A 266,030-nucleotide genomic window follows, 5' to 3' on the forward strand; every position below is an offset into this window, starting at 1 on the left:
CTCCCATCTCCGAGTCCTGGTCCTGATGTTATCTAACCCCGCCGCGCAGGAAGTCTCGCCTCCTGGGCCATTAGCCCCATTGGGTCAAACTCTAACTTCAAACGCCTCGGCTTCCTCCTCCCCACAAGGTTCAGGTCCAGTTTCCCCAGCACAGGCTTCCTCGCCGGGCATGGCGCGTGCTGCCTGCTCTCTCCGCAGTGCTGCCAGGGCACCTCCTGGCCACTGCCGGTTCCCAGCGGGAGCCGGGCGAGCGATAACCTCTGCCAGTGCCCCTGCTCCCACACGCACACGCACGGTGCTTTGCGATGCCGCCCAGGAAGCTCCCTCCCAAGTTCAGCCTGGATCACGCCAAGATGCCTCAAGTCACCCCGGCAACAAGGTCTTCCTTGCCCTCCCAGCTGTCGCTTCTCCCCCTGAACTTTCCAACTTCGGAAGCCCTGGTTCCGAAGGAGCAACAGGGGGGTTGTTCAGCTGGAGTCGCTGCCGCCTAGGCAGTCGGATACAGGGAAATAGCCTGAGATGACCGGCTGGCAGCAAGTCCCCTTGACCGCGGAGGAAAAGGAGAGCCAGGCAACTCCTGTCTTCTCCTGAGAATGGAGGTTGGGAAAATGGATGCAGAACTAGTTACCCTAGAGGAGGGGGAGGATGGGAGGAGGGAATAGAAGAGACCACAGAAAAACTCTCTCCTCTCTCTCTCTCTCTCTCTCTCTCTCTCTCTCTCTCTCTCTCTCTCTCACACACACACACACACACACACACACACACACACACACACACGGCCTCATTCCTTTTTGGATGAGACTCTAGGAGCCCAGAGTCGCTTCTCTTCCCACTACCTTGACTACCCTAAGAGAGGAGGAGGGTGCAAGCTCATGGGGTAGAAAAGGGGTGGGGTGACAGAGAGTCTCCAGCTCTTCCCAGGTCACAAGAAGAGGACAAACTCCTGTCAGAGTGTCCCCAGGGGCAAAGGGGGTGCAGCAGTGCTGGGGGCCCCCACCTCTCAGAGAAGGCAAACTCTTCCCCGGCAGGCAGCCTGCCACTTGGTAGAGTCTGTATGGAAACAGGCAGGCCAGAGGGGAGGACCTCAGGCGGGAGGTGGGATGGGACTCGAGGTGGGAATAGAGCGGAACTCACCCTTGATGCTGGGGGGCTTTCTCCTCTGGGCCATCTTCTGCCCTCTCTCCTTCCCCAGACCCTACACGCGTTTCCTGCGGCTGCAGCCCAGCTCCTGGAAACGGTGCCGAGCCTTCCAGGCGAGCTCTCGCCGCCAAGGCTCTCAGCTCAGCGAGCTCTTTGTTGCTGTGATGGCATCTAGGAGGCAGCAGCAGTGGCGGCCTGGCTGCGCGCTCGGCTCCGCTGGGCTCGGGCGGGCGCCGGCGTCCCTGGGCTCTGGGCTGCGCTGCGCTTCCAGCCTCACTCTCACGCTGCTGTGGCCACCGTGGCTGCGGCTGTTGACGCTGCTGTGCTGCTCCTGCTGCTGGAGGGGGCAGCGCAGGGTCCCCAGAGCGCCCGCCAGAGCTGACCTCCCCCTTACCCACACTTCCCTCCCCCACTCCTCCACCCCCGGGGTCCCGTCTGAGCTCCAGCTCCAAACCAACCAGCGATAGCACCCGTCACTGCTGCTGGGGAAGGCGACAGCGAGGACCCAAAAGGGAAGAGGGACAAGGCCAACTGAAGGCTGGTGGAGAGAAGGGAAATTAAATCCTAGAGGCAGCCTACCACCAGACCCTTTGGAAGGATGACCTAGTTCAGGCCTAAACTTCTTTATAGTGAGGACGCAGGGCAGTTCCCTTGGAGCTGTGGGAAAAGAGAACAGAAAGTTCACGCTCACTTATGTTGCGGGAATTGGGAGAGGGGTAGCTTGGCTTCCTGCAGAAACTGGTCCACTGGCTGTATTCTTTCTCACTCAGATTTGGGGTTTGGAAAGTTTTTATTTTCCTGGAGGAGCTGTCCTCCTCTGGAGTGCTGATCAGAGAAGGGATCTCACCAATGTTCCAGAACTGCAAGGGCATGCAAAAGTTTAAGACACGTCTGAGAATGTAAAGGTGGTAACTCAGGCATTAAAAGAATGGCAGAAGAAGTAGAGTGAAAAGGGGGTTCCAGTATGGGAGAAGGATGCAAAGTCTTTTTTCCTTAACAGAAGCTGAGGTTTCCCCAACATTCACTTCCTTAATTCCCAGTGATCTTAAGACTTCTCCTTTCCCCTCTTACATTCCCAACCCAATCTGATTATCTAAATAAGTACCCAGGGATTCAACTCAGTATCATTAGCTAAAAGTTGCCCCAGCATCAATGTGGTGCAGCAGAAAAAGCACTGGACTCCATACCCCTGCAACTTCATAGCTTTGAAAATTTGCACAAGGCATTTAAGTCCTCTATTCTTCTGTTTTCTGGTTTGTAGAATATCATCTTAAAGATTTCTTCCAACTCTAATAAGTTTCCTAAGAATTTTCAGTCACAAAAATCATCACGCTTATTTTTGCACTCTTCCTAAATTTAATTTTATACATGTATTAAAGTAATCTGAAGAACATGTGAAATACTCAATCCCTGTCACAACAAAGGTGTACAACAAAGGTGTAAAACACAAATTAAAAACTTTATTTTAATTAGCAAAATAGGCCCAGTCTCAGACTTATGACCAAAAATGGACTGTCGAAATTTTCCTCCTCTGATTTAATTCAAAACTACTTTTTCATCTCTTAAAACTCTTAAGGTGTATAAATGTTAAGCATGTAACTATGCTTACTCTGTGTATTCATAATTTATCACTAATACAATTTATTGCCTAAGTTAGAATAATGTCTTACAGTTTATTCATTACTTTCACACACTCTAATTCATTTAATCCTGCCCACAAATCTACGAATTTAGAGGGCAGGTCCTGCCTTCCATGCCTTATAGATGAAGTAATGGGGTTCATGGAGTGCAATGACTTGTGCACAATTCCCAGGACTTCTGTGCAGCTCTTCTAACTCAGTATCAGGCTCTTCCTATGATACCAGCTGCCTATTACTAAATAGAATAGTTCTGCTTCAGAACAGGGACTATTTCCTTTTTTTCTATTTATTTCTTCCATAGTGCCAATCCTATTCTCAGCAGAAGAAACTCAAAATTTTAGTTGACAAAGTATATCTAATTTTTGTATCTGGATATGATTAGCATTTGGTTTTTACACTTTTAGCACTTCAAAAAGTTCTTACCTGCATTTTCTCAATTGAAGGTCACAACACTCCCAGGAGATCACCAAAAGAGGTTTATTCAGTCCAATGTGACCCAGAGACATTGCGGTCACAACTACTCAGGCCCTGGGTTTCCAGGCCAACTGTTTCCTGAGTAGGCCACCGTGCATGCTTTTGTTTAAGGGTTACAAACAGAGTGCCCGTAGGGGTCAGTATAAATATGTAGGCTGTACTTGAATGAGGGGTAGGGACTGCAGGATGCTGAGAACACATGCACTACTACACAGACACAGGATGTCTTACAGGAAAGGCATCCTAGGATATAAGGATTCTGATATTTTCAAAAGGAGTCAGGAATATACATTTGCAGGTAAATTATCTGTTTTAATGTTGGCTAACACATAAAACAAAGCAAAATAAGGCAGGCCTAACAGAACACATCTGCCAGTAATATAGGGTGGGGCAAATAGATTTATAATTATATGTGAAAGTTTATTCTTGTATTATTATTATTAAATTATTTTCCACATGAACAACTGTAAACTTCCTTTTGCCCCACCCTGTATACAGTCCATAGGCTGTGTGTTTGTATGTCTGTTTTTACATTTCATCAATTGAGAACAGAAACTGATGGAATCCCTTGGGTATAGTTGATTCTGATGGTGTCCACATGCTCTTACAATTAGCAATGATCAAGTTTTTGGGTCCACCTAATCATGATTTCTAAAGATAGATTACAGACATTGGTGTTTCTAAATCTGTGGCCATTCTTAGAACCATCAGTGAAAATGACCATAGTAAATACAATAATTTTTAAGTAACATGTGATTCTGCTGGGCATGAGGAAACTTACACATTTGATGAGGAGGGTGATAATGATTATAAGGACAAAATTGGCCTAATCTATTTTCCTTATAGAAAGGTTCTGATGAATCCTTTTAGAAAAAGTAGCCACCATGCTAAAATGGCACACGTATGGTGTAATCATTCTTTCTACATTATTCTAGCCCTGTCAAGACTACCTCTAGAGTAAAAAAGATAATCAGACTGGAGAAAAGTAATACATATTCCTTCTTGGAAGTATCAAGTGAGCTCAACAGGGAAAATGAATTTTTCATACAAATTATACTAAAAACCAAAATTAAAATATAATTTATAATACACAAAGTGTGATCGTCATTAATTGTAGTTATTGTACTTTCAGTAAAAAGGTTTAAAAATATAATCCTCAGAAGTGTATTTCTGGGAGAACCAAGATGGCGGCATAGGTTAACGCCGGAGTTTGCTGCTTTGAACAACTACTTCAAAAGTGAAACCAAAAAACGGAAGGGACATCACCCAGAACCACAGGAACGCTGGCTGAGTGGAAGTCCTACAACTAGGAGGAAAGAGAAACGCATACGGACACTCAGAGGAGGCACAGTGCTGAAGTCAAATTCTGAGGTGCGGAGTGCGCGGAGCGGGCTGGCGGCGGAGGGTGCGGTTGGCGTTTTCAATCTGGAGGGAGTCACAGACTCTGAGCTCCAGATATAGGCGAGTCTTTAGGGACCCAGACTCAAACGGGAGAAGCAGGACTGTCTGGCTTCGGTCAGAGCGAGTGCAGCTTTCTCTCTGAGCTTTGCAGCGGGTGCTGGGACTCAGAGAGGCAGAGCCCCTGGGGACAGGACTGAGAGCCGCCATAACTGCTCTCTCCGGCCCACCCTGTTGATCCTGTGCGACCTGTCCCGCCTAAGCCCTGCACAGAGGCATTTGCCCGATAGCCTCAGGCAAAGGCTAGATTAGCACCTCCCTAGAGGACAGAAGTTCTCTCACTGCTGACACAGCTGATTCTCATAGCCACTTGGCCTGGAGGTCAAACCCTCCCTGGAATTAGCTACAACAATCAAGATTTAACTATAAGACTGCGAACAAAGACCACTAGGGGGTGCACCAAGGAAGCATAACAAAATGCGGAAACAAAGAAACAGGACAAAATTGTCAATGGAAGATATAGAGTTCAGAACCACACTTTTAAGGTCTCTCAAGAACTGTTTAGAAGCCGCCGATAAACTTAATGAGATCTACAAGAAAACTAATGAGACCCTCGATCTTATATTGGGGAACCAACTAGAAATTAAGCATACATGGACTGAAATAACGAATATTATACAGACTCCCGGCAGCAGACCAGAGGAGCGCAAGAATCAAGTCAATGATTTGAAATGCGAGGAAGCAAAAAACACCCAACCGGAAAAGCAAAATGAAAAAAGAATCCAAAAATGCGAGGATAGTGTAAGGAGCCTCTGGGACAGCTTCAAGCGTACCAACATCAGAATTATAGGGGTGCCAGAAGATGAGAGAGAGCAAGATATTGAAAACCTATTTGAAGAAATAATGACAGAAAACTTCCCTCACCTGGTGAAAGAAATGGACTTACAGGTCCAAGAAGCACGGAGAACCCCAAACAAAAGGAATCCAAAGAGGACCACACCAAGACACATCATAATTAAAATGCCAAGAGCAAAAGATAAAGAGAGAATCTTAAAAACAGCAAGAGAAAGAAACTCAGTTACCTACAAGGGAATACCCATACGACTGTCAGCTGATTTCTCAACAGAAACTTTGCAGGCCAGGAGGGAGTGGCAAGAAATATTCAAAGTGATGAATACCAAGAACCTACAACCAAGATTACTTTATCCAGCAAAGCTATCATTCAGAACTGAAGGTCAGATAAAGAGCTTCACAGATAAGGAAAAGCTAAAGGAGTTCATCACCACCAAACCAGGATTATATGAAATGCTGAAAGGTATCCTTTAAGAAGAGGAAGAGGAAGAAAAAGGTAAAGATACAAATTATGAACAACAAATATGCATCTATCAACAAGTGAATCTAAGAATCAAGTGAATAAATAATCTGATGAACAGAATGAACTGTTGATTATAATAGAATCAGGGACATAGAAAGGGAATGGACTGACTATTCCTGGGGGGGAAAGGGGTGTGGGAGATGCGGGAAGAGACTGGACAAAAATCGTGCACCTATGGATGAGGACAGTGGGTGGGGAGTGAGGGCGGAGGGTGGGGCGGGAACTGGGAGGAGGGGAGTTATGGGGTGGAAAAAAAGAGGAACAAATGTAATAATCTGAACAATAAAGATTTAATTAAAAAAAAAAAAAAGAAGTGTATTTCTGGCTGAAATATTTAACATTGAATGTCTATCCATAAATAAATTAATGTAGTTTAGGGAAAATGAAAAACAAAAGCCCCACTGATTTTAATCAGGTTAATACCAAAAGATGTCAAAAGAATCCAAACTTGGCCCACTATTGAAAAAACACCAGTTTTTAAATTTTACATACAAAAAATCATAACACTCCCTTCATCTGAGGTTTTAAGGGAACCTACAATATGTGACTAGAGCTCAAGAAAGGTAAAAGGAGAAAGGATAGTGGGAAGAGAGTGGTATAGTCCAACTAGTGCATTAAAAAAAAATTCCTGCAGCACTTACCTATTCAGATCAACATGTGAAGGAGTGAGGAAACTGAGGCTGCCTTTCTACCCTACCCCACACACCAGAATGGATGCACGAGACCTTGGATAAGACTTCTTCCCTTTCTCTATGATAACCAGGCTGACACAGGTATTCATTATAATAAAATTTCACCTGAATTTAAATGGATAGTCCTGAAGTGAGAGCTTACATAGAATCTTTTTCTTTTCACCCCATTTTAATTCTCCCATTGATGACCCTGACCTCAAGAAACGTAATTTCACTTACGCATATTCAAATTGCACAGAAAGACATGAAATTCAGAGCGCCATTTAGGGGCTTAAATGTAAATTCTAGGTTTCTTAGAAAAAAACCTTCACAAAAAGATCTCTTAATATCTACTGCTTTCAGAGCAAACATCTCAGAGGTGCCTTAACCATAACACTACATCTGGAAATATTAGCAATTGAAATATCATGCTGAATCTGCACAGAAGCAAATTTTATTTAATTTTGCTAAGTTCAATTTGCCAACTGTCACCTCTAGAACTATGCTCCTCTTTAAAAAAAGAGAAAATTAACATGGAGCTCTTTTGCAACTACAATGAAGTATATGCTTATTATAGTTCAACACCACAGAAACCAAAGAGAAGCAAAAGGAGGCATTTGGGAGGAACAAGAAACCCTAAAGCTGGGTCTTTACTCAAATTACCTAGAAATTCCCCTGAGGAAAGCAGACTGAGGAAGGCAGACTATGGATGGAAGGCTAGTCAGTATACAGATAGTCTGCTATGTTTAATCCATAGCTAAACTCTAAATATTTTCTGGAATGTATATATTACTTTATTTGATACTCCACTTGGCCTGCCAGAGGACAGAATGTTTGATACGGCCTCTGCTAGCTTCCAATTAATCAGTTTATCTCAAAAATGTTCTCAAGCTGCCTGCAGCAACCTTCTCCATTATAATTCCTGTTTTCTAGCGTTGTTCCCTTACCCAGTCTACCAGTCTACCAACCAATTACTTCATATGTGAGTGAGAAATTTGCAAATTAATGGCACAAAAAATAAATGTTTCTAAGATATTTTGGACAATGGACCAAATTGTATTTTCCATTCTTCTTGACGTTCCAAAATTTTCCCCAAAACTATCTATTCACTGAGTTGCACTTTGAGTAAAGGATAATGTCTTATCTCTTGCTCATTTGTATCATACACACACACCCCTTAACCCTTTCCCTAGCACTTTCTGTTTTTCAGACAGTGGGACTTCTCTTGGATCCTTTCCTTCCTTCTTTCTCCATTATGGCTCATTACAAAACTATTTTCAAATAACTAAACTTTCCTCTTAGTTTTCAAAAGGATGATTTCAAAATTTAGATGCCTCTTTTCCCTTTTAAAAAGCCTGGATTTTGAGACAATTGTCTCACAGGGGACTCAAAAAAGTCAACTTTGAGATTCAAAACTAAACAATGATCCCTTTTCTCTAGGTGGATTAAGCCTTCCCAGAAGCAATATATGCCAACTAGAGGCCCGATACACAAAAATTTGTGCACTCGGAGGGGTCCCTCAGCCTGGCCTGTGCCCTCTCACAGTCTGGGACCCCTCGGGGGATGTCCACATGCTGGCTTAGGCCCGCTCCCTGGGGGAACGGGCCTAAGCTGGCAGTCAGACATCTCTCTGGCAGCCCAGGAGACCTCGGGGGATGTCCACTTGCCAGCGGGGACCAGGCTTAAGCTGCAGTCAGACATCCTTAGCGCTGCTGAGGAGGCATGAGAGGCTCCCGCCACCACCACTGTGCTGGCAGCCATCAGCCTGGCTTGTGGCTAAGCAGAGCTCCCCCTGTGGGAGCACACTGACCACCAGTGGACATCTCCTGCATTGAATGTCTGCCCCCTGGTGGTCAGTGTATGTCATAGTGACCAGTCATTCCCAGTCGTTCTGCTGTTAGGGTCAATTTGCATATTACCCATTTATTACATAGGATAGAGGCCTGGTACACAGGTGGGGGCCAGCTGGTTTGCCCTGAAGGGTGTCCCGGATCAGGGTGGGGGTCCCGCTGGGGTGCCTGGCCAGCCTGGGTGAGGGGCTGAGGGCTGTTTTCAGGCTGGCCACACCCCCTTCAGGGTTGGGGACCCCACTGGGGTGCCTGGCCAGCCTGGATGAGGGGCTGAGGGCTGTTTGCAGGCTGGTCACACCCCCTTCGCGGGGGGGGTATCCTGTGGGGGTGCCTGGCCAGCCTGGGTTGCCGGGAGCCGGTCCATGCTTGCTGTTTCAAGGGACCTGGCATATATGGCATACTGTTCTTAATATGTTTGCTCACCTTCTTGGCACTATGTGTTTTAACCAAGGTCTCTGAGAAAGGTTGTTTCCCCAGGTAGGGATTTTCCCCTGAAGTTAGGGAGGGAATAAAACCTCTTAACTAAGTGCCAGGTGGGTAATTAATCACTTTAACTACGAACAATCATGCTTAAGCTACATAATCTTTACTCCCTGGAATGGAGATAAGAAACACCCTAACCTTTGAAATAGAGATTGATAGGATTGGAATCAACTGGTATAAATACAGATGTAAGAAGACAGAACGAAGAGAGACGGAACCTAGGCACAGAACCTACACAGAACGTTCTCTAGAGACAGAAGAACTTGGCTGGAGAGAACATGGCAAAAGTTCCTGGACAGAAACTGGCCTCAGAACCTAGAGACAGAACCTAGCGAGAGAACATGGCAAAAGATCCTGGACTGAACCTGACTACAGAAATTGGCAAGAGAACCTGACTAGAACCTGGTAACTGAACCTGGCTGGAGAACCTGGACAGAACCTGGCTGGGGAACCTAGCAAGAGAACATGGACACAGAACCTGGCTGGAGATCCTAACCAGAACTTCGCTGGAGATCCAGACCAGAACTTGGCTGGAGATCCTGGCTAGGCTGCTGATCAACTGAACACTGTCTCCGTGTCATTCCTTCTTAGCCGACTCCATCCACACCTTTGGGGACCCCTGGACCTGCTGGGGTTGGACCCTGGCACTGGGTGAGGCACTGAGGGCTGTTTTCAGGCTAGCCACAGCCCCTTCAGGGTGAGGGTCCCCACTGGGGTGCCTGGCCAGCCTGGGTGAGGGGCTGATGGCTGTTTTCAACTGGTCACACCCCCTTCAGGGTGGGGGTCCCTACTGGGGTGCCTGGTCAGCCTAGGTGAGGGGCTGATGGCCGTTTTCAGGCTGGCCATGCCCGCGGGCTAGAAGCAGGTATCTGGGATTTATTTAACTTCTATAATTGAAACTTTGTAGCCTTGGTCCAGCTAGAAGCTTCCTGGCAACCCAGCACTTCCTTGAGCAGAGCCACAGGGGCTGGAAGTAGGTATCTGGGATTTATTTATCTTCTATAGCGTGTCCCAAAATTCACGCAAGAAGTAATTTTGATAGAAAACACCGGTTTATAATTAAAAATTGTAAATTTTTTATTGATTTATAAAGTATACAGTATAGGATTATGTATGGAATAGAATATCGGGTAAATGGCCGCCATGGCTTTGCTGGCACATATGCAAAGCCATGGTCTTCATTGGTCTTCATTGTCCCTGCTCCTGGGCCATAATTGGTACTTGGCAATGCTTATCAAATTGAAGGGATTGAAATCAAAGGGCAACAGATATTAGAATCTGATTCAATAAACCAAGTAAAATTAGGCTTTTATTTTTTGTTGTTGTTGTTAATGCTCACACAAAATTTGAATTTTGCGTGAATTTTGGGACACCCTATATAATTGAAACTTTGTAGCCTTGAGTGGAGCTCAGGGCTGGCCAGGGCAGGCGGGAAGCTTGGCTTCCTCATCGCCGGGGGCAACCTGAGCCTCCTGCTCGCTCCAGCTCCGTGGCCGCTGCCATCTTTGTGACAGAGTGAGGGTTAATTTGCATATTACTCTTTTATTAGATAGGATGTGCAAGGAGGCACAGGGCAAACAGTTTATAAGGAATTAAATATTCATTGGTTTCCTAAGCCAAAAACATTATCCTCATTAGAACTACCTAACTATATTGAATCAGGAAATTTAAGTTCTAGTCATAGCTTTGAACCATAAAATTGGTCAGGATCCCTATAAAAGGCGAGGGGAGGGAGTCTTCAAAGTATTTAGATAACTGGTATCCTATTTTTCAGAGTTTTTCCGCTAGAGCAAAGGCCCAAACAGCCTGCAGGCTAACTACCAGTAGTTCCACTGGGAACAGTCTGATCCTGAGTCAGGCCAAGGCTAAACAGCAAAGTTCCAAAGAACAGCCTATCCCAAAGTATGTTCCTTCTATACCAAATTTGTTGAGGGCTTTTTTTCTTTTTAATGATAAAACAAAATTGTATTTTTTTTTCAGCATGTATGAGAAAGTCATGACTTTTACCTTTCATCCCATTAATGTAGTGTATCACATTTATTGATTTGTGTATGTTGAACCATCTTTTGTGCCAGGGGTAAATCCCACATGATTGTGGCATACACATGGTGACATACACATTCTACAACCGTAAACCTACTTTTGCCCCACCCTGCACAATCCTTTCAATGTGTTATTTTTGGTTTTCTTTTACAGCATCTCTAGTGTTTCCATTTTCATTGGTTTTGAGATTTATTTTTTAAATTTCTCTTTTGATTTCTTCTCTGACCCATTGGTTGTTCAGGAGTGTGTTATTTAGTTTTCACAAGCATGTAGATTTTCCAGCATTCCTCTTGTTAATTTCTACTTTCATATCGTGTTTGAAAAAGATACTCAGTATGATTTCAACCCTCATAGATTTGCTAAGAGTTGTTTCGTGGCCTACCACATAATCTACTCTGGAGAATGTTTTGTGTGTGCACTTGAAAAGACTGTGTATTCGGCTGCTGTTAAAAGGAATGTTCTATATAATGTCTATTAGGTCTATGTGATCTAACATATGGTTCGAATCAATGTTTCCTTGTTTATTTTCTATCTGATGATCTATCCATTGCTGAAAGTAAGGTGTTCAAATTCTCTATTGTTATTGTATTGTTGTCTATTTCCCCCTTCAGAAATGTTAGTATGTAATATAGCTGGTGCTCCAATGTTGGGTATGTATATGTTTATAGTTATTATATCATTTTTAGAAATAAACTTTTTATCTAATCTAATACTAGGCAAACATGGTAATTAACCATACTTCCGCTACGCTTCCCATTGGCTAATCAGGGTGATATGCAAATTAATTGCCAACCAAGATGGCGGCCGTCAGCCATGCAGCTGAAGTGAACATGAGGCTTGGTTGCCCCGGCAATGGAGGAAGCCAAGGTTCCTCGCCTGCTGTGCCCGGCTCTGAGCCTGAAAACAACAGCTCCGAAATGCAACTATGTTTCAACTATAGAAGCGAAACAAACCCCAGAGACCTGCTTTCAGACAGCCTGGCATTAGAGTTGGAGCTGCAACAAAGTTTCAATTACAGAAGGTAAATAAATCCCAGAATAAAAAGAAAAAAAGGAGAGACTGAGAGCTTCGATTGCAGGCTTGGCCCGCCTGAAAACAGCCCTCAGCCCCTCATCCAGGCTGGCCAGGCACCCCAGTGGGGACCCCCACCATGAAGAGGGTGCGGGCAGCCTGAAAACAGCCCTCACTCCCTTATCCAGGCTGGCCAGGCACCCGAGTGGGGACCCCCACCATGAAGGGGGTGCGGGCAGCCTGAAAACAGCCATCAGCCCGTCATCCAGGCTGGCCAGGCACCCCAGCAGGACCCCCACCCTGATCCGGGACACCCTTCAGGGCAAACCAGCTGGCCCCCACCCATGCACCAGGCCTCTATCCTATATAGTAAAAGGGTAATATGCAAACTGACCCTAACAGCAGAAAGACTGGGAATGACTGGTCACTATGACACACACTGACCACCAGGGGGCATACGCTCAATGCAGAAGCTGCCCTCTGGTGGTCAGGGCGCTCTCATAGGGGGGAGCTCTGCTCAGCCACAAGCCAGGCTGATGGCTGCCAGTACAGCGGTGGTGGCGGGAGCCTCTCCTGCCTCCTCAGCAGTGCTAAGGATGTCCGACTACAGTTTAGGCCTGCTCCCCGCTGGCAAGAGGACATCCCCTGAGGGCTGCCGGGCTGCCAGAGGGATATCTGATTGCCATCTTAGGCCCAATCCCCTGGGGAGCAGGCCTAAGCCAGCAAGTGGTCATCCCCCGAGGGGTCCCAGACTGCGAGAGGGCACAAGCTGAGCTGAGGGACGCCGCCGCCCCCCCCCCCACCCCCTCGAGTACACAAATTTTTGTGCACTGGTCCTTTAGTCATTATATAATGATCTTCTTTGTCTCTGGTTACAATTTTTGGCTTTAAATCTATGTTGTCTAACATACATACAAATAGCTATTCCCACTTTCTTTTGCTTTCCATTTGCCTGGAATGTCTTTTTCATCCCTCTACTTTGAACCTATGTGTGTCCTTAAATCTGAAGCTTTTAGAATTCTCTCTTTGTCTTTGATTTTTGACAGCTTCATTAAAATATGTCTTGGAGAACGTTGTTTTGCATTGAGATAATGGAGGGATCTATTAGCCTAAAAAAACTTGGATGTCCAAATCTCTTCCCAGGTTTGGAAATTTTTCAGCTATTAAAGTATACTTTATACCCGCTTTTCCACTCTTCTTTTTCTGGAACTCCAATTAGTCTATCTGTACATATGATAATGTCCCATAGACATGTAGGCTTTCTTAATTCTTTTTTCTCCTTTGACTGGATTATTTCAAAGTTCCTAGATCACTGATAATATTTTATTTTTTATCTGTTCTGCTGTGGATGCTCACTATAGCATTTTTTTATTTTTTCCATTGAATTCTTCAACTCCAGAATTTTGGTTCCTTTTTATAATTTCTATCGCTGTGCTAAATTTCTCATTTTATTCATAGATTGTGGTCCTGATTTTACTGAATTTTCTTTGTGTTTTCTTATAGCTCACTGAGTTCCTTGAAACAGCTACTTTGAATTCTTTATCAGCTAAATCACAAAATTCCATGTCTTTGAATTTGTATACTATAGTATTATTATTATTATATGGTGATGATATGTTTCCTTGGTTCTTCATGTTCCTTGGAGTTTTGTATGGCCATTTTTTAGCATTTGAAGCAGCAGATACCTCCTCAAATCTTTAATCATTAGCTTCTACTCACAGATATTTTTTGTTGTCCAGCTTATATATGGTACTTTCTCCAGCCCTGTATGAATACATCTGCTCCACTCTGCCTGCTCCCTCTTGTGGCATAATTCTTAAGATTGTATGTCTTCTCTGGTTCTTACAAATCACCAGGTTGGCTACTGGAAGCACCTTTTGTTTTCTAGAAGGTGGTGCGATAATGTTGTGGTTTTTCCCTTGCTCCCAGACCTTGGCCTGTTTTCTGAAGAGAATCCCTGTTTACAGGAGCTTACTCTTTCTGCTGCGCTTGATAGCGGGCTTAGGGAGCCAGCTGCAGAGTAGGGGGAGGTGTGGGTTTAGAACTCAGGATTCTGGGGGTGCCTGTAAGCCAGGGAGGGGCATCCTTGAATTAGGTTTTCCCCATGTCTCTTGAGGGGCTTCCTGCTGGTGTCCTAAAAGCAGTCAGCAGAAACCAGATCCCTTCCATGTCCCTTGATAGTCTTATCTGCCTCTTTCCTGATTTCCTCCCTCCCCCTAGGCTTGGAGAGTCTGCCTTCATACTCTGGGTGTTGCGTGAACGAAATGTGCTTCTCCAGTGGTGTCCTGAACAGCTGGGGTAGCTGGGCACTCATTCACTGTATTCCCTTTCCCCTCATGGGATAGGTCAGTTCCTCTTACTGCTTTCATAGTTTCCAGACTATAAATTAATCTCATATATCTCTAGTAGACTGCATGCCAGCATCCAAACCTAAAATTAATGCTTCATTTCATCAGTCACCTATGTAAAAATCCTGACTACTCTCCATTGGTAACAGAGGAGAATATTAATTAGCAGATAAAAGACACCTGTAGATTCAAATCATGGCTCTTCCTTGCCACTTTCTTCAATAAGCATAGTTTCAAGCAAATCACTTAAATATTATGACCTTCAATTTCTACAACTGACAAATAGGAATAAGAGATCTCAAGCTTTAGATATTAGAGTTCAGCCAAATCTAAAAATCTCCAGTTAACCATACTTAATTATAAAAATGTCAAATGGGGAAAAATTTGTAAAGCAGTAAAAACATAGTAATAGTGCCCCTCAGTGGTGGAGCGTTAACCTATGAACCAGGAGGTCATGATTTAATTCCTGGTCAGGGCACATGCCTCTGTTGTGGGCTTGATCTCTATTGTGGGGCATGCAGGAGGCAGCCGATCAATGATTTTCCTCATCATTGATGTTTCTGTCTCTCTCTCCCTTTCCCTTCCTTTCTGAAATCAATAAAAAATATTTTTAAAATATCAATAGCAATCAAAGAAGGAGAAGGATCAAGTCATAACCTTTAAAAATTAGTGGCTATCAAAAAAGAGACACAGGAGTTTCCATGAATTTACAAAACAAAGCTCAGAGCAGTATAGCAAGCCTCTTAACATCATCCTCCATACATGCATTATGCAGGGAAGATGCGTGAACAAAATCCTGAAACATCTTAACCACTCCCCAAACCTGCCATGAAACACGACAGAGAGATTCGGAGAGATATACATAGCCCTTGGAAGAGATAATGTCCCAAAGGAGGAAAAGTCCCATCGCAACCACCTTCTGGTCCTACCAGAGAAAGGAACTAATGGGACTCTCTATTTTGGGATCTTCCAGCTGAGAAAAAAATGAAGAGAACAACAGAACAATCATTGATGCCCAGCATTAATTATCTCCAACAATGCATGGTGATTTAGCAAAAAGGAAGGAGAGAGAGAAAATAATTAGGACAAAAGTCTCTGAGGGAAGGAAAGTGAAAAAGGGGCATGCTTAAAGCCTGAAGGGAAGTAACCTACACACATATTATTGATACAGGAGCAAACCTCTCCATTAATTATTTATCTTTTCCCCAGAGGAGGAAAGAGTCAGGATTGGGAGGAAGAAAAATTGTTGTTGGGGAGAAGTGGGTGAATGTAGAGAGGGAAAATTGGTGAATTGAAGCAAATAACCCAATAAACAAAACAGAACAAAATTTCAAATTACTTTCTCTAATGGAAATGAAGAACTCAGGGCTCCAGAATGATCAGAAGGAATAATCCAAAGCCTTGTGATTTTCTTAGTGTGATGGAGATAAACTCCAATATACAGGCAGAGTTTAGTGCAGGAAAATTTTAATAAAATCCCAGGAGAACTGAGCAAAGTCCTCCAACCAAAGCCACACATAGCAACAGCTGAGCTCTTCTCCGCTCCTTGAACCTAAGGTAATAGAAGAGCCAGGGGAATTCACCCACACCATAGCAGAGCGAATAGAAGGTCTAGAGAAAGCTGTTCATATGCAATATAAGAAAAATAAAGAGAAAAGGCATAACAATTTTTGCAAACTTGTATCAGCAAAAATAAATATCAGAAAGGAGAAGACAGATGAAGAAACCATTCTGGAAGTTAGCAGAGCCCCACAAAGAAAATTTCCTGCAAGTACTTCATGATATAGACATTAATGAGAACATAAAAGCAATTTTAAAAATAAAATTGGTGTAAAGCAATATTAAAGATAAAAATGAAAAATACAAAGCTAAGAAAACAAAGAGAACCACAGTACTATTATAGAACTAAAGGTTCTGTAATGGTGAGCGCAGCAGCAGTGGTGGGAGCCTCTCCTGCCTCAGTGGCAGTGTAAGGATGTCTGACTGCTGGCTTAGGCCCGCTCCCAGCAGTTGGACATCCCCCGAGGACCCCCAGACTGCAAGAGGATGCAGGCTGGGCTGATGGACACCCACCGCCCTAGTGCATGAATTTCATGCACTGGGCCTCTAGTCTAATATAATTTCTAACTCCAAATCCACTCAAATTTAAATTCCTTCTATTCTCTAACCACCCCAATTTGCTAGTCATCACTGTTTCTGATATCTGTAGCCTTAAGGAGAAGATAGGGTAGGATAGTAAGTGCTAGGGAAATGGGGCAGTTTTCGTGGCATGTACAGCTGTATCAATCACATCTGCAGGGCCCTCTTTGGCAATGATAGTTGCTCACTCTGTGGATACCTTTGTGGACTCATCAATCCCCTGTGGTTGTCTGGTCTGCCTCTCTCTGTCTGGCTACTGGATTTGTAGGATCTACACTCTGTTCATGTCCCTTGGACAGAACACTTGATTAGGATCATTTTTCCAGAGTCCTTATCAAGTCCAAAAACATGCACCTTTACTCTACTGTGGGAGGGAGTAGAGCCCAGCCCCAAAGCAGCCACCTGTGTGTTCTGCCACCAGACACGACAGTTCCAACCACAGCATTTCACCTTTAAAATATTCACTGGTAAGACCCTCAAATTCCTGGAGGTGTACAAAGCTCTTTAAGTGACCCCTATGAAAGCATCTCCTTGATTTGAGAAGAGGGGGCATCAACCATAGTCTATATTATTATTATTACTACTACTACTACTAGGCTATTTGGCCTAGGTTCAAGGACAGATGAAAAGACAGCTTATCCTCTATATGAGGCTTTTTTTTACTTCTATTTACACCTGAAGCAGTAAATAAATTGCTATGTACATTCCATAAGTACCCATCTGGAGTTCAGTGAAATTTGCAGCCTGCCAATATTCTAGATCAGAGAAGGCTGTGGATTCACTGTTTTTCATGCTTGCAGCTATATCAATACCCAGAAACAGTTTAGAAAGCCAACACAAGGCAACATCCCCCAGGCTCTGAAATTCTTGCGGGGCCTGCACTGAAGCAATCTCCTTTTCTCTCAGCAAGCTCTGCAGCAGCCTCCGAGTTTCCATTCGTGTTTATTTTTACCATAGAGGAACGCATTCTTCTCCTTCCCCATTGGAGAGGTGTAATAAAGTGGGTGAAATGAAGTACTCTGCCACCTCCTCTCCAAAGAAATTTCTCTTCAGTCTCAGCTTTGTATGTGTGCGGGGATGGGTGACCAACTAAAGCTGGCAGAACTAGTCTAGGACCATGAATTTACAAAATTCTACGTAAATGACCTGGTACCTCTCTTTAGAATGAGAGGCACACATCATTTTGTCAGCTTTAGTGGCTTCTAATAGAGCATTCTATATTTGTCTACCAGATCCTGTTATTCAACTACAATATCCTGACTTCTGGGGCATCTGTGACTTCAGGCAGAGACTGTATAACCCATGCTTATTTTCTCTGCAGTGCTGGGGATGGCACCTTGCTCACTGAAGGCAGCTCATAGTGCTTGGTAAACTGAATTTAATTTTAAAGAAAGACCAAGTTTCTTCTACTTTTCTACTGATGCACATACTATTCACCCTTTAGTACTGGAGCAAGGCTATCTTTTCCATGAAGTAGCCCTGTTCCATTTCAGCCCCAGTAATTATTCCTTGTCTCTGAATTCCTCTAAAACCTTGTTAATATGATGTTTTATATCACCATTTAAATTTTTTTACCCTACCACTTTGGTGAGACCCTGAGCTCATTAATGATATGGACCATCTTACACTCATTTCTTTAGAGAAATTCTTAACAAACATTTAACAAATATTGCAATAAATACTATGCTAAATCAGATAAAAAGCAATATATATATATATTCCTTTATATTGCATTGAAGTAATGAAATTCAGACAAGGATACTCAAAGAATGTTAGAGCAATAGGGGACTTCAGATCTGGTCAATTCTTCAGTTTTCCCCACTTTAAAAAGCAGTGCCTTGCAGATACAGCTTCCCTTCACCCTCTGCTGACCATTCTAGTAACTGCACCTTCTTGAATCTCATTTTGGAATTACCTTCATTTCTCCAAGTTCCAAAATATGGTTAAAGTTTTGTTTTTTTAATATTCTATTTATAATAATTGTTTACACTCTAGAAAAATTGAAGTTGTTACCTACAGGTAATATTCAATTAGGCACTTGGGTGCTGGAGCCAGATTGTGTGTTTTTAAGCCGGCTGTTTCACTTCACAGCTTAGACATCTTTGTCACCCAGTTCCCCAATCTGAAAATGAGAATAATAATAATGACCTTGCAAGGCGTCAGAGCAGGCAGCAGGAGCGCTGCACGAGTTCTGGTGCTCTGAGTGGCTGTCATATATTCTTCTAAATTCTCCTATCTATGCCAGGGCTGGTTCTTCTCGAACCCTGCCCACACTGTACTAAATGTTGGGAACTTAGTCCAAATTCCTCCTTTATCTTCTGCTCACTAATAACGGGTGTTGGGTCTGAGCCCCTCTGCCTGGAGCTGGACCTCCTAGAACACTGGGTCTTAGACGGAGAAGGCATGAGAGGTTGTTGGTGTATAAGAATGAGTCTTTATTGCTGAAGCCAGTGGCCATATCGCCATCAGACAAGAACAGTCCTCACAGCAAAGTCCATAGAGGCAGGCAGCCAGACACCAGCCAGTGACCATATATATTTCCCATAAAACAGCATAAGTCCCGGTACCCATAGCTAGTATCTGAGCAAGTCATACGCTGCCTCCTAGATTGACTGCTTCACATCGTAGCTGTATCTGAGCTCTCTGGCTCAGCAGCTTCTCCTCTCTCCTGCCCAGATGCTCTCTCCAGCAGACTTCTCACACTGTATCCTAGCTGCTCTCTCTCCATACTCGAGCAGACTTCTCACTCCAGCCTACTCCAGCTAACTAACAGGTAAGTAACCTACTTTTATACCATTTAGACAAAGAAGGCTTCATACCAATAGTTATATCATATTGGCAACTGAAGGGCACAGTGTACTATGTGGCCTTGCACCCGCTCATGGTATCTTGACTTGATTAGGATTCCCAGGCTCAGAGTCCTTGAACATCCCATTTAGGCACACACCCAGAGCGGCCTTTGGCCATTCTGGTATTGATAACAAGGCCTCTGTGCTCCCATTGGTCTTGACTATCCGGGGACCTGGAGTGTTTGCCACACAAGGTTTTTGTGAAAACAAATGAAACACTTTGAACAATACCTAGGAAATAGCAAGTCCTCATTCTTCTTATTTTTGTGGTGGTGGTAGCTGTGTTTAATAACTTTCATATGGATGACAAACTTGTCTTATTCATCCTACCACACTAAGCTCCTACAAACTACACACACACACACACTGTTCTTTTTATCTATTTATCTTTTTTATTGTTTAAAGTATTACATATGTCTCCTTTTTCCCCAATTCACCACTCCTCGGCCACTCACACCCCACCCCCCCAGGACAAGCCCCCACAGCCCCAATGTCCATTGGTTATGCTAATATGCCAGCATACAAGTTCTTTGGTTGATCTCTAAACTGCCCGCCCCCCACACCCTCCCCTGCCTTCCCTCTGAGGTGGGAATGTCTGGTGTTTCTTTGTCTCTGGATCTATTTTTATTCATCAGTTTACGTTGTTCATTATATCCCCCATATGAGTGAGCTCATGTGATATGTATCTTTCTCTGACTAGCTTATTATACGTAGCATAATGATCTCCAGGTCCATCCATGCTGTTGCAAATGGTAAAAGTTCCTTCTTTTTCATAGCACCATAGTATACCATTGTGTAGATGTACCACAGTTTTTTAATCCACTCATCTGCTGATGGGCACTTAGGCTGTTTCAAAGTCTTAGCTATTGTAAATTGTGCTATGAACATAGGGGTACATATATCCTTTCTGATGGGTGTTCTTGGGATATCTTCCTAGATGTGAGATTAATGGGTCAAATGGAAGTTCCATTTTTAGTTTTTTGAGAAAACTCCATACTGTTCTCCACAGTGGCTGCACCAGTCTGCATTCCCACCAGCAGTGCATGAGGGTTCCTTTTGCTCCACATCCTCTCCAGCACTTGTCATTTGTTGATTTGTTGATGATAGCCATTCTGACATGTGTGAGATGGTACCTCACTGTTGTTTTGATTTGCATCTCTTAGATGATTAGTGGCATTGAGCATGTTTTCATATGTCTCTTGGCCTTCTGTATGTCCTCTTTTGAAAAGTGTCTATTTAGGTCCTTTGCCCATTTTTTTATTGGGCTACTTATCTTCCTTTTGTTAAGTTGTATGCGTTCTCAGTAAATGTTGGAAATTAATTCCTTATCAGATATGACATTAGCAAATACGTTCTCCCATGCAGTGGGCTTTCTTGTTGTTTTGTTGATTTCTTTTGCTGTGCAGAAAATTTTTATTATGATATAATCTCATTTGTTTATTTTCTCCTCAGTTTCTATTGTGCTAGGAGCTGTATTGGTAAAGATATTGCTACAACATGTCTGATATTTTGCCGCCTATGGAGTCTTCTAAAATTTTTATGGTTTCCCATCTTATATTTAAGTCCTTTATCCATTTGGAGTTTACTTTTGTGTATGGCAAAAGCTGGTAATCTAGTTTCATTTTTTGCATGTATTTGACCAATTTTTCCAACACCATTTATTGAAGAGACTGTCTTGACTCCATTGTATGTTCTTGCCTCCTTTGCCAAAGATTAATTGAGCATAATGGCTTGGGTCAATTTCTGGGTTCTCTGTTCTGTTCCATTGGTCTATATGTCTGTTCTTGTGCCAGTACCAGGCAGTTTTGAGAACAGTGGCTTGGTAAGATAGCTTGATATCTGGTATTGAGGTGCCTCCTACTTTATTCTTCTTTCTCAGGATTGCTGCAGCTATTTGGGGTCTTTTTTTATTCCCTATGAATTTTTGGAGTTAGTTTTAGGCCTGTGAAATATGTCATTGGTATTTTAATGGAAATTGCATTGAGTTTATAAATCTTTGGGTAATATGGACATTTTAATGATGTTGATTCTACCAATCCATGAACACAGTATTTCTTCCACTAGTTTATGTCTTTATCTCTTTTTTCAATGTCCTGTAGTTTTCCAAGAACAGGTCTTTGACCTCCTCAGGTAAGTTTACTCCTAGGTATCTTAATTTTTTTTGTTGCAATGGTAAAAGGGGTTATTTTTTTAGTTTCTCTTTCTGTGAGTTCATTATTGGTGTATAATCAAGCTATAGATTTCTGGGTGTTAATTTTGTATCCTGCGAAATTGCCAAATTCATTTATTAAGTAGTTTTTTGATGGAGTCTTTAGGGTTTTCTATGTACAATATCATGTCATCTGCGAATAATGAGTTTTACTTCTTCTTTTCCAACTTGGATACCTTTTATTTCTTCTTCTTGTCTGAGCGCTATGGCTAGCATTTCAAGAACTATATCAAACAGGAGGAGTGAAAGTGGGCATTCCTGTCTTGTTCCCGTTCTTAGGGGAAATGGTTCTAGTTTTTGCCCATTGAGTATAATGTTGGCTGTAGGTTTGTCATATAAGGCTTTTATTATGTTGAGGTATGATCCCTCTATTCCTACTCTGCTGAGAGTTTTAATCAAGAAAGGGTGTCAAATTTTGTCAAATGCTTTTTCTGCAGTGATTTATATGATTATGTGATTTTTGTCTTTCAATTTGTTTATGTGATATATCACTTTTACTGATTTGTGGATATTGTACCATCCTTGCATCCCTGGAATAAATCCCACTTGGTCATGGTGTATGATCTTTCTAATGTAATGCTGAATCTGATTTCATAGAATTTTGTTGGGGATTTTAGCATTCATCAGAAATATTAGCCTGTAATTCTTTCTTTGTGGTGTCTTTATGTGGTTTTGCAATTAGGATCATTCTGTCTTCATAGAAAGAGCTTGGAAGTGTGCCTTCCTCTTAAATTTTTTTGAATAGTCTGAAAAGGATAGGTTTTAGTTCTTCTTTGAATGTTTGGTAGAAATTCCCTGTAAAGCTGTCCAGACCAGGGCTTTTATTTGCTGGAACATTTTTAATGATTGCTTCAATTTCATCAGTAGTTATCAGCCTATTCAGTTTTTTTTATTCTTCTTGATTGAGTTTTGGAAGTTTGTATTTTTTGAAGAATATGTCTATTTCATCTAGGTTGTCCAGTTTGTTGGAGTACAGTTGTTTGTAGTATTTTTTTACAATCTTTTGTATTTCTGTGGGGTCAGTTGTTATTTCACCTCTTTCATTTCTGATTTTGTTTATTTGGGTCCTCTCTCTTTGTTTCATTGTGAGCCTGGCTAGGGGTTCATCAATCTTGTTTATCCTTTCAAAGAACCAGCTCTTGGTTTTATTGATCTTCTTCATTTTTGTTTTGTTTTTTGGGGGGAGGGTTGGTCTCTATTTCATTTATTTCCACTCTGATCTTTATTATTTCCTTCCTTCTGCTTACTCTGGGCTTTTTCTTATTGCTCTCTTCCTAATTCTCTAAGTTTCAGGGTTAGATAATTTATTACCATTTTTTGAGGTAGGCCCGTAGAGTTATGAACTTCCCTCTCAAGACTGCTTTCACTGTGTCCCATAGATTTTGGATTGTTGTATTTTCATTGTCATTTGTTACCAGGATGATTTTTATTTCTTCTTTGATCTCTTCGGTAACACAATCATTGTTTAATAGCATGCTATTTAGCCTTCAAGTGTTTGATTTTTTTATTGATTTTATTGTAGTTGATTTCTAATTTTATGCCACTGTTATCTGAGAAAATGCTTGATATGATTTCTATCTTCTTGAATTTGAAGAGACTTTGCCTGTGTCCCAATATGTGGTCTGTCTTTGAAAATGTCCAGTGTGCACTTGAGAAGATGTACATTCTGTAGCTTTGGGATGAAATGTTCTGAAGATGTCAATTAATTCCATCTGATCTAGTAAGTTGTTTAGGATTGCTGTTTCTTTGCTGATTTTTTGTTTAGAGGATTTATCCAGTGGTGTCAATGGGGTATTAAAGTCCCCTGCTATGATTATATTGCTGTCAATCTCTCCCTTGGTATCTTCTAGAAGTTTTTTTATGTATTTGGGTGCTCCTCTATTGGGTACATATATGTTTACCAGAATTATGTCCTCTTGTTGAATTGCTCCCTTTAATATCATGAAGTGGCCTTCCTCATCTCTTGTTATGGCCTTAATTTTGAGGTCTATTTTGTCAGATATAAGTATTGCTACTCCAACTATTTTTTCATTTCCATTTGCCTGAAAAAATTTTTACCATCCCTTCACTATCAGTCTGTGTAAGTCCTTTGTTCTGAGCTGGGTCTCTTGTAGAGAGCAGATGTATGGTTCATGTTTTCTTATCCATTCAGCTACCCTATGTCTTTTGATTGGAGCATTTAATCCATTTATGTTTAAGTTATTATTGATAAGATACTTGTTTGTGTCATTTTTATTTGTGTCATTTTTATTCTTTATGCCTGTCGTCCTTCTTCCCTTCCTATTTGTTCTTTTTACAGGAGTCCCTTTAGCATTTCTTGCATTGCTGGCTTGGTGGTAATAAACTCCCTTAGCCCTTTTTTGTCTGTGAGGCTCCTGATTTCACCTTCAATTTTGAATGATAGCCTTGATGGGTATAGTATTCTTGGATTCCCTTCCCATCATTTTATATTTTTCATTCCATTCCCTTATGGCCTGATGTGTTTCTGTTGAGAAATCCGTTGATACTCTAATGAGAGACCCCTTATAGGTTAACTTTCTGTCTTTCTCTGGCAGCCTTTAAAGATTCTTACTTTGTCATTGGTGTTTGCCAATTTAATTATGATGTGTCTTGGTATCAGTCTTTTTGGGTTAATCTTGTTTGGGTTTCTGTGTGCTTCTTGGACTTGTGTGAGTTTTTTCTTCCTAATATCAGGGAAGTTTTCTGTCATATTTCTTCAAACAGGTTTTCTATTCTTTGCTTAGTTTCCTCTCCTTCTGGCACCCTATTATTCAGATGTTGTTTCATTTCATGTTGTCCAGAGCTCCCTTGGGCTCTTCTGCTTTTAAAGTTGTTTCTTTTTCCAGTTGCTACTTGGGTGTTTTTTTCTACCTTGTCTTCTAGCTCACTGATGCAGTCCTCAGCTTCTTCTAGTCTACTGTTGGTGCTTTCTATTATGTTCTTTATTGCTGCTATGTCATTCTTCATTTCCTCTCGATTCTTACACGTTGTTGAGTTTGTCTTCCATCATTTTCAGCATCCTTATGACCATTGCTCTGAATTCTTTCTCTGATAAATTGCTTGCCTCCATTTCATTTACTTCCTTTTCTGGTCATTTCTCCTTTTCTTTCGTATGGGGGCTATTTCTTTGTCTCCCCATTTTTGCTGTTCCTTTGTGATTGTTTCTATATATTAGATCAAACTTCTTTGTCATCCAGATTTTTTTGAGTTTGTCTTGTATAGTAGGTGTTTTGTGGGACCCAGTGGTGTAATCTCTCAGGTCTTCTGGGCTGGGTATTCTAGGGGCTCCTTACTTGGGATTTTTGGGTCTCTTGGTGTAGTTGGGTCTTGAGTGTTATTGTCCCTTTCATGGATGGAGTCTCCTCTCAGAGGGTTATGAAGCTCACTCTCTTTCTCTAGGTGTCCTCTGTCCTTTATGGCCATGTATTATCTCACAAGCTGTGTTTAATTCACCAATTCTGGGTGGATCTTATTCAATTTAGTTGTTTCTTCTATCTGCTCCATGAGAAGGCACAGGACACATCCACCTATTCGGCCACCATTTCGTCTCTTTTGAGGTGACCCATATTCTTGATGACTACATAAAATAAATCCTTCCTGAACAAACATACGTGGCATATAGTATGCTCTTTAAAAGATGTATCCAAAGAGTTCTCAAGAGCACCTCCCTGACCAGCAGCAACAGTGTTGCCTGGGACTGTTTGGGCTGCACTACCGGATCAGCTACCTATTTATCTTTAAATCTCTGGCACTGTACAAGTGCCTGTACACACAGTGATCACTCAGCAAATGTTTGTTAAATGGAACTTATAAGTAATGTGATTATTAAGAATATAGGCTCTAGACTTAGACTACTTGAGTTCAAATACTGCTCCTCCATTTCCTAGATATGAAACTCCACTTTTCTGTACCATGTTCACATACCATTTAAATGATAGTGTTCACAACTCCTACCCCATATATTTTTGTAAGAATTAAATTATTGTATACATGAAAAATAAAGATCTAGCACACAGTAAATAATCAATTAGTGTGAGATATTATTTGTAAAGATTTCCCTAAGTAATGTTTATAAAGTAATACGAGTAGACATGTGAGAGCACCTAACAGACCTAAGTTTGAATCCTGATGCTACCTGCCATTCATTAGAAATATGGTTACTTAGCCTCTAAGCCTAAATCTAGAAATCAGATAATAATACCTTCTTTCCTAGGTCTGTTGTAAAGATTAAATAAAATGGAGTGTGCAAAATTATTAAGATTGTGCTGGAAGCATTACAATAATTTACCAAATGGTTAGTTCTTTATTGTTAATATCTTTACAACTAAGGAGTTTAAAATATACATTAGAAACTAAGAAATATATATAGAGAGAGATAATTATAATTCAAAGTATACGTCATAGAAATTTAAAGTTAGATACTTTGATAATTTATGAATAGAAGAGATCAATGCTGGCCACAGTGATAATATTTCTTGAAAGAAATAAATTTCTATAAGGGAAAATAGGAATTAGGTGGATACCCCAAGCCCCCAAAAAATGAGGACAAAAGGAAAGCTGAACAAAAACACAAAAACAGAAAGTACAAAGCATATTTGAGCAGTAGAGAAAGAAGAGCACAGTTGGTAGACTGATGAGGTCATTCACTAAATTATTGAGTGTACTGTCCAACTCAAGACCTGCACTGCCCAAAAGTGTAGTTACTATCCATATGTGGCTATTAAGGTCTCAAAATATGGTTAGTGCAACTAAGGAACACAATTTTTAATTTACTTTAATTTTAATTAATTTCAATTTAAAAACTGAAGCAGTCGTGTGAGCTAGTAATTCCACTCCTACGTGTATAACCAAAAGGATTATAAACAAGTGCCGGAAGCCGGTCCATCCTTGCTGCTTGACACAGTCGCTGCAGGAAAGAAACATCTGCACAGCATATGTTTCAAGGGACCTGGCGTATATAGCATACTGTTCTTAATATGTTTGCTCCCCTTAGCGCTGTGTGTTTTAACCAAGGTCACCTCTCCGAGAAAGGTTGTTTCCCCAGGTAGGAATTTTTCCCTGAAGTTAGGGAGGGGATGAAACTCCTTAACTAAGTGCCAGGCGGGTAGTTAATCACTTTAACTACAAACAATCATGCTTAAGCTACATAATCTTTACTCCCTGGAATGGAGATAAGAAACGCCCTAACCTTTGTAATAGAAATTGACAGGATTAAAATCAACTGGGATAAATACGGATGTAACAAGACAATAAACAGCAGAACCTCTCTGGAGATCCAGACCAGAACTTGGCTAGAGATCCTGGCTGGAGATCCTGGCTAGGCTGCTGATCAACTGAACACTGTCTCCATGTCCTTCCTTCTTCACCGACTCCGTCTACGCCTTTGGGAACCCCTGGACCTGCTGGGGTTGGACCCCGGCAAACAAGGACTCAAACAGATACTTGTGTGCAAATGTTTGTTAAGGCATTTGTAGAGAGCGTCTGGGAAGGCACATGGGCATTCCTTTATTTGTCAGCTGAAGCCGTTGGTAAAGCCACATCCTGGAAACAGGTCCTTTGCCAAAAGACAGGAGTGTTGTCAGCTTGACCTTCAGCGCAGGTGCCAGGGGGTGGGTTTTGTTATTTAAATCCAGCCAAGCACCAGAATGAATACATCTAGGGCCCACCTAAGAATGCAAATAATCTCCTTTGCCTTGACTTTTAGTAAAACTTCCTGTTTTTTGCTGTATAAAATAAAAACGCTGTATGGGCTCTGGGTCACTGTCTCTGTCCCTGTCCTAGTCAGAGGACAGTGGTCCCACCCGACCTCAGCTTTTTCCTTCCACTTCTGTGTCTGTCTCTTTCATTTTCTCAATCCTCAGCCGCCCCTACTCAAGAACCAGACTACTCTCTAGCCGTGCTGGACACGGAGAAGAGAGACATATTTGCAGCATTATTCTCAACAGCTGAAATGTAAAAGCAATCCACGTGCCCATCAACAAATAATAAACAAAATGTGATATATACATACAATGAAATATAATTCAGCTATAAAAAAGAAATGGTTGATACAATATGAATAAACCTTGAAAACATTATATGAAACAAGTGAAATAAGCCATACACATTCCAATATTTTGGGATTCCACTTATATGAAATACCAAAAATAGGCAAACTCATAGAAACAGAAAATAGACTAAAAGTTGCCAGAGGTAGAGGGAGTGGGGAATGAAGAGTTATTGCTTAATGGGTATAGAGTTTCTGTTTGAGTGTTTAAAAAGCTTTAAAAATAGAGAAATGATATGGTTGCCAACACTGTATTAGTTAATGTCACTGAATTGTACACATATTGTAAAATGGCTGAAATAGCAAATGTCATGCTTATACACATATTTTATTACATTAAAAAATTAAGCAGTGTCAAATATTTTTCTGTTAAACATATCTTTACTGTTTTGGCTGCTTTACATTTTACTTTAACTGTTACATTCACAGGTGAATTTTACCAAGCATTCAAGGAAGTACCTTACTTCTCAAACACCTGTCCTTCTCAAACTTTCCAAAGAAAAAAATTCAAGAGAAGAGAGATACCCAGGCTCATTTTACAAGGCCAGCATTATCCTAATGCCCAAACCAGATAAAGACACTTAATAGAAATAAAATTATAGGCCAATATCCCTAATGAATATAGATGCTAAAATCCTCAACAAAATATAAAAATATAAGAAAACTGGATCCAGCAATACATTAAAAAGATCATACACCATGATCAAGTGGAATGTATCCCAGAAATACAAGGTTGGTACAATATCTGCAACGTAATAAATGTGATACAACACATAAACAAAATAAATAAAAACCACATGGTAATAGCATTAGGTAGTTTTGATGGTTGCACATTTCTGTTAATATACTAAAAGCCCTTACATTGTGCATTTAAAAATGTGAATTTTAAAGTATGTAAATTCACTCTCAATAAAGCAATCTAGATATATAAAAGGCTAATATGCAGCCCTGATTGGTTTGGCTCAGTGGATAGAGTGTTGGCCTGTGGACAGAAGGGTCCCAGGTTCGATTCCGGTCAAGGGCATGTACCTTGGTTGTGGGCACATCCCCAGTGGGGGTTGTGCAGGAGGCAGCTGATCGTGTTTCTCTCTCATCGAAGTTTCTAGCTCTCTATCCCTCTCCCTTCCTCTCTGTAAAAAAATCAATAAAATATATTTTTTTAAAAAAGGCTAATATGGGGGGAACCAAGATGGCAGCATAGGAAGTAGACCTGTGCATGCTGCCTCCCACAACATCACTGAAACTACCAACTATAAGACAAACAACCACCATTCCGAACCACGGGGAAGTTGGCCCAGTCGAAGTTCTACAACTGCAAGGAAAGAAAGAAACGCAGTGAGACTCAGTAGGAGCTACAGAGGCACCAAAAACAGAGGTACACAGTCGCACGCCAGGAGGGCTGCAACTGGATGCGCAGTTTTTTTTCAATCGGATTGCTCGGGGCGGGTCTCTGAGGCCCCACACCCCACGGGGAGAGGCGGCACAGCCTTGCAGCGGTCAGAACGCGCGCGGGAGGCTCTGGCGCGCAGCTGCTCCCCGGCACTGGGGGACATGAAGTCCCGGTGTCCCGAAGAGGCGAGGAGCCGCAGAGACACCGCCATTGCTATTTGCCCCACCCTGGCGACTCCCTGAGACCCCACCCTACTCAATTTACAATCCCATCCAGGCTGTGCTAGAGGCAAAGAGGAAACGCCTGTGCTTTTACAAACTCTCAATCCACTGAGCTGGTTCGGGCGGGATCATGAGGCACCAGACCCTACGGGGAGAGGTGGCACGGCCTTGCAGCTGTCAGAAAGCGAGGGAGGCTCTGGCACGCAGCTGCTCACCGGCACTGGGGGACGTGAAGTCCCAGAGCCCCAGAGAGGCAAGGAGCCGTGGAGACGCCATTGCTATTTGCTACACCCTGGCCACTCCCTGAGACCCAGCCCTAATCAATTTACATCCCTATCCAAGCTGTGCCAGGGGCACAAAAAGACCCACCTGTGATTTTGCAGCCTAATCCAACAAATTGCAGACTTCAACTCCTCACACCCATGGGAGACACACTCAAGAAGCAGACCAAGGAGAACCAAGATGGCAGCGTAAGGTACAGACCTTTGCATGCTGCCTCCCACAACATCGAAACTACCAACTATAGGACAAACAGCTATCATACAGAACCATGGGAAAGCTGGCCCAGTGGAAGCTCTACAACTGGAAGGAAAGAAAGAAGAGCATTGAGACCAAGTAGGATGTGCAGAGACACCAAGTACAGAGCCGAACCCAACAAACTGCAGATTTCAATTTCTTGCATAGAAAGAAGAGCATTGAGACTGAGTAGGATGTGCAGAGGCACCAAGTACAGAGCCCAACCCAGAAGGCTGCAGATTTCAGCTCCTCGCATCCGGGAAGGATGCACTCAGGGGGCAGAGTCGGGTTCGGGACAGGCCAGGGCTGGGCCCGGCTGGGCCAGCGATGTGGAACCGTGGTACCAGCAGGCTCACAAGCACGCCCACCGGTTCCAGTCTCGCGTGGGATGCTGGGGGACGGCAGACAGGCATTCTGTGCACTTGGTGGTGGGTGAAGTCCAAGCAGGTGTTCTGGATGTTCAGCCACCAATTTTGTCTGGTGGGGAGGCGCCCAGCAGGGGACAGAGTGCCAAACTTCGTGTTTCCCCGGTGAGGCTGGGACGGCCCCGGGGAGGTCAGGATAGCCCCGGTGAGGCCGATATAGTCCCAGTGAGGTCAGGACAGCCCTAGTGAGGTCGGGATGGCCCCGGTGAGGACGAAAAGGCCCCAGTGAGGCTGGGACGGCCCCGGTGAGGTCGGGATGCCCCCAGAAAGTTTGAGATGGCCCTGGTGAGGTCGAGATGGCCCCGGTGAGGTCAGGATGGCACCAGTGAGGTCGGGACAGCTACGGTGAGGTTGGGATGGCCCCAGTGAGGTTGAGACGGCCCCGGTGAGGTTGAAACGGCCCCGGTGATGTAGGGATAGCCCTGGTGAGGTAGGGATGACCCCAGTGAGGTCGGGACAGCCCCGGTGAGGTTGGGACAGATAATGGGGACCAGTATAGACTGATGAACAGGGGTAGATGCAGAGGCAGAGCAGCATTGAACAGACGGTCAAACTACAGTGGGAAGCCTGGGGCGGGTTTAGGGGGGGGCAGTTAAGAGATCAACTGAAGGACTTATATACATGCATATAAGAATAACCAATGGACACAAGACACTAGGGGGTAGGGGAGGCTGGGGGAATGTCAAGGGGGGGGGAAGGAGACATATGTAATACTCTTTGTAATACTTCAAGAAATAAAAATTGTTAAAAAAAAAAAAAAAAAAAAAAACAATGCTGAGACAAGCCAGCAGAGGAACTTGAAACCGTATTTGTATTTTGGCTGAACTAAGACCTTGACATTTTCTCCCATTGTTATAAGATGTTGTCTTGCACTTGAACCAATTGCTTAATTGTAGTAAAGAGGACAAGTCCAGAATGTTATAGCTAGATAAGCCCAGGCTGTGAGAAAAGGCCAGCATTCAGGGACATGGTGTTGATGGAGAGATGGCGTTTCTTTTTAATAGTTTTTAAAATATGCTTTTATTGATTTCAAAGAGGAAGGGAGAGGGAGAGAGAAACATCAACGATGAAAGAGTATTATCAATTGGCTGCCTACAGCACGCCCCCTAATGGGGATCAAGCCCACAACCCCGGCTTATGCCCTGCCCCAGAATCAAACTGTGGTTCATAGGTCAACACTCCGGCTCATAGGTCAACACTCAACCACTGAGCAACACTGGCCGGATGAGATGGTGTTTCTTTATACCCTTAGATGGTGGAAGCAAAGCCTGATAGGAGACAGTGACCTGAAGCCTGAACTGTGTATGTATTTGTGTGTATATGTGTTGGTGTCTGTGTGTATGTGTGTGTCCATGTGTGTCTGTCTCCCTGTGTGTGTGCGTCTCTGTGTGTGAGTGTAAGGGGATGGTATGTGTCTTGTGTGTTGGGATAGGTTGGGATGGGAGGAGGAGTCTGCTCTTGCTGAATGGATTATGACCTCTTTAGTCATTGCCTTAGTTTGGGTCTCCCCAAAGGCAGAGGCAGGGTTTAAGTGATGGTAGTTTAATTGAGAGGTGACCTCTGAAAACAGGAGAGAGAGAGCAGAGGCAGAAAAGGAGGCCAGGGGCCCAGGAAAAGCAGTCACATGTTCCACCAAGGTGGATCCCAGAAAACTCTTGTTGAGCATTTATAATGCAATTAAAATATTAATAAAGAAGAAAAAATAAATAAATTTAAAAAAATAAATAAAAAGGCTAATATGCAAAGTGTTCCCTCAGGAGTTCAACCGGGAGAGCAGGAGTTCAATCGCTCGTTAGAATGTGTGCTGACCACCAGGGGACAGTACAGAACAAAGGAAGCCCCTGGCTGGCAGCGACAGCCAGGGAAGGAAGGCCCCAATCGGCCCTGATTGCCAACCAGGCCTAGGGACCCACTCATGTACAAATTTCGTGCACCAGGCCTCTAGTAAAGAATAAAAGAATAGGGGAAGAAGAAAAGGAATAGAAGAGAGGAAGGTATTGTATAGAAGAAGAGAGGAAATAAAATGAGAAAATAAGAAAAGCAAGAGCTGCACTTGTGGGTTTTCTTCTCAATAAGGAATGAAGAATAAAGGCAGGGGTAGAAAGAGATTTGGATGCAATTTCAGAATGAAAAATAATAAATCAATAGCAAAAAGAGAAAGGGAAAAAACAGACCATAGTCATGAATTATAAACTGAATCTATACGGTTTTCTTGGAGACATGCAAGTAAAGCATTATAATTCCTCCTATTTAATAAATTCACTATTATATTATGCTTCCTAATAAGTAACAATGGATAGATTTTGGGCTAAACAGAGCTCTAGCTTTTAAGATTGTGGACTAAAAGGGGTCACATACTAACCTGACTAGCTCAGGGAAGGCCTGCGCGGCAGCCTTGCAAACTCAGAGATCTAAAGTTGCCGGGAGCCGGTCCATGCTTGCTGTTTCAAGGGACCTGGCATATATGGCATACTGTTTTTAATATGTTTGCTCACCTTCTTGGCACTATGTGTTTTAACCAAGGTCTCTGAGAAAGGTTGTTTCCCCAGGTAGGGATTTTCCCCTGAAGTTAGGGAGGGAATAAAACCTCTTAACTAAGTGCCAGGCGGGTAATTAATCACTTTAACTACGAACAATCATGCTTAAGCTACATAATCTTTACTCCCTGGAATGGAGATAAGAAACGCCCTAACCTTTGTAATAGAGATTGATAGGATTGAATCAACTGCTATAAATACAGATGTAACAAGACAGCAAGACTCAGAACTTAGAACACAGAACTAAGAAGACAGAACCTACACAGAACCTAGAGACAGAAGAACTTCGCTGGAGAGAACATGGCAAAAGATCTTGGACTAAACCTGACTACAGAAATTGGCAAGAGAACCTGACTAGAACCTGGTGACTGAACCTGGCTGGAGAACCTGGACAGAACCTGGCTGGAGAACCTAGCGAGGGAACATGGCTACAGAACCTGGCTGGAGAACCTGGAGAACCTAGCAAGAGAACATGGACACAGAACCTGGCTGGAGATCCTAACCAGAACTTGGCTGGAGAGCCTGACCAGAACTTGGCTGGAGATCCTGGCTAGGCTGCTGATCAACTGAACGCTGTCTCCGTGTCATTCCTTCTTCGCCGACTCCATCCACACCTTTGGGGACCCCTGGACCTGCTGGGGTTGGACCCTGGCATAAAGTAATCACAAAGGATGGCCTGAAGTTAAAACTTTTTAACTTAAAGCAGTTTATGTTGGGTAGTTATGTCCTAGGTCACCATCTTCCCTGACAAATGTCAATTTTTATCCTAACTGAGCCTATCTATTGTCTTTTTGCATCTACAATATTATATCATTGAAATATAAGTTATTTTCCTTTTTCTTGACCCCTCAAAGCATAGGCACTGCTTTGTGGAGACCACAAACCCCCTCACTGTTATTGAGTTAATTGTTGACTATTAACTATCCTATATCCCCCTAACTAAAAGAAGTATGTGTCTATCATTTTACTTTTCATCCTATCCCAGAGGTTTTCCCACTCTGCTTTCTCCTGCCTCTCTAATCTATCACCAATGGATTTCATGTAACCCACATATGTCTCCTCTTTTTATTGTAATGTATAAAATAAGGTACAAAACTGCCATTCTCAGCAGCATTATCTCAATCTGTTGAGACTTTACTTTCCGGCAACTGTCAACAGTTTCGCTCAAGTAAACTCACAAAAATTCTTCATAGGTTTGAATGTTTCTTATGTTGACAAGATTATATTATAAAAGTGGTTTGTACAAAAAACAAACAGAAGAAATACTTGATTTGAATAGGAGCTTTGGGAATTTCATCAAGATTGTCATCTGAGCTGCCTCTCATAGGATGAGTAATAACCAGATAGAGCTCCAAGAGGCAGGGTATTATGTGCAGAAGGATCAATTTATGGAAAGGCATGGTGGTGGGAAAGAACATGACATAAAAGAGATATATGAGGGAGATTACTTGGAAAACTTGCATGGAGTTAGGAAATAAAAGTTATTTTCTATAATGCAATAAAGTTTTAACTTTATCCTATCCTATCTAATAATAGACAAACATGGTAATTAACCATACCTCCAACACACTTACCATTGGCTAGTCGGGGCGATATGCAAATTAACTGCCAACCAAGATGGCGGCCAGCAGCCAGGCAGCTGAAGCTTGCTTGCTCCAGTGACAGAGGAAGCCAAGGTTCCCCGCCTGCCGCTGTCAGCCTCTGAGCTACTCTCTAAGAAACAATGTTGCAATTATAGAAGCTAAACAATCCCCAGAAACCTTCTTTTGGCCAGCCGGGCTTCAGTCAGCAGGACCGTAACATTGTTTCAATTATAGAACAAACGCAGATACCTGCTTTCAGCAGCCGAGGTCTCAGAGCTAAAGCCGGCTCTCAGCTCCAGTGATAGCCATAGAAGGTAAATAAATCCCAGAATAAAAGAAAAAAGAAAAAAAGGAGATGTTGGGAGCTTCAGTTGCCCGCCAGCCTGAAAACAGCCCTTAGCCCCTCACCCAGGCTGGCCAGGCACCCCAGTGGGGACCCCCACCCTGAAGGGGGTGTGACCAGCTGCAAACAGCCATTATCCCCTCATCCAGGCTGGCCAGGCACCCAAGTGGGGACCCCCACCCTGAAGCAACAAGATGGCGGCTAATTTGCATACTGAAGGCAGGCAGCAGCGAGCAAGGCTGTCCGCGGTCTAGGACCGGATCTGTGACCCTGCCGGGTGGGAGGAAGTGCTTGAGGCTGTCTGCAGTCTGGAACCCGGATCTGTGACCCTGCCGGGCAGGGAGCAGTGCTTGAGGCTGTCCACAGGACCAAGACACGGATCTGTGACCCTGCCGGGCGGGGGGCAGTGCTTGAGGCTGTCTGTGGTCCTGGGACCCAGATCTGTGACCCTTCCCGGTGGGGCAGCAACTCGCACAGGGGTGGATTGGCCGGGGTTGGGCAGGGCAGGACGCCTGGCTTCCGCCCAGCCCCAGTCACTCTGGGCAGGTGAGCAGTGCAGAGAGCCTCTGGACAGGGGAGGCAGGCCGGCAGTGGGCGGCCTGTACTCCCCACATGGCGGTGGTGACAGCTGTGAGCGCGCCAAGCGGAGCCTGAAGGCTGAGCTGAAGTAGCGCCTGCAGGCCATCAGCGCCCAGGAGTGGCTGTGCAAGATCTGCCTCCTGACCCAGAAGGTGCAGGATCACAGGGACAGCCACTGTGGCGGGCCAGACTGACGTCCTCCTAGCCGCACCATGGGGGTTTGCAGATCTGCAAAGCCAGAGGCCTCCGGTGTGCACATCCCCCCCTGGCATGCGAACATCCCCCAACACCCTCCCACGCCTGCAACAGTTGCAAACCAAGGCGTACACAAGTTCTACCCGCCTCTCCACCACACTTCCATCAACCCGGCATGCCTAACACCCCCACAGGATGTGCACACATCCCCTCTGATGCACTCACGTCCTTTGGGGAGTGTCTGGGTGTTCTGGGTGCTGAGGGTGGGCGCCTGTGAGATGACAGTGAGAGGGTGGAGTGGTGATGCCCTGTTCCCACGGAGGCCAGTGCAGCTACGAGATCACCTCTGGGGGGTTAATGCAGGTGCTAAGGTGGGAGCAGATGCAGACAGACACACCTGGTGGGCACAGGCGGCCCTCTGTGAGGTGCCTTCGGTCAGCATTCAAGATCAAGAACCAAGAGGCGGAGAGTAATTCCGTCCTCTCAGTGAAACAGTGGGATAGTCGGGGCGACTTTAGAGGAGGAATGTGCACTTTGGGTGCCAGCACCCATGAGCGAAGGCTGCCCTGACTGAGCCTTGCTTGCTTGGGGCCTAGCACACTCCTGCCAGGAGTGTGTGCTTTTCTGAATTAATGATAGAAAATCGCCGAAACCGGTTTGGCTCAGTGGATGGAGCGTCGGCCTGCGGACTGAAGGGTCCCGGGTTCGATTCCGGTCAGGGGCATGTGCCTGGGTTGCGGGCACGTCCCCAGTGGGAGATGTGCAGGAGGCAGCTGATCGATGTTTCTCTCTCATTGATGTTTCTGACTCTCTAGCTCTCTCCCTTCCTCTCTGTAAAAAATCAATAAAATATATTTTTTAAAAAAAATGATAGAAAATGTTGATTCTCCTGCTGCCCATGAAGGTGGAAAGTGAAGTGGGGAGACATGTGGGGAGTGAGCGAGGTTCCCTGTCTGGGGGTTCCAAATATGCTGTTGGTTTCTTTCACCGCTGACTAGAGATATAGAGGGTGTCCCCCCAAAATGTATACACACTTTGAATACCTACTAATTCCAATGGTTTTAAGCATAAGAAAGAAACAACAATGGAGCTGTTATCTGTTAAAAGTGTGGGCACAAACAGGCAGTTGGACATTCCCTGAGGACTCTCAGATTGGAGAGGGTGAAGGCCAGACTGAGGGGCCCCTTTCTCCCCCCCACCCCCACCCCAGTGCACGAATTTTGTGCACCGGGCTACTAGTAAATAATATCAAACCAGGGTAGGTATAAAATTAGAGATAAGATCAAACTTTTTTGTAGAAAGATAAACAAGGAAGTGTATAGGGGAAAAGCCTTAGGGTGTGTAATTATACTGTGGAGCTCTTCAAGGCCCATGCACCCATACCCCCACTGTTAGAGACCTATGCCATACCCCTCTTTTGAAATTGCCTTGGCTGCAAGGAGCTGCTTTACCCAGTGGTTGATCTGTAGCCAATGGCTGGCTAAAGCTGACGTATAGATTTAACTCTTTCCTTGATTTGGGATAGCTCTACAAGTCCGTCCCAGCTCCAGAGCTTTCTCCAGGTCTCAGTTCCAACCACATTAACAGTCAGCTTCTTCTGCCCAACACTGTCTTCCTTACTTCCTTAGAAGTGAATCTCCCAAGCATACTCCCCAGTCTGCATACAATTCCCCATTGCCAGAGAGCTCAGTCTAACATATGGTGCACATTACGTTACACCAACATTTAATAGGCAACAAAGATGGAGAAACCAGAAAAGGAAGCTTAAGAATAATTGTGTAAGAAAGAATGGAGAACAAGAAAACAATAACAATGTGAAAGTCAGTGGAAAGGTCAATTTAAGAAAGAGTTGTCAACAGTGTTGAGTGCTACTGAGTAATAAAAGAATGACTCAGGAATCTGGCTTTTTATCACCTCGATTGCCTTTTTATTTTCTGAAATTGATGATTGCCTTTTATAGATAAGTCTTGGCCATCTTTTTTCTCTTGTAGAGTTAAAATATAAACAAGCCTACTCCCATAGCTGTCCATTACAAATCAGAAATTAAAATTGATCATAAAGGCAATAAAGGGCTGATTTTAAAAATCAGGGAAAAATATATTAAGAAAAACATAAGGCAAATAAGGTCTTAGAGTAGTGCTTTGCACAGAATAAGAACTATGTATATAAGCTCCTGACAAAAATTTAGTGTGTTCATCTTAGAGCATTTTCCATTTAACAGCATTGGTTGATATTTCAAAGCTGGGGAAAATGTGAGCAGTTATATTAGGATTGTATATGGAATATATTTCTCTTGATTTTCTTTCATTCATTGATAAAATCACTTGACATGTATAGTGATTTTAAAAAATGACTCTGGAGTCAGACTGTCTGGATCTGAAACCCAGTACTGCCACTTACTAACTGTGTGACTATAGACATTATGTTATTGCTCTGAGTCTCAGTTTCTTCACCTATAAAATGGGAATAAAAAGGGTATCTATTTTGCTGGATTGTTGTGAAGAATGCCTTACTTACATGTAAAAGAAATTCTAAACAGTCTTGTACATAGTAGGAGCTCAATGAATATGTATTATAATTATAATTCATAAAATTACTGAACTTTAAATATTAATGCCAGTTACTCTGTTAGGCTGTGGCAATACAAAACTCAATAAATCATAGTCCTTGCTATTATGAAAATTAATACATACATGGAAAGCATTAATGTTATTAATCAATGATAAAATAGAGTAATAAGTACTAATAGAAAAAAAGAAAAATTGCTTTGATACAAACATAAAGGGAATTTAGGGCACAATAAGAAATTTAATTTAAACTTGTTTTTGTAAGTGATTAGGAACCTTGGAAAACTTCAAGCAAGGAAGCAGAATATCTAGACCTATGTTTGAGAAAAATAACTCTAGCTGCAATGTGAAAACTGTATTAGAGGAGGGGAGAATTTTGTGGTTATTATAGCATACAAGGGACAAGAGAGGTTTCAGACCTAAAGTAACACATAAGAAACAGGGATAGAGAGGAAACATGCTGGAGAACAACACTGGCAGTGCCTAATGACTGATTAAGTGAGGCTGTAGGGGAGAGGAGTGAATCAATGAGGATAACAAGGTTTCTAGCCTTGGATGACTTCCTAGATAATGGTAGTATCCTATATAATAAAGAGGTGATATGCAAATTAACCCTCGCACCCTCACAAGATGGCTGCCTATGACCAGGCCGGTAGGGGGTTAGTGAGGGACGACCAAATGACTGAACAAGCAGGCTGCGTGGGGCAACCAGGCTGGCAGGGAGGTTAGTGAGGGACGACCAAACGACTGAACAAGCAGGCTGCGTGGGGCAACCAGGCTGGCAGGGGGGTTAGTGAGGGATGACCAAACGACTGAACAGCAGGCTGCGTGGGGCAACCAGGCCGGCGGGAGGGGCTGTGAGGGGTGACCAGGCCAGCCGGGGGGCAGCTGCGGGCGACCAGGCCAGCAAGGGCGGCAGTTGGGGGCGACCAGGCCAGCAGGGGCGGCAGTTGGGGGCGACCAGGCCGGCAGGGGGGCAGTAAGAGGACCAGGCTGGCGGTGGAGAGCAGTTAGGGGCAACCAGGCTGGCAGGGGTGTGCAGTTGGAGGCATCCAGGCCGGCAGGGGGAGGGCAGTTGGGAACAATTATTCTATTAACTCACATAATTCTCACAACATCCCTATGAGTTAAATATGATTTTAAAAAAAAAGTCTGCCCTAGCCGGTTTGGCTCAGGGGATAGAGTGTCAGCCCACAGACCAAAGGGCCCCGGGTTTGATTTTGGTCAAGGGCACATGCTCAGGTTGCAGGCCCGATCCCCAGTGTGGGCGTGCAGGAGTCAGCAGATCAATGATTCTCTCTCATCACTGATGTTTCTATCTCTCTCCCTCTCCCTTCTTCTCTGAAATCAATACAAATATACTTAAAAAAAAAACATTAAAACAAAATGAAATAAACCCTTCAGACATGCAGGAAAATGTCAGAATTCTACCCTGAGGATTTATGGTAGGGAAATGGTACAGACTAAACAAAACTAAGGTGGAAAACAAATAACTCAGAGGCCCTTCCATGGGAGATGGATGCAGAAAGACACTTGCCATTCTTAAATAACATCTGACCTTGAGTATTCCTTACAATCTAAACTCTCTACCAAAAGATGTGATTGTGTTGTAGGAATCCATCATAAGCACATTGCCTACCTTAGCATTTCTCTGGACCCTATAGCTAAGAATTATTCACCTTGGTTACATGCTGTAGCAGAGGCACCTAGTCTAGTTGAACCCTAAAGGCATTGTTCTAGATCTACCTATCTCCCTAGGGGTCCCTCATGTGGTAGAAACCTTTTCACTCCAAAACAGTACTCAACTCTTCTTAGCCAGCCATATTACTGCTTAAAAATTATTTTTTTGTCTGCTTCCCTCAAAACTGTCAAATGCCGTTAAATCTAAATCCAGTTACCTATTTTCCCTAACTGATAAAGGTAAACTCCATGACTAATAGTTATTCAGAATCTAAGGATGCAATGTCCTGACTGTCCTGGTGCTTCCCCAGACAATGACATGCTTTTGGTGATGGCTCATAACTTAGAATTAATAAAATTTATGTTATGCTGGGTATACTATACCTTCTAAACATTCTGTGATTGAAATCTTTATACAATAGCTCATTCTGCTCAGATAGCTGAATTGGTAGCTATAACACAAGTATGCAACTTATTAAAGGTGTAAACTTAACATTTATGCTAATAAATATGCCTTCACATTATTTATGATTCTGGTAAACCCTTGAAACAAACTCAGAAACCCTATTCAAAAACAGAAAATAAATTAATGAGTTACTAGAGTCAATTCAATATCTGAATGGAATCTCAGTTGTGAAGGCTGACGCTTTAAAGATAATTTTTTAAGCAAAAGGGAATGACTCAAGATACTACTCTGCAAAGTCAACACCTCATACTGATTTATCCACTATTAGCATCTCAAAGATAATTGCCCAATCTGATTTAAATAACTCAGGAGAATTTGATCAAAGAAAGCAATTATTCTATCACTATAGAGAAGAGAAAGATAGTGGTTAGCTTAAAACTATCTCATGCATGGCAAGATAAACTTTGACATTTCAAAGAAGGCAACTTGGTGGTAACTAAGTTAACAATCAGAACATCTGTTCTGTTAAAAGCAGGATAAACTGGACAAAATATTACAAACATATCAGTGAGAATATATTACCTGACAGGCTCAACCAGTGACAAAACCTTGTTTTAATTCTAATTATAACTAAAGAAACATGTATAAAGGTAAGATAAAACTCTGAATATCACAAGAATCATCTAAACATTTAGAAATGTATAGCACCCAAGTTCCTAAATTAAAACTTTAATTATATTTTAGAAATAATATGGAAATTTCTGGTTGTTTTATATTTTCCTTTGTCAAAAGATTAATCCTATAATTGTTGCAATAAAAATGTTTATGGGTTTTATATTCCTTACATGGTGAATACATTCAATACCCTGTAGAAATAGAGAAACTGACTTTACAGGTGAAATACTTAACGCTCTTTCTTTAAAACAGGAACTTATTTCTCTATGTAATTCCCCAAGCTCTGGGAAGATAAAACAAACTGATGTTATATTAAAATCAAAACTTCAAATTTTCATCAGAATTTAATGTCAAATATAACATTCTAAATTGGCAGATATTGTTAAAAGCTAATATCATATACAGTTATATACACAATGGATGCAAGCTGCACATTCCAAAAGACACCATGATATACATGATATACAATATGGAGACTGAATATAATAGAAAGATACCAATAACTCAACATTAGAAACATGTTGGGGGGGAAAAAATCATCAAGGTACTTTTAACCAGAAATACTGTTCCTTAAAATGGAGAAAACACCTTTGAATTCATGCTTTCAGGTGTACATGAGCTAAGAATCCTATACACTAAATTTCTATTCCCATTGAAAATCTAACCTCGAAGCCCACTAAAAAGTCTCCAAAAAGAAATGACTTCTACAAGTAGATAGCCACCCCAGGGACCCAAAAAAGACTACATCAGATATAGACAGCTTCCTCCTACGACTTTACACATCAAGATGTATATTAGGGTTCTCCAGAGAAACAGAATCATATATATATATTATGAGAGGTTATAAGGAATTGGCTCACATGATTATGGAGGCTGATAAGTCCCATGATCTGTAAGCTAGAAACCCAGAAAAGTCATATAATTCAGCCCGAGTCTGAAAGCCTGAGAACCAGCGTAGCCAATGTGGTAAATCTCAGTGCAAGAGCAGAAGATGATGAATGAAATGTTCCAGCTCAAGTGATGAAACAGAAAAAAAGGACAAAATTCCTCCTTTCTCTGCCTTTTTTTCAATTAAGGCCCTCAATGAATGGGATAAGTCCCACCCACATTGAGGAGGGCAATCTCCTTTATTGCGTCTACTACTAATGTAATTGCTAATCTCATCTAAAAATACCTCTATAGATACACCCAGAAATAATGTGTAATCTGGGCATCCTGTGGCCAGTCCAGTTGACACAAACAACCATCACAGGATAGACAATTTTATTGCAGTCCAGAGGACCATGTTATTAGTCACACTCTCCATAATGACTTATTGGTCAACAATGGATCACATATGTGACAGTGGTTTATCTATATTAATAATAGAGGAATATGCAAATTGTCCAGGACGCCATCACAGTAACAGTATCAACCCGAACAGCAGCCTACATGAGGTGACAAGGCCAGCAGGGGGGTTAGTGAGGAACGACCAAATGACTAAACAGCAGGCTGCATGGGGCGACAAGGCTGGCAGGGGGTTTAGTGAGGGATGATCAAATGACTGAACAGCAGACTGCGTGAAGCAATCACGCTGGCAGGGGGGGCAGTTGGAGACGATCAGGCCAGCGGGGGAGGCAGTTGGGGGCGACCAGGCCAGCAGGGGGGGCAGTAAGGGGTGACAAGGCCAGCGGGGGGGGGGGGGGGGAGTTAGGGGCGACCAGGCCAGTGGAGGGAGGCAGTTGGGACGACCAGGCCGGCGGGGGGGGCAGTTAGGGCTGATCAGGCTGGCAGGCGGGGCAGTTAGGGGTGATCAGGCAGGCAGGCAGGTGAGCAGTTAGGAGCCAGCGGTCCTGGATTGTGAGAGGGTGCAGGCTGGGCTGAGGGGACCCCCTCCCCATGCACAAATTTTGTGCACCGGGCCTCTAATAAGATAATAGAGTTGAATTTCCTGTAAGAAATGGAAGGATATGTGGGTAATGACGTTTTTGGGTTGGGTGTGTTTTTTTCTCTAACAGGAGCAATCTCTGTGGGGCTTAGTAATACTTTGACTCTCACTCACAGGACCTCAGTTTTAAGTGTACAGATTACATCCCAATCAGTTAGCTACTGACCTGTTTCAGCACAGAGGAGCCTGTCCCTCCTGCACTACTTTTTCAGAGGTGATACAGCCCTCCCAGATCTACCTTGATGGTCTTCAAAGCATATTGCTGTAAATTCTTTGTTGAGGACCTAAGATCCTGTACAAGCATGTCAAACTTGTGGCCAGTGGGCTGCATGCCTCGTTCTGAGGTCAACCACAGAAGCTACCTTAGCAGGTATTATGTGCCATTGCAACCTTAATAAAAGTTTTCTATGATAGTGTGGAGCAGCTGGTTCCTGTACTTTGGAAATATTTTCAGGTTGCAATATGTAAAGTATAGGTTTTACTTCTTCAATCACTTCAATGCCAGAGAGAGCCCTTTGTGCCAGATGGGGTTAATGGAACCAAAACCAAATTTCCCAAGTCAAATAATGAGTCCTCAGTTCTACACCCTCCATGTGTAAAACACCCTCTTTTTTTTATGAATACCACAAAGTTCCTTAATCTGACCACTGTTCAAAGTTGCAGTAGCCAAAACCACATTGCCATGATGAAGCCCTATATTCTTTTCTCTCTCCATCTTGATTTCTTATTACTACTGATCCTCAGTAGATCCTTTAACTCCCTCCTCTCAGTCACTATTATGGTGATTTATGCCTTACCCAGCCAGTTTCTCAATATTTTCAATCAATCCAGACCACATTCTTGTTCATACAGCAGCACTGACAGCTTCGATGTTCTATTTCAGACCCTGTCGAAAGGAAGCAGGGAGAGGGCTATGGAGCGGTGTTTATAAAGCCTACAGAAGTGCAGTGATGTCCTAGGTCTTCACATTCACTCACCACTCACCACTGACTCACCCAGAGCAACTTCCAGGCCTGCAAGTTCCATTCATGGTAAGTGCCCTTTACAGGTGTGTCGCCTTTCATTTTTATACTGTATTTTTACAGGTCCCTTTCTATATTTAGATATACAAGTACTTACCATTGTGTTACAATTGCCTACAGTATTCAATAGAGTAACATGCTGTGCAGGTTTGTACTCTAGGAGCAATAGGCTATACCACATATATAGCTTAGGTTTGTGTGTGTATTTTATGATATGCACATGACAAAATTGCCTAATCATGCATTTCTCACAATGTATCCCAGTTGTTAAGTGACACATGACTGGATTTGTATGTAACACTTGTTTTATTAATACTTGCAATATTCTTTCCTTTGTGTTGGTTCAAGATACAAGACTGTTAATGTGGCCATTCTAGTCCTTTGTCTCTTTCCTTGACTACCCTATTCCTATAAACCCCTTTGAAATCCTTAATTTGCTTTTCTCAAATAATCATAATGCCTCCAATCTTTCCAACTTTGGACTTGTCATCTGACATATCCTTCTACTAAAGAATCCAAACTAGATCTTAACTGGTCTCTAAGCTCCCCCAAATTATAGCCGCTGCTCCTGTTATCTTCCAAACCTTAAAACAAACTCAGAAGTCAGAGATTATTTTTAATCTTTATTGTTGAAGTTATTGCATATGTCCCTTTTTTTCCCCATTGACCTTTCCCACCCTGTCCCTGGCCCTGACCCCAGGCCTTCACCACCCTATTGTCTGTGCCCATGGGTTATGAGTTGATTTCTTCCCTCCCTACTCCCCAACCTCCCAGGACCCTTCCCTGCCTTCCCTCTGAGGTTTGACAGTCTGTTTGATGCTTCTATATCTCTGGGTCTATTTTTGTTCATCAGTTTATGTTGTTCCAGAGATTCCACATATTAGTGAGATCATGTGATACTTACCTTTCTCTGACTGGCTTATTCGACTTAGCATAATGCTCTCCAGGTCCATCCATGCTGTTGCAAATGTTAAGAGTTTTTTTCTTTTTTACAGCTGCATAGTATTCCATTGTATAGATGTACCACGGTTTTTTGAGACAAGCTCTGGTATAATTCTTTTTTCACAAAGCTCTATGGAAATAATTTACATGATTTAACTCCGTTCAGAGTACATGCCCCCTGCAATTAGTACAATTAAATTTAGATAGTATTGATAATAAGCAGTTCATAACTATGTATTTTTATATTCTCAATATGTACCCCAACACTATTCTTATAAACTATGATGCAACTTTCATGCTCACCACATCAAAATGTGACACAGTCACCCAGCTGGCATGGCTCAGTGGTTGAGTGTCAACCTATGAACCAGGATGTCAGAGTTTGATTGCCGGTCAGGGCACATACCTGGGTTGCAGGCTCAATCCCCAGTGTGGGGCATGCAGGAGGCAGCAGATCAATGATTTTCTCTCATCACTGATGATTCTATCTTTCTCTCCCTCTCCCTTCCTCTCTGAAATCAATAAAAGTATATGTATTTTTTAAAGTGACATAGTCATCCAGGTTTTCAAGTATTCAAAACAAATTCCCTAGCCCTAGCTGGTGTGGCTCAGTGGATAAAGCCACGGCCTGTGGACTGAAGGTACCAGGTCTGATTCTGGTCAAGGGCACATGCCTGAGTTGCAGGCTCGATACCTAGTGTGAGGCATATAGGAGGCAGCCTATCAATGATTCTCTCCCATCACTGATGTTTCTCTCTCTCTTCTTCTCCCTTCCTCTCTGAAATCAATTAAAACATATATTTTTTTAAAACTCCCTAGCTCTTATTTAAGAGCCCCATCTGTAAAGTTGCCAGGATGAATCCAAAACATTGGATTTCAGACAAAGTACAGTTCCCAAAATAAACATATGACTCACAATTTATTCTTGACTATGGCCCAACAGTACATAAAACAGCTCAGGCTTCAAAGGCCAAAACCAGCATAAAATTTATGTGATAATAGATTTACCATAAAACTTTTTTTTTTTACCATCAACTTTTTACTGACTAGTCAAGATAAGGTCTGTGTCATAATTAAAAAGTACTGTTTACCTGAGTGATTGCTTCAGGAAAATAGAAAAAACAATTATTCAAAGAATTCGTTATCTAAATTTGGCCAAATCAAAACTGATCTTTGAGAATTATTATTTTGGATGGGCCTAGGCCAACTGGAAAGTTAGGTAAAAAATGGGTTCCAAAAGTTTCTTATCTGTAATTTTTTTAAATTTGTATTGTTTAAAGTATTACAGATAGTAGTACATATGTCTCCTTTTTTTCCCCCCATTGACCTTCCCCCAGCCTCCCTACCCCCTGGGCACATGCCCTCACCCCACCCCACCCCCAGTGTCTTGTGCCCATTGATTATGCTTATATGCATGCACACAAGTCCTTCGGTTGATCTCTTACCTCCCCTCCGCCCCAACACTGCCAAGCCTTCTCACTGTAATTTGACAGTCTGTTCAATGCTTCTCTGCCTCTGTATCTACCTTTTTGTTCATCAGGTTATAATGTTCTTTATTATCCATAAATGAGTGAGATCATGTGGTGTTTTTCTTTCACTTCCTGGCTTATTTCACTTAGCATAATGCTCTCCAGTTCCATCCATGCTGCTACAAATGGTAAGAATTCCTTCTTTTTTATAGCAGCATAGTATTCCATTGTGTAGATTTACCAGTTTTCTAATCCACTCATCTGTTGATGGGCATTTAGGCTGTTTCCAAATCTTGGCTATTGTAAATTGTGCTGCTATGAACATAGGGGTGCATATATCCTTTCTGATTGGTGTTTCTGTTTTCTTGGGATATATTCCTAGAAGTGGTATTACTGGGTCAAATGGAAGTTCCATTTTTAAATTTCTGAGGAAATGCCATACTGTTTTCCACAATGGCTGCACCAGTCTGCATTCCCACCAACAGTGAGAGGGTTCCTTTTTCTCTGCATCCTTTCCAGCACTTGTCATTTGTTGATTTGTTGATGATAGTAATATCTGTAATTATTCTCATACTTTTTGACTTCACATCCATTGTCTGAAGCCAAAAATCTAAGTGTCAATACTATCAAAAAGTAACTAAAAACAATAATAGTTAAGATGAACAAATGATGGAATAGTCTCAGAGATTACTGAGAGAAGACAAGAATATTTACAGAAATACTCTTAAATTTTTATATACTACATCAGCAACTGTAATGCTTTCTTTCCCAAAACCTTCAGTGTCTCTATCGTAGACAAACTACAAGGCTGATAATAGTTTTTCTAGAATAGCTGTCAGGATTGATGCAGAGTATTTTCTTGATAAATAATCATGCTAAATGTTATCAACATTTCTTTTTCAGAATGTGAAATACAAGTAGGAACAACTTTAAAATCTACAACCAATAAAAGCTCAAAGGACCTCCAAATAAAAATAAATATGGCCACTGGAGGTGTTAAGAACATTCCACCCCAAAATATGCCACACTGGCACATTAACTATTTTGAGTTACAGGCACTTGGAAAAACGGCAAATATTTAAAAAGCAAAAACAAACAAACAAAAAAAGCTGTTCTGGCTTTCCTTATTTTTCTTTTTCTTTTTTTTAAATTAAATCTTTATTGTTCAGATTATTACATTTGTTCCTCTTTTTTTTCCCCCCATAACTCCCCTCCTCCCAGTTCCCGCCCCACCCCCCCCCTCACTCCCCACCCACTGTCCTCTTCCATAGGTGCACGATTTTTGTCCAGTCTCTTCCCGCATCTCCCACACCCCTTTCCCCCCCAAGAATAGTCAGTCCATTCCCTTTCTATGTCCCTGATTCTATTATGATCACCAGATTATTTATTCACTTGATTCTTAGATTCACTTGTTGATAGATGCATATTTGTTGTTCATAATTTGTATCTTTACCTTTTTTTTTTCTTCTTCCTCTTCTTAAAGGATACCTTTCAGCATTTCATATAATACTGGTTTGGTGGTGATGAACTCCTTTAGCTTTTCCTTATCTGTGAAGCTCTTTTCTGACCTTCCGTTCTGAATGATAGCTTTGCTGGATAAAGTAATCTTGGTTGTAGGTTCTTGGTATTCATCACTTTGAATATTTCTTGCCATTCCCTTCTGGCCTGCAAAGTTTCTGTTGAGAAATCAGCTGACAGTCGTATGGGTATTCCCTTGTAGGTAACTGAGTTTCTTTCTCTTGCTGCTTTTAAGATTCTCTCTTTGTCTTTTGCTCTTGGCATTTTAATTATGATGTGTCTTGGTGTGGTCCTCTTTGGATTCCTTTTGTTTGGGGTTCTCTGCGCTTCCTGGACCTGTAGGTCTATTTCTTTCACCAGGTGGGGGAAGTTTTCTGCCATTATTTCTTTAAATAGGTTTTCAATATCTTGCTCTCTCTCATCCTCTGGCACCCCTATAATTCTGATGTTGGTGCGCTTGAAGCTGTCCCAGAGGCTCCTTACACTATCTTCATATTTTCGGATTCTTTTTTCATTTTGCTTTTCCAGTTGGGTGTTTTTTGCTTCTTCGCATTTCGAATCTTTGACTTGATTCTTGCGCTCCTCTGGTCTGCTGTTGGGTGTCTGTATAATATTCTTTATTTCAGTCAGTGTATGCTTAATTTCTAGTTGGTTCTTTATCACAACATCGAGGGTCTCATTAGATTTCTTGAGGATCTCACTACATTTATCGGCGGTCTCACCAGTCTTTTCGAGGGCCTTACTAAGTTTATCGGCAGCTTCTAGACAGTTCTTAAGAGACCTTAAAAGTGTGGTTCTGAACTCAATATCCTCCATTGACAGTTTTGTCCTGTTTCTTTGTCTCCGCATTTTTTATGCTTTCTTGGTGCACCCCCTAGTGGTCTTTTTCCGCAGTCTTGTTGCCTTTAAGCCTTGATTGATGTCGGCAATACCGGGGTGATTTGACCTCCAGGCTAACTGGCTATGAGAGTCGGCTGTGTCTGTAGTGGGAGGGCTTCTGTGCTGGATCTCTAGGGCGGTGCTAATCTAGCGTTTGCCTGAGGCTATCCGGCAAATGGCTCTGTGCAGGGCTTTGGCGGGGCGGGTCCCCGGGGATCTACAGGGCGGGCGGAACAAGCAGTTATGGCAACTCTCAGTTCCTTCCCCAGGGGCTCTGCCTCTCAGAGCCCCAGCAATGGCTGCAAACCTCGGAGAGAAAGCTGCCTTCGAGCTCTGACCGAAGCCAGACAGTCCCGTTTCTCCCGTTTGAGTCTCGGTCCCCAGAGACTCGCCCGGATCTGGAGCTCAGAGTCTGAAACTCCCTCCCGATTGAAAACAACAACCGCGCCCTCCGCCGCCAGCCCACTCCGTGCGCACACTCCGCACCTGAGTATTTCACTTCAGCACTGCGCCTCCTCTGAGTCTGGGTATGATATTCTCTTTCCTCCTAGTTGTAGAATTTCCACTCAGCCAGCCTTCCCGTGGTTCTGGGTGATGTCCGTTCTGTCCTTTAGTTATATCTCTGAAGTGGTTGTTTGAGGCAGCGATCTCCGGCGTTAACCTATGCCGCCATCTTGGTTTCTCCCCTCCTTATTTTTCTTAATAAAATAAAACTCCTATACCGAAGCTGTTCTTATATCAGAAGAAAAAAAAATTAATAGGATCTAGTATTAACCCCATCCTATATAATAAAAGCCTAATATGCTAAGTATCTGATCATCTGGTCGTCCATTCAACCAATCAAAGTGTAATATGCTATTGATATGCTAAGGCCACTCAACCACTCGCTATGATGTGCACTATTCACTAGGGGCCAGACAGTCGATTGGTCGACCAGTCGCTATGACGTGCATTGACCAACAGGGGGTAGATGTTTCTTCTGGTAGGTTATCTTGCTGCTGGGGTCCAGCTGATTGGGACTGAGCGAGATGGGCCAGACACGCCCCGGAGCCCTCCTGTGGTCCCTCCCTGGATGGCCAACCTCCTGCATCCCTCCCTGGCCCCGATCGTGCACCGGTGGGGTTCCTCAGCCTGGCCTGCACCCTCTCCCAATCCGGGACCCCTCAGGGGATGTTGGAGAGCCGGTTTCAGCCCAATCCCAGAGGCCAGGCCAAGGGACCCCATTGGTGCATGAATTCATGCACCGGGCCTCTAGTCTTATAGATAAGGATATGAGACACAAATATGTGTAAATATCTGAAAAGATACACAAGAAATACCAATGGCAGATTTTTGGGGGAAATGAAAGCAAGTGCCAAAATAAGAGAAAGACACCTTTCTTTATTTCACTGTTTAATTTTTTTTATCATGTGAATGCATTATTTATGATCATCCAAAGAAAAGTAATATAACTTAAGGAAAAACCCAGTTGTCACTATCAGGAGATGTAAAATTTCCTTTTAGCCAATATAGGAGCATATGGAAGTATTTCCACAAAGCAGAAGATAAATAAGCATGCTCCCAGACGAAGGTCCTTTGGAAAGCCAGTGTCTTCACCTGGAAGTATCCTGATTGTCTCCTGCTTTGGATAATGGTATACTAGTTTCCATATGTTTTGCCATTCTTGAAACTTTGAATCCTCTAAGTGTTGTCATTTTTTTTTTTTTTGCCACATATTTTACTGTCCCACTGAGACAACAATGAAATTCCCTAATGGAAATTATAATTTTTAAAGAAAGTTATTTTAGCAGTCCAGGTAAGAGGAAATAAACTATATTGGGGAAGTGCACCAGGGCTAAAGATAGATAACTACTAACTCTCTTTAGTTATATTCTGTGAGAAGACTTACTTAGTAAAAATCTAACCAAATCCTGGGAACCTTTTGAAAAACTTTTATCAAATTTTTTTATCTTTCTATAGATAAAAGAACATTTAACTCTCTATGAAGAAAACAGAGCAATATAGAAATATTAAATCTTGAACATAATCTTTTAAATTAAATTTCCTTTAGAATTTGTTCCTCTGTTAATTTTCCCTTGAGTGCTTACACACTGGCAGATAAAACACTCTACCAATCAGGTAATACTTCCTTAAATTTCGTTTCTACTGATGTCTCAGTCCTTAAGTTTGACCTAGTTTCCTTCTTGAATCCCAAGCCTGGCACTTGGTTTTCCTGTACCTTAGGGCCCTGGGCTGGTTACCTGCTCATGGTCTTTTTCCTCTACTTTTGGTGTCCCACTAGGACTGACACACTCTAGCAAACGTTGGACAAAGTTTGCTACTCTACCTGCCTCCTGGGATAACCCCACAAGCATGTCAAACCCGCGGCAGGCGAGCCACAGGCCTCCTTTAGTGTGTCACCTTTAACCGGATAGTCGCATCCCGTGCAGGACAAAAATGAGGTCCCATGTCAAACCATCCTACTGCCCCAACTTAGGAGCTGGTGGCAGATATAGATGAGGAGTCCTTTATACCCTGGGAACTAATAGTTGGAAAATCCTGCCAATTTGAAAAATGAATGTTTACTAACTCTTGTTCACAGAATCCTGAGTGCCCCCTCTACGTCACACACACACACAATTTTCCTGACACTCAGCCTTAAACTGCTTGGGCAGTTTTTTTTGTTTGTTTTTTTTATGGAACGCTTCACGAATTTGCATGTCATCCTTGCGCAGGGGCCATGCTAATCTTCTCTGTATCGTTCCAATTTTAGTATATGTGCTGCCAAAGCAAGCACTTGGGCAGTTTCTTTACTGCCTTGAAGACAGAAAGAAGTGGAATCTCAAACGTACCAAGAACTTTCCTAAACTCTCTATATAGCATCTTACCCTCCTCCTGCATAGAAAAACAAAAGGGTTTCTGCCAGTACATCAGCAAATAATAAAAGCCACATATGTATCTTTATATTGAACCTATATAAAAATATACAGCAAAAGATGAGAGCCATGTTCTAGTGACTAAGAAGGAAAAGAACAAAATTTCATGTAATTAATTTTCTGCTGAAAACAAAATAAATCTTTATGTATTCAAGAAAAGTGTTTCTTAGGAGGACATTGAATTAATTAAACAAGAAAGTCTGAAGAGACCAGATCAATGAAGGTTTCTATTAGCCCATAGAACACATTTATGCAAATTAGAAAAAAAAAGTGCCCTTTCCTTACCTGCACCAGGCTGCAGATCTTACCTAAGGAGCTCAGACTGAATTTTAGCCTCCAGCCCTACCTTTAGCTAAGGGCATTTCTGCAAAGAAAGATTTGTGTACTGGAATGGCAATCATCAGACCAATATAAGAAACACAGGAAAACCAAATATAAAACAGCTAGAGCATATTCATATTAGAGACACTTATTATGTGTCAAACACTGTATTAAGTACTTATTACAAAAATATAAATTAGACATAGTCCCTGGCCTGAAGGAGCTCACCGTTTAGCAAACTGAATTCATGATGCAAAATACAGGACTAAAATACAAAGAAAAGAGATAAACATGACAGGAGATATGATAATGAATACAGAAGAAAGTCATGTATTTCTAACTTTTCTAATCTGTGAATAGAATATTATAGGCATTAAAAAATAAAGCAAAAGGAATAATCAATGATATTTAAAAGAAAACTTTCTTGATCTAAAAAATTATTTGATCCCAGAGATCAGAGTTCCCTAAGTTCCAAGAAAAAATGAATAAATATATCATGGTGATTTTTTAAAGCTCAAAAGTAAAACAAAGATTCTTAAAAAACTCCAAATAAAAAAAGTTAAATTACCTAATACAAAATCAACGTAGAATTATTGTCTCCTTTATAATTCTAAATGAAGGATAAATTAAATAAAAACTAGGTTTAAATCTTCTGTAAAGAAGGATCTAAAGTTATTTTGTTTTTATAATGACAATTATATGTTTAATAATGTCTTGAAATTTTTACTGACCTGCAGTAGAATTTAAAATAGAATGCTTTTAACTTCCAAATCACTATAGAAGAGAAAAGCAGGCAAACTAGTCTTTATAAAGGGGGGAATCATACAGGGTGGGAGGAGGGAATGGGTACTGAACAAGCCAGACCAGGTATATACCAACTGCACTGCCTCTTTCTGATAAGCTTTAGGATACAAGCCATGACCACAGACTTCTTCAGAGAGGTTCTTATGACTATATTTTGCAATTCATCGATGCTAACCTCTAGAGAGTCTTAGAGACAAGGTACAAGGTACAAGTCTAGATTATTTCTAGACCCCATTCTCAGGAAGAAAGGTAACTTCAAATGTATCTGTACCCTTCCTTCTCATTAATTCAAAGCCCTGGCAAGATTGAACCTGACACAAGACATATCTTAAGAGCTCAAGCAAGTTGGATATGATAAAAAGTCTTTAGAAAACAAAACAAAACCCAGAATGGTATAAAAAATATAAATCACCTGTGCAGCCATGCAATCCATATATCCAACATGAAGACAGAATAAAGTATCTGCATATGCACTCCTCAGAGAGGTCTGAAGGCATACAGCACATTCATTGTGTGCGGCAGCAGCTCCAGGTGGTGGCTGCCCTTGCACTCCCTTCCTCTCGTGCTCATGAAATTCAAGACCACCAAGACCTGTGCACTGTCAGTGTAAAAACAGAGGGTAGATGGGAGGTGGTGGTAAGCTAGAGTATGGGGGTGCCCTTGCCTGGAAGTCCTACTGGGCTGTAAGCTGCCCCTAAGTCCTCCTACCCACTCCAGGGCCCAGGGCTCAGGGCCCTGGGCTCAGGCCATGGCTCCAGAGCCATTACAACAAAGTTTTCAGAGTGGAAGTAAGGAGCTGCAAACAGGATGAATCTGTGTCCCTGGTGCACACATAGATCTGCAGGGCACTGTGTCTGGAAAAGTTTCCCATCTTTGAGTGCCTGCCTGGCAGTACATCTGCAGAGTCCAGATCAGCTTCTATTGTTTCTGCTGTTTCCCCCTCCAAGTGCTGTAGTAAATGCTAAGGTTTCTAAAACCTAGAAATCTATTGTAATAATGTTTGAAAAATATAAATACATTTAGAAAAACAATAACCAAACCTATAGGAGCCATATATTGAAACCATACTACTAACTGATCTTGCTTCAAAATAATCACATAGCAAAGAATTAAATGCTACAAACCACCTGGAGGTAGAATAGTTGGGAGGGTGGTTAATGCTATATTCCAGTTTTTCTTTCTTTTTTATATGATTTTGGTAATTTCTATATAGTTCTAGAAAAGTATGTTTTATCTATTTCTAAATTTATTGGTAAAAAAACGTTTCACAGTATTTTCTTGTGATATTTTAAAACCTACACTTAATCTGTAGTTTTCTCTTACAATTTTTAAAAACTGATCAAACATTCTCTTATCTTGCTAGAGGCATATCTATTTTATTCAAAAAAATCTACTTTTGATTTTTTTGATTCTACTGCTTAATCCTAAATTGAAAACCATCTGCATGTCCATCAACAAATTATGGTATATTCAATGGAATACTACTCAGGAAAAAATATACAAAATAATGATATTCTAAATATGAATGAATCTCAAGTTGTGGTAAAAGAAAGAAGCCAGCCAAGAAAGAGTATATTCTGTGTGATTCCATTTATATAAAATTCTACAAAATTGCAAACTGATCTACAGTAACAGAAAAAAGATCAGTGGTTGCCTGGGGACAGGAATGAAAAGAAGGATGAATTACAAAGGGGGCGTGAAGAAATGTTGGAGTGATGGAAATGTTTATCTTGATTGTGGTAACAGTTTCAAAAGTGTATACATTGGTCAGAGCTCATCAAGTTGTAAATTTTAAATATGTGAAATTAATTGTATATCAATTTTTTTAAATTAAGTTGTTAAATAAGAGCCCAAAGCGTAGAAAAGAGGAGTTTATATAGCAAGAACATAACTAGGCACAATTTAGCTTAATTAGCACAGCAGCTTGGAAAAAGAGAAATGCTTTCTGGTTTTTCTGGTTACAAGGAACAAGGATTTGCTCAACCTATTTCAAGGAGTTTTCCTATAAATATACAACTGGGCTCTTATGTGACTCCAAGGACAAGGCCCCTAAGTAGAGCAGGGCGTAATGACAATTGAAACTAAAAGACAAGTCTTGGAAACAACTAATATAATCGTCTCTACTTGAAGATGTAAGATTTTTATTTTCCTCATTTTCCTGGTGATTTTGTTTTTCTCTACTCACTTCTCCATTCTTCTCTTTCTACCTATTGGCTTCCAATCCTCATAGTTTTTATTCCTCTCTAACTTTTAATTTTCACATGACCACCAGGAGCTCTCTAACTGCTGGAATGTCAGGTGCCTACCACCAACAAATACTTCTTTCTTCTGTTTCTTTGATTCAGTTTTCCAAGACAGGCAACCTGATTCCCTAAATTAATCTTTTTATGCCATGCCATTGGTAAAAAGTGCTGATCAGCTCATGAACTGACTTCCCTTAGGTCATACAGCCCATCCCATAAAGCTGTAGGCAAGAGGCAGGAAGATTCACACATTGGGAGCACAAACTCTAGGCAGGGAAGATTCCCACAGGAGGGGGTATGAGGAGTGTAGCCAGTGCTTGACATCCCTAGTAAACTAATTTCATGCTGAAATTAAGTCATGAACTAGGTACCTACATGTCGCCTGTGGGCCTCTTGCTGGTCATCACCTTATATGACCGTGCTGCTGCAAAGGCTTCTGGATGAAATGAGAATTCTATTACTATTGCTGCTTGGGTTGAGGTATTTTCTATTTCCTTTAGAATCTTCCCAGAATAGTCCTCTCCCTCTGTCTCTGGACTGTGCTCTACTTCTTGGTTCCTGAAGGACCTTTCCCCACGAAGGTAACATTTACGAAGCACTATGCATCTGATCCAATCTTGCAAGCATTCTCTTCACCCTTATATTGGTTTCCAGAACCCAGGAAATCCCACGCTTGTTCCTAACTTGTTTCCCTCTATTTTCTGGCTTGAGGAATGTATACTAGGCAGTAAAGACTGTTTTTGTCCTTTGGTGAATTTTAGCTCCTTTACCTACTGTGGTCCAAACTAGAGTATGATTTTACACTCTGCTTTTATTTGGGGAAAACTGATCATTTGAAATTTGATTCTGCAATTGAAAAACAAAACACCACAACAATTAGTGGTTCCAATGTGACCACATTTTATGAGGCTCACTTAAAAAAATGAATATACAGATTACTCTTTCATGCGTTTAAAAAAAAAAAAAAAGAAAGAGGTCTTTAAGAGAAAAACATCACCATAAGGATTTGGTCCTGAATCTAAGTAGCTATACCTATTTCTTAAAGTAGGATCAGTCATATTTGATTATGTCCTTTGCTCCAAAAACAGAGGAGTCACTTGAGAAACTGGGTTTTCATTGCCAAGATTGACAAAGCCTTAAGCAACTCTTAGAGGCTTGGCAGAGGTGTAAACTTCAATTTCTTTTCCACAAAATTATCTTTTATGATAACAAAATAGTATATCTGGTTCTATTACTATTGCTAGAGAAAACATAACAAGAGTACTATTTGAAAAGAAATGAAAGAGAAAAAAAATCAGGTACCAGAAAGGTTAATACTGTTTTGCACCAAACATATTAGCTTATAATTACAATTCTATCATCACTTTTCTTATTTAACTGAGAGAAAAACATGTATGCTACCAAGAGCTTTGCACTTGGCTCAAAGTCACTTTCTCTCAAACAAGTTATAATTTTTAACATTTTCAGTATCCACAGAGATAATTCTTCCATTATGCTGGCTTCTCCAATGCTTTGGTTCCCTTTCCTACAATAACATTGTTCTCTGCTCTGCTTCAACTTCTTACTGCCATGGTACCTTAGACCTTGTCTTTACTATAAGTACACTCGTCCATAGGACTGCTAGCCCCTATATTTTCAGATAATTCTCTCCAATATTCCAGATCCATTAATTTTTCAAACTCACTAGGCATGTTGATGCATTGAACTTACCACCTCTACACTGTCCCTCATCCCTTTACATCTCCATTCCTACAAAGTTTGATTAAGAAGAAATGCTTACACAATGTTTCACTCTTTCCTCAGATTTACAACATTTCCTCACTCTCAGCTAATAACCTAACTTCCTATTCCACTGAGAAACAGAAACAATCAGAAGAAAACCTCCAACTACTTCCTCCATCACATCTTCCAAATATTGGCGTCTGAACTCATAAACACTTGCCTACCAGCTAGGATCGTCTCCTCGGGAATGTATGCATAGGCATAATTCTTTTCCCATTTAACTTCAAATGATTCTCAGATCTACCTTAAGTTTATTCAATAGCCCCAGGTTAAGAACCACTAATTAAAAGAATGGTCTGTTTTTATGTCACCTTCCCATGAGTTACAAGAAGCTGGCAAGAGACAAAGGAACAATGGGAGGATATTTATTTCACCTAAAAATTGAATAAGTTTTGTGGGACAATCTCCAATTAAAAAGGAGCTGATTCCATGTCTACTACTGGGAAAAATTTAGGAGAGGTTGTTTGGTATTATGTCAAATATACCCATAAATTACTTCTTAATTGTCAAGGTAAAAAAATAGCCTTTAACCATAGAAAAATCTGCCTGTCAGCACTTGAATCCAATGATCAAATTTATCATCACTAGTAATGGGACCCACCTGACATTAAACACCTCCTAATGCAGTGATGGCAAACCTATGACACGCGTGTCACCTCATTTTTTTGGTTGATTTTTCTTTGTTAAATGGCATTTAAATATATAAAATAAATATCAAAAATATAAATCTTTGTTTTACTATGGTTGCAAATATCAAAAAATTTCTATATGGGACAGGGCACCAGAGTTAAGTTAGGGTTTTTCAAAATGCTGACACGCCGAGCTCAAAAGGTTCGCCATCACATTAGGACCTAATTTGAGACAATATAAATGGCACAGTACCATCTAAAAAGCATCCTTTTTTTAATCTCAACCACTCAAGAATCTAGTAACTTGCAGTTTTCAGGAAATTCAAGGTCTAGAAGCACAAATAAATACAATTTAAAAATTCAGAATTAAGGCATTCTTCAGGACAACTGGCTTGGTTTCTTTTAAAAAAAAAATCAAAGTTATTTTTCTTTTGGGGGACAGGGCGGGCGGAGAATAAAGATTAAGTTTTGGGTTAAAAGAGACCAAAGACAGTTAAAACCCAACTGCAATAGGCAATCATTGATAGGATCCTGGTTCAAAAACAAAGTACTGTAAGTTAAATCTTTACTTAACATCATAGATAGGTTCTGCAACTTTAGTTGAAATGAAGTATAACAAAGCCATTTTTATCATAGGCTAATTGATATAAAGAAGAGTTAAGTTCCTACGACATCTCATCAACATTACAGAAAAAAACTGGGATATTTGTACAATGGGATACTATGCACCTGTAATTAAGAAGGAGCTCTTACCCTTTGCGGCAGCAGGGATGGACCTGGAGACTCATTATGCTAAGTGAAATAAGCCAGTCAGAGAAAGACAAATACCATATGATCTCACTAATATGTGGAATCTAATGGACAAAATAAACTGACAAGCAAAATAGGACCGGAGGCATGGATACATGGACCAGACTGACGAATGTCAGTGGGGAGCTGGTGGGGGAGATTGGATAAAAGAAGGTGAAGAGATTAGCCAAGGAACATACATAGTTACGCCATGGACATACACAGAAGTGTGGTTGGTGAAGGCCAGGGAAGGGGATTGCTAGGTGGATGTGGACAAAGGCAGGAGACATCGGTGATAGTGTTAACAATAAAAAGAAATAGTAGTACCTAAGGCAAAAAAAAAAACAAACTCATTTTGCCTCAAGTTCAATTAAATTACATTAAATATATTAAATATTTTTAATACAATTCAATAAAACATAGTTTATCTCAGAAAAAAATACATAACAAAACAACATTATTCAAGGACCCTGCTATACATACAAAAGGCACTTTGGGGCAACTGGGGAAATATAAATATTGACTTTATATTAGAAAATAACTTAATTTTTTTAGATGTGATAAATGTTTCGTGGTTATGTAGGGCAGTATCCTCAAGGAAGATGCATAGCGAAAGTATTTAGAGGTGAAGTGTCTTAATATCTAAAACTTAGGTTCTTACAAAAACAAAACAAACAAAAATAATCAGACGCACACATATATATATATGTACACACAAACATATAAGTAAAACGAATATGACAAATAATTTTTAAATCCAAGTGATGGGCATATGGGTGATTCTGTTCTTCTTTTGTTCAACTTTTCTGTTTAAAATGTTCAGAATAAGAAATTTGGAGGAAAAATGCATGCATAGCCAAACCTTACCAATCTTTAACAGTCCATTTTGTGTTTTATCTACCTCTTGAAGGCTTTCTTGCTGATTGCAGAACAAACTGAGTTCTCTTTTCCGAATTCCCCTGTTACTTTTACTATGAATTTAGCACTTAATTAAGATTCTGCGTTGTACCTAGTCTGAATAAATATAAGTTCCCAGTAGACAAAATATAAGGTTCTTGCGTGGGGAGTACAATAACCAGATATAGAAATCAAACAGCTAAATTAGAGTGAGATTATGGCAAGCCTTCGGCAGGCAACAATATTGTTAAATTAGTAACAAGGCGTGGGTGTGAATGATGAGGGCCTGTACTAGGAGAGGAGCAAGAAAAATGGAAAGTCCTAGGGATTGTGGGAAACACTGACACCCCCGGCTTTCATGGGGACCACCCCTCGGACCACGTCAGTCCCCAGCGGAGCATCAGACCCCTCCTCCCAAGGTCGCGAGGACTGAGCCGCATGGTCACCCATGGAGCGCGCCTTCACAGAGCTCCCCAAACCTGGACAACTCTGCACATCCCTGCGCTTTGTAACATCACAGAACCCGGGGTCTAACTGGAAGAGGGGGTGACTGGAAGCAGAATTCTTTCGGAGACACTCTCTTTCCACAGTCACTCGCTGAGCCAACTCGATTTAGGCTCCTGTTGCAACCTCACTTGCAAGGACGCTCTCCGCCTCTGCACACGTGGGCAGGAATAAATAGCCCGGGCAATATTCCGAAAGGTCGGATGTACCTACGTGATGAAATGCCCCTGCTCGTTTACATGGCCGAGGCGCACAGAACATCCTTTCGCTTTAGGTCCGACATTTGAGAGTAAAATGAATCTTGAATCCTTAAAGCAGAAACAAATTGGGTTTGACGGCTTTTCCCAGAGAAATCAAGGGTGAAGCCCAGGGTGACCTTTGCCCCAGGCCTCCGGCGACGACCGTGACCTTTCACCCACATTCCCGGCCTGCCCCGCGTCCAGCCCCCGACCCCCTCCTCCTCCCTCCCTCCTCCCCTCGCCCTTCCCACGTCGCGTGCTCGCTGCCCCCCCGCCCCAGCGTCCCACGGCCGAGCCGCCTTCCGGGCTCCCTCTCCACGCCGCCGTCAGCCTCGGTTTCCCCCAAGAGGGCGCGTCGTCTGAACTGAGGACCCGAAGGCGGCGAAGCCCTTTCACGGACCAGCCCCCGGACCAGCGGGGTGCGGACGGCGCCGCCCGGTCACCCAGGGAGCGAGCCCCCGCCGAGCCGCCCGCGCAGTCCCTCGACCCTTGGCCCTCCGCGCTGCCGTCTTTGGCTGCGCCGCCCCCCTCGGACCCCGCCCCCCTCGGGCCCCGCCCTCTGTCGGTCTCGGGAGGGCGGGCCATCCAGGCCCCCGTCACTGGCGACCCCGGAGCCCGATTTAGTCTCGGCCGATCGCGCGGGGTGAAGGACCGAGCAGTCGTTCAGCGAGTCGCCATGGCAGCGATGTTGAGGCGCAGCGGCGGGGTGAGAGGGAGAGCAGGGCCGGATGGGGCTGGGGAGGCGGGGTGATTGGGGTGGTTGGGGGGTGGGCGCCGGCGGGAGACAGGGGAGGGGGCGAGGCGGGAGGTGGGTCGGAAGCCGCGGTGAGGAAGGAGCCCGTCCCGGGCCGGGATCCGGACCTCCCTGCCGTCAGGCTCACCCCTGCTCTCTCAGTGGGACTGAATACAACCCAGGTTTTGACCCTCCCTATCCTCTCGGCAGCTGCCCCGTATGCAATGGCGTCCACCTTTTAGAATGTCCTTTTTCTGTCTCTGCTCTTGAACCCTTCACCTGTTTTCCCCGGGCACCCCGCCCTTGGCCGAAGTGGACCTGTCTGCATTGGGCGGGCCTGTTTGTGCTGAACTGGCTTCGTATCTCTTCCATCTCTCAGCTCCCTGTCCCCAGCCCGCGAAGGGAATCTCATTCTGCAATTGATGTAGACGAGAAAATGCAGAATTCAGATAGTCTTATCGCGAAGGCCTGCAAAGTTACGGGGAACGGGAAGTGGATACTGAATATGTTTAATGCGCTTTGGGGTGTGCAATGAGGCGGAAGATGTTTCCATGTTTCATTCGTTTTAAAAAAAGAAAAAAACCTACTGCAGACTGCTTCTTGAAGTTTGTATATTCCAGGGTTGTGTTGCACAGATTCTAAACTGTCACTAGATGTATTTTGCTATCTTAAATATTATTAATATATACACACAAGACTGCCATTAAAAGGTCACTTATGGCTGAGTTAAGAAAGTTATGTTCCTGACCGAAGAAAGTAGCAGTGTTAGAATTTAGAATAATTCTAATGGATGTTCCTCCATATTTGTCATTGCTGTGTAAGTTCATTGCTTCTGAAGGCAGAAATAGGGGGATTTTTTTTAAATGATTTTTAGCTCTGACACCAGAAAAAAAAAGACAGATTTCTCAGTCTCTCTAAGGAAGGATATAGAAAAAAAAAAAAAAAACCCATCCAGAAAACTTCAGCCCCTGTATTCCTTTTTTGACATTCCTTTAATGCTAAGGCTCTTATATCCCTAAGAAATATACAGAAGTGTTTAATTTCAGTTGTGCCATTATTGCAGAGTTGACGCTTGATTAAAGTTGCTCTCTTTTAGAGATTTGGAATGCTATTGCTCTGGGCAGAGAACCCAATGTACTAAAACCATATGGCACTATGCTTCCAAGACATCATCCTGTTTTAATCATCTCAACAAATGGTAATTCCTTTTCAAACTCCATTTTCCAGGTTTGAAAAGAAGTGACAAGAAGTTTGTAACCAATCCAAGGTCTCAAAAATTTTGTGGAATGTCAAACTCAAACTCAACTTGAGTTTAGCAATTCTAAGTCCAAATAATATACTGTTCCTATATCTGGTATCTACTAAAACACATCACTAAATGATTAACATTAAATTATATAATTAGCAGGTCAATGGGTACTGTTCCCTGGCTGCATCTACCTTTTGTACTTTGTTTTATGTAAAATGTATTTTTAAAAAAATCATATTTTTTGTAAATTATTTTCAATCTAATATACCCTAAAGTTTCTCAGAAAGCCACTTTACATTTTTTATTGTGAGGTCTAATTTTTGTATAGTGGTATCTGAGCACATATTTAGAAGAGTCACGTTTTTGGGGTTGATTTCAGTGGGATGTTATTCTTCTTTATAGAACCTAATAACCAATTAGGAGACTTGAAACTGAAAGAGTGGTATAGCAAGGCCATCAATGGCATGGGCTCTTAGTAAATGTTAGAGTTAGAATCTTGGTTCCACCAACTAATAGCAGAGTGACTTTGGCCAATTTACTTGACCTTCCTGAGCCTAAGTTTCTTCAAGTGCAAAATAGGAATCAATATAGTGCCTTATTCTTAGGCCTGACCTGGACAATCAGTGAATTAACATGTGGCATGTGGTTGTAAATGAGAATAGGTTTGGTCTGTCACAACTGGGTAATGAGGACCAGAGAAGCCGTGTTTCACTTCGAAAATAAAATTAAGCAAAATTACAAAGAAATGTGAATTTTCATACTTTATGTAATTTTTCAAAATTGTAGTATAAAGTATGTTGTGTAGTATAAAGTATGTAATTTTGAAAGGGCTGTTTAAATTAAGATACTTGATGATCTGTATTGTCACTTTAAATGTAGGTGATTCTCTTTGTAAGTTAAAGTTGTAATCTACATAGTGGACAGTTTCTTTTTATAGCTTTTGAACAACATAAGTTCTTGATCTTTTAGTATATTATTCAGTTTCTCTCTTTTTTTCTTTGCCTAACTTACTAGAATTGCCTAGGGATAGTTCTATCAAAATTTTTTTGAAATATAAATTGTGTACTTTTAGCCGTCCTCAAATATTTACTCAGGAGTTAAGTGGTTTTCAATTTGATAATTTTAACAGATACAAGTGATTACTTTTTTAAAAAAACTGTCAATGAGTTTAAAGTGGAACAATAAGTATAGATGTGATTATATCTTTAGTATATCTTTGAAGAAATATACATATAGAGGGTGGGACAAAACTAGGTTTACAGTTGTGAGTATTCGAAACAGTTTATTCTTATATTATTATTTATCGAATTATTTTTCATATGGACAACTCTAAACCTACCTTTGCTTCACCCTGTATATTAAGACAAGTAGTATATTAATAGTCTAGAACAGAACTGGTAAACTTAAAAAAAGTAAAGGAACAGGTAGTAAGCTTTGGCTTTTGTGCCGAGCCAGCTCAGCCAAGGGTTTGAAAGCCTGAGTGAGGGCAGCGAAGGATTAAAGAAATGGCAGACAAAGAGAATAAGCTGGTTCTAGGTGAGTCTTCCTGTGCCTGGCTGAGGCCACACAGAGAGATCCAGAGGCAAGCTGAGCCTTTATTTTATAGTCAGAGGTAAACAAGGTAGTGGTCACCATAGTTACAGTGTTGTGAATTTTATTTGTTTTGGCACCACTTGCTACCTCTCCCTCAGCCCATTAGCTTCCCAGATAGGATCTAGGGAGCTTCTTAAGGTCAAGCCTAATTATGCTGAGGACTGTGTCCTCTAAGCTGGGACTTGTTTGTGGCTTTGCCAACAGGTCAGTCCCAGGCTTAACCCTATAGTCGCGCCCTACAGGCTTTGTGGATCATATGGTCCCTGTGGCAACTACACAACTTTGGTGTGGAAGCAGCAATTGACAATATGGTGTGGCTGTGTTACAATAAAATGTAATTTACAAAATTGGTGGCTACCCCTGCCTTAGAACATTCTGAGAATACTTAAACAGCAGAAGATAAAAAACATGATTTTAGGCTATTTTGGTTTGTCAAATAGAGTGAGATATCTTAGAAAAAATATCCTTCAGGCAGAAGATTCCTAGAGGCATTTGTGGGAGGCTCACAGGGACAGTGTCAAAGTTGATGGACTGGCCCTGGATGGTTGCTCAGTGGTTAGAGGGTCGGTGGGGGTTTGATTCCCAGTCAAGGGCACTTACCTTGGTTGTGGGTTCACTCCCCACCTGGGAGGCAGCCAGTCCATGTATCTCTGTCATCTCTCTCTCTCTCTCTCTCTCTCTCTCTCTCTCTCTCTCTCTCTCTCTTTCTCTCTTTCTCTCTTTCTCTCTCTCCCTCTCCTCCCTTCCTCCCTCCCTCTCCTCCCTTCCTCCCTCCTTCTCTTTCTCTCTCTCCCTCCCCCCTCATCCCTCCCTTCATACCCTCTTAAGAATCAATGTAAAAAATATCCTCAGGTAAGAAATAAATAAATAAATAAATAAGTTGATGTACTGGGCAACTTTTGCACACAGTACAATACCATCCTATTGTTGCCAACACTTCTGCTCCTCAATCACAAGTGTCCTAGAGTTTGTAGATGAGATTTCCAGACTAGTGGTTCTAAGTTAGCTGCTACCCCTGACTATTATTTGCCTTGGAAATACTCCCACTTTAGTAATGTAAATACTGCTGAATAGATCTATTTTCATTGCTTTAAAAAAAATTCCTTTTTGATAGGTGTTCAAATATCTGGTAATTGGCTTATTTACTATAGAAATCAAATTATAGTTAAAGGCACTCTGCTCTTGAGTGGGATCAAACAAGTTGTTGTACTCGTAATTGTCAGTGCTCTCTCATTTGGTTAATGTTTAATTTATCAAATTTATTTTAATAAAATTCTTCTTTACAGGCCCTGAGAAGTCTTTCTCGCTTTGGCTGGAGATCACAACATACAAAAGCTGCCCTAAAACATGAACAAGGATTTGGATTTAGTTTTGGTATATGTTTTGTTCTGTCTTTTGACTTTGAACTTAAATTATTATGTATATGCAGCTCTCTATGTATGTATTTGTCTGAAATGTTGATGAAAAAATCTTAGTAATGTCTGTCAGTGAACAGAATCAATCACCATCCACTGTCCACAGTTAGTCACACCCATTCTTGTTGACCTTGTTTTTTCTTTAGCATAAGTACCCTACCCATAGAGCTGTTAGCAGCATACATATTTTCCTGCTCTTCTTTCTAAGAATGTAGCACAAAATAAATAACAGCGTCGTCCCCTGCACCAAAGGGTGGCAGGTTTGATTCCGGGTCAGGGCACATGCCCAGGTTGCAGATTTTGACCACCTGTTGGCGGGAGTTGGGGTGGGGGGTGATGCAAGAGGCAGTCTATCAATGTCTCACATGTCGACGTTTCTCTCCCTCCCTCTATAAAATCAATTTTTGAAATGTTTACTAAATAAATAAATAAAATGAAGATCCTGGGCAAAGCGTTTGAAATGAAAATCCCTATCTTAAGCATCCTTTGCCTCCTAAAGTACTGCTTGTTTCAAATTATTTCCTTTCCCCTAGTTAAAAAACCCATTTTCTCAGTTCACTTGTTCTCAGGAAATATTTGTAAAAGCTAGAAATATTACCTATCTCCTTTGGCTTAGATTTCTTTATATTGCACAATGAAATCTTGATCAATTACAAAGTTCCTTTGTAATCTTGACTTTCTGCTTAATCAAGGGTTAAAAATCTTCATTATATGCATAAATTTCTACATACTAATTCCATAGGGCTTTTTCCCCTCAACTCATTCTATTTTAATGTTTTCTAAATAACTTTTCCTTAGAGTTCACTGAACAGCAGAAAGAATTTCAAGCTACTGCTCGTAAATTTGCCAGGGAGGAAATAATCCCAGTTGCTGCAGAATATGATAGAACTGGCGAGGTAGGTATCTCTGTGTTTGTTTCTGTATATTGGGTAGAGCTCTGCATCTCCCTAGCGTGGCAGAGTGGCCTAATGAGCAGGTATCCTGTTGGGTCCAGTGTCACAATCTCCCTGTTCACCTGACCTGGGCACTGCAGGTGGCCCTCCACCCTCTGTTGTAGCTGCGCTTTGATTGCCATTGGCATGTCAGTGGAAAGGATTTACCCCCAGTCCGATTGGCTGCAAGGACTGGTTGTGACCTCAATGGAGGATCAGCTGTGTAGGACCCCATCCCACAGAGCAGGACTTATTTCAGCAGGGCTCTGGTGCCCACTGAGGCCACCCCTTGAGTGTGTCACTTATGGAGGTAGTTGGCTGGTGCTTTGATGTGGTCTGAAGCTGTCCACAAGATAAGCTGGCTCTGGGTTTCCCAGGAAGTGTAGGCTAAGGCCAGCCACCCGCACCCCCACCCCATGTTCTACCCAGCATGAGCAACAGAGTGATCTGCAGATGGCTGCTTCTTGTGCTGGGCTTGGAGGGCCCCCGGTGAGGCCAAGCTGCGAACCAGGCCTGTTCCAAGGCCAGCTGCCGCTAGTGCCCATCCTTAGGCACCTAGCAAAAGGAATAGGGCTTGCAGAGGGCAGATGCAGTTTGTTTGAGAGACTTTAGGAAAGTTTGAATCATGAGCCAAAACAGGCCACTTGTATGGAAAAGCCACTGGAAACAGATTGGGTGGGCCAGAAAGTAGGGTGCGGTGAAGTCTCGGGGAATCACCAGTGTGGGATCAACTGTGATAGCCAGGTTAATGGAGACTCAGATATGGCACCTCCCTCTCGGCGCTGTGCGGGGAAGGGCTCAAAAAAGGAATGATGGACTCTACCAGCACTTCTGTCTGGGAGAAAGCTGCTCCTCCAGCTTTTGCCCTTGTGTAAGACAATTCCGTTCCTCCCTGTGTGTCCCTGGTGCCTTTTGAGATGCTACGCAAGTGCTGGAGCTCAAGAGTGAGTGAGTCCTAGTAAGTCTGTGTGCTGGCCCTTTAATATATACTACCTGGGACTCCAGCAACCCTCCGTCTCCCTCAGCACAATCCCTGCTGGTTTTTACAACGAGAAGTTATGGAGACTTCTCTTCCTGGCACTGGAACCCTGGGCTGGGTAGCCTGGTATGGGACTGGGACCCCCTCACTCCTCTGGGGGCACCTTTCATGGCTGAGATACCCCTTCCATTTTTTATCTGCCACCCATGGGTGTGAAACCAGCCCATTTTCCGTCTCTGCCTCCTACCAATCTTGATGTGGCTTCTTTAGTAAATCCCTAGTTGTAGGATTCTATTCTGCTAAATTTCAGGTGGTTCTGAATTATGGTTTTCTGTAGTTTAGCTGTAATTTTGATGTGATTGTAGGCGGGTGCAAATACCACATTTGCCTGCTCTGTCATGTTGACCAGAAGCCTCTATGCATTTTAAGGAGAGAAAAATCTTTTACATTTTTTACAAGACTATATAATCAAGTTATCTAGATTCTTAAATGTACATAGCTATTTTCTTTCATCTTTTTTCTTTTCTTTTAGTATCCTGTTCCCCTTATTAAAAGAGCCTGGGAACTTGGGTTAATGAATACACACATTCCAGAAAGTTGTGGTAAGCTTTCTTCACATTTTTAAATTCTAGAATGCATATAAGCAAGAAAAATTGTGAAACTGTGTTCAGTCATTCTTTTAAATACTTACTACCATTAAATATTGGCTTTCTACCCATGTCTCCCTGATCAGATGTCAGTACTGCCTGCTTCTAGAAGCCTTGTACTCAACACTTAGAGAGGCATTATTCCTTCTTTATAACAGGTTCCAACCTTAACTTGATCCTAAACGTTAGTAAATTTTTCCTCCAGAATTGGTCAATTTGTTGCATTTTAATTCTACCTTTGAGTTTACATTTTATTAAGAGGTTTTTGTTTTTTTCTGTGAGGTTTTCATTCCTTTCCTCAGATTTAAAGGATCAAAGTTTCAGCAGAGTGGAATTAAGTTTTTATAGAAGTTGAAACATGAAGACAAGTCCAGATTACAAATAGCAAGAGAATTTTTTTTTGAAATTTTTAAAACTTACTTTAGAGAACTATAATTTGTTACTGTGCTAGCCTTAGCACATTTTTAGTTTCTTGGGTTATAGATATTATATTTGCAAATATGCTTTTAAAACCATTAGATGAACTATTTTAATTACTTCTGATTAGGTCATATTAGAAGTAATAATTCACCTTAATTTCAGATGAGATGTACTACATATTATAATGGGCTTTTAAAATATTTTGATACTGTAGGAGGTCTTGGACTTGGAACTTTTGATTCCTGTTTAATTACTGAAGAATTGGCTTATGGATGTACAGGAGTTCAGACTGCTATTGAAGCAAATTCTTTGGGAGTAAGTTACTTACAAAATTAATTGTGTAACTGAGCTGTTGTTAATGAGACAGTACTACTAGGTTAGGTGAGTTGGTAGAGCAGTTTTCTTTTCAAAGGTACACAACATTCTTCAGTGAAGCCTGTCTTTCTGATTCCAAAAACTTACCATTCTGACCTTGTCTCCAGTACTTGGAGTCCTAACTAACCCTGTGGGGAAACTATACACTTTGGCTGCTGCTTCAGTGGCAATTCTTAGGTAAGGGCAAGGCCGAAATCCAGCATTCAGGAGAAGGATCTTGATGGCTTGCTGCCACTGCTCGCAATGCTACAATTTAGTGAGCAATTTTTAGGAGGCCTGATTATATATACCACGTTATTTATCCTAAATTTAATTCTTTGTATATTATATGTCAAGTCCTATATAACTTAATTTTATGAAAATACTTAGATTACAGAGTTATTTTCTTATTTTAGCTTTCCAACTAGGAGGCAGAATAAAGGCCAGTTCTTTATACTTACCCATTGGGGGAAAATAGTTCTTTATTTTAATTGGTAGTATCTCTGAATTTATATACCCAATAAAAATATCTTATTTCTTTAATGTTACTTTTCTTTGATAGCAAATGCCTGTTATTATTGCTGGAAATGAGCAACAACAAAAGAAGTATTTGGGGAGGATGACTGAAGAGCCATTAATGTGTGTGAGTATGTGCAGCTGCTGCTGGATGTCACTTTTAAAGAAGGGATCAGGGTGCTGTTTCTCCTTTTCAATCTATATGTATACTTTGGGCTATAGCACATTAAGACAGAAATTACCAACATACTTATTAGATATGATGATATTTCTAGGATGCCAAGAAACTGTCATAATAATTACTCTTGGTTATTTCCAGGTGGAAGATACCTACTTAAGATAATATCTTGAGTGTCAGAAAAGTGTCATAATAATCCCCTAGCTTCTTTCCACTAGAGAAATATCTACTCAGTGGAGCACTCTGCAGTTCATGAACTGAGTGGCTGTATCACAAGTTCAGATTGAATGTATGACAGTAGTGTTTGAACTAGTAGTCTTTTGAACTAATAAATTAATGTGAATGAAAAGATAAAATTATTTGTTGAATGAGTAACTTGGAATGAATATTTATAGATTAGCTAGTCCCTCAGCGTGGCCTGCGGAATCGGGCCAAAACTGGCTCTCCGACATCCCCCGAAGGGTCCCGGATTGCGAGAGGGCACAGGCCAGGCCAAGGGACTCACCAGTGCACAATCAAGGCCGGGGAGGGATGCGGGAGGTTGGCCAGCCGGGGAAGGACTGCGGGAGGGCTCCAGGGCGTATCCAGCCTGTCTTGCTCAGTCCCGATGGGCCGGACCCCAGCAGCAAGCTAACCTACCACTCGGAGTGTCTGCTCCCTGGTGGTCAGTGCACATCATAGTGAGTAGTTGAGCAGCCATAACATATCATTAGCATATTATGCTGTGATTGGTTGAATGGCCCACCAGATGACTGGACACTTAGCATATTAGGCTTTTATTAAATAGGACTAGAGGCCCGGTGCATGAAATTTGTGCATGGCGGCGGGTGGGGGCAGTCCCTCAGCCCAGCCTGCACCCTCTCCAATCCAGGACCTCTCATGGGGTGTCCAACTACCAGTTTAGGCCCAATCCCATAGATTGGGCCTAAACCGGCAGTTGGACATGCCTCTCGCAATCCAGGACTGCTGGCTCCTAACTACTCGCCTGCCTGCCAGCCTGATTGCCCCTAGCCACCTCTGCCTGTCTATTACCCCTAACCATCTCTGCCTGCCGGCCTGATCACCCCTAACTGCTCCCCTGCTGGCCTGATCACCCCTAACCACCTCTACCTCGGCCCTGCACCCAGGACCCAAGATTCCCTTCCTCTGGCCAGCCGCAGGCACCTGGGACCCAGGCCAGCTTCACCTGGGCTAGCCGCAGCTGCTGGCACCCAGGAACAGGGGCGGGCAGCTTCTCCTTCTCCGGGGCTGCAGCCACAGCCACTGGCACCTGGGACTGCGGGTGGGTGGCTTCTCCCTCTCCCGGGCCGCAGCGACAGCTGCTGGTGCCCAGGACCGCAGGCAGGCGGCTTCTCCTTCTCCCGGGCTGCAGCCGCAGCCACTGGCACCCGGGACCACGGGCAGGCGACTTCGCCTGGGCCAGCTCTGTCAGGAAGGACATCCAGAAGGTTGTCTGGAAGATGTCCAGCCTAATTAGCATATTACCCTTTTATTAGTATAGTTTCCCTGAGAGCTACTCAACAATGTTTAAATTGGATATTTTTTAAAAGCTATTTTTATACATATATACACACACATACTGAGGTTCTATTCTGAAAGTGTTCTAACTGAAGGATTTTTACTTCTTTTTTATTATTAGTCAAATTTTAATCTAGGTTGTGATGTGATACTGAAATATAATAAATTGTTGCTAGACTTGAGCTAATTGTGAGAATTAATCTGAAAGAGTAGAATGTAATATTTGAAACTACATGTTTTTTATTAAGGCACCTGTATTTTGGGCAAACTGCTTACTATAGACATTATGCATATTCCATAGTTAATTGCTAAGTTTTTTTCAACAAATGAGGGTTTATTAAAAGGCTAATTCTTAGTATTATCTAAGAATTGTGTGAAATATCTAGAGTCTTATTCTGTGAAATATAGAATATTAGAAAATGGCTATAAGTTATACAATATAGATGCTTAGGAGAACCTGTCTTAGTGCACTGATAAGAATATTTATAATTAATTTTATTAGATATAAATAGATAATTCTAGAATATTAGAATCTTTCAAAGCAGTTCAAGTATATAAAGCATTTTTTGGCAGTTTTATTAGATAGTAATATCTTTAGTATATGTAAAAATGCATTCACTCTAGTTCCTAAGCTACTCTAACTTATGAATTAATAAATGTTTAATGTACATTTCATACCTTCTAGTGCATTATAGCAATAGATCTACTCAAAATACAAAGCCAAGGGTAAAACGAAAATAGTAATATATAATTATGTTAATTATATATTACTATTTTATATTAATTTTAAGTTTTGGTTAATTTACACTGAGATTCAGTTAATTGTTTAACTTCCAATAAATATTTATAAAATTATACTACATACTAGAGGCCCGGTGCACGAAATTCATGCACTCAGGGGGTCCCTCAGCCTGGCCTGCACCCTATCACAGACTGGGAGCCCTCAGGGGATGTCCAATTGCTTTAGTGCTGCTGCGGAGGTGGGAGAGGCTCCTGCCAGTACCGCTGCACTCGCCAGCCATGAGTCTGGCTTCTGGCTGAGTGGTGTTCCACCAGTGGGCAGCTCCTGCATTAAGCGTATGCCCCCTGGTGGTCAGTGAGCATCATAGTGACCAGTCATTCTGCCGTTTGGTCGATTTGCATATTAGCCTTTTATTATATAGAACTAAAGGCCCGGTGCACAAAAATTTGTGCACTCAGGGGGGAGGGGAGGTCCCTCAGCCCGGCCTGTGCCCTCTCACAGTCTGGGACCCCTCGGGAGATAACGGCCTGCTGGCTTAGGCCTGCTCCCAGGTGGCAGAGGGCAGGCCAAATCCGTAGGTGCAGCCTCTGGTCGGGCTCAGAGCAGGGCCGATTGGGGAGTTGGGGCGCCTTCCCCTGTCACGCACAGAGCAGGGCCCATCAGTGGGGTTGGGGCTCCGTACCCTGTCACGCACAGAGCAGGGTCAATCAAGGGGTTGGGGAGCTCCCCCCTGTCATGCACAGAGCAGGGCCGATCAGGGGGTTGAGGAGCTCCCCTCTGTCACTCACAGAGTAGGGCCGATAGGGGAGTTGGGGCACCGCCCCCTGTCACACTCAGGACAGGGCGGATCAGGGGGTTGGGGGGCCGCCCTCTATCACCCACAGAGCAGGGCCAATCAGGGGGTTGGGGTGCCACCACTGTCACACTCAGGGCAGGGCCGATGGGGAGGTTATGGCTCTACCCTGTCACACACAGAGCAGGGCCCGTGGGGAGGGGGGGTTAGGGCGCCGCACCCTGTCACACACAGAGCAGGGCTGATCAGGCAGTTGAGGCGCCGCACCCTGTCACACACAGAGCTGCAGGGCGATCAGGGGGTTAGGGAGCTCCCCCCTATCAGGCACAGAGCAGGGCTGATCAGGGGGTTGGGGCGCCTTCCCCTGTCACACACAGAGCCAGCCACAGGGTGCTGAGGGGGTTTGGGCGCTGCCCCTTGTCACGCTGATCCCGGTGCCGGAAGGCCTCTCGGCTCCGCTGATCCCGGTGCTGGGAGGCATATTACCCTTTTACTATATAGGATAGAGGCCTGGTGCATGGGTGGGGCTGTCTGGTTTGCCCTGAAGGGTGTCCTGGATCAGGGTGGGGGTCCCCACTGGGGTGCCTGGCCAGCCTGGATGAGGGGATGATGGCTGTTTGCAGCTGGTCACACACCCTTCAGGGTGGGGGTCCCCACTGGGGTGCCTGGCCAGTCTGGGTGAGGGGCTGAAGGCTATTTTCAGGCTGGGACTGAAGCTCCCAACTGCTCCTTTTTTTCTTTTTTTTTTTATTCTGGGCCAGTTTTAGCTCTGGCTCCAGCTCTGAGGCTTCTGCTGAAAGAAGGTGTTTGGTTTGTTTCAGTCTGTAATCGAAACACTGTATAACTCCAGCTCTGAGATCCCGGCCTCGCTGAAAGCAGGTTTCTGGGGTTTTGTTTAGCTTCTATATTTGTTACAATGTTTCTTAAACTGCAGGCTCAGAGGCCAGCAAAGCAGGCGGGGAACGTTGGAGTCCTCCGTCACTGAAGCAAGCAAGCCTCATGTTAGTTTCAAGCTGCCTGGCTGCCGGCCGCCATCTTGGCTGGCAGTTAATTTGCATACCTCGCTGATTAGCCAATGGGAAGGGTAGCAGTCGTACACCAATTACCATGTTTCTCTTTTATTAGATTGGATATTGTGTTTTATCTAAACTTTTAAAAAATACTTTTAACTATCTATATATATTAAAGCCTAAGCAACCATTACAACCAAACAACTGGAACAACCAGTCAACCAGTCACTATGATGCACACTGATCACCAGGGGGCAGATGCTCATCACAGTGGGAGCACAGCCAACCTCCCACAGCCCCTCCCCTCCATCCGCCAATCTCCCACAGCCCTTCCCCTCAGCTGGCCAGCCCCACTGATAGGCCTTGATCGCCGGCCAGGCCAAGGGACCCCACCCATGCATGAATTCGTGCAGCAGGCCTCTAGTTTTAATTATAAAAAGAGTATAGAAGATTTAGAAAGGTATGAAGAACAAAAACATCTATAATCCCTTAGAGATGAACTTAACTGGTATGACTGTTTTACTATATTTTCTATCAAATTTTTTTAAATTTTGTTTTATTGCTTAAAGTATTATAAAGAATATTACATATGTCTCCTTTCCCCCCCCCCTTGACATTCCCCTGGCCTCCCCTACCCCCCAGTGTCTTGTGTCCATTGGTTATGCTTATATGCATGCATACAGGTCCTTCGGTTGATCTCTTACCTACCCCCCCCCCCCCCCCCCGGCCTTCCCGCTGTAGTTTGACAGACTGTTCGATGCTGCTCTATCTCTGTATCTATTTTTGTTCATCAATTTATAATGGTCTTTATTATCCATAAATGAGTGAGATCCTGTGGTATTTTTCATTCATTGACTGGCTTATTTCACTTAGCATAATGCTCTCCAGTTCTATCCATGCTGATGCAAATGGTAAGAATTTCTTCTTTTTTACAGCAGCATAGTATTCCATCGTGTAGATGTACCACAGTTTTCTAATCCATTCATCTGCTGATGGGCACTTAGGCTGTTTCCAGATCTTAGCTATGGTAAATAGTGCTGCTATGAACATAGGGATACATGTATCCTTTCTGATTGGTGTTTCTGGTTTCTTGGGATATATTCCTAGAAGTGGGATCACTGGGTCAAATGAGAGTTCCATTTTTAACTTTTTGAGGAAACTCCATACTGTCTTCCATAGTGGCTGCACCAGTCTGCATTCCCACCAGCAGTGCACAAGTGTTCCCTTTTCTCCACATCCTCTCCAGCACTTGCCGTTTATTGATTTGTTGATGATAGCCATTCTGACAGGTGTGAGATGATACCTCATTGTTGTTTTGATTTGCATCTCTCAGATGATTAGTGACTTTGAGCATGTTTTCATATGTCCCTTGGCTTTCTGAATGTCCTCTTTTGAAAAGTGTCTATTTAGGTCCTTTGCCCATTTTTTGATTGTTTATCTTCCTTTTGTTAAGTTGTATGAGTTCCCTATAAATGTTGGAGATTAAACCCTTATCGGTGATAACATTGGCAAATATGTTCTCCCATGCAGTGGGCTTTCTTGTTGTTTTGTTGATGGTTTCTTTTGCTGTGTCTATCAAATTTTTAATACATAGTAATGTGTTTTTAACAATTGAGGTCATATTATTTGTGCAGTTATATCCTTTATATATCATGAATATTTTCTTATATTCTATTTCTTTTTAAATACTATGATATTTATTTCTGTATAATATGCCTATTGATATACTATACATTATTTCACTATTACTTTGGTGAATATTTAAATTCCTTAGATTTTTGCTTTTAAAAAAATAATGTCATTTTAAAAATTGATACAGAAAAAATTGATATGTTTTGGGATTTAACTTTACATCACAGTTGTATTGTTTTTACATAGTCATAAGACTTAATATCTTATCTAATCATGTGGTCAGATATATTCTTTCTGAGAAAGTGAGTATAGAGATAAAAGAGGACACCATAATTATTTTTAATACTATTTATTGCAAAAAATTTCAAAAATAACAACTGATTATATTATTTTATATATATTATATATAAAATATTAAAGTAATTAATTAGAAACCATATATCTTTTTTAAAGATTGGATTAAATCTTTTAAACAGTAAATACCTAAAATGTATGCATATTAAGCAATTAGAAACAAGTATGAGGCTATTACAACAAGCTTGTTATGGGCAAGCCAGGGGTCCTCAAACTTTTTAAACAGGGGGCCAATTCGCTGTCCCTCAGACCGTTGGAGGGCCAGACTATAGTTTAAAAAAAAGCTATGAACAAATTCCTATGCACACAGCAGCGGCAAAAACACCCGGCGGGCCGGATAAATTTTTTCAGTGGGCTGCATGTGGCCTGCGGGCCATAGTTTGAGGACCCCTGGGCAAGACGTTCAATAAATTCATTTGTCCAAACATGGTGTTAGAACCTAGAAGTCTCATTAAAAAGCCTAACAGTGGTGAAGGAAACTCTTGTCATAAAATCATGCATTTCTAATGGAGCTAGGAAGTAACTGGCATATAACTGAAACAGCACTGAACTTGGAATCCCAAGACCTGGCTTCAATTCTTGGCTCAGCCATATAATAGTAATGGGATCTTATACAGTAACTTCACCTTACAGTCTGTTCTGAAAATAGGGAGTATAATATCTCAAAGAGATAGTAAAGAAAAACAAAATGCTTATGGTTTTATAATAATACTAGAGCCCCGATGCACGAAAATTTATGCAAGAGTGGGCCTTCCTTCCCACGACTGCCGGCACCGGCTTCCCTCCAGCACCTGGGACCCAGGCTTCCCTCCTCCAGCCTCCGGCAGGCACCTGGGTCCCAGGCTGGCTTCCCCTGGGCCACCCGCAGGCACCCGAGACCCAGGCTGGCTTCCCCCAGGCCACCCGCAGGCACCCGGGACCCCGCTGGCTTCTCTCCAGCCCCGGCTTCATCAAGAAGGATGTCCAGAATGACGTCCAGAAGACATCTAGTCTAATTAGCATATTACCCTTTTATTATTTTAGATCTTCACAGTGCATCCCTTTCACAACAGTATATTAGAGAAATTTCTTTCATACCTAATGACCAGGGGAAACATAGTTTAACTTTAACTGTTATCCATTCACTCATTCATTTATTTAATATTGTTACCTACTATATGCCAAACTTGAGCTTATGAGCATTTCACATTTCTAACTTATAAGTTATACTTATAACTAGTATTTTTTTTGTTTTGGTAAGTAAGACACATAGAGCCAATTTTATAGCCCACCATTAGTAATTATCTGAACCTTAAAGCATGTATTGTAGTGTATTACTTTTCTTTCTGGTTTTATCTTTATTTTCTCTTCACCTTGATTTAAAAAACAAAAGCAAAAACATGTATTATATAAGCTACCTCAAGTTCCATGTAAGGCAACTATAATGTAAGGCAAAATAAAGTTTTTAATAGAGAATAAATACAAAATTGCTTTGCAAGCTATATAAGGTGGGAGTATTATCCTATATAATAAAACCCTAATATGCAAATGGACTGAACGGTGGAACGACCAGTCGCGATGATGTGCACTGACCACCAGGGGACAGACGCTCAATGCAGGAGCTGCCCCCTGGTGGTCAGTGCGCTCCCACAGGGGTAGCGCCACTCAGCCAGAAGCCAGGCTCATGGCTGGCAAGTGCGGTGGCGGGAGCCTCTCCCACCTCTGCGACAGCTCTAAGGAACAGGGAGCCGAGTGGTAAGGAGCAGTGAGCAGGCGGGCGGTAAGGAGCGAGTGGTCCCGGACTGCGCAAGGGATCCCAGACTGCAAGAGGGAGCAGACTGGGCTGAGAGACCCCCCTCCCAGTGCACGAATTTCGCGTGTTCTAGTCTCTAATAAAGTTATAATGCTATATTCATTCATTCAAATATTTCAACACTGTATACCAGGTGGACTAGGAATAAAATAATGAATAAAACTTGGCTCTTACTCACAAGAACTTAATCTGGTACACCCTTAGATCCTTACCCAGAATATATTAACTTATACATAGAACTAGTGGCCCAGTGCACAAAATTTGTGCACATTAGAAGGGGATTAATTAGAGGAAATATTTTAATATTGCTATTTGCCCTTTCTCTATAATAGAAGTATCAGAGATGAAAGAAAATTAGTAAAAGGTATATGAAAGTCTTCCTTCTGTCAGTGTCTGGGGCGCACCACGGGACCCAGAGTCAAGTCCCCGCCCATCCATGTGCACCTCAAAATCACACGAGACCCAGACCCAGCTGGGCCCCCCCCCCATTGGGCTAGATCCAGATCTGGCCGGTCCCACCCTTGTCAAGCCCCGCCATGCAGGGGACATAGCCTCAGGTTCCCTGGCCCGGGGCGGGGGGCACAACCTGAGGTTCCCCGTCAAGCCCCGCCGGATGGGTTGCACGCCTTGAGTTCTCCCATCAAGCCCTGCCAGGTGGGGGGTGCAGCCTCAGGTCCCCCGTCAAGCCCCTCTGGGTAGGGGGCATGGCCTGAGGTCCCCTGGCCCAGGGCAAGGGGAGCAGCCTGAGGTCACCCGGCCCAGCACTGGGATGGGGGGGCACACCTTGAGGTCCCCTGTCAAGCCCTGCCAGGCGGGGGGTGCAGCCTGTGAGATCCCCTGTCCAGCCCTGCCAGGTGGGAGGCATCACCTGAGGTCCCTCGTCCAGCCCTGTCAGGTGGGGGGGGGGGGGGCGTAGCCTGAGGTCCCCCAGCCTGGCGCCAGGGTTGGGGGCACAGCATGAGGTCCCCTGTCAAGCCCCACGGGCAGGGGGGCGGCGCAGCCTCAGGTCCCTGCTGATTGCTCGTTAAGGCTCGTTAGGGAAACTCGACCTCCGCCGTGGGTGCAGCCATCTTGTGTTACAGAAACACACCCCCCGCCCCGCCTCCTCTGTGGGCACCGCTATCTTTGTGGTGGAGTGATGGTCAATTTGCATATTCCCTCTTTATTATATAGGATTATGTAAAATAGTAAATTCATAAGTAAATATGGTTAAAAGAATGTTACTAATTTGCTTCATTTTCTAGTTTGCGTGGCAACATTTAGAGTTGTAAGTCAAACTAGTTAGAATAACAAATGCTAAATATATGTATTTTATTAAGCACTTAATAGGTACAAGGGATACCAAGTGGAGTAAGTACCATTCCTACCCTCAAGAAGTTCTAATACGGCTAAGGAAGAAACACATGAGTGACTGTAATACTCTAGATAATACCATATAGTGTGATAAAGGAGAGAACAAGTTGCATTGGAAACAAAAAGAAGGCTTCTGCTGAAAGTGAATTATAAAATTAATTTTAATTACTAGGAATGAGTCAAGTAACATCTCTGAATAAACAGCCATTTTGTATAGAAACATACCCATACACTTCATAAGCTCTAATAACTTTGCCTTATTACTAAGCAAAGAAATGTCTAATAGCATATTTCAGGGAAACAAAATTCTCAGAGGTGGTTAAAATAACATTTTGGTACTTTGAAGCATTATCTTTTCCGGACATTTCATTTGTCATTCTTTTTGGTGGTGGTGGTGGTGGTGGTGGTGGTGTTAGGTTGCTGAAAACATCTTTGAATCTCCAGGTAGGAGAGTAATCTACTTAACCCATGTGACACCTGAATCCCCTCTATAGCACCCTGTCAAAAGGTCATCTAGTTTATGTTTTCATGCCTGGGAATCACAACATCCTGAACCAACTCTATCTGGGAGCCTCTCTAACCATTAGAAAGCTCTTTTAGATTCTAATGTCCTGAAGGAAAGGACTGTACCATTTCTATTTATAATCTCACCACCTCACACCATAATGGGTGTTCAATAAAAGTTGAATGATTCCTCTGCAGTTTTCTCCTATCAATTAAAATTCTCTCCCTTGGCTATATAGTGTTTTGGATATTTGAACATAGCTATCATGTTTTCTAAGCTATTTATATCAAAAAAATTTTCATCTATTCATATAACATGAGTCCCATCATCTTCTTACTAATCACTAACTCTATTACTTTATATTCTGGAGCTAAATACAGTGTTCTAGCATGGTCTGATAAGTGCAGAGTAGGGTGGTTCCATCACTCTTACCTCAGATACTTTATAAATATAGCTTATAGCATTAGCACTGTTGATTTATTTAAAGTTTGCTCCACTTAAATTACTGAATCAGTTTCCCATCTGGTGTTAACTTTTGATATATTCATTAAGTACCCTATTAACTCTAGTTTCAGCACTGACTTCTCCCCTGAGCTTCTCCCTTCTATATGCACTTGTCTATTAGACATTTGTTCTTGGCTAGACTTACATACCTTCAATGAAATGGATCACAAACAAATTATTTTCTTCCCATTCTTTAGAACTGCTTCCCCTCTAGATTATCTATTGGAAGTTGCCTAAACTAAAATATTGAGAGTCATCTGAACATCTTTAGCTCCTCAGCATCCTATTTAGTTGTCATGTTTGTGAATTTCACACACAGTTTTCAATTCCATCTGCTCTTCCATGCCTTGCTTTTTTCTTACCTGTACTATTCTTCCTTGCCTGTACTATTTCAAAGCCTCCTAATTTGTGTCCCTATGTTCAGTCTTGTGTAGGTACTTTCCAGACTCATTTCCTAACATTTCCTTATATACACAGAGTTTACATGTTATGGAACTCTGGTACTTTTGTATTTCACACACTGGGTAACCCTCCTTCTTATCTTGGTATTATTGCATGTGTTTTCACTGTGCCTGAAATGTACATTTCTCCTTTTCCCTACCCACAAAGAATTCCTTTTCCTTCATGAGACTTAATTTAAGTATCACCTCTGGGAAGCTTTTCCTGACGTGCTAAAGCTAAGCTAGTTTCTCAAGCCTGTTGTCTATGACTTTAATAGATACATGATTCCAATATAGCATTCCTCTCTACCTGTTATATTGTAAAAATCTTGAAGACAGGATGTCTTTTGTATCTGCCTTTTTTCCATCTAGTTTATAACCTGTACATAGTAGATACTACTTACTACATGTTTGAATGAGAGAGTACATGTGGAATGGAATTTAACTTGGTTGAAGAAATCTAATATTTTAATTTTTAGTATGGTTTACTGGTAGCTTACATCAAGTTTAAATTATATTAAATAATTTTACATTTGAGCAGTTCATTTGATTCTCCAAGAACATTTTATTTTTACATATTTTTAAATATTTAAAATACTGGCTTAAAAAATACTTTCCTGATTCTATGTTCATAATTTAATAATTAGCATTTAGTTTTTTTCTCTTGTTTCCATATATTTCAGGCCTACTGTGTAACAGAACCTGGAGCAGGCTCTGATGTAGCCGGTATAAAGACCAAAGCAGAAAAGAAAGGAGATGAGTATATTATTAACGGTCAGAAGATGTGGATAACCAATGGAGGAAAAGCTAATTGGTATGCTATTTAAAACATCTCTGTATATTGCTTCTTAATTACTTTATATCAGATTCTTCCCTCTATTCTTTCTTTTATTATGAAACCACCATGATTAAGTTTTATTCAGAGAACTTAAGGAAGGTCCATAAAAGATTATAAATAGTTCAGTGATTTTCAAAAACTATTCTTAAGCTCTAAACTATGTCTTCAAATTAACTCTTAGAAGTTTAATTAGAAAAATAAAATAAAACAAAAACACCTGCTCTGATTGAGTCTGATTAGGAAAGCTAGAACTCCATCTACTTGCCTTATTATCTCCTCTCTCCATACCCTACACCAGCACCTCCTTGGAACTGTCCCTCGAACACTAAGGAAGAAAGAAAACCATTAACAGCACATTTCTTTGATTGCGAGCAATAAGCATTGGCAATCTGAAAACTCGGGTTATCTTTTAGAAAAGACAGAATTTTACTTTTAATAAAATCTAAAAGGTCTAAACGTATAGGTTCAAAAATAATGACATGAATTCAACAAAGATCATAAAATTACTTGTTTAAATCTAAAATGTTGAAGGAAAACATATTTGATAGTATTATTTGTGGGGGGGAAAGAGGAAAATTTAATAACTATAGCTTTGGCCTGTGTGGCTCAGTTGGTTGGGCGTCATCCTGTGCACTGAAAGGTCACTGGTTCAATTCTAGGTCAGGGCACGTGCCCAGGTTGCGGGCTTGATCCCTGGTCAGGGTGCATGTGGGAAGTAGCCAGTCAATGTATCTCTGATCAATGTTTCCGTCTCACATCAATGTCTCTCTCTCCCTCTCTCTTCCTCTCTCTCTCTCTGTCTCTAAAATTAATAAAAACATTTTTTTAAAGTAACTATAGGTTCAGTAGGAATCAGCACTGTGATGTAGCTGCCTTTAAGAAGCTAATATAATTTCTTGCTAATGTAATAGAAGAATAGCATCAACACTATAGTAACAATTCTGGGCAACACATATTAAGACATGCATTGGCAAAATGGAATAAATTCAGAATGAAGTTTAAGTCCTGCATTAGGAGGAGCCTACAAAACATGTCTTATGAAGAGTAAAGGAATTAGGTTTGGTTATTTTGGAAGACTTCTGAAAATTTTTAAACAATGTCATATGGAAAGAAGAGCAGTCTTGCACATTTCCTTCAGAAACCAGTTTAGAATTAATGGATGAAAGTTAGAAAAACGTAGAATTCAGCTCAACACAAGGATAAGCTTTCCAACAACAATGCTGTCAAGTGTGTGTTAAGTTGTTACAAAAAATAATGTATTTACCTATCACTGCAAGTGTATAAGTAGAGACTTCTAGAATGAGGACTTTCTGGTGATTGGAATGATGAACTAAGAGGCTATCTTTCCTCGTTTGCAAAAAAATATGATTCAATATATCTGTGTGCTCTGGTAAGTAAAGCATTATTCTTGGGAATGAACTTACCAGGAAACCATTCGTTTTACTTTAAGCATCTCTATCCCTTTAAGGAGGTGTCTAATAGTACAGATATCATTATCTTTAAGTAAGTCATCATAATACCAACAAGTAATTAAAAAGTAGAGAAACTTAAACTTTTAACAAGTTGAGTGAAATCTAACCATGCAATTAGAAGTATTCATAATTTTAAGAACTCATTAAGTACAGCTCCTTTTTTAATTTATAGATTGATTTGAGAGAGAGAGAGAGAGATCATTTATTGTTCCATTTATTTATGCATCCATTGGTTGATTCTTTTTTTATAATTTTTTAAATTGATTTTAGAGAGAGGAAGGGGGGAGGGGAGAGGGAGAGAGAGAGAGAGAGAGAGGAAAAAAACATTGATGTGAGAGAGAAACATTAATCAGTTGCCTCCCACATGTGCCCTGTGTGGGGATCAAACCCACAACCTGGGTATATACCGTGACCGAAATCAAACCTGCCACCTTTTAGTTTATGGGATGAATCTCCAACCAACTGAGCCACACCTGCCAGGACAAGTACAACTCTTCATGTAATAAGACAAATTAGGTAATATATAAAGGTAAAATCTATTTTTTTATTTATCACTATTACTAAAACTATAGAGTAATAGTTTATTAGTTTTAAAAGTAGAAAATAAATTTGTTTAAGGAATTTTTAGAAAATTCTCTCATACAAGGGGATTTAGAACATGGGTTACATGGATATTTGGATGTTTTGCATTTCTCCTGTGTTTCATTTTAACATCTTTTTGGGATAAAGGGAAAACCCAGCAAATATTCATAATAATTCAGCTTTAAATAAAAAACAAACAAACTTCTGCATAAAGAGGACAATAGTCAGAACATTGAGGTCTCTATCTCATATTATTTCTTTTCATTGGCAGTCCTATTTGCCCTCCTTTGCCAGATAGCTAGTCCCTTAAAGAATTGAACCAGTTTGGGGAAAGAAAAAGTGCCAGTTCCAACATGCACATACTTTCTTTTTACATTATCTTGATACAAGGAGTTTTTACTTTGAAGTCACAGTACTAAAAGAAGTTAAACATATTAATTAAGAAGTTGACTTGACTTGAAATACTACCTTTGCCATACCATAAGTATGACTTGGACAAGCTTTTAAACCTCTCTGATTCTTCATTTCGTCATCTGGACAAGGGGGATAATAGTATTGGGATTGTTGGGAAGATTAACTGAGATAGCAGTCACCATGTATTATCTGCTAATATTCTCTTTATTATCATGTATGTATATATTATATTAGGTATTTTTTATTGGCTCGTTCTGATCCGGATCCTAAGGCTTCTGCTGGTAAAGCCTTTACTGGATTTATTGTGGAAGCAGACACCCCAGGAATACAGATTGGAAGAAAGGTAAAATGTATATTTATCAGTGGATAAAGCCTCAAAATTATTTTAACTGTAAATTTCAAAATTACCACTTCAGTTTCCTTTATGAAAACATTTTATTTTTATTAAGTTGGAATAAAAATAAATCTGTGCTTTGATGTTATCAGGTGAAATAGCCTATAAATTGCTAGAGATTTTTTAAGGTGAGAATAATTCTTTGAAGGAGTAGTATTTCATGGTGCCAGTCTGCAGAGAATGCTAATAACAGTTGTGAGGGATAATGAAGCAGGGATAATGTTATTTATAGGACCTATCCAATAATGGAGTTTTAGATATTTCAAAAGTCTTTCCCACTCTTTTTCTTAAACACAGCAAACTTTCAGGTGGGGTAAGTGGCATTATGCCCATTTTATGGATTAAAACAATGTGACATAAATTGACTACCCAATGCCATGCAACGCTAACATAAAACTCTGTATGTGATAACACTTATATGTGGAATCTAATGAACAAAATAAACTGATGAACAAAAAAGACCCAGAGACATTGAAACATGTAACAGACTGACTTATTTCAGAGGGAAGGGGTAGGGCAGGAAGAGGTTTACCAATGAACTTACATGCATATATGCATAACCCATGAACACAAACAATAGTGCAGGAAAGGTCTGGGGAGGGGAAGCGAGCAGGGTGAAGGGGGTCGAGAAGGAGGGGGAAAGGGGACATCTGTAATACTTTCAACAATAAAGATAAATTTTTTAAAAATCTGTGCCTTGAGAAAAGTGTGGAAATAGCAAAGAGCCTTAAATGTGGGAAGGCAAGAAGAAATGTACTTAGATAAGAAAAGGTGCCCTGGCTGGTGTAGCTCAGTTAGTTTGAGTGTCGTCCTGTACACCAAAAGGTGGCGGGTTCGATTCCTGGTCAGAGCACATACCTAAGTTGCATGTTCAGTCCCCGGTTGTGGGGCTGTGGCACATACTGGAAGCTACTAACCACTGTTTTTCTCTCTCTCCCTCTTTCCTTCTCTTCCTCTCTCCCTAAAAAGCAATAAAAGCATATCCTCATGTGAGGCTTTAAAAAGAATAAAGACATAGATCCCTGCTCTTGGGGAGCTTTCTTTCTAGTGAGAGAGACATGATTATATTGTATATAACTCAACCTCCTTAAATATTTTTTTGAAATATTGGGCATTTTACAGATTTGTGAAATTTGATGATTTTCAAAATGTTTTGTGTTTTAGAAGTTATATGGCTTGAGATGAGTCCAGGAAGCTTTTTTGTTTTAAATATTCTGGTATTTGGGTTGATTCTTGGAAACAGGATAGAGTAAGTACTTTTCATAAACAGTTTTCTCATTATAGCTGAGTGAAGGTCTGAGGTACTAGAGTTTATTGACTTAAAAAGACAAAATAAAGAGATGTTGGTTTATTTTTCTGTCAGACTATATATTGTTGTTACCATGTCTTCAAGACTTGAAGCAGGCTACTAATATTAAAGCAAGCAAATTAAAGAATTTGTTTACAGCTCTGTGTTCCCATAGCTCATACTTCTCATTAAAAACAAGATTTTTTTTTTCCCCGTAAGGAGAAGGGTTATGATGTCTGCAATTTCTCAAATAATTGAAATAGTGCTGATAGCTATACACACACCCAACACAGAAGTAAAGCAAATATGACAAAATGTTGACAACTGATGAATCTAGGTAAAGGGTATATAAGTATTCATTATACTACTCCAGCTCTTCTGTTGATGTGAATATTTTCAAGATAAAAAATTGAAGAAATATAGCTACTTTGGCAATTTCTTATAAAGTTAAACATGCACTTACTGTATGCCCAGCACTCCTAGTTATTTATCTAAGAGAAATGAAAACGTGAATGCTCATAGCAGCTTAATTTATAATTGATAAAAAGTGTGGAGAGAGAGGGTTGTCCATCAGCTAGTGAATGGATAATGGATATATGGTACATCCATACAGTGGAATATTATTCAGCAGTAAAAGAAATGAATTATTGACCAGCAGCAACATGAATGAACCTCAAAAGCACTATAAAAAGAGAAAAGTCAGACACAGAAGGCTGACCTTGCTATTCCACTTACATTCTAGAAAAGGAAAAACTGTATGGACAGAAATCAGATCAGTGGTTGCTTGGAGCTGGATAGAGTAAGGTAATTGATTAAAAAGGGGGGTACTAAAGCTCAGCCAGTGTGGCTCAGTGATTGAGCATCAACCTGTGAACCAAGAGGTCACAGTTCAATCGATGATTCTCACTCATCATTGATGTTTCTATCTATCCTTTCCTCTCTGAAATCAATAAAAATATATTTTTTGAAAGTGTTCAAGAGAACTTTTTGGGGTGCTGAAATATTCTGTATCTTGACTGTGGTGGTAATTACACAGACATTTGTCAGAACTACTAGAAATGTATATGCAAACATGGTGAATTTTTCTATATGTAAAATCTATCTCAACCTAATTTTAAGAAACAGTTAAGAGAAAACAGAAATTCAACTTTTATCCAGTATATTACTTTGCTAACTCTGTTAAGCTAAAATTAAACGTGCCAAATCAGATTGTTTGATAAATGCTTTTCCTGACATTCACAGTAAAAAAAAAAAAAAAAAAAAAAAAAGGTAGCTTTCAAACATATAATGAAATTTGTCTTTGTAGATGATATATACATGAAGAACTCTAGACTAGTGTTTGTTTCAAAATTTGTGAAACATTGTTTTGAACTAGGTGGGGGTTGACACTTATTTTTGTAATGGTCCAGATTGTAAATACTTTAGATTTTGAGGGCTATATGGTCTCTGTTACAGCTACTCAATTCTGTCATTGTAGCGAGAAAGTAGCCATAGGTAATATGTAAATGAATGGGTATGATTATATTCCAGTAAAGCTTTCTTTACAAAGTAGGCATTGCAGGCTATAGATTGTTGACCCTTGTTTAAGACAGTTGCAGAAATCATAAAATAGTGATTAAAGCAAAAATTCATGCTAGCTCAAAAAATGTTCCTTTAATATTTATTGTTTTTCCTACTAGGAATTAAATATGGGCCAGCGATGTTCAGATACAAGAGGAATTGTCTTTGAAGATGTAAAAGTGCCTAAAGAAAATGTTTTAATTGGTGAGGGAGCTGGTTTCAAAATTGCAATGGGAGCTTTTGATAAAACCAGACCTCCAGTAAGTAATGTGACTTGATCATCTTCATATAGGATCTCTTATTACACTGAGTAGTTTTAGTTTAACATTGTATGCTTCATATATATTTCTTTTCTAGTATCTGCTTCTCTTATTAAGGGTAGAGAGATAGTTTTCTTTTTAGAATTCTTCAACTCTCTTGCTGCCTGTTACAGAAATTATTTTAGCAATTACAAAATTACTGTAGTTGCTGCTAGATTTTACAGAGGCAGTGTAGACAGTCATTCCTATTGATAGGTACTCATTTCCTCTTGCTTTACTCATTAGGAATATTTCCCTAAGAAGCTTTCCTTTCTTAAACTGACGGAATGATTTATCTCTAGCTATGATCCTTTGCCTCACAAATGCCTTCCGTTAAGCTTAAATTCATAAATAATATAAATTTAAATCCTGGTGCACCCCCAACACACTGCCTTAAGCTAGTTTATCTTTGTATAGTCCTTACTGTAGAATCTTAGGCAAGTAGCCATTATACTGTGTGTTTTAAAGACTACATGATCTCTCTGCTTTGTAAAACCTAGGTAGCCGCTGGTGCTGTGGGACTAGCACAGAGAGCTTTGGATGAAGCTACCAAGTATGCCCTGGAGAGGAAAACTTTTGGAAAGTTGCTTGTCGAGGTAATTTAACATTGAACTTGCTTTGTTCAAACGTAAATACAGTCATTTTCATCTAAATATTTGATAATTGTCTTTTAAGTACAAACTATTTCTGCTATGGTAGCAAGAAGATAATGTGGTCTGTCAGGATGAGTTTCAAGAACAGATTTTCTCTTTTTTTTAATATATTTTATTGATTTTTTACAGAGAGGAAGGGAGAGGGATAGAAAGTTAGAAACATTGATGAGAGAGAAACATTGATCAGGTGCCTCCTGCACACTCCCCACTGCGGATGTGCCTGCAACCAAGGTACATGGCCTTGACCGGAATCGAACCTGGGACCTTGAGTCCGCAGGCCGACGCCCCATCCACTGAGCCAAACCGGTCGGGGCAAGAACAGATTTTCTTTATACTCTGCTACTATTGTCTGCTCAGGGGATTGTGCTAATTAAGAAGAAGAAAAAGAATAGCCAGTATTTACTGAGTGCCTATTGTATACATGACACTGTGCTACACATTTTAAATAAATTGCCTAATTCTCCCAGTACTACCCTTAAAATATCCATTTAAGATTGGGAAACAGAGACTGAGAGAGATTCAGTAATTTGTCCAAGATCACAATTTATGTATCACAGATCTAGGACTCCATTTCATGTTCTTAATCCATGTGATATTCCACGTCTTCTTAGTCTCAAATAATTTCCATACTAAAGAGTCATGTCTCCCATGAATTTCCAGGGAAATTTTTAACTCTTAATCTCTCCAATTCCTGGAGAGATATATTATCTGTATTTCCTCCTTCTGTAACTCTCCTGAGGTTGTACAGTGAACACCTCCTCTTTCAGTCCTCATGTGTCAGTGGTTCTCAAACCATCTGTGGTGAAAGATTAGGTTTTTGTTTTTATTTTTCATTTCTAAGCAATTGTGGACTATTATTTTTATAAATATAAGAATGTAACAACATCATATTGTTATAAAAGTTTCTAAATGTTTACTCTCACTTTCTGTGCCATGAACCAGTAACAGTTTGTGAACTGGCCCACAGATTACATTTGGATTAGTATTGCTCTATGTCCATTAACCTTAATTTCATCATTTATCTTTCTGTGCTGTATTCTAGATAATTTTCTCAGTTTTCCAGTCCTTTGATCCTGTCCCTAATCTGCTACTTAATCCTATCTTGAATTTTAATGACTCTTTAAATTCACAGAATATATATTCAGTTCTTTTTTTTTTTTTAAATATATTTTATTGATTTTTTTACAGAGAAGAAGGGAGAGGGATAGAGAGTTAGAAACATCAATGAGAGAAACATTGATCAGCTGCCTCCTGCACACCCCCTACTGGGGATATGCCCGCAACCAAGGTACATGCCCTTGACTGGAATGGAACCTTGGACCCTTTAGTCCTCAGGCTGACGCTCTATCCACTGAGCCAAACCAGTTAGGGCTTCAGTTCTTTTTTGAATAAACTAGGGGTTCCACTCCTTCTTTTATGGTGTCCTGGTTTCTCTATCTCCTTAATTAAATAAAAGTACTTGTTTATAGTCACTTTCAGATTTTTTTTCTGTTGTCTCAAGTTCTTAGGGTGTTAATCTTTAGGTCTGTTGCATCTTCTATCTCTGTTACAGCCAATTATTTTCTCTCTTAATTTTTGCTTGTAAGTTTATCTGTTGCAGGTATTCTTTTTCTTCAGTGCATTGACATAGCCCCTAGACATTGACTTTTGTACTTTTATCAGGTACCTCAGAGATTTCACCATTTCAAAAGCTGCTGCTGTTGTAGTTTTTTACATTAATTTCTCCGCTTGGGAGAATCCTGATCCACAGAGACTGTACACATTGATTCCACTGTTTTTGAACCTTCCAGTCAGAGTCCTAGGCAAGAGATAAGCTTTGTGGCCTTCCTGCGCTCATGAGCAGAGACTTTTAGTTCCCCCTGTCGAAAGAAGCTCTGTTCCTAAGTGCTTTTTCTGTGTGTGTAAGGAATCTCAATGTTCACCCCTCATCTTCTTCATTTTGCATCCAAGTCACCTGTTCTTGTGTGTTCACTAAAACTCCAGCTATTTTCACATTGAACCCAAATCTGTCTGATTTTTTTTCCTTCCCTGTGTCATTTATTCTCAATCAAAATTTAAATTCCTTCTGAAAGGTACCTGTAGATTTGTTTCGTTCCTTTGAGCTCTTTTTTCCCCCCTAAATCAACCATTTCTTTATGTTTGTGGCCATAAAAAGAGTTTACATTAGCTCATTCATCTTGCCAGACTGCATATATACAGATTAATAAAATGAATATTATTGAATATTAGTTAATCTTACTCTTGAACAGATAACAACTACAATGTTATTCAGTGGAGATCTGTCATCATTTACGGGTCTTCCTCACCAAGTATCTACTGGTAACTTTTCAATTCAATATGGAATGTTCTTGTATGTTCCCTTTCTTGTGGGCTCTGGAGATTGTTTTCTGAATTCTTACTACCTGCCCCAGTATATTTTGCCTCATGGCCCTTTATTATTAAGTATAGAAAAAGTCTTAGTCTTTACTTACTACTTACTCAGAATACAGTCTTTTACCATTTGATTTCTCCTGAAGATTTGCATCACCTCTTAATTACTCTGCAAAATGCTGGCTGCCTATAGTCTCAATATGTATAGGGGTATGATGCCATAATTCCCTGTCACCCCTTTGCCAAGCACCCCTACCCCCCAATCTATGTGTTCTTTACAACTCAAATCTGCTGACATCTGTGTTCTTGGACTATAGCATTATGAATAAGAAGAGTTACCTCATATTTGGAATCCACACTTGAATAATTGATTAGCCATTTCATGTCTGATATTGGGAAATATTCAAAGATATATTGCCATATACCTATGTTTTCATATGGAAATCTGAAGCCAAAAAATGTAAATATGTTAATTTTGTACTAGGTGTTGATGTGGTATAAATGTGGGAAAGAGGGGAGATAAAAGGTGATATAGTTTGCAGTCTTTTTTTCATTTATCTATGATAAAGCCTACTTTAGCTCCATCTACATTGTTTTTCTGTCTATACCAGTAGATATTCCAGACTCATCTATAACATTCCATGTAATCTACTTTATTTTCTTCCATTTAAAATTAAAATATTAATTTAATATATTAGGACTTACTTTCTAAAAGACAACTATGTTACAATGTGTCTGCCTTTTTTTCCCTCACTTCCAAAATAACCAGCTTTTGTATAGTTCTTAGTTATTTGTTATTCTATTTCTACCATTATGGTTTCTTATTCTTACTTTCTGGGTATATTGGCTGTATTTTATGCTGGAGTATATGACACCCCACTACCTTTTGACTCAATGCAACACGAAGACTCAAATAAAAATGGGTGGGGTTTTTTTAAAATCCTATTCACTACTGTGTTTATTATTATTGTTATTATCACTTCTCTTAAGTGAATGCTATGTCTGCTACTTATTCTTATATTGCTTAACTTGATGTAACTAAAGCTGCCCCAAACAGACAATGGTACTTTTTCTTGCCAATGAATAAAACTAGGAAAATTGATGACAGATTACTGGATGGTAAAAATTCTTATGGCAGTAATTGCCTGCTCCTTTGTCTAGTCAGAACCCTATGTTTTGGTGAATTTGAGTGATCTAGGATAGTATGAAAGAGTCTGTTAAGAATAACTCTCACTTGAATTAGTTATTATTGTTAATTACCAGTAATTTTTCCCAATGACTTCCCTTTCTTGGTAGGAAAATATCAGAGGTGGAAAAGGGTTATTTGAGAATGAAATATACCTCCCTCTTTATTAACTACTAGTGGCCCAGTGCACGAAATTCATGCTCGGGGAGGGGGTGTTCCTCAGCCTGGCCTGCACCCTCTCCAATCTGGGACCCCTCAAAGGATGTCCTACTGCCGGTTTACAGGGATCGGGCCTAAACTGGCAGTTGGACATCCCTCTCGCAATCTGGGACTGCTGGCTCCTAACCGCTCACCTGCCTGCCTGCCTGCCTGCCTGATTGCCCCTAACCACTCTGCATGCCGGCCTGCTTGCCCCCAACTGCCCCCTGTAGCTGGCCTGCTTGCCCCCAGATGCCTCACCCCCCCCACCCCCGCCAGCCTGATCACCCCCAACTGCCCCGCCTGCTGGCCTCATCCCCACCTTCCCTCCCCCCCACTGGCCTGCTCGCCCCCAACTGCCCCCTGCTGACCTGCTCACTCCAAACTGCCCCCCTTTGTCCTGATCACTTCCAACTGACCCCCACTGATGGCCTGCTTGCCCCCAACTGGCCCCTCTGCTGGTCTGCTTACCCCCAAAGGCCCCGCCCCCCACCAGCCTGATCACCCCCAACTGCCCTCCCCTCTTGGCCTCTAACCGCCTCTACCTCAGCCCCGCCACCATGGCTTTGTTCAGAAGAACATCCGGAAGGTCTCCTGGAAGGTCTCCCAGTATAATTAGCATATTACCCTTTTATTAGTGTAGATTTTATGTTCAAAATTCTTCTAGTATCTTCTTATCACACTCAGATTAAAATCCAAAATCCTTACAATGGTTCTTTATTAGCCACACTGGCCTTTTGCTGTTGTTGTCTTACTTTTATTCTACCCCCAAATATCTACTTTGTCATTCATTTCACTAAAGAAACTACCCTGAGTGCCCTATGTAAAAAATAACACCTCAGACACTCTATACATACTAATTCTGCTTTTTTTTCATAGCTCTTATCACTACCCAGCATTATATATCATGTGTGTGTTTGTTTATTGACTTTAGAGATAAGATACATATCATAAAACAAATATTAAAAAATAATATAGAGAAATATAGGATTAACTCCCAAAACGAGAACTATAGGCAGGGTCACAGAAACCAAAAGGAGAGAGAGTACTGTGTACTGGTTAGACACATTACAGGGAACCTGAGCTGGGTTTAAACAGTTTATCAGAACATGGGCTGAAAAGCAATGAATGTGACTCATTGGGAGTGTTGATTAAAACACATAAACTAGGCACCACCCCATATTTTTTCATCAAAATCTCTCAAGAGGCCCTAGCCGGTTTGGCTTGGTGGATACAACGTCAACCTATGGACTGAAGGGTCCTGGGTTTAATTCTGGTAAAGGGCATGTACCTTGGTTGCAGGTTCCCTGGCCTTGGTCTAGGTGTAGTAGGAGGCAACCAATCGATGTGTCCCTCTCACATCGATGTTTCTCACTGTCTCTCACTCTCCCTTCTGCTCTCTCTAAAAATTAATGGAAAAATATCCTTGGGTGAGGATTAACCAAAAAAGAAAAGAAAAAATCTCTCAAGAGAAGCATGGGGCCAAAGCCGGTTTGGCTCAGCGGATAGAGCGTCGGCCTGCGGACTGAAAGGTCCCAGGTTCGATTCCGGTCAAGGGCATGTGCCTGGGTTGCAGGCACTTCCCCAGTGGGGGATGTGCAGGAGGCAGCTGATCGATGTTTCTCTCTCGTCGATGTTTCTAACTCTCTATCTCTCTCCCTTCCTCTCTGTAAAAAATCAATGAAAATATATTTAAAAAAAAAAAAAAAAGAGAGAAGCATGGGCATCTTATACCAGGTTGCCCAAGCTATAGTACAATAAGGTCTAATATATATTGCCAATGGAAATATAAATTGGTATTACTTTTATGAACCACATTTTGGTAAAATATATATCAAAAATACCTGCCTTTGGGCCCATATTGCAATGGTTATTCTACAGCTATATTTCATATGATACTCCCATATGTGCAATGTGACATAAGTATAGGTTATTCATTATAGCATTGTGTAGAAATAACCAAACATAGAAACAACCAAAATGTTGATCATCCATACAGTGGAATACTTTGCAGCTATAAAAAAAGAGTAAGAAATTCTTTATATATTGATATAGAAAGCACTCAGGTTTGTTGATAATAAAAGCAAAATGAAGAACCATCAACATGGTAGACTAACGTGTAGAAAACGGAGACTATTGAAGTATTTGCTTTCATATGTATATGTAATATCTCTGGAAAGATTAGAAAACAAAACTGTTTAACTAGTTACCTCCAGGAAGGGGAATTAAATGAGATGGGGAAGGGGAAGGATGATAGAAGTGAGAGGAAAACTTGAATTTTGATCTGGTGGATATATAACCTATTAAAAATTAAAAGGAAAAAACAGAGTGAAAACTGCTGCTCTGTTTGTGGAGTAGCCGATTTTATCTCACTGTTTCACTAATAAACGCTCCTTCACTATTAAAAAAAAACAGAACAGTGAAAACTAAACCAAAAAATTAAAAATAAAAACTTTAAAGAATCACTGGCTTAGAAGAATGGGCAAAATTCAGACAAGTAGAAGTAAGGGAGGATATTACTTTACTTCTTCCACATAGGAATTATTCAGATTGGTTAACAATGCCTCCTCTAAGACTTAATTACCATGCCAGTATCAAGTAAGTTGTCACATTATAGTGTGACTGGGTATATGCTCTAAATATAGTACATTGAAATTAAACAACTCAGTGACTTTTTTTATTTTTTTGTAACGTTTGGTTTCTAGTAATCCACACAGTCATAGATTGTGTGGTTTTATAACATTTTAAATGTTATTTTGATGTTGCCTACTACACAAAGCACCTTTCTAATCATCATAGTATTCTTGTTTCTGAATGCCTGTGGAACTTCTTTTAATGTATATTACTTTAAAGCATATGTTCCATTCCATGTTCATTATAAAATAATTTATATGATACAATATAAGTAAAATTAAGAAACCTTATCTATAATCCAATTGTCCAGAGACAATTAGTGTAGACATTTTGCTCTATATTCTTTTTCCATGAATATATTTTCCAAATCTGTAACTATATTATGTATTTGAATTTTTCACTTATCAATATATGGTGAACATATTTCCATCCTATAATATATTTTGCCATATAACTCATAGAACACTATCTCTTATTGAAAGTATCCATCTTATGTCTCCTATTTGGTTACGAACCTCTAGAAGAGGCATCTTTTATTTGTCCTTGTCACAGCATTCGCTTTCCCCTGTCAGCATCTGATACACATTATTATTCACAATATGGAGCTATTTTCTTTAAAAATCCCAGCAGACACTCAAAAGGATACAAATAATTTCTGTGGTATTTTTCCCAAAAATGCATAACTTCTTTTCAGTCCTGTGAAAACATCTAATAAACTCAAGTTGATGGACTTTATTTAAAAAAAAATAACCGCCCTAGTTGGTTTGCTCAGTGGATAGAGCGTCAGCCTGCAGACTGAAGGGTCCCAGGTTCGATTCCAGTCAAGGGCACATGCCTGGGTTGCTGGCTTAATCCCCAGTAGGGGGCATGCAGGAGGCAGCCAATCAATGATTCTCTCTCATCATTGATGTTTCTATCTCTCTCCATCTCCCTTCCTCTCTGAAATCAATAAAAATATTTTAAAAAAAATAACCAATCAGTATTCTTCAGAAGTGTCAAGGTCATGAAAGACAAGGAAAAACTGAAGAATTGTAACAGACTGGGAAAGACTAAGAAGAAATAACAACTAAATTCAATTGGAATTATATTTGGGATCCTTGAACAGAAAAAGGACATTAGTGGGAAAGTTGGCCAAATTTCAATGAAGTTTAAATTATCAAATTAACTTCTTGATAAGTATACTATGGTTTTATAATATGTTAACATTGGAGGAAGCAGAATGTAACTTTTTAAGAGTAAGCTTAGTTTAAAAAAATTTTTTTTAATTCCAGGAGGAAAACAAAAATTAATATATATTCTTAAACATTTTCTTTTTAATTCTAGCACCAAGGAGTATCATTTTTGCTGGCTGAAATGGCAATGAAAGTTGAACTAGCCAGATTAGGTTACCAGAGAGCCGCATGGGAGGTTGATTCTGGTCGACGAAATACCTATTATGCGTCTATTGCAAAGGCTTTTGCTGGAGATGTCGCAAATCAGTTAGCTACTGATGCCGTGCAGATTTTTGGAGGCAATGGATTTAACACAGAATATCCAGTAGAAAAACTAATGAGGGATGCCAAGATCTATCAGGTAAGGTTATAAATAATTTTTGTTGTTTTTTAGGAAAATAATGTTTGTAGATGACATTAGATTTGCTCATTTAGGAATTTTATGCCACTAGTAATAACAAATGACATCATAGATGTTTGTAATCTGAACTAGTTAATACAAATAAGTATATTACCTTTAAGTACATGCCTTAAGAGAGAATATGTTGCAACATCAAATGTTAGATTTCCCAAACTTTTTGAAATGTTAATATTTGATTTTTTAAGACAACTCCAAAGTTTTGGTAAATCACTTTTTTAATAATTTTAACTAATGGTTACAAAATTATATATTTTCATGGTTTTCACAAAATCAGGTTTTGGAATCACTATAGACCCTATATATGATTTTATTTAGTTGGGTACTAAAATAGAGCTTAAACTACTTTTTAAAATATTAAGTAAATTGAAGTATTTGTGTAACGAAGATATTTCACCTACATGTATATCTTTTTTTTCTTGCAGATTTATGAAGGTACAGCACAAATTCAAAGGCTTATTATAGCCCGTGAACATATTGGCAGGTATAAAAATTAACAAGGTCTCTGTAGAAACATGACTAATTGTTGAGTAAATAGAACAAAATCCAGTATTTAAGCTACAGAAAAAGAAAGGGCTTCAAGATTTTTCCCAGTGAAAATCTTCAAATAAGTACTCTTCACTAATCATATACAACTGATTCTAATAGTAATTTTTCCTTTGTTTAACTTTATGACTTGCCTTTCCTCAAATAGATTTGGTTTCATTAAATTATGTGTTGTCTTCAGTACCACTGTACTTGAATTATATTAACCTTGAAAAATGCATCATTTTTGTTATTTTGACTTCTTTTAAATTAGAGTAACAGAAATTTGGGCCGAAACCGGTTTGGCTCAGTGGATAGAGCGTCGGCCTGTGGACTGAAAGGTCCCAGGTTCGATTCCGGTCAAGGGTTGCAGAAATTCCTTGGAATTTCAATATTTTTCCTATGACAGAATGGTGGGTTTATAAAAGTAGGATATTCTAAAATTTACAATGAGAAACTTTTATAGGATTTGGACGCAACCAAATAACTTGCCAGTGACTTTGTAGGCTTAATAATATGTATTAGAGGAGTTCATTCTGCTAGAATTTGGAAAATATTTATTTTCAATTTTATACAGTGATAGTAAAAAATTTGATGCTTATATTCTCCCATTATACAACAACCAGAAGTTACTTAAAATTTTTGTTTAATTCTGGGCCCACATTTTCACTTGCCTTATTTAAAATAAATCAATAAAGTTTGCCTTAAATTATTTTTATATGACTCCAATCTCATTTCATGTGCATACTGAAAAGAAACTTTTAAATAAAAGTCTTCATTACTTATTACTGTGTCTGTATTTTTTTTTTAAACCTCACCAGAGAAAATGTTTTTCATTGGTTTTAGAGAGAGGAAGAGGGGAGGGGAAGAGAGAGAAAGAGAGAACGAGAGAGGGAAACATCCATTAGTTGCCTCCCAAATGCTCACAACCTGGGTATGTGCCCTAACCAGGAATCGAGCCTGCCACCTTTCAGTGTATGGGACAACAATTCAACCAACTGAGCCACAGCAGCCAGGGCAGTGTAAGTGTATTCTTTCCAGAAAATTTATTACTTCATGTAATAGTGGATACCTAATTGATATACTATGATGGAATAAAAATCTTATTTGGATTTTGAACTGCATAAAGTTACTTGCCCATTTTTCATGAGATTATATTATTACTAGAGGCCTGGTGCACAAAATTCACGCACAGGTGTCTGGCATGGAAGGGCAGGTCCCAGCAACCTCTGGGCCCTGAGCAGCACCTGGGCCCCTAGGCCCCGCACACCCCCCTCTGCCTGAGTCGCAGCCCCCGAATCCCCACACAGAGATGCGGTGAGTGAGGCCAGATGCTGCAAGCCAGGGCACAACATGGGCCTTTGGGCTGCCCAGAGGCACCGCACAGAAGCCAGGCAGGCAGCACGCTCTCTCCCAGCCAGCCTTGCAGACCAGCTCCTGTGCGAACCCACAGGGAGTCGGACTGGCCACTGCGGTCCCAGGGGCTGTGGCCCAGCTCACCCGGAAGAAGCTGTGGAGGTGCGAGGCATGCTCCTTGCGGGCGGGTGCCTGGCACCTGAGCGTGGGGGCTTCCCTGGTGCACAAGCCCTGGAGTCCCAGGGGAGGGAAGCAGGTGGAGTGAGAGCGAGCTCAGTGGACACCTGCATTCTCTCTGCACCTCCATTCCCATCACCCCCTGTCTATTTCCAAATACAGTCACAAGGGAAAGGTTAGGGATTCAGTTTGCATAAAGGGAGAAGGTTAGGGGGCCACAATGCAGTCCATTACACTACCCTCAAATTACTCAGTCTTTCTGGTAACCTGTTTCTTCCTAGGACCCCCACCCTAAGTCAGCTTATTTGCATAAACTCAAGTGATCTTTTTAAAGAACCTCATTATGAATAACAAACTCCTATCAAAAAAATTCCAAGGGTTTTAGGAACTCAGAGCCAGGGAGTGGGAAGAAAAGCCAAATACATATCCTATACCACACTAAATTATAAAAATCAAATCTTTTACAAAAGATATTTAAATGACAATTTTTTGTGCTCAATTATAAAATTGTATTTTAATGGCACAGCTAGAGTTTGAAGAGATTTGAAGACTTCCTAATACCCCAAATTGGATATTACATAGAAATTATAAGTTAAATAGAATATATGTATATTCCAAATGCAGATTTGGATTTATAATACACAGGTCCAAAAATTTACCAATTCTAAATACTAGCATAAAGGTTTCTAGATAAAAATATGTTTCAGAGCCATATGATGAGAATATTTATTGAACTACCATTGCTAATAAGTATTAAGCAATTATATAAGTATCAATTAAGACTTTAGTCACAAGTAACACAAATGAACTTAAGCTACTTTAAGTTAAAAAGTGAACAATTGTATTTAAGTCAATTGAACTTCAAACAACTCCAGGGTCAGGGGCTGTGAAATTACCCCCACAACCTCCAGCCCTAGGCAGTGGAAAATCACTAATGACTTTTGACTCCCAAAAAACTTAATTACTAATAGCCTACTTCTACCAGATGCCTTACTGAGAACTGAGAACATAGTCCATTAACACATATTTTGTATATTATATGTATTATATCTTGTATTCTTAAAATAGAGTATGCTAGAGAAAATAAACTGTTATTAAGAAATTCATAAAAAAGAGAAATACATTTATAGTACTCTATGTACTTATTGGGGGGAAAAATCAACATACAAGGAGACCAGTGCTGTTTAATCCAAGTTGTTCAAGGGTCAACTGTATATTGAAGTGCCTCGTGGATCTAAAGGGCAGGGATGGAGTCAGTTTTAGTAAGGCACTAGAACCCAAACAGTCTTTAGCAATCCATGAAATACTATTTTTCTACCTCACAACTCTATTTCTTGCTGTCATGTGTTGTTGTTATTGTTTTTTTGTCTTGTTCTGTAGCTTAGTTTTCTCTGCTTCTTTGATCCCATGCTATATAATAAATACCTAATATGCTAATTAGATCTGACGGTAGAACGACCTTCCAGAACAACCTTGCAGAACGACCAGTGAGCGGCTGCAAGGGCCGAACCCCTTGCATGAATTTCATGCATCGGGCTTCTAGTAATAGTATAAGATCTAATATTCACATATTAGATTTCCCACCACTTATCAGCTGTCTAGAGCTATAAAAGCCAGAAGGGTAGGTAGAATTATAAATTATAAACATGATTGCTAATTGCATATATCTGTGAATTGATGGTTCCTGGAAGAGGAATCCTATCTAATAAAAGAGAAACGTGGTAATTAGCCATACCTCCGCTACACTTCCCATTGGCTAATCAGCGGGATATGCAAATTAACTGCCAGCCAAGATGGCGGCTGGCAGCCAGGCAGCTTGAAGCTAACATGAGGCTTGCTTGCTTCAGTGACGGAGAAAACCAACGTTCCCCACCTGCCTTGCCAGCCTCTGAGCTTGCAGTTTGAAACATTGTTACAAATATAGAAGCTAAACAAAACCCCAGAAACCTGCTTTCAGCCCGCAGAGAACCCGATGCAGCCCCCATACAGTGTTTCGATTATAGAACCCAAACAAACCAGATACCTGCTTTCAGCAGCAGAGGCCTCAAAGCTGGAGCCAGAGCTAAAACTGGCCCAGACTAAAAAAAGAAAAGAAAAAAAGGAGCAGTTGGGAGCTTCAGTCACCCACCAGCCTGAAAACAGCCCTCAGCCCCTCACCCAGACTGGCCAGGCACCCCAGTGGGGACCCCCACCCTGAAGGGTGTGTGACCAGCTGCAAATAGCCATCATCCCCTCATCCAGGCTGGCCAGGCACCCCAGTGGGGACCCCCACCCTGATCCAGGACATCCTTCAGGGCAAACCAGCCAGCCCCCACCCGTGCACCAGGCCTTTATCCTATATAGTAAAAGGGTAATATGCCTCCCAGCACTGGGATCAGCGGAGCTGTGAGGCCTCCCAGCACCGGGATCAGCATGACAGGGGGCAGTGCCCAAATCCCCTGATCGCCTTGTGGCTCTGTGTGTGACAGGGGGCGGGGCCACAACCTCCCTATCCGCCCTGCTTGTTCGTGACAGGGGAAGACGCCCCAACCCCCTGATCAGCCCTGCTCTGTGCCTGATAGGGGGGAGCTCCCCAACCCCCTGATTGCCCTGCGGCTGTGTGTGACAGGGTGCGGCACCCCAACCCACCCCCCCTCCCATGGGCCCTGCTCTGTGTGTGACGGGGTAGAGCCATAACCTCCCCATCAGCCCTGCCCTGAGTGTGAGAGTGATGGCTCCCCAACCCCCTGATCAGCCCTGCTCTGTGGGTGATAGAGGGTGGCGCCCCAACCCCCTCTCCACAGGCCCTGTTCTGTGTGTGATGGGGTACAGCCATAACCTCCCCATCGGCCCTGTCTGAGTGTGACAGTGGTGGCACCCCAACCCCCTGATCAGCCCTGCTCTGTGCATGACAGGGGGTAGCGCCCCAACCCCCTGATGGGCCCTGCTCTGTGCGTGACAGGGGGCAGCGCCCCTACCCCCTGATTGGCCCTGCTCTGTGTGTGACATGGGATGGTGCCACAATCTCCCCATCGACCCTGCCTTGAGTATGACAGGGGGCGGTGCCCCAACACCCCAATCGGCCCTACCCTGAGCGTGACTGAGGGTGGCATGGCAACCTCCTGATCCGCCCTGCTCTGTGCATGACGGGCCGGTGCCCCAACTCCACAATTGGCCCTGCTCTGAGCCCGACCAGGGGCTTCACCTAGGGATTGGGCCTGCCCTCTGCCACCTGGGAGCAGGCCTAAGCCAGCAGGTCGTTATCCCCCGAGGGGTCCCAGACTGCGAGAGGGCACAGGCTGGGCTGAGGGACCGCCCCTCCCACTGAGTGCACTAATTTTTGTGCACCGGGCTTCTAGTCATTTTATAAAAAAATGCCATATACTTACCAAATTACTTGAATAAATGTTTAAGGATCTATCATAGTCATCAATTTGCATAAAGGGAGAAGAGATTATTCCAAGACTACTCTGAATTAAAAATAAAATAAAATAAAAATAGCAGTTTATACGGCTCCCAGAATCACATTCATTAATTTTAGTATATTACCCATTATCAAATAGTACAAAAAAAATAGTACAAAAGATCTCTGGAGATTAACAATTAAAGTTTATAGGCAACAGTGCTTTTGTTGTTTCAACACGTTAAACATTTCATTGAACTCAGTGAAGAAACTAATAAGATGTTAGAACTCATAAAAGGGAGAATTTGAAGAACAGACATAAAAGCAGTTAGATATGCTTAAAAGAAGTTGCTAATAGATATAAGACTGGCTAATAACCTATAGGGCAATAAAATCTAAAGGAGTCGTCTTTTCTACAGAGCAGAAATCAGTAGTAGTTCATAGTTCATTTGCATTATTCTCCATTTTCTACAATATAACTTCTAACTTTACAGAGTTGTAAAACAGCCTGCCAATAGAAAGACAGTCACAGGTACACACCCCTTCAGAAAATACCCAGAGGATCCATTAGACAATATCTAGCACTTCACTAAAAGGATATTCAGTAATTTCTTTTATCCATTTCCAAGACTTTGACAATGTTTCTTAATAGTGTCTTCCTATGATTATAAACACTATGCCAAGATTACCCTTGATAACTAGAAGGCCGGCTTGGCTTGACTATTGACCTAGATACTGTAAGAGTGTAAATTAACCATGTAGGCCTTGTATTAACTTTGGAAATCCAGAGACAGGATTAACTTCTAAAAGTTGTCATTAAAAAAAACAATAAAAGTTTTAATAAAGTACTCAAATTGGACTTTTAAAGCCTCCATAATTTGGTATCTAAAGGCTAGGAAACCAAGTCCAAGAAACCTTCCACCAGATTTCTCCAGCAGTAACTCAGAATTTGGGAGAATTTCTCTCCTCGGCTTCTCCAAAATTTACTAAGGTTCCTGGCTTGCCAAGAAGGACCCTCCCTGTAAAACTGGAACCCTGAAAGCCAGGTGCCATTTCTGTTTTACTGGGATAATTTGTAGGCATTGATTCTACATATAAAGTCAGCTTATTTATTAGTGGGCTAGTCATAGCTGATTAAATAAGCTTTATTTCCAAATACAGTAGGGCCTTGACTTACGAGTTTAATTCATTCCGTGATGGAGCTCATAACTCAGATTACTCATATGTCAAATCACTGTGACATTCGCTGCGCCAACTAGCGGTGGGGTATCTGAAGCTGGCTCATAACCCGAATTTTAGCTCACAACTCAACTCAAAGCAAAAGATTGGCCGAGAGACGGCTGGTATCTCGAAAAACTCGTTAGTCGGGACACTCGTAAGTAAAGGCCCCACTGTGTGACATATTAGGTATGGCCTTGGTTACACAATCAATCTCTTCAATTATATCCTGGGAAACAGGAGTGCCAACTCCTTTTGAAAATTGCCATGAAATGTAAGGAGATCCAGTAGATGCGTCTGAATTCTGGAGACTCAGTGACAATCAGATACCATCTTAAAATTCCAGTTTACAGCCCTGACCAGTTTGGCTCAGTGGATAGAGTGTCAGCCTGTGGACTCAAGGGTCCCAGGTTCGATTCCGGTCAAGGGCATGTGCCTTGGTTGGGGGCACATCCCCAGTGGGGAGTGTGTAGGAGGCAGCTGATCAATGTTTCTAACTATCCCTCTCCCTTCCTCTCTGTAAAAAAAAAATCAATAAAATATATTTAAACAAAATTAAAAAAAATCCAGTTTACAAAAGCAGAGCCCATCAAATTGAAGTCTAGAGATAGGCTAAGAATTAAAAAGGGCTTCCTCACATATCCATAAAAATAGAACATTACAACTGCAGAACAATATTCCAAACAAGGAGCCATGATTAAATTTCACTCATTGGTTCATTCAGTTCTCTGTAATTGTTCTTGAGTCAGTGAACTGCTTTCAAGAAGCCATCCACTTTCAGACCAAAGAGTCCTAGAAACCCTGACTCAGTCACTGATATAGTGTGATATTTGTCTAAGCTATGTCGGCTTGGAAGTCTGTACCCAAGAGGTTTCCTTAAAGTTATCAATAGTTCAAAATATCTGATCCTTTCCATGTGTCTCTGAGACTGGTCCTGAATGCATAAACTTTGGGCTGTAGCTTACAGCATAGCCTTCTAGCCTTCTAGCTAGCATCAGCGTAAAGCAGAGACTATCTGTAGATGATTGCCCTAGTTCAGGCTGCTGTAACCATACCATAGACCAAGTGGCTCAAACAACAAACATTTATTTCTCACAGTTTTAGAGACTAGGAAGTGCAAGATCAAGGTGCCGGCCCTCTCCAGCGTTGCATACTGCTAACTTTTTGTATCCTCACATTGCAGAAATAAGGTGAGTGAGCTCACTGGGATCCCTGTTATAAGGGCACTACTCCCATTCATAAGGACTTCACCCTCATGTGTTAATTACATCTCAAAGGCCCCTCTTCCTAATATCACATTGCGGATTAGGATTTCAACATGCAAATTTTGGGGGAACACAAACATTCAGTCTTGATCATTGCAATGAACTGAATGTTGTAGTTAATTACTATATCCAATAATGTCAGAATGGAAGTGAATTAAAGTATCTGTTGCAGCATAGTGTATAACTATCTCAGAAGAATTTAAAGCATTATTTACCCTGAGGGAAATAGGACATTGACAAATCTCCAAGATGGGAAATATGTAATTGTTTTTACTATCATTTTTAAAAATAAAGTGAAAGAATAGTTTTTGTGATTTTACAGGGGACCACAAAAGATTTCAAGGATACATTCAGGTGTAAAATATACCCTGAAATTTAATTTGTCTAAATTCAAAATTTGACCATAGGAAGGAAAAAATCAAAAGAGATGGCAAAGATGATCTGATATCTTGAGTAAGACAGGATTAAAGGTGCCTGAGAAAGAACACTTGGTTACCTATTTAATGAAATGGACAATAAATAAACACAGAAGAATGTAATCCTATCTCATAAAAGAGAAACATGGTAATTGGCAATCGACTGCTACCCTTCCCATTGGCTAATCAGGACAATATGCAAATTAACTGCCAGCCAAATTGGTGGCCGGCAGCCAGGCAGCTTGAAACTAACATGAGGCTTGCTTGCTTCAGTGACGGAGGACTCCAATGTTCCCCCCCTGCCGCTGCAGGCCTCTAAGCTGCAACTCTAAGCAACTATGTAACAAATATAGAAGCTAAACAAAACCCCAGGAACCTGCTTTAGTCAGCCAGGCTTCAGCCAGCAGGATCACAACATTGTAAGCAAAGGCCAGAAACCTACTTTCAGCAGCGGAGGCCTCAGAGCTGGAGCCAAGCCTCAAAGCTAAAGCTGGCCCAGAATAAAAAATAAATAAATAAATAAAGGGGCGGTTGGGAGCTTCAGTCACCCCCAGCCTGAAAACAGCCCTCAGCCCCTCACCCAGACTGGCCAGGCACCCCAGTGGGGACCCCCACCCTGAAGGGGGTGTGACCAGCTGCAAACAGCCATCATCCCCTCACCCAGGCTGGCCAGGCACCCCAGTGGGGACCCCCACCCTGATCCAGGACACCCTTCAGGGCAAACCAGCCAGCACCCACCTGTGCACCAGGCCTCTACCCTATATAGTAAAAGGGTAATATGCCTCCCAGCACCGGGATCAGCGTGACAGGGGGCAGCGCCCAAGCCCCCTGATCGCCTTGTGGCTCTGTGTGTGACAGGGGTCGGGGCCACAACCTCCCTATCCACCCTGATCTGTTCGTGACAGGGGAAGGCCCCCCAACCCCCTGATCAGCCCTGCTCTGTGCCTGATAGGGGGGAGCTCCCGAACCCCCTGATCGGCCCTGCTCTGCGTGTGACAGGGTGCGGTGCCCCAACCCCCCCCCCCCCCCCCCCCGCCACAGGCCCTGCTCTGTGTGTGATGGGGTAGAGCTATAACCTCCCCATCAGCCCTGCCCTGAGTGTGAGAGTGATGGCGCCCCAACCCCCTGATTGGCCCTGCTCTGTGCATGACATGGAATGGTGCCACAACCTCCCCATCCACCCTGCCTTGAGTGTGACAGGGGACGGTGCCCCGACCCCCCAATCGGCCCTACCCTGAGCGTGACTGAGGGTGGCATCACAACCTCCCCATCCGCCCTGCTCTGTGCATGACAGGGGGTGGCGCCCCAACTCCCCAATCCGCCCTGCTCTGAGCCCGACCAGGGGCTGCACCTAGGTTTTGGGCCTGCCCTCTGCCACCCGGGAGCAGGCCTAAGCCAGCGGGTCGTTATCTCCCGAGGGGTCCCAGACTGGGAGAGGGCACAGGCCGGGCTGAGGGACCCCCCTCCCCGTCGAGTGCACAAATTTTTGTGCACCAGGCCTCTAGTATGATTATAAGGGACTTTAGATATTTAGCAAATGAGGAAACTTTGTTCCTTTTAAAAAAATAATTAAGGATATGAAAAAGTCAATGTTGAGAGCTCAGAAAAATTATTCTGGTAAGACAAAATCTCTGCTATCTAATCAAAGGTTTGGTTCAGTGGATAGAGCGTTAGCCTGCGAGCTCTAACGGTCCCAGGTTTGATTCCGGTCAAGGGCATGTACCTTGGTTGCAGGCACATCCCCAGTAGGGAGTGTGTGCAGGAGGCAGCTGATCAATGTTTCTAACTCTCTATATCCCTCTCTCTGTAAAAAAAAATCAATAAGATATATTTTTTTAAAAAAGTAATTGAGATAGTATTACTTAAAACTATTTTAGACCAAACGATAGGATTATGAGGTTTGTAAAAGGTGGGGTGGGGTGGGGGGAGGCAAAACCTTTGAGCACAGGCAGCAAAGACAGCTATAAGCAGTCGGTGGGGGTCCTAGTGTAGCCAATGGGACAGGCGGGAGCTTAGTCAACTATGTCAGGCGGCGGAGGGGACCTGAGGGGTGCTTCTGCGCATGCGCGAGCCTGCTAACTACACCCTCCAACGAGCTCAGTTCTCTTTTCGCTCTCAGACATGGTGAGTGTGGCTGCCCTTTGCGCTGCAGTCCCGCTGGGTCGGGGAGGAGGCCGCACGGCGTAGTATTTAGCCGCTCAATGATTGTAGTGTGGCATAGCAGGTGTTGGAGAATGGTTAGGTTAAGCCACAGGCCTTGGGAGGTTTCTTGAGAGCTCAGAAAGGCTGAAATGTTACTCAGCGTTTCCTGCAGACCTCGCGGGCCGGTTGCCGCCTGTCATTTTCTGCAGGCTTCCTCCTGTCGGGCGGGCCTCGGGATTCAAAGGCCCGATTTTTTAATCCCACAAAATCAGACCATGTAGGCGCTGCTTTTTTCCTTCTCTCTATACATATGTATTTAGTGGCTCAATCTTTAGAACCGAGACTGGTAAGGTGGTAAATTTTAAATGGAATTTGGAAGAAATTTAATAACTTCTTTTTAGTAATCGTCATGACCTACTTAAAAATGAATACAATTCAGTGTCAGTCACGAAGTTCTAGATAATGGGGAGAATTAGACCAGCATTTTCATCACCTGGGGGCTTGTTAGAAATTCAGAAACTGACGAAAGCTGGAGAGTATGGGGCTAAAGGGGGACTGTTTGCTTAAGCAATGGAATAACTTGGGTGCGTAGAAAGTGCTTTGAAACCGAGTTTCTAGATTAATAAAATTTCATTAAATAACTTAATTGCAAGTTATTGTCTACTTAGGTATGTTTATGCATCCGCTTGCTTATTACCACATGTAAACCATAACTTCTCCTGAATTTGTGAGCGTCGATACTCCGTAGTTTTTATTTTACTCTTTAAGGGAAAGATAAGCAATCGATAAAGGTAATTTTTTGGGTCTATGATGAGCCGGCATGTATTCTGAATCTAAAGTTGATTACGACTACTTTAGCTCTAGAATTACTCTGAGACCTGAAAAATAACCTGAATCATTGCAAGAGCTTCAAGTTCTGTTGTGTATTGAATGTGCCCTGGGGTCAGACATTAAAAGGTAAATGTTTATGAAATCACTGCTTTTATTTTGAAAGGGCACACCACAGAAGGATGTTACCATCAAGCCAGATGCGCCTGACACCCTCTTACTGGAGAAGCATGCAGATTATATTGCATCCTATGGCTCAAAGAAAGATGATTATGTATGTATGGTTTTATGTTGAAAGTTTCAAAGACTATTCTCCATAAGCAGTCAGTGGGTCAATATTTATGGCCCATTTTAAGAGGTTTGAAGTACAGAATAAATTTCTACTTTTGTAGTTGAGGCAATACTTTCAAGGTCAATGATGTGTTGGCATGTATTATCTGAATTTACAGCTGATGTGTAATAACACTAGCTCTAGAATTACTCTGAGACCTTGAAAAACTTTTACCTTGAGTTTTAAACATTATAGAATAATTTTTCTCTGGGACGATCTTTAAATAAAGTAGTGAGCAGCTCACCTGGAAGTAAATATTTTTCCCTTTAGTGTCTCAACAGCTGGATTACCATGGAAAATACCTAGTATTGATAAATTCTTAAGTAATATGTTCCCATAACCATGTGATTATGGAGTCGTTAAATACGATGTAGGTACTCTGAAAGATGTTCTCCCCGAACTTAAAAAAAAGTAGGTCTTCTCGTTTACTCTTCCGGTTGGCTCCTGGAAGAGTTAAAGCCCTGTTTGGTCAGTCACAAGTGAATTTATCATACACTTCTCAGATAGTGGAACTTCTGTCCCCCAAATTTGAGAGCCACAAATTTAAACTTATCATTGATAGGATTAAATGTTTATATGTTTGGTTTCTGACCCAGCATGAATTCAAACTGACACATGAAAGTAATTGTGTATTTTAGGAGTACTGTATGTCTGAGTACTTGAGAATGAGTGGCGTCTATTGGGGTCTGACTGTAATGGATCTCATGGGACAACTAAATCGCATGAATAAAGAAGAAATTCTGGCATTTATTAAGTCATGTCAACACGAGTGTGGTGGAATAAGTGCTAGTATTGGACATGATCCTCATCTTTTGTACACTCTGAGTGCTGTCCAGGTAAATACTGATTAAAATTTGGCAGTCTTGGTAGTGTGTGCTCTTAACCTGAGGGGAAATTTGAAACCAGGAAAGTAATAAAATGAGTATGTCAAAAAGTTACCCTAAGTTTTGCAAATGAAGTCTATTTAACAAGGTCAATGATGTGATGGCATGTATTAGCTGAATTCAAAGTTGATGCGAATTCTAAAATTACACTGAGACCTTGGATGGTAAAAGGTTTAGTGTATGTAAATATTTGGAAATCACAAGGTGGCGTTACATGTTTTAATTTTGATATTGAAGATCCCACAAATGAGGGTTTAAAGTCTACATAAGTTAGACTATTTAAGAGTTTTTAAGTTACAATTTATATGTAGAAAAATGCTTTTAGAAGTTTGGATTTTAATACCTATAATTTTATTGCATAGAAGATACTTTGCATGTTTGAGAAAAGTTTATAATATTCCTAGACAAAAGGACGCTTGCTTGACTTAAAAGACAGTTGAAGAACATTAGAATCAATTAGGGTTGAAGATGTATTTAACTTTTTTTTGTTACAGATTCTTACTCTGTATGATAGTATTAATGTTATTGACGTAAATAAAGTTGTGGAATATGTTCAGAGTCTACAGAAAGAAGATGGTTCTTTTGCTGGAGATATTTGGGGTAATGTCATTTTAATTCATTCTACCAAATATACCAATCTTAAATGTTTTGGTGTTTATTGTAATAAGCTCTGCTGCATATTTTTAAGTACAGTTAATTGGAGACTTTGCTAATTTATATAAGTTTTTTAAAAAGTTTTTCATCTTTTCAGGTCCCACTAAGCAGCTGGTCTAACTGGACTTAATAGTCTGCTGGAAGTTCCAGCATGCACTGAGCTAGTTATGTCAGCCTACAGGAGCGCTGGAACAGAGGGGGTCAGTCTAAAAGATAAGGTAGGTGAAATTTTTTCCCCCCAATATTTGGTGGGTTTGTAAAGTTCTTAAAAAACTGCTTACTGGCAAGGGAAAGATGATAAAAACTTTACAAACTTACTGAGTATTTGAGTGGAGGGAGGGATTAGTATTTTACTTGATAAATTAGATAATCTCTACTTCAGGGCTGAATACAGTGCAGGCCGGAGAGACCAGCTGCTTCATGGGATGTGAAAATCTACTTATATGTAATAGGGTAAGTTCATTATTATTAGAAACTGACTAGTCCTTTTGGCTCTGTTAATTATTACCTTCCCTTTCTGGGTACTGTGTAAACTCTAGATAATTTGCTGTATTTTGTCAAAGCATTTTTCTAGATCTTAGTTTTCTTAGAAGTAAAATGATTTCACTTTAGATTTAGCTTTCCTTCTGGAGACGTACAAGTAAATTTTAAGTTTTGACCATAGTAATTGTACAGAATAACTTGTGTATGTTATGATCAGAAGCGTTTAGTAACACTTAAGTTTTGGTTTGATTCCTTTTATTTTTAGGAGAAATTGATACAAGATTCTCTTTTTGTGCTGTGGCAACTTTGGCTCTATTGGTAAGTTATGACTATTGTATTGGAATTAATTAGTGTCCATGGTTACTCTGGAATTTATAGGCATTGTTTTTTGTTTGTTTATAGGGGAAGCTGGATGCTATTAATGTGGAAAAGGCAATTGAATTTGTTTTATCGTGCATGAACTTTGATGGTGGATTTGGTTGTAGGCCAGGTTCTGAGTCCCATGCTGGGCAGGTAATTCACTAATGCAGATTAAAATATGTTAATAGCAATTTTAGTGTTTGTTAAATATGAATGAAGTTAATTTGACCAAAGGTACTATAATGAATGTGGGATGTTACATTATAGTTGATTAATTGCTGGTTAAGGAAGGCCTCTTTTTTTTTTTTTTTTTTTTACAATAGTTTGCTTTATATACATTCACCTGCTGGTGAAACACTTCGATCCAGTCAAACATAAGTAGGTTTGTAATCACCAAAAATACATTTTGATTTTCCATTAGTGTTTATTTATATTTATATATATATATATATATATATATATATAAAGAGGAAGAGGAAGGGAGAGAGAGAAACCAATTTGCATTCATTGATTGATTCTTGTATGTGCCCTGTCCAGGGATTGAACCCCAAACCTGGGTGTATCCAGATTACAGTGCTCTAACCAACTGAGCTACCTGGCTTGGGCTCCATTAGTTTTTAACTAAATAATTGAAAGCAGTTTGTTCCTATATTTGCTTATGCCAGAGAACATTGTATACATATAAATAGTTGTGAAATAAAATAGTATCTTAGTCATAGAGAACTTTTGACAATAGTATTTCTTTGCAAAATTTGATCCTAGTAATAGTATGCTTAGGTGTTGTTGTTGTTGTTTTCCAAATAATTATGTGATATTTCCATGTTCAATTGTAAGGAAATTTTTAGACATAAAATGAAGTTTTAATTGAGTAGTTTTCATCACTTATTGCAGATTATTATACACCTGTACTTTATGTCTGTAATTTTAGATCTATTGTTGCACAGGATTCCTGGCTATTACTAATCAGTTGCACCAAGTAAACTCTGATTTACTTGGGTGGTGGCTTTGTGAACGACAGCTACCTTCAGGTGGACTGAATGGAAGGCCAGAGAAGGTATTGTTTCATAAGATACATTGTGTTCTAACAGCTTTATAACTTCAGTGAGTGCTGTTTTACTTTAACTTTTTCAATATTGCTCTTGTAAATTGATAGTTAGCTTTTTATCTTCCTTTCATTATAATTTTTCTATTGTACCATGAAAAAAAAAAGGCCCTGTACTTTGCCTATTCACCCCTCTGTCCTCCCCCAAATCCCTGGGAAACACTGATCTTTTTACTAACTTTAGTTTTGCTTTTTCCAGAATGCATATAGTTGGCATTATATAGATGTAGCGTTTTCAGAATTGCTTCTTTCACTTAGTAATATGCATAAGTTCCTCTGTATCTAAAATATACTTTTGAATCAAAGATGTGCATGGTGCCTTCTGATGCTTGTTTTATAAGTTGATGTTTTTTGGTTTTCCCTATCCTGAAGTAAATTCTTGAATTATCTAAAGGAGAATACAAAAATGGCAAATATTCTTAGCTTTAAAATATGTTTATATTCACACATAATCTAAATTCTGAGTGGATCTTTTCTCTCCCATCCTTCTCAAGGCCTTGCATTTCTCAGGCATTGAAATGAAGCTGATTCTTCAAACCTTTTAATTTCTGGGTATATACCAGGGAATAATTCATGCATTAAATGGTGTATGTCTGGGAGCCAAACTACTGTTAAGTGAACACATTCATCTAGTATAGAAACTTCTACGTTGGTTTATGGGTATGAAGGGACAATGGATCATTTTTAATTGCTAAAACTTTTTATTCAATATTTTTATTATCTCTCCCCCTCCCCCCCAAAAAGAAAAACCTTTAATTTTTGACACTTGGATTTGGAAGAAGGAAATTAATTTTTCTTAAGTTCAGTTTTGTTTAGGTCACACACATTAAGCTCTAAATTGGGTCTTTAAGGGTCAGATAGTAAATATTTTCAGCTTTGTAGTTTATGGTCTTGTTGCTGCCCAAAGAGGAAATGCTTCCATAGTAAGATTATGGACATGGCTCTGTTGCAATAAAATTATCGGTACATTTTGTGCTTCATATGATTTTTCTGTCAATTAAACATTTTTAAAACTACACATGTAAACTATTCTTTGGTGGTAGTCTAGATTTGACCTGAGCTATAGTTTGCTGGGTCCTAACCCTAAAAATATATTATAGGTGCATAGTGCTTTTATCACTTTTGTTTGCTTGATATTTCTGATGAGTTGGGGATGAATGGAGTAGGGAAATAACCACAGGTGGTTTCTAGTTAAGGTCCTATGGAAAACCTGGGCAACTTTAAACAATTGGGAGTGGCAACTGACAGGAACCAGCATTTTAACAATGTAGCACAATGTTTTTCTTTATTGTTGGCTATTACAGGTCCCCCATTTTCTTCTCCTTTTGCCTCCCTTCTCTGGCCATCATGTGAATGATTTACCCAAGGATCTTACTGAAGATTGCATTCAGCCTCAAGTGGTGTCTTCTGTGCCTTTTTTTTTTTTTTTAATATATATTTTTATTGATTTCAGAGAGGAAGGGAAATAGAGATAGAAACATCAATGATGAGAGAATCATTGACTGGCCGTATCCAGTCAGTGGGTCACATGTTATCCTGCATGTGACCCATTGGGTATCGAGCCCATAGCCCGGGCATGTGCCCTGACCTGGAATCAAACCATGACTCCTGGCATTGTCATAGGCTCAACCACTGAACCACGCCAGCTGGGCTCTTGAATTTCTTAAATTGTATTTTGAGGGGCCAGGCTTCAGGTGATTTTGCAGATCTATAGCTACCTGGGAGTACTTGTTGAAAATGCTCTACTTGGGGATATGCAATATCCATCATCATAGATTTCATGAGCCTTACTACCAGCAATTTGAGTAAGGGACTGAGTTAGGCATTCATTGCAGAAGAACAAAAGTAGATGGGTTTTTGTTTTTTTCCCCACAAAATACTGAAACACATAGCAAACCTTTCTATGAATTAGAGTATTTGGTCTTTTCCAGTGATTATCTTTAATTCTAAGCAGTTATGTTTATGAATTTCAGCATTTCAAATACTGCATATCAGTATAGTGCTTGATTCCTCCCCCTCCCAACCCAAGTGGACTAGAGAATAAAAATTGTGGCAACTTTGTGGCTTTTTTTCTCTCCTAGTTACCAGATGTATGCTATTCATGGTGGGTGTTGGCTTCCCTAAAGATAATAGGAAGGCTTCATTGGATTGATCGAGAGAAACTGCGCAGTTTCATCTTAGCATGTCAAGATGAAGAAACTGGAGGATTTGCAGACAGGCCAGGAGATATGGCAAGTACATTTCTGACATATTCATGTAACAATTACATTTCAGTGTTTTCCATTTTATGGTTCTAAGCTATTCCAGACTTAGAAATAGATGGTATTTCCTAGTATAGATGGTATTTCCTAGTGTTGCTTTGAAAGCAGTATGCTTTTTTTTGTGTAATTTTTGAGACTGCAAAGAATAGTAAAACAAGTTTGCAGAAATTTCTCATGACATTTCCAAAATAGTGTATGGTTAACAGCACAATTTGAAGCCATTTTTATTATGAGAACTTGAAGCATATATTCAAGTAGAGAAAATACAGTGGGCTCCAATATAACCATCGTTCAGAAGCAGGGTTTTAGAAGTTTTTGTTTCCTAATAATCTGAATTCTTATTTTTTTATAGGTAGATCCTTTTCATACTTTATTTGGAATTGCTGGATTGTCACTTTTGGGAGAAGAACAAATTAAACCTGTTAATCCTGTTTTTTGCATGCCTGAAGAAGTACTTCGGAGAATGAATATTCAGCCAGAACTAGTGAGCTAGATTCATTGATGCAAAGTTGCTTAGTATAATTTTGTCATCCTAAAATTTCTGTTTTGAAGTGCTTGTCATACTTAAAAATGACTGTTAATATTTTGTATATGAGTTGTGATTGTGATAATTTTAATAAATTATATAAGTATACATATTGTAAAATAAAGGCCTATCTTCAGCTTTTGCTTTTCTTATAGAATGCTGTCATTCTGAATACAATATTTTGTTTACACTTCAACGTATTTAAATTTCCCTAAGAGTAAGAACTCTAGTTAATGAAGTCTTGTATTTGACTTGATTTCCCCATGTGCTCCCTCCATGTTATGTAATGATAGTTCATGTAAATTGGTCTATGTCAATGAAATTGTTAACTGATGATAAATATTGATATGCCCCACATGAATTAAAAGATGCACAAAGTGAAATAAACTTGAAATTTGGGAGTTATTTCATAGGAGCATGGTTATTCTGAGTTGGTCACAGAGTAATTTCGGTAAATGACAGTTCACCATCTTAGAATATGATTGATATCTGGGCTACACTTTATGCTAATTTTTAACATTTTATGTCAGAATGCCAGCTACTGACTACCAAAGGGTTGGCTCCCCCCCCCCCCCCCCAATAAGGAAACAGGAGATAGTTACAATACTTTTGTATATGTGCTTTCAGATAGACTATAATTCCTGTCTTGCATTCTTGGTGAAAATAAGGTATTTCTATGAATATTATTTTTAAGAGCATTTGTAAGATCACAGAAGTAGAAGTAAGTTATGGAAGAAATGGACTGCGGAAACAACTTATAGATGCAAAGGAAGGGTCCCTGGAGCTTAGAAGTGAGGAAGGTCAAAGTGATGTGCCAGGGATGGAAGGTGAAAGGCAGGCCTGCTCCCAGGAGGGAGAGCATGCTATGAACATTTTTCTTGGAAGTTGAAATCTGTTTTAAACATGCTGCAATATCTTGTATACTAGTCATTTTAGGAGTAGTTTTCCACATGAGTAATTGTAGGGCGCAGCTATAGCGTTAAGCCACAAGTCGCAGCTTAGAGGGCACAGCCCTCAGCATAATTAGGCTTGACCTTATGATGCTCCCTACATCTTACTGGTAGCTAATGGGCTGGGAGAGGTGCAGCAAGTGCTGCCAAAACAAGTGAAACAAGAACATTGAAACTATGGTGACCACTGCCTTGTTTACCTCTGGCTATAAAATAAAGGCTCTGCTTGCCTCTGGATCTCTCTGTGGTCTCAGCCAGGCACAGGAAGATCCACCTAGACTCAGCTTACTCTCTTTGTCATTTCTTCATTCTTTACAGCCCTCAAGCTTTTGAACCCTTGGCTGAGCTGGCTCGGCCCAAATAATGATGGTTCACTTAACACATTGACCAGTGTCAATTTTATCTTGCATATAGGTGCTTACATTAGATTCTTTTGAGTGTCCAATAGCATTTGATAATACACTAGTCTTTCTGAAAGCCTGGAGGTCATTGGAAGGAACAGCTTATTTAAATGGTATTTTTGAAGAAGTTTCGATGTCTATGGGCACTGCATATGGGTGAACTATGCTGTGAATATCTTATAGTTAATTGCATGAAATCAATGTTTTAAAGGAATGTCTAATGGTATCCAGAGTATTTTACTTTTTTTTTCAATCCTATAATTTCTATGAAACCATAGTACTATTTCCATATTTATGAAAACTGAACAGATACAGAACTTAATTTCCCAAAGGTTATTTGTTGAGAAGCTATAGTTTGAAATTTTGTAATTTGCTCCTAACTAAATTACCCGTGAAAGCACTGTAGTAGAAATTGAGATTGGGGAGCCCTTTTTAAATCTCTCCCAAGACAGATCCATTGTTTGCCTGGTTCCTATTAATGGTTGAAGGGTAACAGTCTTGTGGGTGCTTATGCAGTAAGGCGGTGTTTCTCTAATCTTCCTAATGCCTCGACCCTTCAATACAGTTCCTCATGTTGTGGTGACCCCCAACCATAACATTATTTTCGTTGCTACTTCGTAACTAATTTTGCTACTGTTATGAATTGTAATGTAAATATCTGATATGCAGGATATATTTTCATTGTTACAAATTGAACATAATAAAAGCATAGTGATAATCACAAAAACAATATGTAATTATACATGTGTTTTCAGATGGTCTTAGGCGACCCCTGTGAAAGGGTAGTTCGACCCCCAAAGGGGTCGCGACCCACAGGTTGAGAACCGCTGCAGTAAGGTTAATGGCTCTTTCCTGTATTTAGCCACAAGACCAATGTTAGATGTGTTGTACTATAAAATGCGAGCATTAAAAGGAAGCTAGTGTGGCCCTGGCTGGTGTGGCTCAGTTGGGCACTGACCCATGCACCAACAGGTCACAGGTTTGATTCCTGGTCAGGACACATGCCTGGGTTTGGGGCTCCATGCCCAGTAGGGGGCGTGCAGGAGTCAGCCAATTGATTGTTCTCTCATCCATGTTTCCCTTTTCCTTACCTTCCTCTCTAAAATAAAATCATATTTCTAAGAAGCGAATGTGTGTGGGAGTATGTGGGAAATACTAAATTAGGCCTTGGGATGAGGGAAATGGGGTGGGAAGTGAAGAATGAGGCAAACTAATGGTCATTGGTGAGCCATAAATTCCGTTCAAGTGATAACCTGCAGGTTGAGGAGGGCTGTACTTCAGATTAAGCTCATAACCAAATCTTGTGGGAGGTGATGGGATTGGAAACCACTGGGAGTACTTTCTTAGGAGCAGATGGGGAAAGACATGCGGGTGTGGAAAGCTGCAGTCCTGGGCGCCTGCGCCCTGCTTCTCTGCGCCTGCGCGCTGCTCTACGCCTGCACCCTGCGGCTCTGCGCCTGCGCGCTGCCCTCCCGCCTCTTCCTGCGTCGCTTCTGTCCCTGAGCCACGTTGTTCCGTCCGAGGGCGAAGGGCCTTTCCAGAATCTCCCGGTGCCAGCGGAGTGTGAGGATGCTGAGGCCGGAGATCTCATCCACCTCGCCTTCCGTCCCTGCGGCTTCCCAGTCATCCGCGGAGCCTTGGTCACAAGGGCCCCGCTACAATTTCGGACTCCAGGAGACCCCTCAGAGCCTCCCTTCAGCCAAGGCCTCTGCCTCCACCCCTTGGGGCACGTCCGGGGCCGCGGGCGACCGGAGCAGCAGCAGCAGCCTCCCGGGGCCTGTGCCCAGCGCCCTGCTGGCTCCCCGCGCTCGAGGCAAGGAGAGGTGGGGGGAATTCCCGTGGGTGGCGGCCTGCGGCCCCCGGGGGTTCCGGGAGGTGGTTGGTGGTTAGCGGAGAAATCTCACTGGTGGTTTGGTTGGAGGAGGAGAACCGGGTCCCCTGGAAATGTGATGGTCAGAGTGATTAGCAGGCTGACGGTGCAAACTGGTTTGATTACAAGGCTGTGATGGCGGATGGCTAAGCCCCGAGGAAGACTGAACTGTCCGGTATAATGACCCTCCTTCCCGCGGCCGCTCCCCCCTCCCCCCCCAAAGTCCAGTTGGCCATTGAAGGAACAGTGTAAGTGTGTGGGGTGTTAGGGCCACGACCCCACCCAAGCGAAAATCCCTGTGTAACTTCTGACTCCCCCAAAACTTAACCTTCTGTTGACCGGAAAGCCTTACCACCAATAATACAAACAATAAATTAATGTGTATTTTGTATGTTTATATGTATTAATACTGTATTCTTACAATAAAGTAAGCTAGAGGAAAAAAAATGTTATTAAGAAAATCAGCCCTAGCCGGTTTGGCTCAGCGGATAGAGCTGATTCTCTGTCTCTGGATCTGTTTTGTTCATCAGTTTATGTTGTTCATTATATTCCATAAATGAGTGAGATCATGTGGTATTTATCTTTCTCTGACTGGCTTATTTCACTTAACATAATGCTGTCCAGTTCCATCCATGCTGTTGCAAATGGTAGGAGTTCTTTCTTTTTTACAGCAGCATAGTATTCCATCGTGTAGATGTACTACAGTTTTCTAATCCATTCATCTACTGATGGGCACTTAGGCTGTTTCCAGATCTTAGCTATGGTGAATTGTGCTGCTATGAACATAGGGGTGCATGTATCCTTTCTGATTGGTGTTTCATGAATTCTCTTAATTTGACTTTCTTGGCTCTACTCCCAGTTTTCTCTTGTCTTCCAGAGAACTGTGCTCACCTTTGTGAGTTGTCTAATTGTTGGTTTGTCCTTAGTTCTTCCTAGACCACTTCAACTTGGATGTGATTACCACAACTCTGATTTCATCTATGTTCCAAATTCCTTTCAGACTGTCCTCTGGAGGAGTTTCTAGTGAGGGACCAGTGGACACCTCAGACTCACTATATGAATAAATGAATTCGTCTCCTTATCTCAATCATTGGGTTGTTTAAATCTTTTAAACTTAGAAGACTTCAACAATTCAAGTATTCCCTCACAACATCCAAATATAGTCCTGTTTATCTTCCAAATAAGTCTGTCCCTTTCTGTTTCTGTGCCATTACAGAACCTCATTATTTTACATCTGAATTATTGCATCAAACTCCTAAGCATTCCTTTTTCCAAGCTTAGTGTCACCAGAGTCAGGGGAAATGAAAATCTTATATCCCTTGCCACTTAAATTAGTGGTTCTGTATTTGCAGGTATGAGATCAAACTCTAACAGGACAACCAAGGCCCTTTGGGTCTGTTTTCCAGTCTTTACAGCCTATCGCAGATCATTTCTTTATATTGATCCTATATTCTAACCTAACTGGGCTATGTGGAGTTTGTCCAAAGCAGCATGCATGCTCACACTGTCAGTATAATTCCCCTCTTCATGAATTGCTTTTCACACACTTATTTTCAACAGTAATAATAACAGTCACTAATTAATGAGCACTTACTGTGTTCTAGCTCCTTATTAGGCATGTGGTATTTTTGATCCTCACAAAGAGTTAAGTAAGGATCTGAGCATAATAATATTCTGTGTCCCTGAGGAACTTATAGTTCAGTAGGGAAGACAGACTTGAATATCAATAAATAAATTTCTAAAATAACTAGCTATTCATGGATTTTTTTTAGGTCTTTATAAGAAAGATAGGGAACAAAAAAATTTTATAGAGGACGTGCAACTTGAACTGGTATTGAGGCATTACTAGGACAAAGAATGTCAGCTAAAGAGAAGAGAAACTGAACAGTCTTAAGAGAAAACGTTGTGCAAAGGCACAGAAGTCTGATATAGGATATTATGCTTATAGAACTGCAACTAATTTTGACTAGAGCAGAAGGATGATCTGATATAAACCTGGAGTACTTATAGCAGTTTGGTCTGGGAGGGAAATAGGTTTTGTCTGCCATGCCAGCAACAGGCTTTGGTGACTGGATAAACAGTAGTATTGTTTCCTGAAAAAAAAAAATGAATTTAGTTGGAGAACCAACTTTTAGAGGGAAAATAATAATTCTGTATGGACATATTGAGTGTGAAGAATCTCTGGGATATATGTGTATATTCATATTAAGGCAATTGAATATATGGATCTGGGGCTAAGAAGAGAAATGGGAAAGATACAGATTTGTAAATTACCACTGTATTTGAGGCCAGAGGGGAGAAGATAAGGTGCAGCAAAAGAAAGGTCAAGGAAATTGGAGGAATGAACTTAGGTTCTAAAAGTAACCTGAGAACAAGACATACTCCTCTCTGTCTCCAGATTCTGGTAACCTCTCCCTTCCTTAGCTCCTTTAAGCCTTAAGTGGTAATGGAGCAGACTTTGTTCTGGATCTACACACTTCTTTTTTTTTTTTTAAATATATTTTATTGATTTTTTACAGAGAGGAAGGGAGAGAGATAGAGAGTTAGAAACATCGATGAGAGAGAAACATCGATCAGCTGCCTCCTGCACATCTCCCACCGGGGATGTGCCCGCAACCCAGGTACATGCCCTTGACTGGAATCGAACCTGGGACCTTTCAGTCCACAGGCCAACGCTCTATCCACTGAGCCAAACCGGTTTCGGCTACACACTTCTTTATGATGATATCCTGATACCCTCTCCATACCTTTGTAAATAATTCCCTTTATCAAACTCTCCTAAAATAATTGTAGTTTGAATATGTCATCCAATTCTTACTGGGACCCATACAAAGGAATTGTATTTTACTAGAGGCCTGGTGCACAAAAATGTGTGCACTTGGGGGGTGGGAGGTCTCTCAGCCCAGACTGTGCCCTCTTGCAGTCTGGAACCCCTTGGGGGATGTACACCTGCTGGCTTAGGCCCGCTCCCTGGGGGATTGGGCCTAAGCTCGCAGTCAGACATCCCTCTGGCAGCCCGGGATCCCTCGGGGGATGTCCACTTGCCAGCGGGGAGCAGGCCTAAGCTGCAGTTGGACATCCTTAGTGCTGCTGAGGAGGCGGGAGAGGCTCCCACCACCACCGCTGTACTGGCAGCCATCAGCCTGGCTTGTGGTTGAGCAGAGCTCCCCCTGTGGGAGCGCACTGACCACCAGAGGGCAGCTCCTGCATTGAGCGTCTGCCCCCTGGTGGTCAGTGTGTGTCATAGTGACCAGTCATTCCCAGTCGTTCTGCTGGTAGGGTCAATTTGCATGTTACCCTTTTATTATATAGGATCATTTGGTGAGTAATGGGAGACACTGAGGAATTGTAAGAAAGGGAGACATGGTGAAATTTTTTTTCCCCAGAGATATGAAGACTATTAGAAAGGCATTATACCAGAGGCAGGGAGACAATTAGGAGACTTTTTTAAAAATCCTGAAGAAGATATGGGCTTAAAATGGGCCAGTAGGAGTTGAGGTAGAGAGAAATTTTAGTGACATTTAAAAGGAAAAATTACAAGGCTTGCTCATGGATTGGTTTTTAGGATTGATGAAAGAAGAATTAAGAATGACTTCTGTCCTAGCCAGTTTGGCTTAGTGGATGGAGCATCGGCCCACGGACTGGGGTCCAGGTTTGATTCCTATCAGGGGCACATACCTGGGTTATGGGCTCAATCCCAGGTCCTAGTCAGGGCACATGCGGGAGGCAACCAGTGGATCTCATCAATGTTTCTCTGTCTCTGTCTTTCCCAGTCTCTCTCTCTCTCTCTCTCTCTCTCTCTCTCTCTCTCTCTCTCTCTCTCTCAAAAAGAATGACTCCTAAGTTTATGATTTGGGTGACAGAGTACAAGGTGGTACAATTGACCACAACTGGTTGTAAAGAATAAATTTTGAGGGAAAGATATTGAATTAACTTATGGACATTTAAAATTTTGAGGAAGATATCTAAATACATCCAAGAAGTAGTTAGACAGAGGAACCTAGAGCCACACTAGCTGATAGAAATTTCTGTGATGATGGGACTATTCCATATCTGTACTAGTCAAATATGGCTTGAGATCATTTGAAATGTGGCTAAGGAATTGAATTTTTACTTTTATTTATTTCTGATTTAATTAAATAGCCACATGTGGTACATGGCTACTATATTGAATAATGCAGCTATAGACCTAAGAATATTTTTTTGCATTTTTAAAGGGCTGAAAAGGTAAAAATAATATTTTATGACATGTGAAAATTACATGAAATTCAGATTTCACTATTCACAAATAAAATTTTATTGAAATACAGCCATGCTCATTCAATTCCATATTGTCAATGGTACTCTCCTGCTATAATGTCAGAGTTGAGTAATTGTGACAGATCCTATGGCCCACAAAGCCTATATCATCTGATCCTTTATTAAAAAGTTTGACAACCTGTGGTTTACAGTGTAAGAGAGGAGTTAGGGCTGTATATGAAGACTTGAGACTTGTCAGGAAATAGATATTAATAGAAACTAAGAGAATAGATGAGAGGCCCAGAGAAAATGTATAATGTTAATTGTGAGAAGTGGTGAAAATGTATGGAATCCTTAGAAGCCAACAGTTAAGAAGCAGGCAGAAAAATAAGGATCTGTCAAAGGAAACTAAAAGCAAGTGGCTTGAGGATCAAGATAATTGTCATGGAAATCAAGGGAAATATATATATACTCCTCACTCAAGAATATGCTCATTGATTTTAGAGGGGAAAGGAGGGAGAAAGAAAAAGATCCATGTGACAGAGAACATTAATTGGTTGCCTTCCTTGCATAGCCACAATCTAGGTATGTGCCCTGACCTGGAATCGAACCCCATGCTCCAACCAACTACAACACCGGCCAGAGCCAAGCCCCATTATTTTATTTTATTTTTTTAAAACAACACTATGCCAGGCTGTTTGTGTACATTCTTTTAAGTTTTATGACAGTCCTGCAAAATAGGTAATATACCAGGTAAAGTACCTAAACAAGGAACCGAATTTAAGTGAATCCAGAGCTTTCTTTATACATTTACATGGGAGGAGAGAATTTCAAGTCCGCAGATGAAAAGTCATCTCATAATTACAAAGTAAATATATCTGTTGTATTTGAAAATTAGGAGGTAACTTAAAATTTCAGCAAGAGTAATCTTAGTGAACTTGTAGAAGCAAAAGCCTTCTTAGTAAGCACTTTTCCTTATGTTTTAGTATAAGATTATTTATCAATAATGTCATTTGCCATAATTCATTATATTTTTAAAAATCATTAACATGAAATTTTATAGAAGGTAAACATGGTAAAATTGTAGGGATTGTAGGCATCATTGCATAATTCTGAATCTTTAAAAACTGATATTTAATTTTTTGGATTTAGGTTCATACTTTGAAAACAAAAGATCCTATGCAGAAAATACATTTGCATCAGATTTTAATTTTGGAACAAGCTCATCTTCTACACGAGACAATAATTATCCTCAAACACTAAAGACTCCATTGTCTGCTGGAAATCCACAGAGATCAGGATATAAAAGTTGGACACCGCAAATGGGATATTCAGGTAAAATGAGTGGAATATTGAGCTAAATGACTTTTTGAAACTTTAAAGTTTTTTAAATTATAAATTAGGGTGGTTATGTTCATTTGAAGTGTTTTGTACCTGATATGACTGATTGAAAGATAAATGTACCAATTTATCCATATCCATAATTTGAAATGAGGTTAGTTCTCATAGTTCATTAATTAATGCAGGTCTACATTATTTTAACCATTCTGGCCTCAAAGAAAAATTGTCTACTTTTGCTGGGCTTTCCTCTCTGGATTGTTATATTTTTTGTATCTAGACCCCAAAAGTCCTCAGTATCTTTCTGCTTTTTAATACTTCTTTTTTTTTTTAAGGTAAATTGAAAGTATCAGTATGATCTCTTGCATATTTTTCAGCAGCTTTAGTAAGATATAATTAGCATACAATAAACTACACATTTAAAGTGTGTAATTCAATATGTCTTGACACACAAACACAGGTATTCCTGAAGCTCTTTAATACTTTTAAGGTTTTTTTGTATATTTGTATGTATTTTGGTTATGTTTGTGTTTTGTATGACTTTTGTGTATATATTTGTATATTTATATTTTGTGTACTACTTTGTTGCTTTCACCAAGACAGTTGATTTAAAATAACTTTGCCTACTATTACCAGAAGCAGAAATCAGAATTCTTCATTTTAGTAGGACCAAATTTATCAATATTTTCTTTTATGATTGCTGCATTGTGTATATTTGATTAGAAACTTTATCCCTGTCCCAGGTCAGAAAAATATTCTCTTATATTTTCTTCTAAGTGTTCTGAAGCTTTGCATTTTACATTTAAGTTTTTAATATACCTAGAATTGATTATTGTTTATAATATGAGGTAAGAAGTCAATTTAATTTTCCCACAGAGATAATTCCTATTTCTTGAATATCCTTCCTCCACCTTTGTCATATATCATAGACCCATATGGTTCTGTTTCTGCCTCTCTTAATTTCCAATCTCTGCCAATATCACACTGTCTTTAGTTTTATATTACATCTTGATATCTATAAGGGAAACCCTTCTACCCTTATCCTCCACTGACCATTTTGATCAGATGTATTACTGTGCTGAATGCCACAATGGTGGATAAATCATTCTGTGAATTCATAAATGGTGATGCTGGTGGAAGCACTGTGTGCAAAGAAGGCAAATCTGTATCTAGAATATGTGTTTGTTCCAGTGAAGACAGATATCTTCCCTCTCCATGATGTAATGAATCTCAGGCTGTCTCCTTGAGGAGTGGTGTTTTTTGGGACATTTAATGTTGATCTCTGCTTTTGGCAGGTTAGGCACTCAGCAGTGTGAGTAACCAGGTCAACTTTGATAAGTGGAAGTTCCTGTTATTGAGCCCATGCATAGGCACAATCCTGCCACCATGGCCACTTTGTTAATGGGTCTATTGAGGAAGTACTGGAGTGGCTGGGAAAGAGGCTACTTGACATCCATGGAGCTATCATTTTGTTCACCTGATTATTAAGAGTCTACTCTAGAGTGAATGCCCTTTCATACTTCCTTTTTAAAAAAATATGTTTTTAGCCCTAACCAGTTTGGCTCAGTGGATAGAGCATCGGCCTGCAGACTGAAGGGTCTCAGGTTCGATTCCTGTCAAGGGCATGTACCTTGGTTGCGGGCACATCCCCAGTAGGGGGTGTGCAGGAGGCAGCTGATGGATGTTTCTCTCTCATCGATGTTTCTAACTCTCTATCCCTCTCCCTTCCTCTCTGTAAAAAAAATCAAAATATATTAAAAAATATGTTTTTATTGATTTCAGAGAGGAAAGGCAAAGGAGAGATAGAAACGTCAATGATGAGAGAGAATCATTGATTAGCTCCCTCGTGCAGCCCCTACAGGGATTGAGCCTGTAACCTAGGCATGTGCCCTTGACCAGAATCAAACCTGGGACCCTCCAGTCTACAGGCTGACATTCTATCCATTGAGCCAAATCAGCTTATGTCCTTTCGAAGAGATCTATCCACATACGTCTTTTCCAGCTTCCCTTGTCGCCATCTTCCAATCCTGTTCCTTTCAAGTCCCTGACCATCCAGCTAGACATTAAAAACTGCTTATGAATGAGTCTAAATCTGTACTTCCTGTCATCTCTTATTCCAAATGTGGACAAATTTACTGCTCATAGTTCTGCGGAGATGAAAGATCAAAATGAATAAAACAAGTCAAAAAAGTTAGAGAAAATAGTAATGAATATCAAATATCTTAATGAAGGAGGAATTTCTTAGCAGAAAAGCAATGGAAGAAATTATAAAGAAAAATAGTGTCTGGCTATGGCTTAGACCCACTCCCTGAGGGCTCCCAGACTGTGAGAGGGCACACGCCAGGCAGAGGACCCTCACTATCCCTCCAGTGCATGATTTTCATGCACTGGGCTTCTATTATAGGATAATATATATAATCCTATTTGATTGTTTCAGTCAGCTCAAGGTAGGCAGAGAGTTATTTCATTATATTTTGTGATTGATGATTATTTATTACTAGAGGCCCAATGCACAAAATTCGCGCAAGTGGCTTGGCTCCTGCTGTGGCGGTGGTTGCCTCTGCCTGGTCCCCTGCTGCTGCGGCTTTGTCTGGAAGGACATTTGGTCTAATTAGCATATTACGCTTTTATTATTATAGATAAAATAATTTGCTCACATTTATATAGATTTTAAATGACAGTGTTAAAAAAAATCTGGGTTTTGTTTTATTTTAGAAGCAATTTTTTTTATTTCTCTTTTTTTAATTTAATTTATTTTTTTAATTAAATCTTTACTGTTCAGATTATTACAGTTGTTCCTCTTTATTCCCCCCATAGCTCTCCTCCACCCAGTTCCCACCCCACCCTCTGCCCTTACCCCTCCTACTGTCCTCATCCATAGGTGTACGATTTTTGTCCAGTCTCTTCCTGTACCCCCACACCCCTTTCCCCCCAAGAATTGTCAGTCCACTCCCTTTCTATGCCCCTGGTTCTATTATATTCACCAGTTTATTCTGTTCATCAGATTATTTATTCACTTGATTTTTAGATTCATTTGTTGATAGATGTGTATTTGTTGTTCTTACTTTGTATCTTTACCTTTTTCTTCTTCTTCCTCTTTTTAAAGAATACTTTTCAGCATTTCATTATAATACTGGTTTGGTGGTGATGAACTCCTTTAGCTTTTTCTTATCTGTGAAGCTCTTTATCTGACCTTCAATTCTGAATGATAGCTTTGCTGGGTAAATTAATCTTGGTTGTAGGTTCTTGCTATTCATCACTTTGAATATATCTTGCCACTCCTTTCTGGCCTGCATAGTTTCTGTTGAGAAATCAGCTGAAAGTCGTATGGGTACTCTCTTGTAGGTAACTGACTGTTTTTCTCTGGCTGCTTTTAAGATTCTCTCCTTGTCTTTTGCCCTTGGCATTTTAATTATAATGTGTCTTGGTGTGGTCCTCTTTGGATTCTTTTTGTTTGGGGTTCTCTTTGCATCCTGAACTTGTAAGTTTTTTTCTTTCACCAGGTAGGGGAAGTTTTCTGTCATTATTTCTTCAAATAGGTTTTCAATATCTTGCTCTCTCTCTTCTGCTGGCACCCCTATAAGTTGGATGTTGGTGCGCTTGAAGTTGTCCTAGAGGCTCCTTACACTATCTTCATATTTTTGGATTCTTTTTTTCTTTTTGCTTTTCTGGTTGGGTATTTTTTGCTTCTTCATATTTCAAATCTTTGACTTGATTCTTAGGATCCTCTTGTCTGCTGTTGGATCTCTGTATATTATTCTTTATTTCAGTCAGTGTATGCTTAATTTCTAGTTGGTCTTTTTTCATATCCTCCAGGGTCTCACTAAATTTATCGGCGGTTTCTAGAAAATTCTTGAAAAACCTTAAAAGTGTGGTTTTGAACTCTGTATCCAGTCGTTTGCTTTCCTCCATTTCTGTCATTTGTGACCTGTTTCTTTGTCTCCGCATTTTTTATGCTTCCCTGTGTTGGTAGAGTGGCTTTGTGTGCTAGGTGTCCTGTAGGGCCCAGTAGCTCAGCCTCCCCAATTACCTGAGGTGGACACTCTTGGTGCACCCCTTTGTGGGCTTTGTGCACAGTCCTGTTGTAGTAGGGCCTTGATTGTTGTAGGTATCACTGGGAGGAATTGACCTCCAGGCCAGTTGCTGTGAGAATCAGCTGTGTCTGCAGTGGGAGAACTTCTGTGCTGAAGACACCCTTCTGGGGCAAGACTTGCTTCAGTGGGGCTTTGGTGCTCACTGAGTCTGCACCCTGAGTGTGTCCCTTATGGATCTGAGGAGTTGTAATTGGATGGTCCCACTTTGACCCCTGGGTACACTGGCTCTTGGATCTCTAAGGAGGTGCTAATTTAGCCTCTGCCTGAGGCTACCCGGCAGGAGCTACAAAGAGATCTGCAGATTCCCCTTTCTTGTTTGGGGTTTGGAGGTGCCCAGATAAGGCCCAACTGTGAAGCAATGCAAGCTGCTGTGGGGCCTTGTGCCTTCTCTTGTAAGTTCTGGGTCTATCTGGCCCAGCTGCAGTTTGTTAGGTAATTTTCAGGTTGCAAAGGGCCAGGGCATTCATATGCAAAAGCCTCTGATGCAGCCTGGGTGGGGCGGGGTCTCAGGGAATCAACAGGGCGGAGCAAGCAGCTGTGGCTGATCCTCAGCCCTGCCCTAAGAGGCCCAGGGGTCTCAGTGTCCCAGTAATCGCTGCAAGCACCTCTGAGAGAAAGCTGCCCTCGAGTTCCGAGTTCTGCCCACTGCCAGACAGTCCATTTTCTCCCCATATGAGTCTGGGTCCCCAGAGACTTCCCAGAACTGGAGTTCAGAGCAGTTGGGGTCTTGTGACTCCCTTCCGATTCAAAAAGACAGCCGCGTCCTCAGTTGCCAGCCCTTGCTGCATGTGCCTCCATACCTCTGCACTTTACTTCTGCACCTCCTCTGAATCTCAGTGTGCTTTTCTCTGTCCTTCTAGTTGTAGAATTTCCACTCAGCCAGCCTTCCTGTAGTTCTGGATGATGTCCGTTTTGTCTTTTAGTTGTATTTTTGAAGTTGTTGTGGGATGCAGCAATTTCAGGTGTTTACCTATGCCGCCATCTTGGTTTCTCCTTGTTTTGTTTGTTTTTTGTTTTTTTTTAAATACCAAATTTAGTGTTTCTTTTGTGACTGCATTTCAATGAAATGAAAACTAAGACTATATAAATTATTTCTAAATGTTAATGAAGTTAAGTTTTGGCAAAATACTTTGAGAATGAACATTTTTATTTGGTGTGAATATGAAAAGTTATTTTTTGATGAGTAAAAAAAGATTATTTCTCTGGATATTAATAGCTGTGTCCTAGATTTGATGTCTTGAGATTGTATGAGAAAAAACTGGAAATGTTTTTTATTAATGTTTATACATTTAAAAAATTATTTTTAGCAGCTACATCTTCATCTGCAGTTTCTGTACACTCCCCATCAGTTATTGTAGCTGTTGTAGAAGGGAGAGGACTTGCCAGAGGAGAAATAGGAATGGCAAGTATTGATTTAAAAAGCCCACAAATTATATTATCTCAGTTTGCAGACAACACAACATATGCAAAGGTAAGTATTTATAATCCTAGAAAATGATTGATCTATTGGGCACTAGCCTGATTTTGAAGTCATTACTTTCCTAATTAGTTTACTTTTTGGTAGCATGCAGGTTTAGTAGTCTGAATTAAAATAAAATTGCTTTTCATCTCATATATTTTTAGTATATACTAGAGACCTGGTGCATGAAATTTGTGCACTTGGGGGTGGGGTCTCTCATCCTGGATTGCGAGAGGTGGCAGGTCAGGCCAAGGGACCCCACTGGTGCACGATCTGGGTCAGGGAGGGACGCGGGAGTTTGGCCAGCCGGGGAGGGACCACAGGAGGGCTCCAGGGCATGTCCGACCTGTCTCGCTCAGTCCCGATTGGCCGAAGCCCAGAAGCAAGCTAACCTACTGGTTGGAGCATCTGCCCCCTGGTGGTCAGTGCATGTCATAGCATGTTATAGTGAGCGGTTAAGCGACCTTGGCATATCATTACATATTACGCTTTGATTGGTTGCATGGATGACTGGACACTTAGCATATTCGGCTTTTATTATATAGTATAGTTCTAAAAAATAATGTTTTGCTATTACTTAAACATTTCAAATTATTAATACTAGTTTCTAAAATTATACCTTTAATAATTCCTGGATTTGTTCCAAAGGTAATTTATTTCTTCCTTCCTTTCTCTCTTTTTCTCTTTCTTTCTTTCTTTCTTTCTTTCTTTCTTTCTTTCTTTCTTTCTTTCTTTCATCTATGTATCTATCTATCTATCTATCTATCTATCATCTATCTATCTATATCCTATATAATAAAAGGGTAATATGCAAATTGACCCTAACAGCAGAAAGACTGGGAATGACTGGTCACTATGACACACACTGACCACCAGGGGGCAGACGCTCAATGCAGGAGCTGCCCCTTTGTGGTCAGTGCGTTCCCACAGGGGGAGCTCTGCTCAACCACAAGCCAGGCTGCCAGCTGCCAGCACAGCGGTGGTGGCAGGAGCCTCTTCCACCTCTTCAGCAGCGCTAAGGATGTCCGACTGCAGCTTAGGCCTACTCCCTGCTGGCAAGTGGACATCCCCCGAGGGATCCCGGGCTGCCAGAGGGATGTCTGACTGCCAGCTTAGGCCCCTTCCCCTGGGGAGCGGGCCTAAGACAGCAGGTGTACATCCCCTGAGGGGTCCCAGACTGCGAGAGGGCACAGGCCGGGCTGAGGGACCCCCCTGAGTGCACAAATTTTTGTGCACTGGACCTCTAGTACATATATATAAAAGCCTAAGCAACCATTACAACCGGTTGACCAGTTGCTATGATACATACTGACCACCAGGGGGCAGATGCTCAATGCAGGAGCTGCCTCCTGGTGGTCAGTGCACTCCCACAGCCAACCTCCTGCTGTTGGCCAACCTCCTGTGGTCCCTACCCCCGGTTGGCCAGCCCTGATCAGCCCCAATCGGGACTGGGTGAGATGGCCCTGATGGGCCCTGATCGCTGGCCAGGCCAAGGGACCCCACTTGTGCACAAATTTGTGCACCTGACCTCTAGTCCTATATCATAAAAGGATAATATGCAAATTGTCCTTTCTGGAATTCGACCGACCAGGAGTTCGGCGACTCGCTCTGATGTGCACTGACCACCAGGGAGTGGCATGGAACGAAGGAAGGCCCCGGCCGGCAGCTGGGGAAGGAAGGCCCCAGCCAGCAGCTGGAAGGCCCTGATCGGCCCTGATCACCAGCCAGACCTAGGGACTCTACCCATGCACGAATTTCGTGCACTAGGCCTCTAGTCTATAATAATGCTATCTCCAAAGTATTATTTCCACTGAACTGTATTTGAATTTTATTTTTGAGTGTTAAGGGAATTGGTCTTTTTGATCAATCATAATTTAGTATGTCTTCTTGCCTTTACTTCCTATAACTCATTAATTTGGGCCAGTGGCCTATTATGGGAATTTGTGTGACTTAACAGGTAGATGCAGTCTATTCCTACTCTAAGTCCATAATGATGCCCCAGGATATAGGCTTTCTTTTTTTACCTAATAATAAATTTTTAAATATATCTAACAACTTAACTGATATTAGTACTGTCTACTACCTTCATCTCTGGGTATTTCACTTTTTTTTTTAATATATTTTATTGATTTTTTACAGAGAGGGAGGGAGAGAGATAGAGAGTTAGAAACATCGATGAGAGAGAAACATCGATCAGCTGCCTCCTGCACATCTCCTACTGGGGATATGCCCGCAACCCAGGTACATGCCCTTGACCGGAATCGAACCTGGGACCTTTCAGTCCGCAGGCCGACGCTCTATCCACTGAGCCAAACTGGTTTTGGCACTTTTTTTTTTTTAATCCTCACCCTAGGATATTTTTCCATTGATTTTTAGGGAGAGTGGAAGAGAGAGGCAGAGACAGAGAGAAATACTGATGTGTGAGAAATACATTGATTGGTTGCCTCCTGAGCTGGGGAGGAATTTGCAGTCGAGGTACATACCCTTGACTGGAATTGAACCTGGGACCCTTCAGTCCATAGGCTGATGCTCTATCACAGAGCCAAACCGGCTAAGGTGGTATTTCACATTTTTATGCAATTTAAAAAGAATAGGAAATAAGTTTTTATAAAATAGGAATGTTAAACTGACAAAAGACTTGGTATGTCTAAAGTAGTTCTAAAAAATGCCCTTTACTAGTATATTGGGAAAAGTGTAAGTCATGAAGCAGATGTTGTCATCTTCGATTTTTTTACTTTTCAATTTCTAAGATGTACTGGTGAGGTCATATTGATTGTATCACCATCGTTACACTATTGAATGTTTTACATTGAGATGGATAAAATGCTGATTGGAAGAATTTATTTTAAAAAACCTTATTTTAAGAATATGTATTGGATAAATTCAAGTTAATTTTTGGGCTTTGAATTGTTACAAACTGTTATGAATAAATACCCTATGTTTATGTAAATATTTTATATTTGTAATTATATAGGATATATGATTAATACATAATCATTAGAAATACATTTTAATTGAATATATAATTTGGAAAGTTGTAATTTTATATCTCTATGAAATGATTTTAAGTACTTCTCTCTAAAACAATATGACAAATTTTTGTTGAAGAGAATTCTAAGCTTACATTTAAGAAACTGATTTTTCAAATGATTTTAGGTGATCACTAAACTCAAAATTTTATCACCTTTGGAAATAATAATGTCAAATACTGCTTGTGTTGTGGGGAATTCAACTAAGTTGTTTACTCTGATCACAGAAAATTTCAAGGTATGTGATTTTATTCTCAATGGTAACATTGGAGATCTTACTTTATTTAAAATCCATTTTGTAGTATTATTCTAAAGAACAATACTTTGAGTGACTTTATAGGCTGGACCAAAAGTAGGTTTAACAGAGTTTATTCTTGTATTCTTGTATTATTTTCCATATCAACTACTGTAAACCAATTTTTGTCCCACCCTGTATTTAGTTCCCTGAAGAATGTACTAAATACAAGTTCTAATCTAATGAACTGTTAATGCATATAATAAAAATGAGCCTTGATCTATTTTAAATAAAAGGGAAAATATTTTAGGTAATAAGGAGGTTTCTGCCGAGTATACAAGAGGCAAACCCATAGAGAAAGCATGGATTTCCTTAGGTCTAGCTTCCTGGAAACTAGTTATTATGCTTGCAGATTAGTTGAAATTAAAGTTCTTGTTCTTTAGGGAGTAGCAGCTATCAACAAGTACTTTCCTTTAGAGAATTTGATCTATATTACAGAATTGTTTCAGCTTGCTTTGGTAGTATGTATTGCCTTACAATTAGCCTCCTACTTTAACCTCCATCTGTGGGACTATGACAGGTAAGTGCTCTGGAACCTTATCCAACCAGTGCACTTCCCCTCAGTAAGGCTCTTTCCACCATGTAATTTATCTTATCCCCCTGGAAAATTTTCCTTTTTTTGTGGAAGGAGGGCTGTTGCTCTGAACCAAGTAGGCAGCATTGCAGTCAGAATAATTACTGATGAGTGCAAATTATTTTCACAATACTCTGTATTCTGTTATGTTTGTAGACTTATTTTTGACACTTTGGGAACCAAAGCTGAGATTTAGGGTCCAATGAGTTCTTTATTGTTCTTAATATACAGAATCTGTTTTCTTCTTCTTTTTAAAAAAAATTTTTTTTTTTTTTACATTTCTTTATTGATTTCAGAGAGGAAGGGAGAAGGAGAGAGAGATAGAAACATCAATGATGAGAGAGAATCACCGAACGGCTGCCTCCTGCACACCCCCTACTGGGGATTGAGCCCGCAACCCAGGCATGTGCCCTTGGCCGGAATTGAACCTGGGACCCTTCAGTCCGCAGGCTGATGCTCCATCCACTGAGCCAAGCTGGCTAGGGCTGTATTCTTCCTAATATACAGAATCTGTAGTCATAAAAGATTTTTCTAGATCCTCTGTAGCTCAGCTGTCTTTGATTCTCTGCCAGAAATGCTCCCTCTTGTAAATCTATTGTCTCTATTAGACAAGTCTCTTTATCTGTTGCTTCTTTCATTCATTCACTACTTCTTTCCATCACTCTTATTAAAGTAAACCTCTCCAACTTCCGTTACTTTGTTTTGATTAAGCATTCTGTTTTTGGTTATAAATAACAAATTCAACTTAAACTAGCTTGAGTGAAAAAGAAATTTATTGACTTATGTAAATGGGAAGCCGACTAGTTGGATAGATGCTATCTCACCACGCTTTTTTTTAAAAACTGCTGATAGATAACCCTCTATGAGGTTTAAGAGGAAGATTGCTGATGGCTAATTCATCTCAATTAACCCAACTCTGATAAAAAAAAAAAAAAGAACTTCTTTCTTCTAGTGTCCATATAGGAATTCCAGAAAGGACCCTGACTGGTTCTGCTTTGTTTACATTCCCACACAATAGGCTAATCACTATTTCTGGGGATGGAGACACTATTAATTGATTAACTTCTGGTCATGTGCTTTATTTATGCTGTGGGGAACTGAGTACTATAATTGCTGTGAGGCAGAGTACTATAATTGACAGTCAGACCACAAAGGGCAAAAACAACATATATTCACTACACTTGAGGTGTAAGGCAGTATAACATAGTGCTTAAGCATAGAGGAGTTGGACTATTTTGGCTGTCGATGCTGATTTTAAGTGACTATGCAAGTTAACTTACTTAAACTCTTTGATTTTTTTTAGTCAGTGAAATAGGGACAATAACAATTTCTATCTCCTTAGAGAACTGATTTTTATGTAGGGAAATCATAAATGACTTTATGAAGATGGTTACATTTGGTCCTGAATGGAGTGAGGTAGCAAGCCATGGAAGTATTTGGGCTAAAAGTATTACAAGTAGAGGGAAAAATCAGTATTATTATTATTACCACACTTAACTATAAATAGACCTTCATTAAATCAGGAGCAATATGAAGTGGAAGGAACATAGACTTTGTAAGTTAAAGATTCTAAATTCAAGTTTTAGCTCTGACACATATCAACTGTATGATACGTGAAAAGTGACTTGACTTTTCAGAATTTTACTTACATGGAAATTGTAGTTAATAAGACTTATGTCGAAAACTAAGATGGCGGTATGGATAAACACTGGGAAATTGCTGCCTCCCACAACAACTTCCAAAAAAACAACATAAAGACAAAACGGACATCATCCAGAACTACAGGAAAGCTGGCTGAGTGGAAATTCTACAACTAGAAGGAAAAAAAAGCACACTGAGAGCCAGAGGAGCTGCGGAAGTAAAGTGCAGAGGTACGGAGGCTTACGCGCACGCGCGGAAAGGGGATGGCACCTGAGGACGCGGCTGTCTTTTTGAATCGGGAGGGAGTCACAAGCTCCCGACTGCTCTGAACTCCGGTTCCGGGAAGTCTCTGGGGACCCAGGACTCATACGGGGAGAAACTGGACTGTCTAGCAGCGGGCAGAACTCGGAACTTGAGGTCGGCTTTCCCTCAGAGGTGCTTGCAGCAATTACCGGGACACTGAGATGCGGGGCCCCTTAGGGCAGGGCTGAGAATCTGCCATAGCTGCTTGCTCCACCTTTTGATTCCCTGAGACCCCGCCCCACCCAGGCTGCAGCAGAGGCTTTTGCATATGAATGCCCCGGCCCTTTGCAACCTGAAAATTACCTAACAAATTGCTGCTGGGCCAGACAGACCCAGAACTTCCAAGAGAAGGCCCAAGGCCCCACAGCGGCTTGCATTGCTTCACAGCTGGGCCTCATCAGGGTACCTCCAAACTCCAAAAAAGGAAGGGGAATCTGCAGTTCTCTTTGTAGCTCCTGCTGTGTAACCTCAGGCAGAGGCTAAATTAGCACCTCCTTAGATCCAAGAGCCAGTGTACCCAGTGGTCAGAGGGGGACCATCCAGATTACAACTCCTCAGATCCATAAGGGACACACTCAGGGGGCAGACTCAGTGAGCACCAAAACCCCACTGAAGCAAGTCTTGCCCCAGAAGGGTGTCTTCAGCACAGAAGTTCTCCCACTGCAGACACAGCTGATTCTCACTGCCAATGGCCTGGAGGTCAGTTCCTCCCAGTGATCCTACAACAATCAAGGCATAACTACAACAAGACTGTGCACAAAGCCCACAAGGAGGTACACCAAGAGTGTCCACCTCAGGTAACTGGGGAGGCTGAGCCACTGGGCCCTACAGGACACCTAGCACACAAAACCACTCTACCAACACAGGGAAGCATAAAAAATGCGGAGACAAAGAAACAGGTCACAAATGACAGAAATGGAGGAAAGCAAATGACTGGATATAGAGTTCAAGGCCATGTTTATAAGGTTTTTCAAGAATTTTATGGAAACCGCCGATAAATTTAGTGAGATCCTCGATAAATCTAGTGAGACTCTCGAGCATATGAAAAAGGAACAACTAGAAATTAAGCATACCCTGACTGAAATAAAGAATAATATACAGAGATCCAACAGCAGACAAGAGGATCCCAAGAATCAAGTCAAAGATTTGAAATATGAAGAAACAAAAAAGACCCAACCGAAAAAGAAAAATGAAAAAAGATTCCAAAAATATGAAGATAGTGTAAGGAGCCTCTGGGACAACTTCAAGCGTACCAACATCAGAATTATAGGGGTACCAGAAGAAGAGAGAGGGCAAGATATTGAAAACCTATTTGAAGAAATAATGACCGAAAACTTCCCCTACCTGGTCAAAGAAATAGACTTACAAGTCCAGGAAGCGCAGAGAAACCCAAACAAAAGGAACCCAAAGAGGACCACACCAAGACACATCATAATTAAAATGCCAAGAGCAAAAGACAAAGAGAGAATCTTAAAAGCAGCAAGAGAAAGAAACTCAGTTACCTACAAGGGAGTACCCATACGACTGTCAGCTGATTTCTCAACAGAAACCATGCAGGCCAGAAGAGAGTGGCAAGAAATATTCAAAGTGATGAATGGCAAGAACCTACAACCAAGATTACTTTATCCAGCAAAGCTATCATTCAGAATAGAAGGTCACATAAAGAGCTTCACAGATAAGAAAACGCTAAAGGAGTTCATCACCACCAAACCAGCATTATATGAAATGCTGAAAGGTATTCTTTAAGAAGAGGAAGAAGAAAAAGGAACTCTTACCATTTGTCACAGCATTGATGGAACTGGAGAGCGGATAAATACCACATGATCTCACTCATTTGTGGAATATAATGAACAACATAAACTGATGAACAAGGGAACGGGTAAAGATGGCGGCGGTATAAACGGACGTGTCCTGTGCCTTGTCCTGGAGCAGATAAGGGTGAGCAGCTGAAACGGGTAACATGCAGCCCGAATAGGCAGAGGATTTTCAGCTGAGAGACTGTCTGCAGCTAGGAAAGACCGAGAACCCCCAGGAAAAAAAAAGGACGGTTGGAGACTGCAGCTGAAGCTTCTCGTGGTGCGCCAGCTAAGCAGCGGAGACTGCGCCATCTTGGGTGGTTGTTGCCGGCATCCAGAGACCAGCTACTAACCTGGGAACAAGGGATCTCAAGCAGCGTCACTGCCTGAACTCGGACGAGCACTGCTTCTTCTCACGGAAAGGTTGGACATCCCCTAAAGGTGCGGTTTGAAGTTCGGGTTGGAGGGAGGACCAAGCTCGCGTGCGCGCGGGGAGGAATCTGCGCCCCACAGAGTCTGCAGCCATTGGGACCAGCGTGACCCACGAGTGGGGAAGGGGCCCCACAGGGCTGCTGGCAGAAGGGAACGCGAAAAATGAGCACATAGCTGGACTGGATGTAAGGGAGCAGCCTTGGACTTTGCCAATCTGCTGGCTGCTTGGTGCCAGGGGTGAGTGAGCGCGCGGAGACTGCGCGCGGAGACTGTGCGCAGACCTGGAAGGTGGAGGCTTGCAAATTCGCACAACTATCAGGCTCTTGTTACAGTTCCCCTTAGATCCGTGCATTTGATTATTAAACCCAGTGCATGGGATTCCCCAGTTGGGGTCATTCACAGAGCCTGTAGGGGAAAGTTCTTTTTGGGGAGCCTGGGAAACAGCGGGCAGTGGCAAGGAACCAGCTCTGGGCAGTGGTCTTTCCTGAATCAGTTCCCAATACCATAGAGGAAAAAAAAAAAAAAAAAAAAACCCTACTGATAGAGAGGACTTATAGCCTCGGAGGTCAATCCAGACACACTGCCACCCAGAGGCAGAGCCACGAACTGTCTCTTCTGCGATCACAAATAAAGGCAGTCTGGTAAACAAATACAAGCTGCCTTGAAATCAGGTCTGTGGTTTACTGCACGGAGGGACAGTGTATCGCAGGGAAGTTCAACACTCCCCTGAATGCCTGGCAGGACTGAGGCGTGCCAAAAAGAAGAGTGGAAGATCTGAAGCACCTTCACTTCCGAATATTTTTATATATATATATATATATATATTTTTTTAAATTCTTTTTTCACCATTTCATTAAGAACCTATTTTATTTTTTTTTTATTTTTTATTTTTTTCATCACTTGATTTTACCTTTTTAATTACTACATTTTTTAAACCAGTATTATTGCTATCCTTTTACCATTTTTTCAAGTGTCATTTTATTTTTTATTATTTTTTTAATTTTTCTTTATTTTATTTTGGGATTAGTGTTATACACACTATTTTCATCATTCCTTTAGCATCATTTCTCTCTAGCTCACATTTACCCTTAAGCCAAAACTCTCTTCCTTACTTTTCCCCTTTTGTTGTCCTGTTTCTCTTACCCTATTCCTGCTTTGGATTTTACCTATTCCTTCTTTCTAACCACTGTCTAAATTTCACCCTACTTATATATCTAATTTCCAATCCCTCGCTCTCCCCATACAAATAGCCTCTTCCCCACCTCTATTTCATTCTCTTTTTTTTTTTTTTTTTTTTGTATTTTTGTTTTTTTTCTTCTCTCCCTTTTCCCAATCTCATTTCGGCACTCCTTTTTGTTTTTTATTTTTCTCTTTAATCTTTTTCTCTTTTTTCTTCTATATCCCCTAATTCTCTTCGCTCGGGGGGTCACCTTTATTTGGGGTTATTAATATCGTGAATGCATTTAGTTTGTTGCCTTGTACGTTGTGCCTTGTTGTGTTGTATTTTGTGCCTTTGAATCAGCGCAGCAGAGAGAGAACTACATAACCAAACACCTTGAGAAGAGAAATCATGGTGAAACAAAGAACCAACCCAAATATGAGAGAAAAACAGGCATCATCAGAAAAGGAAGTAAATGAAATGGAGGCAATGGAGGCAAGCAACCTGTCAGAGAAAGAATTCAGAGTAATGGTCATAAGGTGGATGAAAAAAATGGAAGACCAATTCAACAATATGTGTAGGAACCAAGAGGAAATGAAGAAGAACCAAGAGGAAATGAAGAGAAACCAAGAAGAAATGAAAAACGACATCACTGCCATAAAGAACTCAATAGAAAGCATCAACAGTAGACTAGAAGAAGCAGAGGACCGCATCAGCGAGCTAGAAGACAAGGTAGAAAAAAATACCCAAACAGAACAGCTTCTAGAAAAAAAAATTAAAAAGCAGGAGGAGAGCCTAAGAGAACTCTGGGACAATGCTAAACGAAACAACATCCGAATAATAGGGGTGCCAGAAGGAGAGGAAACTGAGCAAGGAATAGAAAACCTGTTTGAAAAAATAGTAACAGAAAATTTCCCTGATATAGGGAGGAAAAAACTCACACAAATCCAAGAAGCTCACAGAGTCCCAAACAAAATGAACCCGAAAAGACCGACACCAAGGCACATAATAATTAAATTGGCAAACACCAACGACAAAGCCAGAATCTTAAAAGCAGCCAGAGAGAGACAGAAAGTTACCTACAAAGGATCCCCCATCAGACTAGCGACCGATTTCTCAACAGAAACACATCAGGCAAGAAGGGAATGGAATGAAATATACAAAGTCATGCAAAGGAAGGGTCTGAATCCAAGAATACTATACCCAGCGAGGCTATCAATCAAAATTGAGGGTCAAATCAGGAGCTTCACAGACAAAAACGGTCTACGGGAGTTTATTACAACCAAACCAGCAATGCAAGAAATGCTACAGGGTCTGCTGTAAATAGAAAAAACAGGAAACAAAGAAGGAACGCAGCGGTAAAGAACAAAAATGGCGACTAACAAGTTTCTATCAATAATAACTTTAAATGTAAATGGATTAAATTCCCCAGTCAAAAGGCATAGGGTAAAAGAGTGGATAAGAAAACATGACCCATATATCTGCTGTCTACAGGAAACCCACCTCACAAAAAAAGACGCACACAGACTGATGGTGAAGGGATGGAAAAAGGTTTTTCAGGCCAATGGAAGTGAAAAAAAAGCCGGGGTAGCAATACTTATATCTGACAAATTAGATCTCAAAGTGAAGGACATAAAAAGAGATCAAGAAGGCCACTTCATAATACTAAAGGGAGCAGTCCAACAAGAAGAAATAACTCTGGTAAATATATATGCACCCAATATAGGAGCACCCAAATACGTAAGAAATCTTCTGGAGAAGATCAAGGGAGAGATTGACAGCAATACAATTATAGTAGGGGATCTTAACACCCCATTATCTCCACTGGACAAATCCTCTAAACAGAAACTCAGCAAAGAAACATCAATCCTAAATGACTCACTAGATCAGATGGAATTAATTGACATCTTCAGAACATTTCACCCCAAAGTCACAGAATATACATTCTCCTCGGGTGCACATTTGTCATCTTCAAAGATAGACCATATATTGGGTCACAGACAAAGTCTCTTCAAATTCAAGAAAATTGAAATCATATCAAGTATCTTCTCAGATCACAAAGGCATAAAACTGGAAATCAACTACAACAAAAACAATCCAAAAAAATCAAACACATGGAGACTAAATAGCATGCTATTAAACAACGACTGGGTCACCAGTGAGATCAAAGAAGAAATAAAAAACATCATGGCAACAAATGACAATGAAAACACAACAATCCAAAACCTATGGGACACAGCAAAAGCAGTCTTGAGAGGGAAGTTCATAGCTCTACAAGCCTACTGCAAGAAACAAGAAACAATGAGAATAAATGACCTAACTCTACAACTCGAAGAATTAGAAAGAGAGCAACAAAAAAAGCCCACTGTAAGCAGAAGGAAGGAAATAACAAAGATCAGAGTGGAGATAAACGACATAGAGACCAAAAAAACAATACAAAAGATCAACAAAACCAAGAGCTGGTTCTTTGAAAGGATAAACAAGATTGATACACCTCTAGCCAGGCTCACCAAGAAACAAAGAGAGAGGACCCAAATAAACAAAATCAGAAATGAAAGAGGAGAAATAACAACAGACCCCATAGAAATACAAAGGATTGTTAGAAAATACTATGAACAACTCTACTCCAACACACTAGACAACCTGGAGGAAATGGACATATTCCTAGATAAATACAACCTTCCAAAACTTAACCAGGAAGAATCTAAAAATCTCAATAGGCCAATAACTATGGAGGAAATCGAAGCAGTAATCAAAAAGCTTCCAGCAAACAAAAGCCCGGGGCCAGATGGCTTCACAGGGGAGTTTTACCAAACATTCAAGGAAGACCTAAAACCTATCCTCCTCAGACTATGTCAAAAGATCCAAGAGGAAGGAGCACTTCCCAGCTCATTCTATGAAGCCAACATCACCCTAATCCCAAAACCAGATAAAGACAATACAATGAAAGAGAATTACAGGCCAATATCCCTCATGAACATAGATGCCAAAATCCTCAACAAAATCCTAGCAAATCGGATCCACGAGTACATCAAAAAGATCATACACCATGACCAAGTAGGATTTATCCCAGGGATGCAAGGATGGTACAATATCCGCAAATCAATAAATGTGATACATCACATAAACAAATTGAGAGAGAAAAACCACATAGTCATATCAATTGATGCGGAAAAAGCATTTGACAAAATCCAACACCCTTTCTTGATAAAAACTCTCAGCAAGATAGGAATTGAGGGATCATACCTCAACACAATAAAAGCCATATATGACAAACCCACAGCCAACATCATAATCAATGGGCAAAAACTAAAACCATTCCCCCTAAAAACAGGAACAAGACAGGGATGCCCCCTCTCACCACTCCTGTTCAACATAGTACTGGAAGTACTAGCCATTGCGATCAGACACGAAGAAGAAATAAAAGGCATCCAGATTGGAAAAGAAGAAGTAAAACTGTCCTTATTTGCAGATGACATGATACTGTACATACAGAACCCTAAAGACTCCATCAAAAAATTATTAGACTTAATAAATGAATTTGGCAATGTAGCAGGATACAAAATTAATGCTAAGAAATCCATGGCATTTCTTTACACCAATAGTGAACTTACAGAAAGTGAAACTACAGAAGCAATCCCATTTACCATTGCACCAAAAAAATTAAAATACCTAGGAATAAACTTAACTAAGGAGGTAAAAGACTTATATGCTGAAAACTACAGGACACTGAAAAAAGAGATAGAGGAAGACATAAACAGATGGAAGAATATACCGTGTTCATGGATTGGTAGAATCAACATCATCAAAATGTCCATACTACCCAAAGCAATTTATAGATTCAATGCAATCCCCATTAAATTACCAACAGCATATTTCACAGATCTAGAACGAACGTTCCAAAAATTCATCTGGAATAAAAAAAGACCCCGAATAGCTGCAACAATCCTCAGAAAGAACAAAGTAGGTGGGATCTCAATACCAGATATCAAACTGTATTACAAAGCCACTGTTCTTAAAACAGCTTGGTACTGGCACAAGAACAGACATATAGATCAATGGAATAGAATAGAGACCCCAGAAATCAACCCAAACCACTATGCCCAATTAATATTCGACAAAGGAGGCAAGAACATACAATGGAGTCAAGACAGTCTTTTCAATAAATGGTGTTGGGAAAATTGGACAGATACATGCAAAAGGATGAAACTAGATCACCAACTCACACCATACACAAAAATAAACTCAAAATGGATAAAAGACTTAAACGTAAGACGGGAAACCATAAAAATACTAGAGGAATCCACAGGCAGCGAAATCGCAAACATATGCCGAAGAAATTTCTTCTCTGATAATGCTCCTAGGGCAATGGAAACTAAAGAGAAAATAAACAAATGGGACTACATCAAAATAAAAAGCTTTTGCACAGCAAAGGAAACCATCAACAAAACAACAAGAAGACCCACTACATGGGAGAACATATTTGCCAATGATACCACCGATAAGGGTTTAATTTCCAACATTTACAGGGATCTCATGAAACTTAACAAAAGGAAGATAAACAATCCAATAAAAAAATGGGCAACGGACCTAGATAGACACTTTTCGAAAGAGGACATACAGAAGGCCGAAAGACATATGAAAACCTGCTCAAAGTCACTAATTATACGAGAGATGCAAATCAAAACGACAATGCGTTATCATCTCACACCTGTCAGAATGGCTGTCATCAACAAATCAACAAACAACAAGTGTTGGAGAGGATGTGGAGAAAAAGGAACCCTTCTGCACTGCTGGTGGGAATGCAGACTGGTGCAGCCACTGTGGAGAACAGTATGGAGCTACCTCAGAAGACTAAAAATGGAACTCCCATTTGACCCAGTGATCCCACTACTAGGAATATATCCCAAGAAACCAGAAACGCCAATCAGAGAGGATATATGCACCCCTATGTTCATAGCAGCACAATTCACCATAGCTAAGATTTGGAAACAGCCTAAGTGCCCATCAGCAGATGAGTGGATTAGAAAACTGTGGTACATATACACAATGGAATACTATGCTGCGGTAAAAAAAAAGGAACTCTTGCCTTTTGCAACAGCATGGATGGAACTGGAGAGCATTATGCTAAGTGAAATAAGCCAGTCAGAGAAAGATAAATACCACATGATCTCACTCATTTGTGGATTATAGAGAACAACATAGACTGATGAAAAGGGACAGACTCAAAGACTGAGAAACAGCAATCAGGCTACCAATCCCCAGAAGGAAAGTAGGGGAGGGCGGGGGTAAGGGGAAGAGATCAACCGAAGGACTTGTATACATGTATATAAGCCATACCAATGGACATGGACAACAGGGGGATGGGAGCATGAGTGTGTGTGTGGGGGGGAGGTTGGGGGTTAATGGGGGGATGAGGACACATTTGTAATACCTTAACTAATAATAATAATAAAAAAAAATAATTTGGTCAAGAAAAAAAAAAAAAAAAACAAAAACAAAAAAAACAAAAAACAAAACAAAAAAAAAAACTGATGAACAAGGACTGATCCAGAGACGGAGAGGCATTGATTGGACTGTCGGGCCTTGGGGGGAAGGTAGGGGAGGGTTGGGGGTAAGGGGGAAAGATCAACCAAAGGACTTATATGCAAGCATATAGGCCTAACCAATGGACACGGACAACGGGGGGGTGAGGGCATGAGCGGGGGTGGGGGGTGGGGGGGGGAGGGGAGGCGGGTAGAGGGTAACGTGGGGATAAGGACACATATGTAATATCTTAATCAATAAAAAATATATTTAAAAAAAAGACTTATGTCATAGGGTTATTCTGCAGTTTAAATGACAACTGTTGCAACACTTTTGGCACATAACAAATTATTTGTTTATGACTTTTTTCAATTTTACAGCTTTTAAAAAATCCAGTGTTAAATTACCTTTCTTACCTATTTTTATTCAAAGTAGTATATACCTTTTGCTCCATAACTTCATGCTGTTTTCCTCTTTTTTAAAATTCCATTATTAACTTTTCTTTATTTTAAATAAATTAAATTCACCTCATAAGGATATCACTTCATAGATTTGGTAGATGCAATAGATGTTTTCATTTTTCCTCAACTAGCACATTATAAAGACCTTCTCTTAATTATGATGGAGTATGCCAGGCTGGTTGTAAGCCTGTGTGATGATGTTGCTGTAGAATAAAATTACTAGAAGGAGGATACTCTTTATGTTTATTTTTTATTATGTTTCCTAACATATTCAGTTAAATTTCACGTGAGGATGCTCTAATAAGAACTACAGGCTATGTTATAATTCACTTAAGACAAATAATCATTCTTTTTTTATAAATAAGAAAACTTTAATTCTAGAAAACATAAAAATAAACTTTATATAATATTTAAGCTATATACACACATGTGTTTAAGAAACCAGTTTTGGGTAAGTGCATGAAACTTAAACTTTATTTTGAAATTAAAATTTATTTTTAGAATGTAAATTTCACTACAGTCCAAAGGAAATACTTCAATGAAACAAAAGGATTAGAGTACATTGAACAGTTATGCATCGCAGAATTCAGCACTGTCCTGATGGAGGTTCAGTCCAAGTAAGTTATGACTTAAGGACAGTCATAAATGTTTAGCGTAAGTTCCACAAGGACAAGGTCTTTTGTCTGTTTTGTTTTCTGCTATATTCCTATTACCTGGAAAAGTGCCTGGCTTATTTTTAAAAATATTTTAAAAATTATTTATTGATTGATTGATTTTTAGAGAGAGAGGAAGGGAGAGGGGGAGAGAGAAAAACACATCAATATGGGAGTGCAACACCTATTGGTTGCCTCCTGCATGCCCCCTACCAGCGATTGAGCCTGTAACCTAGGCATGTGCCCTGACCAGGAATTAAACTGGCAACTTTTTGGTGCATGGGACAGTGCATGCACCAACTTAACCACACTGGCCAGGGCAAAAAGTGCCTGGCTTATAATACAATTGAGCAGTTATTAAAATAGTAAAATAGTTAACTAAAATTTATACACAAGGCATATCTTGCTAACTTAATTTATATATAATTTCTCCAAATTAGTCATAACCTATTGCCCTAATGGTTGCTGCTTACTTTATTTTGGAGTGAAAAGCTCAATAGCTATTTAGTAAACTAGAAATGTGATTAAAGCTGTGTTCCTGTTAATTCATAACTTTACTCCTAAAAGATTCAGCATGAGACAGGGAATGATATTTTTGCAAAGGATATTTCTTAGAGCATGCTAAATAGATACTGTGACCACTTGTTTACTCAGTTAATCATAATGACTACTCGCACTGAGATCATAATGTACTTTCCTATATGTTGGGACCTCCTGACTTTACCTTCGAAGCTCAGACTCTTTCAATATTATTTGAATACTTATAATGGCACATAAAAATTGACACAAATTATCATTGAATGTTGACTTCTAATGTGATTTATTGGCATTTAATATCCCTTGAGTGTCAGACTTCAGAAAATTGTTCATTTTTATCATGGTTTATGATTTAGAGGTAATTTACATTGTTTTAAAAAAAATCAAGAACACTTAGTGTACTTTTTTTTACTTTAAATTTGAGCAGTGCTATGCAAGTATTTATAATTTTTCTAGTATTAAGTTGCAATACATGTTTCACTTAGAGCAATTTTTTTAAATTCTAAAGCAGTGGTTCTCAACCTTCCTAATGCCGAGACCCTTTAATACAGTTCCTCATGTTGTGGTGACCCCCAACCATAAAATTATTTTCGTTGCTACTTCATAACTGTAATTTTGCTACTGTTATGAATCATAATGTAAATATCTGATATGCAGGATGTATTTTCATTGTTACAAATTGAACATAATTAAAGCATAGTGATTAATCACAAAAACAATATGTAATTATATATGTGTTTTCCGATGGTCTTAGGCAACCCCTATGAAAGGGTCGTTTGACCCCCAAAGGGGTTGCGACCCACAGGTTGAGAACCGCTGTTCTACAGATTTATAATTATGTATCATGGGTCACCTTACAGGTATTACTGCCTTGCAGCTGTGGCAGCTTTATTAAAATATGTTGAATTTATTCAAAATTCAGTTTATGCACCAAAATCGCTGAAGATTTGTTTCCAAGGTAGTGAACAGACAGCCATGATAGATTCATCATCAGCCCAAAATCTTGAATTACTAGTTAATATTCAAGACTCTAGGTAAGATCACCCATTTTTTTTATATAAAATGTATCAGCATATTTTACTATGTCATATTTTTTATGTATAGTTTATATTTTAAAAAATTGGTTAGTGGAGAATAATTGCATTGTTGCTCAACTGTTCAGATGTTTCACCAAAATCAGATTTTTAAAAGATACTTGCGGAAATGGCATAAGCCACTGCCTGTGTGCTGCCCAGGGCTCCTGGGGCCATCTGACATAAGCTACAAAGTGATCTGCAGATGCCTGTTACTTGTGCTGGGCTTGGAGCTGCCCAGGAGAGGCCAAGCTACAAACCAAGGCTGGCTGGCTACTGCTAGTGCCAGGCCTGGGGCGACTTAACGAGAGGTATGGGGCACACTGAGGCCAAATGCTGCTATTTTAAGAGGTTTAAGGAAAGTCTGAAGCATGAGACTTCATTCGTATGGAACAAGTCATTCGTATGGAAAAGTCACTGGAAACAGCCTGGGTGGGCCCCCACGTTGGGTGGGGCAAGATCTCAGGGAATCCCAGTGTAGGGAGAATAGTGGCAAGCCAGGTTGATGGAAACTCAGATACGGTGCTTGCCTGCCGACTTTGTGGAGGGGTCATTGTATCTCAGAAAAGGAACAGTGGTCTCTGCCAGAACTTCTCTGCCCTTTGAGCTCTTGATCTGATGCCAGACAGTTCCTTTTCTGTCCGCATGTCCCTGGTGCCTTTTCAGCTGATGCTCCGGCACTGGAGCCCAGAGGGAGCGAGTCTGAGTAAGTCCATGCATGGGCCATTTAGGAGGAACTGCCTCCTGGAACTCCAGCATCTTTTCATCTCACTCAGCTACAATCCCCTCTAGTTTTTGCTTTTTTAAAAAATATATATATATATATATATATATATATATATGTATATATATATATATATTTTTTTTTTAATTGATTTTAGAGAGGAAGGAAAAGAGAGAGAGAGATAGAAACATCAATGGATGAGAGAGAATCATTGATTAGCTGCCTCCTGCATGTCCCACACTGTGGATCTCGCCTCCTGTTTCATAGGATGATGCTCAGCCACTGAGCCACGCAGGTCCGGGCCCTGCTAGTTTTTACAGTAATGGAAACTTCTCTTCCTGGCACTGGAATCCTGGTCTCTGGGGCCTGGTGTGGGGCTGGGACCCCTCGCTCCTCAGGGGGGATCTCTGCAGCTGAGATCCCTTCCATTATCCACCAAACATGGGTTTGGGACTAGCCTGGTCTGCGTCTCCACCCCTCTTACTAGTCTCAAGTGGCTTCTTCTTTATATCCTTAGTTGTAGGACTTCCATTCTGCTCGATTTCAGGATGTTCTGAATTATGGTTAGTTGTAATTTTGATGTGGTGGTGGGAGGATGTAAATACCATATTTACCTATGCCTGCCATCTTGATCTGGAAGTCTGTGTTTTTTTGTTTGTTTGTTTTTAACAGTTTCTGTACCTGAATTTTTTTTCTCTCTTTTATTTGTATTTCTCTAACTTCTTAAGTTAGAATGAAGTGATTATATTAAATACTCATTTTATTAATGTAAAATATTTTCCCCACCTAAGGATGAATTAATATTATTTGTTTTTCATCACAGAAAAAAAATATCCTTATTATATCAACTAGAGAAGCCTGGTGCATAGATTCACACGTGGGTGGGGTCCAGCCTGCCTGCCCCAATTGGGGCCGATCAAGCGGGGCCAGCCAGAGGGGAGGGTACGTGGGTGGTTGGCGGGCTGGCCCCACCCCCTGGTTGGACTCCGGGTGGAACTCCTGGTGGAGGAGACAATTTGCATATTAGCCTTTTATTAGATAGGGTTATTATTGATATCTTGCTATTACTAATGGAATGTCATGGATTAGAACAGTGGTTCTCAACCTTCTGGCCCTTTAAATACAGTTCCTCATGTTGTGACCCAACCATAAAATTATTTTCGTTGGTACTTCATAACTGTACTATTGCTATTGTTATGAATACTAATGTAAATATCTGATATGCAGGATGGTCTTAGGCGACTCCTGTGAAAGGGTCGTTTGACCGCCAAAGGGGTCGCGACCCACAGGTTGAGAACCGCCAGATTAGACCATTTTATTTTATTTTTTAACGTATTTTTTTATTGATTTCAGAGAGGAAGGGAGAAGGAGAAAGAGATAGAAACATCAGTGATGAGAGAGAATCATTGATCAGCTGATTCCTGCACACCCCCTATTGTAGATTGAGCAACCCAGGCAACCTGGGCATGTGCCCTTGATTGGAATAGAACCTGGGACCCTTCAGTCTGCAGGCTGATGCTCTATCCACTGAGCCAAACTGGCTAGGGCTGGATTAGAACATTTTATATTAGTCTGAATATGGTAAATGATCTATGAAAAAATTGTTAAATGTAAGAAGATACTGTAGATTCTTTTTTTAAAAAAATATATTTTATTGATTTTTACAGAGAGGAAGGGAGAGAGAGAGTTAGAAACATCGATGGGAGAGAAACATCGATCAGTTGCCTCCTGCACATCTCCCACTGGGGACGTGCCCGCAACCCAGGTACATGCCCTTGACCGGAATCGAACCTGGGACCCCTCAGTCCGCAGGCCGACACTCTATCCACTGAGCCAAACCGGTTTCGGCTGTAGATTCTTATTAATCAACATATGGTTCATTGACTGACAGCATACTTGGGAGCGTATTCAAAATGTAGATTCTTAGGTTTCATGCCTGTCCTGAATCAGAATACACATGTGATTTGTATGCATGTTAACATTTGAGATTCACTACTATAGATTATAGGATTATTTAGTTACAAATTAAAATTGCAATTTTCTTATAGTTGTCTTTTGTATACTTAATGAAAATTTTCCAACTTGTGTTTTCAAAGGAATAATCACACTCTCTTTGGTGTTCTAAATTACACTAAGACTCCTGGAGGGAGTAGAAGACTTCGATCTAATATCTTAGAACCTCTAGTTGATATTGAAACCATTAACATGAGGTTAGATTGTGTTCAAGAACTACTTCAAGATGAGGAACTCTTCTTCGGACTTCAGTCAGGTAAATGAATATCCTCTAAGTTTATAAATAGAAATTATTAGAAAGATACATTATCTTCTTATAAGGACACCAGTCAGTTTAAGGCCCACACTAACGACTTTATCTTAACTTAATTACATCTGCAAAGATTTAATTTCTAAATAAGGTCACATTCACAGATATGGGGATTTAGGACTTTAAAATATCTTATTGAAGGGACACAATCTAACCCATAACATGAGGTAAGAGAATTGCCCATGGCACCTGGCTGTTTGTTCACCGGCAGGCAGTGCAATGTTCTTAAAAAATTGGTGGAAGGACATTTTATATACTTTGTTCCTAGTTCAGTTCCTGGTTTCTAGGAACTTGGTCTGTCTTTCATACCCCATTTTCCAGCCACCCTCCTGGTGTACTGGTAGTGTAAACAATTGGCACATGAAAATCTGGAAGGCATTTACAGCCTGAACAATTTTTCCTCATTCCAATTCCAAATACATTTTAATTTTACAGTTCCTTAAAAATTCTGGCATTATATTGTCTGTGACTGTGCACTTCCAATGTTGTTGAATATATTCACTTTTTCTATATATTCCAGTGTATTTAGTAAAACTTTGGGAAAGGTACAAAGAAGCCGTTTTTAACTGATAACCCTTTTCTTGTTCACAGCAACATCTTGTTGGCCTATCTATACCTGGCATTCCGTGTAATACATAAGTGCCAGGAATATTCAAGTCATTTAATCATGTAATGTTAGTCAATCTCCAATCATTTCTATGTTTCCTGTATTGTGACAGTTTATAATTTATTGTAACATGTAAAAAGTAGGGGAATATGAACATAGAGTAGGGTGGGAAAGTAATTTTTATAGTTTATTAAAATATGAGAATCTGAAACTTACTTTAAAAGCCCCAGTATTACTTTATTGTAGGTATTTTATAGGTATTAGGGATAAAAAGATAAGGAAGAGTAAGTTATAAGTTTCTGTTCACAAGGATTTAAGATGTTAGGGAAGCAGACCTCCAAATATGTGATACAGTGTGGTAAATGCAACCATAATTGAGTATTTTATGGGAACAGAGGAAGAAACTGGGATAATGACAGAATCCATATGGGATTCACAAAGACAATATTTCAGCTTGTCTTGAGGAAATGAGTAAGACTGACAACAGGAGGATCCTAGAAATGATATTCAAGACAAAGGGAGCATGCCTATGCAAGGTTTGTTAATGCACATGGGGTAACAGAAAATATGTTTAGATGTGGTAGCAGGGGTAAAGATCTGGTATGAGTCCTATTGGCTGTGATCTTAAATACTCATTACTTTTTAAGGTACACTTGTTTTTTGGGGAAGTTGGGTAAGGTAGAGTTATACTTACATTGATATAAAAGAGCTTGCTGTATTTAAGATATGGCCAGTACTTATTTATGACTTGAAGCATTGGGGAATAGCAGGAAATGAGTGCTGGAGCTAGCTTATGAAGGACCTTTATGTAATACTAAGACATTGGGATTTTATCATGCAGGACATAGGGAGCTGACAGTTCTAAACTGAGAGAGTAATACAAGCAAACTTTTATTTTAGAAACATTATTCTGGTTGTTGTGATAGATTTGGGGAAAGGAAGAAGGAAGAGACTGAAAAAGAGAAACGCCAATCTAAGGACTTTAAGAGTCTAGTGGAATCACATGTAAAATGTCATAATTGAACAGTATAAGAGTATTATAAGTAGTATACTGAGCCTATTTACTCTAATTTTTAAAAACAGTTCAAACATAATTAATTTACAGTAGAAGTGGTAAATTAGAAAAGGGCACAGTGCTAGAAATAGGCACACTGAAAATTATCAGAAGACTTAGTGATTTGAACAGGAAGCGAGTGGCATACAAAGGTGTTTTTTTTTTAGATATGTTTTTATTGATTTTTTTTTTTTTTTAGAGAAAGAGGAAGGGAGAGTGATAGAGAGATAGAAACTACAAACAACAACCTGGGGATATTAAAAAGAGATAGATTATAATTACCTATACATTTATTTTTATAGAATACAGTGGGGCCTTGACTTACGAGTGTCCCGACTAATGAGTTTTTCGAGATACGAGCAGTCTCTTGGCTGATTTTTTGCTTTGAATTGCGAGCTAAAATTCGGGTTATGAGCCAGCTTCAGATACCCCACCGCTAGTTGGCTCAGTGAACGTCACAGTGATTTGACATACGAGTAATTTGAATTACGAGCTCCGTCACTGAACGAATTAAACTCGTAAGTCAAGGCCCCACTGTACTTTAAACTGGAAAATGAGTTGGAAGAATAAAAACAGTTTTGAGCTGTGATATGTTCAGGATACTTTATACACATTATCTCACTTAATCCTCACAGCAACCCTAAGGAGGTAGATGTCATTATCCACATTTAAAAGATGGAAGTTAGGCCCTAACTGGTTTCGCCCAGTGGATAGAGTGTCAGCCTGCAGACTCAAGGGTCTCAAGTTAGATTCCAGTCAAGGGCATGTACCTTGGTTGCGGGCACATCCCCAGTAGGGGGTGTACAGGAGGCAGCTGATGGATGTTTCTCTCTCATCGATGTTTCTAACTCTCTATCCCTCTCCCTTCCTGTCTGTAAAAAATCAGTAAAATATATTTTTTTTTAAAAAAAAGATGGAAGTTAGGTAACTTCTGGAAGATTACATGATTAGTGTTCTAACTATGCTTTTAAACTAATCTTTTTAAGTATCAGAAAGAAAAGTTAGAGATCAGAAAGGTGGGAAGAAAATTATGAGAAGCAACATCTAAAAGTTAGAGAAGTAGAGTTTCAAGAATGAGGGGTGATTAACAGTGTCAAATTTGGAAGACAGATTGTGAATAATCAAAATTAAGAATTGACTATTATTTTATTCCTGGCACATGTAAGATAGATAAAGACGCCTAAAACAAGTAATATTTGTAGGTAGAATGGTTCTAGTTTATTATTTGAGGATACATAGTCTATATTTAAAAAGTTCAAATGCTCATTATTTTTTTGTTTCTGTTTGTTTTAGTTATAGCAAGATTTCTTGATACAGAGCAGCTTCTTTCTGTTTTAGTCCAAATTCCAAAGCAAGACACGGTATGTTTATATATACATTATAGGTTATATTATTATTATACATTGTGATAAAACTTGTCTTAATGTAATGTAACAATTGGACATTATTAAAATATTTTGGAAAAGTGCTTCATTATTAATATCAAAGTTTTTTAAGGCCTTTAAAAGCAAAAACTTCTGACTAAACTAAATGTCCTCTGAAAATCTCCAGTGTGGAATTGGCTTAAGATGAGTTATTGTATTTCCCCTTAAGGATATTGATTTTAGAAAATGCCGTTTTTTGATCATAAGTATTTAGTGAGAAGAATAATGCTTAAAATTTGTTATTTGAATTAACCCAAATGTTTTTTCTCCCTCCCTCCCTCCCTCCCTCCCTCCCTCCCTTCCTTCCTTTCTTTCTATATATTTTTATTGATTTCAGAGAGGAAGGAAGAGGGAGAGAGAAAAAGCATCAAAAATGAGAAAGAATCATTGATTGGCTGCCTCCTGCACGCCCCCCACTGGGATTGAGCCCACAACTCCCGCCATGTGCCCTTGACTGGAATAGAACCTGGGACCCTTCAGTCTGCAGGCTGACACTCTATCCCCTGAGCCAAACCGGCTAGGGCCCAAATGTCTTTTCTTCTATAAAATGTTTCTGACCATACTATTTTATTCTATTTATTTATTTTTTTCTTTTTTAAAAAATTTATTTTTATTGATTTCAGAGAAGAAGGAAGAGGGAGAGAGATAGCAACATCAGTGATGAGAGAGAATCACTGATCGCCTGCCTCCTGGGGACCGAGCCCTCAACCTGGGCATGTGCCCTTGACCGGAATCGAACCTGGGACCCTTCAGTCCACAGGCCGACGCTCTATCCATTGAACCAAACCGGCCAGGGCCAGGATAAGGTCATATTTCTTTATTGATTTCAGAGAGAAAGGGAGAAGGAGAGCGAGAAAGAAACATCAGTGATGAGAGAGAATCATTGATCGGCTGCCTCCTGCACTCCCCCTACTGGGTTCGAGCCCACAACCCGGGCATGTGTCCTTGGCCGGAATTGAACCTGGGACCTTTCAGTCTGTAGGCTGACGCTCTATCCACTGAGCTAAACCAGTTAGGGCTGACCATACTATTTAATGTATTAGAAGGTTTTGTGTTTTTCATTACAAACATCTAAAATTCTTTCTTTAATATTTGAAAATGTCAATATTAAACCAAAAATTTCAAGTTTTATCTAAGTTTCTTTGCTTCATTTTGAATAACTTAATTTTCTCAATTGATTTCAGACTGCCATATATGAATATTTGTAGTGTATGGTTCCTTTTTACGTTAATTCAACAAGTGATTTTATTTTACCAAACATTGTGATAAGTGCTAGGGATACTATAAGAAGTAAGTTTCTACACCAAAGGAATTAATGATCCAGTGTGAGACTTAGGTTAAAAAAAAAAAGGCAATTACAGCATAGTATATAAAGAACTATTAGACATCTGATATTTTACCATACTTGCAAACAAGTTAGCCTAACACAATTTCATAGATGCTGACAGAAGATATGAGAGTCCTGGGTCAGGAAGAAAGGTTGCTTGAGTACTTACAACTATAGCAGTAGCCAGAGTATCAGCATTTTCTTGCACTGTACACAAAGAAAACTGCACAAAACAAAATTCAGTGCTTACTGATTTATCACAAAGTGAATATCCATGTAATGAATACTCAGGTAAAGAGATAGATACTGCCATTACTTCAAAAATGCCCCTTCTTGCTCCTTCCCATCTTCTTTTCTACCTCTTTCAAAAATCCCCCAAATTTTCTTTATAATTTAATTTTGCCTATTTTAAAACTTTATATACTAGTATAATAACCCAATTTTTATTTTTTATATCTGGATTCTTTTAGTCAATATTATGTTTGTGAGATTTAATCATGTTGCATGTAGATATAGCTCATTTATTTCTATTGTGAAATAATATTTCATTGTATGAATATGCCATTACTCCTTTCACTGTTGTTTGACTTGTTGACAGTTTTTGGCAATTAGAAATAATGCTGGTAAACAATATGCACCTGTTTCTTAATACAATTGTTTACACACTTATTGGGTTCATAGTTAGGAGTGGAATTTTGGGGTTCTGGAGGATGTATATCTTCAACTTCAGGAAATAATGGCAAAATATCTGCCAAAATGTTTTTCACAATCATTGCACAATTTATATTCTCAGCAGTGTATGAGAATTCTCATTGTTCTTTATCAAAATGTGATATTGTCAGTTTAAAAATCTTAGGCATTGTGATTGGTAAATAATGGTATTTTATTGTGTTTTTTTTTAATTAAATCTTTATTGTTCAGATTATTACATTTGTTCCTCTTTTTTCCCCCCATAAGTCCCCTCCTCCCAGTTCCCGCCCCACTATCCGCCCTCACTCCCCACCCACTGTCCTCATCCATAGGTGCACGATTTTTGTCCAGTCTCTTCCCGCATCTCCCACACCCCTTTCCCCCCCAAGAATAGTCAGTCCATTCCCTTTCTATGTCCCTGATTCTATTATGATCACCAGATTATTTATTCACTTGATTCTTAGATTCACTTGTTGATAGATGCATGTTTGTTGTTCATAATTTGTATCTTTACCTTTTTCTTCTTCTTCCTCTTCTTAAAGGATACCTTTCAGCATTTCATATAATGCTAGTTTGGTGGTGATGAACTCCTTTAGCTTTCCTTATCTGTGAAGCTCTTTATCTGACCTTCAGTTCTGAATGATAGCTTTGCTGGATAAAGTAATCTTGGTTGTAGGTTCTTGGTATTCATCACTTTGAATATTTCTTGCCATTCCCTTATGGCCTGCAAAGTTTCTGTTGAGAAATCAGCTGACAGTCGTATGGGTACTCCCTTGTAGGTAACTGAGTTTCTTTCTCTTGCTGCTCTTAAGAGTCTCTCTTTGTCTTTTGCTCTTGGCATTTTAATTATGATGTGTCTTGGTGTGGTCCTCTTTGGATTCCTTTTGTTTGGGGTTCTCCGTGCTTCCTGGACTTGTAAGTCTATTTCTTTGACCAGGTAGGGGAAGTTTTCTGTCATTATTTCTTCAAATAGGTTTTCAATATCTTGCTCTCTCTCATCTTCTGGCACCCCTATAATTCTGATGTTGGTACACTTGAAGCTGTCCCAGAGGCTCCTTACACTATCTTCGTATTTTCGGATTCTTTTTTCATTTTCCTTTTCCGGTTGGGTGTTTTTTGCTTCTTCACATTTCGAATCTTTGCCTTGATTCTTGTGGTCCTCTGGTCTGCTGTTGGGAGTCTGTATAATATTCGTTATTTCAGTCCGTATATGTTTAATTTCTAGTTGGTTCTTTATCATAACATTGAGGGTCTCGTTAGATTTGTTGAGGATCTCAATAACTTTATCGGCGGCTTCTAGACAGTTCTTGAGAGACCTTAAAAGTGTGGTTCTGAACTGAATATCCTCCATTGACAGTTTTGTCCTGTTTCTTTGTCTCCGCATTTTTTATGCTTTCTTGGTGCACCCCCTAGTGGTCTTTGTGCACAGTCTTGTTGTAGTTAAGCCTTGATTGTTGTAGTTAATACTAGGGGGATTTGACCTCCAGGCCAGCTGGCTGTGAGAATCAGCTGTGTCTGCAATGGGAAAACTTCTGTCCTCTAGGGAGGTGCTAATCTAGCCTTTGCCTGAGGCTATCTGGCAAATGGCTCTGCGCAGGGCTTGGGCGGGGCGGGTGGGTCTCTCAGGCTTGGGATCAACAGGGTGGGCCGGAGAGAGCAGTTATGGTGGCTCTCAGTTCCGTCCCTAGGGGCTCTGCCTCACAGAGTCCCAGAAACCGCTGCAAACCTCGGAGAGAAAGCTGCCTTCGAGTTCCGACTGAAGCCAGACAGTCCCGCTTCTCCTGTTTGAGTCTGGGTCCCTGGAGACTCGCCCAGATCTGGAGCTCAGAATCTGAGACTCCCTCCCGATTGAAAGCACCAACCGCGCCCTCCGCTGCCAGCCCGCTCTGCGTGCACTCCGTACCTGAGTATTTCACTTCAGCACTGCGCCTTCTCTGAGTCTGGGTATGATATTCTCTTTCCTCCTAGTTGTAGAATTTCCACTCAGCCAGCCTTCCTGTGGTTCTGGATGATGTCCGTTCTGTCTTTTAGGTGTATTTTGATTTGGTTGTTCAAGGCAGCAATCTCCGGCGTTAACCTATGCCGCCATCTTGGTTCTCTCCTTTATTGTGGTTTTAATTTACATTTTCCTATTACTGAAGATGAATACCCTTTAATATATATACAGACAACTTGAATAATTACTTTTGTGAAAGTCTTGTTCAAGTCTCTTGCTCATTTTCCTCTTCTTCATTATCTTCTTTTGTGACTTGTAGAATTTCTTTTTATATTTTAGATATGAGCCCTTTATTGGTTCTTTGTTTCAGATATCTTTTCCCACTTTTTAGTTTGCTTTTCCCACTCAATATTGTGGTATAGATGCTGTTGGTGTACTACCCACATCCCCTTGGCATTCACTTTTGTACAAGGAAGGCTTCTTATGCAAGTAGCTGAAACTTACTGCCTGAGGACTTTCTCTGGCTGCAGGAGAGAATAGAGTTTGCTCTGGCAATAGGTCATAACCAATACTGAACAGGAGTAGATGAGTAAATATTCCACTTTTCTTACCTGTGGAGATAGCTTCCAAAGCTTACCTTATACCATCTTTGACAGGTCTGAGCCATAGTACCATGCAGCAGTAACCGGATCATCAAGGCATCCTCTTGTGCTGTCCTCCCCTTCCCTTCTTACTTCTGCTTACTGAAATTACTTTTCAAATACATTATTTGCCTCAAATTCTAGTTTCTCAAACTTGGCTTTTGGAGACCCGGTCCTGTGTCAGTAGTATCTTTTTTTTTTTTTTTTTTTTTTAAATATATTTTATTGATTTTTTACAGAGAGGAAGGGAGAGAGATAGAGAGTCAGAAACATCAATGAGAGAGAATCATCGATCAGCTGCCTCCTGCACATCTCCCACCGGGGATATGCCCGCAACCCAGATACACGCCCCTGACCGGAATCGAACCCGGGACCTCTCAGTCCGCAGGCCGACGCTCCATCCACTGAGCCAAACCGGTTTCGGCCAGTAGTATCTTTTGATGAATAGAAGTTCTTAATTTAAATGTAGTCTAGTTTGTGTTTTTTCCTTGGTAGTTAGTGTTTATTGTATCCTGCTTAAGAAATTTTTATCTAACCCAATGTTTTGATTGCACCCATTGGATTTTAACTTATGGAGGTGACTGAGTGATGATATGGTGAGGCTGTCATTAAAAGAAGATTTTTATTACTTGGTATTCCTGAGAAGAGGGAGCATACCACACAAGATCACATGGGAAAGTATTAGGGTTGGTCAGGAGTCAAAAGGAGTGAGGGGAAAACATTGCAAAAATCTTTATTATAATGGAAAGTTGTTAGGTGGAAACATCCCCTATTGGGTAGGATGCAAAACACAAATGTTGGAGTTTGTGGTTGGAGGGCTTATAATATGATTTTTGTGCATCCATAAGAGCCACGACCATAGGGGAGATGTGAACAACTTTGGCCATTGTTAGGCCTTGTGATGAATGTATGCCAAGTCATTAATTATGAAATTTATAAAAACTGATTCGAACAAACAGGAAATGAAGATATTCTTCTTTGTTATATTCCTGATGTTTATTGCTTTTTTTTAATATTTAGATTTACAATCTGCCTGGAATTGATTTTTGCTTTTGGCATTTTAATTATGATGTGTCTTGGTGTGGCCCTCTTTGGATTCCTTTTGTTTGGGGTTCTCTGCGCTTCCTGGAGTTGTAAGTCTATTTCTTTCACCAGGTAGGGGAAGTTTTCTGTCATTATTTCTTCAAATAGGTTTTCAATATCTTGCTCTCTCTCATCTTCTGGCACCCCTATAATTCTGATGTTGGTACACTTGAAGCTGTCCCAGAGGCTCCTTATACTATCTTTGTATTTTCGGATTCTTTTTTCATTTTGCTTTTCCGGTTGGGTGTTTTTTGCTTCTTCGCATTTCAGATCTTTGCCTTATTCTTGTGGTCCTCTGGTCTGCTGTTGGGAGTCTGTATAATATTCTTTATTTTAGTCAGTGTATGCTTAATTTCTAGTTGGTTCTTTATCACAACATCGAGGGTCTCAGATTTCTTGCAGATCTCATTAAGTTTATCGGCAGTTTCTAGATTATTGAAAGACCTTAAAATGTGGTTCTGAATTCTATATCCTCCATCGACATTTGTGTCCTGTTTCTTTGTCTCCGCATTTTTTATGCTTTCTTGGTGCACCCCCTAGTGGTCTTTGTGCGCAGTCTTGCTGTAGTTAAGCCTTGATTGTTGTAGGAAATACTGTGGGTGATTTGACCTCCAGGCCAACTGGCTGTGAGAATCAGCTGTGTCTGCAGTGGGAGAACTTTTGTCCTCTAGGGAGGTGCTATTCTAGCCCTTGCCTGAGGCTATCCGGCAAATGGCTCTGTGCAGGGCTTGGGCGGGGCGGGTCCCAGGGGATCAACAGGGCAGGCTGAGCGAGCAGTTATGGCTGCTCTCAGTCCCGTTCCCAGAGGCTCTGCCTCTCAGAGTCCCAGCAACCGCTGCAAACCTCGGAGAGAAAGCTGCCCTCGAGTTCCAACCGATGCCAGACAGTCTCGCTTCTCCCATTTGAGTCTGGGTCCCTAGAGACTCGCCCAGAACTGGAGCTCAGAGCCTGAGACTCCCTCCCGATTGAAACAGACAACCGCACCCTCAGCCACCAGCCCACTCAGCGCGCACCTCCACACCTTTGTATTTTCCGCACTGCGCCTCCTCTGAGTCTCGGTATGCTGTTCTCTTTCCTTCTAGTAGAAGAATTTCCCCTCAGCCAGCCTTCCTGTGGTTCTGGGTGATGTCCCTTCCGTCTTTTAGTTGTATTTTTGAAGTGGTTGTGTGAGGCAGCAATCTCCAGTGTTTACCTATGCCGCCATCTTGGTTCCTCCCAATAAAAATATCTGGAATTGATTTTTGTATGTGGTATGAGGAAGGGACCACATTTCATTTTTCCTCCCATAGATTCATAATTATATTGACACCATTTATGGAAAAGACTGTCCTTTTTCCCACCTTTGTCATAAATCTAGTACTCAAAATTTATTGGGTCTATTTCTAGTCTCTATTTGTTTCATTGGTCTCTGTCTGTCCTTAGGCCTATACCACAGTTTCTTAGTTACTCTATTAGAAATTGATTTTTGTTAGATTTCTTTTACCTTGTTCTTATACAAGGGTGTTTTGGCTATTTTTGGAAGATGTTTTCCTTTGGTAATAGTAATAATAGTTGTCTTCTGTTTGATGAATTTTATTTATTTTTAATCTTCCAGTTAGTTTCAGAGATCCATTATAAGAGAGCATGAGATAACTTGTTTTAGGGTTACAAACCTACATTTTTGTATTTCTTTTAAAAGAAATGACCCATCTGATGACAGAACAGTTCAGGTACATTGCGTGTACAATAGGGATAAAAGTCAGAAGGTTTCAAAAAGAAACAGTTCCATATTAATTACTACTATATCTCAATAGTAATATCCCTAAAGTTCTTGTCAGATTGGTAAAGTAGTCCATCCTTGAGAACTTTTTTATTTCCCCAGGTATAGTACCATTTTAGAGATTGTACTATTATTTAATTTATAAAATGTTTATTTATAAAATTTAGGATGCTGGTGTTGCTTTATTTTGAAAACTGTAAGTCCTTTGGACCACTGGAATTATGAAAATTATTTTATTTGAACAAACAGGAACCAATAAGGGAAATTGGTGTTGTTTTGTAATTATCTGGGTTGTTTGGATTCAGTTTTTCAAATATCTTCTATCCAGAAATAATCTTTTTACCTTTTTCAATTAATCCTTTTGCTCAGAATTGAACTGTTATTTCCTATCACTACTATGAGTTAAGGTAGATCAAGTAGCTTTAATAGAAATGAAAATTGGGTACAATGATGTGAACTCTTTTTCATTTTCAGACTTTCAGGAGACTAGTGTGCTAGTCTTACTATAATGGATCAGTAATTTCCTAACAGTATTTAGGCTGGCAGGTACCTTGGCTTGATTGACATATAAAAAGTATATGAAATAAGATAAGCATAGAATGTTTAGAGGAAAACACATTTTTTTTGAAAAGCACATTTTGTATTAAGTGTTTACGGTATCCACATTTGGATTTTTATTTTAATAGGTTAATGCAGCTGAATCAAAGATAACAAATTTAATATACCTAAAACATACCTTGGAACTTGTGGATCCTTTAAAGGTAATTTATGTGTGTGTGTATTGTACAAAACATGTCTAGTAATCCATATTTTTAAATTTTTTGTTTTGCAGAAATTTCAAACTCAGAGAAAATCACAAAATAGTATAACTAATTCCCATATTCTCTATCTTTACATGCACAATACATACGCATATTATTACTATTATTATTTTTTTAAATTCCAGATGTTTCTTTTGTCTCTTTTTTATGTTTTAATTTTAATTTTTTTATTTTTATTGATTTCAGAGAGGAAGGGAGAGGGAGAGGGAGTTAGAAACAACGATGAGAGAGAATCATTGATCGGCTGCTTCTTGCATGCCTCCTACTTGGGATGGAGCCTTTAACCCAGGCATGTGCCCTTGATTGGAATTGAACCTGGGACCCTTCAGTCCGCAGGCTGACGCTCTCCACTGAGCCAAAACAGCTAGGGCAGCGGTTCTCAACCTATGGGTTGTGACCCCTTTGGGGGTTGAACGACCCTTTCACAGGGGTCACCTAAGACCATCAAAAAACACATATGTAATTACATATTGTTTTTGTGATTAATCACTATGCTTTAATTATGTTCAATTTGTAACAATGAAATTGGGGGTCACCACAACATGAGGAACTGTATTAAAGGTCGCGGCATTAGGAAGGTTGAGAACCACTGGGCTAAGGCCTTACTATTATTATTTTTACTGAACTATTTGAGAATAAGTTATAGTACCTAAATACTAAAGTGTATATCTCCTAAGAGCAAATATGTTCCTTTACCCAAACACATATGATTATAAAATTCAGGATATGTAGCATTAATAGACTACTGTTATATAATCTATAGCCCATATTCAAAATTTTCCAGTTGTCCTAATAATGTTCTTTATGGATTCCATCCTCCACTCTCCCCCCCAGTTACAGGGTCTAGTTCAGGACCGTGCATTATATTTAATGTCAGGATTTTATATACTCCTTTGAATTGAAAAGTTTCTCAGCATTTCTTTGTTATGATATTGACATTTTGAAGCGTAAAGGTCAGTTGTTTTATAGGATATTCTTCAATTTGTCTGATTATTTATTCATGGTTAAATTCAGCTTATGCATATTTGGCAGTAATATTCTGTAAAAATGTATATTTCTCATGTTGATGCCATTTCCCTATTTTTCTTTTTAAAGTTATAAGTAATGTATGAAGAAATACTTTGAGACTGTGTAAATATCCTTTTTCTCATCAGACTTTCACTCATTGATTTTGGTATTTATTGCAACTCTTTTTTTTTTTTAATCCTCACCTGAGGTAATTTTTCTATTGATTTTTAGAAAGAGTGGAAGGAAGGGAGAGAGACAGAGAGAGAAACATCAATGTGAGAGAGATACATCAATTGGTTGCCTCCTGCATGCACCTCACCCAGGGATCCAGCCTGCAAAGGAGGTACATGCCCTTGACTGGAATCAAACTGGGGACCCTTTAGTCTGCAGGCCGGCGTTCTAGCCACTGAGCCAAACTCTTAGCTGAAGTAATTGCTACTCTGTTGGTCACAAAATGGTGATTTTCTTATCAATTTTTAAATACTATCTTGTGCAAAATATTTTAAAAATGAAAGTGGCAGAAAGAACTTTTTTAAAAGAAAAAATAATGAAAAATAAGGAACAATTTTTATAGAGTTTATTCTGGTAAATATGTAATAAAAGCAATTTGGCAAAAGATTTCAAAGTCATTGTCATCTTTCTTCGGATGAAAGTGGTATAGTAATAAATCTTCTCCCCAAATTGACAGATTTGATTCAACAAATTTCAAATTTTGATATTTCAAAGGCAAAGTAAAAGCCAAAGAACCTCAGGAAAAATTTATAGCAAAGGAAAGACAAAATACTAATTTCTGTCATCATAAAAGTTATGTAATTTTTAAAGAAAATACTGGAATGACAGTGGAAATAAGGAAAATGACTCCAAAATGGAAATCAAAGTGCAACTTACTGCTACTGAGAGAACAGTGAGACGGGAAACTCCATAGCTGGCAGGAATAAAAATTGAACATATTTTACAGGAAATTTTTGAAACATATATTTTTTGATCCTGTAATACCACATCTAGAAATCTGTCTGAAATAACTTAAAAAATGTTGACCAAGATTTATGCCTAGTGATGGTAATTGCAGCATTATTTATATTAGAAATTATAAGTAGCCTAGAACTCCAATAATTAGGGGAAGAGACAACTTGCTTCCTTCAGGGTGGAATACATATTAGGAATTATTTAAAATTGTTGCTATAAAAGTTTTTTAATGCTTATGCTATAGTATTAAGTGGAGGAGAAAAGGAACATGCAATGAATTTTTTTTAAAGAAGTGACAGGAAATGTACCATAATATTTAGATTATTTATCTTTGGAAGGGTGGTAGAATTAAGAGTGATTTAAATGTTTTTCTTTATGTTTTTCTGAGTTTTTTAGTTTTTATTAGTGTATAAGTATTACATTTTATTCATAAACAAAAAATATTGCCATTGCCTCATAGCACTTAAACTGTTTTGTTTATTCAAGTAATGAAACTTATAGTAACCATTGAGCAAAATAAAATCCATACTTTTACCATATAAGAATGGAGAAATTGCTCTATTTTTTAATATACAGAGCACTTTTTTAGTTTAATGTAAATATAATGCAAATTGTGGAATTTTATGTAGAGTACTCCAAATGTATAATGATAGCTGCTTAAGTACTTATCTCTGATAAGTAGTGGGTATTAACAGTTAGTTGGGAGACAAGAAAAATAAGTCGTAATAATGAAGCAATGGAGGCCACTTATTGGCCCTGTGCTCTTAATATGGAAAATGAGAAAGATACCATTTGTCCTCACCTACATATCTAAAATATGTTTTATGAGTATGTAAGTGAGGAGATGAAGCAAGAAAGCACTTGGTAAGCTGTAAAGTATTGAACAAATGTAAAATGCTGTGTGAATAATGTCATACTTCATTATCCTTAACTATCTTTATTTTATTCTCTAATAGATTGCTCTGAAGAACTGTAATACACCTTTATTAAGAGCTTACTATGGTTCCTTGGAAGATAAGAGGTCTTTGTCACTCAACTGTTAATCAAATATCAGATTATCCCTTTCTTCCTGATCGTCACTGATTTTTAAGAACTCTAATTATATTTTGTAGAATAATTACTTGAGCTTTAGTTAATAGATCCTTTTAAACTATTCTTCAAAATTGTAACTATACATTTTATCTTGTAAATACCAATAAGTAGGGCAACATCATATTGAGTATTTGTGTTAATGGACAATTAGAATAGCATTAAAAATCATACACAATTTTAATATATCTTTTTAGCCATTCTCTTATGGAAAGTCTTACAAATATAAGCATGTATTTTCTCTTTTGTTAAATTGTGAAGGGCCTAATATAACCAAAAATAATAGACATGAATACTGAATAAGATCTAAATACAATTTAATTTTAATATTGTTTATAGCAGTAGCACCTTGGCTCTTGACCAAAATGACTTTATACTTAAAAACTGTTATTTCATTGATTTAAGATTCAGATCTTATGTAAGCCTACAAATTGGGGTTCATAATAAAACTGAATTACAAATAGAATACAGAACAGAATAAACAAAACGTTAGACTTCAGGTTTGCATAATCACTGTATTTAATCACTTGTATACTGTTTCACAATATATGTTCAGTCTCCCTTTCCCCCATTAAGTGTGAGGACCATATGTTAATCCTTCTTTGAATCTCTGCATCTAACAGAGTGCTTAATACATGGTATAAGTAAATGTTTATTGAATCAATGAACATGAAACCAGAAATTTTTTAACAGTTGTTCCAGGGTACATTTTATATTCATGGGCACAGTCAGTATGTATAATTTGGGAGATCTGTTTACTAGCAGTTGTAGAATCGCTCTTGGTGGCCTCATATTATTTTCAGAATCTAGTCCAACAAAGTAGTTTAAAATTGACATAGTCAAAGTTCTAACTTATGTAAATTTAAATATATATTGCTTAATCGTTATTTTCAACAGTGATTTAAGATAATATGATATTTGTTATCATTAACTATGACTCAAATTATGAATTATAATTGTTTTACTTATTGCCTGTAATATTCTTTTTTTAGGTTTGGAATCATACTTGAAAAGATTAAAACAGTAATTAATGATGATGCAAGGTACATGAAAGGATGCCTGAACATGAGGACTCAAAAGTGCTATGCAGTGAGGTCTAATATAAATGAATTTCTGGACATAGCTAGAAGAACATATACAGAGATTGTAGATGACATAGCAGGTAATTTAATTGAGCATATTTTTTTGTTTTTTAGAAAGAAAACAAACTTTTAGACATGCTGTGCTTTTTTGTTGGTGATAACCTGCTCTGAATACTTTTTATTTTTTTGTTATCAAACAGGTAATATTAACACATATTACCACTTAAGGAATATTTAAAAAAATAAAGATTACAAAGTGTTAATAATATGTCTATTTTTTTTCTCCAAAGTTAAATATAGAAGTACCTTTATAGAACATAGAAACTGCATAAAAAATGCAGGCTATCAGTATTAAAGGGTTTCAGTGGAGGAAGAGATATAATTTTTATCTAGAAGAGGATGCATTTGAGCCAGTATAGTAATTTAACAAATATAGGGGTGAGCAAAAGTTGATTTACAGTTGTGAATACATAAAACAGAAACATTCTTGTACAGAAACATGTGCATGAGAGGGGCACATCAATTGTCTAACACTGGCCAGGGCTGGAATATTTTGTTTTGTAAAATATGTTTTATAGAGGGTATTTCTTATTGTGAAGTAGTTATTGCAATAATTTATGTGTTCTCTTTTTTAAAAAAAAATAGAATGAATCAAAAACTAATATTCCTAAAGGACTTGTATGCATGCATATAAGCATAATCAATGGACACAGACACCAAGGGTGTGAGGGCATGAACGGGAGTGGGGTGGGGGGGACAATGGGGGAATAAGAACGTATATAATAGCTTAATCAATAAAAAAGAGCTTGGAAGGTGGCTGCTGACGGGAAGGCAGGCTGCAAGATAGTGTGTGAGTGAAAGAACGGAAGGAGAGAGTGTGGACGTGTGGGGAGTGTCTATTAGGGACAGCTATATTCCAAGGGACTGTTGGGGTCTGCCTGACTGGGTTCCCTTGACCAGGCAGCCCCTACTGCTGCTGAAATCTCTCCCGGAGCAGCCGCCTCTGCCACAGAGACTGCGCCATCTTGAAGGCGAGAGTGGCTGTGATCAGACGCCTAGCCTTATCTTCAACCGGGAAGAACTCGGATACCTCCCAGGACCCTACAACCACGTTACCCAGGGACCAGCTACGAACCCAGGAACACCAGGTCTCAAGCAGTGTGAATAAGCGGATGCGGACGAGCCCTGCACCTTCTCACGGAAGGTCAAATATCACCTAGAGAAAGGTGAGGTGTGCGATCCAGGCTGGAGGGAGAAACGCAAGCAGCGGTATCCAGGGTTCAAAGGAAGTCTGCGCCCCACAAAATCAGTGGCAGTTGGGGTCAGCATAGCCCACGAATGTGGAAGGGGGTCCACAGGACTCCTGGCAGAAGGGAACTCTAGAAATCAACCCATAGCTGGGCTGGGCACAGAAAGACAGCCTGAAGTTCTACCAGTATACTGGCTGTGCAGTGCCAAGGAAAAAGGATGTGCTCAGAGACGCGCGCAATGCTGGGAGAAAACGTCGCGAGTCCACTGTCTCTGGCTTTTTTTTCTCTTTAAATCCTTGCTTTTGATTCCTAAACCCAGTACATAGGATCTCCCAATTAAAAACACTCTCAGACTGCAGGGAAAAGTTGTTTTTGTGGAACCTGGGGATCAGAGCGGGGAGAAATGATCAGAAAACCAGTCTGGGGCAGTCCATTCCCCCAACCCAGTATTAAGTGCAGCAGGGAAAACAAAAACTAAATACTGGATAGAGAGGACTTCTGGCCCTGGATGTCAATACAGAAACACTGCCACCCAGGGGTTGAATCACAAATTGACTCTTGTGTAAATACAACTAAAGGCAGGCTGAGAAACAAATACCGCCTGCTTGAAAACAGGATTGTGGCTTACGACACAGAGGAGCTCAATAATGGGAACTCAATAATGTCCTGACTACCTTACAGGAAACAGGCATGCCAAACAGAACAGTAGAGGAAGTGAATGACCTTCACATTTTTATTTTTTATCTTTTACTTAAGAAAGTAAATTTTTCTTTTTTTCTCAATTGATTTTACCTTTTTAATGATTATATTTTTATTTTTAAATAGTATTATTACTACTATTATCCTACCTTTTATTAAGTTTCATTTTATTTTTTCTTTATTTTATTTACTTTATTTTGGGATTAGTGTCCTACATTCTATTTTCATTTTTCCTTTAGCATCATTGTACTCTATCTCAACTTTACCTTTATGCCAACACTCTTACTCACTTTTCCCCTTTTGTTGTCCTGTTTCTCTTACCTTATTCCTGCTTTAGATTTTCCCTATTCTTTCTTTTACCCCCTGTCAAAAATTCATCCTAATTATATATCTAATTTCCACTCCCCTGCTCCAAGTACATATACACTTCTCTCTTCTCTTTCTTCACTATCCAATTCTTTTTCTCTCTTCCCTTATTTTTTCTTTTCTGTTTTTTTTTGTTTTATTTTGCTGTATTTTTCTCTTCTTTCTCTCTGACCTATTGTTGTTGTTTGTTTTCATAGTTGATTAGTTTACTTTTTTTGTTTGTGTGATTGTTTCTTTTTTTTTATTTTGCTTCTGTTTTTTCTCTTCTCGCTTGTTATTAGTTATTGTTTGTAGTTTGCATTCATCTCTGGGTGTTGTTCGCATTTTTTTAAATTAGTTGTTTTATTGGAGTTTTCTCCCCACATAGTTTTTTCCCCCTTCTTTTTTTATTCTCTTTCTTTTCTCTCTTGCTTTTTTCCATTTCTCAATATCATTTTTACACTCTTTTTTTTTTATCCCCTAATTCTCTTTTCTCTGGTGGTCACCTTTATTTGGGGTTATTAGTATCATGAATACATTTGTGTTCAGTGCCTTGTGCATTGTGCCTGGTTGTGTTGTATTTTGTGCCTTTAAGTCAACACAGAAGAGAGAGAGCTACATAACCAGACACCCAGAGAGGAGAGATCATGGGGAGACAAAAAAACAGCCCACATAAGAAAGAAAAGGAGGCATCACCAGAAAAGGAAGTAAGTGAAATGGAGGCAAGCAATATGTCAGAGAAAGAATTAAGAGAAATGGTCAAAAGGTCACTGAAAAGGTTGGAAGACAAATTCAACAATATATGTAAGAACCAAGAGGAAATGAAGAAGAACCAAGAAGAAATGAAAAATGACATTACTGCAATAAAGAACTCAATAGAAAGTATCAACAGTAGACTAGAAGAAGCAGAGGACCACATCAGTGAGCTAGAAGGCAAGGTAGGAAAAAATACCCAAGCAGAGCAGCATCTAGAAAAAAAACTCAAAAAACAGGAGGAGCGCCTAAGGCAACCGTGGGCAAACTACGGCCCGCGGGCCGGATCCGGCCCGTTCGGCTGTTCTATCTGGCCCGTGGAGCCGAAAGAGCGGAGGGTTCTCTTGCTCTCCCCTCCGCTCCTTCACCAGCAGCAGTGTTAACATGGCAACGTCGGGAAACACGGCCGCAGCTCCTTCTTCTGAGTCCAGTTTAAGAACCCATTGTGGCCCTCAAGTCAAAAAGTTTGCCCACCCCTGGCCTAAGGGAACTTTGGAACAACATGAAACGAAACAATGTTTGCATAATAGGGATGCCAGAAGGAGAGGAAACTGAGCAAGGAATAGAAAACCTGTTTGAAGAAATAATGACAGAAAACTTCCCTGATATCGAGAAGAAAAAACTGACACCAGTCCAAGAAGCTCACAGAGTCCCAAACAAAATGAACCCCAAAAGACCAAAGCCAAGGCACATTATAATTAAATTGGCAAACACCAACGACAAAGTAAGAATCTAAAAAGTGGCCAGAGAGAGACAGAAAGTTACCTACAAAGGATCCCCCATCAGACTAGTGATTGATTTCTCAACAGAAACACACCAAGCCAGAAGGCAATGGAATGAAATATACAAAGTCATGCAAAGGAATGGTCTGAATCCAAGAATACTCTACCCAGCAAGGCTATCAATCACAATTGAGGGTGAAATCAGGAGCTTCACAGACTAAAAAGGATTAAGGGAGTTTATTACCACCAAACCAGCAATGCAATAAATGCTAAAGGGTCTGCTGTAAAAAGAACAAATAGGAAGGGGAGAAGGGACACAGGCATAAAGAATAAAAATGGCAACAAACAAGTACCTATCAATAATAACTTTAAATGTAAATGGATTAAATGCCCCAATAAAAAGACATAGGGTAGCTGAGTGGATAAGAAACCATGATCCATATATCTGCTCTCTACCGGAAACCCACCTCAGAACAAAGGACTCACACAGACTGATAGTGAAGGGATGGAAAAGGTTTTTCAGGTGAATGGAAATGAAAAAATAGCTGGGGTAGTATTTCTTATATCCGACAAATTAGACCTCAAAGTGAAGGCCATAACAAGAGATAGGGAAGGCCACTTCATAATACTAAAGGGAGCAATTCAACAAGAAGACATAACTCTGGGAAACATATATGCACCCCATACAGGAGCACCCAAATACATAAAAAAACTTCTGGAGGATATCAAGGGAGAGATTGACAGCAATACAGTCATAGTAGGGGATGTTAATACCCCACTAACACCATTGGACAAATCCTCTAAACAAGAAATCAGCAGAGAAATATCAATTCTAAATGACTCACTAGATCAGATGGAATTAATTGACATCTTCAGAGCATTTTACCCCAAAGCAACAGAATATGCATTCTTCTCAAGTGCACATGGGTCATTTTCAAAGATAGGCCATATATTGGGACACAGGCAAATTCAAGAAGATAGAAATCATACCAAGCATCTTCTCAGATCACAATGGCATAAAACTAGAAATCAACTATAATAATAATAAAAAAAAATCAAACACCTGGAGGCTGAATAGCATGCTATTAAACAATGATTAGTTTACCAAAGAAATCAAAGAAGAAATAAAAAGCATCATGGTAACAAATGACAATGAAAATGCAACAATTCAAAATCTATGGTTCACAGTGAAAGCAGTCTTGAGAGGGAAGTTCATAGGTGTACAGGCCTACCTCAAAAAATAAGAAACAATGGCAATACACTATCTAACCCTACAACTCAAAGAGTTAGAAAGAGAGCAAAAAGAAAAGCCCAGCGTAAGCAGAAAGAAGGGAATAATAAAAAATGACATAGAGACCAAAAAAACAATACAACAGATCAACAAAGCCAAGAGCTGCTTCTTTGAAAGGATAAACAAGATTGATGAACCTCTAGCCAGGCTCACCAAGAAGCAAAGAGAGAGGACCCAAATAAACAAAATCAGAAATGAAAGAGGTGAAGTAACAACTGATCACATAGAAATACAAACGATTATGAAAAAATACTATGAACAACTCTATTCCAACAAAATGGACAACCTAGATGAAATGGACATATTATTAGAAAAATACAAGCTCCCAAAACTCAACCAAGAAGAATAAAAAAACCTGAATAGGCTGATAACTACCAAAAAAATTGAAACAGCGATCAAAAATCTTCCAGCAAACAAAAGCCCTGGTCTGGACGGCTTTATAGAGGAGTTCTACCAAGCATTCAAAGAAGAATTAAAACTTGTCCTCCTCATACTATTCCAAAAAATTCAAGAGGAAGGCAGACTTCTAATCTTTTTCTATGAAGCCAGCATTACCCTAATCCCAAAACCAGATAAAAGCACCACAAAAAAAGAGAACTACAGGCCAATATCCTTGATGAATATGGATGCTAAAATCCTCAACAAAATTCTAGGAAATCAGATTCAGCAATATATTAGAAAGATCATACACTATGACCAACTGGGATTTATTCCAGGGATGCAAGGATGGTACAATATCCACAAATCAATAAATGGGATACATCACATAAACAAACTGAGAGACAAAAATCACATAATCATATCAATGGATGCAGAAAAAACATTTGACAAAATCCAACACCCTTTCTTGATAAAAACTCTCAGCAAAATGGGAATAGAGGGATCATACCTCAACATAATAAAAGCCTTATATGACAAGTCTACAGTCAACATCATACTCAGTGGGCAAAAACTAGAACCATTTCCCCTAAGAACAGGAACAAGACAGGGATGACTACTCTCACCATTCCTGTTTGATATAGTTCTGGAAATGCTAGCCATAGCTATCAGACAAGAATAAGAACTAAAAGGCATCCAAATTGGAAAAGAAGTAAAACTGTTCTTATTCACAGGTGACATGATACTATACATAGAAAACCCCAAAGACTCCATGGAAAAACTACTGGACCTAATAAATGAATTTGGCAATGTAGCAGAATATAAAATTAACACCCAGAAATCTATGGCCTTTTTATATGCCAATAATGAACTCACAGAAAGAGAAATGAAAAAAATAATCCCATTTACCATTGCACCAAAAAAATTAAGATACCTAGGAATAAATTTAACTAAGGATGTAAAAGACCTGTACTTGGAAAACTATAGGACATTGAAAAAAAAGATAGAGGAAAACATAAACAAATGGAAGAAAATACCATGTTTATGGGTTGTTAGAATCAACATCATTAAAATGTCCATACTACCTAAAGCAATCTATAGATTCAATGAACTACCTATTAAAAAACAATGGCATATTTCAAAGGTCTAGAACAAACTCTCCCAAAATTCGTCTGGAATTAAAAAAGACCCTCAATAGCCACAGCCATTCTGAGAAAGAAGAACAAAGTTGGAGGGATCGTAATACCACAAATCAAGCTATATTACCAAGCCATGATTCTCAAAAATGCCTGATACTGGCACAAGAACAGACATATAGACCAATGGAACAGAATAGAGAACCCAGAAATTGACCCAAGCCATTATACTCAATTAATATTCGACAAAGGAGGCAAGAGCATACAATGGAGTCAAAACAGCCTCTTTAATAAATGGAGCTGGGAAATTTTGGCAGATACATGCAAAAAAATGAAACTAGATCACCAACTTACACCATATATAAAAAACAAACTCAGAATGGCTAAAGGACTTGCATGTAAGATGGGAAACCATAAAAATCCTACAAGACTCCATAGGCAGCAAAATTGCAGACATATGTCATAGCAATATCTGTATAGACCCAGATCCTAGGGCAAGAGAGACTAAGAAGAAAATAAACAAATGGGACCACATCAAAATAAAAAGCTTCTGCACAGCAAAAGAAACTATCAACAAAACAACAAGAAAGCCCACTGCATGGGAGAACATATTTGTCAATGTTATCTCCGATAAGGGTTTAATCTCCAACATTTACAGAGAACTCATATAGCTGAACAAAGAGAAGATAAACAATCCAATCAAAAAATGGGCAAAGAACCTAAATAGACACTGTTCAAAAGAGGACATTCAGAAAGCCAAGAGACATATGAAACAATGCTCAAAGTCATTAATAATCCGAGAGATGCAAATCAAAACAGTGAGGTACCACCTCATACCTGTTAGAATGGCTATCATCAACAAATCAACAAATGACAACTGCTGGAGAGGATGTGGAGAAAAAGGAATGCTTCTTCACTGCTGGTAGGAATGCAGACTGGTGCAGCCATTGTGGAAAAACAGTTTGGTATTTCCTCAAAAATTTAAAAATAGAACTGCCATTTAACCCAATAATACCACTTCTAGGAATATGTCCCAAGAAAACAGAAACACCAATCAGAAAGGGTATATGCACCCCTATGTTCATAGCAGCACAATTTACAATAGCTAAGATTTAGAAACAGCCTAAATGCCCATCAGCAGATGAGTGGATTAGAAAACTGTGGCACATCTACACAATGGTTTACTACACTGCTATTAGAAGAAGGAATTCTTACCATTTGCAACAGCATGGATGGAACTGGAGAGCATTATGCTAAGTAAAATAATCCAGTTAGTGGAAGAAAATTATCACATGATCTCACTCATTTATGGATAATAACATTATAACCTGATGAACAAAAATATAGTTACAAAGGCAGAGAAGCATCGAACAGACTGTCAAATTACAGTGGGAAGGCCGGGAGGATTTGGGGGGAGGTAAGAGATCAACTGAAGGACTTGCATGCATGCATATAAGCATAACCAATGGACGCAAGACACTGGTACAGTGGGGTGAGGGCAAGTGCTGGGGGAGGGGAGGTTGGGAAAAGGTCAATGGGGAAAAAAGGGAGACATATGTACTACTATTTGTAATACTTTAAACAATAATATAAATAAACCCCTAATATTCCTAATACAGAGAACATAAAATAGTCTTAATTTAATTTAATTTTTACAATTCTTTTACTTTCAAAATACCAATCAAATGACCAGCTTTGCTCTACAATTTTAAAAAAAGAATACTTAACCAGATATTTTAGACATTAAAAGTCTTTAGAGTTTAAAAGTATAACAAGACCTTCCTATTTATATGTAAAATAAAAAGTGGATGTGGTATTTTTAAACAGAAAAAGTAATTTCTCATTAAAATTTATTTTGTTTTTATTTTTTTCTGGTCACTAGGAATGATATCGCAGCTAGCAGAAAAATATAGTCTTCCTTTAAGGACAAGTTTTAGCTCTGCTAGAGGATTTTTCATTCAGATGACTGTAGATTGTGCAGCCCTACCCAATGATCAACTTCCTTCAGAGTTTATTAAGGTACGCTCTAGAGCTTGGTTAGATTATTGTTTCTGACTTTTCAGGATTACGTTTACATATTTTCAGGCACTTCGTGAGTTTTACATGCCAAATTTACTAATGTTCTGTATATTGCCTCTCCTATTCCTACCTACCCATCTAATAGCTATAGTAATTTAAGAGTGATTTATGAGCATTTTTTTTTAAAAGAGAAATACCAAGCAGTGCTTCCCACAGTTCTGGGAGCTTGGTAAAAAAGGAAAATGAAGAAAGATAGTCCAAAAGATATTTTTGATCAAAGAAATTTAGAAAATACTATACTGTCTCATTTTAGGTAGTTCTGTAGTGCACATTTGCCTATTAAAGTTTTAAAAGGACTGAAGTAGAGAAATATACTTAATTTGTTTTAATCTAATATTGCCAAACTTTTGGACCAGGGAAATATTTTTTTCTATATACGTATTAACTCCTCCATAATATACCACTTTGGGAACATCTAACCTACTCTAGTCTTCGCTTTTCTGCTCCAAGGGAGTCCCTTTTGACAAAAACAAACCATTTAAATTTCAGGGCTTTAAAATATATACTGTATTACCAAGTAATGTGGATGGATGAAGTAAAGAATGGATTGAGACTTGGTAATGGGATTAGAGATTGACGTTCAGTTATGGGGCAAGGCCTAAAATAGGCATCAGAATCGGAGTGAGGACTACTAATATGTGTCCTGCATATTACTTGATATTAAGACTTTAAAATAAGCATTTCTAGACAGTTGTTTTAAGACTTATTAAAAAAAAGTCAGGTCAATGGACTAAGTTAAAAAATTCTGTTTTAACCTTAGATGTGATCTTTTCTCATTCACAAACATTATTTGGTACTTTCTCTGAGAAACTAACTGAAAAATTAAAATGACTAACCTAAATATCTGTATTTTTATTGTTTAAGATTTGTATGCTTTATTTCATAGGAGTGTACATCTATATTGACTTTTGTTCTTTAATTTCCTGACAGATCTCTAAAGTGAAAAATTCTTATAGCTTTACATCAGCAGATTTAATTAAAATGAATGAAAGATGCCAAGAGTCTTTGAGAGAAATCTATCATATGACTTATATGTAAGAGCATTTGAAATTTTTGAGTATTGAATTGAATTGCTTTCATTTGAGTCACTATAGTAAATTTCATTAATTTACTTTTTATCTGATTGCAAAATAAATGGTAAAGAAAGAACATTTTCTGGACAAACAAATTTTGTTACTGTGATCGGGATTAGTGAGTCTCACAGAAGCCTTAGGGCAAATCTGATTGCCAGATAACCTTATTACTACTGATACTCCACCATTATATAGAATTTGGCACATCCTGGCCTTATTTGGGGTTTTATTCAGTTTACTCTTTTCCTATGTTATATAACTTCCACTTTGCATGCTTTACTACTTATACAGCAACATCACAGAAGTGTCAGTCTCTTGCTTTTCATGAAACAATAGCAGTTTAGCTAGAAATAAGAAATAGGATGTTTAGAATTGGTGAGCTGAGATGATAAAGAGAATATTGGGCTTTCCAAACAATTTCAGGGCAGAGACCACAGAGATTACATGATGCAGTATATTCTGGGAATATATTTTTCCTTGTAAGGAAAAAACTTTTATATTATGTCACAATTATGTTAACTCTACCACATAAAAGCTTAAATAATTATGCTGTTAAGGTGTATGTGTGTGTGTGAAAGAGAATATATGGGTGAGAGAAAATACATGACAGGTTTTGCAGAGAATTTAACATACACAAAAATCAAAATTATTAGCAGATAGGATATGTTGAAATATAGTGAACACTTAACCTATATAAAATATTTTTATTAATAAAAGTTTATTTCATTAAGATTTAATAAAAAGCAGTCATTTTAAAAACATGGTGCTCACACACAAGAAGATGGTTTCTTTGCTACTAAGTAGCTATGACCTTGAGCATGAGCTTCAATTTCCTCATGTCTATAATGAGAAAGACTTATCTTTAGTGTATAACTCAAATGTGAATGTTATTTTACCTGAGGCAATGAATTTAATATTGTTTTACAATTTCATAGTATGCCCCTCTTTAAAAAGAATGACTTATCTTACCAAATGTGTACTTTCAGGATAGTGTGCAAACTGCTTAGTGAAATTTATGAACATATTCATTGTTTATATAAATTGTCTGACACTGTGTCAATGCTGGATATGCTACTGTCATTTGCTCATGCCTGCACTCTTTCTGACTATGGTAAGTTATTTTCTTTGGAATAAGTACGTTGCATACTGAAATTTCTGTTCCATTCAAGCAATTTTATATAACAACTAGAGGCCCAATGCGCGAAATTTGTGCAAGAGTAGGCCTTCCTTCCCCCGGCTGCCACCACCAGCTTCTCTCTGGCATCTGGGACCCAGGTTTCCCTCGCATCCCTGGCTTTGTCCAGAAGGTTGTCGGTCTAATTAGCATATTATGCTTTTATTATAGATTATGAACATTTTGCATTTTTACCTGAAATATAGTCTCTTGCTGATGGTCCTAGACTCGCTCAAAACAGAGCAAACGAAATTGCCCTTAAAATTTCTTTTAAAAGTAAGAAATTATTTACTGAGAAATTGACAAATCAGAAAGAAAAAAGTGCAAGAAATTTTAAAGGTTCCCTAAATAAGAAAGACTTCAGAGCTGTTTCCTTGGTGAAAATGATAATGACCCAAATTTATAAAGTTCCAATTTGAAGACTCATTAAAAGCAGACTGACTAATACTAATAGACATGAGAGAAATGACTCTCCAAAGTGAGCATTTTCTAAACTAGCTCCTTAGATGTGAGCTTCCCAGGATCAGGAATTATATCATTTATTTTTGTATAGGCCTTGAATATAAATGTTAAGTAATTTTCTAATGTTAAATGAATACTTGAAATTTCTTATTTAATTCACCAGCAATAACCATACTCCCATATACAAGTTTTCAGAACTAGTATGTGATAATTAAGGTTGAATAATTATGGACTTAACAACATTAATAACAAATTTTTTTCCTATAATTAGCAGTAACATTCCCAAAATGTTATGCTTATTTATTTCTATGATGAGAAATAAATATCTTATAAATATTTTTTCATATTTCCATACTTTTATGGAAATATTAACTTTTTTAATAGTTATTTTATAGGCCCACATTTTTTAATCTTTTTATTTCCTTTTGGGTCAAGATTAGCTGTATTTCCTTAGGGATCAGCTAATCTTTATAGTAGTTTTCTTAACTGTTAAGATACTTGATGCTGCTTCATTTTAATTTGAGAGGGACCATCTTGAATAATGAATTTTTGGTGTAAAAAAATATTTTGAAATAATTAAAAATATTTTTTCGAACCAACTTCACTGAATACTTTTAAGTTTATCCCTGCGGTTCATCTAGAGCAGCGGTTCTCAACCTGTGGGTCGCGACCCCTTTGGGGGTTGAACGACCCTTTCACAGGGGTCGCCTAAGACCATCGGAAAACATATAATTACATATTGTTTTTGTAATTAATCACTATGCTTTAATTATGTTCAATTTGTAACAATAAAAATACATCCTGCATATCAGATATTTACATTACGATTCATAACAGTAGCAAAATTATAGTTATGAAGTAGCAACGAAAATAATTTTATGGTTGGGGGTCACCACAACATGAGGAACTGTATTAAAGGGTCGCGGCATTAGGAAGGTTGAGAACCACTGATCTAGAGGAATGTAACATTTTATATCTCTCTGACCTTCTTCCTTCTCCCTTTACCACAAAAAGTTTCTATAAATTAACATATTTTGTGTATGTTTTCTTTAGCCTTTGAGATTTCATTTTAGATACAATTTTTATAAGGGTTTAGACATAAAATTATTTTTATATTTGGTTTTACTCTATATTTATACCTCATTTGAAAAGCTAAGTATGCCAGATTTGAAATAATGCTTACGGTGGGGATTTAGTAATGTACAATTTTGTAGTACCAGTAATTGATTGTTATTTTAAAACTACTATCTGACTAGTTGATTCTTCTTAATATATACAAATCTGAAAATGTCATGAACTCTTTTGGAGCCCAGGATGACAGGAAACTAAATCCTAGAGCTCCCTGGAAGTGAGTAAAAGTGATGGTGTTTAGAGTGTGTCAGTTATAATTTAGATGGATATATATATTTGGAATAAAATAATACCTTACTGTTCAGAATTGACCCTAGTAAAATCTGTAAGGTGTCATAATATATGCTTATCACATAATTTTAAAATATAAATATAGACTATTCTTTCAAAAACTATTCTATTTTTTTTCTTTAGTTCGGCCAGAGTTTACTGATACTTTAGCAATCAAACAAGGATGGCATCCCATTCTTGAAAGAATATCTGTGGAAAAACCTGTTGCCAACAATACCTATATTACAGAAGGGAGTAATTTTTTGATAGTTACTGGACCAAATATGAGTGGGAAATCCACATATTTAAAACAGATTGCACTTTGTCAGATCATGGCCCAGATTGGTAAGTTATGTCTTACTTTATAATTACCATTTCTTCTTCCCATTTTCAATATTTTGTGCCTGATATTTTAGATCCAGGTGCCTAATTAACCCAAGAACAGTTTGGAGTAGACTTTCTTACCTAAAAGATTATGTAGTAGTGCCCATTATGTAGACCATAACTTTTAGGATTTGGTATTTATTAAAGTTCATCCAGTTTTGGATTGGATTATACTAAAAATTTTGTGGAATATAACAGAAGACTTCCTTATTATAACTATTCATGTTGAATCAATTATTAATAAAATGAATAATCTAATTATTAAAAACAAACTTTGTTGTGAGAAAATGTAAAATAAGTAGGATAAGCTACTGCCTTTAATAACCCATATAAGATTTTTACAAAGTTTTAACATTGGTCAGATAAGCATTTCCCTTATTTAATTTAAGGGGTACCAATTGCTTGTCCACAACAATTGATATATTACACGTGTACACACATGCATATAAATGGCTGTCACTGGCCCAACATTGTCACATATTTCTTGGTATAGAGACACAGCTTTCCTTTAGTCTCTGAAAACTGGGTTTCCTTGAGATTATATGAGTCAGAGATAGATGACTGGTTCTCAACCAGGGGTGATTTGGTTTCCCTTCCTCCTGTTATTTGGCAATATCTGGAGACATTTTTTGTTTCACAACTGAGGGGACTGTAGAGTCCAGGGATGCTGCTAAACATCCTACAATGCACAGGACATCTTCCCTCCCCACATCCCCTCCACAAACACAAGAAAGATTTATCCAGCCCAAGATGTTAGTAGGTGCTGTGGTTGAGAAAACCTGGTCTAAAGTAATAATTATAAGGGCAATACAGCAATAATAATATTGATGATGCAGTGCAAATTTACCCTTACTGAGAAAGAAAATTGGAGATGAATGAATGAGGTAATGGTAAATATTTTATTGAGTTTATGATTTTAGTGGAATTAAAAGAACATCTTAACCAACTTCCCTTTCCTTATAAGAATACAGATTCATATGTAACATCACCCTACTTGTGTTTGAATAGTTATGAGAAGCTCCGTCCTTTAAAAAACAGACTATTCAATTGGACAACATTAATTGTTAGAGCATTAATTATATTGAATTAAAATTTGACTTACTATGGCTTCTACTCATTGGTCCTAATTCTTATCTTCTATGCATCACAGAATAGTCTTTCCTAATAATAACTAATCAAATATTTGAAGAAAATTATTGTACTTCTCTTATCACTGTCTATCTTAAACCTCTGAAATACCTAAAATGTATGTATGTGAGTGTATGTGTATATATATGTGTATACACACACATACACACACACACACACACACACACATACACTAGAGGCCTGGTGCACAAAAATTTGTGCACTCGGGTTTCCCTCAGTCCGGCCTTTGCCCTCTTGCAGTCTGGGACCCCTTGGAGGATGTCCACCTGCTGGCTTGGGCCCGCTCCCTGTGGATCGGGCCCAAGCTGACAGTCAGACATCCCTCTGCCAGCCTGGCAGCCCTCAGGGGATGTCCACTTACCAGCGGGGAGCAGACCTAAGCTGCAGTCAGACATCCTTAGCGCTGTTGAGGAGGCGGGAGAGACTCCCGCCAATACCGCTGTGCTGGCAGCCATCAGCCTGGCTTGTGGCTGAGCAGAGCTCCCCGTGTGGGAGTGCACTGACCACCAGGGAACAGCTCTTGCATTGAGCATCTGCCCTCTGGTGGTCATAGTGACCAGTCATTCCCAGTCGTTCTGCTGTTAGGGTCAATTTGCATATTACCTTTTATTATATAGGATAGAGGCCTGGTGCACGGATGGGGGCCGGCTGGTTTGCCCTGAAGGGTGTCCCGGATCAGGGTGGGGGTCCCGCTGGGGTGCCTGGCCAGCCTGGGTGAGGGGCTGATGGCTGTTTGCAGGCTGGCCAAGCCCCCCGGCGGCGGAAGCTCCCAGCCTCTCCTTTTTTTCTTTCTTTCTTTTTTTTTTTATTCTGGGATTTATTTACCTTCTATAATTGAAACTTTGTAGCCTTGAGTGGAGCTCAGAGCTGGGTAGGGCAGGCGGGAAGCTTGGCTTCCTCCATCGCCAAGGGCAACCCAAGCCTCCTGCTTGCTCCAGCTCCATGGCCACAGCTGGCTGAAAGCAGGTATCTGGGGTTTATTTATCTTCTATAATTGAAACTTTGTTGCCTTGAGTGGAGCTCAGAGCCGGCCGTGGCAGGCGGGAAGCTTGGCTTCCTGCTCGCTCCAGCTTCGTGGTTGGGTTAATTTGCATGTAGTTGCTCTCATTAGCTGGTGGGCGTGGCTTAAGGCATAGTGAAGGTATGGTCAATTTGCATGTTTGTCTTTTTTTAGTGTGTGTGTGTGTGTGTGTGTGTGTGTGTGTGTGTATATATATACATATATATATGTATAAAATCTCATATGATCCAATAATAAAGAAACAGTAGGACTTGGAATGCATGGAAGTGAAGAACATAGGCTTTGGAACTATACTTAGCTTATCAAGTTACTTAGTTATGTGATCTTAGACAAATTACTTAACCTCCTTAGTTTTCCTGTCTGTAAATGAAAATTATAATAATACTTCTGAAAATAGTTGTAAAGATTGATAATGGGTATACAGTGATATGGATTCAAGGAAGGAGAAAGAAGGAGACTTTTCAGGCAGAGGTAAAGAACATGTTATTAAGCATAGAAGCAAAAAATAAAAATAAAAATTAGCATGGTATTCCCAGGGAACTGTAAGGAGTCCAAAGCCTTTGTAGTTCCTTTGCTTTGTAGCAGGGAATAAAACTGGAAAGATATACAGGAAGGAGTCAGATCATGAGGGCCTTAGGAACTTAACTGAGGAGATTGAACTTTATCCAGAAATCTGTAGGGAGCTGTTGAAATTTAAGCAAGAGAATGGCATGATTGGATTTAACTTTTAGATGGATGACTCTGGTTGATGTATGATTAGATGAAAGCCAGACCAGAAGCAAAATATCAGCCAGGAGGTTTCTGTAATAATTTAGATTAAAAATATTGGGAGCCTTTTTGGTGGTGATAAGAGAGAGGAGAAAGTATAAACATACATCAAATATGCTGTATTCTGTATTTGGCACTTTCACATTTATTTTCCCATTTAATCCTTTTGATAATCCTATGAATTATGTTTAAGAAATCTGCTCTCTGAGGTACAATCATTGTAATTACTGTTGTTATTATTAACTAAAGGCCCTGTGCATGAAATTCATGCATGGGGCGGGGGGGTGTCTCTCAGCTGGACCTGCACTCTCTCCAATCTGGGATCCCTCGGGGGATGTCCAACTACCAGTTAGACATCCCTCTCACAATTGGGGACCTCTGGCTCCTAACTGCTCACCTGCCTGCCTGCCTGCCCTAACCACTCTGCCTGCCTGCCTGATCCCCCTAACTGCCCTCCCCTGCCGGCCTGATCACCCCTATTAACTTTTTTTTTTTAATCTTATCCCCTTCACACACAATTGTTTTTGACTTCCTTTTTGGCTTCTCCCTCTCACACAATTTTTCTCTCTCCCTTTTTTTTTTTTTAATTAAATCTTTATTGTTCAGATTATTACATTTGTTCCTCTTTTTTTTTCCCCCCATAACTCCCCTCCTCCCAGTTCCAGCCCCACCCTCCACCCTCACTCCCCACCCACTGTCCTCATCCATAGGTGCACGATTTTTGTCCAGTCTCTTCCCGCATCTCCCACACCCCTTTCCCCCCCAGGAATAGTCAGTCCATTCCCTTTCTATGTCCCTGATTCTATTATAATCAACAGTTCATTCTGTTCATCAGATTATTTATTCACTTGATTCTTAGATTCACTTGTTGATAGATGCATATTTGTTGTTCATAATTTGTATCTTTACCTTTTTCTTCCTCTTCCTCTTCTTAAAGGATACCTTTCAGCATTTCATATAATCCTGGTTTGGTGGTGATGAACTCCTTTAGCTTTTCCTTATCTGTGAAGCTCTTTATCTGACCTTCAATTCTGAATGATAGCTTTGCTGGATAAAGTAATCTTGGTTGTAGGTTGTTGGTATTCATCACTTTGAATATTTCTTGCCACTCCCCTCTGGCCTGCAAAGTTTCTGTTGAGAAATCAGCTGACAGTCGTATGGGTATTCCCTTGTAGGTAACTGAGTTTCTTTCTCTTGCTGTTTTTAAGATTCTCTCTTTATCTTTTGCTCTTGGCATTTTAATTATGATGTGTCTTGGTGTGGTCCTCTTTGGATTCCTTTTGTTTGGGGTTCTCCGCGCTTCTTGGACCTGTAAGTCCATTTCTTTCACCAGGTGGGGGAAGTTTTCTGTCATTATTTCTTCAAATAGGTTTTCAATATCTTGCTCTCTCTCATCTTCTGGCACCCCTATAATTCTGATGTTGGTACGCTTGAAGCTGTCCCAGAGGCTCCTTACACTATGCTCGCATTTTTGGATTCTTTTTTCATTTTGCTTTTCCGGTTGGGTGTTTTTTGCTTCCTCGCATTTCAAATCATTGACTTGATTCTTGCGCTCCTCTGGTCTGCTGTTGGGAGTCTGTATAATATTCGTTATTTCAGTCCGTGTATGCTTAATTTCTAGTTGGTTCCCCAATATAAGATCGAGGGTCTTATTAGTTTTCTTGTAGATCTCATTAAGTTTATCGGCGGCTTCTAAACATTTCTTGAGAGACCTTAAAAGTGTGGTTCTGAACTCTATATCTTCCATTGACAATTTTGTCCTATTTCTTTGTCTCCGCATTTTGTTATGCTTCCTTGGCGCACCCCCTAGTGGTCTTTGTTCGCAGTCTTATAGTTAAATCTTGATTGTTGTAGCTAATTCCAGGGAGGGTTTGACCTCCAGGCCAAGTGGCTATGAGAATCAGCTGTGTCAGCAGTGAGAGAACTTCTGTCCTCTAGGGAGGTGCTAATCTAGCCTTTGCCTGAGGCTATCCGGCAAAAGCCTCTGTGCAGGGCTTGGGCAGGGCGGGTCGCACAGGATCAACAGGGTGGGCCGGAGAGAGCAGTTATGGCGGCTCTCAGTCCTGTCCCCAGGGGCTCTGCCTCTCTGAGTCCCAGCACCCGCTGCAAAGCTCAGAGAGAAAGCTGCACTCGCTCTGACCGAAGCCAGACAGTCCCGCTTCTCCCGTTTGAGTCTGGGTCCCTAAAGACTCGCCCGTATCTGGAGCTCAGAGTCTGCGACTCCCTCCCGATTGAAAACGCCAACCGCGCCCTCCACCGCCAGCCCGCTCCGCGCACTCCGCACCTCAGAATTTGACTTCAGCACTGCGCCTCCTCTGAGTGTCCGTGTGCGTTTCTCTTTCCTCCTAGTTGTAGGACTTCCACTCAGCCAGCGTTCCTGTGGTTCTGGGTGATGTCCCTTCCGTTTTTTGGTTTCACTTTTGAAGTAGTTGTTCAAAGCAGCAAACTCCGGCGTTAACCTATGCCGCCATCTTGGTTCTCCTCTTTCTCTCTCCTTTATGTAACACTTTTTCCTACTGACTCATCATTTATAAACTTTTCTTTCTTCCTTATTTCCTACTTCTGTTCCATTATCCTTCTTCCCATCTTTCTTTTACCCTCCCTCCCTCCCCACATTCCTTCTTTCCTTTATCTTTACCCCCCCTACCTCCCCCTTTCCTTCCTTCCCACCTTAATGTTTTTCTTCACTTCCTCCCTCAGACCTGCTTTGCTCCGTCTCCCATTTCTTCCTTCTTCCCATTCTCCTTTTAAGGTCTACTGACTCCCCTTTAAAACTTTTCTTCCCTGCCTCTTTCTCTCTCATCCTACTTTTCCCATATGTTCTTCTCTACTTACTTCCACTGTTTTAATATCTATCTATCTATCTATCTATCTATCTATCTATCTATCTATCTACCTACCTAATTATTCACTATCATTTATCTTTTTTCTTCTCTGACTCCTACTTTTAAAATCTGTCCCTAGTACACAACTATACTTGATTTTCATTATACCTCCTACAGTTCACTCATACATCCTCTTTCCTTCTTTAACTCTGCTCTCTCCTGACTCCTTTATAAAGTTCTTCCCTCCCTCCTTCCTTTCTTAAAGTTTCCGTTGGGGGGGGTGTTAGCCCCCAGCCCAGGGCTCAGCCCCAGCCAGGTGTTTGCCGCTCCCCCTTCCCGGCCTCCCCACCGCCGTCTTGCTCCCATTCCCTGCCTGGGATGCCTGGCCCAGTGAGGGTGGCCAAGGCCCTCATGGCCCGGGCGCTGCTGCTGCCGGGAAGCAGGGGCGCCTCTGCCCAGAAGTCCTCAGACCATCCACCACTCCATCCTGGACCTGTGGGTGCCTCTGCACTGGGGGACACAGCCTGCCCACCCCCCACCCCCCCCCGCCCAAGGTCACCACCTCCTCCTGCGTGCAGCCCCACATTTCCTTTCCTTTTCCATTTCTGCATCTTTTTTTGGTTCCCTTTCTGTATTTCTGTTTCTCCTCTTGCCAGTCTGCATGCAGACCTGCCTTCCTCTCCCTCTCCTTTCTTATCCCCTCCTGTCTATCCTAGCCTACCCCAGGCCTTGCAGCTGCCTGAGCAGAGGGCGGGGATGCAGCCTGCAGATCCAATCATGATGTGAAGCTGTAATGGATAATTTGCACATTTCTCTATTATTAGTATAGTAATAGTAGAAGTAGTATCCTGACTTTTGCCTTCTTTTCCTACTACTTTTTATTTCTCGGAGGTAGATCCTATTCTCCATCCTTACCTTTGTTTTAAATCCTTAACTAATACTAGTATAGCTGTGTTTTTATTTACTCCCATTATTTCACCATTTTGTCTATGTAGAATTCTGTATACTTGATACTTTTCCCATTCAACTCTTTGTATGTTTTTATCTTATGATTTCAGAATGTATTTTATATGCCATTTCATAGTGAAGTAGTTGTATTAATCAGAATTGTTTTCAAAAGATGAACATTTTAGATTAGTTACCCTGATCACTTCTCAGGCAGAAATCATCTCGTAAATGAATATTCAACTTTTAAAAGAAGTATTTTGCTTTCATTCTGATTGTGTGTATTTCTGTACACTTTTATTAACAGATATTTAAAAATATATTTTTCTATAATGATTTTATTAACTTTAGCTTTATAAGCATTTTCCTCAAATTTTCATACTTTGAATGTTCTTTATCATCTATTATTTAAAAATTTTATCACTTTTATAACAAACCTTTCTAATGTACTTGAGTATACACTATTTTATTTAAACTTCCAAATAACTTTGGACAATAGGTAGGGCAAATATTCTATTTTATATATGAAAAAGACTGGGAGAATTTAAGTGCTGTCCAAGGTTATACAATAAATAACATAGCTGGGACCATGTTTTCTAACTCCGTATCCAGGGGTTTTTTCACCACATAATTCTTAGGTAGGCTAGTAAATAACCTGAGGTGATGGAAAGTACAAAATGTTAGTACTTATATTTTACAAAAATATTTCTGTTTATTTTTATCTTATATTTTACAGGATCATATGTTCCAGCAGAATATTCTTCCTTTAGAATTGCTGAACAGATTTTTACAAGAATCAGTACTGATGATGATATAGAAACAAATTCATCAACTTTTATGAAGGAAATGAAAGAGGTACCCAAACTAAACTTTTCTTATGTTAAAAAAATTGAATTCTGCTGCTAATAGTCAATGATCATGTAAGAAAGTATTCTTAAACTAAAACATGCAGATGTGCTTATACTACCCTGCAAGAGCCAGAGGGCAGTCAAAGACAACTTCCTAATTTCTGTCTTATGTGGAAATGGAAATTAATGTTTAATAATAAAATACAGTTTTAAAAAAAAAAAGCTAGTGTTATTGAATGATAAAAACGTGCATTCATGTTTTGGTATGGGAGATATGAATTACTTGTTCAGGAACAATTTGCTTAGTATCTATTCCTCTTAGGTTTAGTTTTAAAATAAAAGATCACTGTGTTTAAAAATCATCCTATATTCTGTGCTCTTATAGAATTTTCACTTCCTGTAAAAAAGTATGTATCATCACCTATTTCTTTTTTTTAAAAATTATTTTAGCCAACTTTTATTTATATCAAAGTGCTATCGTTGAATAGCATAAATCATCAAATATTGCTAAAAGTAATTTTTACAAAACAGCAGCCCCTTCTGTTCACCTTCCTACCCCCATTATCCACCAAGCAACCAACTTTAATTTTATTAGCTACTTTCTTGGATTTTACTTTAAGTTAAATTAAATCTTTATTTTTCAGATTATTACAGTTGTTCCTCTGTTCCCCCCCCCCCCCGATAGCTCCCCTCCACCTGGTTCCCCTCCCACCGTCTGCCCTCCCCCCTCCCCCATGGTCCTCCTTCATAGGTGCATGATTTTTGTCCAGTCTCTTCCTGCATCCCCCACACCCCTTTCCCTCCCAAGAATAGTCAGTCCACTCCCTTTCAATGCCCCTGATTCTATTATAATCACCAGTTTATTCTGTTCATCAGATTATTTATTCACTTAATTTTCAGATTCGCTTGTTGATAGATGTGTATTTGTTGTTCATAATTTGTATCTTTACCTTTTTCTTCTTCTTCCTCTTCTTAAAGAATACTTTTCAGCATTTCATTATAATACTGGTTTGGTGGTGATGAACCCCTGTAGCTTTTCCTTATCTGTGAAGCTCTTTATCTGACCTTCAATTCTGAATGATAACTTTGCTGGATAAAGTAATCTTGGTTGTAGGTTCTTGCTATTCATCACTTTGAATATTTCTTGCCACTCCCTTCTGGCCTTCAAGGTTTCTGTTGAGAAATCAGCTGACAGTCGTATGGGTATTCACTTGTAGGTAATTGACTGTTTTTCTCTTGCTGCTTTTAAGATTCTCTCTTTGTCTTTTGCTCTTGTCATTTTAATTATGATGTGTCTTGGTGTGGTCCTCTTTGGATTCCTTTTGTTTGGGGTTCTCTGCGCTTCCTGGACTTGTAAGTCTATTTCTTTGACCAGGTAGGGGAAGTTTTCTGTCATTATTTCTTCAAATAGGTTTTCAATATCTTGCCCTCTCTCTTCTTCTGGCACCCCCATAATTCAGATGTTGGTACGCTTGAAGCTGTCCCAGGGGCTCCTTACACTATCTTTGTATTTTTGGATTCTTTTTTCATTTTGCTTTTCCGGTTGGGTGTTTTTTGCTTCTTCGTATTTCAAATATTTGCCTTGATTCTTGCGATCCTCTGGTCTGCTGTTGGGAGTCTGTATAATATTCTTTATTTCAGTAAGTGTATACTTAATTTCTAGTTGGTCCTTTATCACAACATCAAGGGTCTCACTAGATTTCTTGAGGGTCTCATTAAGTTTATTGGCGGTTTCTAGAAAATTCTTGAAAAACCTTAAAAGTGTGTTTTTGAACTCTATATCCAGTAGTTTGCTTTCCTCCATTTCTGTCATTTGTGTCCTGTTTCTTTGTCTCGGCATTTTTTATGCTTCGCTGTGTCGATAGAGTGGCTTTCTGTGCTAAGTGTCTTATAGGGCCCAGTGGCTCAGCCTCCCCAATTACCTGAGGTAGACACTCTTGGTGCACCCCCTTGTGGGCTTTGTGCACAGTCTTGTTGTAGTTAAGCCTTGATTGTTGTAGGTAACACTGGGAGGGATTGACCTCCAGGCCAATTGGCTGTGAGAATCAGCTGTTTCTGCAGTTGGAGAACTGGCTTCTGGATCTCTAAGGAGGTGCTAATCTAGCTTCTGCCTGAGGCTACTCGTCAGAAGCCAGCTGTGAAGCAAGTTGCCCTGGGGCCTTGGGCCAGCTGCAGTTTGTTAAGTAATTTTCAGATTACAAAGGGCTGGGCCTTTCATATGCAAAAGCCTCAGTACATGGCTTGGGCGGGGCGGGGTCCCAGGGGATCAACAGGGTGGAGCGAGCAGTTATGGCTGCTCTCAGTCCTGCCCTCAAGGGTCCCCGGCAATCGCTGTGAGCACCTCTGAGAGAAAGCTGCCCTCGAGTTCCGACCGATGCCAGTCAGTTTCTCCTGTATGAGTCTGGGTCCCCAGAGACTTGCCCGGAACTGGAGCTCAGAGCTTGAGACTCCGTCCCAATTGAAAAAGACAACCGGGTCCTCAGCTGCCAGCCCTCTCCTCATGCACCTCCACACCTTTATATTTTACTTCCCCACCACACCTCCTCTGAGTCTTGGTATGCTTTTCTCTTTCCTTCTAGTTTTAGAATTTCCACTCAGCCAGCCTTCCTGTGGTTCTGGATGATGTCTGTTCTGTCTTTTAGTTGTATTTTTGAATTTGTTGTGGGAGGTAGCAATTTCCGGTGTTTACCTATGCCGCCATCTTGGTTTCTCTCACCTATTTCTTATCTGAGAAAATCTCAAGTAGGCTTGAAGGGCTAAAGCAGTGGTTGTCAACCTTGGCTGCACATTAGAATCACCTGGGAATCTTTTTAAAATCCTGATTTCTGGGCCTCATCCTCTGGAAATTCTGTTTCTTTGTTACTAATGTTGTGGCCCCACCCCATAACAAAGAAACAGAATTTCTGGAAGATGAGGCCCAGAAATCAGGATTGTAAAAAGATTCCCAGGTGATTCTAATGTGCAGCCAAGGTTGACAACCACTGGGCTAAAGGAATGCAGTATAGCTCTTGGCCTACTTTTAATAGTTAGGAATTATTTAATCACTATACAGTTGGCTAATTTTCTGTAGACATATAATTATTGAATATCTATGGGGTAATATAGCAATGTATTAGGTGCTCCAAGTTACATTTTTATTATTTATTTATTTTTTAATGGAATACATCACTTCTTAGTTATTTTTAAATATATTCTTATTGATTTCAGAGAGGAAGAGAGAGATAGAAACATCAATGATGAGAGCGAATCATTGATCGGCTGCTTCCTGCACACCCCACACTGGGAGTGGAGCCCACATCCTGGGCATGTGCCCTGACCAGGATTCAAACTGTGACCTCCTGATTCATAGGTCAATGCTCAACTACTGAGCCTCACCAGGTGGGCTCTAGTTATAATTTTAAATAGTTCTAGCTCTCAAGAAGCTTAGTACTATAGCAAGGTAAAATGGCCATGAAGGTTACTATTGTGCTATTACATAACAAAGGTGGTATTCTGTTTTTTGAGAAGGAAGTTAATAATCTTCAGTGGAGAAGGAACATATTTGTTAATTAAAGTCTTGATCTTTGTTGGGCATGAATTTAAATTTATTTGTTTAACCAGGAATCAATTGACTTGGATTGGATGCTTTTCCCAAAAATTTTCTTACTATCTTTACAAGCTATAAAGAAGTTACAATTAGTTTGAGATATAGTTTTGAGTATTTTATGACAATTGATTAATCATTTGTGGAGAAGGAAATGACCATCTTTCTGCTTTATTTAAACATTTAATTCATTGCTTTGCTTGTTCCATTGTATCTAAAACGTCAATATTTTTTTTTTTTTTTTTTTTTTTATTGCTTAAAGTATTACAAAGGGTATTACATATGTGTCCATTTTATCCCCCCGCCCTAGACAGTCCCCTAGCCTCCCCTATCCCCCCATGTCTTATGTCCACTGGTTATGCTTCTATGCATGCATACAAGTCCTTTAGTTGATCTCTTACCCCCCTACCTCCTGCCCCGCAACCCTCCCCGGCCTTCCTGCTGCAGTTTGACAATCTGTTTGAGGGAGCTCTGCCTCTGTATCTATTATTGTTCAAAAGTTTATAATGGTCTCTATTATCCATGAATGAGTGAGATCATGTGGTATTTTTCCTTCATTGACTGGCTTATTTCACTTAGCATAATGCTCTCCAGTTCCATCCATGACGTTGCAAATGGTAAGAGTTCCTTCCTTTTTAGAGCAGCATAGTATTCCATCGTGTAGATGTACCACAGTTTTCTAATCCATTCATCTACTGATGGGCACTTAGGCTGTTTCCAGATCTTAGCTATGGTGAATTGTGCTGCTATGAACATAGGGGTGCATATATCCTTTCTGATTGGTGTTTCTGGTTTCTTGGGATATATTCCTAGAAGTGGGATCACAGGGTCAAATGGGAGTTCCATTTTCAGTTTTTTAAGGAAACTCCATACTGTCTTCCATAGTGGCTGCACCAGTCTGCATTCCCACCAGCAGTGCACAAGTGTTCCTTTTTCTCCACATCCTCTCCAGCACTTGTCGTTTGTTGATTTGTTGATGATAGCCAGTCTGACAGGTGTGAGATGGTACCTCATTGTTGTTTTGATTTGCATCTCTCGGATGATTAGTGACTTTGAGCATGTTTTCATATGTCTCTTGGCTTTCTGAATGTCCTCTTTTGAAAGGTGTCTATTTAGGTCCTTTGCCCATTTTTTGATTGGATTGTTTATCTTCCTTTTGTAAAACGTCAATATTTTTTAGATGCTGGTTATTTATTCTTTTGTCTATTTATTCTTTTTGACACATATGCTTATGTCTGTGTACACATAAGCTATGCTATTGGAGTTATTGGTCATGAGAGTTTTAGAACACAGTATATTAGTTTCTGCTCAGTTGAATTTCTCTATAAAAATATATTTCAGATGAACAAATAGACTGAATTTTTTCTATGATAGTTATAACTGGTTATAATGAGTAATATTAAAATTATATTTTTCAGATAGCATATATTCTCCATAATGTTAATGACAAATCACTAATATTAATTGATGAACTTGGCAGAGGTACTAATACAGAAGAAGGTATTGGCATTTGTTATGCTGTTTGTGAATATCTGCTGAGCTTAAAGGTATTCTCTATTTTTAGTATATTAGTTTTGAGCCCTTTTTTGATGTGTCCTTTACTTATCACGATTGGATTTTACAGGCACCTATAAATAGCTCTTTAAACAATTTTAGATAATGAAAAGTACTATAGCATTTATATTTTTGTTTTTTTACTTCTGATGGAAGTAGGAATGGTTGGTACAATCAATAGTCATGATGTAGACAAGGAAAGGAGCAAATAAAAAACCACAAATAATGTTAAAACGAGTCACTTGCGAAACATGAATGCATTTCAGTAATGGTCTTCATGTGTAATAGCATTGACTGTGATGTCACAGCATGAAATAGAACCAGGCATTAGAGGTCACTTTATGGAAAATCTATTTACCTGACAGTCCATTCCTTTAAAGAAAATGTTTTTTTCCAAAAATCAATTATATAAAACAAGCTATGACTTTTGCTCTATTATTAAGTTAATTTGTGAAGTACCTTTTAGATCATCATTCAAATTATATTCAGATATGAAAAAATTTGAATAAAAATATTTTTCCATTTCTAAACTGCCGGAAGCCGGTCCATCCTTGTTGCTTGACACAGTCGCTGCAGGATAGAAACATCTGCACAGCATATGTTTCAAGGGACCTGGCGTATATAGCATACTGTTCTTAATATGTTTGCTCCCCTTAGCGCTGTGTGTTTTAACCAAGGTCACCTCTCCGAGAAAGGTGGTTTCCCCAGGTAGGGATTTTTCCCTGAAGTTAGGGAGGGGATGAAACTCCTTAACTAAGTGCCAGGCGGGTAGTTAATCACTTTAACTACAAACAATCATGCTTAAGCTACATAATCTTTACTCCCTGGAATGGAGATAAGAAACGCCCTAACCTTTGTAATAGAAATTGACAGGATTAAAATCAACTGGTATAGATATGGATGTAACAAGACAATAAACAGCAGAACCTCTCTGGAGATCCAGACCAGAACTTGGCTGGAGATCCTGGCTGGAGATCCTGGCTAGGCTGCTGATCAACTGAACATTGTCTCCGTGTCCTTCCTTCTTCGCCGACTCCGTCTACGCCTTTGGGAACCCCTGGACCTACTGGGGTTGGACCCCGGCACTAAACTACCTCAAAAAAACATCCCTAAGATGGGAGTCCATAATGATTTATTATGCCTTAATATACCTTAAATGAGATTTCATAATGATTTATTATATAGAATAAGAAAAATATTATTTTATACTTAAAGTTATGTGATGAGTCAAAAGTAACATTGGATAACATATTGGTTCTATGGTTTCTGGAATGGACTCTGTAATATGATTAATTAAGATACTCATGACTCTATTTCCAGGAGTAAAGAAAGCACTGTTAATCCTGGCAATAGAAATATGCAAAATATCACCATTGGATACTCTTAATCACTTATGAGAAGCAAGGAACTGGGTGACTGTATATATGATACCTACAAATATTTTTTGCAAACTAAGGAGTCTAATGAGATTGGCTGGTTGCTCCTAATGTTTTTGGACAAAATGGGGAAAGAAAAGGAGGCAATCAGGAATTGAAATGCCTGCATAAATCTCTATATACATGACCTGAAAGCTTCTATTTGTGTCCTTAAGGGGCATGTGCCTCTTACCTCCTGTCTTACACCTCAGGACTGAGATTCTGAAAATACAACCGAGATCTCATCCCGTAACTGGCTGAATTACAATGCAAGTTGAACTCTTAGCCATATGGTAGCAATTCTATTATTAAAGTGAGAGCATTGGTTAGGAAGAAATGGGATCCTGAAAGTTGGAAGGGGGACATGTGGGAAGACTTTAATGAAGCTGGGAGCATTGAGCCTCTAAATTCTTTTTTAAAATATATTTTTATTGATTTCAGAAAGAGGAAGAGAGAGAGAGAGAGAGTAGAAACATCAATGATGAGAGAGAATCACAGATTGGCTGTCTCCTGCACGCCCCTACTGGGGATTGAATCCTGGCATGTGCCTGACTGGAAATTCATGGGTCGATGCTCAACCACTGACCACCACCAGCTGGGCTGAACCTCTAGATTCTGATGAGTCTTTTTTTTTTTTTTTTTAAATATATTTTATTGATTTTTTACAGAGAGGAAGGGAGAGAGATAGAGAGTTAGAAACATCAATGAGAGAGAAACATCGATCAGCCGCCTCCTGCACACCCCCTACTGGGGATGTGCCCGCAACCCAGGTACATGCCCTTGACCGGAATCGAACCCGGGACCTTTCAGTCTGCAGGCCGACGCTCTATCCACTGAGCCAAACCGGTTTCGGCCTGATGAGTCTTTTTTGCCAGTGGAAGATGCCTCTCTACCATAAGTGGGAGTAGCTTTGCCACCCCATCTGTGCAGATTTACTCTGCTTTGCCTGGAGAAACCGTAATGGCCTCCCCTGACGCAGTTGTTGTGTAAGACAATGCTGATTTTCCTTAGGATCCATTTGTAGCAACCTTCATAATAGGATACAGGTCCTAGCAGGTCCCTAAGGGTAAAGTACAACTTATGGCTGATGAGGAGGGACACTATACTTCCAAAGAACTACTTGAGTTTTCTAATTTATACAGATAGAAATCTGGAAAACATGTGTGGAACTGGATATTAAGGATATGGTATAATGATAGAAAGAATATAAAGTTGGATCAGACTGAATTTATTAATAGGGACTTGCTAGGCAGAGTCCCTATTAATCAATGTTGCAACTTGGGATGTTTGGTTGGTTGATTGAGACATGAACCAAAAGGTCGCCCGTGGTGAGTTGGAAGTGTTGGATCTGCCTTGTTTTAATATAGAGCTCTTGATATAAGAAATGTCTAAACCTGTAGAGAATTTTTATAAGGGTTTATTTTAGCCAAACTGACATGTGCTGGGGAGAAAGATCTCAAATGCTCTGGGTAATAGCAGTTTTAAAGTTTCCTTTATGCATTTTAAATTAAGAGGGAACATAAAGAAGATTACATGAAGGTGGGGAAAAAAACAAGGTGAGGTTGGATTACAGAATAGTTAAAATTTTATGATTTCTTGAGGGTTAATACTATGATATTTCAGGGGTATTACTTTTTATATTTCAAAGGTGTGTTAACCTAGATGCACAGGAACAATTGACTGCTGGCTTAAAACCTTTTTACTAAAGGCAATATAGGCCAGAGGTCTGACTACCCATCAGGACCTGCCCAGTTAGGAATTTATGATCAGATGCCCTGTGTGGTTACTTTCCATCCATAGAATAAGTGTTTCAAAGGCTTAGGGAGATAAGAATGTTATTGTAGATTTATTATTTAAGGCCCACTCACCCACCCTAGACAGGGCCAAAAGACATATCTTTCACCATGACTGGGAGAAATAAATTTGTGAGGAGAGCCCCGACATCCTTGAAGAGCTCTGATAGCTTTTCTCTATAGGCCAGTCCTTGCAGTGGAAAGTGTAGTTATTGAATTGGGAATCCTAAATACAAGGAAGTAATTGGATCTCAGGGTTGCAGGAGCCAATTGGTAGCACTCAACCACCAAAGGTAAGGTTGGTGTGGCTACCAAAACAGACAGTAGAGTCAAAGCAGCAATCAGAGTAAGTCTTGACTTGGGAAGATCTGTGACATTGGCTGGTTGATCATGGTGTCTCTAGAGGTAAAAGAGATAGGAAATTTATTAAATTCTTAATCTGTGTAAGCATAAAAGTTTTAGGTCAAGTGAACAAAGGTCTATCGAATTATAAAAACAGAGTCAGGTGATAAATGGAGTTTTAGCTCAGGTCTATCTCATACTGGGCCCAGTGGGTTCCCAGCCCATCCTGTGGTTAGAGGAGGTACAGAGGTGAAAGATGCAAAGGTGGTGATTTCCACCACATCTCCATTACACTCACATATTTGGTCTGAGCAGAAGACAGATGGATCATAACCTTATCCATGTGGTGACTGTAATTGCAGCTGCTGTATCAGATGAGGTCTCACTGCTTGAGTAAATTAACGTATCCCCTGGTACCTGGGATGCAGCTAATTGGTCTAGCCCAGTGGTTGGCAAACTGCGTCTCGCGAGCCACATGTGGCTCTTTGGCCCCTTGAGTGTGGCTTTTCCACAAAATACTGACTTCTGCGCATGGGCCACGAAGTTTCAATCGCACTGTATGTGCGCGCCCACATGTGGTATTTTGTGGAAGAGCCACACTCAAGGAGCCAAAGAGCCGCATGTGGCTCGCGAGCCGCAGTTTGCTGACCACGGGTCTAGCCAATGTTTTTTCCTCTATATCTGTCAATCAAGACCACCAGAAACAGATTGCTTTCAGCTGGCAATGTCAACAATATACCTCCAACTTGAGGGGTATATCAGCTCTCTAACTCTATGTCATAATTTCGTTTGCAAGGACTTTGATCACTTTAACCTGCCACAAGATATTACACTGGTCCATTACATTGATTACATTATGATAATTGGATCTAGTAAGCAAGAAGTAGCAACTACTCTAGATTTATTGGTAAGACATCTGTGTGTCAGATGGGGGAAATAAATCTGACAAAAGTACAGGGGCCTTCTATCTCAGTGAAATTTCTGATCACTGATTCTAGGGATCCAGTGTGTAGGGCATATGTTATGATATTCCCATGTTGAGGTGAAGTATAAGTTGTTACATCTGGCCCCTCCAACTCTTGTTACATCTGGCCCCACCACCTTCCATAGTTGATATCCATTTGCCAGTCAAATATTTTATCTTAATGTCTTAATATTGTAATTTTCCACTAATAACCTATTTAGTTGCTCACTGGTAATGTCTTAAACTTAATCAACTATTCAAATTTCTTTCTGCTTTAGTAACTCTGGGTAAGAAACCATGTGCTGGTCATAAGTCACTTGAATTACCTCCATCAAAATCAACTTAGGGGAAAAAAAAGTTTCCTGGGGCCCCACATTACAGCTCCTGATTGAGAATTTCAGGGAGATAAGCACCAAGAATGTGCATCTTTAACAAGCTCCCCAGATGATTACTAAAGTTTGAGAATCATTGTCCTAAACAATTTTCTCAAAAACTTAAAACCTTTTCCTGGCCAATGTAGCTCAGTTGTTGAGTATCGATCTATGAACCAGGAGGTCACAGTTGGATTCCTGATCAGGGCACATGCCTGGGTTGCATATGCCCGGGTTCAATTTCCAACGTGTGTGTGTGTGTGTGTGTGTGTGTGTGTGTGTGTGTGTGTGTGTGTGGCGGCGGAGTGGGGGGGCATGAAGGACGCAGCTAATCAATGATTCTCATCATTGATGTTTCTATCTCTCCCTCTCCCTTCCTCTCTGAAATCAATAAAAATATATTTTTAAAAAACCACTTAAGCCCTAACCTGTTTGGCTCAGTGGATAGAGGATCAGCCTGCGGACTGAAGGATCCCAGGTTCGATTCCGGTCAGGGGCATGTACCTTAGTTGCAGGCACATCCCCAGTAGGAGGTGTGCAGGAGGCAGCTTATCGATGTTTCTCTCTCATTGGTGTGTCTAATTCTCTATCCCTCTCCCTTCCTCTCTGTAAAAAATCAATAAAAAATATTTTTTTAAAAAAACAAAACAAAAACCACTTAAAAGCTTTGCAATTTCAAATACCTAAGACTATCCATTGAGTCCATTGTTCACAAACTATTTATATGGAGGGAAGATACTTTTAAAGTAGTTTTTTTTTTTTAAAGTTGAGGGAAATACTGATTTTGTTAATGGATTACTTCTCTAATAAATGATTACCGAAGTTAATAGCTTTATTTCTGATAAACTTTACCTTTTCAATATCTTTAGACTCTTCTTTTAGGATTTCATTTTTGGATTTGTTTTCTTTCCCATAATGTAACATAATTGTGTATGTATAAACATAATAAACATGTTCTTCCTTGAATATAAATTTTTGAAACATTTAAAAATGAATTGACCATGTTAGACTTAAAGTTACTAGTTTCATTCTTACTTTTCTGCTAAGCTACTTGAAAAACAGAGCTAAATTTTATGTTAAAGTTGTTAAAATAGAATTTTATTATTCATTAAAAAGTATTAAAATTCATTATTATATATTCTAGGCATTCACACTGTTTGCCACACATTTCTTGGAATTATGCCATATAGATGCCATGTATCCTAATGTAGAAAACATGCATTTTGAAGTTCAACATGTAAAGAATACCTCAAGAAATAAAGAAGCAATTTTGTATACGTACAAACTCTCTAAGGGATTCACAGAAGAAAAAAATTATGGTAATACATAAGGAAAGTTTATCTATATACTGAAACTCTATATGTTCTTCTTCTCCCCTTTACTTGGCTGTCAATCTAAGTAACTTTCCCTCTCAATCTTTTGAGTGCTTATATGCTCTAAAACTGGTTTATATGTCAAACTTCTATTTTATATGTTCATTTTAAAACTTATATTAACCAGTAACTGTAGAATTATAACACATGAAGGCCCCAGAAGTATTAGTGTCTATCCTTAGGAAAATGTACTTTAGTTTATATTTGCAAGTTAGATAATGAATTGAAAATTATGTGTTTCTTACACTCTTTCAGTAACAGGGTTCTTTTTCTGTATTCTTCAGAGTCTAGGAACTTGATAATTAAATCTAAAGTCTTAAAATGGGGTATATTACCAAAGCATATGATATTCATAAACTTGATTACATATTTTCCCTCTACATTATTTTTGACATGTGTGAAATCTCATGGATTCAGAGAATTTTCAATTGACCTATACATAAAACATTCCAAAAATTATTTTAGCTGTAAATGTGACCCTTGTAAGAGGGGAAAAAATCATTTTTTTTTTTTTTTTACCATTTGAAATTTAATTTGTATCAGATGTTTAATCTTTATAAGCCTCAACTTTATTAAATGGGATAATTTTCCACATATGTGGGCTTGTGAAGATTAAATGAATTATCAAATATGAACTAGTATAGTGCCTAGCAATTATTAACTTCTAAGTAAATATTATATGCTTCTATTGCCTCTAAAAAATAAATACAATAAATTTTTAGCATACAGTAGAAAGCATATATGGCATCCTATATAATAAAGAGCTAATTAGACTGGGCAGCAGAACAACTTTCTGGGATGACCTTCGACCAGTGGCGGGGGGGGGGGGGGGGAGCGGGGCCATGAGGCAGCTGGACTGATGTGGTAGCCAGGGCTGCTGTGAGGGCCAAGGTGGCAGCCGGGGCTGCGAGGGCTGAGACCCTTGCATGAATTTCTGTGCGTCAGGCCTCTAGTTTATACAGTTAAATTAAGGTCTGAGAGCATGAGACTACTAGTTGGTACTTTGAATTTGCATGAAGAGTAATCACCTACCATTCTATATTCTGAGAAATTCCTCTCTCATTGATCTGCTAGCTAGAGGAACATTCAGCTGTATGGTGATCTCTGTGACTAAACATTCTCTTCCCTTGTAAAACTTATATATACTTGGACCTTCTGTTACCAACTGCATTTGTAGCTGGTCAATGTTATTACTATTTTTCAATTTTCTAATTGCCTCTTTTCCTTTGCTAACATGTTTTCCTATATCACAGAAATATCTTCAGAGATTTTATCTAATATGTCTTGCATATGTAATTAAATATAATAATATGGAAAGTTGAACTTTGGAAAACTTAATTTTGAGAATTGTCTAGTAGTTCAGAAATGTATATGAATGGAATTTTAAATATCTGAGAAAAGATTAATACTGGTTAAAAGAAACCTAATGACACTAGCAAGAATAATATTGAAGCCCCATTGCTTATAATTTTAGGATTAAAAGCTGCAGAGGTGTCATCACTCCCACCATCAATTGTCTTGGATGCCAAAGAAATCACAACTCAAATTACCAGACAAATTTTGGTAAGAAACTTTTTAGCAATAAGAATTGTTTTTCAAATTTAAGGATACTTCTAGTGTATATGTTTATAATGGCCTTGGATTTAAGTATATAATAATTAAAATATTTAAAAGAATCCTCTTTACTTCTCAAAACATTTTGGGTTTTGTTCATTATAGCCTTTTCCTTTATTTTATTTTTTAAATTAAATCTTTATTGTTCAGATTAGTACAGTTGTTCCTCTTTTTTCCCCCCATAGCTCCCCTCCACCTGGTTCCCACCCCACCGTCTGCCCTTACCCCCATCCCCCACTGTCCTCATCCATAGGTGCACGATTTTTGTCCATTCTCTTCCCGCACTCCCCACACCCCTTTCCTCCCTGAGAATAGTCAGTCCACTCCCTTTCAATGCCCCTGATTCTATTATATTCACCAGTTTATTCTGTTCATCAGATTATTTATTCACTTGATTGTTAGATTCACTTGTTGATAGGTGTGTATTTGTTGTTCATAATTTGTATCTTTACCTTTTTCTTCTTCTTCCTCTTCTTAAAGGATACCTTTCAACATTTCATATAATACTGGTTTGGTGGTAATGAACTCCTTTAGCTTTTTTCTTATCTATGAAGCTCTTTATCTGACCTTCAATTCTGAATGATAGCTTTGCTGGATAAAGTAATCTTGGTTGTAGGTTCTTGCTATTCATCACTTTGAATATTTCTTGCCACTCCCTTCTGGCCTTCAAGGTTTCTGTTGAGAAATCAGCTGACAGTAGTATGGGTACTCCCTTGTAGGTAATTGACTGTTTTTCTCTTGCTGCTTTTAAGATTCTCTCTTTGTCTTTTGCTCTTGTCATTTTAATTATGATGTGTCTTGGTGTGGTCCTCTTTGGATTCCTTTTGTTTGGGGTTCTCTGCGCTTCCTGGACTTGTAAGTCTATTTCTTTGACCAGGTAGGGGAAGTTTTCTGTCATTATTTCTTCAAATAGGTTTTCAATATCTTGCCCTCTCTCTTCTTCTGGCACCCCCATAATTCAGATGTTGGTATGCTTGAAGTTGTCCCAGAGGCTCCTTACACTATCCAGGCTAGAGGGAGAAACGCGCTCAGTAGGAACTAGAGCCTCAGAGAAAGACTGCCCCCCAAAATCCGTGGCTGTTGGGATCAGTGTAGCCCTCGAATGTGGAAGGGGGTCCACAGGGCTGCTGGCAGGAGGGGATTCTAGATATTAACCCACAGCTGGATTGGACCCAGAAAGGCAGCCTGAAGTACTGTACCGGCTGTGCAGGGTGGCGCACAGAGTCATGCACAGAGCCAGAGTAGAGAGGCCTTTTATCCCAGGATATTAAGACAGAAACATTGCCACCCTGGGGCTGTAGCAGAAATTGTAAACACAACTAAAAAAAGACTGAGAACCAAAGAGAGCAGAGAGATCCGCCTGCTTGAAAATAGGGTGTGGCTTACGACACCAGGGAACTTCAATACTGTGCTGAATACCTGCAAGGAAAAAGACGTGCCAAGCAGAACAGTGGAGGAAGTGAACCAACCACCTTCACTACCTCACATTTTTATTTTTTATCTTTTACTTAAGAAACACATTTTTTTCTCTCATTCGATTTTACCTTATTTTTATTATATTTTTATTTTTAACTGTTAGTATTAATACTATTATTTTACCCTTTTTAAAAAGTTTTATTTTATGTTATTTTTTCTTTATTTTATTTTATTTTATTTTATTTTATTTTATTTTATTTTAGGATTAGTGTTATGCATTGTATTTTGATTTTCCCTTTAGCATTATTTTACTCTATCTCAATTTTTCCTTTATGCCAATACTCTATCACTTTTCCCCTTTTTTTGTCCTGTTTCTCTTACCCTGTTCCTGCTTTAGTTTTTCTCTATCCTTTCTTTTTACTCCCTGTTAAAAATTGATCTTACTCACACATCTAATTTCCTCTCCTCTGCTCCAAACCCATACACACTTCTCTCTTCACTTTCTTCACTATCTAAATTCTTTTTCTTTTTTTTTCCTTTTTCTTTCTTTCTGTCTTGTTGTTGTTTGTTTGATTATTGGTTAGTTTTTTTGTGTGTTTTTTTGCTTCTGGTTTTCCTCTCCTCACTTGTTCTCTTCTTCTACTAATAGCTTAACTATTTCCAATCACCAACTCAGGCCTATCTACTCTCTATCCTCCTTTTCCAATAGTAAACAAATACATAGATAAATAGATTAAAGAAGGAGGAAAATTTTATATATATAAAATATATATATAAATTTTCTTTTATATATATATATTTCAATATATATATGTTTTTTCTTTTCTTGTATTTAGTTTTTAACTTTTCTTCTTATACAGCCATTCTCTTTCTAACTCCTCTATACTGAATTGTGAGTATTTCCCCATTCAATCAATTTCTTGACCTTACCTCCTGGAAATAAGCTCTTCCTCCTCAGATTCATCTGGGTGTTTGTTGTTTGCATTTTTTGGATTAGTTGTTTTATTGGCATTTTCCCTCATATACATATTTTTTTTCTCTTTTCTCTTACATTTTTTCTTTTTCTCAATATCATTTTTGCACTAATCTCTATTCCCTAATTCTCTTTTCTCTGGTGGTCACCTTTATTTGGGGTATTAGTATTGTGAAAACATTTGTGTTTGGTGCCCTGTGCGTTGTGTCTTGTGTTGTATTTTGTGCCTTTAAGTCAATGCAGGAGAGAGAGAGCTACATAACCAGAAACCCTGAGAGGAGCGATCATAGGGGGACAAAGAAACAGCCCACATAAGAAAGAAAAGGAGGCATCACCAGAAAAGGAAGTAAGTGAAATAGAGGCAAGCAATATGTCAGAGAAAGAATTCAGAGAAATGGTCAAAAGGTCGCTGAAAAGGATGGAAGACAAATTAAACAATATATGTAAAAACCAAGAGAAAATGAAGAAGAACCAAGAAGAAATGAAAAATGACATTACTGCAATAAAGAACTCAATAGAAAGCATCAACAGTAGACTAGAAGAAGCAGAGGACCGCATCAGTGAGCTAGAAGGCAAGGCAGGAAAAAATACCCAAGCAGAGCAGCATCTAGAAAAAAAACTTAAAAAACAGGAGGAGAGCCTAAGGGAACTTTGAGCCAACATGCACCAAAACAACATTTGCATAATAGGGGTGCCAGAAGGAGAGGAAATTTAGCAAGGTATAGAAAACCTGTTTTAAAAAGGAATGACAGAAAACTTCCCTGATATCTGGAAACAAAAACTCACACAAGTCCAAGAAGCTCACAGAGTCCCAAACAAGATGAACCCGAAAAGATCGACTTCAAGAAACATTATAATTAAATTGGCAAACACCAACAACAAAGTAAGAATCTTAAAGGCTGCCAGAGAGAGACAGAAAGTTACCTACAAAGGATCTCCTATCAGTCTATCGACTGACTTCTCAATACAAACACATCAGGCTGGAGGGAATGGAATGAAATATACAAAGTCATGCAAAGGAATGATCTGAATCCACGAATGCTGTACCAAGCAAGGCTATCAATCAAAATTGAGGGTGAAATCAGGAGCTTCATAGACTAAGAAGGACTAAGGGAGTTTATTACCACCAAACTATCAATGCAAGAAATGCTAAAGGCTAACTGGTTTGGCTCAGTGGATAGAGTGTCAGCCTGCAGACTCAAGGGTCCCAGGTTCGATTCAGGTCAAGGGCATGTACCTTGGTTGTGGGCACATCCCCAGTGGGGAGTGTGCAGGAGGCAGCTGAATCGATGTTTCTCTCTCATCGATGTTTCTAACTCTTTATCCCTCTCCCTTCCTCTCTGTAAAAAAATCAATAAAATATATTTAAAAAAAAGAAATGCTAAAGGGTCAGCTGTAAAAAGAACAAATAGGAATGGGAGAAGGAACACAGGCATAAAGAATAAAAATGGCAACAAACAAGTAACTATCAATAATAACTTTAAATGTAAATGGATTAAATGCCCCAATAAAAAGACATAGGGTAGCTGAGTGGATAAGAAACCATGATCCATATATCTGCTGTCTACAGGAAACCCACCTCAGAACAAAGGACTCACATAGACTGATAGTGAAGGGATGGGAAAAGGTTTTTCAAGTGAATGGAAATGGAAAAAAGCTGGGGTAGTATTTCTTATATCGACAAATTAGACCTCAAAGTGAAGGCCATAACAAGAGATAAGGAAGGCCACTTCATAATACGAAAGGGAGTAATTCAACAAGAAGATACAACTATGATAAACATATATGCACCCCATACAGGAGCACCCAAATACATAAAAAAACTTCTGGAGGATATCAAGGGAGAGATTGACAGCAATACAGTCATAGTAAGGGACTTTAATACCTCACTAACACCACTGGAAAAATCATCTAAACAAAAAATTAGCAGAGAAACATCAGTCCTAAATGCTTATTAGATCAGATGGAATTAATTTACATCTTCAGAACATTCCACCCCAAAGCCACAGAATATGCATTCTTCTCAAGTGCACATGGGTCATTTTCAAAGATAAACCACATATTGGGGAACAGGCAAAGTCTCTTCAAATTCAAGAAGATAGAAATCATATCAAGCATCTTCTCAGATCACAATGGCATAAAACTAAATATCAACTGTAATAAAAACAATAAAAAAATCAAACACCTGGAGGCTGAATAGCATGCTTTAAAACAATGATTGGGTTACCAAAGAGATCAAAGAAGAAATAAAAAGCATCATGGGAAGAAATGACAATGAAAGCGCAACAATCCAAAATCTATGGTTCACAGTGAAAGCAGTCTTCAGAGAGAAGTTCATAGCTGTACAGGCCTACCTCAAAAAACAAGAAACAATGGCAATAAATTATCTAACCCTACAACTCAAAGAGTTAGAAAAAGAGGAACAAGAAAAGCCCAGCGTAAGCAGAAGGAAGGAAATAATAAAGATCAGTGCTTACTACCCCAGCCTTACACAATATTACTTAACTATATAACCTACATTTCTGCCATATTTAATTATCATTTTGTTGTTCTGACCTGATTGTATAACTAACTTACTTCCTTCCCTCCTTCCTTCCTGCCTCTCTCTCTCTCTCTCTCTCTCTCTCTCTCTCATTTATAAATATTTTAAAGTTAAATTTATTGATTTATTGGGTTGACATTGGATAATAAGATTATATAACTGTACCATGCTTTTAATGTGTCTTCTCTAGGTGTTTCCTTTGTCCAGAATATCCTTCCTTCTAAACTTTTCTTGTCTATCAAGATTGATTCCAAATACCCTATCATATTCACACTTTTCTTTATCTGAGCTCTTCTTCGTTTGAGCATTTTGTATTCTCTAATGGGACTCATCATAATTACATCATTAGTTGCTTATAAATATGTCTTTTACATTATAAGACTGATCTTGAGTTCATTATCATATCAGGTAGACATTTTTGTATCTCCTATAGGTATACTAGTAAATACAAGGTATGGGGCTCAGAATATAGATAACAATGGATATTCAATAACTACTTGTTATTTAAATAATAAACTGATAGTTGATTAATGTATTAAATAGGTACATGGGTAAATATATGATAATCTTATTCTACTCACAAAATCATATTTATTTTTCCTATAGTGAAAGTAGAATAATATCTGGAATTGCTTGCTATTAGGAAAGAGTTGAGGGATTTTATTTCCCTTAGTAAAAAGAAACTCACTAAGACTTTGCATACACAGTTAACATTGAAAATGCTGGTTCCCCTATCTAGGTCAGGCAAAAAGTGAATGAAGAATTTTCTAGCTGTACCTCCAACCCTGAAGTATTATTCAAGGACTGAATATATAAAGATCTTACAAAGAATTTGAAAATTGCCATTATAAACATTATTTCTTGGGTATCCTTAAATAGTTTGTTGAAAATCAAGGCATAATTTTAAGTAGCTAATTATGTTGCTTATTTTTAAATTGTAATTTGCCTTTCAGGCAGTATTTTCTCTTAGGCTCTAGCAGTTTTTATATATGAACTCTCTTGAGGGACAAGCAGTTTATTGATGACCCATTCTTTCCACCAGCTTATCTGTTGGGGGATTAATATAGGAGATAGCAGAGTGGTACTCTTGGGTGACAATTGAAATTATGAATACTGAATAGCAATGAGCAGTGCTCTTTTCCCATACCTTTTTAATGAGAAAGTGTTTGTTGAACATAACTCTGGTGGATTTTCTATTGTTTTCTGGTATTGTGTTGAGATAGTTGACCTACTTAGCAGATTTTTCTTTTAATTGAAAAGTGATTTTCAAGGTTATAAGAATCTGTCATAAAGTTGTAAATACTCTTGAGAACTTTTATTCTCCAAAATAATATATCTTTATTTCTTCTCATATATTCTTGCTAGTTGGATGGAATTGATTTAGTTGAAGGGATTTGCTAACCCATGAATTCTATATTTCTATTAAAAGATATAGAAAATTACTAAAATTTTAATATTAGAATCATGGTAGTCATATTTTAAATTATATATATATGTATTTTTTCAATGATAGCAATATCAAAGAAGTACTCCTGAGATGGAGAGACAGAGAGCGGTGTACCATCTAGCTACTAGGCTAGTTCAAACTGCTCGAAACTCTCGGTTGGATCCAGACAGTTTACGAACATATTTAAGTAATCTCAAAAAGAAGTACGAAGCAGAGTTTCCCAAGGCTGAGCAAGTTTCAGGAAGGACTGAAGAAGAATAACAATTCACATCTTATAGAATTCATTTTTCCCAAGAGCAAAAGAAGATATTTTTATAATTTTATATTTTAGTTGACAATTACTTTATATTAACCTTAGAATTATCATTCTCTATGTATTCTGTTTAAGAAAATATTTGTTATTTTTACCTAACAATGGGAACAATTTAAAGGATTGATTTTTAGGGGGAAAAAGTATGAGATGATACTTTTTTTTTCATTTATGAAAACTTACATTATTATTTTAAGTTTATTGGTAAAGTTATGGTTTAAGATGTTATTATAAATATCTTAGTTTAAAAAAACAAGTTTCTTTTTATGTCTGGAAACTTATGTGAGTTTTTTACATGCTACTCTAAAACAATAATACCTTATGTCTCAATAAATTTTTACTTAGTATCCAAAATTCTAATACTAGATGCTTCTGAAATTAGTTAGAATGATATTGGGGATTTTAAAGTATTCTTTTTGATATTCAGTATAGTGTATATTTGTGAAAATAAACACATAGGCCTGTGTAATGCAGGGAGTGTTTCCCAATAGCCAGGTGTGCCATTTTGTACTCACCAACCTTTCTTCTTTTTTATATTTTCATTTTTGGCCATTTTAGGTGAGTTAACCAAGGCTGCAGAAAAGTAATATCAATTTCTTTTTTTTTTTTAATATTTTATTGATTTTTTACAGAGAGGAAGGGAGAGGGATCAAGTGTTAGAAACATCGATGAGAGCAAAACGTTGATCAGCTGCCTCCTGCACACCTCCTACTAGGGATGTGCCCGCAACCTAGGTACACACCTTTGACCGGAATCGAACCTAGGACCTTTCAATCCGTAGGCCAACGCTCTATCCACTGAGCCAAACCAGTTAGGACATAATATAAATTTCTTTACCTCATTTCTTGTTTCACAGAGAACATTTTATAGAACTATTTTTCCATAGGCGTGTGACTTACACCACCATTTTAGAATTTACCCACAGATCATTGTTGTTTCATAAATGGACAAAATAAAATGGAAGACCATCAGTTGTTCAGTAACTGTAAAGAGCTGCTGTCTTCTCAAACACCTTATTTTTACAGTTCCATCACAGTAAATGACTTATTTATATAATCTCAGCCCATAATCTCAGCCCAGAGGCCTAAGATAGAGAAGTTATTTTTTTCCTGGACAATTAAGTTTCTGGAACTCAGGGCATACATTCAGCAGTCTTCAGAATTAATAGTAATTTGGCCAAAAAAATTACTCAGACTGGTTAGGGCCCTATTTTTGTTGACATACACATATTTTGCCTTATAAATTTATTATTAATATGTTTGACTTTATTAAACTTTTTCAGCATTCTAAGTACATATTAGTAACAAGCTATATTGAAAAAGTTATAATTCAAATTATACACATACTGTTGGAAGAGTAAATGTTAAGTTAGTGTTAGTATTTACATTTGATATCCTATATAATAAAAGCTTAATATGCAAATTGACTGAATGGTGGAATGACCAGTGGAACGACTGGTGACTGTGATGCTCACTGACCACCAGGGGGCATTCGCTCAATGCAGAAGCTGCCCCCAGCCCACAGGCCCTGGCCAGCCAAGGCAGGTGCCAGCAGGGACCCCCCGATCGCCCCCCTGGTCGCCCCACAGATCGGCCTTGATTGCTGGCCTGGCCTAGGGACCCTACCCGTGCAGGAATTTCGTGCACCAGGCCTCTAGTTTAATATTCCTGCACTTGGGGGGTGGGGGTCTCTCAGCCCAGCCTGCGCCCTCTCGTAGTCCAGGAGCTCTCTGGAGATGTCCGACTGACAGCTTAGGCCTGCTCCCCGGCTCAGGGCTTCTGGTTGAAAAGCGCTTCCCCTATGGGAGTGCACTGACCACCAGGGGGCAACTCCTGCATTGAGTGCCTGCCCCCTGGTGGTCAGTGCACATCATAATGACCAGTTATTCCACTGTTCAGTCAATTTGCATATTAGCCTTTTAAAAATATATATATTTTATTGATTTTTTACAGAGAAGAAGGGAGAGGGACAGAGAGTTAGAAACATCGATGAGAGAGAACCATCGATCAGCTGCCTCCTGCACACCCCCCACTGGGGATGTGCCTGCAACCAAGGCACATGGCCCTGACGGGAATCGAACTCGGGACCCTTGAGTCCGCAGGCCGATGATCTATCCACTGAGCCAAAACGGTCAGGGCTCACCCTTCTATTATATAGGATATTCTCTTATACTACTTATATTCCCCATTGTCCTGTTTTAGGAAGAGAGTACCACAGTATTTGAATTTGACTACTAGGTATATTTTAATTCATGGCCTTTGAAATGAAAAATATTTTATGCAATAATTCCTAAAACCAGTTAGATAATTTAAGCTTGTGGCAAATTTCTAGGAGGCACTGGGGACGAAGAGGGCATGCATATTGTTTGGAAGGATAGGGAAGAAAAGGGAGGAAGCAATCAAAGGCAGAGGGGAGCAGGCATGGAAGAGAAACAGGCATGTAGAGACAGGTGCAAAGTATTCAATATACTGAATATCATTTCCTTAATTGTATTAGTTTTCCTTTAGATTTAATCCTAATATTAGATTCAACCAGACTTTTAAGAAATTTTTCATCATTTAGAGCTTTTGATGTGCAGCTGATTAATTTCTTTCATTTTAGATTTGGAATTCTGAAAAAATTTGTATCTTCTTAAAATTAAATTACTTTTTAAATCTTTTTGTGTGTAACAGAAACATAAAATAAGCAAAGTACATGAAGATATAATTATTATGTCATGGTACTATAGAAAGAGGTGAATACTAGGAAGACAAGCCATTAAAAAAAAATTTAAGGTCTATTTGCTCTCCTCTTTAGGCCTCTTCGCCTTTGCCTTTCTCTAAAATTATAAATCATTATCTCATAATCCAGCTTTTTAAGATAAATGTCCATAATGTAGCAAATTCCTTTAATTTCCATCTCAAAGGCATTCTTTTAGTATGTTCCACTTCTCTCTTCACATGAAGTCATCTTTTTTAAGGCTAGGGGTAAGATATGTGGGAGGGGAGGGAAAGGGCAGCTTATGTTTATGCTTAGGAAGCAATGCATTTGTTTATTTTAAAATTTATATACTGTAAAATTAATTTATGATATACAGTTTTGGTTAAATGGTACACATTTATGGATTCTTGGAACCACTACCACAACCAGGACAAAGAACAGTTCCATCACCCCAAAATGACTCCCTTAGTATTATACCTGCATAGTCAATTCCTTCTCTGACCCCTATTACAGGGAATGATTAAGTAATCCTTCCCTATATGTTTTTCCCCGGAATGTGCAACAAATGGAATCATATAGCATGTAACCTTTGAGACTGGCTTATTTTACTCAGCATAATGTGTTTTAGAATGTATCCTTGTTGTGCCTTTTTATTGATGATTAGTATTTTATTGTTTGTATCACCACAGTTTATCAATTCACTCTTTGAAGGACATTTGGGGTTTCTAGTTTTTTGTAATTATGAATAAAACTGTTACAGACATGCATGTACAGATGTTTGTGTGAGTGTTGTTTTAATTTATCTCAGTTAAATAGGAGTAAAATAGGTCCAGCATGTCATAAGTATATATTTAACTTCATAAAAAGCAGCTAAATTATTTTCCAGAGTGGCTTTACTATTTTGTATTATGATCAGCCATGTAGAGAGAGTTCCAGTTATCCCACATGTTCTCTAGTACTAGGTATAGTCAGTTTTTTAAAGATTTAATTTAGTATGGAACAGATGACATACTAGGTGCTAGGAGTACAAAAGATGTCTGACCTTAGGTGGATATTTCAGGAGTAATAAAGAGCAAATATATATATTAGAGTTGAAACACCATGTAGTAAGTACAATTATAGAGGAACATATTAAAAAGGGTAGTGGCACAAAAAAGTATACAGTTCTTTGTGGGTCAAGGGAGTTTAAAAGATAGTAAAGTATACCAGATATTTAGGAAGAGAAAAGCATTTTAGAAGGATCAGCATATGTAAAAGCAAAGAAATATGAAACAGAAAGCAGCTTGGTTTAGCTGGGGTTAGAATGTGTATGAGAGAGCAGCAAAATAGAGCAGCAAAAAAGATGAATCTAGGTGCTTATAATAAATTTCTCCTATACACCCCTGAAGAGTTTTAAGGAGTGTTTGTTCTCACAGGGTGGGAGAGGGCAATGGTGGTGGTAGTGGAGGGATAGCATGATTAGATTTCCATTTTAGAAAGATCATCTGAGTGATAGCATGAATGATTTGGGGAAGGGTGAATGAAACCATAGTAAAGGAGACCAGATTGTTTAAGAGACTATTTTGGTAATCCAGTAGAGAGTTGACCGTTAAAGGTAGAAGCAGTGAGAGTAGAACAGAATTGTGGGGATGAGGGGAGGAGGAGAGAAAAATGGAGAGAGTAGAGTGACTCCTGGAAGAGAGAAGATACTGATTTGCAAGCTACTAAGGAGATTTAGTGACAGATTAACAAGATTAGTGACTCATCACTTTTTTACTCAAAGGAGGTATTATGGGTTGAATTGCCGCTTCCCCCCTCCCCCCACACACACCCCAAAAAAGATACCTGAAGTCCTAACCCTCTGTACCTCAGAATGTGACCTTATTTGGAAATAGGATAATTTTAAATGTAATTAGTTAAGATAAGGTTATACTAGTAGGGTGGGCCCCTAATTGAATATGACTAGTGTCCTTATAAGGAGATTGCCATGTGATTACAGAAGATTGGCGTGACACTACGGTTCTTAGAAAACTACTAGAAGCTAGAAAGAGGCAAGGAAGGATTCCCCTACAGGTTTCATAGGGAGCATTGCTCTGCTGGAAACTTGATTCTAGTTTCCAAAACTCTGAGACGATTCATTTCTGTTATTTTAAGCCATCCTGTTTGTGTTACTTTGTTATGGCAGCTCTGCCAAACTAAGGGAAGGGTTAAATGTGATTATGGGTGTTGAGCCATCAACCATGCTGAGAAATAGGGAAGTAATAAGAATTCCAATGAGAATCTCTAGAAATTTAGGTGTTGCTTATTGCCCATCCTCTAACATAGATATGAGACACGTTCAGTAAAGGTGATGACTAGACCAAATTCATTAAGTTCCCTTTACTGTTGAAGATGTAAGAAAAGGAGGAATGGAAAAAAACAAATGGAAATCAGAGAATAAATGTAAAATGATTTGCTGAAATATTTTCCCAAACAAATGACTTTACCTGAATCAGCACTCTAGTGTTTCTTTATAAGCTAGACTAAGTGTATTTTTAATACTTCTTTCATATTAACACATTTTTAACTAGCTGAATTAGATTAAAAAGTTCTTGAGTTAGTACTGTGCTTAGAGGTGTGTATCATGACTGTTGGGCTAAACATATAATAAAATGTCAGAGGGCCAGGTTTAGTACATTTCTCAGTTGCATAATTCCTTGCTATACCATCTATCACCATGATGTTTGGTAAATCTATAATAATTAAAGCATAATATGCTAATTAGACCGGACAGCTGAATGACCTTCCAGACATCATTCTGGATGAAGCTGCTGTGGCAGGGGCCGAGGCAGAGGTTAGGGTGACCAGGCAGGCAGGCGAGCAGTTAGGGTCGATCAGGCAGGCAGGCGAGTGGTTAGGGGTGATCAGGCAGGCAAGCAGAGTGGTTAGGTGTGATCAGGCAGGCAGGTGAGTGGTTAGGGGCAATCAGGCAAGCAGACAGAGGGGTTGGGGCGATCAGGCAGGGGAGCGTTTAGGAGCCAGTAGTCCTGGATTGTGAGAGGGATGTCTGACATCCCCTGAGGGGTCGCGGATTGTGAGAGGGTGCAGGCCAGGCTGAAGGACACCCCCTCATGCATGAATTTCATACACTGGGCCTCTAGTTATATATAATTATGCTTATGCTACTATTAAAAATATTCAAATGTTGCCCTAGCTGGTTTGGCTCAGTGGATAGAGCGTCGGCCTAGAGACTGAAGGGTCCCAGGTTCGATTCCGGTCAAAGGCATGTACCTTGGTTGCGGGCACATCCCCAGTGGGGGTGTGCAGGAGGCAGCTGATCAATGCTTCTCTCTCGTCGATGTTTCTAACTCTCTATCCCTCTCCCTTCCTCTCTGTAAAAAAGCAATAAAATATATATTTAAATAAAAATTCAAATGTTAATATACGGTGTGTACTTTGAACTTCTATATACTTATTTATGAGCTTAAAATATGCAACATTATAATTAAGTATAGTTTAAGTATATAAATTCAATCCAATAATGCATTTGTAGCTCACAGGAATGAAAATGGAAAGAAAGGAAAAGCAAGTAACCTACTTATTTTGCCACTTTGCTGTTTCCATGCTGTTCTTTAGAAACTTAAATCATACAGTTTTGTTTTTTGTAATCCTCACCCGAGTATGTGTTTTTTATTGATTTTTAGACAGGGAGGAAGGGAGAGGGAAAGCGAGAGAATCATTGATGTGAGAGAGAAACATCGATCAGTTGCTTCCCATACACTCCCTGACTAGGTATCGAACCCACAACCTGGGTATGTGTCCTGACTGGGAATTGAACCCAAGACCCTTTAGTGCACAGAATGATGCTCCAACTGAGCCATACTGGCCAGGGCTAAATCATATAGTTGTTTTTTTTTTAATCTTCCTATAAAATCAAAATAAATTCTCTTTACCTATGAATTGTCAAAGTTTTTGATAGTTCTCAGATTGAAGTAAACAGTAAGAATGGATACTATCTGATATAATCTATCAAAATGTATCCTCAAATACATAGTGATGAGGTGGGGAACAGAATCTCATTGTCAAGAACTGTGATAGGCCCGCTCGTGTGCTCACTGGTTGAGCATCGACCCATGAACCAGGAGGTCATGGTTTGATTCCCGGTAGGTGTGTGCAGGAGGCAGCCAATCAATGACTCTCTTTCATCATTGATGTTTCCATCTTTCTCTTCCTCTCCCTTCCTCTTTGAAATAAATAAAAATGTATTTTTTTAAAAAAAGAGGTGGGGGGAAAGAACCATGACTGCATTGCTATGTATGGTGACAGATGTTAACTAGACTTATTGTAATCATCATTTTGCAATATATACATATATTGAATCATGTTGTTTTATATATAAAATGAATATATAGTAGCCTCCTCTTACCTGTAGGATATGTGTTCCAAGGTCCCTAGTAGATGTATGAAACTGTGGATAGTCCTAAACCCTATGTATACTATGCTTTTTCCTATACATACCTTTTCCCTTGAAGGAGGCACTTGACAGCTTCTCTTTGGCATATGTGAATTGCCAGCATCACTATTCTTGCACTTTGGGGCCATTATTAAGTAAAATAAGGGTTTTTGAACATAGACACTGGGATACCACAGTTGGTTATTAGATCAGACAGTGACCATGTGACTAACAGGCAGGAAGCTCCTATAGTCTGGATATGCTGGACAAAGGGATGATTCACATCCCAGGCAAGATGGAGCAGGATAGCACAAGCTTTCTCATGCTACTCAGAATGGCATGCAGTTTTTAAGCTTACAAATTATTTATTTCTGCAATTTTCCATTTAATATTTCAGTCTACAGTTGACTGTGGGTAACTGAAACCATGGAAAGTGAAATTGTAGATGAGGGGGGACTACTGTAATATCATATGTCATTATATCTCAATGTAAAAGAAAAGAACTATAAAGGGTCCGAGGTTTTTCCCTTACTTGCAGACTAGCAGTTTAGCTGACCATAGTTTGATGTTTGCTGTCAGAAGACAAAAAAGTCCCGGGTCAAAAACAAAAGACTTGATTGATTACTGGTGGCTGAGCATGCAGCTGGGTGGCATGTTTGTGTTGGTTCCATGCATCCCCATCCTCTGAAACATGGAGTGGTCCATGTAGATGTGCTCACAATGGATTTGTGTTACAGCTAAGGAACCCCAAGCTTGGGAAACTCCAGTCTTTTATAATGAGCTTTAAGCAAACATTCTCGACCTTTTCCCCCTGGGAAGACATTACCTTCTCCTTAGGGAGACACTGAGCAACCTGCCCTCTGCTCATAGGGAGACACTGTCTCTACCTTTCAATGCTGCTCACTATACAAACATCCTGAAAAAGGTAGTCAGTGAGCACTCGCAGCCACAGGTACAGCATCAAGCGGCTGATGGAGGCGAGTGGTGCAGAGGAGCCCCCTGAGGCTGCGCCCGGCAAGGGATCCTGCAGCCGCACATGCCACACGCACACGGTGGAGAACCAGTACTCCTACTAGCCCAGCGCCAAGGCCCTGATGCCACCAGACCCGCCTTGCAACCGCCATCGTGTTCATCGTCCAGTGGACCCTGCTTCCCTACAGGTGCTGGCCCTAGTCCCGTGCTGGGTGGGAAAAGCGAAGCTCTTCCATGAAGACATAAATGTTATTAAAGAGCCTGTTTTAAGGACTGGGGGAAAAAAAAAAGGGAATGAGGTGGCCAGTGTCTTTGCTCATAGGACAGGCAGAAAAATAAGAGAAACATGGAGAATTCTCTCCCAATTCTCGTATTTGTGTTGTCATGGTTTGACCTTAGAGTTTAATAGAGAAAAGTCTAGTATTCTAAATATTAGAAAGGGGCTAAAAAGTTGTAGTTGAATAAATTCTAGTTTTTTAAAAGATAGGATTCTTTGTAAGCAAAGAACATATATATTTAACTGATAATGTTTTCATTTTAATGTAATGTTGGATCAAAATTATCTTTTTGCATCAAAATGTACATAATTTAGGGGTGGGTGAAATGTGTGAAAGTGGTCAAAAGGCACAAACTTCCACTTATAAAATAAAGAAGTTAATAATACTCTATTGTATACTTGAAAGTTGCTAAGAGAATAGATCTTTTATTTTACTATTACTAGTGGCTCGGTGCATGAAGTTTGTGCAAAGGGGTGGAGTTGTCCCTCAGCCCGGCCTGCACTCTCTCCAATCTGGGACCCCTTGGGGGATGTCCGACTGCCGGTTTAGGCATGATTCCTGTGGGATTGGGCCTAAACCAGAAGTTGGACATCCCTCTCGCAATCCGGGACCGCTGGCTCCTAACTGCTCACCTGCCTGCCTGCCTGATTGCCCCTAACCACTCTGCCTGCCAGCCTGCTTGCCCCCAACTGCCCCCCCCTTTGCTGGCCTGCTCACCTCTAACTGCCCCCCTGCTGGTCTGCTCACCCCCAACTGGCCCCCCTGCCAACCTGCTCACCCCCAAATGCCCCCCCCCACCAGCCTGCTCACCCCCAACTGGCCACCCCTGTCAGTCTACTCCCCCCCAACTCCACCCCCCCCCCCCCGCTGACCTGCTCACCCCCAACTGCCCTCCTCTCCTGGCCTGATCATCCCTCACTGCCTCTGCCTCGGCCCCACCACCATGGCTTTGTCCAGAAGGTCTCCCGGTCTAATTAGCATATTACTCTTTTATTAGTATAGATATTTTTAATCCTCACCTGAGGATTTGTTTATTGATTTTAGAGAAGGAAGGGGTGGGGAGAGAGAAACATTGACTGGTTTCCTCCCATACACACCCTGGTCAGGGATCAAATATGCATGTGTCCTGAACTGAACCCGCAACCTTTTGGTATATGGGATGATGCTCCAAGAAACTGAGCTACCTGGCCAGAGCAAGAGAATAGATCTTAAATGTTATCATCACATGAAAAATATTGTAACTATGTGTGGTGATCATTTTGGAATATATGCATATATTGAATCATTATGTACACTGGAAACTTATGATATTTGACAATTATATCTCAACTAGAAGCCTGGTGCACAAAATTCATTCACGGGGGTATGGGGGTCCCTCAGCCTGGCCTACACCCTCTCCAATCCGGGATCACGAACCACTGGCTCCTAACTGCTCACCTGCCTGCCTGCCTGATCCCCCTAACTCCCTATCTGCTCTCCCTCCTGGCCTCATCCCCCTAAGTGCCTATCTTCTCTCCCTTCCTCTCTGTGCCCTTCGAGTCCCAGAGAGCTCTCTGCCATGGCCCTGTCCCCATCCTGGTTGGTCATTACATGATGGTGTCCTGGCCAATTTGCATATTCCTCTATTATTAGTATAGATTAAAAATACTGCCCTGAGTTTCAGAGCATCAGCCTATGAACTGAAGGGTCTCGGGTTCGATTCTAATCAAGAATACATGCCCAGGTTGCAGGCTCGATCCCCAGTAAGGGGTGTGCAGGAGTCAGCCAATCTCATCAATGATGTTTCTATCTCTTTCTCCTTCTCCCTTCCTCTCTGAAATCAATAAATATATATTAAAAAAATACTACTGAGCTAGTATTTAGATACTAGAGGCCCGGTGCACAAAAATATGTGCACTGGGGGGGGGAGGGGGGGGTCCCTCAGCCCGGCCTGTGCCCTCTCGCAGTCTGGGACCCCTCGGGAGATAACAACCTGCTGGCTTAGGCCTGCTCCCGGGTGGCAGAGGGCAGGCCCAATCCCTAGGTGCAGCCCCTGGTCGGGCTCAGAGCAGGGCCGATTGGGGAGTTGGGGCGCTGCCCCCAGTCATGCACAGAGCAGGGCAGATTGGGAGGTTGTGATGCCACCCTCAGTCACGCTCAGGGTAGGGCCAATTGGGGGGTTGGGGCACCATCCCGTCACACTCAAGGCAGGGTCGATGGGGAGGTTGTGGCGCCACCCCCTGTCACGCACAGAGCAGGGCCAATCAGGGGGTTGGGGCGCTGCCCCCTGTCACGGACAGAGCAGAGCCCATCAGGGGGTTGGGGCACCGCCCTCTATCACCCACAGAGCAGGGACAATCAGGGGGTTGGGGTGCCGCCACTCTCACACTCAGGGCAGGGCCGATGGGGAGGTTATGGCTCTACCCCATCACACACAGAGCAGGGCCCTTGGGGGGGGGGGTTGGGGAGCTCCCCCCTATCAGGCACAGAGCAGGGCTGCTCAGCGGGTTGGGGCCCCATCCCGTCACACACAGAGCCGCAGGGCGATCAGGGGGTTTGGGCGCTGCCCCCTGTCACGCTGATCCCGGTGCCGGGAGGCATATTACCTTTTTACTATATAGGGTAGAGGCTTGGTGCATGGGTGGGGCTGGCTGGTTTGCCCTGAAGGGTGTCCTGGATCAGGGTGGGGGTCCCCACTGCGGTGCCTGGCCAGCCTGGGTGAGGGGATGATGGCTGTTTGCAGCTGGTCACACATCCTTCAGGGTGGGGGTCCCCACTGGGGTGCCTGGCCAGTCTGGGTGAGGGGCTGAGGGCTGTTTTCAGGCTGGGAGTGACTGAAGTTCCCAACCGCTCCTTTTTTTCTTTTTTATTCTGGGCCAGCTTTACCTTGAGGCTTGGCTCCAGCTCTTAGGCCTCCGCGGCTGAAAGTAGGTTTCTGGCCTTTGCTTACAATGTTGCGAATCTGCTGGCTGAAGTCCGGTGGTATTTGTTACAATGTTTCTTAAACTGCCCGCTCAGAGGCCTGCAGCCGCAGGCAGGGAACATTGGTTTCCTCCAAGGATCCTCCGTCACTGAGGCAAGCAAGCCTCATGTTAGTTTCAAGCTCCCTGGCTGCCGGCCGCCATCTTGGCTGACAGTTAATTTGCATATCTCGCTGATTAGCCAATGAAAAGGATAACGGTCGTACGCCAATTACCATGTTTCTCTTTTATTAGTGTAGAAGCTAGTATTTAGATATATTCTATACCAAACCACCAAAGCCCCATATTGTAATTTAAGGCAAGTTATTTTCAAATCTAATCCATTTCTGTCATTCTACTTCCAACTCCTAACCTTTAGTTGACTAATTCTTTATATTTGCAACTATGGCTGCCACAGAATTAGAATTTCTTCTCAAGGAAGGCATTACATCTTAATTTCCTTGATTATTCCCTACTGCCAACTATAATATTTTAGTTGCAAAATAACTTAGTAAATAAATATGTGTTAATATGATTGCATAATATAAAAGTACTATTTATCTTGCTTACTACATGCTAATAAGAAGAGCTTGAGAATTCAGAACATTAACATGACCAAAATTTCCACAAGTAGCAAGAATGCTCTAAGGTAAGACAACCGTTAAGAGTGGACTAATAGGGTAAATATAAAATATGTAAGTAAAATGCCTATATTTCTTCCACAGTATAGAAAGGTAATGGGAAGAGCTATATGTTAGTTTAAAATTGTCTCATTTAGGGTGTCGTGTGAATATTTAATACAATCAAAATTTGCATGAAGTTAATAGTTTATTAACTCCTAAGCCGTACAATGGTGAGTATCCTTGAAGAACTCAGAAAAAACACGTGTTAACTTTCTAAATTCAGGTAATTCTGTAGACGAACAGGAATTGGAAGTGAGAATATCCCATTTGGGAGCATGTTGTTGGTCAGTAGTTGAGACCTGATGGTTATTCTGCAAAGATGTAATAGTTCACATGGATCCCTGTATCTCGTTGAAGGTATGTAGTCGAACCAATCTGAAATAATTGGACGTCTTCCTAGACTTAGCTGCGTCTGACGAAAAGGGAAACATTTTAATTTTGTAATGTTAATCATTGGATGAGTTCAAGTAGCATTTTTATTTAAATTAATAAACTATATCTTAAATGTATATGACCCTTATATTTTTTCTAAAGCATTTTCATCTGAGGAAAATATTTTTGTTCCCATTTCATTATTACAACTATATATACACTTTAATATACGTAGGACATACATTATTTCTTACAACAGTGAATCTGTATATGTTTTTAATTTTAGACAGATCATACATTTGTTTTTTTAACTTTATTTTCATTGTTGACACTATTACAGATGTCCCCATTTTTTCCCCCTATGCCCACCTCCCAGCCTCTGCCCTCCTTCTCTCTGACCATCGCCACACTGTTGTCTGTCTATAGGTTATGTAGGTTATGCATATATGTTCTTTGGCTAATCTCTTCACCTTCTTTCGCCTAGTCACCCTTTTCCTCCTCCCCTCTGAGAACTGATAGTGTGTTCCATGTATTCATGCCTCTTTTACTATTTTGTTCACTAGATTCCACATGTAAGTGAGATCATATGGTATTTGTCTTTCTTTAACTGGTGAAGTACATATGTGTTATTAGAGTAGTGTTGTCAACTTGGTTGTACACTAGAATTATCTAGGAAACTAAGATGTACCAGTGCTAAGGTTCTACTTCAGAAAGTCTGATTTGATCTGGGTTTGGGCACAGACAACATAAATCCTAAAAGTTTCCTCAAATGGTTCTAATCATTATAGAGTACAACTTCATACTGCTAAGCCACGAGAAGACCTAACAGGAGGCCCATCCAGATGAAAAGACTAAGTCTTAAAGTTTCAGTTAAGGTGCCCTTTTAGAGATTTAATTCTAGAAGCCAAACAGCAGTAGGTTGACTTAGAATTAAAAGTATTACTGTGTTGCAGACATTTCTCCAGTAGAACCTATACTCTACAGACTACATGACACTCTCACTTAAATGATAGATAACTTTTCTTTTTTTTTTGTTCTTTTTTTATTATTTATTTTTATTTTTTTTATTTTTTATTGCTTAAAGTATTACAAAGGGTATTACATATGTGTCCCCCCCCCCCCCCCGCCCTTGACAATCCCCTGGCCTCCCCTACCCCCCAGTGTCTTATGTCCATTGGTTATACTTATATGCATGCATACAAGTCCTTCAGTTGATCTCTTACCCCTCCCCCTCCCCCCGCCCCTCAACCCTCCCCGGCCTTCCCGCTGCAGTTTGACAATCTGTTTGAGGCATCTCTGCCTCTGTGTCTATTATTTTTCATAAGTTTATAATGGTCTTTATTATCCATGAATGAGTGAGATCATGTGGTATTTTTCCTTCATTGACTGGCTTATTTCACTTAGCATAATGCTCTCCAGTTCCATCCATGCCGTTGCAAATGGTAAGAATTCCTTCTTTTTTACAGCAGCATAGTATTCCATCGTGTAGATGTACCACGGTTTTCTAATCCATTCATCTACTGATGGGCACTTAGGCTGTTTCCAGATCTTAGCTATGGTGAATTGTGCTGCTATGAACATATGGGTGCATATATCCTTTCTGATTGGTGTTTCTGTTTTCTTGGGATATATTCCTAGAAGAGGGATCACTGGGTCAAATGGGAGTTCCATTTTTAGTTTTTTGAGGAAACTCCATACTGTCTTCCATAGTGGCTGCACCAGTCTGCATTCCCACCAGCAGTGCACGAGTGTTCCTTTTTCTCCACATCCTCTCCAGCACTTGTCGTTTGTTGATTTGTTGATGATAGCCTTTCTGACAAGTGTGAGATGGTACCTCATTGTTGTTTTGATTTGCATCTCTTGGATGATTAGTGACTTTGAGCATATTTTCATATGTCTCTTGGCTTTCTGAATGTCCTCTTTTGAAAGGTGTCTATTTAGATCCTTTGCCCCATTTTTTGATTGGATTGTTTATCTTCCTTTTGTTAAGTTGTATGAGTTCCCTATAAATTTTGGAGATTAGGCCCTTATCAGATATGACATTGGCAAATATGTTTTCCCATGTAGTGGGTTTTCTTGTTGTTTTGTTGATGGTTTCTTTTGCTGTGCAGAAGCTTTTTATTTTGATGTAGTCCCATTTGTTCATTTTCTCTTTAGTTTCAAGTGCCCTAGGAGCTGTATCAGTGAAGAAATTGCTTTGGCATATGTCTGAGATTTTATTGCCTTTGGATTCTTCTAGAATTTTTATGGTTTCCCGTCGTACATTTAAGTCCTTTATCCATTTTGAGTTTATTTTTGTGTATGGTGTAAGTTGGTGGTCTAGTTTCACTTTCTTGCATATATCTGTCCAATTTTCCCAACACCATTTATTGAAGAGACTATCTTGACTCCACTGTATGTTTTTTCCTGCTTTGTCAAATATTAATTGAGCATATTGGTTCAGGCTGTAGATAATTTTTCATTATTTATTCAATACTTGGTTATTAAAAAAGTAGTATATGCTACAACTGAGCTCGGTGCTTTGGTACACAAAATAGACATAGTCTGTGATGATAGGACTGTGGTCCAGAGGTAAAACCATTTAAATATATGTTTACCATAAAATATATAGGCCTCAATAGGGGAACTGCAGTACTAGGAAGTATGGAAATGCAAAGTAGGGGCATTTAAAGTGTTCTTTTAGCCAGTGTTTATGCTCTTTCACCATCTTGCTCAGTGCTACTTTAGCTTATTAAAATGTAATTGATTAGAACCCAACTATAATCTTTTTGCCCCTCAGGCAAATGATTTTGATCAACTCACTCTATTCTAGTACTTTTCTAGTTTGATTGTTCTTAAGAAATAGCATTCAATATATTCTATAATAATTGTGCAGGATTAACACTGAATGAGGACAAGCAAGTTACTGAAGATGCAGAAATTTTTAATTGCTTTTGTTTTAAAAATTGGTTGCCAAAATAATTTGACCAATTTGCTTTCTTTATAGTGGTCTAATGCATGGTTGATTGATATGCACTGTTAAGACTTAAGAAAAAACAAAATACCAACAGAGCTATATTTGTAAGGAATTTGTTTCTGAAGGCACACATTTAAAGATAAGGGGAACTGCTAAAGTCCTTGGTAATTTTATTGGTTTAAATTTATAGGAGTAGCTTTCTTGTCCTTAAGCAGACTTATTTCTTGCTATGCTAGTAGACATGATACAATGATGTGAAAATTTGCAGTTCATTTTGTTAGGGTAAACATGACCTCCATATGGTTGATTTTCCCCCCTCTAAATTTGGTTTATCTCAAAAAATCTTATCAAGGAGAAGAATCCCTCCACATTTCTGAGGGATAGGTATTTTCTACTGAGCAAATATTTAAGCATATATATACTAGAGGCCCAGTGCAGGACATTCATGCACTGGGGGGCCCTCAGCCCGGCCTGTGCCCTCTCCCAGTCTGGGACCCCTCAGGGATGTCCGACTACTGACTTAGACCCCTCCAGGATGTCTGACTGCTGGCTTAGGCCCACTCCCTTAGTGCTGCCTTGGAGGTGGGAGAGGCTCCCGCCACCACTGCTGCACTCGCCAGCAATGAGCCCGTCTTCTAGCACACTGAACATCAGGGGGCAGCTCCTGCATTGAGTGTCTGCCTCTGGTGGTCAGTGTGAGTCATAGCAACTGGTCATTCCATTGTTTGGTTGATTTGCATAGTAGTGTTTTATTACATAGGATGTATATACATACTAGAGGCCTGGTGCATGAAATTCATGCATGTGGGGGGGGGGCGGGGTCCCTCAGCCCGGCCAGCACCCTCTCCAATCCAGGACCCCTTGGGGGATGTCTGACTGTTGGTTTAGGCCCAATCCCGCAGGAAACTGGCAGTCAGAAATCCCTCTTGCAATCCAGGACCACTGGCTCCTAACCACTTACCTGCCTGCCTGCCTAATGCCTCTAACTGCTCCCCTGCCTGCCTGGTTGCCCCTAACGGCCTTCCCCTGCTGGCCTGGTCGTCCCCAATGTGCACACCGCTGAGGTCCCTCAGCCCAGCCTGTGCCCTCTTGCAGTCTGGGAGCCCTCAGGGGATGTCCTTGGGGGAGCGGGCTTAAGCCAGCAGTCAGGTATCCTTAGCTCTGCTATGGAGGTGGTAGAAGCTCCCACCACCGCTACTGCGCTTAATAGCAGTGAGCCCAACTCAGGGCTTCTGGCTGAGTGGCACAACCCCTGTGGGAGTGCACTGACCACCAGGGGGCAGCTCCTGCATTGAGTGCCTGCCCCCTGGTGATTAGTGTGTGTCATAGTGACTGGTTGTTCTACCGTTTGGTTGATTTGCATATTAGCCTTTTATTATATAGGCCATATATATATGTATATATATATATATGTGTGTGTGTGTGTGTGTGTGTGTATACACACACACACATATATATGTATACACATACTGCATATACATATACATATAATATATATACTTTAATTCTTTATTGTTGAAAATATTACATATGTCTCCTTTTCCACCTATTGACCTCTCTCAGCCTGCTCCCACCCCTCAGCACAGGCCCTCATCCCCCTACTGTTTGTGTTCATTGGTTATTATGTGCATGCATATAAGGTCTTTGGTTGATCTCTTACCCCCACCCCCTACCCCTGCCCACCCTCCCTGCCATCCCTCTGAGGTTTGACGATTTATTCAATGCTTCTATGTCTCTGGATCTATTTTTGTTCAAGTTTACGTTGTTCATTATATTCCACAAATGAGTGAGACGATGTGATATTTATCTTTCTCCAACTGGCTTATTTCACTTAGCATATGCTCTCGAGGTCCATCCATGCAGTTGCAAATGGTAAGAGTTCTTTCTTTTTTAAAGCAGTGTAGTATTCCATTGTGTAGATATACCATTTTTTAATCCACTCATCTGATGGGCACTTAGGCTGTTTCCAAATCTTAGCTATTGTAAATTGTGCTGCTATAAACATAGGGGTGCATATATTATTTTTGATTGGTTTTTCTAGTTTCTTGGGATACATTCCTAGAAGTGGGATCACTGGGTCAAATGGGAGTTCCATTTTGAGTTTTTTGAGGAAACTCCATCCTGTCTTTCACAGTGGCTGCACCAGTCTGCATTCCCACCAGAAATGCACGAGGGTTCCTTTTTCTCCGCATCCACGCCAGTACTTGTCACTTATTGATTTGTTGGTGATAGCCATTCTGACAGGTGTGAGATGGTACCTCATTATCGTTTTGACTTGCATCTCTCAGATGATTAATGACTTTGAGCATTTTTTATATGCCTTTTTGCCTTCTGTATGTCCACTTTTGAAAAGTGTCTATTTAAAGCCAGTTGGAGAAAGATAAATATCACACGATCTCACTCATTTGTGGAATATAATGAACAACATAAACTGATAGACAAAAATAGATCCAGAGGCACAGAAGCATTGAACAGACTGCTCAGAGGGAAGGCAAGGGAGAGCGAGAGAGGGGGGTAGAAATTAACCAAAGAACTTGTATGCATGCATAACCAATGGACACGGACACCAGGGGGGTGAGGGCATGTGCTGGGGGTGGGAGTGGCTGGGGAGAGGTCAATGAGGGAAAAAAGAGACATATGTAATACTTTCAACAATAAAGAATTTAAATAAAAAGAATTTAAAAAGTGCCTATTTAGGTCCTTTGTCCATTTTTTGATTGGATTGTTTATCTTCCTGTTGTTAAGTTGTATGTGTTCCCTATAAATTTTGGAGATTAAGAACTTATTGGATATAACATTGGCAAATGTATTCTCCTATGCAATGGGTTCCCTTTTCATTTTGTTGATAGTTTCTTTTGCTGAGCAGAAGCTTCTTATTTTTATGTAGTCCCATTTGTTTATTTTCTCCTTAGTTTCCTTTGCATTGGGAGATGTATCAATTAAATATATTGCTACGAGATATGTTTGATATTTTGCTGCCTATGGATTCTTTTAAGATTTTAATCATTTCCCATCTTACATTTAATTTTTTTAAATTTAATTTTTTATTTTATTTTTATTTTTTTATTATTAGTTAAGGTATTACAAATGTGTCCTCATCCCCCCCATTAACCCCCAACCTCCCCCCCCCCCCGCCACCCCGCACACTCATGCTCCCATCCCCCTATTGTCCATGTCCATTGATTTGGCTTATATACATGTATACAAGTCCTTCGGTTGATCTCTTCCCCTTACCCCCGCCCTCCCCTACTTTCCTTCTGGGGATTGATAGCCTGATCGCTGTTTCTCAGTCTTTGGGTCTGTCCCTTTTCATCAGTGTATGTTGTTCTCTAAAATCCACAAATGAGTGAGATCATGTGGTATTTATCTTTCTCTGACTGGCTTATTTCACTTAGCATAATGCTCTCCAGTTCCATCCATGCTGTTGCAAAAGGCAAGAGTTCCTTTTTTTTTTTTTACCGCAGCATAGTATTCCACTGTGTATATGTACCACAGTTTTCTAATCCATTCATCTGCTGATGGGCACTTAGGCTGTTTCCAAATCTTAGCTATGGTGAATTGTGCTGCTTTGAACATAGGGGTGCATATATCCTTTCTGATTGGCGTTTCTGGTTTCTTGGGATATATTCCTAGTAGTGGGATCACTGGGTCTACATTTAATTCTTTTATCCATTTTTAGTTTATTTTTGTGTATGGTGTAAGTTGGTGGTCTAGTTTCGTTTTTTTGCATGCATCAGTCCAATTTTCCTAACACCATTTCTTGAAGAGACTGTCTTGACTTCTTTGTATGCTCTTGCCTCCTTTGTCAAATATTAGTTGGGCATAATGGCTTGGGTCAATTTCTGGGTTCTCTGTTCAGTTCCATTGGTCTATATGTCTGTTCTTGTGCCAGTTCCAGGCAGTTTTGAGAATAGTGGCTTTTTAATATAGCTTGATATCTGGTATTGTGATCCTTCCAACTTTGTTGTTCTCAGGATTGCTGTGGCTATTCAGGGTCTTTTTTTATTCCAAATGAATTTTTGGAGAGTTTGTTCTAGGTCTATGAAATACGCCATTGGTATTTTAATTGGGATTGCGTTGAATCTATAAATTGCTTTGGGTAGTATGGATATTTTAATCATGTTGATTCTACCATTCCATGAACATGGTATATTCTTCCACTTGTTTATATCTTCCTCTATTGTCTTTTCAACGTCCTATAGTTTTCAGAATACAGGTCTTTGACCTCCTTAGTTAAGTTTATTCATAGGTACCTTAATTTTTTTGTTGTTGTAATGGTAAATGGGATTTTGTTTTTAGTTTCTCTTTCTGTGAGTTCATTATTGGTGTATAAAAATTCCATAGATTTCTGGGTGTTAATTTTGTATCCTGCTATGATGCCAAATTCATTTACTAAATCTAGTAGTTTTTTGATGGATTCTTTAGGGTTTTCTATGTACAATATCATGTCATCTGCGAATAATGCCAGTTTTACTTCTTCTTTTCCAATTTGGATACCTTTTATTTCTTCTTCTTGTCTGATTGCTATGACTAGCACTTCCAAAACTATGTTGGACAGGAGTGGTGAAAGTGGGCATCCCTATCTTGTTCCTGTTCTTAGGGGAAATGGTTTTAGTATTTGCCCATTAAATATGATGTTGGTTATAGGTTTCTTATATAAGGCTTTTATTATATTGAGGTATGATCCCTCTATTCCCACTTTGCTGATAGTTCTTATAAAAAAAAAGGGTGTTGGATTTTGTCAAATTCTTTTTCTGCATCAATTGATATGCTCTAAACCTTTATGTTTTATGCTTAAATTATTTTGAGATTTTGAAAAGAAAAATTTGTATCCTGATTGTAAAAAATGTGATTGTAGTTTGAGAGAAATGTAAATATTATTGAAAATATGCCCTAACTGGTTTGGCTCAGTGGATAAAGCGTCGGCCTGAGGACTGAAGGGTCCCAGGTTCGATTCCAGTCAAGGGCATGTACCTTGGTTGCGGGCACATCCCCAGTAGGAGGTGTACAGGAGGCAGCTGATTGATGTTTCTCTCTCAGCGATGTTTCTAACTCTCTATCCCTCTCCCTTCCTCTGTAAAAAAAATCAATAAAATATATTAAAAAAAGAGAAATTATTCTATTGGCAGAAAAAGTTTGTTAAAATTTTAATTTATTGTGTTTTTAAGTAACCAAGCAATCCTAATAAAATAGGTTTTTTATGTAATTAGAATGTAATATTAACATACATTTACTTAGAAACTAAGATGGCGGCATAGGTAAACACCTGAAATTGCTGCCTCCCACAACTTCAAAAATACAACGAAAAGACAAAACGGACATCATCCAGAACTACAGGAAGGCTGGCTGAGTGGAAATTCTACAACTAGAAGAAAAGAGAAAGGCACAATGAGACCCAGAGGAGCTGCGGAAGTAAAGTGCAAAGGTACGAAGGCTCAAACGCATGCGGAAAAGGGCTGGTACCTGAGGACACGCCTGTCTTTTTGAATCAGGAGGGAGTCACAAGCTCCTGACTGCTCTGAACAATGGTTCCGGGAGTCTCTGGGGACCCAGGACTCATACGGGGAGAAACTGGACTGTCTGGCAGCAGGCAGAACTCTGAACTTGAGGGCGGCTTTCCCTCAGAGGTGCTTGCTACAATTATCGGGACACTGAGATACGCGGCCCCTTAGGGCAGGGCTGAGGACCAGCCATAGCTTCTTGCTCCACCCTTTGATTCCCTGAGACCCCGCCCCACCCAGGCTGCAGCAGAGGCTTTTGCATATGAATGCCCTGGCCCTTTGCAACCTGAAAATTACCTAACAAATTGCTGCTGGGCCAGACAGACCCAGAACTTCCAAGAGAAGGCACAAGGCCCCACAGCAGCTTGCATTGCTTCACAGCTGGGCCTCATCAGGGCACCTCCAAACTCCAAAAAAGGAAGGGGAATCTGCAGTTCTCTTCATAGCTCCTGCTGTGTAACCTCAGGCAGAGGCTAAATTAGCACCTCCTTAGATCCAAGAGCCAGTGTACCCAGTGGTCAGAGGGGGACCATCCAGATTACAACTCCTCAGATCCATAAGGGACACACTCAGGGGGCAGACTCAGTGAGCACCAAAGCCCCACTGAAGCAAGTCTTGCCCCAGAAGGGTGTCTTCAGCACAGAAGTTCTCCCACTGCAGACACAGCTGATTCTCACTGCCAATTGTCCTGGAGGTCAATTCCTCCCAGTGATCCTACAACAATCAAGGCATAACTACAACAAGACTGTGCACAAAGCCCACAAGAGGGTGCACCAAGAGTGTCCACCTCAGGTAACTGGGGAGGCTGAGCCACTGGGCCCTACAGGACACCTAGCACACAAAACCACTCTACCAACACGGAAGCATAAAAAATGTGGAGACAAAGAAACAGGTCACAAATGACAGAAATGGAGGAAAGCAAACGACTGGATATAGAGTTCAAGGCCACGTTTATAAGGTTTTTCAAGAATTTTATGGAAACCGCCGATAAATTTAGTGAGACCCTGGAGGATATGAAAAAAGACCAACTAGAAATTAAGCATACACTGACTGAAATAAAGAATAATATACAGAGATCCAACAGCAGACAAGAGGATCCCAAGAATACAGTCAAAGATTTGAAATACGAAGAAACAAAAAAATACCCAACCGAAAAAGAAAAAAGAAAAAAGAAAAAAGATTCCAAAAATATGAAGATAGTGTAAGGAGCCTCTGGGACAACTTCAAGCATACCAACATCAGAATTATAGGGGTACCAGAAGAAGAGAGAGGGCAAGATATTGAAAACCTATTTGAAGAAATAATGACAGAAAACTTCCCCTACCTGGTCAAAGAAATAGACTTAAAGTCCAGGAAGCGCAGAGAACCCCAAACAAAAGGAATCCAAAGAGGACCACACCAAGGCACATCATAATTAAAATGCCAAGAGCAAAAGACAAAGAGAGAATCTTAAAAGCAGCAAGAGAAAGACAGTTAGTTACCTACAAGGGAGTACCCATACTACTGTCAACTGATTTCTCAACAGAAACCATGCAGGCCAGAAGAGAGTGGCAAGAAATATTCAAAGTGATGAATAGCAAGAACCTACAACCAAGATTACTTTATCCAGCAAAGCTATCATTCAGAATAGAAGGTCAGAGAAAGAGCTTCACAGATAAGAAAAAGCTAAAGGAGTTCATCACCACCAAACCAGCATTATATGAAATGCTGAAAGGTAGTCTTTAAGAAGAGGAAGAAGAAAAAGGAACTCTTATCATTTGCCACAGCATGGATGGAACTGGAGAGCGGGTACCGGGGTCCTGCCCCAGCAGGTCCAGGGGTTCCCAAAGGCGTAGACGGAGTCGGCGAAGAAGGAATGACATGGAGGCAGCGTTCAGTTGATCAGCAGCCTAGCCAGGATCTCCAACCAGGATCTCCAGCCAAGTTCTGGTCTGGATCTCCAGAGAGGTTCTGCTTCGGCTCTCCAGCCAGGTTCTTTCACCAGGTTCTAGTCAGGTTCTCTTGCCAATTTCTGTAGTCAGGTTCAGTCCAGGATCTTTTGCCATGTTCTCTCCAGCGAAGTTCTTCTGTCTGTAGGTTCTGTGTAGGTTCTGTCTTCTTAGTTCTGTTTTCTAAGCTCTGTATTCTAAGTTCTGTGTTCTAAGTTCTTTCTTCTTACATATGTATTTATACCAGTTGATTCAATCCTATCAATCTCTATTACAAAGGTTAGGGCGTTTCTTATCTCCATTCCAGGGAGTAAAGATTATGTAGCTTAAGCATGATTGTTCCTAGTTAAAGTGATTAATTACCTGCCTGGCACTTAGTTAAGAGGTTTTATTCCCTCCCTAACTTCAGGGGAAAATCCCTACCTGGGGAAACAACCTTTCTCAGAGACCTTGGTTAAAACACATAGTGCCAAGAAGGTGAGCAAACATATTAAAAACAGTATGCCATATATGCCAGGTCCCTTGAAACAGCAAGCATGGACCGGCTCCCGGCAGGCGGGGTGTGGGCATGATCGGGGGGCGGGTAGGGGGTAACGTGGTGATAAGGACACATATGTAATATCTTAATCAATAAAAAATATATTTAAAAAAAGGAAAAAAACCCATTTTGTTATTAAGATCCAACTTTTTTGAAGTTTGCCTGTGTGTGTAGTATAAAATGTATTGTGAGTGCCTTAATATGTGAGCAATAATCATATATTTTGCTATGCATGTATGATTTTACGGCAATTATAATTAATGTTATTTTATTTCAATTTTTCAGTTTTTCAGTCTTTGAAAATACGCCATGTGTGAATCATCCTATAAAGTTCTTAAGAAAAATTGAAAAAAACAAAACAACAACAACAACAACAAAACATACATTTACTTAGTAAGTACTAAAATAAACTATAAATTATATTTATATTTAGAAGACAAAATTATGAAATAAAGGACTGATATTGGAGAAAATTTGAATTTTGTCTAATTGTAACTTATAAGCATATACTCAATGATTGATTTTTCAATGACTACAATCTATAGATTAAAAATTAACTTCATTTTTGCCTCACAATTTTTTTTCTTAAAATTGATCAACAGTTGAGCCCAAACCCAAAGAACAATATTTTGCTTACCTGTATTTCTCTGATTGAAATGACAGAAAGCACTCTGGAACATAGCACTAAACACGTTTTCGCATCTTCCTGGATGTCTACCAATTCATGATCAACCATTATTCTCACTCTTGAAGGGTAGAGCAGTATTGTTAACACAATGTTGATAGGGTTTTTTTCTCTTTCTAAGATTCCATATTGCAGGAGTATTTTTAAGATGCTAGATTGTCTTGTCTGAGCTACATAAAGTAGAGGTGTGATGCCACTTAGTGGACTTGGACAGTATACTGGTGTGAAAGTTCTGTGAATCAAACAAACGAACCTCACTGAATATAGAACTAAGAGATATGGTAAACACTTTGTCTTAACAATAAAAGGAAAATAATAGTACTTGCTTATATATTAAATGTCTTAAATGTTCATGTAACTTTATATAGAATATGTCTTAGTTTTCTGCTCTATTAATCTAGAACATACTCAAGGTTAAAGAAATAAGAAAACTTCTGCTACATACTTAAACCCTTTTTACACTTGTAAGAACAAACAAAAGATTTGCAATGTGTAGGAAGTTTTACTTTTAGTAACAGTAATTCTGTTTCTCATTTGAGAAATCCATTGTGATTATAACAAGTATTATAAAACTGATGCAGCTCTGAAAAATCTAAAATGGAAAAGGGAGAAAGACTTTTTCACCTTATTAATATCACAGAATTATATGACCATTTTGATATCTTCTTGTTTGTTTTTATTGTTCTCGATTATATGTCAGTGTTGGTGTGCTCAAATTGAGTTTAAATATTGGGTGAAGAGAAGTAAGTGCAACTACTTTAACTTTTTTTAATTCAGTTTTTCACTTTAATAACATTCGAATTGGTATTTGTAAGTTTAAGAAATGTAAGTGCCATGTCAGATCCTTCAAGGGCAGAATTTTATTTTCTTTCTTTAGTAAAGTTATGAAAATCCTCTGCAATCTTGTTTTCCTGATGGGCTTCATGATGACTAGACTTGAAAATTCCTCTTCCCTATGACTGAAATGAAAATGACTGTTTCTACATTTAGAGTCTTGCAGTTGTTTCATTTAAAGATATTTATGTTTGCTGTTGAATTGGTCTCCATATATAGGTAGGACATAGTAGAACCAACCACAGGGTATTTTATGTTATCAGGCCTTAATTTGGCCAAGTAAACATGACTTTTAGGGTTAAAGAAAGGGAAATTTTATTCATGCTTCTTGTCTCTGGTTTCTCTTGATTGGTCTAATAAAATGCTAATATATTTTGCAGAACAGTATACAAACTATAAATTCTGGTTTTGGACAATTATGCAGAACAAGGAAAGCATTATTCAAAAGGAGGAATTTTAAGATTGCATATACTTAATTAAGATGGGAGGTAACATGGCATAATGCCATAAAAATGGAGATTAAGGGTTCTAGGTTCTAGGTTTTGGTTCTCCTAACTAGCTAGTACGATGTTGAGTAAGTCAACCTCTTTGGGTCTCAGTTTCCTTTTGCATTTATGTATTAGCTTGTTCATTCATTCATTTATTCATTTATTTAATACTTGCTTATCTAGAGCATATTGAGTAATAGGTATGCAGAGATGAAAGATATAGTTTTGGTATTAAAATGTTTATTACAGTCTAGTAAGGGAAACAGACAAGTAATTCAATAAATATAAGGCAGGGTTATAATTACTATGATAGAAGCATGGTTGGGGCACTCTAAAAGCACTGAGGAAGGACACTTACTCTACTGGAGCAGTCATTGCTCTAGTTTATTCTGGAGCTAATACCGGAAGTATTAGTAGGCATTTGCCAACAAAAAGATTGGAAAGAATGTTTCATAAACCAACATTGGAGAATTGTTGTACCTGAATTACCTATATAAAAATTAATATTTTGTATTAGGTAAGTTCTCTGGTTGAAGTGTATTTGGGGGTCCTAGAGACCTCCTCTGTGATGACTCTGTCAGGACCTCCAAAAAGTAAAGTTTGAAAATCACTAAACCAACTACTTTATCTCCAAAACTTCATTGAGCCCTAAAATGACAAGATTTCATGATTTAAACAAAACAATAATATGACAGTGCAGTGTAGAGCAGCAGTTTAGAAATTAAGAAGTGTGTAGCCCGCTAGCGTGGCTCAGTGGTTGAACATTGACCTATGAACCAGGGGGTCACAGTGCGATTTCTGGTCAGGGCACATTCTGGGGTTGCAGGCTCGATCTCCAGTTGAGGGGGGGGGGGTTGCGCAGGAGGCAGCTGATCAATGATTCTCTCTCATTATTGATGTTTCTATTTCTCTATCCCTCTCACTTCCTCTCTGAAATCAATAAATTTTTTTTTAAAAGAAGAGTGTTTTTGTCATAACTCTCTTCATGGTATATCTATATCCTTCTAAGTTCTGTATATACAAATATATGTACTCTCTCTTGGAATTGTCTCCAGGTCAATATTGTACTAGACATTTCATCTTTTTACAAGTACTCCCAACACACATCCAAAATTGAACTCCTAAACTACTTCTCCTTTTGCATTCTTATCCTGCTTATTGGTATTCACTTTGCCCAAACAGCACTGCATCCAACTGTCTCACATTTCTTTGATTTATATGTTATTTTCCTCCCTTTTAAATTCTATCTTGCTCATTCTATAAGGCTCTGTCTAATAAACACTTTTGTGAAGTCTTTTTTGATTACCTGATCTTCCTCTTATCCACATGGAACTTTGTGCATACTTCCATTAAGCCCTTATCATTTTGGACATTTTTAATCTTTAATTTTCTCTTCAAAAACAAATGAGTGAGCAAGATGAACTATACAAATTTAAGCTACACAACAGCAATAATTTTTGTCTGTTTTAGTCCACTGCTATATCCCTTAATGCCTAGAACAATCCTTGCCCATAGTAGACACATAAATTTTTTGATTATTTTTCACTATTATCATATATATATTTATATGTTCCTTAAATCTATTCTGTAGCTTTCAGACCTAATAAGATTTTTAGTTAAGTGCAATAATTTAAAATTTTCAAAAAAAATCTAATTTATTCATCTTGCTAACCTTAAGAAGATATTTGACCTAAGAGTCCTATAAATTAGATATTTTGCACCAAAAATGTTGAAAACCTAACTAAAACTCAAGTAAGTTTAAAATGAGATTTAAAAGTCTAATCTGTACCCAAATGACATATGATTAATTCCCATGTTTAAAGAGCATGTTACTATTAACCAAAATCTGCTTAATCTGTACTGACAGTTAATTATAATAGTACTTATATGGATGGGATGAAGCAAGCAAAGCAGGAATCATTTTTTAAATATGAGGTTAATGAACTGAACTCTCCGTATCTGAAAACCTGTCACACACGCTTATGAAATGGGGCATAATATTTCCATGTAGACATGCAGAGAATGATTTTGTTTTGAAGCTATATTAATTATTTCTAATATATTTTCTTTTACTATTTCTCCTTTGGTTTTGAACTGGTAAATTTAATAGTTGTTTCTTTGTAATAAGTTTATCTTTGATATTTAAGACAGTTGACTATTCTCAATCCTCTTTCACTGGTTTCTATTTCTCTGCCCTCAACATTTAAGCAGATATGGCCTTTCCACTAATTTTCATTTGACTAATTATTCTCAGGCAATTTCATCTATGGCTATAACTTCAACTATTGTCTACTAATTCATTCAACAAATACTTATTGAATACATACTATATGCCAGCAGTGTTTTGGGTGCGTAGGATACACGAATCAACAAAACAAAGATGCCTCCTTTCTTGATTATATTGTAGTGAGGGGTAACAGACAATGCCAAATGAACATTGCAAATAAGCAAATTTTATAATGTTGGAAGGTTTGATGAGTGGGAAAAGAAAAAGTAGAGCAGGATAAGAAAAATGGACGTGCAGGAGGGTGCAGTGAGGGCATTTTCCAATTTTAAATGGGATGATAAGAGAGGGCATAGCAGAATGATGACATTTGGATAAAGAAGAAGGAGCTGAAGTTAGCCATTTGGATATTTGAGGACCCTAAGGCAGGAGAATGTACCTGGAGTGGTGAAAGAAGAGTGAGGGAGCCAGTGTGGCTGAAAGTGAATAGGGTGGGAATAGTAGGAAATGAGCACACAGGTCATGGGATGCTACATCAGATGGAGCCTTCTAGATCGCTGTAAGAACTTAATTTTTTATTCTAAATGGAATGGAGGAGCCATTGGAGATTTTGAGTAAAAAAAGCAACATGACCTATGTTTGTTGAAAATTTGTTATGGGATAGAAGGAGGGAAATCACTTAGCTTGGTACAAGGTGATAACAGTGGAGGTGGTCATATTCTGTATCTTGTTTGAAAGTAGAACCAACAGATATCCTGACAGATAAGATGTGGAATGTAAAGAAAAAGAGAGACATCAGCTAGTGCACTCCATATTAGAGGCTGCTGATCTCTGCTATAGTTACAAATATAATAGTCCTTAAAACAACCAAAAGTGCTATTTCAGGGTTTTATTACTGATGTTGCATACCAGAGCTATCAGTTCCTGTATTTGGGTGGTCATTAAAGAAAGAAATCCAGTTCTCCAATACCACAGTGATACACAATTAAGAAAATAGTTCAACTTCAGGTGGAATCTAAATTGGTTTAGTCTTTAACTGATCTTATCTGTGTTGTTTTTCATGGCATATATGCTTATATCATCATGCCTAGTACAGTGCATCACACACAGTAAGATGGTAAATGATTTTGAATGAACAAATGCACATCTAATCAAACCAATACCTAAAATTAAAGCGCAAACTGGAGTTAGTGCAAGTTAAGTAACTTGGGACTCTATGTTATGGACTCAGCAAAGAGGTCACATTGGAGATTTATTTTTACAAGATCCTCAGTAGTATTTATTAGCTAGGTTGACAGGTTCAGACTATGTGAAAGTTTGTTCTATAACAGACTAAAGCAGGTATTTGGCTTTCATTGTGCTCAATTCTGGTGAATTTGGAGTCAAATTTATCAATGCTTAACATACAAAGAGGGAATAAGTGTGTTTAATAAGTATTACTAAGTGAATTTGTGTGTATATTTTAAATTATTTTTTGAAAGTCAATTTATTTTAAAAAGTCCATTTATATACATACTATAAATATACATTCTCGGTATACAGTACCTTTGTCTACTTAAGAGAAATCTAAATTGTCTAACATTGCATTACCTTGAGCATTAACATGTAAGCTTTATAGAGCAGAACCACTAGTAATTTACTAGTATATATATATATAAATTTATTTATTTATATTTATTTATATATATATATATAAATTTATTGAAAAAGAAAAGGAAGGAATGAAAGAGTGAACAAATGAATGAGCATTCAAGATTTCTTATCCATATGTATATATAGCCACTATACATATACATTTTAGAAAAAAGTAGTAATATAATTTCCTAAATAGCAATTTTTTTCTTTTATGGTGAAAACATATGAGATTATTACCTCCATATCAGTGCCAGGTTACAACTTCTGTCTTGAACATAGTCTTTTGTCTTCTTGAGAAGCAATTCCACAAAGTCAGGATTACCTTTTCTGGCAAAAACCCAGTACAGAATTGTATTCACACATATTTCGGTAAATTCAAGATTAAAATTCAGTTCAAAACGGTATCCTGATTTTTCCACAAATGTGATGTAATCTGTGAGTAGTATGTCAAACCCGTCCAAGTCGACGTACCTCAGAATTTTTGCCAGTGTTCTGTAAATTCTAGGTTCATAGCAGTGATATCCCCATTGACCCAAAAACTGCAAGGATGGTCTTTTAACAATTTTGTCAACAAGATTGCAGAATATATTGCTTCTTGGACAAGAAGTCTTACGACATAATTTAGAAGATTTACTCATTGCTACTTAGGCAACGATGTAGTAATGAAATCACAGGAAGGCATACTGTAATCCTTCAGTTACATATTTTGAGAATGGGGTAGGCTTTACTCCACAAACAGGAAGTGCCCTTTAAACTATGGCCAGAAAAATTGTCATATGAATTATTACCATGACATTCTGGATGACATCACAATAGATGGAGATCTGTCATCAGCATAGGTCAGAAGTTTGGGATATTATATGTGACTGGTGACATTTGAGAGAGATATTGGACAGAAATGCCATGTGTGAGAGCTAAGATATGATATTCTTAGTGTTTTAAGAATTCAGTTCAAACTAGTATATATGTTTATCAAGTACAGTCTATATATTAGACAAAATATTACTAATCAGGTTGATTATTCTTTTAGGTCAGTGGTCGGCAAACTCATTAGTCAATGGAGCCAAATATCAACAGTACAACGATTGAAATTTCTTTTGAGAGCCAAATTTTTTAAACTTAAACTGTATAGGTAGGTACATTGTTATTAACTTAATTAGGGTACTCCTAAGGCTTAGGAAGAGCCACACTCAAGGGGCCAAAGAGCCGCATGTGGCCAACCATGGTTTCAGGTTATCATGTCAACAAAGAGATGATAGAGTGAGAATGGCCAAGTCTGTTGTTTTCATGTTCTGCATGCATACTGCCTGTTCTCACTCACTACTCATAGAATATTTCCCCTATTTTATAGTTGAAGAAATTGAGGCTTAGATAGGTAAAGTAATCTGCCAATAGGCATTATATTAATTCTCAAACAGAAAAGAGATCGTATAGTATGAAGCAAAATTTAAAATTTAATTTTAGAATTTAAAAAATTTTTTTGACATAAATTACAAATAAAATAAAATAAAAAACAGTTGGTCTCTGGGAGGGAGAACTCATGCAGAGATGAAGGCAAATGCCCCTGGGAACCCCTGCCACTCCCCTCAGGGTCCTCACTCCCCAGGGACCACTGTCCTAAGACAGGGTCACTAACAACCAGCCATCAGGCCTCCAGCCCCTTTAATGTCCAGTGTCCCAACCTATTTGATTTTGGTGCCAGCCCCCATTTCCCCACTTTAGCCCAAATGAATAGTGTTCAGGGGGAGGGGAGAGACGGGGTGGGAGTAGAGGCAGCCTGCAGGTCTTTAGCTGGATTCTCCTGGTTGTAGGTCTGGCTCAGGAGACCCCACGCACTCCTTGCTGAGCCGCACAATTTCCTGGGATAGGACTTCCATGTCCTTATGCAGATGCATATTCTTGGTGAGCTGCTCCTCCAACATGTTCTGTAGCTTCTTGTTCATCTCCCGAAGGTTCTTGTCACCTGGCTTCACTAGGTCTCTCAGGACACTGCCCAGCCCGCTGCGGTCTGTGTGGCCTGCTGCCACGGACACATCGAACCGGCTGTCCATGACATAGGTCTCAATGATGGCGCTCTTCCTGCAGAGGGCCTCTGCCATAGAGGCGCTGCTCACCTCCAGGTGCTTCACCTTCTCCTCTAGCATCCATTTCTCCTGCTGTGTTTCTGCCAGGCGCTGAAAGAGCTCAGCCACTTCCTCATCTGACAGTTCTGCTGGTCTCGGGGGCTGGGCCTGAGGGCTGCTGGATAAGGACCCGGCTGGAATGGTCGAGCTCTCCTCCTCACGCAAGATCTCTCGGTAACTGAAGGAGGAGACGCTACTGCTGTCCCCAATCTGGGTCCGGCTTGGTGAGTTCATTTCTGAGAGAACCAGCTCCTCGAGGCCGGAACGGTTCTTGCTGTTGGTGAGAATGTCCTGCAGCCGCTCCTGCAGCTTATCCGCCCGTTTCCTCTCCAGGTGCAGCTGCCGCTTGAGGTCCTTGAGCGCAGCACTGCCCTTCTTCTCCAGGATGCGCTGTCCATCCACGGTGTCCTTCACCTCCTGCTTCAGGTTGCTGATGGTCTTCCGGTGGGAGTCACGCTCTTCCTGGGCCTGCTGGAGCTGATCCAGAACACCCTGTAGTTTCTCTTCCTTGTTCTTCAGCTCCTTGGCGTGCTGCTCCTGACACTGCTTCAGGGCGTCCTCTTGTTCCTGCTGCTACTGCTGCAGGGATTCCTCAGCCTCCTTCAGGCGCCGTTCAAACCAGCCCTTGGCTCCATCCATAGAATGTACCTGAGCTTGAAGCTCTTCCACTGTCTGCTGGAGACTCTCCAGTTCCCGAGTGCGGGCCTTCTCCTCTCGGATCTGGGCACGGAGCTCCTCCTCCTGCCGTTTCTTGTCCTCATGCAGCTCACGGAGCTCGCGCTCATAACGGGCACGCACCCCCAGCACCTCCTTCTCATGCCGGAGTCGGACAGCTCCTAGCTCTTCCTTGTGCTGGGACTTCTCCTGCAGCGTTTCTATTGCTAGCTCATCCAGCATGCCCTTCCGCTTCTCAGCACTCTTCCGAGCATCCTGTAGTTCCTGGGTCAATTGTTCCTTCTCCTGACTGATTTCTTGAAGTTGTTCCAGCAGCCGACTATTGGCCTGTAATGACTCCTGAAGCTGGGAGTTGAGGTCATCTTTCTGTCCCATGAGGTGCTCATACTCAGTCTGCCGCAGCTGCAACTCAGATGTCAGCTGAGCAGTCTGTTCCCGGAGCATATTCAGCTCTTGGGTCTTTGCTGTTTGGATCTGATCTTGTAGGGCTCGCAGAGCTGCTGCATGTTGCAGCCGTTCCCCCTGTCGCTGATCCCTTAGCTCTGCCAGGCTCTGATTGGCAGCCTCGAGCTCCTGCTGCAGCTTCTGATTTCTAGCCAACTGAGCTTTGAGGTCAGCTTCCTTCCGCTGTTGTAATTCCTCAATCTTGTTCCGGCTATCACTGAATAGTGTCTCCTTCTCTGTCTGCAAGACGGCAAAAACTTTCTTGCTTCTTTTTCAGTTTCTCTGAGAGCTTAGCAAGTTCTCCCTGTAGCCTGGATGTTTCGGCTTGCTTTGAACTCTCCAAGCCTTGTAGTTGCTCCCAGAGCAATTTCTTTTCCTCCTCCATTTCCCACTTCAGCTCCACCTCTGCCAGTGGCATGGGGGACAAGACGGTGGGGGTTTGGTTCTCTGGCTGGTCCCCTTGGCCTTCAATGGCAGCTGTGGACTTCCCAGCCTCTTTCCCATAGCACTCCTGCAGAGCTGCCACATTCTTCTGCAAGGCTGTATTTTCCGCCTGCAGTTTCAGCAGCTCCCCATCCACAATGCTCCCGGCCTGGGCAGCCCCTGCCTTGGAAGCCTCATCCTTCAATTGCTGGTTCTCCAGCTCCAGATGTTCCATCTGGCTGCAGAGCTTGCTGAACTTGGCCATAAGTGTGCTGTTCTGCAAGCGGAAGTCCCGCTCTTGGCTGTGCAGCTTTGCTTGCAGCATTTCATTTTCACTTAGCAGCCCCTCCACTTCCTGAGCTTTCTTGCTCTTACTCAGTGCCTTCTGAGCTTTGTTGAACTCCTTATCCAGGTAGGCGACCTTCTGTCGAAGACTGGTGAGTTCAACACCATTCTTGCGTAGTTCATCTGAAAGCTGGTAGTTGTTTGTTCGGAGTTCCAGAAGCTGAGCCTGCATCCGTTGAAACTCCTCCTCGGACAGAGCTTGCGCCATGTTCCTCCCCCCCCCCCCCCCCCAAAAGCTCAATCAGAATTTAAAATTTTATAGAGTTTTTTTATATAAATTAGAATATATATCATTTGGGCATTAAAGGTACTTCAAGCTTTATATGGTATCCTTGCCCCAGTAAAATAAAGTGGAAATACGTTATAGTTTTATCTTTACTTAGTAGTTTATGCTTCAGCCTACCTTTCTGTTAAATTTAACACCTCAGGTGTATTTATGAGCAATTTTAAAGGTACTGAAATGTTGTCTTTTCCTTTTGCATATTTTTCTTTAAATCACATAAATGATGTCTATATAAGAAAAGGAAGTTACAACTTTGGGTTTACTATAATATACTTCCACTAATACTACATTTACTAGTAATTCTATAAACTCTAAGTTCTCTTTGTCTTGCATAGCAAAGGAAAATAACTATATCTATCTTTCTTAAAACCTAGTTTTGTTTTCCTATACTTTCTCTTTTTATTTTCTTCACCTCAAAAATATATTTTTAAGTTGAACTATTTTATTTATTTATTTTTTAATTTATATGCATATTTTATTTTTTTAAATATATTTTTTATTGATTAAGATATTACATATGTGTCCTTATCCCCACGTTACCCCCTACCACCCCCCCCCTCATGCCCTCACCCCCCCCCCCCCCGTTGTCCGTGTCCATTGGTTAGGCCTATATGCTTGCATATAAGTCCTTTGGTTGATCTTGCCCCCTTACCCCCACCCTCCCCTACCTTCCCTCCAAGGCCCGACAGTCCAATCAATGCCTCTCTGTCTCTGGATCAGTCCTTGTTCATCAGTTTATGTTGTTCATTATATTCCACAAATGAGTGAGATCATGTGGTATTTATCCGCTCTCCAGTTCCATCCATGCTGTGGCAAATGGTAAGAGTTCCTTTTTCTTCTTCCTCTTCTTAAAGAATACCTTTCAGCATTTCATATAATGCTGGTTTGGTGGTGATGAACTCCTTTAGCTTTTTCTTATCTGTGAAGCTCTTTCTCTGACCTTCTATTCTGAATGATAGCTTTGCTGGATAAAGTAATCTTGGTTGTAGGTTCTTGCTATTCATCACTTTGAATATTTCTTGACACTTTCTTCTGGCCTGCATAGTTTCTGTTGAGAAATCAGCTGACAGTCATATGGGTACTCCCTTGTATGTAACTGACTTTCTTTCTCTTGCTGCTTTTAAGATTCTCTCTTTGTCTTTTGCTCTTGGCATTTTAATTATGATGTGCCTTGGTGTGGTCCTCTTTGGATTCCTTTTGTTTGGGGTTCTCTGCGCTTCCTGGACTTTAAGTCTATTTCTTTGACCAGGTAGGGGAAGTTTTCTGTCATTATTTCTTCAAATAGGTTTTCAATATCTTGCCCTCTCTCTTCTTCTGGTACCCCTATAATTCTGATGTTGGTACGCTTGAAGTTGTCCCAGAGGCTCCTTACACTATCTTCATATTTTTGGAATCTTTTTTCTTTTTTCTTTTTTCTTTTTTGGTTGGGTATTTTTTGTTTCTTCGTATTTCAAATCTTTGACTGGATTCTTGTGATCCTCTTGTCTGCTGTTGGATCTCTGTATATTATTCTTTATTTCAGTCAGTGTATGCTTAATTTCTAGTTGGTCTTTTTTCATATCCTCCAGGGTCTCACTAAATTTATCGGCGGTTTCCATAAAATTCTTGAAAAACCTTATAAACGTGGCCTTGAACTCTATATCCAGTCGTTTGCTTTCCTCCATTTCTGTCATTTGTGACCTGTTTCTTTGTCTCCACATTTTTTATGCTTCCGTGTTGGTAGAGTGGTTTTGTGTGCTAGGTGTCCTGTAGGGCCCAGTGGCTCAGCCTCCCCAGTTACCTGAGGTGGACACTCTTGGTGCACCCTCTTGTGGGCTTTGTGCACAGTCTTGTTGTAGTTATGCCTTGATTGTTGTAGGATCACTGGGAGGAATTGACCTCCAGGACAATTGGCAGTGAGAATCAGCTGTGTCTGCAGTGGGAGAACTTCTGTGCTGAAGACACCCTTCTGGGGCAAGACTTGCTTCAGTGGGGCTTTGGTGCTCACTGAGTCTGCCCCCTGAGTGTGTCCCTTATGGATCTGAGGAGTTGTAATCTGGATGGTCCCCCTCTGACCACTGGGTACACTGGCTCTTGGATCTAAGGAGGTGCTAATTTAGCCTCTGCCTGAGGTTACCCGGCAGGAGCTACAAAGAGAACTGCAGATTCCCCTTCCTTTTTTGGAGTTTGGAGGTGCCCTGATGAGGCCCAGCTGTGAAGCAATGCAAGCTGCTGTGGAGCCTTGGGCCTTCTCTTGGAAGTTCTGGGTCTGTCTGGCCCAGCAGCAATTTGTTAGGTAATTTTCAGGTTGCAAAGGGCCAGGGCATTCATATGCAAAAGCCTCTGCTGCAGCCTGGGTGGGGCGGGGTCTCAGGGAATCAAAGGGTGGAGCAAGCAGCTATGGCTGGTCCTCAGTCCTGCCCTAAGGGGCCGCACATCTGAGTGTCCTGATAATCGCTGCAAGCACCTCTGAGGGAAAGCCTCCCTCAAGTTCAGAGTTCTGCCTGCTGCCAGACAGTCCAGTTTCTCCCCATATGAGTCCTGGGTCCCCAGAGACTTCCCGGAACCAGAGTTCAGAGTAGTCAGGAGCTTGTGACTCCCTCCCGATTCAAAAAGACAGGTGTGTCCTCAGGTACCAGCCCCTTTCCGTGTGCGCGAGCCTCTGTACCTCTGCACTTTACTTCCGCAGCTCCTCTGGCTCTCAGTGTGCTTTTCTTTCCTTCTTTTTGTAGAATTTCCACCCAGCCAGCCTTCCTGTAGTTCTGGATGATGTCCGTTTTGTCTTTTCGTTGTATTTTTGAAGTTGTTGTGGGAGGCAGTAATTTCCCTGTGTTTACCTATTCCACCATCTTAGTTTCTCCCTAAGTTGAACTATTTTAATTGATTTTATAATACTATACATGAAGGTTGTAAAAAACTGAAACATTATAGAGCCAGTAAAAATGCCTCCCTCTGATAATCACATTAACAGTTTTATGTATAGCCTTTTAAATATTTTATGCTTATATGTAAAAAGATATGTCATTATATACTTTCTTCTTTTTATACAAATGGGATAATATTATACATAACTGGTTCTACGAGCTGTTTTTTCTTGACATAACAGCATATCATAGGTACCTTTATGTGTCCATCCTATAAAATAAAAGGCTAATATGCAAATTGTCCCTTTGACCAGGAGTTTGATCAGGTGGTGGGGCCAGCCAGCCAGCCGCCTGAGGCCTCTCCTCCTGACTGGCCCTGCCCCCGATTGGCACCAATTGGGGCAGGCTGGTCGGACCCCATCCATGCATGAATTCATGCACCGGGCCTCTAGTGTATAATAAACTCTTACACACTACTTACTGCATACTAGGCACTATTTAAGTATTTTATGTAGTGACTAGAGGCCCGGTGCATGGATTTGTGCACCATTGTGGTCCTTCAGCCTGGCCTGTAACCTCTCACAATCTGGGACCCCTTAGGGGACGTCGGAGGGCTGGTTTTGGCCCAATCCTGGCAGGCCCAATCCAGACAGGAGGGAGCCCGATCCTGTGTATTGAGCGTCTGCCCCCTGGTGGTCAGTGTTGCATTGATGCGCACTTGCAAAGCAAAGGAGGTCAGTGCGCATCATAGCAACTGGTTGACGGGTCGAACGGTCACTTAGGCTTTTATATGTAGACTCCTTTAATTCTTTTGTCACACATATGGAAGCTGATGATATGTCTAGTGAGTGGTAAGGCTAGGATTTGAACCCAGACAGGATGTTGCCAGAGGCTTCACCTCTACTCTTTCTGTTACTCCAGAACAGAGAGCTGCCTTGTCCCTGTTATGGCTAGTTTATAGAATAGAGATAAACAAGAGCTCTAAAATTAAACTATTTCAAAAACAGAAATAAACAGATGGTAGATTGATCCTGCTTTTCAAAAGAAGTATTATTATTAAAGCAATAACAATATATATCATTGCATATATAAATTTGAGTGATTTTTTCTTTATAATTTTCTTTATGATTTAAATGTCAGTGGGTGTATTTTTGAAATCAGAAAAAACAATCAAGTCATTTCCACTTTGAATATAATAACCAGAACATATTAAGTCAAACTGGTGCTGCTTTAGTTTTTTTTTTTAAATTTAAATTAGTCACTAATGGTAAACATCAAAGACATATTCAGTAGTCAATCTACTGATTAATGATAGCTAACATATATTGAGTTATTGTGTATTTAAATGTTATTAGATGTGCTTTATATGTATTTTCTTATTTAATCTCATAATTCTCTACTGTTATCTCCATTTTATGGTTGGGGAACCTGAGGTTTACATTCGTTAAAATACTTGCCAGAGTAGCAGTGATTTGGACCAAGGCTGAATTCACAGTCTATGTCCTTTGTCTCTGTGCTCCGCTGCCTTCAGACTTGGGTGTAGCTGTAACATCTGCTCCAGAGTGTAGCTTATACCTCTTATGTTCATGGAAGCCCTTAGTAAAATTATTAGAAGTCTAATGACACTAAAAACATGTTTAACATCCTATAAAAGTGTAATATGCAAATCAACCAAATGGCAGAATGACCAATCGGCAGGGGGCGAGGATGGCGAGCAGATGACACCAGGCCAGCCAAGGCACTTGCCAGTGGGGAGAAGGAGAGAACAGCAATGGAGGGGGCACTGCTGTCTCGTGATCAGCCTGCCTGGTCACCTCCCGCAGAGGGAGGCCAGACTGCAGCTTAGTCCCACTCCCCTCAGGGAGTGGGCCTAAGCCATCAGTAGGATATCCCCTGAAGACTCTTGGACTGTGAGGAGGGTGCAGGCTGGGCTGAGGGACCCCCTACCCCAGTGCACAAATTTTTGTGCACTGGGCCTCTAGTCTATAATAATAAAAGCATAATCTGCTAATTAGACCAGACATCCTTCTGGATGAAGCCGGGGCTGCTAGGGAAGCCTGGGTCCTGGGTGTCAGAGGGAAGCCAGTGCCGGCAGCCGGGGGGAAGGAAGGCCTGCTCTTGCATGAATTTCGTGCATCGGGCTTCTAGTTCTTCAATAATAAGTTAACCTTAGCTTAGCTTACTGTAGCTTTTTTACTTTAAAAACTTTTTAGACTTTCTTATTCTTTTATTTTTATTTTTTAAATATATTTTTATAGATTTCAGAGAGAAAGGGAGAGGGAGAGAGAGAGAGAGAGAAACATCCATGATGAGAGCGAATCATCGATCGACTGCCTCCAGCAAGCCCCCTACTGGGGATTGAGCCCACAACCCATGCATATGCCCTGACTGGGAATCAAACTGGTGACCTCTTGGTTCCTGGGTTGATGCTCAACCCCTGAGCCACAACAGGCTGTCCTGGTTGTTTTATACTAAAACATAGCTTAAAATATGAACACATTATACACCTATACAAAAATATTTTCTTTTTTTATAGCCTTATTCCATAAGCTTTTTTCTACTTTAACATTTTTTTTAACCTTTTAAATGTTTTTGTTAAAAACAAAGGGCATTTCATGAACATTAGCCTAAGCCTACACAGGGTCAGGATAATCAATATCCCTGTCTTCCACCTCCACATCCTGTCCCACTGGAGGGTCTTCAGGGATACTAACACCCATGGAGCTGTCCTCTCCTATGGTAACAATGCCTTTTTTCTGGAATACCTCCTGAAGGACCTGCCTGAAGCTCTTCTTGAGGAAGTGTCACTTTTTTTCCAGAAATATTTCTATGGTGGTCCGCTTGATTTGTTTCTATTTTCATTGTACGTTTGCTTGTACGCAGATAAGGCACCATGAATATGCCTCTCTATTAATGAAAACCTTTTGGTGTTGGAGTCACTGGTTTTAAAACTTTTCAGGAGCTTGTTGAAGTCTGCAAAAGCTAAAACCTTCTGCTAAAACCTTCACTGTGGATTTTCTTGGGGATTCTTCTCCCTGCAGTTTCCTTTTCTCTTGCCTCTTCTATGTATTCTTGTTCCAGCTCCAACAGGTCCTCCTTAGTCGGTTTCTCAGGAATCACCTCTAGGAGCTTCTCAATGTCATCTTCATCCACATCTAGGTTAAAGTGTTTGCCACCTAATCACAGCCTTGTTGATGTTTGAAACCTTTGCACCACAACATTGGGGCAGCTATGACATCACTAGGCAATAGAAATTTTTTACCTTTATTACAATATTATGGAACCATTGTTGTATATGTTGTCTGTCCTGGACCAAAACATCATTGTGCAGTGTGTAACTGTATTACACTTAAATTTTTTAAATAAACACACAGATGGTTTACATTAAGCATATTACAAATAAAGAAGAATAATGTGCACATATATGAAAATTTTAGCCCTTTGAAATCAAAAGTCTGATTGGGCTTACCACATATGGCCTTTATTATGCTGAGGTAATTTCTTTCTCTTCCTAGTTTGCTGACTTTTTTTTTTTATCATAAAAGTATGTTAAATTTTGCCAAATACTTTTTCTTTCTCTATTGATATGAATATGTGATTTTCTCCTTGTTCTGTTAATGCAGTGAATAACATAAATTGATTTTTGTATATTGAACTATCCTTGCACCCCAGGGATAAATCCTACTTGTTTATGGTGTATGATCCTTTTAATGTGCTATTGGATCCAGTTTGCTATTATTTAGTTGAGATTTTTTGCATCTATAGCCATCAAGGATATTGGCCTGCAGTTTTACTTTTTTGTCCTTGGCCTCATAAATGAAATTGGAAGTGTGCCCTCTGAGACACACCAGACAGAAACCAGTCCCTCATCAGCACCTTGAAAAGTCAGAATATTGGACACATGCTCCAACTTTTCCTTCCCCCAGGAGAAGCTGGGAGTTGGGCGTTTCCTCCTGATCATGCTGTGTCAGGGAAGGGGCTATGGAGAAGGGGTGCCATGAATTTTTACTATTGGCTTCAATGCAGCTGATTTCTTACTTACCTGTGGTGCAGAAGCCTCTGAACTGTTTTCTGGATTTCCCACAAATGGAATTGGTGTGGCCCTAGCAGGTTTGGCTCAGTGGTTTGAGCATCAGCCTATGGACTGAAGGGTCCCAGAGCACATGCCCAGGTTGCGGGCTCCCCAATGGGGGGCATGCAGGAGGCAGCAAATAAATGATTCTCTCTCATCATTGATGTTTCCATCTCTCTCTCCCTCGCCCTCTCCCTTCCTCTCTGAAATCAATAAAAATATATTAAACAAAAAGAGAAGGAATTGGTGTGGTATTGTTAACTCAGTGTCTCATTGCAGGAAGGAGAGTCTGGTGCTTTCTAGTCTACATCTTGCTGATGTCAGTCCTACATCTCTGTGTTCTATCAAGCATTTATCATAATAAATCAGCATTTTAAAAAATTCAAACATGAAATTATTGGGATCTAGCACTTAAGCAATGATCAAGTGACAACTGACATTTAAAAGAGAGAAAACGCTAAGGGACAAATTAATGATATATTTCTCTAGGTTTTCCTAACATTATTTTTGCATTCTTAGATTTTTAGGGATTAGTTTCCAGATTTTTTGTTAAGCAACTGTCATGTAGTTCCCTTTCAGAATGGACACTAAATAATATTATGAACAATTTTTTATTGAGGTATAACTTATATTCCTTAACAGTCACTCTTTTAAAATGCAATGGACAATGTCTTTGGAATTTATAAAAAGCACCACACTTTTAAATATGCGATTCTCTTCCATCCGCTAAAAGGAAAGGGTATGATACTTATTAATAATTTAATAAAGGCATTTCTATAACAAACTTAGATAACATTATTTAAGTTGCTCTTTTCTTTTTTTTCCAAGGAAACCAAATGACGAAAATATTGGCAGTTGCCAAGAATTAATTTGGGACTCAGAACATTTTTTATAGCTTTTATGCTCCTGTGTCAGGAACACAATTGATTTAAAGTGTTAAAATGTCTTTAAAAGTATTACCCCTTTATTTGAATTATTGTGTTGCCACTCTGTTCTATTTATGAATCTTCAGTTTGAGCATTACATCATTTTGAGAGGGATTTAGAATCCAGTGAGTCAAAGGAGGTGTGTGGTTTAAATTTTTAAATTCTTTAATTCATCATCATTTTCCTTTTGGTTTTAAGTTCATGATTATGCTTATATAGATATACAGTTCCCCCTTGCACAACTTAGGGATTGGGGAGCTGACACCAACCCTCCCCCATGCAATCAAAAATCCATGTGTAACTTTTAGCTAATAAGCTGCTGTTTACTGGAAACCTTACTGATAAGATAAACAGTAGGTAACAGACAATTAACACATAGTTTGTATGTTATATGTATTATATACTGTATTCTTACAATAAAGGAAGCTAGAGAAAAGAAAATATTAAGAAAAACATAAGGAGGAGAAAATATATTTACAATATTTATTGAAAAAAAAAATCCACATATAAGTGAACCCGTGCAGTTTAAACCCCTGTTGTTTAGAAGTTAACTGTTTTTCTTATTTAACTGATGATAGTCTGATCTATCCAAATCACAAACATGAGGTGAAAAAAAGGTATTTGAGTATTAAAGGAAGAAAAAGAGCTGTTTACAAAGCTGATGTACTTTAAAGTAATTGAAGGAGAGAACTTTTTACACATACTGTTAAGACTAGTAACTTAAACTTGATTATTTGCTGTTCTCAGGTAACTTTCATGATTAATTCCCAACTTGGGGAAATAAGTCACTCATGAAAGGGGTGGTAGTAGAGCCAGGCAAGTGCCACTGGAAGGTTCTGCTTATGCAGGTAGAGTTCTAAATAAGCCTCTGATTATTAGAGAGGCTGGGATTGTTTACCATGGAGGAAAACACAATTATCTTATACCTTGAGGCTGTTTTACACTGTATAATAATTGGCACTGATATTTAGAAATATAATTATACTAGAGACCCAGTGCACAAATTCATGCACCTTGAAAGGAACTATGGGCCACAAGGCTGCAGTAGGCACAGGGGCGGGTCTCGGTCCATCCTCTGTACCCCCGCCTGGCCCCTAATCAAAGATATGTGTCTTTAAAAAAAAATGGTACTATATTGTATGTACATAGTATAAGTGCCTGGCAAACTTTTTTAAAAAAATAATGTTTTTATTTATTTTAGAAAGAGAAAAAAAGAATATATATATATATATATATATATATATAGAGAGAGAGAGAGAGAGAGAGAGAGAAATATCAATCAGCTGATTTCTGCACATTCCTTACTGGGGATCATGCCCACAACCTGGGCATGTGCCTTGACTGAGAATCAAACCAGTAATATTTTGGTGAATGGGACACACTCAACCAACTGAGCCATCCTGGCCAAGGTGACAATAAACTTTTTTATTGTAATGCAAGTGCCTGACATTAAGCTTTTGATTGCTGAGGTGCCCATTTCAAAGACAATCATCTGGAGTAAACTTATTGCCAGTTTTATGACACAGCTACTAGCAAAACATGTACAAGTTTCCCTCTTTGAAAGCCCTGGTTGACCTAGATAACTGAGCACTTGAGTAACTCCAGTCAACTTTTTTTCCCTTACACCTTAATTCCTGCTCTTATGTTTTAAATTCACCAATGAAGAGTAAAACCTCAAAATCCCAGGGATCCCACCCTCAACCCAAAAAGGCAGAACCCCTGGTCAATCAGCACTTTTCTTGCTCTTTACCTATAACCTCATGCCATATACCCTCCAACACCTGTGAGAAGTAAGCCTTGTCTTTTCAACGTTCCCTGATGGTTGTTGCTGAAGTGCATCTTGTAATCAGAAGAACTACAAGGGCTGGTCCAGCCACAACATTAGCTCCCATTGGGGGGATGTTTATGGGGTTTCCCACAGCTAGGTCCAGGTGAGTGTCCCCAGGGATTCTTAGCCAATAGCATCACTATTAATAGACCGAGATCAACACAAAACAATGTAGTTTTGCAAATTATCTTAAAAAGAACCTGTGACAATTTTTCCACTTAACTAGATACAGGAGGCCTGATGCATGAAATTCATGCACTCGGGGAGGTCTCTCAGCCTGGCCTGTGCCCTCTCGCAGTCTGGGACACCTCGGGGGATGTCCGACTGATGGCTTAGGCCTGCTCCCTGCCATGAGCCTGGCTTCTGCCTGAGCGGCGCTCCCCCTGTGGGAGTACACTGACCACCAAGGAGCAGCTCCTGCATTGAGTGTCTGCCCTCTGGTGGTCAGTGCACGTCATAGTGACCGGTTGTTCAGCTGTTTGGTTGATTTGCATATTAGCCTTTTATTATATAGGATTTTTCTAGCATCTGAGTTGTGACTGCTGTGCTTAACATTTTTGTTGAGGATATACAATAATTTATTTAGTTTAATACTTAGGTGGCTTGCAGTTGTTGACTACTATAAACAATGTAGCAGTGAACTTAGTTAGCTGTTTATATCCTCTCTGATAATGTCTTTTTAAAAAAATATATTTTATTGATTTTTTACAGAGAAGAAGGGAGAGGGATAGAGAGCTAGAAACATCGATGAGAGAGAAACATCCATCAGCTGCCTCCTGCACGCCCCCCAGTGGGGATGCGCCCGCAACCAAGGTACATGCCCTTGACCGGAATTGAACCCGGGACCCTTGAGTCCGCAGGCCGACGCTCTATCCACTGAGCCAAGCCGGTTCGGCTGATAATGTCTTTAGGATCAATTCCTAGAAGTAGATTTGTTGTCCTAGAACAGATATAATTTTTAAGTAATCCCATTGCTCTTGTATGAATTCCCTATTGCTGCTGTATAAATTACAACAAACTTGGTTTAAAACAACAAGAATGTATTATATAGTTCTGGAGGTCAGAAACCCTAAATTCAAGGGGTCATCAAGGCAGCATTTCTATGGAGGTTTAGGGGTGAATTTGTTTCTTTGCCTTTTCTAGCTTCTACAAGCCACCTGTGTTTTTTGATTTGTGGCCCCTTCTCCATCTCCAAAGCCAGCATCTTCAAAGCTCTTTCTCCCTGACTTCTGCTTCTTCTGGCATTCTATCTCTTTTCTCCAACTCTAACTTTCCTGTCTCCGGTCTTTGCCTTATAAGGACCCTTGTGATTACATTGAGCCCACCTGGATAATCCAGGGTAATCTCCCCATTTTAAAACACTTAATTTAATCACATCTTCACAATCCTTTTTGATGCATAAGGTAACAAAGTCACAGGTTCTGGGGATTAAGACATGGTCACTTTGGAGGGCCATTATTCTGTCTACTGCATTCTTCAGAAAGGGTTTACCAGAGCATTCCTATTAGTAGTGTGCGAAGATTCCTGTCACACTAAGATTGAACCAGTTCTTGGCATTAAAACACACACACACATACACACACACACACAAACTTTAGCCCAGCCAGTGTGGCTTAGTGGTTGAGCATCGACCTATGAACCAAGAGGTCAGGGTTCGAATCCCGGTCAGGACACATTCCTGGGTTGTGGGCTCAGTCCCCAGTGTGGGGCATGCAGGAGGCAGCAGATTAATGATTCTCTTTCATTGATGTTTCCCTCTTCCTCTTTCTGGCTCTCTGAAATCAATAAAAAATATATATTAAAAAAAGAAGTCGAGTTGCACATTACTGCTCCCAGGTGCTTGGCGCTGGGCTGGCAGCAAACCCCAGACCTCATGGCCAAAATGGCCATCGTATTGTTTAAAAACAAAACAAAACAAAAACCTTTGTTTCAGCAATTAAATATTCCATATCAAATTTACTTTGGGGGGATTAATTTGAGTCACAGTATGATTCATTTTTCATATGCTTGTTGACAACTTCAATGTATTGTTTTGTGAATTGCCTATTCATACCCTTTTTTTTATTGGGGTATTTTTCTTTTTATATTTTTCATTTCTAAAAATGCCTATTTTTGTTATATATGTAAACTTTTATTCAAATTAATTTAATTTAAATAAATCTTTTGACATATAAAATTGGTAAAATGTTCTGAAGTTTAATCTGTCAGTGCTCTATTTAGCATTTGATTTTTTTAAGTTTAGAGAGTTTATCTTAATGTCTATCAAGATGATATGGCTATTAATCTGTATTGCCTCCTATATTTGATATTTTTTTCGTTTCACACATTTATTTTCATTGCTGTTGAAATAAATTTTCAGTTTTGCATGAAGTAGAGATGTGAATTTATATCCAACAAATTGAACTTTATCATTTCTGTTGATTATTCAGGAAGTTTTTCTGTATTTTAGTTGTAATTTCAGTTTGTTCCTGGGAGCATGTCCATGCAGCATCCACTTACTCTGCTGCCATTTTTAATTTCTCTGACTTTGATATTTCTTATCATCAAGTTACTACCTTTATTACATCTCACATATATGGACCTCATGAAAGAATATTTCTGCATTTTCTATTTTATGAGAATAATCTATTGTGTCTTTTTGGGTCAATACCGCACAATTTCTTAGTTCTTTTGGTATTTTTAATAATTGGCAGTTTAAGTTTTTCCTATTTTTATGGTTAATATTTCAAAATTATTTTTATATCATGGTTAAGTTCTCCCATATTTGATAGGCAATGTAATTGGCACATGAATTAATCAGGAGGGGAATAAACATCTTTTCAATATCTATCATATTTAGGTTACTCAATAAAATTTCATTATATTCTTCATTTAAGACTTTAATACATTTCCTAATACATTTATTTCTATGCATTTTATATGTTTTTATATTCTGAATGGCATCTTTGCATTATATTTTTTAATTGATTATTGCATGTATATAGAAAAACTCTTGAATTTTGCATACTTATTTTGCTAGTCATATATCTTACTAAACTCACTTATTAGTTTCAATCTTTTCCTTGTCACTTGCTTTTCTTTCATTTTTAGTTGGACAATAGTATTATCTGAAAATAAAAATAATCTTGACTTTTTGTGTACAATGGCATACATCATATTTTGGATTTCTGCCTTATTATTGTACTGGCTAAAAATTCAAGCCAGTGTTAAATAATTGTTGCTAATGGGATTTTATTTATTTATTTATTTATTTATTTATTTATTTTCCTTGCTACTGACTTTAAAGGAAGTGTCTGCAGTACACCAACTAGGACTATTTTATGCCCCAGCCATACTGGCCTCAGTTTCCTTTTTCTGTCGCAGGGTATTTTCATAGGCTATTTCCTTAACTTGTAATGATATCTGCCTCTTCTTTTCACCTAAATGGCACTAATTTTTAGAGATCTCAGTTTACACACATTTCTTCAGAGGGGTTCCCTTGACATCCATATGGACTGATCATAGCAGGGTTTCCTGCTGGAAGAAACTTAAAGAATTCCTCATTAGTGCTTTAGGTGGCCACTACCAGTTGGTTGAAAATGGCATCCTCTCCTCTTGCTCTGTTTTACTATTAAGTATGATCTTAGCTATTCCTAATTAATGACGTATTTTATTAGGAACATAGGCTAGAGTTGATCAAATGTTTTTTTTCTGTGCATCTGTTGATACCATCATATGTTTTTTCTTCTTTGGCTTATAGATATTACATTACTATATTTCTAAAATCTTCTACTGTCTTTTAATTCTTGAGATAAACCCTATTAGGTCAAGGTACATTATTCTTTTAATATTCTCCTATAGTTGAGTTGATAGAATTCTATTTTTACTGCTATGCTGATAGTTGAGATTGATTTGTTAAGATTGGGGGGGGCATAACAGTATTAGTCATAATTAGTTTATAAAGCTAGATTATGCTAGTTTTACAAAATTATATATGTGCCTTGAAAGTTTAAAGGAACTTTTATCCTATATAATAAAAGGCTAATATGCAAATAGACCGATCAGCGGAACAACTGGAACAATAGAACAACTGGTCGTTATGATGTGCACTGACCACCAGGGGGCGTGCGTGGAACATGGCAGCCATTGGCCACAGCAGGAGGTGGAGCAGGTGAGCAGGGGTGCCAGACCAAGGTGGGGTGCTGGTCGCTGTCTTCGGGGCAAGTTTCTGGTGGTTACTGAAAATTCTTTGCTCCCACACACTGTGGTCCCACCTGGTGCTTGGACCTGCTGCTGGTTCCGGCCCTGCTCACACCCACTGTCTGTACCCGGTGCTGGCCCCGATCGCTCGGTGCTGTCAGTGGGTGTGAGTGGCAGCTGCCAGCCCCAATTGCCCCTCAGGGCTTCTCTACCTCGCCTTGCTCCTGAGGGGAGATCGGGACTGGCAGCCACTTCTTGCACCTGCTTCTGGTGACCACCCTGCTCACACCCACTGCCAGTGCCCGGTGCCAGCCTGGATCGCTCAGTGCTCTCAGTGGGTGCGAATGGTGGCTGCCAGCCCTGATCGCCCCTGCGGGCTTCTCCACCTCCCCCTGCTCCTGAGGGGTGATTGGGGCAGCAGCTGCCACTTGCACCTGCTGATGGCACCACCCCCACTCGCACCAGCTGTTGGCACCTGCCCCAATCGCTTCGCTCCTTAAGCGGTGCAAGCAGGACTGGCACCATCAGTGCGTGGGAGCAGCTGTGGTGGGAGCGGGGCTGCCAGTAGAGAGGGGACTGGGGGCTGTGGCAGGAGAGTCCAGGCAGGGGCACAGAGGATGTGCCAAGACCTTCCCCTGTGCCTATCGCAGCTTTGTGTCCCACAGTTCCTTTCAAGGTGCACAAATTCATGCACTGGGCCCCCCGTACAAATTATAATCGAAAAACTTCAAAAACTTTCTCTGTCTATTGGATTACTTTTTCCTTGTGTCATATATCTAGGAAATTGTTGATTTATGTGAGATTTAAAAAATATGTTTACAGTAGAGGCCCAGTGCACGGATTCATGCACCAGTGGGGTCCCTTGGCCTAGCCTGTGGGGATTAGGCTGAAACTGGCTCTCCGACATCCCCCGAGGAGTCCTGGATAGTGAGAGGGCAGTTCTCAGGTGACATACCCTGGAATCAGGCTCCCTCCTCTCTGGTTCTGGGTGCATCACCCGAGAAGCACAGCTGCCAAGTCACCACAGCTTGGCAGCTCCTGCATTGAGTGTCTGCCCCCTGGTGGTCAGTGCATGTCATAGCTACCAGTTGGACGGTCGTTTAGGCCAGTGGTCAGCAAACTCATTAGTCAACAGAGCCAAATATCAACAGTACAACAATTGAAATTTCTTTTGAGAGCCAATTTTTAAAACTTAAACTATATAAGTAGGTACATTATTATTAACTTAATTAGGGTACTCCTAAGCTGGCCTTTGCTAAAAATGTCCTCAATCTGATTGAGGTACGTTTGCTGAGGTCGACTCCTTCCAGCTCTCCCATCCACACTCGTCTTGTATACTTGTTTCGTCTATCTCCTTTCCGAAAACCGACTTCTGCGCATGGACCACGAAGTTTCAATTGCACTGTACATGCGCGCCCGCAAGTGGTGTTTTGTGGAAGAGCCACACTCAAGGGGCCAAAGAGCCGCATGTGGCTCGCGAGCTGCGGCTTGCCAACCACTGGTTTAGGCTTTTTATATAGATAGGCTAATACATAGTGATCTCTGACAGTTTAGAAAAAAAATCTCCTTAGCATCTATTTTTCTTTCTCCTATTCTTAATCGTGTGTGTGTGTGTGTGTGTGTGTTTAATTTGTAGATTCAAGTTTCTGGAAAATTGTTTTTTATTATATTTTCTCCCAATAGTACTTCTTCCATGTATTTATTCACTTATGAACTAATTCAACACAGATGCTTCAAGATCACATTATGTGAAGAGCACTATATTGGACACTGGAGGCCCAGTAGTGGTGCCTTCTCTTTGGGGTTTATATTCTAGTGAGTGTGTCACAGTGAATACGTAATCCTAAGCGTGATATGTGCTAGGATGCTATGGGGGCATATATGAGGAGTTAACCCACATGGGTGTCAGGGAAAGCTCTTTGAAGAAATATTATTTAAACTGATATCTCTAAAGAGTTAGTGTTATTTATGTGAAAAAAGAGGCAGATACCATTCCAGGTTGAAGAAATGATAGGGGAAGAAATAGAATATTGGAGACCAGCTGTAATTATAAGAAATATAATCATGCTCTGTTAACCATGATTATTTTGTTCTGATTAAAGAAAGCACATACTAACCTGGCTGGGTCCTGGGAGCTCAGCTGGAAATGCAGCCCATCCTCCCCATCCTGGAGCTGCCTATTATCACGGAAAGATGAACAACCTTATTGCAGAAACCGGAGCCGCCAGCCCTTTGAAGACCCCCAGCCCTTTGTATAACCACAGGCTTTTGCAAATCTGCAGCCTGTAAACTGTCCATTTAGCATACCCTTTTGCCTACTTCCCATGTAATCTTTGTCATCCTTCTACCCAATATAAGCAGCTGGCTTGTGGTGAGGTTGAGAGCAGATTTTTGTGGATGACCTGCTGCTCTTCCATACTGCTGGCAGTATTGAAATAAACGCTCAAATATGATTCAATCCTGTCTCTGTTTAATCGGCTCAAGTAGTGACAGGCAGCACAGACCCATTTATTTTCTGGTTACAGAAACAGCCTATGAAAATGCCCTGATGCAGAAAAGAAAAGTGAAAGAGACCAAAATGGCAGAAGCATAACAAATTCTGCTGTTCTTTCTCACTAATAATTTGATTTCTGCTTTTACTGACATTACCCCTGTAAGGCATATTCTTGCACTCCATTATGCTCTGCTTGGGGCTCTGGCCCCTCCCACTGATTTTCTTATTGTTCTCATTATAGGTTTCATGATTAATGGCCTTCAGTTTTCAGTGAACTGCCTACACCCAGCCCCCACTTGCACCTGGTCCTACTGGTTACTCTGACTGACCTTTACAGGAGACATAAATATCCCACTCCCCCTACTCTGCACTGCTGATGCCATTTTGGCCCCAGCCCTTCTGCTAGCAGATGTAGTAATAAATGTATACATCTTTAGCCCTTTTGGCCTCATGTGTTCCTCCTTCGGTGACCCTAACAATTCCTTTTTCCTATTTTCCTTATTTAAATATCTTCTTGACTGCTAATTTTTCTTTCCTTTGTTATTACCTCTTTAGTTGAATTTACTAAAAATATTTAATAGTATACATTTTCTTTGTCACAGGCTGCAGTCATAATTTTTAATTTGGTGCATTCTTGATACTTCCTAATTGTCTCCATTTGTAATCTTGGTTTCCTTCTTTTTGGATTAAGAAATATTTAGCACATAACTTAAGTTTCTATATGTGCTATAAAGAATTTATGGTGAGCCCTAGCTGATTTGGCTCAGTGGATAGAGCTTCAGCCTGTGGATTGAAGGGTCCCAGGTTCGATTCCAGTCAAGGGCACATGCCTGGACTGTGGGCTTGATCCCCAGGAGGGGACGTGCAGGAGGCATCCAATCAGTGATTCTCTCTCATCATTGATGTTTCTATCTCTCTTTCCCTCTCCCTTTCTCTCTGCAATCAATAAAGATATATATTTTTTAAAATATATTTTATTGACTTTTTACAGAGAGGAAGGGGGAGGGAGAGAGAGTTAGAAATATCAATGAGAGAGAAACATCGATCAGCTGCCTCCTGTACATACCCCACTGGGGATGTGCCCGCAACCAAGGTACATGCCCTTAACCAGGGTCAAACCTGGGACCCTTCAGTCCACAGGCCGATGCTCTATCCACTGAGCCAAACTGGCCATGGCTAAAGATATATTTTTAAAAAAAATAATTTATGTGAGAAGATATTACTGGCATCACTGGGAATGATTTATGCTGGATCAACCTAAATAGGAGCGATCCTCTTTTAAAAAATATTTTGTTGAAGATAACGTTACTTATTTTCACAGACTTATACTTCTAGAATTCAGAAAGCTTTTGTATTGCCCCCCTTAGGTAATCACTAACTACATACTGTCATTGTTATTACTGAATTAATTTTTATCTCTTTGTTTCCATTACATTAATATGTACTAACATTATACCAAGAATTTCAATTATTGAATAACTATAAATTTTAGATTTTTAAAATAATTTTTATTTTATTTATTTATTTTTTCATGTATTTTTTTTAGAGAAAAGTATCATTATATAAAGGTAGATATTATATACATTAACTGTTTTCCCTATATTAGGTAATATTAAATTCAATTTCCAAATCAGATGAAAAGAGATGACTTTAGTGACTTAATTATAGCTCACAATGAAGCTAGCTTTAAGCCATGATTAAACACAACTCAAAGGGATGTGCCTGCCTGAGGCAACTGCCATTGCAAATTATGATTCTTTTTGTCCCCAAAGCAAGAAGGTCTGCTCTTTCCTAATGTTGGAGCTATTTAAATGAAGTTAATTTAAGAGGTCAGAATCCAATTTGTGACTTCTGAGATTCTTTCAGTTGCATTACAAATCATTTGAAGGTCGTAAACAACTGACTGAAAATATTGAAGAAAGATTAGAGTAAAACATTATTAATTTGAACTCTCTTATTTTTGAATATATGATCATCTGGGCGGAGGGAATGAAAACATTGGAAAAAATAATCCACAATGGTAATAAGATTTTACGGGGCAGAGAATAAATTATTCACTAGAACAAACTTTTCAATCACAGTCAGTCCCTGAGAACTAGTGTCAGTTACATGATGCCCAAACCATATTATGAATGACAATTCTTTCCTGTTTTCCAGACCAGGGAATAAAAGAAGTAAAGCTATTGAGTTTTGGTCATTTTGTTGGTCAGCATCACTGGTTAAATAGAGACCTGAAACCAAATATTGTATATTACCAAAACTCAACCAAATATAAACATTCTTTTGCTAAACTTAGTTTCAAACCAAAATATTATATTTTGTTTAAAAAATCTTCATGTTTACATGATCTTCTTTCCTCTATGTCTGTGTCTAAATTTTCATTGATTTATAAGGACTTCAGTCACTGGATTAGAGCTCCCTTCACTCCTCAATCCAGTAGGACCTCATTTTAATTTGATTCCATCTGAAAATAACTTATTTGCAAATAAGGTACCAGTATTTAGAACTTGAACATATATTTTTAGGGATGCAATTTGACCCATAATAGCCTTACTTTTTTTTTTTTTTTTTTACCTCCCCATTTAAGGATATTCCTCTCAATTTTGACCTCTTCTTTCTTCTTAGTGACTTTGTCCCAAGTATCATTTTCCTCTCATGTGTCTTCAAACTTATCTCTTTTCTGGCCATTTCTCAGTATATAAACATATTCAAGTCTGTTTCATTTTAAAAGCAACAAATTCTACCTATCTCAACTATTAAGAGACATATTGATTAGTTGCCTCCCATTTGCACCCCAACCTGGGCAGGGATTGAGCTTGCAACTGAGGTGTGTGCCCTTGACCAGGAATATCCCTAAACCCTTCAGTCAGAGGGTGGACACGCTAACCACTGAGCAAACCATCCAGAGCTCTGGCTCATTTTTAATTCCAACTTTTTATTTGTAGCTATGAAAAATACAGTGATGATTCACTTTATCAGTGAATAAATAGTATTAGAGACAGATAAGAAATTATTAAAGAATGTGAACATGCTGGCTTTATTAGCAGAAGAACTTCACAAATTGTCAAATGTTTACCATCTATATATATAAAAGCCTAAGCAACCATCCGACTGTTTGACTGTTCGACCAGTAGCTATGATGCGCACTGACCACCAGAGGGCAGACGCTCAACGCACATGCATGGAAACTTGGAACAGACTGATGAATCTCAGAGGGAAGGGGGTAGGGGAAGGGTAGTATGAAATTAACCAAAGATCTTATATGTGTACTAGAGGCCTGGTGCACAGATTCATTCATGCACTGGTGGGGTCCCTCAGCCTGGCCTGCAGGGATTGGGCTGAAACCAGCTCTCCGACATCCCCCAAGGGGTCCTGGATTGTGAGAGGATGCAGGCCAGGCTCAGGGACCCCACTGGTGCACACAGGACCTCTAGTATTATCTACACTAATAAAAGATAAAGATGCTAATTGACCATACCTTCACTACACCCACTATCCAGTCAGAGCGACTATATGCAAATTAACTGGCAGTTAATTTGCATATACCGGCTGGGAGTGAAGACTGAAGACAATGTAGAAGGAAGCCAAGCATTGCAGAAGGGAGCAAAGTAGAGGTGGCGGAGACAGGAACGGAGCCAAGGCGGCAGAGGCAGGAGGCGGGAGTGGAGCCAGGGCGTGGTGGGCGGCAGGGGTGCGGGAGGCGGCTGGATGCGGTAGGAAACGGGAGGTGGGAGGAGGAGGGTGGCAGCAGGAGGCGGGAGGCAGCAGGAGGCGGTGGGAGGTGGGAGGCGGCGGGAGGCAGCAGGAGGTGGGAGGAGACGGGAGGAGGTGGGAGGTGGCGGGAGGCGGGAGGCGGCAGGAGGTGGGAGAGAGCCGAGGCAGCAGACGCAGGAGCAAAGCTCTATTCTTGCAGGAATCTTCCTGCAACGGGCCTCTAGTGTTAATATAAAATGATTTAAATACAAAACCAGTGAATTTCAATGATAGTTGAATTCTTCATCAAATTCATGGAATCAAAGTAAAGTTTTGGGGAATTTATTATGCCAAAGCAGAAACAGCTAATATTTTAAGTGTTATAATATAATATTAAACTTTCTCACTTAAAATAAAATTGTTGGGTTTAACAATGATGATACAAAACAAATTTATTAAGAAACACAGCCTTGTGGTACAAACAATGTTCTTAGTAAATTAAGAAACCTATGGAATCTACACTAATAAAAGAGAAACATGCAAATTGGTGTCACTCCGCTACACCCACCAGCCAATCAGAGCGACTATGCAAATTAACCCAACAAAGATGGCGGTTAATTTCCATACACAGGCACGGAGTGAAGTCTGAAGGCTCTGGCTAGAGTGAAGACTGAAGACTGAAGACTGAAGAGGCTTGGCTTCTCCGCTGTGGCCGGACCAAAGGCCTGGGTCCCAGGTGCTGGAAGAAAACCAATGCCAGCAGCGAGGGGAAGGAAGGCCTATTGTGCAAATCTTCGTGCAATGGGCTTCTAGTAGAAATATAATAGGAATTGGATGTGGAACCCATGTGATGTGCGATTACATCCACATAAAGCTCTGATGTTCTACCAATCTAAATAGAAGCTTTGGTTGTCAAAATATAGACATAGGCACATAGACACAGGGCAATCTATAATAATAAAAGCATAATATGCTAATTAGATTGGATGTCCTTCCAGACATCCTTCCGTCCTTTCGGACAAAGCAGGGCTGTGAAGGAAGCCCGGGTCCAGGGTGCCAGAGAGAAGCCGGTGCCGGCAGCTGGGGGAAGGAAGGCCTACTCTTGCGTGAATTTCATGAATTGGGCTTCTAGTTAATTTATAAAACTGTTGTGATGATTCCTATATGTTGAATTACAAAACATATTCACACTTTCTCTCTTTATCCATCACCGTTCAGACTTTAGAAATGCTGAAGCCTTTGTAGAACTATTTTGTAAATCAACCTATGCTACCATCATAGTATGGGACTATTTTTGAAAGCAAGTCCTCCAAATTTTTGTTGCACCTATTCAAAATAGATTAGAGATCTTTAATGAATGTATTCAATGAATGGAGCACCCAAACCTCCAGTTTATGAAGCTTTTAGGAAATTGCAATTATTAAATTAAAAATTTCACCCTGGAAGATGTTGAACTTTATTCTCCTAAGCAAGAGAAGTACTGAATAAATTAAACAAGGGCAGGTTATTGTATGAGCTTTGATTTCCAAATTTTCTAATTCTACTTTTAAGATCTAAGGAGCTTTTAACTGAATAAATTTATATGATGTCTATAGAGAATAAAATTTAGAAGGCAGTTTTGCGGCATCTAAATTTGTTGAAAATTGAAAGAATCATAGGTGACTTATTTGACAATTATAGTAGAAGGTTACTCAGGATGGAGGCAAAAAGATAGTGTTTGTGGAAATGTCAGGGCTGAAATATTTATGCAAGTGTGCTGGCCATGAGATGTGCCTGGCAGCACTCCAACCTCAGCTGAGGATTCTGTCACCCAACCTTCCTTCCTCTCTTCTTCACTGGTGATAGACTTCCCTTGCACTCTGACAATTGTCCTGGCCTTCTGTAGCTCTCTTCCCATTTTCTCTCACTATTGCCTTAATAAAATACTTCCACATATTTGCATCCATTTTTCAGAGAACTGGGACTAACGCAACATTTCATTTTGAAAAATAGAATCGACAGTATTCTTCATTTAGTATAATTTGTTTTTTGCTCTGAGCTTATCAGGACTTTCGCATCCTTAAAAGAGTATTTTTTCAATTAATAATATTTTGACTCATAAAAAAAATCAACTGATAGTGTCAACACTCAAATTTCTAACCATAAAATTCAAATGTATTATCCAGGCCAGGGAACATTTGAGAGTGAAAGAAAGTGCTAAAATATTATATAAATTTTGAGCTATTTCTTGATGAACAGAGTTCTATCTAAAACCTTTTATTCAAAAGTTAAATTATTAATAAAAATATAGAAATAGCACATATTTGTGTACATAAAAACAAAATTGTATTGTAATCCTTTATGGAATCTTTAGCTTTATTGAGGTATAAATGACATGCAAAAATTCCCACATTTAATGTATACATTCTGATGAGTTTATACATATAGATACACTTGTGATACCGCCATCATAACCAACATACTAAATATATCTATCACCTCCCAAAATATCCTGGTGTTCTAGTGTTTGTTTGTTTGTATGTTTATTTTTTTTGGTAAAAACACTTTACATGAAGTCTGTCCTCTTAATATGTTTTAAAGTCCACAATACCATATTGTGAACTATCTAGGTACTATGTTGTATAGCATATTTTTAGAACTTTCTCATCTTGTATAACAGAAACTTTATATTCCTTGAAAAACAATTTCCCATTTTCTTCTCTTCCAACCCCCAGCAATCACCTTTCTATTCTCTGCTTCTATGAGCCTGACTACCTTAGATCCCTATATTAGTGGAATCATGTGGTATTTGTCCTTCTGTGACAGGCTTACTTAGCATAATGTCCTCTTAGTTCATCTATGTTGTAACAAATGGCAGGACTTCTTTTTTTAAGGTTTAATAATATTCTATTGTATGTCTAGACCTCATTTTCTTTATTCATTCATTGTTGATGGACATTTGAGTTGCTTCTTATTTTGGATACTGTGGGTAATATTGCAATGATCATGGGGATGCACAGATCTCTTTGAGATCTTGATTTCAAGTCTTTTGGATTATATACTTAGAAATGGTATTGTCTGATTAAAACCACAATGACATATTATCTCATACCTATTAGGATGGCTATTATAATATTTTTTAAGTGTTGGTGAAGATGTGGCTAAACTGGAACCCTTATACACTGTTGATGGGAATACAGATTGGTGCAACACTATGGAAAACAGTATGGAGGTTCCTAAAAAATATAACTACTCTATGGTGGTTTTTGAACATCAAAAAATAAGAGAGGAAAAATTATACTTGATACATATTGACATTCTGTAATAGCTTCTGAGACATATTTGTTTCTGATATTTTATCACTGATAAGTATTTTATGATAAATTTTTATTCAATACCTGCTTCCTAGAAATCTGAGAGTCTGTAGTTGTGGCTCAAGAGCCACTGCAGGGAGAGGTAGATGCCAACCAGGGAGTGTCTGGGACCTGCCCCCTCAGTTTTGAACTGAATCAGCCCACCTACTTCATATGCTGTACATGTCAGTTCTGTACAAACATTTTCTTTTGCAAAATATTTGAAAACTACTAGCCTAGTAATTGCTTATACTTTAAAGCAAAAAAGAAAAAAGTATCTAAAAGTATTCTACCATTTATATTTCAACTAGAGGTCTGGTGCATGAAATTCATGCACTGGGGGGTTGGTCCCTTAGCCCAGCCTGCGCCCTCTCGCAATCCAGGACCACTTGGGGGATGTCTGACTGCTGTTGGGCCTAAGCCGGCAGTTGGCCATCCCTCTTGCAGTCCAGGACACCTCAGGGGATGTAGCAGTGCACCAAGCGGCAGGCGGCCAGGGAAGATCCTAAATCAGGGCCGGGTGCTGTGCCACTCATGCTCATCCCAGTCCACTGTGCTTACTGCTGCCACTCAGTAGTGCTACCGCAGAGTTGGAAGAGGCACCTGCCTTGGCAGCTGCACTGGCCAGCTGTGAGCCCGGCTTCTGGCTGAGTGGCACGCCCCCTGTGGGAGTGCAATGACCACCAGGGGGCAGCTCCTGAATTGAGCGTCTGCCCACTGGTGGTCAGTGCATGTCATAGCTACCAGTAGAACGATCGTTTAGGCCAGTGGTCAGCAAACTCATTAGTCAACAGAGCCAAATATCAACAGTACAACAATTGAAATTTCTTTTGAGAGCCAAATTTTAAAACTTAAACTATATAGGTAGGTACATTATTATTAACTTAATTAGGGTGCTCCTAAGCTGGCCTTTCCTAAAAATGTCCTCAATCTGATTGAGGTACGTTCACTAAGGTCGACTCCTTCCAACTCTCCCATCCACACTCGTCTTGTATACTTGTTTCGTCTCTATCTCCTTTCTGAAAACCGACTTCTGCGCATGGACCACGAAGTTTCAATTGCACTGTACATGCGCACCCGCAAGTGGTATTTTGTGGAAGAGCCACACTCAAGGGGCCAAAGAGCCGCATGTGGCTCGCGAGCTGCGGCTTGCCAACCACTGGTTTAGGCTTTTTATATAGATAGGCTAATACATAGTGATCTCTGACAGTTTAGAAAAAAAATCTCCTTAGCATCTATTTTTCTTTCTCCTATTCTTAATCGTGTGTGTGTGTGTGTGTGTGTGTTTAATTTGTAGATTCAAGTTTCTGGAAAATTGTTTTTTTATTATATTTTCTCCCAATAGTACTTCTTCCATGTATTTATTCACTTATGAACTAATTCAACACAGATGCTTCAAGATCACATTATGTGAAGAGCACTATATTGGACACTGGAGGCCCAGTAGTGGTGCCTTCTCTTTGGGGTTTATATTCTAGTGAGTGTGTCACAGTGAATACGTAATCCTAAGTGTGATATGTGCTAGGGTGTTATGGGGGCATATATGAGGAGTTAACCCACATGGGTGTCAGGGAAAGCTCTTTGAAGAAATACTATTTAAACTGATATCTCTAAAGAGTTAGTGTTATTTATGTGAAAAAAGAGGCAGATACCATTCCAGGTTGAAGAAATGATAGTGACCAGTCATTCTGGTCATTCCACCATAAAGGTCGCTGGGCTTTTATTATATAGATTATTGTAAATTAGGCTATTTTTTGGATTTCTCCCTTCTCTTTTTTCTGAATTAATTTTATTGTGTGTGTGTTTTTTTTGTACATACCCTAAATGAGGTGATGGGGAGAGGGCTTTGAAATTACTTTATTAGGGTAGAGACTTTAAAAAAAATAATAATGTGTATTTTAAAATAGGAATGTAGTGTTAATGAAAAGATAATATGTACCCATGAAAATTAGTATACAGAGACTTATGGTGATATTATATTCTATTTGAAGAAAATTGTAACACTGGAAAGAAAGAACACAGACATTTTATGTTTAAAATTCTGTCAAATTCTGACTGCCAAATAGTGTTTAAAATAAGAAATGACCTCTACATGTAGAAATATTTAATTAAGAAAGAAATATAGTTACAATTATAATCTTAAAGGGTAACAGGACCTAATGTGAGGTTATAATCATTTTGGTCATAACATTTGTCAAAGATCTCTGCTACATAAATTATGTCACAGATACTTAAATCTCTATATTAAAGGTACTTGTAATATATTATTAAATATGATATTGTCTTATAAAATTTTTAATCTTGATTATTTATTGAGTAGCCTTTGAATTTTAAAAAACCATACTACATGGTTTTAAACAACCAATCTATGCAGCCCAATCTACATTTTAAAAACCATGTGTATGCATATATATGAATAGAACTAACTGGTAAGATCTATAAGTCAAAATGTTAAGTTTCTAATATGGTTAATAGTGATTTTGATTTCTTAATCCTTTTCTTTGTTTTCTAAATATTTGCCCAATGCACATGAATTTATTTTGTAATCGATCAAGAAAAGCCAAATAAATTTTATTTTTGAAATCAGTATTGTAACTTTTTGTTCATATTGTGGTATATGAACAGGGTTGTGGTTCACGTGATCAACAGTGGTGTCTAGCCCAAATTAGAAAGGAAGAAAAGTCAGGAAAAGATTGGACTGGGAGAAGATGGACTAAAGACCAAAGGCCTAGATGAAAGGAGTGCGAGTATGAGAGATCAGGCTGGATAGGAAGTTGTGATTGAAGAGTATAATAGTATTGAAGTTTAAGAATGATGTGGAAAAGTTCTGTTAAAGACAAGATCCATACTAGAGTTTGAGAATAGAGTTAAAGTGACTGTAATTTAAGAGTCCAACAATTTTATGATAAGGTCATCTTCTGAGTCATCCATGTTGATGTTGCTATGAAGATTGTAAAGTTAGGGCAGATAATGAATGTGAGTAAAATTCCAAAATCTTCATTGATAAGAGAGAGTGATATGTCATTATATGTATTTGTCAGTAAATCTCATTTTGCTTGTTTTATTTACATATCAATTCATAAAATACCAAGTTTCAGTGTAGATTATATTTGGTGCAAAGCCTTAAGAAAAATAAGGTTTTTTTGAAAGTTAAAGTAATCAAACCAACACATTATGAGTACTACAAAATATCTCTTACATCCTTGGAGAAAAAAATACTTTACTTGATTATTGCTTAATCAGTGATAGTAATGCATATTACATATTTTTCTTGTTCTCCAAAAGCGAAATATTTCTGTTGCGCACACCAAACAGTCAGTCCAAGACTAATGATGTGGCAATTGGCTGCTAAAATATTCGCTGCTAGTATTAGTGGAGAGAAATGGTGTGCCTGTGCGTAAGGTGCGTAAGGAAAATGAATGCAACATGATTATAGTAATCAGTCATTAATGAACATTATAGTTCGTTATTAATAATTATGTATAACAGGATATTGTAAAAATTAAGTTATGAAATATTTATTAAAAAGTTTCTTACACTATTATATTGGCTGGGCCACAAAAATATTCGTTGTGGGCCACATTCACTCCACAGGCTGTGAGTTTGACATGTTTGGTATAGAGTGTTGTTAAATCTGAATACATGAACATCAATGTCTGTAGAGCAAGCATGTCAAACTCAAAGGCAAACATGGGTCAAATAAATGAGGCACGCGGCTCGTTGGCCGTGAGTTTGACATGCTTGCTGTTCTCAACCTTCCTAATGCCGCGACCCTTTAATACAGTTCCTCATGTTGTGGTGACACCCAACCATAAAATTATTTTCATTGCTACTTCATAACTGTAATTTTGCTACTGTTATGAATCATAATGTAAATATCTGATATGCAGGATGTATTTTCATTGTTAAAAATTGAACATAATTAAAGCATAGTGATTAATCACAAAAACAATATGTAATTATATGTGTTTTCCTGTGGTCTTAGGCGACCCCTGTGAAAGGGTCAGTCAACCCCCAAAGGGTCCTGACCCACAGGTTGAGAACTGCTGCTATAGAGTCGTCTCTGCTATGGGGCAGGAACTTTTGATCAGATTTTATCAGACAGTATTCACTGCATAAATTCTTTCATTGCTCTAATTTTGTGCTAAGCAATCAATCTTTGAACTATTAATTCTCCTTTCAAGTAGTCAATTCTGATACAATGCCTGATTTGGAACTGTGAACTTGTTTTAACATAATAGATACACTAAAGGACAAATTGAACTTAATGTGAATTATGAATTTTACATTTATTTGTGTGTGGTTTTATTCATGTGAAACACTAGGTTCACCCTCTGCATACCTTCTAGTCAGAATTTACATCCCTTCCATGTGCAACATTTGCTCACCTCTTTTTAGGATTCCCCCCCAGCTATTATCTCTGGATCTCACCACCTAGTGTCACATCAAAATCATGGATCTCGCCACCTAGTCAGGTTTAGATGTCGATGAGTCTCCTTGGGTGTGGTTCCTTAAATACTGTTTCCGCTGAAGACCTGTCAATTAATAAGATTATTTATCTGCTGTGCATACTCAACATGCAATAGTGGGAGAGACATAGGAGAACCCCTTCCAGATAAAGAAGGAAAACAGAAGGCACACACAGTCACTGGTCCATAGTAATTCTGACACCCACCAAGCGCATGTTGCCAGTTCCTTGAATAGGTGCCAGTCCCATTTCCTGAAAGCTGTTTTTCATGATGTGGTTCTGACACTGGAGTCATAGCTCCACTCCCTCTGTCATTTAAACCATCCTTCCTTTTCCATAGAAAGTTGTCTGTGTTTGCAACTAGGTCAACTTAGCCTGAACCTTCTGGTCTTATAGAAGGTTTTTCTGAAGCATGGAGTTTAGGGGTGGGGGGACTCTCACAGGTGTAGATGGACACCTGTGACATCATCTGTAGAAGTAGTTCATAGGAATCCAAACACCTCTTTTTATTTCTCACTGCCTCTTTCCCTTTCAAGCAAAGCTAGCAAATCACGTGGGATATTTATGTGTCAATTTATAATCCACTTTTTAGATCGTGCCACAAATACAAATCATTTTGAGATAAGCCCTTCTCTACTTTGGGCTCCTGTGAAATTGTTATGGGCAAAGCCCTTAAGATTCTTGGAAACTCTTAAGATTCTTGGAAGCCTTTTCTCTGAAAGATTCTGTGAGATATGGCCTTGGATTTTTCTGAGGTATTAAGAAAGATCATACAGCCCTACTCCGGATTTGTCCTTAGCCTAGAAACTACTAGGGATAAGAGAAAGTTTTATTTTCAAAACTGGTGAGTTCTATATTATTAATTGCTTATTATTGCTCTCCTTTCATATTTTATCATAGAAAGTGAGAAGAAGCCCAGTAGAACTTTTAATATGCTACCTGGAAATCTCCTTAGTTATATTTTTAAATTCCTTACATACATTTTCTTTTCTATACTACCAAACTTTCTAATACTACATAAACAGCTTGCCCTTTCTTTTAGATTCCAGTGACATTTTCTGTACTAGCCTTAGAGCCAGTGGTTCTCAACCTTCTGGCCCTTTAAATACAGTTCCTCATGGTGTGACCCAACCATAAAATTACTTTCGTTGCTACTTCATAACTGTAATGTTGCTACTGTTATGAATCGTAATGTAGATATCTGATATGCAGGATGGTCTTAGGTGACCCCTATG

At 39.9% G+C, this 266,030-nt stretch overlaps 5 protein-coding genes and 4 non-coding genes across 10 annotated transcripts; 6 read left to right on the forward strand and 3 right to left on the reverse strand.

Annotated features, from left to right (window-relative positions):
* Positions 1–51,219: 51,219 nt before the first annotated feature.
* LOC118677807 lies at positions 51,220–51,326 on the reverse strand. The gene has a single exon (XR_004974533.1). It is a non-coding gene; the product is annotated as a U6 spliceosomal RNA (small nuclear RNA).
* An 8,604-nt stretch (positions 51,327–59,930) lies between these two features.
* ACADM (acyl-CoA dehydrogenase medium chain) lies at positions 59,931–96,087 on the forward strand. Of its 2 annotated transcripts, XM_036349947.1 has the most exons (12): positions 59,931–60,379; positions 64,535–64,622; positions 65,462–65,559; positions 67,107–67,176; positions 67,856–67,956; positions 68,558–68,638; positions 80,016–80,146; positions 82,873–82,981; positions 86,000–86,140; positions 86,680–86,775; positions 94,544–94,792; positions 95,275–96,087. In XM_036349947.1, the coding sequence occupies exons 1-12, from the start codon at positions 60,350–60,352 to the stop codon at positions 95,344–95,346; spliced, it is 1,266 nt and encodes a 421-aa protein (XP_036205840.1). In that variant the 5' UTR covers positions 59,931–60,349; the 3' UTR covers positions 95,347–96,087. The 2 variants fall into 2 exon arrangements, with proteins under 2 accessions (XP_036205840.1, XP_036205841.1); XM_036349948.1 differs by lacking the exons at positions 59,931–60,379; positions 64,535–64,622; positions 65,462–65,559; positions 67,856–67,956.
* Positions 96,088–105,290: 9,203 nt separating this feature from the next.
* On the forward strand, positions 105,291–113,164 carry RABGGTB (Rab geranylgeranyltransferase subunit beta). The gene is made up of 9 exons (XM_036349808.1): positions 105,291–105,312; positions 106,325–106,432; positions 107,128–107,325; positions 107,868–107,973; positions 108,776–108,828; positions 108,913–109,023; positions 109,799–109,924; positions 112,054–112,203; positions 112,586–113,164. The coding sequence occupies exons 1-9, from the start codon at positions 105,310–105,312 to the stop codon at positions 112,724–112,726; spliced, it is 996 nt and encodes a 331-aa protein (XP_036205701.1). The 5' UTR covers positions 105,291–105,309; the 3' UTR covers positions 112,727–113,164.
* Positions 106,133–106,211, forward strand: LOC118677956. Its single transcript, XR_004974659.1, has one exon. It is a non-coding gene; the product is annotated as a small nucleolar RNA SNORD45 (small nucleolar RNA).
* On the forward strand, positions 106,569–106,650 carry LOC118677954. The gene has a single exon (XR_004974657.1). It is a non-coding gene; the product is annotated as a small nucleolar RNA SNORD45 (small nucleolar RNA).
* Positions 107,461–107,532, forward strand: LOC118677955. Its single transcript, XR_004974658.1, has one exon. It is a non-coding gene; the product is annotated as a small nucleolar RNA SNORD45 (small nucleolar RNA).
* A 1,659-nt stretch (positions 113,165–114,823) lies between the features above and the next one.
* Positions 114,824–203,474, forward strand: MSH4 (mutS homolog 4). The gene is made up of 20 exons (XM_036348457.1): positions 114,824–115,914; positions 121,372–121,554; positions 126,962–127,122; positions 130,267–130,377; positions 142,828–142,943; positions 144,377–144,550; positions 147,410–147,582; positions 150,591–150,658; positions 158,844–158,918; positions 161,909–161,973; positions 163,034–163,203; positions 171,580–171,716; positions 172,707–172,810; positions 173,836–173,960; positions 176,031–176,231; positions 183,715–183,833; positions 188,828–188,956; positions 194,993–195,167; positions 196,696–196,784; positions 203,280–203,474. The coding sequence occupies exons 1-20, from the start codon at positions 115,680–115,682 to the stop codon at positions 203,472–203,474; spliced, it is 2,805 nt and encodes a 934-aa protein (XP_036204350.1). The 5' UTR covers positions 114,824–115,679.
* Positions 203,475–215,711: 12,237 nt separating this feature from the next.
* Positions 215,712–233,305, reverse strand: ASB17 (ankyrin repeat and SOCS box containing 17). The gene is made up of 3 exons (XM_036347851.1): positions 232,905–233,305; positions 227,439–227,718; positions 215,712–215,918 (listed from the first exon to the last, which is right to left on the reverse strand). Exons 1-3 carry the CDS (start codon positions 233,303–233,305, stop codon positions 215,712–215,714), a joined length of 888 nt encoding a protein of 295 aa, XP_036203744.1.
* A 1,024-nt stretch (positions 233,306–234,329) lies between these two features.
* LOC118677569 (GRIP1-associated protein 1-like) lies at positions 234,330–236,891 on the reverse strand. Its single transcript, XM_036352740.1, is given in 2 exon segments — positions 234,330–236,155; positions 236,157–236,891. Coding segments are annotated over 2 exon segments (2,430 nt in total). The 5' UTR covers positions 236,886–236,891; the 3' UTR covers positions 234,330–234,454.
* Between the last annotated feature and the right edge of the window lie 29,139 nt (positions 236,892–266,030).

Source organism: Myotis myotis, unplaced genomic scaffold (genome assembly GCF_014108235.1).
Source record: "Myotis myotis isolate mMyoMyo1 unplaced genomic scaffold, mMyoMyo1.p scaffold_m19_p_2, whole genome shotgun sequence".
In the NCBI taxonomy this organism is placed as follows: Eukaryota; Metazoa; Chordata; class Mammalia; order Chiroptera; family Vespertilionidae; genus Myotis; species Myotis myotis.

Excerpts from the sequence above, each read along its gene's own strand:
- ACADM (XM_036349947.1), top strand. The coding sequence starts at position 60,350 with ATGGCAGCGATGTTGAGGCGCAGCGGCGGG. Across the intron at positions 67,957-68,557 it reads TTGAAGCAAATTCTTTGGGA|CAAATGCCTGTTATTATTGC; the intron begins GTAAGTTACTTA and ends TTTCTTTGATAG. Across the intron at positions 86,776-94,543 it reads TTGGAAAGTTGCTTGTCGAG|CACCAAGGAGTATCATTTTT; the intron begins GTAATTTAACAT and ends TTTTAATTCTAG.
- RABGGTB (XM_036349808.1), top strand. Across the intron at positions 106,433-107,127 it reads GCTCAAAGAAAGATGATTAT|GAGTACTGTATGTCTGAGTA; the intron begins GTATGTATGGTT and ends TGTGTATTTTAG. Across the intron at positions 108,829-108,912 it reads TGGCAACTTTGGCTCTATTG|GGGAAGCTGGATGCTATTAA; the intron begins GTAAGTTATGAC and ends GTTTGTTTATAG.
- MSH4 (XM_036348457.1), top strand. The coding sequence starts at position 115,680 with ATGCTGAGGCCGGAGATCTCATCCACCTCGCCTTCCGTCCCTGCGGCT. Across the intron at positions 130,378-142,827 it reads TGATCACAGAAAATTTCAAG|AATGTAAATTTCACTACAGT; the intron begins GTATGTGATTTT and ends ATTTATTTTTAG. Across the intron at positions 147,583-150,590 it reads CTTCTTCGGACTTCAGTCAG|TTATAGCAAGATTTCTTGAT; the intron begins GTAAATGAATAT and ends TGTTTGTTTTAG.
- ASB17 (XM_036347851.1), bottom strand. The coding sequence starts at position 233,305 with ATGAGTAAATCTTCTAAATTATGTCGTAAGACTTCTTGTCCAAGAAGC. Across the intron at positions 227,719-232,904 it reads AACCTGGCACTGATATGGAG|AACTTTCACACCAGTATACT; the intron begins GTAATAATCTCA and ends TTTGATTCACAG. Across the intron at positions 215,919-227,438 it reads TTTCAATCAGAGAAATACAG|ACGCAGCTAAGTCTAGGAAG; the intron begins GTAAGCAAAATA and ends CCTTTTCGTCAG.